This window comes from Aotus nancymaae, unplaced genomic scaffold (genome assembly GCF_030222135.1).
Source record: "Aotus nancymaae isolate 86718 unplaced genomic scaffold, 86718_ANA_hifiasm-v0.15.2.pri h1tg000036l, whole genome shotgun sequence".
Taxonomy (NCBI): domain Eukaryota; kingdom Metazoa; phylum Chordata; class Mammalia; order Primates; family Aotidae; genus Aotus; species Aotus nancymaae.
Genome location: NW_026988450.1, coordinates 17,169,234 through 17,457,591, shown reverse-complemented (window position 1 = coordinate 17,457,591; position 288,358 = coordinate 17,169,234). Strand labels below are relative to the sequence as shown.

The 288,358-nt window shown below is 39.7% G+C and overlaps 3 protein-coding genes, 1 long non-coding RNA gene and 1 other non-coding gene across 14 annotated transcripts; 3 read left to right on the top strand and 2 right to left on the bottom strand.

The window, feature by feature from the left end:
- The first annotated feature begins 638 nt into the window (after window positions 1-638).
- LOC105724846 (uncharacterized) lies at window positions 639-3,923 on the top strand. Of its 2 annotated transcripts, XR_001109126.3 has the most exons (4): window positions 639-747; window positions 3,139-3,250; window positions 3,465-3,533; window positions 3,747-3,923. It is a non-coding gene; the product is annotated as an uncharacterized LOC105724846 (long non-coding RNA). The 2 variants fall into 2 exon arrangements; XR_001109127.3 differs by lacking the exon at window positions 3,465-3,533.
- On the top strand, window positions 3,296-3,384 carry LOC135278168 (small nucleolar RNA SNORD87). The gene has a single exon (XR_010345721.1). It is a non-coding gene; the product is annotated as a small nucleolar RNA SNORD87 (small nucleolar RNA).
- Window positions 3,924-6,527: 2,604 nt separating the features above from the next.
- On the bottom strand, window positions 6,528-53,584 carry MCMDC2 (minichromosome maintenance domain containing 2). The gene is made up of 14 exons (XM_012463685.2): window positions 53,357-53,584; window positions 53,135-53,265; window positions 53,003-53,062; window positions 50,716-50,911; window positions 49,230-49,352; window positions 49,007-49,111; window positions 46,321-46,446; window positions 43,638-43,875; window positions 35,980-36,185; window positions 29,852-30,018; window positions 28,945-29,124; window positions 24,851-24,993; window positions 18,340-18,449; window positions 6,528-7,164 (listed from the first exon to the last, which is right to left on the bottom strand). Exons 1-14 carry the CDS (start codon window positions 53,448-53,450, stop codon window positions 6,998-7,000), a joined length of 2,046 nt encoding a protein of 681 aa, XP_012319108.2. The 5' UTR covers window positions 53,451-53,584; the 3' UTR covers window positions 6,528-6,997.
- A 9,739-nt stretch (window positions 53,585-63,323) lies between these two features.
- Window positions 63,324-250,716, bottom strand: SGK3 (serum/glucocorticoid regulated kinase family member 3). Of its 9 annotated transcripts, XM_021669576.2 has the most exons (20): window positions 250,443-250,583; window positions 237,217-237,521; window positions 145,634-145,723; window positions 142,991-143,090; window positions 129,846-130,062; window positions 124,783-124,866; window positions 118,639-118,711; window positions 109,329-109,404; window positions 101,715-101,802; window positions 95,183-95,232; window positions 92,605-92,662; window positions 88,764-88,847; window positions 88,535-88,666; window positions 83,027-83,139; window positions 82,895-82,931; window positions 81,985-82,071; window positions 79,315-79,410; window positions 75,326-75,481; window positions 71,770-71,859; window positions 63,324-65,485 (listed from the first exon to the last, which is right to left on the bottom strand). In XM_021669576.2, the coding sequence occupies exons 5-20, from the start codon at window positions 129,939-129,941 to the stop codon at window positions 65,315-65,317; spliced, it is 1,491 nt and encodes a 496-aa protein (XP_021525251.1). In that variant the 5' UTR covers window positions 129,942-130,062; window positions 142,991-143,090; window positions 145,634-145,723; window positions 237,217-237,521; window positions 250,443-250,583; the 3' UTR covers window positions 63,324-65,314. The 9 variants fall into 9 exon arrangements, with proteins under 9 accessions (XP_021525251.1, XP_021525348.1, XP_021525237.1 ...); XM_021669673.2 differs by lacking the exons at window positions 142,991-143,090; window positions 250,443-250,583 and adding an exon at window positions 250,594-250,716; XM_021669562.2 differs by lacking the exon at window positions 142,991-143,090.
- A 197-nt stretch (window positions 250,717-250,913) lies between these two features.
- VCPIP1 (valosin containing protein interacting protein 1) lies at window positions 250,914-284,597 on the top strand. Its single transcript, XM_012463686.2, has 3 exons — window positions 250,914-253,901; window positions 266,763-266,849; window positions 279,478-284,597. The coding sequence occupies exons 1-3, from the start codon at window positions 251,186-251,188 to the stop codon at window positions 280,338-280,340; spliced, it is 3,666 nt and encodes a 1,221-aa protein (XP_012319109.1). The 5' UTR covers window positions 250,914-251,185; the 3' UTR covers window positions 280,341-284,597.
- Window positions 284,598-288,358: the final 3,761 nt, after the last annotated feature.

Here is a 288,358-nt window from a genome sequence, read left to right as displayed (position 1 = left end):
AGGTAACTGATTTATGAATGCTGTATATATATGTGTGTGTGTTTGTTGTCGTTGTTCGTTTGTTTGAGACGAGTCTTGCCCGGGCTGGAGTGCGGTGGTGCGATCTCAGCTCACCGCAACCTCCGCTGCCTAGGTTCAAGCGATTTCTCCCGCCTCAGCCTCCCGAGTAGTTGGGACTACAGGCACGCGCCACCACAGCCAGCTAATTTTTTGGCATTTTTAGTAGAGACGGGGGTTTCACCATGTTGGCTAGGCTGGTCTCGAACTCCTGACCTCAGGTGAGTTGCCCGCCATGGCCTCCACAGTGCTGGGATTACAGGCGTGAGCCACCGCGCCCTGCCTTTTAGGGCATATTCTGCTCGTTTGTATTCACTGCAAACTGGTAGATTAATCACTGACTAACTCTAGCAGAGATACTCTTGAGCCTGAAAAGCCCCTGCGGAAGTCCCGAAGTCCCCAATATAAACTTGTGTGGCACAGGGCGGCGCTGTGGCTACCAAGGAAGAGAGCGAAAGTGCAGGTCTAACCGCCCCCGCAAGCCCCTGCACTCAGCCCCCCCTTCGCACCCGGGGAGGGGCGGGGCCGCGTACCGGAAAAGGCGGGGCCACCGGAGTGCCTAAGCGCTGCCCTCGGACGTCGCGCTTCCTTTCCCGCGCAGCCGGTGAGTGAGGAAGGAGTGCGAAGAGCTGTCGATCATGCTGATGTGGCGGCGGCGGAGCCTGAGGGCCAGTCTCTGGGCTCTGCGAGGTGAGAGTGATTGCAGTCTTAGTTCCCCCTCCCCTACGTGCGGGTTCCTCCGCCATGTGGGTGCCGAGCTCGGCCCCTGTGCCTTCCCCAGGCGCCCGCGGAGGCCAAAAGGCTACGCTCCTGGCGCCCCCAAGGTCCACGAGCTTATTTCCTGAGCCATCTGCGCCGTGGCGTTTTGAGAGTAACCACCCTGAGAGGCTTACCTGACCTTGTTCCGTCAACACCGCTTCACTGTCCTCTGCTCAGAAACTGGTCAAGGGCCTTCTGACTTAAGGAGGTGCCTGCAAGGGACCGCCGGGGGCTTTGTGCTCCACCCGGCCTTGGCCAGCTCTCTCTTATGTACTCAGCAAAGCTGTGCGTGCGGCCTTGGCGGTTTCAGGCTCTTAGTAGGCAGCTTATTTTCCTTAAAAGGGAGCATTTTATAAATGGGGAGGTGACTATCCCTTAGATGTCAGGATGACCTTTATTTAACCGTACTTTGTGAGTGGCTTTGAAATTTTAGTAAGCACAGTTTACAGAGTCAGTACTAGTCACGGCCCATTCATAGAGCTAGTCGGTATTTGTAATACGCTCTAAAGTCAAGGCGTGGAGGTTGGAGAACAACACGTGCAAGTATAGAAGGCCCTTAGGCTAAATGCCTGCTACACATAGAGATGTTTGCATTTACAGAGAGACGTGTATTTCTGGACATAATACAGAAGAAACCGGGTCAGCAGCTGGGGGGGCTGGAAAAACCTCCTAGCTATTCAGAAACTTTTTTTTTTTTTTTTTAAGACAAGAGTCTCATTCTGTCCCTTAGGCTGGAGTGCAGTGGTGCGATCTTGGCTCACTGAAATCCGCCTCCCGGGTTCAAGCAATTCTATGCTTAAGCCCCCCGAGTAGCCGGGATTACAGGCGCCCGCCACCACCCCCAGCAAATTTTTGTATTTCTAGTGGAGACGGGGTTTCACCATCTTGGCCAGGCTGATCTTGAACTGACCTCATGATCCACCTGCCTCTGCCTCTCAAAGTGCTGGAATTACAGGCATGAGTCACCGCGACCGGCCGCAGAAACAAATCTTAAAATTGCATAGCTCATCAGTGAGACTTGGTATAGTTGTTTTTATTTATTCCCTTCAAATTTGAAATGCATTGCTTCGTCTTGAAGTAATCGTTAACTGTCGAGAGGATGAATGTCATGGCTTTTACTTAAAATATTTTTGGTATTATTATTTTTGAGGCTTCAGTAGCTTGAATTCTGTTTTCACTGGTAAGTGCTAAAAATTTCCAAACTAAATATTTAATAAAATTTGTAGTACAGGAAAGTTCTGAAGCATAATAAACACAAGAATCCACCGATCCATTTGAGAACTGTAATATTACCAATACTAGGGTATCTTGTTTACGTTCCCCTGCCTCCTATTCAGAGGTACCCACCATCTGGAATTTTGTGCCAATCTTTTCGTTTCCGGGGGTGGGGGTGGGGATAGCAGTTTCATTATGTATATGCATCTCTATAAATATCTTTTAAGCGTTGTGGGTTGTTTTTTTGTTTTTTTTTTTTTTTGAGATGGAGTCTCGCTCCCATCGCCTAGGCTGTAGTGCAGTGGCGCAATCTCGGCTCACTGCGACTTCTACCTCCTGGGTTCAAGCGATTCTTCTGCCTCAGCCTCCTGAGTAGCTGGGATTACAGGCATGTGCCACCATGTCCGGCTAATTTTTTGTGTTTTTAGTAGAGACAGGGTTTTGCCATATTGGCCAGGCTGGTCTCGGAACTCCTGGCCTCAGGATCCACCCGCGTAATATTAAAAGGCGTGAGCCGCCGGGCCTCTCCCATTTTTTAAGCTTTGTAAAGATAGAATTATCCATGTCGTTGTCTAGTTCCAAGTCATTTCCTATTGCTGTCTGGCAATTATTTGTTCTCCTGGGGTGCTGTATGATTTTTTGCCCAGGCCTTGCCCTTTGCAGTTTTCGGTTAACTTGGGACTTAATTTTACAGGAATGTGTCCAATAAAAATGCGAACATAAGTATCTCTGCTCTAAAAACTGCTAGATTGCCATTATAATCTCTTTAGGTGAAAGTCTTCATGCTAGTTTTTATACATCTAACCTGGCTTATAGCTCATCCTGGTAAGCTGTGAGACAGAAAAGCAATGGCTGTGTACTCACTAGGACAATTGTGTCTGCCTCCCAGGTTCAAGCAATTCTTCCTCGGCCTCCCCAGGTGCTGGGATTATAGGTGTGAGCCACCATGCCCAGCCAATACTTTTTTTATTAAAAAATGGGTTTAGGAGTCTGAAAGGTAGGTTGCAAGTACCTAATGAGATTCTTTTCCTGGACCATTCGTACATATAAGATGCCAAACAAATGCAAATAAAAATGGGAATTCAAAATGTAATATTTAATTTCCAGGTGCAAGAAAGCCTTTGAGTTGAAGATATATGAAGGTCATCATGACAGATGTTTTCCAAAAACTTGTAGAAGTCTGTGAAATAACTACTAGGATCACACAGCATGTATTGAGGTACCTAAAATTAATGTTATGTATTCTTGACAGATAGGATTAATAGCTGGCACAATGATGACTTAAATTACTTTTTGCCGTTTACCCAGCTGAGGGTGTCTTTGAAGAAATAACTTTAAGACTGAGATGCCAGTAATCTACATTGATTAATTACTGACATGCATGTAAGGCAATATTTAATTAAAAAGGGTGAATGAATATTCTTTTTCCTTAGTGTATAGGTTGCTGTAGATGAATGTTCTTCACTGTCGTGTTTAAAAATACTTCTGCTTCGTTGCCTCAAGTAAGTGTGATTTGTCAAGCAACTGTATCTGCTGATAGTTCAGAAAGTATCTGATAAACTCCAAAGGGTGGGGGCCAATTCTTGTTGATATTGCCTTTGCATGTGTGTATTTTCAACTTTAATTTTTTGAGGGGCACTTGTTAATATTGAGGTTATATGAGAACTTTGAGTATGGAATGATTTTCACTGTTGGTTTCTGATTTTGTTTTGGAGGTGTGGCATGCAACATTTTGGAAAGAAAATTGAAGACTGTCAAGAAAACGAACAGTAGTAAATGATGAAATGAATATTTTATTTGATGTTGATAAACATCACAATAAATTATGGAGAAAATATGTGTTTGGCTAATTGTTTAAATTGCTGAACAATAAATTGTTTTCTTTTAAATCAGCTCTAAAGAGCTCCATTCTCATAGTCACTAGTCAGACCTGTTTTTAACATACTTGAAAGAACATAATCTTGTCAATAATTGGCTTATTTGTGGGTGGTGATTCTCATTGAGGTGAACAGGTGGGGAGACATTGCTTGTACCTCTAGGTTCCCTGTTTGGCCTCTCCTTCAGAGCCTGCTGTTGTGCCAGGTGGTTGGATTCTTAAAACTTCTTAATGCCAAATAGCAATAGTTTCACCTTTATTCAGTTTGCTTTTCATCTTTGTGAACAAAAAGTCATCCTAATACTAGTACACGTAATAACTAAACAATATGCTATGTTATGAGAAATAAGACTGAACGGGCCAGTCTGTCTAGGACTAAATTGGTAAGGATTCTAAAGCTGAATTTATATCTGGTGAATGAAGGCTTACAGCTAAATCTTCTGTTGAGTACTAGCTTATAAATTACTTTTACCAAGGTTATAATTTGCATGTGATAAATGATATAAAACCTATATAGCAACATCTTAGTCCGTTCCCTCAAGTATAGACTTGTAGGGTATAAGTACAGTTTGGTTGCATAGGTATATGAAGTAGTTTGGAGTCAGATTTTTGTGCAGCCATTACCTGAATGGTGTAGTTTGTACCCATTAAGTAATTTTTCACCCCACTCCCTTCTAATTATCCAATAACTTTTAAAACACCATTGACATAATATTTAATATTAATGTATTACCTCCCCTAATTGTTTATCTTTCTGAATGTACACTTATACTCTTTAGGTACTGAAAAGATTTAGTAAATGCAACCCCTGTAATGAGAAATGTAAACATTTAATTTTTTGTATGGAAGTAGCCCTCTTTGAGACTGAGGTTGGGAGGGTCCTTTGAGCTGGGGAGACTAAGGTGGCAGTGAGCTGTGATTGCATCAGTACACTCCAGCTTGGGTGACAGCTATATAAATATAGATAAGTAAAAGTCATTTTTGTGCCATGCATGGTGGATCACCCCTGTAATCCCAACACTTTGGGAAGCTGAGGTACTAAGATGGGAGGATAAGTTGAGACCAGCCTGGGAAACATGGCAAAACCCCATCTCTACAAAAAATGTAAAAATTAGCCCAGGGTGGTGGCATGTGCCTGTAGTCTGAACTACATGGAAGGCTAAGGTGGAAGAATTGCTTGAGACTGCAAGGTCGAGGCTGTAGGAAGCTGAGATGGTGCCACTGCACTCCAGACTGGGTGACAGCTGCGTCTCAAAAATGTTTTTAAACTTTCAAATTGTAAAAGGAGCCTAATTTTATAAAATAGGAATGTGTTTTAACTTCACCCCATGCAGAGCCAGAAATGTTTGAAATGTAGTATTTGAGACACAAAATAAAGGTCTTAACATTATAGAACTGTAATATGTAAATATTTTGTTGAAAAATACCTTTGTCGCTGAGTGTGTTGGCTCACACCTGTAATCCCAGCACTTGGGGAGGCTGAGGCAGGCAGATCATCTGAGGTCGGGAGTTTGAGACCAGCCTGGCCAACATGGGGAAAGCCCATCTCTACTAAAAATACAAAAATTAGCTGCTTGTGGTGGATTGCACTTGTAACCCAGCTACTTGGGAGACTGAGGCAGGAGAATTGCTTGAACCCGGGAGGTGGAGGTTGCAGTGAACCGAGATTGCCCTACTGTACTCCAGCCTGGGCGACAGTGAGACCCTATCAAAAACCAAAAACACTACCTTGGTCTTCTGAAAACTAATACTGTTTAGTCCCTGCTACTAGTTAGGTATTCAATAGTAGTGAACAACTTCCTCTGGAGAGTGGGAGAGGTCCAGCTGCATAGTTAAGCAGCCTTATGAAGGGACCAATTTTGAAAGAATTGATGCATGGTAGCATCTTGGTTAACAAAGTGGCAATTTGGTAATGACATTCTGCTTTTCTGTGAATAGAACTGATCTTTTATTAAAGTTATGAAAACTGAACTAAAAAGGATTTATAAATTTTACAAGATAGGTTTGTTTTTTCATGATGCCCCTATCTTTTTTTTTTTTTTTTTTTTTTTGAGTCAAAGTCTCCCTCTGTTGCCAGCCTGGAGTGCAGTGGCACAATCTCAGTTCACTGCAACCTCTGCCTCCTGTGTTCAAGCGATTCTCCTGCCTCAGCCTCCTGAGTAGCTGGGACTACAGGTGTGTGCCACCACGCCCAGCTAATTTTTGTATTTTTAGTAGAGACGGGGTTTCACCATGTTGGCCAGGATGGTCTCGATCTCAACCTCATGATCAGCCCACCTCGGCCTCCCAAGGTGTTGAGATTACAGGCGGGAGCTACCTTGCCTGGCCAATGCCCCTATCTTTTCAAAGCAGGTATCTTCTCTCCAAAAATGAGGACTAGAGTTACAAATCGGTTTATTTGCCTTTTGGAACCTTTCTTGTAACCAATTAGGATTAAAGAGCCAATTTATAAGTTATTGGCTCCTTGGTTCCCTGTATTTTTTTCATTTAACCTGGCATATACATAAGGAAAACTTCCAAGGCTTTTCCTGATTCCATATTTAGGGCTTCTAAAACAGTGGTATGTAATGGACATGTCAATAATAAAGTATGAAAAGGCCTTACATTTAAAGCTTCGCGTTTAAAGTATTTACTCATCAGTTTAGCAAGTTCACAAGTGGAAGAAAAACGTTTTAGAATAATTTGTAGGTAAAGAGTTATTGCCATCTTGTGACAATAGAGTGAACTAACATAAAGGTTGCCATTTTTCATATTGCTTAGATTGCAATATTCTTTACATTTTTATCTGTTCACCACTGGTATTCTGGGCTAACCACAAGGTTTTTCTTTATAGTATTCTTCTTGACAACTTTATCATTTCAAATGGCCCACATTGTTCTAAGTTTTAAAATTCTCTTGGTTTTAGAGGTTTGGATTAGTATTTATCCTGCTAGCAATTTTGAGGGGACTATATTTTGCATTTTTTAAAATAGTATTGTAATGTATTCCTGTACACAGTATTATGGAAGCATTTATTCAAAGTCACTCTCAAAATACTCACACTTTTTCTCCACTGCTTAGGTAGGAATGAACAAAAATTCCTCAAATTGCTTATTCATCACTAGAGAAAATAGTTGTCCCAGGTCCATATGTGGCAATAAACTGTTCCAGCTGTTGTTGGCACTGAGTCAGATAGAGATCCCTTTGCTCTAAGTATTCTTCATTATACAGTTCAAATGGAAATACTGCATTCGGAGCAACACAAAATACAGTGGCCCCTAAATGAAGAAGATAATAGGGTGTAAATGACAAATACTCCTTAAAATGACAAATACGAAATCACATTTTCAACCAAAATACTTTAATAGAATCTTAAAAATTAAGTCTGAGCCCATGTGATTCCGTGAAAAATAAAAGTTAAAAAATTAAGTTATGACCTGTTCACTAGAGTATTTCAATAATCATTATTGAAATCTGACCCTTGTTTTCTGAAACCCAGAAAGCAGGTTCAGTAAATGCACAAACATTGGTACCAGGGCCAATGGAAGAAGTATGTCAATGTTTATATTTTAAAGTTTGGAACTATAGAAATTTGTCTTCTACTGAAATAGTCATTATAGTTTTGAAGCCAAAGAGTGATGTGAGGAGGTGACAGGAATAGGGAGAAAAGGCACTGGAAGGTAGGGAAGCACTAATCTTTATTTGATAAAGCTTAAATGGATGATCAAAGATCAAAGACATTGTAGTACATTTCTCAGTTGTTAAGACCATTCACATAAAGGCAGACATTAGTCTATGGAAGGGTTTTAAGACCATTTTATGGGGAAAGGACAGACTCACTTTAGATTTGGCAATGATTTCATTGATGAAATCTATATTTGATGGAATGTGACATCAAAAGTACAGGCACCAAAAGAAAATACAAATAAATGGGACCACATCAGAATTTAAAACTGCATAAAACAATACAATCAACAGTGAAAAGGCAACCCATGGAATGGGATGAATACTTGCAAATCGTATCTCTGATAAAGGGGTCTGTAAATCCACAATAAGAAAACAATCATCAAAAAAATGAATAGAGGACTAAAGTAGACATTTCTCTAAAGTAAAACAAATGACCAATAAACGTATGTGAAAGATGCTCAACATCCCTAATCACTAGGAAAACACAAATCAAAACTATAATGAGAAATCACCTCACACCCAGAAGGATTTATTATAAAAATAAATAACAAGCTGGGCGTGGTGGCCCACGCCTGTAATCACAGCATTTTAGGAGGCCAAGGTCGGCGGATCACAAGGTCAAGAGTTCGAGACCAGCCTGACCAATATGATAAAACCCTGTCTCTACTAAAAAATACAAAAATTAGCCGGGGTGGTGACACGTGCCTGTAATCTCAGCTACTCAGGAGGCCGAGGCAGGAGAATCGCTTGAACCTGGAAAGCGGAGGTTGTGGTGAGCAGAGATGGCACCACTGCACTCCAGCCTGGGCGACAGAGTGAGACTCTATCTCAAAAAATAATAAAAATAAAAAGCAGACAAGTGTTGGAGAGGATGTGGAGAAATTGGAACCTTTGTGCACTGTTGGGAATAGGAAATGGTACACCCACTGTGGAAAACAGGATGGCAGTTCATCAAAAAGAGTAAACAATTACTGTATGATATAGCAATTTCACTTCTGGGTATATACCCAAAAGAATTGAAAGTAGGGTCTCAAAGAGAATATTAGCACACTCATGTTCATAGCAGTGTAATTCACAATAGTCAAAGATGGAAGCAACAGAAATATGCATTGACAGGTGAATGGATAAACAAAACACTGTATTTACATACAATAGGATATTATTCAGCCTTAAAAAGGAAGGAAATTCTAATACATGCATAATACGGATGAACCTTGAGAACATTATGGTAAGTCAAATAAGCCAGTAATGAAAGGACAAATGTATGATTCCACTTATATGAGGTACCTACAATAGTCAAATTCATAGAGGCAGTAGAGTTATGGTTGCCAGGGGGAGTAAAGGAGGAAATGAGGAGTTAATGTTTAATGGGTAAGCAGTTTCAATTTGGAAGATGAAAAAGTTCTGGAGATGAACAGTGGTGACAGTTGCACAACAGTGAATATGAATGTACTTAACACTACAGAACTGAACATTTTAAAATGGTTAAAATAAGTAGATTTTATGTATATTTTACTTCAATTTAAAAATTGACCATGAGGAGTTAAGCTCTTCTCTTTTATTCATTAATTCATTGAACAAATACTTAAATGTGACAGGCCAAGCATACAGTTGCTAGCCAAACAGTGACTACCGTCCTAGAGCCTTTTTTTTGTTATTTGTCTTTTTTGGAGACAGAGTTTCGCTCTTGTTACCCAGGGTGGAGTGCAATGGTGCGATCTCGGCTCACCGCAACCTCCGCCTCCTGGGTTCAGGCAATTATCCTGCCTCAGCCTCCTGAGTAGCTGGGATTACAGGCACGCGCCACCATGCCCAGCTAATTTTTTGTATTTTTAGTAGAGACGGGTTTCACCATGTTGACCAGGATGGTCTCGATCTCTTGACCTCGTGATCCACCCGCCTCGGCCTCCCAAAGTGCTAGGATTACAGGCGTGAGCCACCGTGCCCAGCCCCCTTCCTAGAGCCTCTTAAGAAGAGCTTCAGACTTCTGACTGCTCCCTTTCCTACCTAACCTTCTCTGAAAGCTTACTGTCCCTTAAGAACACTGCTTTCCTTGTGCCTCTCCAAAATGAAGCTATTTTTTCCCAAACATCCCTCATACATAGTGTCACAAGACACAGTCAGAGCCTAGCTTGTAGCCCCTCTGTTACTTGCAGACCATTCTTTCCCCTGCTTCTCTTTCGGTTAAAAATCCTTTCTCCTTTGATGCTTAGTGGCACCTGGTTTTACCATCCTTCTCCTATAGCCAACCAGCAGCTCTCAGCACTTGGCTCACAATCTTCCTTTCTTCCCTAATACCTGACATAAAGCGATTTTCATATGAATGACCCATTTAACTCCCTTGAGATGTCTCCCACCTTTCTCTTCCACCTCAGCCATACATCCCACAGTTATAGGAAACTAATATTACAAGAAACTTACTTCAAAACCTTGAGTTCCCACTCACTTCAAAACCACAACCCACTCCCCTACACTACCTCCTATGCTTCCAGCTCACTTGCTCAAATGTTGCAGGTCTACTTCAGAGACCTCCAATCTGCTTCCTCCAATTCACTTCCTTCCTTAACCAGCTTAAGAGTCCCTCCCTTGCCAGTCCCCCCACTCCTTTGCCCCTCAGCACCACTCTGCCACACTCACCTATCAAAACCTCAACTCTGCACGAACCCAACCATTCACCTTGTGCTGGCATGAAGGCTGCTAGGCAAAAAAATCACACAACTGGCATTTCTTTTCCCTTTAAGTGAATCACAGTACCTTTAAACAATCCCTGCCTGCCTGGCATTTGTTTCCCTCAGACACTTCTAGCCCCCACAATGACTATTATATTCCATTATTTTCTCCTCAAACCTTTCATTTTCAGCTGATGACATTGAGTAAAGTGTATGGCCAAACGTACAAACTTACCTGGTTCTGTATCCATTTTCTTCCCATCTGTAAAATGAAAAAGTGACTCATCTATCAGAGGCTAAACATACACCCTGGATCCTATCCCCTCTCACCTTTTTTGCACTTCACACATTGATCTTCCTCTCTTTCTATAGTATTATTAGTTTATTCTTTACTGCACATCATATGATGTAATACCTTCTATCTTAAAAAAAAAAAAAAGTTCCTTCCTGAACCACACATCCTCCTCCAGCTTTCTCTCTTTTTTTCTCATCTTCATAGTTTGTCTATGTGTGCTGTCTCCATAGCCTCATCTCCATTCCCATGCCACTGAAATAGCTCTGATGATGGCTACCTACAACCTTTAGGTTACCAAATTGAATCTCACTCAGACTCTCAGTAGCATGTGATTCAGTTGATCACTCTTCTCCTTTCTAGAAACATGCTCCTTTCTTAGAAAGAAAATCACACAACACTTGATTTTCTTTCTACACTCTAGCTGCTGCTTCTAAGCCTCCTTTGTTAGTTCCTCCTCCACAACCCGTTTATAAATATTGGAATCTTCAAGGGCAGTCCTGGAGTTCTCATTAGTCTCTATCTAGGTGATTTCATCCATTCCCTGGCTTTGAGTACCATCTCTATGCTGGTGATTCCTAAGTTACATTCCTAGGTTAAAACTTTTCTCTAAGCTCCAGATTATTTTATCTCTCTGTTGATATATCTGTAGGAATCTCCTTTTTTGTATAAAAAAGATATAGATATATCTTTTTTTTGTTGTTTTTTGAGACAGAGTCTCAAAAATCTCCAGTCACCCAGGCTGGAGTACGCGGTCTCGGCTCACTGCAACCCCACCTCCTGGGTTCAAGGATCAAGATATATATGTAATTTTTTTTAAAGGAGATATCCTACAGATATATATATTTGTTTTGTTTTGAGGCAATCTTATCACCTAGGCTGGAGTGCACGAACTTGGCTCACTGCAACCTCCACCTCCCAGGTTCAAGCAATTCTCCTGCCTCAGCCTCCCAAGTAGCTGGGATTACAGACACATGCCACAATGCCCAGCTAATTTTTGTATTTTTAGTAGAGACAGGGTTCGCCAAGTTGGCCAGGCTGGTCTTGAACTTCTGACCTCATGATCTGCCCACCTAAGTCTCCCAAAGTACTGGGATTACAGACGTGAGCCACCACGCCCAACCATTTTTGTTTTAAATTAAGACAGGGTCTTGCTGTGTTGCCCAGGCTTGTTTCAAACTCCTAGGCTCAAGCAATCCTTTCACTTTGGCCTCACAAAAGTGCTGGGATTACAGGTGTGAGCCACTGTGCTCAGCCTATAGGATATCTCAAAGTTATATCTATAATTTGACTTTTCTCTCAGCTCTTTTTCTTTCTTTCTCCTCAATCTTGGTAAATGGCATGATTATCCACCCAGTTGCTCAAGGCAAAAACATGGGAGTTTTCCTTAATTACTCCCTCTCCTTCCCCTACCCCCAACTCTTAAATCTAGTTCATGAGTACAACCTGTTGGTTTTTGCATCTAATGTGTATCTCTAATTCACTAATTTCTCTCCACTTCTACTGACTCTACCTAGTTGAGTCTCTCATTATCAACTACCTGAACTACAACAACTGGTTTCCCACTTTCTGCTGTTAACCCCTTCCAACCCATTCTCCATACCAACTCCAGATAAGGTATATAAAAAATATAATTGATCACATTAGTTCTCTGTTCCTCATTGCACTTGGATTACAATCCCAATTTTCTACCATGATCTGTCTGTTCTTACTTTCCTCTCTAAGTTCAACTACTCTGCTTACTCTGCTTACTATGTTTTAGCCACCCTGGCCCTCTTTCAGTATTTTGAAAACACCTGCATATGTGGTTTCCCTCTAACTTGACTTCTCATTCTTTAGCTATCTGCTTAAATAAATATCATTTCCTTAGAGAGGTCTCCCTAAAATCCAAAGTAAGTCCCTTCCATTGTTCTTTCTCATAACATCCTGTCGATTTTCTTCATAGCATCTATCTCAATTTGTATTATATATTAATTAGCATCTTTTTTTTTTTTTGAGAGAGGGTCTCACCCTGTTGCCCAGGCTAAAGTGCAGTGGCATGATCATAGCTCACTGCAGCCTTGACCTCCTGGGCTCAAGTCATCCTCCCACCTCAGCTTCCTGAGTAGCTGGGACTACAGGTATGCACCACCACACTCAGCTATTTAAAAAAAAATTTTTTTTTTATAGATCGGGGGTCTCACCATGTTGCCCAAGCTGATCTTGAACTCCTGGGCTCACCTGATCCTCCCACCTTGGCCTCCCAAAGTTCTGGGATTACAGGTATGATCCACAATGCCCGTCCATGTGTTTGCTTTTTTTTTTTCTTTTTGTTTTGAGACAGAGTCTTTCTCTTGTCACCCAGGCTGGAGTGCAGTGGCATGATCTCGGCTCACTGCAACCTCCACCTACCAGGTTCAAGCAATTCTCCTGCCTCAGCCTCCCGAGTAGTTGGGACTATAAGCACCCACCACCACACCTGGCTAATTTTTGTATTTTTAGTAGAGATGGGTTTCACCATTTAGTCAGGCTGGTCTTGACCTCCTGACCTCAAGTGATCTGCTGCCTTGGCCTCCCAAAGTTCTGGGATTACAGGTGTGAGCTACCATGCCCAGCCCATGTGTTCACTTTTTTTTTTTTTGGAGACGAAATTTCACTCTTGTTACCCAGGCTGGAGTGCAATGGCACGATCTCGGCTCACCACAACCTCCGCCTCCTGGGTTCAGGCAATTCTCCTGCCTCAGCCTCCTGAGTAGCTGGGATTACAGGCATGCGCCACCATGCCCAGCTAATTTTTTGTATTTTTAGTAGAGACGGGGTTTCACTATGTTGACCAGGATGGTCTCGATCTCTTGACCTCGTGATCCACACGCCTCGGCCTCCCAAAGTGCTAGGATTACAGGCATGAGCCACCGCGCCCGGCCAGTGTTCACTTTTTAATGTCTGTTCTCTCAGTAGGTAAGTTCTACCAAGGTAGAGTCTGTAACTGTTTTTTTCACTACTATGTAACTAATACCTAGCACCTAGCTATCATCCAATAAATATTTATTGACTCACAGATTGGAAAAAAGATCATGAATATTTAATTGAAATAGTGATAATTATGAGGCATACTATAAGAACATATAACAGTATAATTTTAATATATCAATTCTCAAATTATAATTAACTTCAAATTACCTTTACACTTTTACTTTAATATATATCTCAGAGATATTGCGGGTTCAATTCCAGATCACCACAAAAAAGTGAGTATCACAATAAAGCAAGTCACATTAATTGTTTCCCAATGTACATAAAAGTTATATTTATGGCCAGGTGTGGTGGCTCATGCCGGTAATCCTAGCATTTTGGAATGCCAAGGTGGGCAGGTCATGAAGTCAAGAGATCGATACCATCCTGCCCAACATATGGTGAAACCCTGTCTCTACTAAACATACAAAAATTAGCTGGGCATGGTGGCATGCACCTGTAGTCCCAGCTACTTAAGAGGCTGAGGCTTGAACCCAGAAGGTGGACTTTGCAGTGAACCAAGACTGTGCCACTGCATCTCCAGCCTGGGTGATGAAGGGAGACTGTCTCAAAAAAAAAAAAAAAAAAAAAAAAAATTCAGCCATATTCTATCATAGGAGTCCTTAATATAATCATACTATAATTCTTCAATTCAAAGACATACATTTTCACCTTATGACTGTACTCCAGTGGTATCTTAACAATTGATGGCATGGCATAGTAAAACTGGTAGAATTACATAAAATAATGTGTCTTATATTTAATGAAATGTAGTCTTTTTTTTTTTTTTTTTTTAAATAGAGACAGGGTTTCACCATGTTGGCCAGGATGGTCTCGAACTACTGACCTCAGGTGATCCACCCGCCTCAGCCTCCCAAAGTGCTGGGATTACAGGCATGAGCCACTGAGCCTGGCCCGAAATGTAGTCTTAAACACAGAATAGGAGAAGCATGTACAGATAGAGCAAATTGATCATCTTTGATAAACCTGACAAAAACAAGCAATGGAGGAAGGATTCCCTATTTAATAAATGGTGCTGGAAAAACTGGCTAGCCATATGCAGAAAACAGAAACTAGATCCCTTCCTTACATCTTATGCAAAAATTAACTCAAGATGGATTAAAGACTTAAATGGAAAACCTAAAACCATAAAATCTCAGAAGAACACCTAGGCAATACTATTCAGTATATAGGCACGGGCAAAGACATCATGACTAAAATACCAAAAGCAATTGCAGTGAAAGCCAAAATTGACAAACGGGATCTAATTAAATGAAAGAGCTTCTGTACAGCAAAGAAACTATTATCAGGTGAATAGGCAACCTACAGAATGGGAGAAAATTTTTGCAATCTATCTATCTGACAAAGGACTAATATCCAGAATCTATAAGGAACTTAAACAAATTTACAAGAACAAAAAATCCCATTAAAAAGTGAGCAAAGGATATGAACAGACACTTCTCAAAAGAAGACATTATGCAGCCAACTAACATATGAAAAAAAGTTCATCATCACTGGTCATTAGTGAAATGCAAATCAAAACCACGAAGAGATACCATCTCTCACCAGTTAGAATGGTGATCATTAAAAAGTCAAGAAACAACAGATGCTGGCAAGGCTATGGAGAAGTAGGAACACTTTTACACTGTTGGTGGGCATGTAAATTAGTTCAACCATTGTGGAAGACAGTGTGGCAATTCCTCAAGGATCTAGAAATAGAAACAACATTTGACCCAGCAATCCCATTACTGGGTAAATACCCAAAGGATTTTAAATCATTCTACTATAAAGACACATGCACACATATGTTTATTGCAGCCCTATTTACAATAGCAAAGACTTGGAACCAACTCAAATGCCCATCAATGATAGACTGGATAAAGAAAATGTAGCACATATACACCATTGAATACTATGCAGCCATGAAAAAGAATGAGTGTATGTCCTTTGTGGGGACATGGATGAAGCTGAAAACCATCATTCTCAGCCAACTAACACAGGAACATAAAACCAAACACCACATGTTTTCACTCATAAGTGGTAGCTGAACAATGAGAACATGGACACAGGGAGGCAAACATCACACTCCAGAGCCTGTCAGGGTGTGGGGGGCACAGGGAAAGAGGGCACTAAGACAAATACCATGAGGGGCTTAAAACCTAGATGACAGGTTGATGGGTGCAGCACACTGCCATGATACATGTATAACTATGTAACAAACCTGCACATTCTGCACATGTATCCCAAAACTTAAAATAAGATTAAAAAAAAAAAAAATAGGCCAGGTGCGGTGGCTCACACTGCAATCCCAGCACTTTGGGAGGCTGAGGCGGACAGATCACCTGAGATCGGGAGTTCGAGACCAGCCTGACCAACATGGAGAAACCCTGGCTGTACTAAAAATACAAAATTAGCCCAGCGTGGTGGTGCATGCCTGTGATCTCAGCTACCTGGGAGGCTGAGGCAGGAGAATCGCTTGAACCTGGGTGGTGGGGGTTTTGGTGAGCTGAGATAGCACCATTGCACTCCAGCCTGGAAAACTAGAGCAAAACTCTGTCTCAATAATAATAATAACAACATTTTAAAAAGAAATGCTAATTTTTAAAAAAGGCCAGGTGTGGTGGCTCATGCCTGTAATCCCAGCATTTTGGGAGGCCGAGGAGGGCGGATCACGAGGTCAGGAGTTACAGCCAGCCTGGGCAACATGGTGAAACCCCTTTTCTATAAAAAAAAAATACAAAAAATTAGCTGGGTGTGGTGGCAGATGCCTGTAATCCCAGCTATTCGGGAGGCTGAGGTGGGAGAATTGCTTGCACCCAGGAGGCAGGGGTTGCAGTGAGCTGAGATTGTGCCACTACACTCACGCCTGGGCGAGAGAGTGAGACTCTGTCTCAAAAAAAAAGAAAAGAAAAGAAATAATAAAACAAATTGAAATGGAAAACATGATCCTAGGAAAAAATGTATAAGGCATACATATATATACATTTGTATATAATTTAGGAATTTACAAGCCTCTATACCAAGCATCTATGGATCCTAGGTTAAGAATGCTTGACATTACAGAACAAAGACAATTACAGAAAAAATTATAGAACTTTAGACAATTATAGAACAAAGTTCTAATGTTCTAATGGATCTTTGCAAACAGGTATTACAATATAAATGTAATTTAAAGCAAATGTAATCACCAACACATACATATAGAAAAGCTAGTGTCGGCCGGGCGCGGTGGCTCACACCTGTAATCCCAGCACTTTGGGAGGCCGAGGTGGGTGGATCACGAGGTCAAGAGATCGAGACCATCCTGGTCAACATGGTGAAACCCCGTCTCTACTAAAAATACAAAAAATTAGCTGGGCACGGTGGCGCGTGCCTGTAATCCCAGCTACTCAGGAGGCTGAGGCAGGAGAATTGCCTGAACCCAGGAGGTGGAGGTTGCGGTGAGCCGAGATCGCGCCATTGCACTCCAGCCTGGGTAACAAGAGCGAAACTCCGTCTCAAAAAAAAAAAAAAAAAGAAAAAGAAAAAAAAGAAAAGCTAGTGTTAATACATTCTTTAAGTCCCAGGTTTGGAACCAAGGTTTGGTTTGAAGAATGGTATTGCTAATCAAAATTAATGTCTCAGCCGGGCGCGATGGCTAATACCTGTAATACCAGCACTTTGGGAGGCTGAGGCAGGGGGATCACAAGGTCAGGAGATCAAGACCAGCCTGGCCAACATGGTGAAACCCCGTCACTACTAAAAATACAAAAAAATTAGCTGGGCATGGTGGTGGGCACCTGTAGTCCCAGCTACTTAGGAGGCTGAGGCAGGAGAATTACTTGAACCCAGGAGGCAGAGATTGCAGTGAGCCGAGATCACACCACTGCACTACAGCCTGGGCGACAGTGTGAGATGCTGTCTCAAAAAAAAAAAAAAAAAAAAAAATTAATGTCTCATCTAATTCAACTAAGAAGTTTGGGAGAATAACTCTCCTTACCCTTACCTTTCATATGTTTATTAGCAAAAGCATAACAAGTGCCATTCATTTCAAAAAATCAAATGCTATAGACATAGTATTAAAACTAGCAATTCAGTGAAGGTGTTGATACAAGATGATCAGATTTCCTTCCTTCCTTCCTTCCTACCTTCCTTCCTTCCTTTTTTTTTTTTGACAGAGTCTCACTCTGTTGCCCAGGATGGAGTGCGGTGGTATGATCTCAGCTCACTGCAACCTCTGCCTCCCAGGTTCAAGCTATTCTCCTGCCTCAGCCTCATGAGTAGCTGGGACTACAGGCACAGGCCACCACACCCGGGTAATTTTTGTATTTTTAGTAGAGATGGGTTTTCACCATGTTGGCCAGATTGGTCTTGATCTCCTGACCTTGTGATCCGCCCATCTTGGCCTCCCAAAGTGCTGAGATTACAGGCATGAGGCACTGCGCCTGGCCAATGATCAGATTTTCTTTTGCTATCTTGCCTAACTCCACTGTGGGGGATTGTTTAATACCTAAATGTTGCATGTTATTTTAAAAGGAAAATAAATAAAAATCATTTTATGTGTTGTATTAAGTACTTTTTCCCCCAAAATTCTTTAAGCAATGCAAAAGGTCAAATATGGCAACAATCATGCATAACAAGGAATTTAATATCAGATGATGACACTATCCAGAAACAGTTAATAAATGTCCAAATTAAAACAGGCCTTACCTGGTAGAGATTTATTATTCTTTAAAATAATATTTTAAAAATATATGTAACATTTTAATTTAACTAAGAATATTTAAGTTTAAATAAAGTTATTTGTGGTGATCATTAATAATTTAATCCATTACCATATTTCAATGTGAGGGATGTTTCAAATAGTAAGGCTGCAATCAGCACATCTTCTTTACGCACTTCGTTCCTTAAGTTCAGTCGTGCATGGGCTTCAGATAGGGAAACGCTGAAAAAGAAAATAGTTGCCAATCAAAATATGTTGATATTATTAAAATAATGTATATTTTGGCAGGAACAAACCAAGACATATGTAAACCCTAGCCACACCTAAAGCATATTCTTACTTAAAAAAAAAAATTTTGTTCCTTTTCAAAGCACTTTTATTCTTACCAACTTAGACTGTTCCAGAACAAGCCAGTATCCTGACTTATTATCAAAGAGTTGGTTTCCCAACATCATCCTGATACCAAAACCCGGCAGAGACACAACTAAAAAAGAAACCTTCAGGCCAATATCCATGATGAACCTCGATGCAAAAATCTTCAATGAATTACTAGCAAACTGAATGCAACAGCACATCAAAAAGCTTATCCATCATGATCGAGTAGACTTCATCCTGGGGATGCAAGGCTGGTTCAACACATGCAAACCTATAAACGTAATCCATCACATAAACAGAACCAAAGACAAAAACCCCATGATTATCTCAATAAATGCAGAGAAGGCCTTCAACAAAATTCAAAAGCCCTTTGTGCTAAAAACTCTCAATAAACTAGGTATCTCAAAATAATAAAAGCAATTTATGACAAATCCACAGCAAATAGCATACTGAATGGGCAAAAACTAGAAGCATTCCCTTTGAAAATTGGCACTAGACAAGGGTGCCCTCTCTCACCCTTCCTATTCAACATAGTATTGGAAGTTCTAGCCAGAGAAATCAGGCAAGAAAACGAAATAAAGGATATTCAATTAGGAAAAGAGGAAGTCAAATTGTCTCTATTTACAGATGTCTCTATTTGCAGATGATTGTATATTTAGAAGACCCCATCATCTCAGCCCAAAATCTCCTTTAGATGATAAGCAACTTCAGCAAAGTCTCAGGATACAAAATCAATGTGCAAAAATCACAAGCATTCCTATGCACCAATAACAGACAAATGGAGAGCCAAATCATGAGTGAACTCCCATTCACGATTGCTACAAAGAGAATAAAATACCTAGGAATACAACTAACAAAGGATATAAAGGACCTCTTCAAAGAGAACTACAAACCACTACTCAAGGAAATAAGAGAGGACACAAACAGATGGAAAAGCATTCCATGCTCATGGTTAGGAAGAATCGATATCGTGAAAATGGCCATACTGCCCAAAGTAATTTATAGATTCAATGCTATCCCCATCAAGCTGCCATTGACCTTCTTCACAGAACTGGAAAAAAACACCTTAAACTTCATATGGAACCAAAAGAGAGACTGCACAGCCAACACAATCCTAAACAAAAAGAACAAAGTTGGAGGCATCATGCTACCTGACTTCAAACTATACTACAAGGCTACAGTAATCAAAACAGCATGGTACTGGTACCAAAACAGAGATACAGACCAATGGAACAGAACAGAGGCCTCGGAAGTAATGCCGCATATCTATAACCATCTGATCTTTGACAAACCTGACAAAAACAAGCAATGGGGAAAGGATTCCCTGTTTAATAAATGGTGTTGGGAAAACTGGCTAGCCACATGCAGAAAGCCAAAACTGGACCCCTTCCTTTCACCTTATACAAAAATTAACTCCAGATGGATTAAAGATTTAAACATAAGACCTAACACCATAAAAACCCTAGAAGAAAACCTAGGCAATACCATTCAGGTATATAGGCATAGGCAAGGACTTCATGACTAAAACACCAAAAGCAATGACAACAAAAGCCAAAATAGACAAATGGGATCTAGTTAAACTTAAGAGCTTCTGCACAGCAAAAGAAACAATCATTAGAGTGAACTGGCAACCAACAGAATGGGAAAAAATTTTTTGCAAGCTACCTGTCTGACAAAGGACTAATATCCAGAATCTACAAAGAACTAAAACAAATTTACAAGAAAAAACAAGCAACTCCATCAAAAAGTGGGCAAAGGATATGAACAGACACTTTTCAAAGGAAGGCATTTATGTAGGCCACAAATATATGAAAAAAACTCATCATCACTGGTCATTAGAGAAATGCAAATCAAAACCACATTGAGATATCATCTCACACCAGTTAGAATGGCGATCATTAAAAAATCTGGAGATAACAGATGCTGGAGAGGATGTGGAGAAATAGGAACATTTCTACACTGTTGGTGGGAGTGTAAATTAGTACAACCATTGTGGAAGACAGTGTGGCTATTCCTCAAGGATCTAGAAATAGAAATACCATTTGACCCAGCAATCCCATTACTGGGTAAATACCCAAAGGATTATAAATCATTCTATTATACAGACACATGCACACGTATGTTCACTGAGGCCCTGTTTACAATAGCAAAGACCTGGAACCAACCCAAATGCCCATCAGTGATAGACTGGATAAATAAAATATGGCGCATATGCACCATGGAATAATGTGCAGCCATAAAAAAGGATGAGTTCATGTCCTCTGCAGGGACATGAATAAATCTGGAAACCATCATTCTCAGCAAACTGACACAAGAACAGAAAACCAAACACCACATGTTCTCACTCATAAGATGGTGTTGAACAATGAGAACACATGGGTACAGGGAGGGGAACATCACACACTGGAGTCTGTTGGGGGTTGGGGAGCTAGGGGAGGGATAGTTGGGGGTGGGGAGGTTTGGGGAGGGATAACATTAGGAGAAATACCTAATGTAGGTGACAGGGGGATGGAGGCAGCAAACCACCATGGCATGTATATACCTATGTAACAATCCTGTAAGATCTGCATGTGTACCCCACAACTTAAAGTATAATATTAATAATAATAAAAGAGTTGGTTTTCATCCTGGCATTCATTTATCATTCCACACTCCCCTCCCCAAGTTTTGTTAAGATAAATACACAGTTGGGAAAATGAATCTAACTAAATATCTTTTACAGACAAATCCTTGACTTTTGCTTTTAGTCCCTCATTTATCTAAAATCTTCATACATTTGCAAGATTTTTGTTTGCAATTTCAGCATTGGAAGGGATCTTAGAATTCAAAGTTCAAACTTTCATCAGAAAACTAAATTTCCTCTACAATATCCTGGGCTATTCATTTTCCCATCTCTTTTGGACTTCTCCTAGCATTCATGGCTTCATGAGGCAATCCATTCCTTTATTTTTAAGTTTTCAACCAGCTTCCATTACCTGAAAGATCTCCTTTAAGCAAATGTGATGTACCTGAATGATTGCTGAACTTGAGAATCAGAAAACCTAGGCTGAGTCTCTGGAATTTACTAGCTGTATGACTTTGCATAAATCATTTAATGTATAAGATTTTTTGAAACTCAGCTATAAAAGGGAGATAAGTAAGGGCATTTGAAAGTTTTGCAACTAACTATAACTAACTATAACCAAGATTCTATCAATCTAAGCTGAAATTAGTTTCACTGCAATTTCTACCCACAGGTCTCTTGTTCTGTTTTCTGAGACCTCTTAATATGATGCTCTTCAGATATTCAAAGATAACTTTTCTATTGCCCCAGGTTTTCTTTCCTCCAAGGTAAATATTTCTAATTCCTTTCCTATGTTATGAGACATAATTTTCAGCTCCTCACCATGCTGGCTACTCTCCTCATGACCTCATGTCGTACAGTATGACAGGGGATTTGACTACCACAGTAGAGGTGAGACATAACTAGCATTTTGTTGCTCGTGATATATATTCTATTAATATGACCCCAACTCTCAGTATTTTTAATAGCCATATTACATTATTTACTCTTATTAAACATAAAAATAATGAAATACCAAATCCTTTTCATATCTTTTCATATTAAGCCACATTACCATTTTCTCATCAATTCACGCTGATACTAGGGAGTCTGGGCATCTAACAGAGAGCTTTACATTTATCCTGTTAACCTTCTTCTTGTTAGATTAAGATCACAATTCAAGCTTATGAAGTTCTTTTCAATATTGCTCATTTATAAATGTAATTATCATGTCTTTGCTATCCTCATCCAAGATCCTTCTAAAAATGTTAACCGGGACAGAATATGTATAGAGCCTTTCAGAGACAAAGAAGAAAGTATTGTTCAGCTCCACTTCTCTAGAAAAGCAAAGATGCTTGTGATTAGGTATCTGTCTGTAGAAATGGGAGAAAAATTCAAGGTTTATGACTCTTCTAGCTAGGGGTTCATTTACTCTGCTATTTCACAAACCATGTTTAGTATTTCTTCAATGTGAAAAAGTAGAGTTATCATATTAAAATTAACTATTTTTGAATCAATATACTCATATGTAAACTGAGTTACAAATATAAAACATATTTTTTACTACAGAGAAAATAATATTATGAGAAAATAGAACTTTTAAAGCAAATAGTGGCCAGGAGCGGTGGCACACACCTGTAATCTCAGCACTTTGGGAGGCTGAGGCAGATGGATCACCTGAGGTCAGGAGTTCGCAACTAGGTTAACTAACATGGTGAAACCCCATCTTTACTAAATACAAAAAAATGAGCCAAGCATGGTGGCACACGCCTGTAATCTGATCTACTTGGGAGGCTGAGACAGGAGAATCACTTGTACCTGGGAGGCAGAGGTTGCAGTGAGCCAACATTGCGCCATTGCACTCCAGCCTGGGCAACAAGAGTGAAACTCCATCTCATAATAACAATAACATAATAAATAAAGCAAACAGTTTAATTTGATCTGAGTATTTTAAATATTACTTCGGAAAACAGAAAGCAACATATAATTCTGTTTACCATTTTAAAACATTTATCAAAGAGTTGACTTCTACTTGGCTTATCTTTAGCATTTTTCAGCTCTGTGAAGATAAATATACAGTTGGGAAAATTAACTAGACATATCTAAATCTTACAGACTTAACTTGACATTTTCTGCCAGTTCTTCATCTGTCTTATTTTATATTGCAGTTTTAACAAAATATTTATTTATTTAATAAATTATTTTACTCCTGGTTCTACTTCATAATTATTTTGAGACTACACTTTAATACTATATCAAATAAAGTAATATTCTATCAATAGGGGACTGTTTAAATTATAATACAGCTACATCACAACACAGTGAAGCTGCGATGCAGCTACTTTTTTTTTAGACAGTCTTGCTCTGTCACCCAGGTTGGAGTGCAGTGGTGCAATCTTGGCTCACTACAACCTCTGCCTCCTGGGTTCAAGCAATTCTCCTGCCTCAGCCTCACAAGTAGCTGGGACTACAGGCATGTGCCATAACGCCAAGCTAATTTATTTTTTATTTTTTTAGTAGAGACGGGGTTTCACCATGTTGACCAGGCTGGGCTCAAACTTCTGACCTCAAGTGATCTCCCCGCCTTGGCCTCCCAAAGTGCTGGGATTACAGGCGTGAGCCACCGAGCCCGGGTTTTGTTTTTGTTTTTTTAATTGAGAGGGGGTCTCACTCTGTCGCCCAGGCCAGAGTAAAGTGGCATATCTGCAACTTCCACCTCATGGACTCAAGTGATCCTTCCACCTCAACTTCCTGAGTAGCTGGGACTACAGGCACCTGCCACCAAGACAGCTTATTTTTTGTATTTTGTGTAGAGATAGAGTTTCACCACGTTGCCCAGGCTGCCCTGTTTTGTTTTGTTTTGTTTTTGTTTTTTAATAGAGATGAGGTTTCACTATGTTGCCCTGGCTGGTCTTGAATTCTTGCACTCAAGTGATCTTCCCACCTCAGCCTCTCAAACTGCTAGGATTACAGGTGTGACCCACTGCACCCAGCCCTCAGGCTGGTCTTGAACTGAGCTCAAGCCACCCGCCTGCCTCAGCCTCCTAAAGTGCTGGGGTTACAGGCATGAGCCACTGTGCCTGGCCACACTTTTAGAAACAAGGATTTGTATTTGAAATCAGTGCATTTTTCTCACACACATCTCCTACGTGGCATCCAATAAAAATTAATTTAGTAAAAAAATCGTTAGAGATTAAAATGATGAAATGTGATATAACAAAAGAAATTGTGAAGCCTTTTTTTTTTTTTTTTTTTTTTTTTTTGAGACAAGAGTCTCACTCTGTCGCCAGGCTCCAGGCTGGAGTGCAGTGGCACAATCTCGGCTCACTGCAACCTCTGCCTCCCGGGTTCAAGCAATTCTCCTGCCTCAGCCTCCCGAGTAGCTGGGACTACAGGAGTGCGACCACCACGCCCAGCTAATTTTTATATTTTTAGTAGAGACGGGGTTTCACCATGTTGGCCAGGATGGTCTCGATCTCTTGACCTTGTGATCCACCAGCCTCTGCCTCCCAAAATGCTGGGATTACAGGCTTGAGCCACTGCGCCCGGCCAGTGAAGCCTTTAGTCCTTTTGGAACAAGGTCATTTATAAACCAACCAACTAGCAATCAAGCAGAGAAACAAGTGAAATAGATAAATTAGTAATTTAATTAAACATATCATTTGAAAGTCAATGCTGACTTTAAAATCTTGAATTAAATACCTACAGATATTTTAATGCAGATGCTGACAGTTTTGATCCACATATAGAGTCAGTTCTGATTCTGCGACTTGCTAGATAATAGCCATGAATCATTCTTTCTGCTTCCAAGCTGAATTCTACATTCAAATTCTTTGCAAAAGCCAGTAGCTAAAAAGAGTGAAAAATCCAAGATAATCAAACTTTATTATGGAATCCCTATAACAAAAATCAAAAGTATACTGCCACTTTATTTTTAAAAGTTTGCATATTTTATTACATAAAAAAGAGTAAATGTCTGGGGCCATCCTGAAGTCATCGAACACTTTAAACCACAATGTTTTACCTGTAAAGGATTTTAAAGTTTACCCAGAATAATTTCCTCCCTCTCAGTGCAGAAATGTTCTGTGTAATATGTTTGAATGACTTTACAAGGTCTTTGCTCCCAGTGAAAGGCTCACCTCCCTCAGAAGCTCATTTGCATTTGAATAGCTTTAATTCTCTGACAGTTTATTTCCTTAAAACTTTCTCTCATTTGCCTAGAGCTACTTCTCCTCCTTACTTCCCTTCCTTCCTTTTATAAAACACATAACACGTGGTATGAGGGAAAACATTGTGTCAACTTTGAAGGTGGGCTTTAGTGATTGAGTAAGATCTGGGTAGAGAATAATTCTACAACACAATGATTATCACTGGTTTTTCTAGTTTTGTGCTTTTTTTTTCTTTCAGAGTCAGTGATTCCTAGTTCCCAAAGTCCTTCTCTGTGACATAATTTCCAGATTTTTTACTATCCTAGTTATTTTCTACTTTTTCAGTTCAGACAACCACAGGAAAAATTAACTATAATAAGGTTGCTATGTTTTTTTCTGACACTATCTACCTGGAGAAAGGTTGCTATTAACTATAAAATTTATATTATTTATTTTTTTAATTTTTTTGAGATGGAATCTTGCTCTGTCGCCCAGGCTGGAGTGCAGTGGCACGATCTCAGCTCACTGCAACCTCCACCTCCTGGGTTCAAGCCATTTTCCTGCCTCAGCCTCCTGAGTATCTGGGACTACATGTGTGCGCCACCATGACCAGCTAATTTTTTTTCTTTTCTTTTTGTATTTTTATTAGAAACAGGGTTTCACCATGTTGGCCAGGCCGGTCTTGAACTCCTGACCTCAGGTTATCCACTCGCCTCAGCCTCCCAGAGTGCTGGGATTACAGGCATGAGCCACCATGCCTGGCCTAAAATTTGCATTTTAAATATAACTTTTAAAAAAGCATATAGACATTTCCTATATTGGACATGTCTTGGATTGGATATATCCTGGCTTCTTTATTTTCTTTATTCTCCACAACTCTCTCCAGGCTTTCAGAACTGGATAATAATAGTATCTGGCCAGGCATGGTGGCTCACGCCTGTAATCCCAGCACTTTGGGAGGCTGAGGCAGGCAGATCATGAGGTCAGGAGTTCGAGACCAGCCTGGCCAACATGATGAAACCCCGTCTCTACTAAAAATACAAAGAATTAGACAAGTGTGGTGGTATGTGCATATAATCCCAGCTACTCAGAAGGCTAAGGCAGGAGAATCACTTGAACCCAGGAGGCAGAGCCAAGATGGCGCCATTGCACTCCAGCCTGGGCAACAGAGCAAGACTCTGTCTTGAGAAAAAAAATACTGTTAATAGTATCAATAACCCTCTCTAAGTTCTCTCTAAGGTGGCATGATGATGAGCCACCAATATACTCCTTCAGGAAAGGACCTGTTTCCCAGCTACTGAGAGTGCTGTCAGCTCCTTTAGGGATTACCTCAGGACAGTCCACATCACATGAGTGATTGAGGCAGAAGTGGGGGAGGACATTATAAAGTCTGGAGGTATTAACAGAAAAGCTTTCCCCAATAAACACTGGCACACTAAACTCCATCTCAGTCTGTGTTCTGGAGAGCTCAGGCTGCTACAAATTCCATCCACTCTGATTTGTGTGACATTTATCTTCCAGAGAAACCATTTTTACTATTTCACTTTTTACTATTTTTACAGTTCACTCTACAACTGTGCTCTGTAGTCTGACAAACCAACTATAAAATCTTCTGCTGGTGCAAGACTTATTGTAAATATGTAAAAACAAAAACAAAAACAAAAACAAAAACAAGAAAACTTTGACTCCAAAATACAATTTCTGCTTTTTCCATGTATACTAATTTCTACTTTTATGTCTTTGCTCCTACTATTAATTCTACTTGGAACACCCATCCTTTGTGCATCTAAATTTTACCCTTTCTTACAGCCCAACTAATGTCCAGCCTCCTCCATGAAGTTTTCCCAGCTTCTGCATTCTACATTGATATCTTCCTTTCTGAATTCCTAAAATACCTTAGAGTCAGCACCACTTAGCTTAGCACTTAAATTTTTCCTTAATTATTTTATGTATCTTGTTTTTATCTCAATTAAATGATAAACTAAAGTGAAAGTTTATATTTCTGTGAGAATACAAAAGAATAGAAATAGGCTCATATATGTGAAGTATTCAGTTAATACCTGAATAATTAATAATTCTAGATTGTTTTGGCTTGTTTCTCAGGAAAATAAATGGGCAAAATTTCTCAGGGTTATTAGCTTGTCTATATTTAGTACCCTAATTCCTACAGACTACTTATTCCCATACAATAAAAACCAAAACCAAAACCTTATTATATTATAAATATTATTCTTTTTTCTATTCTATGTGAACAAACAATGCTCAGAATTCATTTTTTAAGTCAATGTCACTTTTCAACCTTTTACTCATGCAATATGCTTACAAGGAGGTAGATATTAAAAAAAAATTAATGACTCATAGACCTCCACTTTCTGATACCCCTGCCTTTTATCCATCATACCCAGACATGTGAACTCTACTGTGGACAGATTATTTTGAGTAGTCAAAAAGGTTTCGGTTGTAAATATGTGAGGAACTTTAATAGCTATGAGAATTATTACTAAATTTACATCACCTACTCTCAGGTTCTCTGAACATGTCATATATGTTTTGATGTCAGTGAATTATGCTACATATCCCCTAAAGTCAGGACTCAAAGGCATTCATCTAAGGAAAATCCCTTTGAATAGACAGTAAAATGTAAATAACTGTATATCTATATAGCCTATTATAATTATTCTCTTTTCTTCTTGATTTTTTTTTTTTTTTTGAGACAGAGTTTTCACTCTGTTGCCCAGGCTGGAGTGTGATGGTGCCATCTTGGCTCACTACAACCTCTGCCTCCCAGGTTCAAGCAATTCTCCTGCCTCAGCCTCCTGAGTATCTGGGATTACAGGAATGCGGCACCACGCCTGACTAATTTTGTATTTTTAGTAGAGGGGGGGTTTCACCATGTTGGCCAGGCTGGTCTGGAACTCCTGACCTCAGATGATCCACCTGCCTCAGCCCCCCAAAGTGCTGGGATTACAGGTGTGAGTTACCACGCCCAGCAGCCTATTATAATTTTCTATAGAAAAATTCTATTTTGATTTTCTTTCATTGAGATTCTTTCAGCTATGCTGATTTGGACAATGGTACAAAGAATAAACTCAAAATTTTAATATTCATTACCTAACATAGTTGTTTGTTTAATCATAGTCCAAAATAATTCTAAATTATTTCTTTCTTTCTTTCTTTTCTTTTTTTTTTTTTTTTTTGCGACAGGGTCTTACTTTATCACCCAGGCAGGAGTGCAGTGGTGCGATCTCGGCTCACTGCAACCTTCACCTCTTGGGTTCAAGCCATTCTCCTGCCTCAGCCTCCTGAGTGGCTGGGGTTACAGGCGCTCACCACCATGCACAGCTAATTTTTGTATTTTCTGGTAGAGACGAGGTTTCACTGTGTTGGCCAGGCTGGTCTCAAACTCCCGGCCTCAAGTGATCTGTCCACCTTGGCCTCTCAAGGTGCTGGGATTATAGGCGTGAGCCACCACATCAGCCTAACCCTAAATAACTTCTATACAATGTCTTTAAAATGTTTAAAAGCTGTAACCAAATTGGAATAAAAGAATTTTCTTTTCTTCAATAAAGAAAATCCAGCGTTGAAAAGGACTTCTATATAAACTGAGAAACATTAGCACAGGCTTCTGGGTAACTGTTTTATGTACCTTTACCTTTTCAAAATCTTCAGTTGTAAACTGTCTAGAAGCCACATAAAGCAGCCCTTCAGGATTAATGGCTTTCTTCAAAGTATGCTGCACAGTAGGAAGAAATGGGTGGCAGGGAGATGACTCATTGCAGTTAATCAATAAAGCAAATGCCTCCACAAGGTTAGCAGGAATCAAACTGCAATCCTACATCAAACCAAAAGGTAACAGGCAAACATTAAACTTTGTAATTTTCACAATTTTGAAATAATTACTTACAAAGTAACTATTATATGTTATTATTATTAAAGTTATTATTTATATTAATTATAATTTAAGGTATTTTTTGAATAATCTGGGAACTTTTTGGTGATTGATTTTTTAAAGCCTCTTTACTGAATATTTTCTTTTTTTTTTTTTTTCAGACAGAGTTGCCCAGGCTGAAGTGCAATGGCATGATCTCGGCTTACTGCAACCTCCACCTCCTGGGTTCAAACGATTCTCTTGCCTCAGCCTCCCGAGTAGCTGAGATTCCAGGTGCCTGCCACCATGACTAGCTAATTTTTGTATTTTTAGTAGAGATGGGGTTTTGCCATATTGGCCAGGCTGGTCTTGAACTTCAGACCTCGTGACCTGCCTGCCTCGACCTCCCAAAGTGCTGGGATTACAAGTGTCAGCCACCGTGCCTAGCCTACTGAGTATTTTCTTATACATTATTCATTAAGGACTTTCCAGCTACCTATTCAAATAGTAATTTCCAGTGAGTAGACATCTGATCTACATGGTTAAAAAAATTACAATTTTTAAACAAGTGGGTCATCATGTAGTTCTGATACCCAATAACATATTAATAACAAAAATATTAAGATGTATTAAAATTTGTGACTAAATTTATTGAACAACATTCTAACAATAAAATATACATATACCTTACCATCTGACCAATTAGAGTGTTGATTTTCTGTGCATTTCTCCTTGAAGATGAATCCATATCAACAAAAGACCAAAAACTGCACTGAACTGGAAAAGTCATCTGTTGATCAATATCCTCCCCAAACTTCTTTCCTGGGATGTACACTGTGATGCTTCTGCTCTCCAGAACTAAGTTAAAAGATATTATCTATTTGTTATTTAAGTTCATTTTGGTCTAAATGTCTACAAATTAATAACATATTCTTATATAGAATTATACTGTCTTGACTTTGAATAGTGAAAGAAAGTAAATTTGATTGTTTTCCAAGACAATGCTCTAAGTTAGAGCATCTGCCATAAAAAGAACAAGGCAAAAATATATATTTGAAGCCTTATATGTCCCATGACTTGATGAGAACCAGGAGTCCAAAGCATGTAGCTAGAATTGTGGCTGGGCACCTGAGTGGACTAGGCAGTGGACTAAGAGATTGGTCATATAATACAGACTTACATGAGAGGCTAAAATTAAATCATGTTCTTTTATGTGGGGAAAAATGATAGAAAGCAGGCCATCCATGTGGGAGTGAGAGAGGAAAAGACAGATAATATGAACTACAATGACTTGGGGAAATGTATCTCAAATTCAGCACATTCAAAAACAAATTAATTGTCCTCCCCTCTCCCACTTAAAACCCAAACAGGCCAGGCATGGTGGCTCATGCCTGTAATCCCAGCATTTTGGGAGGCTGAGGCGGGTGGATCACCTCAGGTCAGGAGATCGAGACCACCCTGGCCAACCTGGTGAAACACCGTCTCTATTAAAATACAAAAAATTAGCAGGTGTGGTGACGTGCACCTTTAGTCCCAGCTACTCAGGAGGCTGAGACAGGGGAATCACTTGAAACCGGGAGGCAGAGGTTGCAGTGAGCTGAGATCGCACCACTCCAGCCTGGTGACAGAGCAAGACTCCATCTCAAAAAAAAAGGAACACTTTGGGAGGCTTACACGGAGGATTGCTTGAGCCCTAGAGTTCTAGACCTGCCTGGGCAACTTGGCAAGACCCTGTTACTACAAAAAATTAGCCAAGCATTGTGGCATGTTACTGTGGTCCAGCTACTTGGGAGGCTGAGGTGAGAGACTTGCTTGAACCTAGGAGTTCAAAGGTGCAGTGAGGTATGATGACACTACTGCACTCCAGCCTGGGCAACAGAGTAAGACCTTGTCTCAAAAAGAAAAAAAAAAAAAAAGAAGAAGAAGAAGGAGAAGGAGAAGAAGGAGGAGGAGAGGGAGAAGGAGAAGATGGAGAAAGAGACCAGGGCAGTCACGAGGACCACATATGATTTGATTTCATTTATAGTCAGCCATCCATGTCTGAAGGGTCTGCATTCAACCAACCACTGATGAAAATATTCAACCAATCAATAAATAAAACAATAATAACAATAAAAAACAACACAGTATAACAATTTGCAAAGTATTTATATTGTATTGACTATTATAAGTAATCTACAGATGATTTAAAGTATATGGGAAGATGTGCATAGATTATATGCAAATACTATGCCATTTTATATGAGGGACTTGAGCATCTGTGGATTTTGGTTCCTGAGAGCCCCTGGGACCAATCCGTGGAGAATACTGAGGGAAGACTAAGTATGCAATGTTCAGAATAGGCAAATATATAGTAACAGATAGCAATTAGTGTTTGCCAGGGACTGTTTGGGAGTAGGTGACAGGAGGCAGGGACTGGGGGTTGACTGCTAATGGGTATGGAGCTTCCTTTTGGGGTGATGAAAATATTCTGAAGTTAGTGGTAATAGTAGCACAACTCTGAATTATTCTAAAAAGCACTTAACTATACACTTTCAGTGGTGAATTGTATGATGTGTGAATCTCAATAAAACTGTTACAAAAAATGTAATCGTAGTAATTGCCATTCTATTTTTTTAGAGACGGGGTCTCACTATGTTGCCCAGGCTGGAGTGCAGTGGCTATTCACAGGCACGATCCTACTATTGATCAGCACAGGAGTTTTGACCTGCTCCATTTCTGACCTGGGCTGGTTCACCCCTCCTTAGGCAACCGGGTGGTCCCCCACTCCCAGGAGGTCACCATATTGATGCCGAACTTAGTGCGGACACCCGATCAGCATAGCACACTACAGCCCAGAACTCCTGGGCTCAAGTGATCCTCCCACCTCAGCCTCCCGAGTAGCTGAGCCACTGCACCTGGTGCTTTTTATTTTTCTATTGTACAATACTCTTATCTTTCTATTGTACAATGCAAATATATGAGCATTTATCTCATTTGTGGACCCACTAGTATTTTGCACATTCATATGTATTTTGTTTTTACCAGAACAGTGGAAATGCTGCACAAAACAATTTTTATTTTACTTCTTGATATGCATACATTTTACTTCTTGATATGCATACATTTCACCAATGCTCTCTACCTTCAGCTTACTGATGAGTGAGGAAGGACTGGAAAGACAAGGAACTATGGATTTGCCCTTTCTTTTTTCTCCTGTCAGCATTTTCAGGGTGAGTGGTTGGCAAATACAGGGAAGCAACCAAGTAAGAAAGAGTATGATAGGACTACTTGGTCATTTGTGTTTCTTAAAAGGCCATTGCCTTCTTTCTGCATTAGAAGCATGTCTAGTTCAAATGAAAAGCATGACCACTTGGGGTTATTAGCACTCCCTCTTACTCAGTTGAAAATGTGTTGTTATGGAAATATAAGTGCACCCATGACACGTGGGAGTCCAGCAACAATCAAAGATAGTACAAATCAAATGTGTTATGAAAGCTTCATAGTGATCACAAATGCTGTATGAAATAGGGCAGGAAGGCACAGTTGAAACAGGCATGCATCTGTCTCCTCTATTCACACTCAAGTGCCAATGACTCACTGGACTTCCTTACAATACAAAGATAAAATTATTAAAACTTTGAAGATGATGACAGCAGAGTTTTAAACCAAATGCCAAGCTCTTGTGGGGAGACAACATACTAGCAGGGACAACTTTATGAGTGTGTAACAAGTGCAATTGTACTGAGGCCCTCCTCCATACTAGCCAGATGTTTGACCATCCTTTGTTGAAAAAAATCTCCTTTTACCACTAACTAGCTTTGGTGCTGTAGTCAAAAATCAATTGACTATAAAATGTGGGTCAATTTCTATACTCTCTGATATGGTTTGGCTGTGTCCCCACCCAAATCTCTTCTTGAATTCCCATGTGTTGTGGGATGGGCCTTGTGGGAGGTAATTGAATAATGGGGGGAAGGTTTTTCCCATGCTGTTCTCATGATAGCAAATAAGTCTTACTAGATCTAATCGTTTTAAAAGGGGGAGTTTCCCTGAACAAGCTTTCTTTTCTTGTCTGCCACCACACGAGACATGCCTTTCACCTTCTGCCATGATTGTGAGACCCCCTCAGCCATGTGGAACTGTGAGTTCAGTAAACCTCTTTCTTTTGTAAATAACCTAGTCTTGGGTATGTCTTTATTGGCAGCATAAAAACAGACTAATACACTCTCATTTTGTTTTTATTGCTTTTTTTGTAGAGATGGGGTCTCAGTGTGTTGCCCAGGATGGTCTGGAACTCCTGGTCTCAAGCAATCCTCTTGCCTCAGCCTCCTAAAGTGCTGGGATTACACATGTGAGCCACTGGGTGCAGCTAATTTCTGCATTCTCTTATAAAGTGAGACAATATGCTATGTGCTCTGAGCGTACTTGTACATTCATGCTGATACGCCAAGAAGGCAAGGCTCTGACTGCTCTTTGCCCAGTCCAAGGCTGTCCATATCCCTGCTAGTTATAAATCTTGCCCAACCAGCATTACTGTAATACAGAGCCAGACAATGACATTATAAGGAAAAAACCCTACAGTCCAATGTCTCTCATGAACATAGATTTTTCAAATCCTCAACAAAAATAATAGCACATCAAATCCAACAATGTAGAAAAAGAATTATACACCATGATCAAGTAAGCTTTATCCCAGGTACGCAAGGCTGGTTCAACGTTCAAAAATCAATTTATGTAATCCATCATATCAACAGGCTAAATAAGAAAAATCATATGATTGATAGTGGCAGAAGGCAGACAGGTTCCTGGACGGATAGGGGCAGGTCCTTGGTGGAACCTTCAGGAGGGAGACAGCCTGAAGCCTGAAAAACAGGCTGCCAGTTCTGAGTGGAGTTCACTACCTGGAGTGAGAACTTCCTTAATGCCTTTTAGCCAATCAGATGGTGCTTTTTCTGCACATGGACCAATCAGCACTTGACAAAACCCCACATCCATTTATGATTTTAAAAACTTCCTCCATTCTTAGCCCATAAAAACTCCAGTCTCCGGCTGGGTGTGGTGGCTCATGCCTGTAATCCCAGCACTTTGGGAGGTCGAGTTGGGCAGATCACAAGGTCAAGAGTTCAAGACCAGCCTCCTGACCAACATGGTGAAACTCCGTCTCTACTAAAAATACAAAAATTAGCTGGGCGTGGTGGTGGGCACCCGTAATCCCAGTTACTTGGGAGGCTGATGCAGAGAATTGCTTGAACCTGGGAAGCAAGGTTGCAGTGAGCTGAGATTGTGCCACTACACTCCAGCCTGGGGAACAGAGTAAGACACTGTCTCAAAAAAAAAAAAAAAAAAAAAAACGACTCAGACACAGGTTGTGACTACCTGCCTGTGGTTAGGAACTACCTACTTCGGGTCTCCTGTCTGCTGAAAGCTGTTCTACCATGCAATAAAACTCTTCTCCACCTTGCTCACACTTCAGTTGTCCACATAAGCTGATTCTTCCTGGACATGGGACAAGAACTTGGGACCTGCTGAACAGCAGGCACAGAAAGGGCTATGACACTTTCCTGTCAGGCTTGCTGAGCTGAGTGGGAGCAAAAAGGGCTGTAACACTTTCCTAGCCAGCTCGCCGAGCTGTGAGTGATGACACACTCTTGTTTGTTGGACTGTGGGAGTGAAGAGCAATGTCCCTTCTGGAGGCCCAGACCTCAGGATTTCCTGAGTCAGAGCTTTAACACTATAATTATTCTGCCCTCTGCCAGCTTTGGGTGGCTGCTCCACATGACAGAAAGTGGTGATGGGCTGGGCCAGCCCAGAAGCCATGGGCTGGAGTGAGGCAATGGACTAAAAGAGCTGTTAACACGTGCCCCCATTCACTGAGCTGTGGACAGCAGGAACGAGAGAGCTGTAGCATGCTTCCCCCAACCCCTTGGGGCTCCACAGTTGCTGGTGTCTCAGGTTTTCAGCTGCCACCACGTTCCCCTCATCCAGACACCAGGGCCCACAGTGGAGGCCACTTGCAGTATGCCTGTTCTGGCTACAGTCTCGCATGAAACCAGCACCTGCGCCAGCGCCTGGAGTTGCCTGCCCCGCCACAAGCAGCTGGTGTGCCTGGCTGTACGCAGTGGCCAGACCCTATGCTCGCTCATGCACACACCACTTGCTGCTCTGCGCCTGGCTTGCCCTCAGCAGGTGTGGGATCTGGACCATCTGGACCGGTAGTGTGAGCCAAGCACAGCCTGCTGGCCCGAGTGGGCAGAACAAGTCCAGCAGGCAAGAGTGAAACTCAAGCAGAGGTGCTGCCAGACACAGAGGTTTCTGGCTGGAGAAGCAACACCCGAAGGATCCTGTGACATGACCATATTAATAGATGTAGATAAAGCATTTGACAAAACCCCATATCCATTTATGATTTTTAAAACTCTCAGAAAATTAGGAATAGAGAAGAACTTCCACTGATAATGTCTACAAAAAATGTACAGCTAACATCATACTTAATGGTGAGAAACTTGAAGCTTTCCCACTCAGATCAGGAATAAGGTAAGGATGTCCCCTCTCCATCACTTTTCAACTTTATCCTAGAAGTCATAGCTAATGCAATAAGACAAGAAGAAGAAATAAATCTGGTCCATTACAAGCTCCTGTGTTAGCACACTGAAAGCAAAGGCTAAAACAGTGCATTTGCACATTAAATTTGTTTTTGCTTATAAAATGAGAAATGGCATCTAATATAATTTCTCAAACCCTCAAACACATGCAATACTATTCTAACTGTTAAGTATCTCAACATGGATGAGAATATAGGTTAAACAGATGAAAATTAATTTCAAAAATATTGTTGTTTACCTGATTGAAGCTGTTCAAGTTTATCTTTTTTGTGTGAAGCCAAGTCTCCTATAAAGCAGATACCACCTTTAGCTAGCAAAGCACTGCCAGCTTGAATGCTAACTGCTCCAGTTCCATACTTATTCCTGGATAAAGTGGGAAAAATTTCAGTAGAGACTGGATGATGTATACCACGAGGAACAAGGTTTATGCTAAAATTCAAAAGCCTAGGGAAAAAAATAAATTTTTCATTACTATTATATAGTTTTCAAAAGTCACAATGTTAATTACATTAAATTAAAATTAAATGTTAAATTAAACTTAATTTTATTCTGTGTTTACTGAGCAACTGTGATACACCAGCTATTGTGCTAGGGATAAAAATATATATGACCAACATGGTGAAATCCTGTCTGTACTAAAAATACAAAAATTAGCTAGGCATGCTGGGGCATGCCTGTAGTCCCAGTTACTTGGGAGGCTGAGACACAAGCATCATTTGAACCTGGAAGGCAGAGGTTGCAATGAGCCAAGATTGTGCACTCCAGCGTGGGTGACAGAGAAAGATTCTGTCTCAAAAACCAAAACAAGCCGGGTGCGGTGGCTCACGCCTGTAATCCCAGCACTTTGGGAGGCCGAGGCGGGTGGATCACGAGGTCAAGAGATAGAGACCATCCTGGTCAACATGGTGAAACCCCGTCTCTACTAAAAATACAAAAAATTAGCTGGGCATGGTGGCGCGTGCCTGTAATCCCAGCTACTCATGAGGCTGAGGCAGGAGAATTGCCTGAACCCAGGAGGCGGAGGTTGCGGTGAGCCGAGATCGCGCCATTGCACTCCAGCCTGGGTAACAAGAGTGAAACTCTGTCTCAAAACAAACAAACAAACAAAAAAAACAAAACAAAAAATATATGAGAACTGGACCTTAACTTGGAAAGCTCAGAGTCTAAGAAGACAGACATAAAAAACTAAAATATAATGTGATATGTACTAAAAAATGTCTTTAGAACATACATGGTGGCCGGGTGTGATGGCTTATGACTGTAATCCCAACACTTTGGGAGGCTGAGGTGGGTGGATCACTTGAGGTCGGGAGTTTGAGACCAGCCTGGCCAACACGACAAAATCCCATCTCTACTAAAAAACAAAAAAATTAGCTGGGCCTGTAATTACACGCCTGTAATCCCAACTACTGAGAGGCCGAGGCAGGAGACTTGCTTGAACCCAAGAAGTAGAGGTTGCAGTGAGCTGAAATTGCTTCACTGCACTCTGGCCTGGGTGATGGAGTGAGACTCTGCCTCAAAAAAAAAAAAAAAAAAAATCCATGGGAGTGGAAATATTATTTCTTCCTGGAATGGAGTCAGAGAAAGATGACATTTGAATTAGGCTCTCTTGTTTTTATGGATTGCTTTCTTTTGCTATTCAGAATTTTTGTATTAGGCTTGCTAGTGTCCCATCAAAACTATCACTCTGTTGCTTCTGTATCATGGCAATTGTGGGTTTTTTTGTTTGTTTTTGTTTTGTTTTGTTTTGAGTCTCAGGTGCTGAGGCTGGAGTGCAGTGGCGTGATCTTGGCTCGCTGCAACCTCCACATGTCGTCAGGCTGGAGTGCAATGGAGCAATCTCGGCTCACTCCAACCTCCACCTCCCAGGCTCAAACGATTCCCCTTCCTTAGCCTTCCAAGTAGCTGGGACCACAGGCACAAGCCACCATGCCTGGCTAAATTTTTTTTCTTTTTTTTTTTTTTCCGTAGAGACAGGGTTACACCATGTTGCCCAGGCTGATCTCAAACTCCTGAGCTCAAATGATCCCCCTGCCTCGGCTTCCCAAAAGCACCGGCATTATAGGCTTGAGCCATTGTGTCTAGCCAAATTTTTTTTCTTTTTTTAAGAGACAGAGTTTCATCCATCATCCTAGCTAGCATGTAATGATGCAGTCATAGCACACACAGCCTCAGACTTCTGGGCTTATGCAGTCCTCCCTATTCAGTCTCTCAAGTAGCTGGAACTATAGGCATTGGGCACCCGCCTGTCTCATGGCAATTCTTGATATGTCATTTTTGGCTTCTAATCTCTATGCTAATTGCCTCAGCTCTTCATATCCCAAATTTAAATTCTGAAAAAGGAATATGATTACCTTAGCTTAGCTTTCAAATCTTTGCCACAGAAATCATAGCTTGCTGGTACAATCAACTATGATGAGTAGACATGGACGTGATATAAAAGGGGATGATACAAAAGTAGGCATAGACATGCAGTGCAAAAAAGGGTAAGATATGAATAGGTAGATGGTATAAAATATGTCTAGTGCATGTACCATTCTAAGGAATTTGGATGTTAGTTTGAAGATATATAAAATGAGAGAGCAATATTTAGAAAGAAATCTTTGCAAGCCTATAAGGGGTGGTTCTCAACTACAGTCTGCACTAACCTTACCTGGGGGAGTTAACAAATTCCAATGCTAAGTGCCAACACAAACCACTTATATTAGAAACTCTGGGGGTGAGACACAGCCATAAATATTTTTTAAAAATTCTCCCAGGTGATTCTAACAGGCAGTTAGGCTGAGTGCTTAGTGATATGGGACAATGAGCTTTAAATTTGGCTACACATTGGAATTGGGTAAGGAACTTTTAAAACTACTGATACACAGAAGGTCACAGAATACAAAGTCAAAGTACAAAAATCAAATTGTATTTTTATATATTCATAACAAACAATTAAAAATGAAGTTAAGAAAACACTACCATTTTAGTAGCATCAAAAATATCAAATATTTTTGGAACCAATTTAACAAAATATTTGCATGACCTTTATAAAACTATCACTGAGAGAAATTAAAGAAGACCTAAATAAATGGAGAGATATGCCATATTCATGGATTGGAAGACTCAATATTATTAAGGTGTTAATTCTCCCCAAAATTGATTTACAAGTTAAATACAGTTTCAATAAAAATACTCAAAGGTTTATTTTTGGTTGGTATTAACATACTAATTTGGCTGGGCATAGTGACCCACATCTGCAATCCCAGCACTTTGGGATGCTGAGGTGGGAGGATCACTTGAGCCCAGGAGTGCAACAGCAGTCTGGGCAACATGGCAAGACCTCATCTCTACAAAAAACTAAAAAATTAGCCAGGTGTGGTGATGCATGCCACTGTTCCCAGCTACTTGGCAGGCTGAGGTGGGAGGATCATTTGAATCCAGGAGTGTGAGGCTGCAGTGAACCATGATTGTGTCACTGCACTCCAGTTTGGGCAACAGAGCATGATCCTGTCTCAAAAAATAAACTGATTCTAAGAATTATTTTAAAGTGCAAGGGATCAAGCTGGGTGCGGTGGCTCATGCCTATAATCCCAGCACTTTGGAGGCTTAGATGGGCAGATCACAAGGTCAGGAGTTTGAGACCAGCCTGACCAATATGGTGAAACCCTGTCTCTACTAAAAATACAAAAATTAGCCAGGTAGAGTGGCATGTGCCTGTAATCCCAGCTACTCAGGAGACTGAGGCAGGAGAATCACTTGAACCCAGGAGGCGGAGGTTGCAGTGAGCCGAGATGGCACCACTGCACTCCAGCCTGAGCAACAGAGCAACTCTCTCTCAAAAAAAAAAAAAATGTAAAGAATCTAAATTTTTTTTTAATCTTTGAAGTGAAGGATAAAGGTGCATTACTTGATTTCAAGACTGAACATAAAGTTACAATAATCAAAAGAGTATAGTATTGGTATAAGTATAGACAAATACTTTTCAAAGTATTAGAAAAGAGTTCAAATAGATTTACACCCAGTTCAATTTTATACCCAGATTTTACCCTGTTTGATTGATTTTGAACAGTAGTATCAAAACAATTTAATGGGGAAAGGAAAATCTTTCAACAATTAGTGTGGAAAAATTGGATAATGCATGTGAAAAATATTAACTTTAACTCATGCTTCCTACCAATCTCTGGGAGATTGAGGCAGGAGGATTGCTTGAGCCTGGAAGTTTGAGACAAGCCTAGCAAGACTTGATTCTACATGAATAAATAAATAGTAAACCAAAATTATAATGCTTCTGGAAGAAAACATTTAAAAACTCTTCATGACCTTGGGATAGACAAAGATTTCTTAAACAGAAGTCAGAAAACACCAAACATAAAATAAAATAATAAACTGAACTTCATCAAAACTAAAAAGTCTGCTCATCAAAAATACGTTTAGACAATTTTTAAAAAACCTTTATACCTGGAGAGAAATTTTATAATACATACATTTGGCAAAGGACATGCATCCAGAACAACTAAGCTAAAAAATGAACAAAGGACTTGAACAGACACTTCATTAAAAAAGTTATGTGAGTGGCCAATAAGCACATGAAAAATAACTCAAATCAATAGTCATCAGGAAAATGCAAATTAGAACAATGACTTATCCGGCTGGGCACGGTGGCTCACGCTTGTAATCCTAGCATTTTGGGAGGCCAAGGTGAGTGGATCATGAGATCAGGAGATCGAGATCATCCTGGCTAACATGGTGAAAAAACCCCGTCTCTACTAAAAATACAAAAAATTAGCTGGGTGTGGTGTCACGCACCTGTAATCCCAGCTACTCAGGAGGCTGAGGCAAGAGAATCACTTGAATCCGGGAGGTGGAGGTTGTAGTGAGCTGAGATCGCACCATTGCACTCCAGCCTTGGCAACAGAGCAAAACTCTATCTCAAAAAAAAAAAAAAAGCAATTACATATCATTTCATTCCCACTAGTATGGCTAAAATGAAAAGGGCTGACAACACCAAATGTTGACAAAGATGGAAACAAGAGGAACTCTTTATATTGTTAGTAGAAATGTAAAATGGTACAACCACTTTGGAAAACTAGCAGTTTCTTCCCTTTTTTTGAGACAGAGTCTCGCTCTGTTGCCCAGGCTGGAGTGCAGTGGCACTATCTTGGCTCACTGCAACCTCCACCTCCTGGGTTCAAGCAGTTCTCGTACCTCAGCTTCCCAAGTATAGCTGGATCTACAGGCACCTGCCACCATGCCTGGCTAATTTTTGTACTTTTAATAGAGATGGGGTTTCCCCACATTGGCTAGGCTGGTCTCAAATTCCTGACCTCAGATGATCTGCCCTCCTCAGCCTCCCAAAGTGTTGGGATTACAGGCATGAGTCACCATGCCCAGCCAACTGGCAGTTTCTCAAAAACTTATAAATCTACCTTATGATCCAGCAATTCCACTCCTAGGTATTTACCCAAGATAACAAAAATACATGTCCACAAAAAGACTTTTACAAGAATGTTTACAGCAGCTTTATTCATAATAGTCAAAACATGCAAAACCAAATGTCTTCCACTATGAGAATAGATAAGTGAATTTTGGTACATTTATATAATGAAATGCTACTCATCAACAGAAACAATGAACTTCTGATGTACACAATTGGTTCAATTCAAAAACATTTTGTTGAGTAAGAGAAAGTAGACCCAAAAGAGGATACAGTGTATGATTTCATTATCTGAAGTTCAAGAATAGGAAAATTAATCTATGGTGACAGAAATCACCAGTGGAGACAGGAACTGATTGGAAGAGGAAATGAGGGAAATTTCTGGGGTGATAGAAATGTTCTATATCTTATTGTGGTGGTGATTAAAGGAGTGTATGTATTTGTCAAAACTCGTTGATTTTTTTTTTAGTGATGATAATAAGATCTGATTATTTCACTGTACATAAATTATACCTAAAAAGAAAAAAACAAACCAATCTCTCACACAGCCCCAAATATCATTAAAAAAAAGTCAAAAGGTTAATGGCAAACAGAAAAAGAGAGAAAGGCCTCAATTTACAAGCAGCACAAATCACAAATAAACAACATAACAAAAAAAATGATCAAGAATGGGAGGTTCATAGAAAAATAATACATGTTTAATAAGTTTTATATGATGCCAAAAGTTATTTCCAATTAAATAAATGCAAATTAAAATAAAATACAATTTTCCACATATCAGATTGCAAAATTTTAAAGTTTGATAATGAAGTGAGAGGATCGCTTGAGGCCAGGAGTTCAGCCTTGGCAACATAAGGAGACTTTATTTCTATAAGAAATTTAAAAATTAGCCCAGTGTAGTGGTGTGTGCCTGTAGTCCCAGCTGCTCAGGAGGCTGAGTCTGGAGGATCACCTGAGCCCAGGAGATTGAGGCTGTAGTGGCCATGCTCATGCTACTGTATCCCAACCTGGTGACAGAGTGAGACCCTGTCTCAAACAAACAAAAAAATAACAAAAATAAAAGTTTGATAATACTAGAATTGGTGAGTCTGTGAGGAAACAAATACTCTATTTTTTTTTTTTTTTTTTTGAGATGGAGTCTTGCTTTGTCGCCCAGGCTGGAGTGCAGTGGTGCGATCTTGGCTCACTGCAACCTCCGTCTCCCGAGTTTAAGCAATTCTCCTGCCTCAGCCTCCCAAGTTGCTGGGACTACAGGTGTGTGCCACCATACCCAGCTAATTTTTTGTATTTTTAGTAAAGATGGGATTTCAGTGTTAGCCAGGATGGTCTTGATCTCCTGACCTCATGATCCACCCACCTTAGCCTCCCAAAGTGCAGGGATTACAGGCATAAGCCACCACTCCTGACCACAAATACTCTTCTGTTCTGTTAATAGAAGAATAAAGTGGTAAAATCCGGGCATTTGGTACCATATTTACATCACTAGTGGCAATTTAATTTTAGCAAAACATAATCTGTTCAATCAAATTACTGTTAATTTGAATTTCATATTTTTCTATTTTAAATTCATTTTGTAAATTTATTTTATGCCTTGGAATTGCATACAAGATACTAAATAAGGAGCTTATTCCTGGCTTTGTGAATATTTAAACAACTTTTTAAAGGAAAAGGTACTTGCCAGTAGGGAGCCACAAAATGCTGAGTAGAGGCTTACTCCAAAGTTAGGATGATGTTTCCCGCAAACAGTAATTACGGCACTTCTTTTTTTTTTTTTTTTTTTTTTTGAGACGGAGTTTCGCTCTTGTGGCCCATGCTGGAGTGCAATGGTGGGATCTTGGCTCATTGCAACTTCCGCCTCCCAGTTTCAAGTGATTCTCCTGCCTCAGTCTTCCAAGTAGCTGAGATTAGTTGCCTGCCACCATGCCCAGCTAATTTTTGTATTTTTAGGAGAGATGGGGTTTCACCATGTTGGCCAGGTTGGTTTTGAACTCCTGACCTCAGGTGATCCACCCACCTCGGCCTCCCAAAGTGCTAGGATTACAGGCACGAGCCACTGTGCCCAGCCTAATTACAGCACTTCTGACAGCCTTATTTGGATGCAGTGAGTCAATATTATTGATTGGAATATTGAAGAAAGATAGGAAAACGGTTTGTTTGTTCCTTAGGGGGAAGATTATTCAAAACGAAGTACAGAAAGAGAATACAGAGCTAGGGAATGGGGAGAAAGGAAGACTGGGAAGGAGGTCTTTACTTACAAAAGTCTTAGTGGGGAGATTGGTTGAAACTTGGAGTAATTCAATTTATCACTTATCAATTTATCTTTCAAAGGTTTTGAATTTTATTGATAAGGATTGATTTAAATACTTATACTGGCTCAGAAACATTCTAAATATTCTTCTTGCAATAATGTTCATGGAAAGGATGTATGCAAATCTGTGACCAATCAATATTTGTAAAAGTTCATGTCACATATTTACCTGTCTGCAAGTAGAGTATCACTCGTTATTATCAAAATATCCAGATAATCTTCCAGTTCCTTGTTATGGTCAGTTGTCTGTACCAGACTCATCAACAAACAGAGCTTGAGCAAATTGTAAGTCCCAGGAGGAGTAATTTGTGATGCAAAGATATTGGCAAGTATTGCTGTAAATTTCCAGCATGAGCTTGAAGTTAAGGAGAGAAGACGTCTCAAGTTGTCACTAATTCCTGAAGGAACTGAAAGTAAATATTAACATATATATTAGAAAGGGTTTTAAAACAAGAAAACATTATAGATATCTGATTTCCTTTATCTAAAATGTTATCAAAATATAGTTCTAATAATGTCTATTCTTTTTTTTTTTTTTTTTTTTTTTTAGAGAGATGAGATCTTGTTATGTTTCCCAGGCTGGTCTTTAACCCTTGGCCTCAATTGATTCTCCTGCGTTGGCCTCCCCAAAGTGCTATGATTAAAGGCCTGAGCCACCGTGCCTGGCCTTTAAATTCTTGGAAGGATATTAAATTATGATTTGAGGTCATGCTAGTTTATCATTTCTATCTCAGGGAATGTAATGCAAGGAAGAAGTCACCCTGTGTGTCCACGCAGATTGGCTGTGGGTTGCAGGCAAATCTCTCATTTCTCTCCTTTTAAGATCTATGCGAGCAAACCAGATCATGGAGCTCCTGAATTGCTGTGTTTGCTATTATATTTCTATGTATCACCTTCAAAGAAGAATAATAAGCAGAATGGGAAATATTTGAATGTCACTGTTAAATGGAAAGATTTATATTCCACTACTTTGAAAGCACTGCACTGTAGTATACTGTAAAATTCTAGATCTTCTCCATCCTATCACTATCTCCTGAAAGAAATGAGTGATTTATCCAATTGATAGTTTGGGTGGAACAGCTGTGCATGTAGAACCCAGTCCCATTCTCCTTTCTGGGCTGCCATCAGAGAGCAATGATTTCCTCTACTCATCCATGCCCATGGACTAAGAGAGGCCTACTTTAGTCCAGCTCTTGCCACATTTGGCTAGTTAAATATGTCTCATTCTGAAGTTCAGCATAAGAAAGTACACTCTCCATCTATAGAAAAGTCATGTTCTGCTACCAAATCAATAAATTTTTAAACACTTAGCAGAAAATATTTTAAAAAATCACTAAACCCTCTGTAGTTCATCAGTGCTTTCTTTCTTTAACATTTTTGTTCTTTTAAGAAGTTTTGTTTTTAAGTAAGTAGAAGTACTTAGAATCTACTTACATTTAAATTCAACTTGGGTCTCTATTACTACTGATGATTATCCACAGTATGGAGGCTAAAGAAACTTCATCTTGGGCTGGATGTGGTGGCTCATACCTGTAATCCTAGCACTTTGGGAGGCTGAGGAGGGTGGATCAACTGAAGTCAGGAGTCCGAGACCAGTCTGGCCAAAATGGTGAAACCCTGTCTCTACTAAAAATACAAAAATTAGCTGGGCATGGTGGCACATGCCTGTAATCTCAGCCACTTGGGAGGCTGAGGCATAATTGCTTGAACCCAGGAGGTGGAGGGTGCAGTGAGCCAAGATTGCACCATTGCACTCCAGCCTGGGTGACAGAGCAAGACTGTCTCAAAAAAAAGAAACTTCATCTTGGAAGCTAACCTGCCATTTGACTTCTGATTAACCCCAGATCTGCAAATGCACTGAGATTTCCAGTTGATCTATTGTTCCTCTTGCAAGAGCATATACTTACCATAAATCCTGCCCTTAGATCAATCAACCTTGATAAATTCATACTTACTGTAAATCTTGTCTTAGGTCAAATTCCTATCCAATCCCTCTGAAGCATATGTACTCCTTTCCTATATAATTCCTGGGTCTGTCTTGCAGCTGCCCAAGACAGTGCTTTTGTCCATAAGTTCCCCAATAAAACCACCCTATAATGACAAGCTGGACTTGTCTGCCTCCTTTTGTTTCTCAGGTCCTTCTGCATTTGGGGATCACTTTGAAAATATATAGCCCATTCAAGGAACATACGGATTATAAATAAAATCCAACTCTATTCAAGATTTAACCAGCCTTATCTATATTTATATATTTGTGAGCCAAGTTAAAAGAAGAGATCTGCTCTCCACTTTTGTTTACATAATGCTAAAGCATGTTGGAGTTGTTAAAGGAAATTATCAGTAATAAAGGTGATATTTTGGTCCTTACCTGCCTTTATCTTATTTCTTGATTTGATTCAGAATTCAGTTGAGGAAAAGGATGCTATTTTATTGAGCCCTTCTTCTCAGACCACAACAGTTAACCCAGAATTGCCTTGGCTAGTAAATAAAGGGTGGTATAGAAAAACCCTTCAACTAATCTCTAACCCTGAAACATTTTTCTCATTAATTATTTAAAAAATTAAAATAAGGCTTAGCCCAAAGCAAGGAGTTGTACATGCTAGCAAGTTTCCACATTTTCCTGTTTTATTTCCTTCCTGTACTTACTATCTGAAATTGTCTTTTGCTTACTTTACATGTTTATTGACTGTCTGCCATATGATTTAAGAGCAGAAACCTTGACTGTCCTGTTTACAGCTGTATCCTTAGTGCTTAGAAGAATGCCTAGCACACAGGCAAACAATACTTATCTGCTGAACAAATACATTTAAATGTAAATATTTGTTAATATATAATACTAACATTTTCCTTACCTTTTGAATTACAAACAGTTATGCTATTTGCTTCTATACAGACAGCAGTTTGTGAGGTTTTTATACAGGTTGGAATTCCAATAATTTTATATTCATTTCCCATATTCATTTTATTCACTAATTCATCTGAAGTTATTAAAGACAGAAGAAAATGCATATTCACTAAATGAACCTTGTACATGATCATGTGGTTCAAAGATCCAGAACTAATAACAATTCAGTAGTTGAGTTTGGAGTATTTACTTTTGTTTAGCATAATATCCATATAGAGTGATGCTGATAATGTAAACTGATGCAATTTTACTGCTGATAAATTTTGATTCTTATGTGCAATGATGAATTAACTTCAAGAAGCATATGATACAGCAACTAGACACTATTCTATAATAGGGTCAAAAGAAAATAATATTATTCTATATAAGATGAAACATCTTTGCATTCAATGAAAAGGAATGTTAATAAAAATGACCTTATAAGTGATCATTTTATTTGGGAGGAAAATAATTTTACTGTCTACAATACATGTAAGTAGTTGTAAAAACATTATTTAAGCTATAAAATATTCATGTTTTTGTTTGTTTTGAGACAAGGTCTTACTCTGTTGCCCAGGCTGTAGTGCAATGGCACAATCAGCTCACTGTAACCTCAAATTCTATGGTTCAAGCAATCCTCCTGCCTCAGCCTCCTAAAATGTTGGGATTACAGGTGTGAAACACCATGCCTGGCCTGTAAGATATTCTTATCTGTACTTTATATATGAGGAAACTAAGAGGTTACATAGCTTGCAGAAGGCTAAATAACTAGTAAGAAGCAGAACTGAAATTCACATTTAGGTTTGCCTTCCTACAAAGTCTACCCTCTTGCATTATGCTAGGTTCCTCTCTTGTACCTAGAGCCTGGGCAACACTTTGCATGAATTCAAAATTTATTTTTAAAAACACACTAAAAATTGTGATCCTCCATTCCACAATTAGAATTTGGTTGATTATAAAGCTATGAAATAAATGTTTACAGGAATGAGCAAGGGTTAACTTATCTCTGTGAAGATCAGAGTGGTATTTCTTTTTTTTTCTTTTCTCTCCAGCCCCAGAGAGCTAAACAATAACTCCAATATTTATGTAAGACACACAGAAAAATAGGAGATCATTGTCTTAAAATAATTGTAACCCTGGGACTTAGCTTAGTGCTTGGGACATAGTAGGTGCTAATATCATTTTAAGTGATATTAAAATGATAATTTTAATTGAATGAATAATTGATATATTAACTAAATATGACTTTTTAAAACACTCAAGAATTAGAAGACTTGTGATTCCTTTTTTTTTCCCCCAAGACGAAGTTTCACTCTTGCTGCCCAGACTTGAGTGCAGTGGTATGATCTCAGCTCACTGCAACGTCCACTTCCTAGGTTTAAGCAATTCTCCTCCCTCAGCCTTCCGTCTGCCACCATGCCTGGCAAATTTTTTCAATTTTCAGTAGAGATAGGGTTTCACTATGTTGGCCAGGTTGGTCTCAAACACCTGACCTCAAGTGATCTGCCCACCTCAGCCTCCCAAAGTGCTGGGATTACAGGTGTGAGCCACTGCATCTGGCCAAAGACTTGTAATTCACCATTTGTAATTTATAAGCATAAACAAGTCAATTGCTTTTTTTTTTGAGACGGAGTCTGTAGTCCCGCTCTGCTGCCAGGCTGGTGTGTAGTGTCGGATATTGGCTCACTGAAGCCTCTGCCTCCTAGGTTCAAGCAATTCTCCTGCCTCAGCCTCCCGAGTAGCTGGGATTACAGGCGTCTGCCACCATGCCTGGCTAATTTTTGTTTGTTTGCTTGTTTTTTGAGACGTAGTCTTGCTCTGTTGCCCAGGCTGGAGTACAGTGGTGCAATCTTGGCTCACTGCAACCTCCGCCTCCTGGATTCAAGCAATTCTCCAGCCTCAGCCTCCTGAGTAGCTGGGACTACAGGCGCGTGCCACCATGCCTGGATAATTTTGGGTTTTTTTTTGTTTTATTTTTATTTTTAGTATAGATGGGGTTTCACTGTGTTAGCCAGAATGGTCTTGATCTCCTGACCTTGTAATCCACCCACCTTGGCCTCCCAAAGTGCTGGGATTACAGGTGTGAACAACCACCCCTGGCTAATTTTTGTATTTTTAGTAGAGACAGGGGTTTCACTATGTTGGCCAGGCTGGTCTCAGACTCCTGACCTCAGGTGATCCACCCTCCTCAGCTTCCCAAAGTGCTAAGATTACAGGCATGAGCTGCCATGCCCAACCAGCTTTCTTTCTTTCTTTTTTTTTTTTTTAGAGACAGGGTCTGGAATTCAGCTGGTAGATAAGGAAAAGAAAAGAAAAGAAAGAGACAGGGTCTCTCTGTGTTTCCCAGACTGGAGTGCAGTGGCACCATCACAGCTCACTGCAGCCTCCAAATCTGGACTTAGGCGATCCTCCCATCTTAGCTTTCCAGGTAGCTAGGACTATAGACACATGCCATCACATCTGGCTAATTTTATATTTTTTAATTTGTGGAGATGAGGTCTCACTATATTGCTCGGGCTGGTCTCAAACTCCTGGTCTCAAGTGATCCTCCCACCTCAGCCTCCCAAAGTTTTGAGATTACAGGCATGAGCCAGCCACTGTGCCCAGCCAATTATATCTTTATAGCAATTTGAGTTCAAACAGAATTCACTTACCTCTTAGGAAAATTGTAAGAGATTGAAACCTAAATGGCTGGTTGTTAGAATATCCTTGAAAAGCATGAAGTGCCTTTGTGGTAATTATTTCAACTATTTGTTTATCTTAAAGCAAAGAGCAAAAAAGAATTAGATATTAGAATATATATTCAATTTAATTTCCACAATGAAATATCAGACACTATTTTAAAAATTGTGATTACAAACTGTATATGCACATTACCGCCAAGTACTCTAAATTTTCTGTCTTCTTGAAGTGAAGATGCACACAGATTACACAAAAAGTCATTTCTTATTGTTGCAGATTCTGTAGCACCAGGGACATGCACTCTTATGTACTGAAATCCTGAAAGAAAACAGTGGTAAGATACATTTGCTTTCAGATTTAGCTTTTTTTTTATTGTTACTGTTATTTTTTAATTTTTATATTTATTCTCTTTTTTATTACACACACTAACAGATTTTAGCTATTTCAGTCCTTTAAAATTAGTCTAATTCGCCGGGCGCGGTGGCTCACGCCTGTAATCCCAGCACTTTGGGAGGCCGAGGCGGGTGGATCATGAGGTCAAGAGATAGAGACCATCCTGGTCAACATGGTGAAAACCTGTCTCTACTAAAAATACAAAAAATTAGCTGGGCATGGTGGCGCGTGCCTGTAGTCCCAGCTACTCGGGAGGCTGAGGCAGGAGAATTGCCTGAACCCAGGAGGCGGAGGTTGCGGTGAGCCGAAGGTTGCGGTGAGCCGAGATTGCGCCATTGCACTCCAGCCTGGATAACAAGAGCAAAACTCCGTCTCAAAAAAAAAAAAAAAAAAAAAAAAAAAATTAGTCTAATTCAAAATGGAATTAATTCAATTTTGTACTTGGGTTCAGAGTAGTTCAATTAATAGTTATTGGATGGCTGTTTCTTGCCAGGCACTGTGCTAAGGCACTGGCAATATGGATGCTTAAGCACACAATTTCTATATGTGGCAGTAAGAAGCAGATGACAGATTTCCACCTGTGGTATTCATTTGCAGAGTGTTCAGAGAGAAGAGAGGAGGGTCAATCAACCCAATGAGAGATGGTGAGGATAAAGGTGAAGTCCTGGAGAAGGACTAAACTAATGTTAAGCCAAAGGGTTGAGAGGGGACATTAAATGTTTCATTCACAACGTCATGAAATAATGTGTGAAGAACAAGTACTTCAGCAATACGGGCGCACTTGTTAGGATGGGGGTGGGGGAGAAAAGGAGAAAAATGCATTTCAAGATTATGCAAAGTAAACATATAAACATTAGGAGATATAAAATTTTATTCAATTTTTTTTCTATTTTGTGAGTGTTTCATAACTAATTGTAAATATGATTTAGGATTAAACAATAAATTCTTAATTTTTTTTTTTTTTTTTGGAGACAGGGTCTTGCTTTGTCATCCAGGCTGGAGTACAGTGGCATGAACACGGCTCACTGTAGCCTCGACCTACCTGGCTCAAGCAATCCTCCCAACTCAGCCTCCCAAATAGCTGGGATTATAGGCATGTGTCACCATGCTGGGCTAATTTTTGTATTTTTTGTAGAGACTAGGTTTCTCCATGTTGCCCAGGCTGGTCTCAAACTTCTGAGCTCAGGTGATCCTCCCTCCTCGGCTTCCCAAAGTACAGGGATTACAGGCATGAGCCACCGTGCCTAGCCAATTGCTTAATGTTTTGATTTTACATTTTAATATTTACCTTTTGAAAGAGGGCATGCTTCATCTGAACAAAGGAATCTTGCACCTTGTGTATACTTGGTTACAGTTGTCATTGCAATCACAATTCCTTGCATCATATAAAATCTCTGAGATGTATAATCAAGTGGAAACTCACACAGATCAAGACCATAACTTGGCAGGGGAGGTAAATGTGATAATTTCAGCACTATATTAATCTAATAAGAACATAAAATGGTATTAATGAAAATTGCAAATCCAATTTGACATGTATTACAATATAGTAAGTATATTATAGAGTAAATCAAGTAATGATATATTAATATTCTTAGGAACCAAAATTTTAAGCATTAGAGAAATGACACTCAAATATATAATTAAAGAAGTAAAAATCTGATAATCTAAGATTTTAACTGAAAATGTCATTGTGAACTTATAATATTTCCTTAAATATACACAATTTCTGACCATATCCACTGAAAAGACTTAGAAAACAATGTCAACTGGGCAGCAAAGAAGCATGCTTAGTGTCCAGATTGTGATCTCTTATTAAGTATCATTTCTCACTAAAAGGAACAAGGATTCCTTGGGGAAAATGGCTGATTTCAGGTCTCGGATAGAAAATATAGCAGATGAACTTGGGGTATCTTCTCACAAATGGCCTGTGTCAAAAGGACATAGGAGCAAATTTGAAGGGACCCCCAATGACAAAAGATAGGATAATATGAGCATCAAAAGTAATGACAGAGATTCATTGAAATATATCATATATAAACGTTCATGAGTTCCTCATATTTAAAAAAGGAAAACCAAAAAATAAAAAAATTGGTCATTACTGGAGGCTGCTAGATTTAAGTCATTACTCTTTATAAAGGCAAAGAGTCAAACATTTACCCTGCCTTTTCTGTACAAATTATATTTCAGAGTAACCAAATAGCTGATAAGAGAAAATTACTTTTTTTTTTTTTGAGATGGAGTTTCACTCTTGTTGCCCAGGCTGGAGTGCAGTGGCACGATCTCAGCTCACTGCAACCTCTGCCTCCCGGGTTCAAGCGATTCTCCTGCCTCAGCCTCCTGAGTAGCTGGGATTACAAGCACCCGCCACCATGCCCGGCTAATTTTTTTTATTTTTAGAAGAGACAGGGTTTTGCCATGTTGGGCAGGCTGGTCTCAAACTCCTGATCTCAGGTGATCTGCCTGCCTTAGCCTCCCAAAGTGCTGGGATTACAGGTGTGAGCCACTGCACCTAGCCAGAGAAAATTACTCTTACAGAAGAATTTCAGCTAATTCAGAAAGAATGCTAAAATTAGAAAAATTGCAATTTTGCAACTCCTAATGAAGTAGCGGATTCTAGGCAATGAACATCAATGGCAGCTAAAACCATTAGGTGAAAGTTGATGGGAAACTGTATAATGGAAAGATCGGAATGACATGACAGGAACCCACTAAGCAATTGTGACACTGTTAAAAATGCAACAATAGATACTATATCCTCCTGATATAGCACAATATGTAATACATTACACCAACTACTATATATTCTTGTCAAATGATTTGAATCTAAATCTAAAAAGCCTTTACAGCCAACTTCTATTTTAGAAATATGAGGTTAGGGAAATAAGATAAATAGCACTACAAGTAGGAAGCAATTAGACAAATCAAGATTATGTAACATAGGACAATTAGTCAATGGTATAAAAAGGGAGGGAGAGGAAATGGCTCTAGATAGAAAGAGACTTAGTGAAATATAAGAACCACTTATGATGTGTGAACCTTGTTTTGGTCCTGATTTGGAACAAATCAGTTGTAAGATATTCTTGAAACAATTGGGCAAATTTAAATGTAAACTGGATATTAGATAATACCAAGGAATTATTGTTACTTTTGTAGAAGGCATTCTGGTTATATAAGAAAAATGTGCATAATTTTTAGAGGTTGATACCAAAGTATGTAGGGATAAAATAATAGAATGTCTGGGATTTGCTTTAAAATATTTCAGAAAAAAACATTGATGATGCAGGTATGGAAAAATATTGTAACATTGAACCCAAGTGATAGATATATGAAGGTGCTTTGTATTATTCCCTTTACTTTTGGGTATATTTGAAAGGGTTTATTATAACGTGTTTAATGTTACACGGGGTAATACGAGAAATAAAGATGCATATGTAAGATATTCTATTCAACTTTGAAAAAAATGTAGTATCCTTTTTAATAAAAAAAATATACGAATATAGAACTATTTTCTTTACAAGTCATCATGCAAATTTGTACCTGAGATTCCTTAGTTAAATTTAACTAAAACTTACTTGGGTTTCAGTCTGCAATTGTCCAATTAATGAGAGAGTCTTAACAGCAATAAAACAGACCTGTAATTTCAAACAAAAGAAAAGTTACCAAAAATTCTGTGTGGCATAAAATTATTTCTCTTTTTGACTTACTGATTGAAAAACTTCAGCAGCTTTTAAAGGTTGGTGTAAGATGTGATTTCCAAGCTCAGTATCTAACTCAGCAACATCAGATGGATTTATTAAAATTTTGAATCGATAGACAGCATAGCTTTGTTTTGAATCTGTGAAAATACACAAACGTAAAAGTCAGGATAGTTATGTGTAGGAGTTTATTTGAAACTTTAAAAAATAACCCACCTTTGCTGAACGTACCATTGTAGTACTTGCAATCATCTATAAACTTTTGGAGGCCTCCACTTCTGTCAAGATAGATGAGGGCCGCCTCTTTCATTTTTAGATTTGACATTTTCTCCTGGTTAATGACTCTTCTCTGTTTCTAACTGATTAAACTACAATTGTTGGTAAAAGCTACAGTGGCAAAACTCATATAAACGATGTGAAAATCTAGAAATAAAATTAATTTTATTTTTGAAAATCTCTAATAAGACTTTACAAATTATTAAAGTTGAGAGCAAACTAAAACTAAGTAAAATTTCCAAATTAAAAAAAATTCCTACCCAAAGGGAAGAAAAACTTTTGTTTTCTTTTGCCAAATAGCTTTTTTTTTTAAGACAGAGTCTTGCTCTGTTGCCCAGGCTGGAGTGCAGTGGCACTATCTCAGCTCACTGCAACTCTCACCTCCCGGGTTCAAACGATTCTCCTGCCTCAGCCTACTGAGTTCTGGGATAACAGGCACGTGTCACCCAGCATGGCTAATTTTTGTACTTTTAGTAGAGACAGGGTTTCACCATGTTGGCCAGTTTGGTCTTCAACTCCTGACCTCAATTGATCCACCTGCCTCAGCCTCCCAAAGTGCTGGGATTATAAGCGTGAGCCACCACACCTGGCCTCATTACCAAATATTTATTTGGTACCTACTATAGGTTGGATACTAGATTGTCCTAGGCACTAAAAACACAAAGATGAGTAAAACATGGTCTCGATTCTTCAGAAAGAGTGCAGTGAGAGAAGATATATATGTAAACAATTACATGGCAATTTAAGTGCTGTAATAGAAATATGAATATACTAGGTAGCACGAAAGGAACAACATATATGAAATATTTTACAAAATGTGGGATCATCCTTGTGTTTGGGTCATAATATTTTCTATTTTTTTAAGATATTTTGATTGAAGACAGTGGGGTCATAGACAAGAAGCTATGAGTTCTACTTTAAGATGATATTTGATAGATGACTATTTCACTAATTGGAGGAGAGGTGAAGAGAAGGAGAAAGTGTTCCAGAGATAGAGGTGGTCACTTCTCACCCCCATTATGAGTTTTACACTACTGGATCCACACATCCACTACGTGGAGTTCAGCCTACTTTCCAAAGAAAAATAATTGAGACTGTCCTTTTTGATACAAGATAGAAATGAAACTTTAGCGTTTATTTCTCTGTCGCCATAAACAATGATCTCGGTGTCATGTTCAGCACATCACATCTTTGCTTCACTAGAACATTAGGTTTCTGGGGTTGAATGAAGGGAGACTATTGATAATTAAATGGTTGGGTGAGGCCAGATTATGTATGCTTTTGAAGTATATGAAGATTATACAGGCAAAAGGAAACCATCTAAGTTTTTTAAAAGGGAGAATATTATAGTAATTTTATTTTTTGAGACAGGGTCTCACTATGCTGCCCAGGTTGGAGTGCAGTGGCATGATCTTGGCTTGCTGCAGGCTCTACCTCCCCAGCTCAAACGATTCTCCCTTCTCAGCCTGGGACTACAGGCAGGCGCCACCACACCCAGATAATTTTTAATTTTTTTATGGAGATAGGGTCTTACTATGTTGCCCAGACTGGTGGTCTTCAACTCTTGGGTAGCTGTCTCGTCCTCCCAAAGTGCTGGGATTACAGATATGAGCCACTGCACCTAGCCCTTAGTGAGATTTTTATTTTAGAAACCAGTGCCTGCTGCCAATGTGGAAAGCAGGCTGGAATAGTGGGAGAGTTGATCAGTTTCTACCTATTGCAATATTCTTACAAGGTGGATGGCCTGATCCAGGGCATGAGGAACGAAATGGAATGGAGGAGATCGATTCTAGAATTTTAAAGATTGCACACTGGACCTGGTGATCAGCCTACAATACGGAGAAGAGTAATCGAAAGCTAAGTGGGTTTTTAATATGGGTATGGGTGGATGCTGCTGCTCTAATGGAAATATGGAGCCCAAGGAGAAGCGTAAGGGAATGAATGATAAGGAAAAGTCCCCGTTAGATATCCTGACTTTGGGGGCTCTTGGGACTCCCTGATAGATATAAGCAGGAGGGGGCCATAAATCAGGGCCTGGAGTTCGGTGGTATCAAAAGAGCTAGAGCTAAGTCTAAGTGTCACTGCTTAAAGCGGAGGCCCTGGGGAGTGGACGCGTTTTCACGGAAGTAGATGAAGTCGGGAAAAGAAATAGAAGCCTGTGGAAAAGCGTTAGGTGAGAGAACAGCGATAAAATTCTAATTCCCTGTCTTCCCTTAGTCTAACGAACATCGAGTGTTGCTTCACGTGGAACAGGCGCAGATTCTGCCTTCTCTCCTTGCCCTGTCAGCACCAGAGATGAACTGGTGAGGGGAAGACGGCAGGAAAACACCTCACAACCAAAGCGGACGAAAGCGAGTCCAGACTCTGAGGACCCCTCCTACCGACAGCGGCGACCTCTCGTAGTGGGATCCCAGCGCTGACTTTGCACCCACCCTGACTCTCTACCGAGCGCGGCGGTTAATTGCCGCATGAAGCGTTGGCGGAGCGGAGCCCTAGCGCGCATGCGCGCACCTCCCGGCCGTTGGCCGCGTGCGCGGGGGTTGCCGGGACCGCCCGCACCCTCCTGTCAGCAGGGGAACTAGCCGGGCTTGTTCCCCACTGTTTAATTTCTTCACTCTTGCTCTATGCTAGCGAAACAAAGAAAAGATAGGGCTACGTTTGGTTTTTGTTGTTATCTCAAGCCAAAGGTGTTGATGTTTGTTTAAAAAATTCAAAACTCCACTTCAGGGAATGCAAAATGTCTAGTCACTTCGGAAAATATTCCAGTATTCCCTCAAAGGACTCAACATAAAGTTACCCTATGATCTAGCAATTCCACTCCTAGGTATTTATAAATACACCCAAGAGAATTGAAAATATGTTCACATAGAAACTTCTACATGAATGTTCATAGTATTATTCATAGTAGCCCCAAAGTGGAAACAACCTGAATGCCCATCGCCGATCAATGGATAACTGTGGTGTAGCCATACAATGGAATGGTTTTCGCCGTAAAACGGGATGAGGCACCAATACAGGCTACAACATGGATGAACCTTGCAAACACTATGCAAAGGGAAAGAAGTCAGACACAAACGACTACACATTGTGTGATTCCGTTTATATGAAATGTCCAAATAGGAGAATCTATAAAGAGAGAAAGCAGATTCGTGGTCGCCCAGAGGTTGGTTGAGAATGCAGAACGATTGCTAATGGATATGGGATTTCTTCTTCTTTTAAAATTGTGGTAAAATATACATAAAATGTACAATTTTCACCATCCTAAAGTATACAATTCAGTTATACTATCTACGTTCACACTGTGCACTCATCACCACAGTGGTTTGTAGAACTGTTTTCACTTTCCCAAACTGAAACTCCATACACATGAAACAATAACTCCCCATTCTTCTTTTCCTCATCCCCTGACAACCATCATTCTTTGCCTCCTTGAATTTGACTACTCATGTAAATAGAATCATATACTATTTGTCTATTTGTGATAGGCTTATTTCACTTCGACAAACATCTTCAAGTTTCATCCATGTTGTAGCATGTTAGAATTTACTTCCTTTTCAAGGCTGAATAATAATATTCCATTGTATGTGTACCATATTTTTTGTTGTTCATGAATTCACACGTTTTCTTTTAGAAGTGATGAAAATGATCTAAAATTAATTGTGGTGATAGTTGCACAACTCTGAATCTACTGAAAGCCAGTTAATTGTACATTTTAAATAGATGAATTGTACAGTACTTGAATTAAATCTTAATTTTAAAGCTGGCCAGGCACGGTGGCTGATGCCTCTAATCCCAGCACTTTGGGAGGCCAAGGCAGGTGGGTCACTTGAGGTCAGGAATTGGACACCAGCCTGGGCAACATGGTGAAACCCCATTTCTACTAAAAATACAAAAATTAGCCAGGTGTGGTGCATGCCTGTAATCCCAGCTACTTGGGATTAATAATATTTTGTTAATTAGCAGGCAGGAGAATCACTTGAACCCAGGAGGCAAAGGTTGCAGTGAGCAGATTGTGCCATTGCACTCTAGGCTGGGTGATAGAGGGACACCCTATCTCCAATAAATAAATAAATAAATAAACTGTTACCAAAAAACCCCAAACCCTTGAATTGTGCCTGCTTCTCCACCATTGGTATTCTTTTTTTTTTTTTTTTTTTTTTATTAAGACACCGTCTACCTCTGTCCCAGGACTGGAGTGCAGAGGCCCAATCAGGGCCCACTGCAGTCTCAATCTCCTGGGCTCAAGTGATCCTGTCACCTCAGACTCCCAAGTAGCTGAGACTACAACCGCGCCTGGCAAACTTAAAAATTTTTTTTGTAGAGACAGTGGTCTCATTTTGTTTCCCATGCTGGTCTCAAACCCCTGGGTTCAAGCAATTGTCCCACCTTGGGCTCCCAGACTGCTGGGATTACCAGCATGAGCCACCGTGTCGGTCCTCAACCTTTAGTGTTCTTGATGCAGTTAGCAACTCTGCTCCATTGCATTGGGTTCGATCATTTTCCATGAAAAATAATTGAAGTCATCCCTTTTCATATTTAATAGGGGTGGCAAAACACCTCAGAGTTTGTTTCTCTGGGAGAATATAATCTATTTTACTTGTGAGATTAAAGAAAATACTTTTTTGGGGTAGAAACCGATTTACAACAACAAGGAAGCTGTTCAAATTGTCTTGAACTACAATTCTGTGGTAATAACTACAATTTTAGACAGGAATAGGCTATGGTCTGGTGATGGCTGTTGTATTTTTAAGTAGCATAAATTTTTCTAGAAGGTGTCCATATATTTTAAAGTGGTTTTTTTTTTTTTTTTTTTTTTTTTTGAGACGGAGTTTCGCTCTTGTTATCCAGGCTGGAGTGCAATGGCGCGATCTTGGCTCACTGCAACCTCTGCCTCCTGGGTTCAAGCAACTCTCGTGCCTCAGCCTTCCAAGTAGCTGAGATTACAGGCACATGCCACCATGCCCAGCTAATTTTTGTATTTCTAATAGAGATGGGGTTTCACCATGTTGGCCAGGCTGGTCTCGAACACCTGACCTCAGGTTTACCGCATGCCTCGGCCTCCCAAAGTGCTGGGATTACAGGCATAAGCCACCGCACCCAGCTATTTTAGTTTTGATTAATCAGTTTATAGCATAACATTGTTCATTTCTGCACAAAAGTAATAGTTTTGTATCAACCAAGTCCAGCAAAATCTTCTAATAGATTTTTATGTATTTAATGCATCCTTTAAAATATCTGCATAGTCAGACTTGGTGGTATGCACCTGTAGTCTCAGCTACTAGGGAGGCTGAAGTGGGAGGTTGCAGTGAATTATGATTGCACCACTGCACTCTGGCCTAGGTAACAAAGTGAGACTCTTAGAAAAAAAATGTTAGATCTAAAATCGGAATTTAAAAACCTTAAGAATTCAGCATATTTTTACACATTGCAAACCCTCTGAAAATGATAGTGTTATCCAGAGTCAAAATGCCATTGCTACTTATTGCTGCATACTTTATTTTTACAAAATACTACTAAACAGCAGAAACAAGTTACATGTAATCTGGTAAGATGGCTCAAATATTTCTTTTAGGGTGGTAGAATTATGAATTATTTTTATTTTTGCCTTTCGTATAGCTTTTTGCTTTTTAATATTTTTCATTGAGGTATAATCCATATGCAGCAAAATACAGCTCTTATTGTCTTAAGAGTTTTTGAGTTTTGAGAAATACGAAGCTTTTATTTTTTATTTAAAAATTTTTTCAAAGCTTTAATTTTAATTTTTAAATTTTATTTTTGCCATGACATGTTTTCATCTGATCATTTAAAAAATTTGTTTTAGACACAGTCTCACTCTGTCACCCAGGCTGGAATGCAGTGGTACCATCTCAGCTCAATGCAACTTTCATCTCATAGGTTCAAGCAATCCTCCCGCTTCAGCCTCCACAATAGCTGGGACTACAAGCGCATGCCACCATGCCTGACTTAACAGGTATTTTAAAGGATGTATCAAATACATAAAAATCTATTAGAAGATCCTTCTGTCTCAGCCTCCCAAGTAGCTGGGACTACAAATGTGTACCATCATAGCTGGCTTTTTTGTATTTTTTGTAGATGGGGTCTCACTATGTTGCCCTGGCTGGTCTCAAACTCCTGGTCTCAAGTGACCTGGCTATCTCCGCTTCTCAAAGTACTAGGATTGCAGGTGTGAGCCATCATGCCCGGCCAGCCTTGTAATATATTTTAAAGTCAGGTAATGTGATGCCTCCATCTTTTTTCTTTTTTTCTTTTTTGAGATGGGGTCTTGCTCCATCACCCAAGCTGGAGTGCAGTGGAGTGATCACAGCTCACTGCAGCCTTGAACTCCCAGGCTCAAGCAATCCTCCCGCCTTAGCCTCCCAAGTAGATGGGACTACTGGCACATGCCACCATGCCTGGCTAATTTTTAAAAATTTTTTGTAGAAATGGGGTCTCTTTGTTGCCCTGGACTCAAGTCATCTTCCTGCCTTGGCCTCTCAAAGTGCTTGGGTTACAGGCGTGAGCCACCGTCCCCAGCCAACCTTTGATCTTTTTGCTCAGGGTTTCTTTGGCAATTCAGGCTCTTTTTTGGTTCCATATGAATTTTAGGATTGCTTTTCTAATTCTGATAAGAATTGCATTCAATCTATAGGTTGCTTTGGGCATCATGGTCATTTTAATGATATTAATTCTTCTGATCCATGATCCATGAGATGTTTTGCGATTTGTGTCACCTTCAATTTCTTTCATCAGTGTTTTGTAGTTTTCCTTGTAGAGATTTTCACCCCCTTATTTAAATTTATTCCTAGGTGTTTATTGGTTGTTGCTGCTGCTTTGTTGCTATTGTAAATGAAACTGCCTTCTTACTTAGCTAGATCATTATTAGCATGTAAAAATGCTACTGATTTTTGTATGTTGATTTTGTATCCTGCAATTTTACTGAATTTATTTATCAAATCTAAGAGTTTTGAGGTGGAGTCTCTTACTTTCTTTTTGTTTTTCCTTGAGACAGGGTCTCACTGTGCAGCCCAGGTTGGAGTGCATTGGTGGTGCAATCAGCACTCACTCCAGCCTCAGCCTTCTGGGCTCAAGCGATCCTCCCACCTCAGCTTCCCAAGTAGCTGGACTACAGATGTGTACCACCATGCCTGGCTAATTTGTGTGTGTATGTGTGTGGTTTTTTTTTTTTTTTTTTTGTAGAGACAGGGTTTCACCATGTTAGCCAGGCTGGTCTTGAACTTCTGGACTCAAGTGATCTGCCTGCCTTTGCCTCCCAAGGTGCTGGCATTACAGACATGGGCCACTGCATTTGGCCATGTTTTTCTAGATATAGGATGAGACCAGGCATGGTGGTTCATGCCTGTAATCCCGACACTTTGGGAAGCTGAGGAGGGAGGACTGATTGAGGTCAGGAGTTCGAGACCAGTCTGGGCAACATAGCAATACCTCATCTATACCAAAAATGAAAAATGTTAGCCAGGGATGGTGGTGTGTATCTGTAGTCCCAGCTACTTGAGAAGTTAAAGTGGGAGGTCACTTGAGCCTGGGAGATTGAGCTATGGCGAACCATGATCGCAGTACTGCACTCCAGCCTGGGCGTCAGGGCAAGATCATGTCTCAAAAGAAAAAAAAAATCATCAGTGATGAGGGTCAATTTAACTTTTTTTTTTTTTTTTTTTTTTGAGAAAGAGTCTCGCTATCACTCCGGCTGGAGTGTAATGGCACTATCTCAGCTCACTGCAACTTCTGCCTCCTTCCCAAATTCAAGCCATTCTCCTGCCTCAGCCTCCCTAGTAGCTGGGATTACAGGCACCTGCCACCTTGCCCAGCTAATTTTTGTATTTTAGTAGAGACGGAATTTCCCCACGTTGGCCAGGCTGGTCTCAAACTCCTGACTCCAAGCGATCCACCTGCCTCAGTCTCCCAAAGTGCTGGGATTACAGGTGTGAGCCACCACACCTGGCCTAATTTCCTCTTTCCAACCTGGATGCTTTTTCTTTCTTTCTCTTGCCTGATGGCTCTGGCTAGGACTTCCAGAATTATGTCAAATAGAAGTAGTGAAAATGGGCATCCTTGTATTGTTCCAGTTCTTAGAGGGAAGGTTTTCACTTTTTTCCATTCAGTATATTAGTTCTGGGTTTATCATATATAACTTTTATTATTTTTAGGTATATTCCTTCTATGCCTTGTTTGTTGAGGTTTTTATAATAAAGGGATGTCGAATTTTGTGAAATGATTTTCCTCCATCTATTGAGATGATCATGTGTTTTTTCCTTCATTCTGATGTTTATTGATTTGCATATGCTGAACTGTCCTTGCATCCCTTACATATACTTGACATAGGATCAAGTATAAGTCCCAGTTGATTGTGGTATATTATCATTTTGACTTGGCTGTGAATCCATTCAGTCCTGGGCTTTTGTTGGGAGACTTTTGTTAATGATTCAATCTTGTTACTCATTACTGGTCTGTCTGGGTATTCTATTTCTTCCTGATTCAATATTGGTAGGTTTTATGTTTCCAGGAATTTATCCACTTTTTAAGTATAGTTGTTCATAATAATCTGATAATCTCTTGTATTTCTGTGGTATCAGTTGTAATGTCTCCTTTTTCATTTCCAGTTGTTTATTTGGGTCTTCTCTTTATTTTCTTGGCTAGTCTAGCTAGCAGTTTATCAATTTTATCTTTTCCAAGAACCAACTTATTTCATTGGTCTGTTATATTGTTTAGTCTATTTCATTTAGTTCTGCCCTTGATCCTTCTGCTCATTTTGTTTGTTCTTGCTTTTTCTAGTTCCTTGAAGTACACTGTTAGATTAATTTGTAACCTTGCTACTTTTTGTTAGGCATTTATTACCATAAACTTCTCTTAGCACTTCTTTTGCTGCATCCCACAGGTTTTGGTATGTCATGTTTCCATTTTCATCTGTTTCAAAATTCTTTTTCCACTTACATAAAAATTTTTTTGTTCACCTAATGGTCAGTCATCCAGGAGCATGTTGTTTAATTTCCACATATTTACAGTCTCCAAAGTTACTCTTAGTATGGATTTCTGGTTTTATTCCATTGTGACCTGAGAAGATACTTGATACATTTTTAAAGATTTGTTGAGGCTTGTTTTGTAGCTTAACATATTATCTATTCTGGAGAATGTTCTATGTGCTGATAAAATGAATGTATATTCTAGGGTTAGAGGAAAGGCTTTCAACTTTTTTCCATTCAGTATATTAGCTCTGCGTTTATCATCTATAGCTTTTATTATTTTTAGGTATATTCCTTCTATGCCTTGTTTGTTGAGGGTTTTTATAATAAAGGGATGTTGAATTTAACAACATCCCTTTGAATAGAAAATACTTGGACATATACTATACTATATCTATACTATACAGATTTGAATATCTTGTGATCTGAGAAACATCAAAATTCTATTTTTAATTTGTTCTTAAAAATATACAATACTGCACTTTAATTTTTGGCAGCTTAACTGAGGAATGAATGACTACAAAAAAATCATACAAGAAACTACAATTTTTATTGAACAAAAAGTCTCCCAATAAAGAAAAGCCCAGAACTGAATGGATTCACAGCCAAATCAAAATAGTAATATACCACAATCAACTAGGATTTACACTTGATCCTGTATCAATTTTTTCTGTGCAAATATTTTCTGTTCAAATTTTTCTCCCTCACACATATAAATAATTCATTTTGTAATGACCATTGTAACATTACCAATTTCAATTTCAAATAATGACAGACATTAGGTGGTTTATCTTTTCATAGATTTTATTATACTATATAGATTTGTATAACTTGTGATCTGAGAAACATCAAAATTCTATTTTAAATTTGTTCTTAAAAATATACAATATTGCACTTTTATTTTTGGCAGCTTAACTGAGGAATGAATGAGTACAAAAAAATCATACAAGAAACTACAATTTTTATTTTGCTTTATAATAAGCAAAGAGCTTTGTGTAAAAGCAAAACTTACAGTAGTGCCAAATAAGTCAAATATTTACAGTGTAGATATTAAAGTCTTACCTCTGAAGGAAGATTCAGTGTATTGGATATAAATATTGTTAATGTAAGAAAAGCACACTGCCACCCCCCTGCCCAATTCTGAATATTTTTAAGCCAAAGAGTATTGGTGAGAAATGCTTTCATAATTTCTTTCTCAAGACAAACATGGAAGGGATGCTTGTTCTTGGAGCATCTGAAGTGGGTCATTAAACTTTTATAAGAATGTTTCCTACATAACTTAAAAATATCTCTACTCTAATCCAAGAATCGGAATTCCAAGGTAAGCTTATTTTAATTTTTAAAAGTTCTTCTGTAGTTAAGTCTCTCTTTTTTAAAAAAAAAAAATGAATAGAAATGAGGTGTCACCATATTGCCCAGGCTGGTCTTGAACTCCTGGGCTCAAGTGATTCTCCTGCCTCAGCCTCCCAAAGTGCTGGGATTTTATAGGCATGAGCCACCATGCCAGCCAGTTATTCTCCTTTACTTTTATAAGCCTATAAGTTAGTTGGTAGGTTACGATTTTAAGGTATGTTTCCTGTACTTTTTCTAAGATATATTGAATTGGATACTGAATACACATCTGTCTGATTTTTAACTTTTGTTACATTGTAATAAAACTATATACATTTATGTTGACTCACAATTTGTTTTTACTTTTTTTTTTTTAATAGGGTCGCGCTCTGGCACCCAGGCTGAAGTGCAGTGGCACGATTTCAGTTCACTGCAACCTCCCAAGCCATCCTCCCACTTCAGCCTCCAGAGTAGCTGGGACTAAAGGCACGTGCCACCATGTCTGGCTAATTTTTGTATCTTTTGTAGAGATAGGGTTTCACCATGTTTCCCAGACTGGTCTCAAACTCCTGAGCTCAAATAATCTGCCTGCCTCGGCCTCCTAGGGTGCTGGGATTATAGGCATGAGCGACCATGCCTGGCTTGTTATTTTACTTTTGAATTCCCAATTAGGCAAATACTCTAGAAAGCTCAATTTTTTATTTTACTTAACCCATTAGGAAAAGAGCTTTGAAATACCTATTTGCAAAAGCAAATACAAAGATTTAGAATGACTTAATAGCATACTAAACATTCAAAAGATGAATAGAACATAAATAGAATATATTTGTAATATGAATATATGACAGATACTCGTTTTTGGTACCACCTTAAAAAATCCAGCAGTACATTTTATTGCCCTTCAGATCTTTGGGAATACTTAAAATTCCTAACCATTAAACTTTTTCTTTTCCTTCCGAGGAAAAATAATCCACAAAGTTGAATTGGTATTTCAAAAACAAATAATTTCCTTTTGTTACTTCTTAAATGATCTGCAGAATAAAGTTACTCCAAGTGTTAACTAGCAGCCAATGCATTAATTATGCTTTTACATTTTAATCATACTATGAACCAAAGATTTCAAACAGTGATATATTATGGAAAAATACGATTTCTTCTTAAAGAACCATGTACCAATTGCATAGTTTTGATGTGATAACAAAAGTCATACTAGAGAGTTACAAAGGTATTAATAAATGTTAGCTGAACTGAAATTGACTGTTAAAAACAGTCTATCTTGGGTAGATGTTAGTGTAAACTTAGAGGGAAAAAACAGTCAATTGCAAAAAAGTTTTCTTTAAAAACAGGTTAATGCTAAGAATAATAGCTTTTAAATTTTGTTTAAAAATAAACTTACTAAACAATATAAATTTTAATCAAAACAGCTCTTTTAAAATGCCCTATTTTTCTTGCACGTAGCAGAAAATACATTTTTTTATAGTTTTCATCATTACATGTAAAAATGAGGCACTAGTTATACATATTTGAATATATTCACACAAATAGAAGCTTCAGTCCCATCTATAGACTTATTTTGCTCCATGGTTTCTGAATGGCAAACTGTTCACAAAAATAAGTCTTCTGAAGGAGGTGCATAAGAGAAACCAACAAATGCATCATCTGCCTCCAATACACTGGCATTCACTATAGAATAGTCAGAAGATACACACACAGAATATGGAACTGTTTCTTCTGTAAATGCTGTGTCAAAGTTTCTGATATCATCTGGTCCAGCCTAAAATATCAAAAGCACAGTATTATTCATCTTAGCTTTTCTTTCATGAATTTAGTCCTTTTTTTTTTTTGAGATGGAGTCTTGCACTGTCATCCAGGCTGGAGTGCCAGTGGGCTCACTGCAACCTCTGCCCCCCAGGTTCAAGCGATTCTCTTGCCTCAGCCTCCCAGAGTAGCTGGGATTACAGGCACCAGCCACCACACCCAGCTAACTTTTTGTGTTTTTAGTAGAAACGAGGTTTCACCATGTTGGCTAGGCTGGTCTCGAACTCCTCACCTTGGCCTTCCAAAGTGCTGGGATTACAGGTGTGAGCCACTGCACCTAGACCAATTTAGTCCTTTATTATAACTCCTTTATGAATTTCTGTGTTTATTCCTGGCAAGGTTAGATGTCTTCCTAATTCATTCCTTTGAAACACTTTTCTGCTTTTCCTTTCTTGACTTTTATTATTTAGGTGAAGTCATCCGTTCTTCTAAAACAGGGGTGACCAATCTTTTGGCTTCCCTGGGACACACTGGAAGAAGATTGTCTTCGGCCACATTCACTAACATGAACAATAGCTGATGAGCTAAAAAAACCAAACAAGGCTGGGCATGGTGGCTCACGCCTGTAATCCAAGCACTGTGGAGGCCAAGGCGGGTGGATCACCTGAGTTCGGGAGTTCAAGACCAGCCTGACCAACATGGTGAAACTCCATCTTTAAAAAACAAACAAACAAACAGACAAAACGCACACAAAAAAGTCTCATAATGTTTTAAAGAAAGTTTAAGAATTTGTGTTGGGCCACCACATTCAAAGCCATCCTGTGCTCCATGCGGCCCACAGACTGTGGTTTGAACAAGCTTGTTCTAACAGTTAAGGTTCTTTTTGAGTCAGGGGAGGAGAGGGAACAGTAAGGAAGGCTCACAAACAGAGATTCATTGCTCATTTAAATCTCAAGACTTTTCACTGATCCCCTTCCTCTCTACCCATCACTGCCTCATTACACCTAAGTTCAGAAAAAGGTCTCAGGTAGGTTTTCAGGATACCCTTCTGTATTTGAGTTTCCATAAAATGCCTGTCCATCTGGTCTCTCAATTCTGGGTGGGTCTGATGAAGAAATGAAGCAGTTATCAGTAAAATTATAATTTGTTTTGTTATCAGTTATTAGGTTCTTGGTTATAAGAAGGGCAGTGTTTCTTAACTTTCCTTTATAAATCTGATGCAAGCTAACAGACTCTACCTTTCCTATTCTCTCACTTTCACCCAGGCTGTAGCTCACTGCAACTTCGACCTCCTGGGCTCAAGGGATCATCCTACCTAAACCTTCCACAAGTAGCTGGGACCACAGGCCTGTGTCACTATACCTGGCTTTTTATTTTTAGTAGAGTCAAGTTCTCACCATGTTGTCCAGGCTGGTCTTGAACTCCTGAACTCGAGCAATCCTCCCATCTCAGCCTCCCAAAGTGTTGGGATTACATCCATGAGCTACCATGCCCAGACCCAATATATTTACAGATAAAAACAGATACAAATTCAGGTGATTTATTCTTAAAGTCCATTCCTGAATTTCTAGGTCATTTCTGCTCTACAGGGAAGGGAATCCTTAAAATCAAGTCTAACGGAGGGTGCACTGATAGAAATTCAGCGCAGATATTATAATCAAAGGATAATAGCCTGGTACATCCACAAACTGAGCAGAGACCACAAAAACCCAGAAAGCTAGATCCTCCCATATGAGAAAATCCTCCCCCGACCAGGGACAAAGAGTGCTAGAAACTTTATATGTATTATGTATATATGTATTTTTTTTCCTCATCAAATTCTTATACACAATTCTTGAAGCATGGGCTCTTGAACTCTGGCTACAAAACTTGCTAGCTGTAATTGTTATTATTTTTGAGACAGAGTCTTGCTCTGTTGCCCAGGATGGAGTGCAGTAGTGAGATCTGGGTTCACTCAAACCTCCACTTCTTGGATTCAAGCAATTCTCGTGCCTCAGACTTCTGAGTAGCTGGGACTACAGGTATGTGCCACCATGCCTGGCTAATTTTTCTATTTCTAGTAGAGACAGGGTTTCACCATGTTGGCTAGGCTAGCCTCGAACTCCTGACCTCAGTGATATGCTCACCTCAGCCTCCCAAAGTGCTGGGATTACAGGTGTGTAATTATTATATAAACTACTCTATCTCTATGAGCTTGTTTCTTCTTCCATAAAGTAAGAATACCACCTCCTCAGGTTGTTGCAAGGATCTGATGTGTTAATAAATAAAATTCCCAGAATCTAACATGTAGAAGGTACTCAATAAATGATGGCAATGTTCTCTGACTTGCCTTTGTAATCCCCTCATGGCTCATGGCTGGTACCAACAGGAATAATACAGGCTGAGCATCCCAAATCTGAAAACCCAAAATCAAAATGCTCCAAAATCCAAAAATTTTGAGCATCTACATGACACTTATTGGAGCATTTTGAATTTCAGATTTTCAGATTTGAGATGCTCAATCAGTAAGCAAATTCCAAAATCCAAAACACAATCCCAAATCCAAAACACTTCTGGTCCCAAACATTTCAGATAAAGGATACTCAACCTGTACTATGTGGTTTTTTAAGAGTGAGGGCTCTGCCTTCAGAGTATCTGAGTTCAAATTCTAGTTCTGCAATTTTAATTTTGAGAAAGGTTATTCAATTTTTTCTGTGCCTCAGTTAACTCATCCATATATATGGAAAATAACAGTACTATCTCATAGGATGTTGTCAGGATTTAGTAAAAGGATACATGTAAGGTATTGAGAACACTGTATGTGAAGACCTACTTCATCAAACCCTAGAATAGCTAACTTTTTGATCTTTGTTAATCTGTCCGGTGAAAAATAGCAATCTGTTATGGTTTAATATTGCACTTCCTCAACTGTCAGTGAGTATGAACTTCTCTTCATATAATTAAAAGCTAGTTGTATTTCTTTTTCTGTAACTGCTTGTTTTGTGTCTTTTGTCCACGTTTATATTGGTTATTGGTATGTCTTCCCACTAACTAGTAAGAACGCTTTAGGTGTTGAAAATTTCCCCAGTTTGTTATTTGCTTGTAGCATTTTTTATGCAGATACTTCTGAATTTTACGTAGTCAGTGCTCGCGTAAGCAGCACATATACTAAAATTATATGTAGTCAGATCTACCAACTTTTTTCTCTTATGGCTTCTGGGTTGTGGGTCATGCTTTAAAAAGCATTCTTCGCTTAAAGATTATACACAAAAATATTATCTTGGGTCTTGCAAGGGTTACTTTTAGGTGCATGGTGTAATGACTCCGGAGTCAGACATACCTAGATTTTTTTGTTTTGTTTTTGAGACAAGGTCTCACTCTGTCACCCAGGCTAGAGTGCAATGCCATGATCACGGTTCACTGCAGACAACCTCCCTGGGCTGAGTTGATCTTCCTGCCTCAACCCCCCAAATACTTGGGACTACAGGTGTGCACCACCATACCCAGCTAATTTTTGCACTTTTTTTTTTTTTGGTAGAGACAGGGTTTTGCCATGTTGCTCAGGTTGGTCTTGAACTCCTGTGCTCAAGCAATCCACCCACCCCAACCTCTCAAAGTACTGAAATTACAGGTGTGAGCCACTGTGTCCGGTCCATACCTAGGTTTTAACTCCTCAGAGGGTTTGGGAACCAAGGCAATGCATCAAGGACCTAACACAATGCTGAGTACATAGCAGGCAGTGCTCTAGAAGTTAATTCCTTTTCTCCCCACCTCTACTTGGAAATGTGTAGCATAAATACGTCCTGCTACTAATATGTACCTCACTGCAATCTGTCCTTTCCAGACCCCTGTATTTTCATAGTAATCCCTTTCTACCACACGCAATCCATTAACATTGAACTAATTTTAAAAACCATTAATAAGAGGGATTCATTGACCCAGAAATGAATATTTTCTTTCAACTTACAGAATTGTTAGAATGGTGCCAGCCTCTCTCCCGGTCCAAACCCACCTTTCAGATGTGGCTTCTGAATGACCCACTTGAAGCTTGGCCAAGCCACTCTTATCAGAGTTCAATATCACATCGACCTGCTTCAGGGCAGGGCTATGCTACACTTCACTGTTTTTTTTTTGAGACGGAGTCTTGCTCTGTTGCCCAGGCTGCTGTAGTGAAGTGGCACAATCTTGGCTCACGGCATCCTCTGCTGCCCGGGTTCAAGCGGTTCCCCCTGCCTCAGCCTCCTGAGTAGCTGGGACTACAGGCACACACCACTGCGTCTGGCTAATTTTTTTATATTTTTAGTAGAGATGGGGCTTCACCATGTTGGCCAGGATGGTCTCAATCTCCTGACCTCATGATCCCCCCGCCTCAGCCTCCCAAAGTGCTGGGATTACAGGCGTGAGCCACCATGCCCAGCCTCTATGCTACATTTTTACTTTAAGGATTATTTGGGGAAACCCTCTAATTTGAAATGTTGATGAGCCCTCTTCCACCAAGCAGTCAATTTTATTTTCATAGTTTTCCAAAATTTTATATGTAATAAACAGAAATTCCTCAAGTAGGGACCGAGGCTACAGAACTGTAAACTATTAGCTATGCAGAATAGTCAATATTTCAAAAAGGGAGTCAAAAACCTGAGGAAGGTATATTCCAAGAGCTGCCGAAATGAAAGCAGCAACAAAGTAAGTTTTTCTGAGGATTAAAGTGGAGGCAAGGATCAAAACTTGGATGTACCCAACATAGAATGAAATGTTAGGAGATGCTTCACAGTAACAGAGAATTTCAGATGGAGTGTCAAAGAAATCATATCTGCATATGGCTTATTTTAGAGGGACTTGTTTTGTATTCGTTGTTCTGAAATGGTATAATTAGAAACAAATCTTTCAAAGTATCAAAAACTACTTGCTGATAAATTTTATAGTAAAAAAAGCTTAAAATATACTAATATACCCATTCATATTAGCCCATTTTAGGTCACTGCTATTATCCTTTGTCTATCAGCTGCTGAGAGAATAAAATTAAGCAACCAATTCTTATTAGGATAAATTAAATATTTGGCAGTATAACCTCAATTTTGTGGGCTAAAAAAAAAAAAAAAAATTCCAGAATGCATTTTACCCATTGTAAACATGGAAAAAAAAACTGCTTTCAGTCTTTTTTTAATACAGATTAGTTAGGCACATATAATTGAAGTAATTATGCAACCTGTTAGATTTTAAAATAATTCCCACTAACTGCTAGAAACATTCAAAATAAAAATGTTGAAGCTTGGCATGGTCAACAACCCCACTTTTCCTTTTCCTAGTAACTAGCCTTATTAAAATATACAACACTAATCAGACTGAAAATCAACTATTTCATTTTATTCATGGAAAGAGTAAGCATCAAAGATAATTTCTGTCAAATGTTTATTCCCCCACAGATGTAATCATAAGTTATTATGAGCATGTTTTTTTTGCCTCATTTACACATTTATGAATTAATTACACATTACACATATATATGAGTTAATAGTATAAAGCTCATCTTTAATGTTGCTTTTTGCTTCAAACAAATTATCTTTAGGTGAAACATTTCCATCAATAGATGTAACAAGTCTAGCTAACATGAACATTTTATAATACTATCCTATTGTTTTCCCAAAAAAGTAACAATTTACATTAATATGTTTATATTAACAATGTTTGTTTTGTCTATACCTGCTTTTTTAAATATTTTATTTTGAGACAGAGTCTCGCTCTATCACCCAGGTTGGAGTGCAGTGGTGCAATTTCGGCTCACTGCAACCACCACCTCCCAGGTTCAAGTGATTCTCGTGCCTCAGCCTCCTTAGTAGCTTGAATTACAGGCATGCATCACCACACTCGGATAATGTTTTTTGTATTTTTAGTAGAGACAGGGTTCTCCCATGTTGGCCAGGCTGGTCTTGAACTCCTGGCCTCAAGTGATCCATCTGCCTCGGCCTCCCAAAGTGCTGGGAGTGGTCTGCCTGCCTCAGCCTCCCAAAGTGCTGGGATTATAGGCATGAGCCACCATGCCTGGCCGACGTATTGAGTTCATTCTTTCTTATACATGCTCCAAAGAAACACTTTACAATTACTGCGCTGGAAGATATTTTTATCAACCTAATCTAACTATAATCTTACTGGTCTCCCTGAAGTTATTAGTCATACTAGACAATCCTGAGTAACATATTTCACAAATATTTAGGTAATGACTCCATTTAATTCAGGTTATATTCTAAGATCTAGTTTCAAAATTATTATGAACTGCTATTCTGTTTCACTATTTTAGAAAGAAAGATTTGGATATATACTTACCACATTAGGATTAAATGGTGGTGGAATCTTCTTTTGTATAAGGTCAGCCCAGCTGAGTGATTCAAAAAAAGGATGATTCTGAATTTCAAGCTAGAATATCAAAAATATATATATTTTTACTAATGTTGAAGAATATATTAAGTACTAACTGCATAATTTTATGAAGCCAAACTATTACTATTTTGCTCCTCAATAATTCTTTTTAGGAACATGTTTATGTTATTCATGTAGCAAAATAGCAATAGAAAGACTATCAAAATAGACTAAAAGTTACTTAGAATGATCTACTTAAACTTAAGTTATATTCTTTTCAGAGTCAGTTTCCTCAGTGGTAAAATGGGGATAACATTTCTGCCCTAAATGCTTCAACAGAAGTATGTTCTAAGGATCAGTGTAAAGTATGGAAGTGCTATGAAAAGAACAAAGCACTACAGAGGTACAAAGAGTTAGTGTTATTACTGGAGTGGGAGGTAAAGAAATTGGGCAGAGATCTTTATACAGTGGAGAAGTAAAATCAGTTATGAGTTCTACTAATAAAAAAAAAATCCCACTTAGGGTTGGTATTACCAAACATTGGCACAGTACTGACTCTAGGTTTTTTTCCTGCAAGGTGCCATGGGAGTGTATAAAGAAGGATCCAACCTAAACTGTGGGTTAAAAAAGACTTCTTAGAGAAAGTGATATCTGACCAGAAGTCTGAAAGATGAGTAAGAATTAAGCTAGACAAAAGAATGGGGAAAGCATGTTCTGAAAAGGTTCTGAGGTACTAAAGAGGTTAGTATGGTCAAGAAAATGAGAGTTCAATATGGCTGCAGTGTAGGGAAGGATGGGACTGTCACACAAGGTGAAGCTGAAGAGCTAAACTGGCCATATCATATCAGGTCTACATTTAACATTTTGGATTTTGCTCTAGGGTCCTAAGAAGCCATCAGGGGGATTTAGTTATGAGAATGTCACAATTGTTTTGTTTTTTAAAGCATCAGGTTGGTGAGAAATGTTTTTTGTTTTTTTGACCACCACTCTGGGCAAGGCACAGTGGCTCACACCTATAATCCCAGCATTTTGGGAGGCCGCAGTGAGAGGATCGCTTGAACCCAGGAATTCAAACCCAACCTGGGTATTACAACGAGACTCTCATCTCTACAAAAATTAGCCTGGTGTGGTGGCACACACCTGTAATCCAGCTACTTGGGGACTGAGGTGGGAGGATCACCTGAACCTGTGAAGTTGAGGCTTCAGTGAGCCATGATCACACCACTGCACTCCAGCCCCAGCCTTGGTGACAGAGCAAAACCCTGTTTCAAAAAAAAAAAAAAAAGAAAAGAAAGAAAGAAATACCCCAAAACATGACCCTGGCTACAAGAAGAAATAGATTGGAGAGTCAAGGCCAGATAAAGGAAAAATAGCTACCACTGTAACCAGACTAAAAATAACTAATGGTAGGAAAAGAGTAGGAGCAGTGGGGCTAAAAAGAAATGTCTGGATATGGGAAAGATTTAGGCAGCAAACGAAACAGGACCTGGCTGTTTGTTGAATATGGAAGGAAGAGAGAAGAAACAAGAATGCCTCTCAGATTTCTGGACATGGACAGTCATGTCCTTTAATATGAAAGGGAGTACAGGGGGACAATAGCCACGCTCGAGGTACTCTCAAGAACTCCAAGTGTGGTGTTGAGCAGGCAGATACTGTGTAAGTCTAGAGTTTAGAAGAGAGGATTGAAGAGTACAAGATATAAATGTGTGAGATGAAAACCTATAGATAACCAAAGCCATGGGACCAATTGGGATTGCCCCAGAAGACAGCACAGAAGAAGAAAAGAAGGTTTAGGACAACGACAGGGCACTGCAACACTTGAAGGCTGAAAATGAGCATACACAAGAGATAATGGAGAATGGTCCAGAAATGCAGAAAGAAGAGCATGAGACGAGATGCATGTGTGCTCCTGCAGAAGCCTACGGAATAGAAGAGGGTTGCAAGTTTAAATGCTGCTGTGCGTGGCATAAGTCGAGGAAAGAAAGTATCCAGCAATTCTACTGGCTATTTTGTGGTAGAATGAGAAATGAAACAGCCTGGGAAAGGGAGACTGAACAAAGAAAACTTTCAACAGTTTGGCTACGAAGGGAAGAAGATAGAGTAGTACCTCGCAGGAGAGTAAGACCGAGGGTTTTTTTGGCTTAAGAAGAAACAGATTTGATAACGTTTAATTACAGACTGGAAGAAACCAGAAAAAAAGGGAGCAGTTATTTATGCAAAACAAACAAACATGGACAGGATTCCTTACAAATGGACAGGATCCAGTGCACAGATAGAAACAGACCTTTTCCACTACAAAAGAAAGAAGGACATGACAGGATCCTGCAGGGGTATATAGGTCTGTGGATTTGATAGCAGGAAACTGAGTTAGCTCCACCCTGATGGTTCTATTTTCCTTACAAAACAGAAGGCAAGATCATCTGTTAAAAGTGAAGAAGAAGAAAAGGAATCTGGGAAGTCTGGAGAGAAGGTGTGAAACAGTTAATACAGAGAAAGAGAATAAGCTACACAGAGAAAGAAGAAGTATTACCAGACAGTGGGGAAGCACTGACACGGTTCACAGTGCTTCCAATATGCCCAGTTTGTTACTTTCTTTAGCACTGTTCAGCAGCCCAGGAGATGATAGTTGGATTCATCTAGAGTTGCAATTTCTGTCAATGAATTCAATAAATGGACCAAGGGACAAGGAGGCGTGCAATATTAGCAAGACTGGCTGGAACAATAGAAAGGAAGCTGTTGGCAGAGCTACCAGCTGAACTGGAAGTGTGGGGAAATGGAAGAACAGTAGCAGCAAAGTCTTTTATTCACAGCTCAAGATTGATAAACAGCCTCCAAGAATATCCAAGAAAGCAATTTGAAAGTTCATATTCCTCAATATTTTGTGCATTTACTGACACAATAACATAATACTGGTAACAATACTACCAATTTAATTACCCTGAATTGAAACAAACATGCAGATTCTCTAATTATCTCAGGGAGGTCTCACCAAAATTCTAAAAAAAAAAAAGTGATTTGGTGTTCAAGGCAAAAGACATATTACATCATGCAGACAGGCGGCACTTAACAAAGTTCTGCTAAAGGAAATGATTTAGACCTTCAGGTAGTCCCAAACCCTCAATAAAAAGCTTACTAGTTGGTTAGTCTCTGTGTTATTATTTCATGAAAATGTTTGTGTTATTTAGCAATAAAAACAGCAAAAAAAAGTTTAGGTAGTAAAAATATGCCACACAACACTTTTTAAAAAGAAGCAGAGGGGAATTTGTAATAAATGCAAATCAAGTAATAATAAAATGTGAAAGTGTATGTGGTGGACAGGGCAAAAGTGTATGTAAGAGAAAGTGCTTTTTATACACTTTTATATAAACACAGGTGAAAACTGTGGAGACAAGTATGCTTTTTTTCCATGTTGCTATTTGCCATATGTTGTATTCATTCCATTAAATACCATATAAAATAAAGCTTTATTTCCAAATTTTCAATAAGCTTAAATAAAGCTGGAGCTTGGAAAGCTGTTACGTACAAAGTCTTCCTTGGCACCAAGTCGATTTTGCCTGTCTTTTTCTAGGAGTTCTTCCAGAATGGACCAGGCTGTAAGGCTTACTCCTGGTCTCAAACTTAGAGGTTTGTGAAGGATATTGTCATACATCTCAGCAACGTCTCGGCAATAAAAAGGAGGCTGGGGAAAAAAAAGCAAAATAAACGTAGTGGTAATCAAATATGCGAAAATGGGCTAAAATGGCTTTGATCTTGAGGGAGCAGTCAGTTAAGAAATGTATGGTCCTCTTGGTACGTGTAGCTATCTGCAGTGTGGTTTCCTGAAGCAAAGAGATTCTAAAACCCAGTACACAACACAGAGCTTACTTAATAAGCGTTAACCGAATAAATTAGGGCCAGTTTGTTCAATAGCACCTTGTAGACAGCTGTTAAATTATATACAACTTGTAATAGTATCTGTTTTACAGAAAACCATCAACCTTATCGTCGGCATGATGACAGAATAGTTGGAAATGGAAGTTTAAGACAGATCAAACATTAATTTGAGGCTTGGGAATAAACTCACTAAAACAAAGAGATTTCTAGTGGAGATGGAGGCCTGAAGATAATGCTCCTTAGGTACTTATGACGGAGATGATATTATGACTGTACTTTGCAGAATTAAAAATGCCACTGTGACAGCCAAAAGACTTGGGGTATAGCTACAACACAAGCATTAGTTAATCATCTAATTAAAAGGTTTAAAGTAAAAATAAAGGCCAGGCATGATGGCTGACACCTGTAATCCCAGCACTTTGGGGAACTGAGGTAGGCAGATCACTTGAGGCCAGGAATTCAAGACCAGCCTGGGCAATACGGTGAAACCCTGTCTCTACTAAAAATACAAAAAACTAGCCAGGCATAGTGGTGCACACCAGTAGTCCCATCTACTCAGGAGGCTGAGGCACAAGAATCAGTTGAACCTGGGAGGCCGAAGTTGCAGTCAGCTGAGATTGTGCCACTGCACTCCAGCCTGCATAACAGAGCAAGACTCCGTCTCAAATAAATAAATACATAAATGAACAACTTTTAAAAGATAAGCTGTACAGGTTTCTGTAGTCTAGGAATGAGAGGGAGGAAGATTATCATGCTACTTATATTCTATTTGCAAGGTTGTAATATGTAACCTTCAAAACTATTTCCTTTTAAATTAATGTATTCAGAGCACCAGAAACATTTTTCCAAAGAGAGAATTACTATATAAAATGTTACTTTTTTTTTTTTTTTTCCAAAAAACAAAAAACAATTTATTAACCAGAGGACTGGTCTCTAATATTTTACCCTTGTGGGTTTGTTTTTACCTTTTACATATTAGTTACTAGTATTTTAATAAAATAAAATGAATCTGACCTAAAACATTAATTTTTTCTTTTCACTCTCCTTTGGTAAAAATTAGAAAAGTAATATATGCTTATTGTAACAAATACAAACAATACAGAAGTTTATAAAATAAAAAGTGAGGCCAGGCACAGTCGATGACACCAGAAATCCCAGCACTTTGGAAGGCAGAGGCAGGTGGATCACTAGAACTCAGGAGCTCGAGACCAACCACGGCAACATGGAGGCACCCTGTCTCTACTAAAAATACAAACAAACAAACAAACAAATAAATAGATTAGCCAGGTGGGGTGGTACATGCCTGTAGTCCTAGCTACTCAGCAGGCTGAGCGGGAGGAGCATCAGAGCCTGGGAAATCAAGGCTGCAGTGAGCTGTGATCACTCCACCACAATCCAGCCTGAGCAACACGGTGAGACTGTCTCAAAAAAAAAAAGGTAAAAATAAAAACTCAAGTATACGTAATTTATCTTTTAAAATATAACTTTTTTTTTTGAAATGGAGTCTTACTCTGCTGCCCAGGCTGGAGTGCAATGTGGCATGATCTCCACTCACTAAAACCTCCGCCTCCTGGGTTCAAGTGATTCTCCTGTCTAAGCCTCCCAAGTATCTGGGATTACAGGCGCATGCCACTGTGCCTGGCTAATTTTTATATTTTTAGTAGAGAAGGGGTTTCACCATCTTGGCCAGGCTGGTCTTAAACTCCTGACCTAAGGTGATCTACCCACCTCGGCCTCCCAAAGTGCTAGGATTACAGCAGTGAGCCACTGCACCCAGCCAAAATATCTTCATTTTTAAACAGTCAATAAAAGTTTCATTAATAAAGTTATGTTTCAAATGTTTTCTTTTGAATCAACTGCATTTTTTATATGATGATATATTTTCAAAGTGCTCTAAATAAATTCAAAGGATTCTAAAATATCAAGATGGCACATAAACAGTGCTTAAAGGGAAATCAGGTATAAAGTGGTTTTCCAATGTTCTAAGTCATCAGCATAACCAGAAAACTAGATCTTTTAACATGCAGGTCACAGTCAAGGGCAAAGAAGAGACAGTGTTGGCTTTCACAGGAATCTATCATTCAAAACCAGCAAGGTGAAACAAACGCTCTGAAAGGTACTTTGTGTGCTGAATTTCACTAAAAGCTCCAGTTTTCAATAAAAAGCAAACAGACACTCAACTCAGGTCTTGGCTGACAGTGGCATTTATCATCAGTGGTAGTAGCATCCTCAGGCATTTGCACATGGTTCCCAACATGAGGCTGCTGGACACTTAGAGGACCACAAAGGGAGTCTAGAAACCACTCTAAACATGTCAAAAAGCCTACAGAAAAACCTCCATTTACTCTTATAAAGATATTTAAGCTAATTAAAATGCATACACTGTTTACTTTGGGTTGGAACAATATTAACTCAATGTAGTGCTAAAACTTTATTCTTGTTAATCAGAAGCTCTGAACAGCCTATGTGTGTCTTTAACCCTAGTAAGAACTGGGCAAACTGACTACATAAACATCATTTTTCTTTTTTTTTTTTTTGAGACAGAGTCTTGCTCTGTCGCCAGACTGGAATGCAGTGGTGCAATCTTGGCTCACTGCAACCTCTGCCTCCTGGCTTCAAGCGATTCTCCTGCCTCAGCCTCCTCAGTAGCTGGGACTACAGGCGCCCACCACCATGCCCAGCTAATTTTTGTATTTTTAGTAGAGACGAGGTTTCACCATGTTAGCCAGGATGGTCTCGATCTCTTGACAGTGTGATCCGCCCGCCTCGGCCTCCCAAAGTGCTGGGATTACAGGTGTGAACCACCATACCTGGCCAAATATCACTTTTTTTCAAGAAAATCTTTTAAGACATAGTGTTTTCAGGGAAGGGAACAGAGAGTGATCTCCAACGATGGGAAAAACTGAGCACCAATGTATTAATGAAATCCTATAAAAACAATAGGCAAAAACCAAATTTACTGATAAATGCAAAAATCTTTTTCTGTCCGTTTTCTTAAAATTAGAGTGATGTTTGGGTAAACTGAATGAAAGCAGATAATTTTAATATTACAATTAGATGTCTATTTCTAAAAATGCCGGTGGGGGGGGTGAGAATGCCTGAAGTGGTTATTAGTATGACAGAGAAATAATTATATTAATTAAAAAAAACTAGTAACAAAATGAAAAGCATTTCTTTTTGCCCTTATTCTTTTTTTTTTTTTTTTGAAACAGTTTCCCTGTTTTGCCCAGGTTGGAGTACAATGGTGCAATCTTCACTCACTGCAACCCCTGCCTCCTGGGTTCAAGCAATTCTTGGGCCTCTGCCTCCCAAGCAGCTGGGAATACAGGTATGCATCACCATACCTGGATAACTTTTTGTATTTTTAGTTGAGACGGGGTTTCACCGTGTTGCCCAGACTGGTCTCGAACTCCTGGCCTCAAGTGATCCGCCCGCCTTGGGCTCTCAAAATGTTGGGATTACAGGTGTGAGCCACGCCCAGTCTCTTTTTGTCCTTATTCCTAATGCAGTTTTGGGTTCATTTAACCAGGCTATTACTACTCTGCTAGTGTTATCTAAATGTCCATGAGATTCTTCGGGGAGAGAGAGAGAAAGAATCAAATCAAATACACGGGAATAATGAAGTATAGAAATACATACCAATCCATACAGCATTTCATACAGCACAGCACCAAGGCACCACCAATCCACAGTATTGTCATAGGGCTGTTTTCTAATTACTTCAGGTGCAAGGTACTGTAGAAAAGAATAAAATATTAGATCAACTTGGTAACAAAATTTATAAATAATTGAGAAATTTAACAAATTTGAGGTGTTGCTATTATACTAAAACCAAATTATCAAGATTTTCAATGGGCCGGGTATTCTCATGCTACACCAGTGGTTCTTAGGTAATGTCAACTAGGACACTTCAAAATACATATATTCTGCATTTCTCCTTGGAAACTGTGATGCAGTTAAAATAAAAGAGTATAGCAAAGGTAGACTCTATAATAGTAGGTAAAGTAGGTATTTGTGGAGAAAGTCTTTCAAATATTATTTTAGAAGTTCATTTGGTTATTATTCATATTTTCCTCTTGAATACATAATTTTTATTTTTGAGACAGGATCTTACTCTGTTGCCCAAGCTGAAATGCAGTGGCACAATCACAGCTCACTGAGGCCTTGACCTCCTGGGCTCTGGTGATACTCCCACCTGAGCCTCCCAAGATGCTGGGACTACAGGCATGTGCCACCACACCTGGCTAGTTTTTTGTATTTTTCATAGAGATGAGGGTGTAGTCATGTTGCCCAGGCTGGTCTGGAACTCCTGGGCTCAAGCAATCTGCCTACATTCTTAATGTAGCAACTATAATCTTTTTTTTTCAGTAAAAGGAAAAAGAATGAACTGCATTCTCATTTAAGAATTATAGTATCAATTCTCTAACATATTTGGAAAACTTGTGTAAGTTGCAGATGTCTATTTATATTTTAATTTGTAGGAAATTTAGACTCGTCACAACTTAACACAACTAAGACACGTCTTACATCTAAGACAGTAAACCTGAATTTTACATTCCAAAATATATTACCTCTTCACATAGGAAATACATGTAAGAAAATAATTTCCTCATAAGCCTTTTTTAAGTGACTTGAATAAATGGCAAATATATATATATATTTTTATATATTATATATTTATATATATATATTATATATATTTTATATAGTTATATATAGAATATATTATATATGTTTATATATATTCTATTTATATATAGAATATATTATATATGTTTATATATATTCTATTTATATATAGAATATATATATTTATATATATAGAATATTCTATATATATATATTTTGAGACAGAATTTCGCCTTGTTGCTCAGGCTGGAGTGGCAAAGGCGCGATCTTGGCTCACCACAACCTCTGCCTCCTGGGTTCAAGCAATTCTCCTGAATGGCATAATATTTTAACTATGAAATCAATAGACAATAACAAAAAATGTTTCTTCATACATAAACCAAAACAGAATGGTTACAAATATATACAAGAGCTAGGGTCAGACAGGAAAAAAGGAAAAGCACATTTCAAGGTAATTAGAGATACTTTTAGTTAAGTTTTTGAACTCAATTAGAAGCCATTTTCTCACATATTTTCAACGTTGTATTTTCAAGTACTCCATGATAAAGATAAAATATTACATGGTACCTGAAATCATTATAAATACCTTGGAATTAGAATAGTTTAAAATAAACTAAACTTGTTTATGTGTGTGAAGTAAGAATAATAAAGCTTTCACATGAATTATAAGGATTATTACTATTGTCACAAATACTTTTTTCTTTTTTTTTGCTAGCTAACATTATTAGAAAATGGGATGTGGGATGTTCCAGTTAAATTCTTATTTGTGATTTTTTTTCCCCACATCCATTGCTTTATTCTCTTCTGGTAAGTAAACAATTTTATTATAAAAGACTTCAAGCATATAAAAAAATTCAGAGAAACCAATAAACTGCAACTGAGATACAGTCAAGTGTTAATATTTTGCCATATTTGCTTTAGCTTTTTTTTTGGAGATGGGGTCTTGCTCTGTCGCCCAGGCTGGATTACAGTGGTGCGATCCCAGCTCACTGCAACCTCTGTCTCCCGGGTTCAAGCAATTCCCCTGCTTCAGCCTCCCAAGTACATGGGACTACAGGCACGCGCCACCACGCCTGGCTATTTTTTGTGTTTTTAGTAGAGACAGGGTTTCACCATGGTGGTCAGGATGGTCTCGATCTCCTAAACTTGTGATCCGCCTGTCTCGGCCTCCCGAAGTGCTGGGATTACCAGGCGTGAGCCACCATGCCCAGCCACTTTAGCTCATTTTTTAAAAGAAAAACAGCTTTGTTAAAATAATCACATATCACACAATTCACGCATTTAAAGTGTATGATTCAATGTTGTTAACATATTTACAGAAAGAACATTTTCATCACTAATTTATGATTTTTTAAAAGAATTAGAAATATAATTTTCTAAAAACAAAAACAAAAAAAATAATTAAATGTGTAAGAAAATCTAAAGTAAACTTTTAACATTAAAAACAAATAAATACAATTTATCTTTGTTGGATTATTCAAAAGGGTCTTGCAGTATCTAACAATCACAGTTAAAAATACCTAACTACCAAGGCATGATTATCAGATATTTCCAGCTGGCTGGGAGCTGAAATGAGTTTTTATTCTACTTTTCTTATTTTAAATTTATATATGCAATTTGTACTTCATATCTGCATTTTATACATGATTACATGAATGACAAATGAGATATATTTCTTACCTCTGGTGTCCCACAAAATGTGGTAGTGGTGTCAGAAATAGCAATTCCTTCTTTACAAAGCCCAAAATCTGTTAAGACAACATGTCCCTGACAAATACAGGGGCAGTAAGATAAAACAATGCATAAATATGAATTGACAATTTTTCAGTATTTCTTTTCTTTCTTTTTTTTTTTTTTGAAACAGAATCTCACTCTGTTACCCAGGCTGAAGTACAGGGGTGCGATCTTGGCTCACTGCAACCTCTGCCTCCTGGGTTAAAGCAATTCTCACGCCTCAGTCCCCTGAATAGCTGGGACCACAGGCGCGTGCCACCTGGCTAATTTTTGTATTTTTAGTAGAGACGGTGTTTTACCATGTTGCCCAGGCTGGTCTTGAACTCCTGACCTAAAGAGATCTGCCCGCCTTGGCCTCCCAAAGTGTTGGGATTATAGGTGTGAGCCACCACACTCGGGCTATAAATTGACAATTTTTAAAACCCTTTATTTGGACGTAATTATAGATCCACATGAAATTGCAAAATAGTATACAGAGGAAATTGTCACTGGTACAATACTATTAACCAGACTGTCAACCTTATTCAGTTTTCACTTTTTACATGCATGCTTTGTGTGTGTGTGTGTAGTTCTATGAAATACAGATGTGTAGATTCATGTAATGACCACCACAATCAAGACACAGAACTGTTCACCTGCAAAGGAACTCCTTTATGTGACTCCTTTATCTTGCACTCTATATCCCCTTGGACCCTGTCAACCACTAATCTGTTCTCCATCTCTACAGTTTTGTCATTTTGAGAATGTTATATGAATGAAATAACACAGTACAGAATCTCTGAGACTTTTTTCACACTAAGCATAAAAACAACAACAAAAATTGAGAAGTAGTAGATTTTTAAAAGGGAATACTTACCACTGAATCCAAAAGAATATTTTCTGGTTTCAAGTCTCTATCAAATTAAAAGGGAGGAAAAGCAAAACTGAACACAAACTGAAATAAAATATTCTTATATATAATTTTTACAAGTATATTTAAAAATTGTACCTGTACACTATTTTGATGGAGTGTAAATAACCCAATGCACTAGCAATTTCAGCAGTATAAAACCTAGCTCTGTGCTCAGGAAAGGACCGTTCTCTTTGCAAGTGGAAAAAAAGCTGTAAAATTGGTTGGGGGTGGGAGAGAGAGAATGTTAAGATCATTCATTCACACATAGCCTTAAACAAATACACTCTGTAAATACAAAGGTAGGAACTGTTTTTTGTTACTTTGAATGTGAGCTAAAAATGTAACAAGGCACATAACTGTAACTCCCCTTTACCCTTGTCCCCCATCTAACTATCATTCTCTCTCTTCAACCACGTGTCTTTGTTTACCCTTGCTAATGTCACTCATCTCCCATTTATTACTCAATGCAGTCATGTCCTCACCCTTCCAGGCAACTGCTCCGGAAAAGATTATCAATGAAGACCAATGATCTTGATATTGTCATGTAATTATCTTACAGGGCCTTTCTGGACTATGTTTTCCATTTGAAAAAAAAAAAACTATTCAGAGATTCAAAACTAGTGCCCAGCAGAACAAATATAACCCATAGGAAAAAAACATATATATATCCCATAGATACTAATTTGCTGAGTCAAAAACTGTTTTTCTTTTTTTTTTTTTAAATTTTAAAATTAGTTTTATTAAAATAATAACCCCACTACTTGTTAACATAAATAACTTTTTTAATAAAACATAACTGCATTTTCCAAGACAAAAAAAATTAGATGAAAAACATTGTTTTACACTTTGGTAAATCGCTTTAATATCTGGATTAACATAATGCAACTGGGCTAGGCGGGTGTCTCGTCCAGCGCTTTGGGAGGCCAAGGTGAGAGGACTTGAGGCTAGGAGCTCAAGATCAGCCTGGGCAACACAGTGATATCCCTATGTCTACAAAAAATTTATTTTTAATTAGCCAGGTATGGTGGCGTGCACCTGCAGTCCCAACTACTCAGGAGGCTGATGTGGGAGGATAGCTTGAGCCCAGGAGGTCAAGGCCGCAGCGAGCCATGTTCACACCACTGCCCTCCAGCCCAGGTGACAGAGTGAGGCCTTGTCTCAAAAAATGAAAAAAGATAACTGGATTCTCATATCTACTTCTGCATTTATACTGTTGTGATATGTGTTTTTATTTCAATATATGAAGAAAATCTGGCCCCATACAGATAATGTTAGAAAATGGTGGAGTGGCCCTTTTCACAAGATGTTGCTGAAGGTGAAAAAGGAAGCTCCTGCCCCTCCTAAAGCCAAAGCCAAAGCAAAGGTTTTGAAGGCCAAGATGGCAGTGCTGGGAGGTGTCCACAACCACAAAAAAGAAGATGTGCACATCACCCTCCTGCTGACAGCCCAAGTCACCGCAACTTCAGAGGCAGCCTGAATATCCTTGGCAGGGCACCCTCAGGAGAAACAAGCTTGACCACTCTGCCATCATCAAGCTCCCACTGACCACTGAGTCCGCCCTGAGGAAGCGAGAAGACAATAACACACTTGTGTTCATTGTGAAAGCCCACAAGCACCACCTCAAACAGGCTGTGAAGAAGCTCTATGACACTGAGGTGGCCAAAGTCAATACCCTGATCACGCCTGATGTCAGGAAGAAGGCATATATTCAGCTGGCTCCTGACTGCAGTGCAATCAGGAAAACTGCTTGAACCCAGGAGGTGGAGGGAGGTTGCAGTGAGCTGAGATCGCATCACTAGACTCCAGCCTGGGCAACAAGAGCAAAACTCAGTCTCAAAAAAAAAAGGAAGTCTACAAAACGCACCTCTGCTGCATACAGTCATGCAATAGTTGTCTCAAGGAAAAGCGCTTTTGCAATTGTTTGAGACACAAACTGAACTAGCTGCTGCTTTCATGAAATATTATTTTTATTTGGGAGAATGGCTGACAGAAAAACTGGCTGTTGAGACTTGAGTATTTGGCAGACACCATCTCAAAAGTACATGAAGTGAGCCTGTCACTTCAAGGAGAAAAACCTGAAATAATACGGTATTTATTGCCAATGTTAACATTTGAGTGAAAATTAGAATTTTGGAAAACTTGTACCCACCACTATGAGCTTGATAGTTTGTCAACACTTTTAACATTGTTGAGATCAGTGGTGATACTAGTGGATATAATTTTTGATATTATCTAATGAAGTATGTCAACATTTGGAAGATCTGTACAGCTCAGTGAACCAACATATTGAAGATGACTTTGTAAAGTCATGTTGTAAAACAATGCATGAGTAAAAGGTCCACTCAAAATGCAATGCAAGATAGACCAGTAGATCGCATTGTAACGGGGTTATAAAAGTTCAATGTATGGTTTCAGATTCCACATAATAACTAACCTTTAAGTAACTACCACTTTTTGAGTTTTAATTTGTCAAAGAAAAATTTCCACAATTATCCACCAAAAACTGTTTTTCAAAAAATCTGAATTAGTTGATAACATTAAAAACTGGGAATTTTGGGGTAAAAATTCAGTTTTACTTTTTTTTTTAAAAAAAGAGAAGCTCTGACCGATTAGGCCTACATTTCACAGTGGCACAAAGTGACTGCAGCTAAACAGCAGTTGGACTCTCTAGTTCATTTCTTATACTTCCTAATTTTTAATTTATTTCTTATAACTTGGCGTTTAACTAAGGTTACTGCCTGGGGGAAGTTTCCACTGGATCTCTTGGCTTCTAAGATAATCGTCTCTCCTTGAGTGTTGGAGAATTCCATCTCTGCTCCTTTCTGGCCTCAGAAAATGGAGGGATGACAGAGTTTCTGCCCTTGGTCCATTGTTATTCTTTCTCCAAATACCCTTCCCAGGTAACTTTATCCATGCTGATGATTTTAACCACCACCTCTATGTTGATGTCTCCTATGTAGACATTACCCAATGATTTTGACGCACAAAATCAATGAAGAAGCTGAGACTCAGAAAGGCTTGCTTATCTGCCAAGTGTCATGAAACTTATTTTATTCTACTTTGCTCTAAAACATATATGAAGTAGTATACTAAATTAAGTATTCAAATGTCAAGGTTAAAATATTCTAAGTATGAACACTGGGGGTAAATAAGAGTAATAATGTATGGAAACCACACTCCTGCCTCTTCTATCCTTTCTCCTCATCTTGAACCTTGTCTACCTATTGCCCCACTCAACTTCTTCCCCACGCACCCTGGCAATCTATTATATTTTATTCTCCTTTTTTCATTATCTTGCATCTTTCAGATGACAAGCCTACCTCTTTCAATCTTTGCCACTCAGTTTGTGAGCAGTCACTGTATAAAAAGGTCTCAGAAGCAAAGCCCTAAAAGAACACGAAGAAACCACACATAAAGCAGGAAACCCACAGTAGGAGCTCACCTGCACTTAGATGCCTCACATAAACATTTCAAAGACACAAGGTGACACTTAAGAATGGGCTTTGCAGTCAAGATATCTAGGTGAAATCCAGGGTCTTACACTTACTAGAACATTGGGTCATTGAGACAGTTATTTAACCTCTCTGAACCTCAATTTTCTAATTTATAAATAAGAAAATTTCATTAAATGGGCATAATAGTGTTTTCTGAAAGAGTTGTGATTTACTAATATAATAAATGTAAATTAACTGCAAAGTGCCAGGCCTCAATAAATTCTCTTTATCTGTCAGCACTCAGGCACACACAAAATCAGACGACAACCTTCACGGTGAAAACAATGGGGGGTCACCTGCAGCACTGAATCAGGGTGCCTGAAAAGATGCATAATCTTGCCTCTACACTGAAGAGTCTTAAGAGATTTTTCTTTTTTTTTGGACACAGGGTCTCACTTTGTCATCCAGGCTGGAGTGCAGTGGTGTGATCATGGCTCACTGCAGCCGTGACCTCCTGGGCTCAAATTATCCTCCCATCTCAGCCTCCTGAGTAGCTAGGACTATGGAGGCATGCCACCATGCCCAGCTAATTTTTGTTATTTTTTTGTAGAGATGGGGGTCTTGCCATGTTGCCAAGGCTGGCCTTGAACTCCTAGGCTCCAGCGATCCGCCCACCTTGGCCTCCCAAAATGCTGGGATTACAGGCATTGAGCCACCACACCTGGCCTTAGGGTGCTAAGGGACTTTTGTCACAGATGTAGAAAAGTGAATAATCATTCTTTTTACAGTCTTCCCCCAAAATGATCTAGGTGTGTCTGACCATCCTTTGGTTTTGCAGAATATTAACTAATTTTCCTTACAGTTCCTTTATTCTACAGTTAAATGCACTACGATAATGTTGAAATAGTCTTTTTCTGCTCTGAGATTGAAGATCCCTTTGTAAAGATATGATAAGACCTATTAGTTAAAATACTTTTTAGACATTTACAGGTCAAAGATCAAATAAATTAGGAAGGTGTGATGGTTGAGAAGTCAGCTGCCTAGATCCTGGAATCAGGCTGCCTGAGTTCAATCTCTCCCTCTAATACTAATCACATTACTTCTACAAACTACCTAGCGTCTCTGTGCCACAAGTTTGTCTTACATAATAAGACTGTTGTGAAGGCAAAATTATAAGTACACAGAGCCAGAGTGATGGACACTAATTAGTACTCAGTGGAAATTATTACTATAATTATTATCATAATAGTAGCATTTCCCAAAGTGTATTTCAATATCCATCTGAATCAGAGTTTTGTGTAATACTTAAGAGATTGGTTGAAACAAAAAAGGGGACTATATGGTTTTTAAAAATTCTCTTAAGATATCCTGGCTTTGAGGAGGTCGAGGCTGCACTGAGCTGTGATCACACCATGCACTCCAGCCTAGGTGACAGACTGAAACTCTGTCTCACCAATTAAAAAAAAAAAAAAAAAGATATCCAGACTCTAAGGCAGAATTTCTCAAAGTCTTTAACATGCTGAGGCATAGTGAGTATCACAAAGAAACAGATATAACATGAAACATTTCCAAACAGACTTTATCATAAAGTCTTTTTTTTTTTTTAAGAGATGGGGTCTCATTCTGTTACCCAGGCTTCAGTGCAATCATAGCTAACTGTAGCCTCAAACTCCTGGGCTCAAGTGATCCTCCTGCCTCAGTCTCCTGAGTAGCTAGGACTAAAGGTGCAAGCCACTGAGCCCAGCTACCACCACAGAACCCCTTATTAGAGGACTATCTCATCTGATTAATAATTTGCACATCTTGGAAAATGAGAAGCTGGAGTAATATTTGTATGCAACTGTTGAGACAATCACCTAAATTACACATGATGTTTTATTCTAATATTTCAACATGATATTCTTGCTATATAGTTTAGTGACAAATCTGTCCATGAAGCTAGTGGCTTCATACCAAGTTTCTTTTATGAACCTTCTCAACTATGTCATATGCTTAAAAGCTCTGTGTTACAATTCTCCACATCCTGCATTGTATTCAGCCAGTATCTTGAATATTATTGATAGAAAAAGCTACTGATTTTGTACTGTCCTTCTAAAACTTACAAGAAAAACTTGGACTTCATGTTATTTTTCTAAACTATTAATATTAGAAAACTCATTATAAAACTCACCTCCCCTCCATTAACAAAATCCAGAACAAAATAGAGCTTTTCAGCTGTTTGGAACGAATAATGCAACCCAACCAAAAATGGATGTTTCACATTTTTCAAGAGCACATTACGTTCAGCCATAATATGTTTTTGCTGGAAAAAAGGCAAAAGATCAATTGTATTATACACTAGAAAACAACTCTCTTAACAGAAAGTGGGCTTGGGAGAAACAACAGCTATTTTATTTTACCTCTTTTCTGTTGAGAACTATTTTCTTCTGTAACACTTTGACAGCATAAAATTTTCCATCCAGTTTCCGTTTTGCAAGAAGAACCTGTTACGGTTAAACATTATGTATACTATTAGAAATTTCAAATTTTGATAGAAATGATTCACTTGTCAATACATCAATACTTCTTAAATTTTGTAGAAAGAAATTCCACCATAAGGGACCTAGATTGTGTTTTTGTTTTAGAAATCAAGTAGTCAGGCACCATTTCTTTGTCACTTAATGTGTTGATATTTGAGATTTTTTTCTAAATTTAAGTGCCCAAAATCTATACTTTTTGAGAACTTTCTGTGTGTGTGCACGCATGTGCTCCAGCCCTGAATCCTGGAGACTGCCTGTTGAAAATATTGTTATAAACTTCATGGCTATATTAACAAGGATAAGGAAATGACTTTTAGGTAATAAAAATGTACTGTTTCATACTGAGATTCTTCTTAACAGGTTTTAAATTCAGAAGAGTTCAGAGGAAAAAGTTCCATGGATTTCTATAGTGATCTGGGTCACATGCAGATGCTTTCAAGAATCTGAAGAAATCTAGAGTATCTTGTAGTGGTGCAATTTTGACTCACTGCGGCCTCGACCTCTCCAAGGCTCAGGTAATCATCCTGTTTCAGCCTCCCAAATAGCTGGGACTACAGGTGTGTGCCACCATACCTGGTTAATTTTTGTATTTTTTGTAGAGATGGGGTTTTACCATGTTACCCAGGCTGGTCTCAAACTCCTGGCCTCAAGCGATCCACCCGCCTCAGCCTCACAAAGTGCTGGGATTACAGGCATGAGACACTGTACCTGGCCTGCTTTTCTTTGTTTTACTGTACTTTGTTGGCTTCTAATCATTTTGCAAGATTTTACTTTTGAAATTAAACATATCATACATATAGAAAAACTCATATTACACCTCAATAAATTTTTACAAAGTGAATACATCTATGTAACCAGTATGCAGTTCAAAAAATAAAACACTTCCAGTAGGCTGAAGCCTCTCTTTTGCTAAATCCTAATCATAACTCATCCTTCTCCTCCTCAAAGGCAACAACCACCATGTCAACTTGAAATAACAAACATAACTTTTGCCTTTTTGAATTTCATGTAATTAGAATCACATGGATAAAGCTGTCTGTCTCAATTCTTTCACTCTAAATTATATAAAATATTCATTCACATGTGGCACATAGCATAGTTCTCATATTTTCTTTGTTATGCAGAATATTCCATTATATGACACACTACAACGTATCTACTCTTTTGCTGATATATATTCAGATTATTTATGAATAGTGATGCTATAAACATTCCTGTATATACATTTTCTAGTGGATATTCATTTCTGTTGAATATGTAACTAGGGAGTAGAAACAATGTGTCATAGGTAATGCATATATTCAGCTTCAAGAATTAACACCAATTTTCAACAGCATAAAAAACAAAACACCTAGGAATAAATCTAATTGGAGATATGCAAAAATTCTAAACAGAATATCATAAAATGTTATTGGGAAAAATTAAAGATGAGCTACATCAGTAAAGCAATATACCACGGTCGTGGATTTGACAATACAATATTGTAAATATAATTCTTCTCAAATTGATCTACAAAGCCAATGCCATCCCAATCAAATTCAAATAAAATTTTTGCAGAAATTGACATGCTGATTCTGAAATTGATATTGATATGCAAAGGACTAAAAATAGTCTCTTGAAGAGCAAGAAGAAGGGAGAACTTAATTCTGTTGGATATCAAGCTACAGGTGACATGACAATGTTGTGCTAGTGCCAGGATAATCAGATAGGCCAATGAACAGAAATGCCATCTAGAAACAGAAATACATAACTTATAATCTAAAAAGAGGGTGGGCGTGGTAGCTCATGCTGGTAATTCTAGCACTTTGGGAGGCTGAGGAAGGCAGATCACTTGAGGTCAGGAGTTCAAGACCAGCCAGACCAATGTGGTAAAACCCCCATCTTCACTAAAAATTCAAAACTTAGCTGGGCATGGTGGTGCGTGCCTGTAATCCCAGCTATGTGGGAGGCTGAGGCAGGAGAATTGTTTGAAGCTAGGAGGCTGAGGCTGTAGTAGGCCAAGATGGCTCCATTGTACTCTGCACTCCAGCCTGGGTAACAGAGTAAAACATTATCTCAAAAAAAAAAAAAAATCTAAAAACAGATCTGTGAAGGTATAAATAGTGAATACATGAAAAAGGTGGCCCTGTGTATCAGGTGGCTCATCAGATGGGGAAAGAACAGTTTTCACAAACTGTATAGGATCAGCTGGTTATCTACATGGAAAAAGATGAACTGTGACGCTATGCCTCACATGATATGCAAGAACCAAATCCTGAAAGACTCTAGATCTAAACATGAAGTTTCCAAAAAGTAATCCCCTTTTTTTTTTTTTGAGATGGGGTCTTGCTATGTTTCCCAGCCTGGTCTTAGACTCCTGAACTCAAGTGATCTTCCTGCCTCAGGGTCCGGAGTAGCTGGGATTACAGGTATGTGCCACAATGCCTGGCTCAGATAATGCTTCTGTTTTTAATGACAACTATCTCTAGCATTCCAATAGAATTCTGGGCATTTTGAGAGCAGGATTCATTTCTAACTTTCTATTGCTTATACTAGCACAATACTCAGAATGTAGCAGATGGATAATATGTATTTGCTGAGTGAATAAACCACACATGGGTTTAATTGCATAGCCACAATTTCTAGTCTCAAACTCAGAAAACAAATTAGAGTTACCAAAAGCTACAAATATAGCAAAATATAATTAAACACATACATATTCATTTTTACTAAAGACTGAAGTGCAGTGCAAAAAAACACTTAAATATATTCAATGATTCTGGTAACTTCATCTATGATGCTTTCTTATTAACCTTGGCCTTAAGTGATTCTCCTTCCTTGGTATGGCTATACTGCCAAGGTTACATGATTCATCTGACACCATAAGAAAGTAAGCAGGGCCTTTACACATTCATTTCCTTCTCAAACTGTTATTTACACAGCTGCTCATTTTTGTCTTTCTAGCTTCAGCTTAAATAGCATGTCTTCTGAGAAGCTAAGTGGGAATCTTCCTTCAGCTACCTACTGTCCTTTGTCATTTTACCCTATTCTTCATTTCCTGCACAGCTATTATTATTTGTACTTATTTACTTGACTGAATATTTTTAATTGACTATTCCCCCTACCCTAGATTGTAACCACAAAGGTAGTAACCATGTCAATTTCCGTAATTTTCTAATCAAGGCCCAGTAGGGTACCTGGCACACAGTAGGTGCTCAACAAATACCTTCTGAAGTAAGTGAACTTTATTTCAGAATTTGAGTAGATGCCTTTTCTCCCTAATTATTGTTAGTATTTTGAGGGTAGAGAAAGTATGTTAATTCCATATCCTGCAACCAAAAAGTCCTGTGGCTCACACACATAAAGCATGCATTCCTTAAGTACTTACTTATTGAATGAGAAAATAAAAATACTTTAGGCTGTGTGTGGTGGCTCACATCTGTAATCCCAGCACTTTGGGAGGCGAAGGTGGGAGCATCACTTGAGGAAAGAAATTTGAGACCAGCCTGGGCAACAGAGCATGGCCCTGTCTATAAAACAATAAAAAAAATTAGCTGGGTGTGGTGGTGTGTGCCTGTGGTCCCAACCACTCAGAAGGCTGAGGTGGGAGGATGGCTTGAGCCCAGGAGTTCAAGTGTGTTATGATTGCACCACTACACTCCAGCCTGGACAACAGAGCGAGCCCCTGTCTCTAAAAAACCCAAAATCAAAACCAAACAAAAACCTCACAAAACACTCTTACCTTGCCAAAGCTGCCTTTTCCAATAACTTTTAAGAAATCAAAGTCAGTTGGTTTGGCACTGAAATAAATTAACAGTAAGAATTAGCCTCCTAGAAATTGGAAAGATTAACTTTTAAATATTTCTTAGCACTTCATTCTTTATAAATAAATGTTGGGCACAAAATACTTCAGCATATGAACTCCAGCTTTCCTGCTAGTATCTCATCTTTCATATACAATAGGCGGCATGAATAGTAACATCTACTTTCTGATTAGATAAAACATTTCCTAACTTTATTTAAGCCTCATTAAGTTCTGCTTAAGAGGAACTTCAATAATACTCTCTTTGGGAGAAAAGATATATGCATAGCCTACATGTAGAGTTTTGAACTCAAAATACCTTCTATTTAAACCAATTTTACATGGCCTGGTGTTGTTGAGGAAACTTAGTGATACATTCTAAGGACTATATATATCATATGAGGTAATTCTGAAAATGAAGTTGCTAGCTGGAATACCTAGCAAAGATGCTAAGAATAATTTATGATGAATAAAAAAGTCATTACAGTGTTTCACATATAAATCACTTATTGTACATTAAAGATAGAAGACTTCTCAGCTTATTCTCATGGATGGTAACATAGGAAAGCCAGGAACAGAAAAGCCAGAGGGAATACTAAGACTGCCCTTTTATTTCTGTTGGCCTATCAGGTAAAAATAGCATTGGCTGTTACATAGGCAAAAACACATGACAGCAGAAAGGGGAGCTTAAGCAGCCAGAAGAGCCATTTCCTCCAACATGGTCTGAATTCTTAAGTTGTATGGGAAGAAGGGAATAAATTCATTTAGATTTGAAATTTGCTTCATTATCAAAATAAAGTTAATTCAAACATGAGAGTAAAACCAGGACTAGGTTAAATAATGACAAGTAAAGATTAGTGAGATTAAACACTTAACTATATTTAGATGTTTTTCTTCTTCAAAAACTTGCTCTTTGGACTATTTTCTTCTTTAAAGATATGCAGAGGTACTGAATTAACTTTGTAAACAAATCTAACAGGGAAAAACATGCAGACCCCTCAAACATAGTAAAGTGGCGAACTGAGGCCATACTCCAAGCCCCATTGTTAACTGCTAGGGATGAACCTTAACTTGAAGCAAATTTCCATTTTTTGGCCAGGCATGGTGGCTCAGACCTGTAATCCCAGAACTTTGGGAAGCTGAGGCAGGCAGATCACCTGAGATCAGGAGTTCAAGACCAGCCTGCCCAACATGGTGAAACCCCGTCTCTACAAAAATATAAAAATTAGCTGGGCATGATGGCGGGTGCCTATAATCCCAGCAACTCAGGAGGCTGAGGTGGAAGAACTGCTTGAATCCAGGAGGCCGAGGCTGCAGTGAGCTGAGATCGCACCATTGCACTCTAGCCTGAGTGACAGAGCAAGACTCTGTCTCAAAAAAAAAAAAAAAAAATCCATTTTTTGTGCTGCCACTTTTGTTCATGATGCTATGAACAACAGAAAAGAATGCTCAAAACCAAACTTCCAGTTAGCATCCTATTTATTTGCTTTCCTTTGAAGCAAAAACTCTTCAAGTAAGTTTTATCAATTTGTTGTCTCTACCTGCTGTCCTCTCTTCTGGTTCTCTTGTGAACCCTTTCTGATCAGGGTCTTATACTAACAACCACATCATTGAAATTGCTCATTAAAAGTCACCAATGACTTATGAAATCCAGGGGTCAATTTTCAGTCTTCATCTTACTTGCCCTATCGGCAACATTAACAGAGACAACTCCCTCCTCTTTCAGACACTCTTTCCCTGACTTCAGGAAACCATATTCCTGGTTTTTCTCTCATCTTACTGACTGCTCTTTCTCAGTCTCTGTTAGTTCTTTCCTGACCTCATAATGTTGAAGTGTCCCAGGACGCAGTCCTTGGACCACTTCTCCCATCTGCCTACAGTCATTCTCCAAGTAGAGCAAAAGGGTAGAGAAAGCCTAGAATTAAAAAACCCTTCAGAATAAATGTAATATGCCTGTAAGGATAATTACAAGTTATGGCAGCAACACTACATTCCTTCTCCAAACCATGGCAGACATTACAAATCAATTAGTCTGGGAATATGGGGAAAAACTGGGTAAACAAAGTTTAATAGCCTTTAATATGCTAATGCCCATTATGACTCCTCTTGAACAAGTTGGCTAACAACTGGAGTACACCAACCACACCAAACACCAGCAGAATGTCAATTAGGCCTGCGAGAGTGCTTTTTTTTCAGAAGACCTCATAGGACTTATGGTCCCTTAGGAATACACACACACACACACACACACACACACACACAGAGAAAAGTGATAATGACAAAACAGCAGAACCCAATTAACAATTTGTGGATTAAAAACTCCTCAGGGTTCTCTTAAAACAATGAAAAGCTGGAGCAGTCAATTAGTCAAGCATATGACAGCACTGTATTCACTATAACTATGGTTATATTTCAAAGGCCTCCAGTTAAATTAATGTAATTATACATATCTGCATACTCTCAAAAAAGATATTCCTAAAATTCAGTTAAAGAATTGTTTGAAACAAATTAAACATACTGAGGATTTCCAGATGGTCCCAAGTTGATGTTCTGTGAGGTAGAGTGTAGCTGTTGAGATGGGGAAAAAAAACAACATTCTTATTGGAGCTTCAAAAATTGTTAATTAATGTTTTGAAAAATATTTATAACTGTACCACAAATATTTGGTTTGTTGCCATGTTAAAGAAACCCAAGATTCTGATTCTCAGTAAGGGTATAGACTTACTTGAAAATACACATAATTGGCAAAAACATAATCATTTTTATCATGGTAATTTTCAAGAACTGTTGTAAGAAAAAAGGTAAGCCAGAAATCAAGCTCTAAGTAGGTAAATAAATGAAATAAACTGAGGAAAGCTCCTTGGAAGAGGTAGGCATTGAAACTGCAATTTAAGAGGGATCACTTTTTAAAAAACTGGTTAAAAATGGCTTTTTATTTTTCAAGTTTTCAAATAGGTTATCAAAGACAGAAACGATAGGATGATGACAATGATATCGCAAATGCCGGATTTTCAGTTTTAATTTGATAGTAGGTAAATGCAATTGAAGCAAATACAGACAGCACTGCTTTTCTTTCTAATTCTAGCACTGTGGTAGCACCAAAATTTTATATAGGCTTTTCTCTTTTGCAACAGTTAACACAGTAAGCTTGAGCCTTGGTATTAATTTAGAAGTAAATCTTTATTTACCTAGTATGCTATAAAGAAATTTAAGTAATAAAATATTCTAGTTCATTAATAATTAGCTGAAATTTTAACTCAAAAATCCCAGAAGATTAATCCAGTGATCCTATCAGAGTGGGCATTTTATATAAAAGCCAAGTGTAAATAAATTACACTTCACATAAATGAACTTTAAACTCTTTATACATTCAGATAATTAAATCAGTTATAAATGTTTCAAATATGTATACTTTTACTAGTGTTCTGTATAAATTATACTTCATATAAGCTATACATGCAAAAAAGCTTTTAAAAACTTCTCTAATCAGAAGAAATAAATATTTCTTTTTGAGACGGAGTTTTACTCATTGCCCAGACTGGAGTGCAATGGCACGATCTCGGCTCACTGCAACTTCTACCTCCTGGATTCAAATGATTCTCCTGCCTCAGCCTCCAGAGTAGCTGAGATTACAGGCAGCTGCCACCATGCCCGGCTACTTTCTGTATTTTCAGTAGAGACAGGGTTTTGCTACGTTGACCAGGCTGGTCTCCAATGCCTGACCTCAGGTGATCAACCTGCCTTGGCCTCTTAAAGTGCTGGGATTACAGGCGTGAGCCACTCCACCCAGCCAAGAAAATTTTATCTCATCAAATTTCTTATGGTAGACATATGTAATATACATTTTTACTTAAATTCATTTCATATTTATAATCTCTAGAATATAAACTATTTTTTAAAATAAAGGGAAATAATCTCAGCCTTCAAAAGTTCTTAAAAAGTTTCTGGCTGGGAGTAGTGACTCATGCCTGTAATCCCAGCACTTTGGGAAGCCTAGGGGAGCAGATCACCTGAGATCAGGAGTTCGAGATCAGTCTGCCCAATATGGTGAAACCCCATCTCTACCAAAAATACAAAAATTAGCTGGGTGTGGTGGTGGGCACCTGTAATCCCAGCTACTCAGGAGGCTGGGGAAGGAGAATTGCATGAATCCGTGAGGTGGGGGTTGCAGTGAGCCAAGATAGCGCCACTACATTTCACCCTGGGTGACAGAGCAGGGCTCTGTCTTTTTTTTTTTTTCCTTTACACTTTAACTTCCCATTAATTCCAGTAGGGGCTGCGTCTCAAAAAAAAAAAAAAAAAAAAAAAGGAAAGAAAGAAAGAAAGAAAAAAAAGAAATTTCTTATGAAAAAACAACATTGGCACCTGCATTATAGTTACAATTCAAATTTATTTCCTATATCTATACATAAAAAATTCATTAAATGAGATTAGTCCTGTTGCGGCATAATTTTAACCTAAGAATAGCCTTTTATGTTTAAATATCACAGTGTCTTTTTTTTTTTTTTTGAGACAGAGTCTCATTCTGTCACCAGGCGTCAGGTTGGAGTGCAGTGGCGCGACCTCAGCTCACTGCAACCTCTTCCTCCTGGGTTCAAGCAATTCTCCTGCCTCAGCCTCCCGAGTAGCTGGGACTACAGGCGTGTGCCACCACGCCCAGCTAATTTTTTTGTATTTTTAGTAGAGACAGGGTTTCACCATGTTGGCCAGGATGGTCTCAATCACTTGACCTCATGATCCACCCGCCTCAGCCTCCCAAAGTGCTGGGATTACAGGCGTGAGCCACCGCGCCCAGCTACAGGTCCCTTTCTACTAAGAAACTGCTATAAAGGCCGGGCACGGTGGCTCACACCTGTAATCCCAGCACTTTGGGAAGCCAAGGCAGGCAGATCATGAGGTCAAAAGATCGAGACCATCCTGGCCAACATGGTGAAACCCTGTCTTTACTAAAAATACAAAACAGAGCTGGGCATGGTGGTGCGTGCCTGTAGTCCCAGTTACTAGGGAGGCTGAGGCAAGAGAATCACTTGAACCCAGGAGGCAGATGTTGCAGCGAGCCGAGATTGCACCACTGCACTATAGCCCGGAGACATAGCGAGACTCCATCTCAAAAAAAGAAAAGGAAAAAGGAAACTGCTGTAAAATAATTAAAACAAATAAATAATAAAAACAGAAGAAAAAAATAAATATTTCAGTGTTCCATAGACTCTTACAATGTAATTCAAACTGAGCTGTAATTTCAGTGCATTTATTCTTTTAATGAATGTGCAGATAACTGGTTTAATTTTCCATTCAATAAATTTTTTTTATAAAGATGAAGGAAGATAGCCAGGCACAGTGGCTCATGCCTGTAATTCCAGCACTTTGGGACGCTGAGGCGGTTGGATCACAAGGTCAGGAGTTCGAGAGCAGTCTGGCCAACATGGTGAAACCCTGTCTCTACTAAAAATACAAAAATTAGCTGGGCATGGTGGCGGGTGCCTTTAATCCCAGCTACTTGGGAGACTGAGGGAGAAGAATTGTTTGAACCCAGGAGGTGGAGGTTGCAGTGAGCTGAGGTCGTGCCATTGCACTCCAGCCTGGGCAACAGGGAGAGACTCCATCTCAAAAAGAAAAGAGATGAAGGAAGAGGATTAAATATAGTGCAGATTAAACAACATGAACAACTTGTCCCCTGAAGTATGTTAATATGTAATTAGATTTTATTATTTAGGCAAGGATTTACTAATGGAGAACATTTTTGAAATGATGAAAATTATTGGGACATATAATTAGACAATTTTTCACTCTATTTACTATTTTTGAAGACAATATCTAGTCACTAAATTGAAGGTGAGGTATAATTTATTAATAGAAAATTAACACTAGTTGAGATCATTTATGTTTCTTGACTTCCCTTGGCCTCTATTTTTCTCTTTATAAATAAGGGGGTAGGTCCAGATGCCCTTTAAAATATTCCAGCTAGGAATTCACTTAGTTATTTACTTCAAAGTTCTTAAGAAATAGTTACAATTACATGACAAAGTATGGCTTTTTCCTTTTTTTAAAGAGATTATTTTTATCAGTATTTTAAAATCTCAAGGGATTCTAGTTCAAGTTTCAGATTTAAAGCCAACAGTGGCAGAACCCAGAAATCTCTCAGCTTGGTTCTGTCTTCAAGGCCAGTTGTCTACCATTGCAAGGCAAGATATTCTTCAAATGACCTAAACCTACAAAGTCTCACATGAGTAGCAAGCAAAACATGGAAAATCATAGTTATATAGATTTTAATCTTTAAAATATTATTTGAATAGACTCATTTTTCAATTAGAAATATTATGAGTTGGAAAATGTCAAAAATACTAGGAATTTTTTTTTTTTGAGATGGAGTCTCACCCTGTTGCCCAGGCTAGAGTGCAATAGTGCGATCTCAGCTCACTGCAACCTCTGCCTCCCGGGTTCAAGCAATTCTCCTGCCTCAGCCTCCCAAGTAGCTGGGATTACAGGCATGGAAAAATGTTTTTTAAAGTACATAACCTTACCAATATATAATTTTGGAAATATTTACACTACTTTCATATAGATTTTGCATATTTTTAAAACTGATTGTAAATCATACTGTGTGAATATGTATGTAAGTTTTAAATACTGATTTCACTTAATAATATGTCAAAGCTTAACATCTGATCTTCAAAAATAATTTAAAATGTGTAATATATATGGACAAACACTAAATGGTGAATATTTAGGTTGAGTCTAATAGTGTTTTTAACAGATCATACTGAAATAAACATCTTTTGCTTTTTTCTGTGTGGATTATTTCATTTGCATCAATTCCTGATGTCAACATTTTTATATTTGATATGTATTGCTGAATTGCTTTCCAAAAGAGTTGCATAAAATTATGACACCAATGATGACCAAGGGTGCTTGTTTTACCTGACCTTACTGCTACCAGTTCTGCAGTATTTTATTTACTTTACATTTTTGTTAATTTGATAGAGCAATAAAAATCTAAGATGTTAATTTGCTGATAGAAACAAGGTTGAACATTTTTCTTTTATATTTTTTTACTGAGTATTCCTTCATGTCCCATTTCCTTTAACTATTATGGTATTAAGTATCATTCTTTTCAAAAACCCATTTGTATGAGCTTTTCGCACAGACGCTATTTCTTCTTATGCCTTATTAAAAATGTTTTCCCAGTTTGTTGTTTCTCTTTTGACCAGCTACACAGAGTTTTTTTTTTTTTTTTTAAAGCTTTTTACATTGTACTAGAGCAACCATGTCACAGGTGTAAAGATTACATTTATTCTCTTAACTGAGAATCCTCTGGGGGCATCAGAGAAGAAAAATTACTACTTTCCAGTAGTCACACACACACAAAAAATGTCTTTTTTCCAAATGAAGATTTTAGCCCTAGATAGTAATATTACAATGCACAATATTATCTTTTAAATAACGAAAACAGAACCATAACAAAATGAAAAAGCATTATAAAGAAAAACTGTGTTTCAACCCATCATCTCTGATTTTCATGTATATATTTAAAAATAGTTATTTAAAAGTTTGAATTATGTCCTGAAATACTACAGGGAAAATAAGAAAAAAAAAGTTTGAATTATGAAAATATATTTATAATATTTACAATTATAATTGCTGCATAATACTTTGAGTTAAATTATTGCAATTTAACTCTCCCACATAACTTTCTAAGGTAAATGCTGAAAACATCTTCATAATAAAGCACAAGCTTATTTTACTTATTGCTATCACAATCTAGTTTAAAAAACAAGATGGGCCAGGCACGGTGGCTCACGCCTGTAAAACCAGCACTTTGGAAGGCCAAGGCAGGTAGATCATGAGGTCCGGAGTTTGAGACCAGCCTGGCCAATATGGTAAAACCCCGTCTCTACTAAAAACATAAAAATTAGCTAGGCGTGGTGGTGCGTGCCTATATTTCCAGCTACTTGGGAGACTAAGGTAGGAGAATCACTTGAACCTGGGAGGCAGAGGTTGCAGTGGCTACTTGGGAGGCTGAGGCAGGAGAATCACTTGAACCTGGGAGGTGGAGGTTGCAGTGAGCTGAGACTGCGCCACTGATTCCAGCATGACAAAGCAAGACTCAGTCTCAAAAAAAACCCACAAGACTGCCCTGTTCTCTATTAGGAACACATACTGATTATGCACATATATCACAGAAATAAAAGTTAGTTGATTCAACTGGCGTATACTGACTGCCCTATATATAAAATCCTGACAATGCAGAGGAAGAGGGATGTAATGTGGTCAAGAAGGCCTTTTCTATTGGCCAAAATTCAAAACAGTTTCAAGTATGGCAATAATAACATGTAAAGTGAAGAAAACAGAATACAAAATTGTGTACACTGCATAATTAAAATTAGGTAATCAAAAAACCCTATATGTTAGAGAAGATTGGAAAGAAAATTCCCAGAATGTTAAAAATTTCCAGGTGCAGGTACAATAATATGGGATAATACTTTTCTTTTTACCTACTGTTTTCAAATTTGTCTGATTTAACTTGTATTACTTTTTAGTATAAAAAGTACTCATTCTATATATTTTATAACAATAGTGATCTGTGGGCTGGGCATGGTGGCTCATACCTGTAACCCCAGCATTCTGGGAGGCCAAGACAGTTGGATCATTTGAGGCCAGGAGTTTGAGACCAGCCTGACCAACGCAGTCAAACTCCATCTCTACTAAAAAATGCAAAAATTAGCCAGGCATGGTGGTGGGCACCTGTAATCTCAGCTACTAGGGAGGTTGAGGCAAGAGAATCACTTGAACCCAGGAGGTGGAGGTTGCAGTGAGCCAAGATTGTGTCACTGCACTCCAGCCTGGGTGACAGAGTGAGACTCCACCTCAAAAAAAAAAAAAAAGGAATAGTGATCTGTAAGAGGTATATACATTTGTTTTTATGTGTTCTACATAGCAGAAACTGTATTATGGATGAAATTACTTCATTTGAAGTAAGTGTCCTAAAGCCACTAATTTCATCTTTGGGGAATGGTATTTTTTCTATTAAGAAAGACAATTCCTCTTACTACCTTCTGAGAACTTCTTTCATCCTCATCTTCAGATGGATCCGACTGGTGTTTTGGACTATCCATTTGAAGGAATGCTCTGACATCTGGACTAAAAACAAAAACTAACTTTATTATAACTTCAACAGCATTTCTATAGCCTTTGTGCCTTTTAAAATGAAAATTGAAATAGAAATAACTATATTAGCATTTACAGTAAGAAAGTAAAACAGAATCCATTAATATTCATTATTATAAAAGTAATAAGCAAATTAGTTTTTTTTAAAAAGAGAAACCAACAGACAAATGGGCAAAGATTATCAACAGGCAGTTCATGGAAGAGAAAACCCAAATGGCAAGCAAATTTGTGAAGATGGCCATAACTTCACTAATAATCAGAGAAATACAAGTTAAAATGATAATGAGATATCATGTTATGTCCATTATCTGGCAAAAGTTAGAAAAACAGATAATATTAAAAGTTGGTAAGAAAATTGGGAAAGAGACATGCTCAAATATTGGTGACAATGCAGAATGAAGCAACTTTTCTGAAATGCAATCTGGTAATACTTGGTAAAACTGTGTATGCATTTTCCCTGGGCCCAGAAATTCCAATTTTAGGAGTAAACCATAGAAAAAATTATGTGCAGGTCCAGCAAAAGGCATGTAACTATGATGTTCATTGTAGCATTTTCTGTAACGGTGAATTAGAAGCAACATAGGCATCTACCACCGGGGAAATAAGTTAACTATGGTAACTGCCTACAGGGAATACCAGTCAGCAGCCAGAAGCAAGAAACTATAGCATAGCACCATTTATATATACATTAAATACTCAGAGACACGAAGCATCAGCCTGTTTACTAAAGATACACAGATATCTAAGGATATATATCAAACATATTAAAGTGGGTATCAAGAGGGGGGATGAAGAAATGGCTATGAAGATCAAGGATGAAGAGAAAAAAATGGACTAAAATTAGAGATGGGCCACACATGAACTCATGACCAGTATGGGAAATCATTAAATCTCCGTACCTGGCACCCTCTCCCCAGTTTGTTCTTAATTATTTAATCAAATAGTATGCATTCTTCATAGGAAACTCAAAAGATGAAAAATTATTTTTAAAAAGAGGAGGCCTTAGCCAGGAGTGATGGCTTATGCCTGTAATCCCAATACACTGTGAGGTTGAGGTGGGAGGATGACTTGAGGCCAGGAGTTAGATACCAGCCTGGGCAACACAGCAAGACTCTGTCTCCACAAAAAATAAAAATAAAAAAACTCAGGATTGATGGTGTGCACCTGTTATCCTAGCTACTCAGGAGGCTGAGGCAGGAGGATCACTTGAGCACAGGAGGCTGAGGCTGCAGTGAACCAAGACTGCACCACTGCATTCCAGCCTGGGTGACAAAGAAAGAACTTGTCTCTAAAAGCAAAAAAAAAAAAAAAAAAAAAGGAAAAAAATAAATATAAAAAGAGTTGGGCCAGTGTAAATGTAAAACAGTATAGTCACTGTGGAAAAGAGTTTGGCTGTTCCTTAAAAAATTAAATACAGAGTTACCTTATGACCCAGCAATTCCAAACCTAGGCAAAGACTCAAAAGAAATAAAAACATACATTCACATAAAAACTCACACATCATAGCAGCATTATTCATAATAGCCAAAAAGTGGAAATATCCCAAATGTCCACCAATAGATGAATGGATAAACAAAATGTGGTGTTATTCACACAATGGACTATTATTCAGCCATAACATGGAATGGAGAGCGCTAACACATGCTATAACATGAATGAACCTCAAAAACATTATGCTAAGTGAACAAAGGCAAAAAAATAAAGTCACCTGCTGTATAATTTCATTTTAATAGGCAAATCTGTACAGACAGAAAGTAGAACAGTGGTTGCCAAGGGTTGGGGGAAGAGAGAATTTAGAGGTACAGTTTTTTTTAGGGGGATGAACATGTCAGATTAGATTTGGGGTGACAGAATTAGTGATGATGGTTTTAAAGCATCGTGAATATGCTAAAAACTACTGGTCCAGACGTGGTAGCTCACGCCTGTAATCCCAGCACTTTGGGAGGCTGAGGTGGGCTGATAACAAGGTCAGGAGTTCAAGACCAGCCTAGCCAACATAGTGAAACCCTGTCTCTACCAAAAATACAAAAATTAGCTGGGTGTAGTGGCATGCACCAGTAGTCCCAGCTTCTCAGGAGGCTGAGGCAGGAGAATCTCTTGAACCCGGGAGGTGGAGATTGCAGTGAGCCATTGGACTCCAGCCTGGGTGACAGAACAAGATTCTGTCTCAAACAACAACAACAACAACAAACAAACAAACAAACAAACTACTGAATTGTACACTTTAGAATAGTTTAAATGGTGAATTTTTAACTTAATAAAGAAGGTTTATAAAACGTAGGGGTGGGGATTTTCAATCTTACCACATAGAAGCAACCACTAGTAATATTTTGGCATATTTTATTTCAGTCTTTTTCTCTGCACATTTAAGATTATGTTACATTGAAACTTCAATGTTTTTACTTTACAATTACATCATAAGCATTTGTAAACAATCACTTTTGATAGATGCATATAACATGAATGTACTAAAAATTAGTCAATGATTCTTCCACTTGAGGGTATGACTTCCAACTTTTCATTACCATAAATTATGCTGCAGTTGATAATCTTTGTGCATAGTATTAGAACTCTAAGACTTTGAGAACAGATTTTTAAAAATAAAATTACTCATCTGAATTATAAACCATTTTTATAGTATAAAACAAATACAGTTTGTAAAACTGATTTCCAGAGCAGCTGTACCAATTTATACTCTTCTAGCAGTACATGAACATCCTGAAGGCTCTCAGGCTTAGTTAGCATTAAATGTTACATTTTATATTAACATCTTTGACAATTTGATGTGAAAAAAACATATTTTAAAGAGAAAGTACTCAGTATCACTTTCAGTAATAATTGAAATGCAAAATTAAAGCAACAATAAGATACCTTTTATACCCACTCACCAGAATGGCTAAAATGGAAGACTAACAATAGTAAGTGTTAATGAGATAAGCATAAGAAATGTAATTTCATACACTGATGTAAAGTGTACAACTGGTAAATCACTTTGAAAAATTATTTTTCACCATCCACTAAAGTAAAACATATACATATCCTACAACTCACAAGTTCTACTCCACGATATATCAGAAATGTTGGCACATGTACACCAAAAGGTATACTAATGGAAACATTATTTATCATAGTCAGAAAATAGAAATATTAGTATCTCAAATGCCCATCAACAGTAGAATGAATCAACTGTGGTATACTCATACAATGGAACATTATATAGCAATGAAAATAAACAAACTATAGCTACATGTGACAACATGGATGACTCTCACATTGCTGGAAAATAAGCAAGACAGAGAACACAGACTTTATGACTCCATTTATATAAAGTTCAAAAACAGGGCACACTAATCTATTTTGTTAAAAGTCAGGCTGGTAGTTACCTTTGGGAAAGAAGGAAGAAATAGAGATTGAAAGAGGATGTGTAAGAGATCGCAGGGGTGTTTGTAATATTTTCTTTCTTGGCCTGGGGGGGATGATACAATTCAGTTATGTTTACTTCTCATAATTTATTGAGCTATACAGTCCTGATCTGGGCACTTTTCTCTATGTTATACTGCAATAAAATTAAAATAAGGTACTTTGGCTTCCATTTTATTTAAATACATAAGGATATGTTCAGTTTCTCTGATAACCCATTTCCATGTTGTTTTTTGTGAGCCATTCAATGTGCTTTGTCCTTCTTTTTTTTCATTTTTGGTGTCTTAAGCATTTGCATGGGCTCTTTCTATGTTAAATGTATTTATCTGTCATCCTTTATCATGGAAAGCTTTTTCTGTATTTTTGGTTTTCAACTTTACTTACTTATGATTTGGGGGTTTGAAAGTTTTGTTTTTGCTCTTTTAGCGATGGGTCTCACTCTGTGACCCAGGTTGGACTGTAGTGGGAAAATCATGGCTCACTGTAGCCTCGATTTCCTGGGTTCGGGTGATCCTCCTACCTCAGCCTCCTGAGCAGTTGGACTACCAGCACATGCCACCATGCCAGGCTGATTTTTTGCATTTTTTCTGGAGGAGGGGGTTTTGCCATGCTGCACAGGCTGGTCTTGAACTCCTGGGCTCAAGTGATCTGCCTGTCTTGGCCTCCCAAAGTGCTGGGATTATTAGGCATGAGCCACCATGCACAAAGTTTTTATTAGTCAAATTTTTCATTGTTGTATTTTGTGATAATGTCATCACTTCCAACATGCTCAGAAAACCCTTTTCCATCCAGAGATGAGAGAAATACTAACATTTTAGTCTAGCTTGAAAATAATTTTAATTTTTTTTTTTAATAAAGTCATTTAAAAATTAGGTTTTCTGGTCAGGTGCAGTGGCTCACACCTATAATCCCAGCACTTTGGGAGGCTGAGGTGGGCAGATAACTTGAGGTCAGGAGTTCGAGACCAGCCTGGCCAACATGGGGAAACCCCGTCTCTACTAAAAGTACAAAAATTAGCCAGGCGTGGTGGCACGGGCCTGTGGTCCCAGCTACTTGGGAGGCTGAAACAGAACTGCCTGAACCCGGGAGGCAGAGGCTGCAATAAGCTGAGATCACGCCAATTCACTCCAGTCTGGTAACAGAGTGAGACTCTGTCTCAAAAATAAAAATAAAACAAAGTAATAGCTTAGCTTGAAAAGTGCTGTAATCCCAGCATTTTGGGAGGCTGAGATGGGTGGATCATCTGAGGTCTGGAGTTCCAACACCAGCCTGGTGAACATGGTGAAATCCTGTCTGTACTAAAAACACAAAAATTAGCTGGGTGTGCTGGTGCACACTGCAATCTCAGCTACTCAGGAGGCTGAGGTGAGAGAATCACTTAAGCCTGGGGAGCAGAGGTTGCAGTGAGCTGAGATTGTGCCAATGGACTCTAGCCTGGGCAATAAAGCAAGACTCTCTCAAAAAAATAAAAAACAAAAATAAGGTACATTTCCTTAACAATAATAACAGGCACATAGGAGGTGCTCAAGATATACTTGCTGACTGGCTTCTCTTCTTGCTCTCTTAAATTTCTACTATTTTAAGAATAGCTTGATGTTCAAATGAAGAGCGTGAAAATTAAAATTCTGTTAACAACAGAAGAGATCTAGGAAATAAGAAATGTCATATTTTGCTAAAAGAAAATGTCAGTTAAAAAATTAAGTTTGGCCGGGCACGGTGGCTCACGCCTGTAATCCCAGCACTTTGGGAGGGCGAGGCAGGTGGAACACAATGTTAGAAGTTCAAGACCAGCCTGGCCAACATAGTGAAACCCCATCTCTACTAAAGATATAAAAAATTAGCCAGATGTGGTGGTGGGCACCTGTAATCCCAGCTACTCAGGAGATTGAGGCAGGAGAATTGCTTGAACCTGGGAGGAGGAAATGGCAGTCAGCCAAGATCACACCACTGCACTCCAGCCTGGGCAACATGATGAGACTCTGTCTCAAAAAAAAAAAAAAAAAAATTAAAAAATTAAGTTTAAATAACTCTTGGCATTTTTGAGGCGCTGGAAATATCTTCTATCATGAATGGAATGGTGATTGTTACAGAGTGTACATACATTGAAAAATCCATTGAATTGTACACTTAAGAACTGTGTATTTCACAATACAATATTTTGGAAACTGGCAATTTAAAATAATCCAGTTGTTTTTAGTTGAATTTTAATGCCAAATATAACATCTTTATAATACTGCACATCAAGATCCAGAATGAATATTTAGTATTTATTATATAGTGTTAGGAGTTCTGAGTAATTTAGAATGCTAGAAGTAATAACCAATACCATTTATTGCATACTTATTCCATGCCAGCTCCATTAAAAGAAGAGACAAATTCAAACTTTGAATGCATGAATTAGATTTCACACAAGCCAGTAATATGCCAATTCAAAGTAATCTCCAGTGTATATAGCAATAATCAGAGGTTAGAAGGGTGGGTCTAAGGTGAAGATAGCATAGCACATGTCCCCAGGAAAAGGCATAATGTTTTATAAAATAATTAGACAGACAAATAATAAAAGACTTTTTACTGAGGAACAGACTAGACGAGGGAACTATTTGAGTGCAAGGATCCTACCAAATTTCATGCCCTTCTGCCATCTGCAAGAAGTGGCAGAGGATACCTGTTCTTACTGCACTATCTAATCCTGGTGAGACCATGGCTGCATGACCTGCCTAACCTTTGCCCTACCTGGGAGCATCAGGGGAAATACTTATCTCTGACCAGAAGATCTTCAGAGGAGATCCAGTGTTAGGCATTTTAGTAATTTAGTAAGTTTAATTAGGTAAATTTAAAAAGGAGGCTGGAGGGCCTGTTTAGAATAGTAGAAGGCTTCTGTCAACTATCAACAACCATATAAATAGTAATAATCATTTTTAGAACAATTACTCAAAAATACAGTCCCTCAGTGTTGTGGTTCTGAAAAGACTGTTCAACTGTGTCACATTTACACCATTGCCCACAGGCAAACTTTATTTTACACAGATAGGTGAGCTGCAGAAAAGCTCTCCAAATATTTTATCCTCTTCATTTCCTCTTAGAATACTTTATACATACAAGTACTATAACATAAATTACCAACCACAATAAATGTAATAAATACTCGAAAACTAACCTCTGGACTCAAAAATGAAAATACAAACCAAACCAGAGATCTACCAATGTTTTTGTAGGTATTTCTGATATGACCCCCATTCTTCTTAGCTGGGAGCTACTGGCTACAGAAGGAAGTTTAAACCTGTCCACATGAGATACCCACAGGGCTGGGAAAGCGCCTTCATCTTAATGGCTGCCGGAATGCTGTGTTTGGAGGCCTCATGTGGGTCAACAGAACAATGCCCCAGGTGGAGCAGAAGTGGTGGCATGAGTGCCCAACACCTGCCAACTCCTTCACCTCATCTTCTTTCCAAAAATCTGCTCAGCTCCAGTCACCATGAAATGTTGTGTCCTGACGGTTCAGACTTTCTATATCCTGTTATGCCTGGAATGTGTTCTCTATCTCTTTTTCTTGAATGATTACACATCCTCTAAGTTCTGGAAAGCCTTCCTTGACCTCCTCAAGAAGAGATGGCTGCGCCTTTCTCTATTATCTTCTAGCACCTCTATCATAAAAATTATCCACCTTCAATTACTTATTTATTAGTATATGCCAGTCTCTCCCACTACACTGGGAGCCCGTGCCTCTGGAAGGTAGGGACAACACTTAACTTTATATTCCCAATGCAACTAGCAGGTACTTAAATGCTTTTTGAAAGTATAGATAAAATATAATATCAAATAATTAGCAAGATGTTTTAACTTATTATGCAAATTCACTTCAGGTTTAATCTATAAAACTAATGCAAATACAAAAGGAAAAAAGAAAATAAGATGAAGAGAAAAGCGGAGAAAAAGTATCAGGAAGAAAACGCTCAAGAAAGACTTTACAAACAAATATAGCACAGAAACATTTCATAGAACACAATTTATATAAGAATTATTCAGTATTCTTATATTTGGTTTCAGTGTCCCTTTAGAACACAACAAAAATTACTTACTGGTTATAAAGTTCTGGATGCCTAACTAGGTTCTGAATGAATTCATTTAGTCCTGCTCGTCTTTGTTTAATAAAATCTGGAAGAGAGATATAAACTATTAAAATTATTTATGTCAGACTATGCAATTATCAACAGTTATATAATAGATAAGCACAAGATAGTAAATTTTGATTAAGAGGCTATTTTTAAATTCATGCTACTTATCACACAAGAAATACACCTAGAAATTATATATGAGAACCACTGTATTTATAGAATATATGTTACATATTACATGTAATTATATTACATATGTTAATTATATATTAAAATTAAAAGAAGCAATTTATCTCCAAAAAGTAAGTTCTCAAAAACTGCCTATTGTGAACTCTAAACAGACTGACTACAAAACCTGGAGAAACATATTGCTTTGTCCAACTCCTCATGTACTACCAGACAATGAATAAAAATTAACACTATAACACTGATGACTGAAATCACACTAATTAAAAAAAATAAGGATTTCTGGAAATCCTTTGTAACTGGGAAATAATGATTAATTTATTAACTGAATATCACCAAAATTCTAACTTCCACTGTTTAAAAAAAAAAAAAAACTTAAAAAAATGCACAAGCACGCTTTCTTAAGTTATTGTCTAGTATTTTCTTTTTTTTTAATTTTTCTTTTTTTTTTTTTTGTTTGAGACAGGGTCTTGTTCTGTCGCTTAGGCTGGAGTGCAGTGGCGCGATCTAGGCTCACTGCAACCTCTGCTTCCTGGGGTCAAGCAACCCTCCTGCCTCAGTCTGCCAAGTAGTTGGGACCATAAGCACATCGTACTATCCTTGGCTAATTTTTGTATTTTTTGTAGAGACAAGGTCTCACTATGTTGCCCAGGCTGATCTTGAACTCCTGGGCTCAAGCAATTCACCCTCCTCAGCCTCCCAAAGTTCTGGGATTACAGGCATGAGCCATCATGCCCAGCCTGCCCAGTATTTTCAAAGTGTTTTGTTTGTCGATAATTGAAGCTCATGCAATAGCAGTTTAGAAATAAATATTAAGCACAAACCTTTCTTTTAAATATAAACTTTTCTTGGAATTAGAAACCTTTTTCAAATATCTTGTCTCTCCTACTTACTAATCTTGAACCTTTCCAAGACTTCTTTTCTTGTAAAAAAAAAAAAATATATATATATATATATATATACATATTTATACCTCATAATGCTGTTATAGGATTAAATGAGATAATGCATCTAAGTTTATAGTAGGATGTCTGGCAGATAGTAAGAACGTTATTTATAGCTAATAATCATTAGCTACTATTATTTTTGTTGTTATTATTATTAGTTGTTGGGAGTCTAAAAGCCATTATCCTAAACTCTTTTTTTTTAATTGAGATAAAGTTTTGCTCTGTCACCCAGGCTGGGGTGTAGAGGTGCAATGTGGCTCACTGCAACCTACACCTCCTGGGTTCAAGTGATTCTCCTGCCTCAGCCTCTCAAGTAGCTGGGATTACAGGAATGCGCCACCATGCCCGGCTAACTTTTGTATTTTTAGCAAAGACAGGGTTTCACCATGTTAGCCAGGCTGGTCTTAAACTCCTAACCTTGTGATCTGCCCACCGCGGTTTCCCAAAAACCTGGGATTACAGGTGTGAGCCACTGCACCCAGCCAACTCTTAAGAATATACTCTAAAAATTGAACACATGTGATTTGAGAAACTGTGTCTAATGGTGAATGTCTGGATAAAAACCCATAAAAATATTCTACTTAAGAATGAGTTTGGGCCGGGCGCGGTGGCTCAAGCCTGTAATCCCAGCACTTTGGGAGGCCGAGGCGGGTGGATCACGAGGTCAAGAGATCGAGACCATCCTGGTCAACATGGTGAAACCCCGTCTCTACTAATACAAAAAATTAGCTGGGCACGGTGGCGCGTGCCTGTAATCCCAGCTACTCAGGAGGCTGAGGCAGGAGAATTGCCTGAACCCAGGAGGCGGAGGTTGCGGTGAGCCGAGATCGCGCCATTGCACTCCAGCCTGGGTAACAAGAGCGAAACTCCGTCTCAAAAAAAAAAAAAAGAATGAGTTTGGTTTAGTAAACTGATTTCTACCAAATAAAGGTGTAATGTATAGTGTTGGTCATCAAAATGTTGGGTTATTTCCAGTCATGTAGGTTTATTTCCATTTCTTAAATGTAAGGTATGGCTGCATACAAATATAAACAAATATAAAATCAGGTCTGGTTTTTCGGAGCCAGATGCATATACTTGGTACTTTTTCTTGTTTGTCTATGAATTCCTTGAAGAATTTCAGGTAGATATCTTATTAAACTCTTCCAAGGACATTTATAATGTCACTAGGTAGGCAGAGCACATGTGAAGTTTACATTAAAAACTATAATTAAAAGACAGTTATTTCTCAAGAACTGAACTTAGTAGCATATTAAGAACTAAAATGAATGACCACATTTGGGATATTAAAAGAAAACCTAATAACCATATGGGAGCAGCTTTAAATTGTTCTGTGGATACTTACTGAAGATACATTTTACTTTTGAAGGCTAATATGAAGAATTTCCTTTCTTCAGTGAGCTATAGCCCATGCTGTTCTAAGTATTTCTAGACTTGCCATTTTATTACTGACTATAGTTTTAAAATCCCTATGTAAAGCCCTATATAAGAAGAGAAAGAAGTCAGAATTTAGGGGCAATTCCAAGCTTACTTTTTTAGATCAACATTGAGCTTGCAAATATCTGAAAAAATTCCAGGTAAGACTAAGATAAGTGCCAAGAATTTATATAAGGCCTATATATTAAGAATTACAGTTAGAAATATGTATTTAAAAAAATATCTTCGATGAGTAAGTTACATGAATGTATCTTTTGTAATTCAAAAGAAATGTGAATTAGAAATTTTAAAAAGTCTGGGTGCAGTGGCTCATGTTTGTAATCCTAGTTTTGGGAGGCCTAGGTGAGAGAATCACCTGAGGCCAGGCGTTCAAGACCAGCTGGGACAACATAGTGAGACCCTGTCTCCACAAAAAATTTAAAAATTAGCTAGCTGTAAGACATTTTGGGCTGGATGATAAAAAAAAAAAAAAATTAGCTAGTTGTGGTGATGTACACCTGTAGTCCTAGCTACTTGGCAGGCTGAGGAGGATTGCCTGAGCTCGGAGGCAGAGGTTGCAGTGAGCTGAGATTTCACCACTGCACTCCAGCAGGGACAACAGAGTGAGATGCTGACTCAAAAAACATATATATGTATATATATATTTAAAGTTAAAAGTATGGTTTCCTCCGGGTGCATCCTATTAAAAAGTCTTTAAATTCATAATAAAATGTTAACAAGAAGTACTGGCAGAGATCACTCTTCAAATCAGCCTTCAAGTATGTAAGATGTATCTCATAGAGGTGGGCAACCATTAGAATAAAGTTAAAAAAAAAAAAAAGACATAGGCTTAAGCTGCAGCATAAGAACTCAAAAAGATAAGCAAAAACCCCACACAATGGCTGCCAACCATGAGTTAAGTTAAAAAGGAAATTTCAGGATGCATTTCTTAGGTATTATTTTATTTTTTGTTGTTGTTGAGATGGAGTTTCACTCTTGTTGCCCAGGCTAGACTGCAGTGGCAAGATCTCAGCTCATCGCAACCTCCGCCTCCCGGGTTCAAGTGATTCTCCTGCCTCAGCCTCCCAAATAGCTGGGATTACAGGCATGCACCACCACGCCCGACTAATTTTTGTAATTTTAGTAGAGATGGGGTTTCACTATGTTGGCCAGGCTGGCCTAGAACTCCTGACCTCGGGAGATCCACCCACCTCAGCCACCCAAAGTGCTGGGATTACAGGCATGAGCCACCATGCCCGGCTGACTTTATTTTTAACTTTTTATTATGGAAAACTTCATAAGTACACAAAAGATGAGAACCTTATTATGCTACTTTGAAATTTATCAACATTCTGCTATTCCTGTTTTATCCGCATTCCTCGCCCTTTCCCCCCCGCCCCCCTCCCCCCGCCCCGGAGTATTTTAAAGCAATTCTCAGGCTTTTTTTTTTTTTTTTTTGGTGTGGGGAAATAAATCAGTGTGTATCTCTAAATGGTAATATCTTAAAAAATAGTAAAGCCATGAAATCACTATCTCATAATGTCTATAAATTCTTTTATTTCCCTCCAATCAACAGGTAGAACTTAATTCTACTCCTATGTTGAATGGAGGTTGGACTTAATGACTACCTTCTAATCAGCAGAATATGGTGGATGTGACGGCATGTGACTTCCAAGACTAAGTGGTAGAAGGCACCGAGGCTTCCTCCTTGCTAACTCTCTTGGATCACTTGTTCTGGAGAAGCCAGTTGCCATGTTGTAAGAACACTCAAGGTTCCTTAAGAAGAGGCCCACTCACAAGGAACTGAGGCTTTATACCAAAAACCACAAGAGTGAGCCATCTTAGAAGTGGATCCTTCTGCCCCAGTAAGGTCTTTCAAATCACTGATGGTCTTTGCCTATTCATCAGAAGTTGTACAAGGATTTTCCAGTTCTATTATTCTGGGATTCTTCTATTTATGAATTGTGATTCCTCTATGAAGTATTTTCCAACATTATCTCTTTGGTACAAAGAAATTACATTTCATATAACAAAGGCAAGATAAACCCTTGATTCTTTCATTTATTGACTTGGGGAATAAATTTACTCTAGTAACCTCTACAGCATTTCATGAGGTTCCCCCCAATACCAAAGAATCAAAGTAAATTGAAAAGTGTTTATAACTGATATGCTGTAACCTGCTGTTACTTTCTCCATGCTCTGTCTAATCTTTGCTCAATGAAAGCCCCAACAACTGGGCTTTCGTTGTGTTTTGTGTTCTTTTGGTAAAACTGCAGTCATCCTAAATAGTTTCCTCGCTTTCAGGCAAGCTGTCCTGAGATTATTTTGTAAATTTCCTGCGCCAGATCTGGGATCACCATTTCTCCATGGAACTCTGGTTCCTTTGAGAGAAAAATGATATTTAGAGATTGCAAACTAAACGTTAGGGGTGTTGGTTACTACTTGTTATTGCTTTTAGGTATTTCCAGAAGAGAGTGCTAGAAAATATTTTTACAAAGGTAAAAAAAAAATAATAGGCCAGGTGCCGTGGCTCACGCCTGTAATCCCAGCACTTTGGGAGGCCAAGGCAGGTGGATCACCTGAGGTCGGGAGTTCGAGACCGGCCTGGCAAACATGGTGAAATCCCGTCTCTACTAAAAATACAAAAATTAACCAGGTATGATGGTATGTGCCTGTAATTCCAGCTACTCAGGAGGCTGAGGGAGGAGAATCACTTGAACCCAGGAGGCAGAGGTTGCAGTGAGCCGGAATTGCGCCATTGCACTCTAGCCCAACAAAAGCAAAACTCCATCTCAAAAAAAAATAATAAATAAGTTATGATTTCATATTATATTTCCAAATTAAGTCAAAAATTAGAGTATTTTCACTTGAAATCTTTGATTTTATATGTATCACTTTCCTCTCCTGCTTAAAATCTTGGTTCCCATGATAGTAACATAATTATAGAATAACAACCCAATATAACTAACAATAACATTATGGAATGCAGTGCAAAATTTGTCTATGGGTTTTTGTTTTCATCCTTAGCAATATATCCCATGAAGAATATACAGTCAAATTCCCATGTTTTAAAGTTAAATTAAGTTAGGTTTTTTCCTTCGGTTTACTTTCAGTTGTTAGAGGCTGCTTTGTTATTGTATTTTTATTTTTGTTTTTAAAGTGTTTAAAATGTGTGCATGGTTCCAAAGTCAAAGATATAAACAAAATTTATTCAAGGTCATCTAACTTCCACCCCTTTTGTCTTTCCTGATCTCTCTCTCATTCTTAAAGTCACTAGTTTTATTAGTTTTTGATTTATTGTTCCATTATTTCCTTTTGAATCCCCATACCTTTTTCCACACAAAAATACACACCATACAAACTCATTTGCTATACCATGATTTTCTTCCCATTTAATGGCATATTCTGGAGATCACACCATAGCAAAATACATAAAGAGCTTTTTTGTTCCTTTTTACAGGTACATTATATCTAGCTCCATTGGAAAAATATTTCCATTGTTTCCAGATTTTCTATTAAAAATTTGTCACAATACACAGTATTGTGTGTAAATTATGTCACATGCAGTTTATTTTGGGGACAGATTCCTAGAAATGTGATTTCTTGGCCAAAGTGGAAAATGCATTCACAGTTTTCTGAAATATTACCAAATTCCCCTCAACGTGGATTGTACCACTTTTTATTCCATTAGAAAAATATGGGAATGCCTGTATCCCCAAAGTGTAACCAAATGAGCATCTTATCCATCTGTTTTTCTGAATTTGACTTAGATTTGATTTTCCCAATGCAGGACTTTCCAAGATCTCTGTTACATACCATCCTTTTCATTGTTGCCAAGTCATATATAATATACGCAGGACAGACAAACAGTTCTTCAAAAAAATCAGTTTTTAGTGTTAATTAATTCACCAAAACAAAGTACCAAAGAGCATTCAGCCTGGTATCTTGCCTTTAACAAAGCAGCAATGTTGCCAGTCTTACTTCTCTGCCTTCTTCCCTTGATGAAATGATTGTTTTAAGGATTCAATTAAGGGATCTACAGAACTTCAACCCAAGTTCAAGTCTCATATTATCTATCACTAGTAGTTTGATTCTTAATATTTTTCTGCCATTTCTAATTAGTTAATTCTCTCAGTCACCCAGGCGTGACCCTCCAATTATCTCTCATTCTCTTCTCTATATGTCCTGTTACCTAAGGAAACATCAAGATGTATTCCAGATTTTTCATTAAAGGAGTTCTTGTACGTTGCTCTTTTTTTTTTTTCCCAAGACAGAGTTTTGTTCCTGTTGCCCAGGCTGGAGTGCAATGGCGCAATCTCGGCTCACTGCAACCTCTGCCTCCCAGGTTCAAGCGATTCTCCTGCCTCAGCCTCCCGAGTAGCTGGGATTACAAGTATGCACCATCACACCCAGCTAATTTTGTATTTTTAGTAGAGACGGGGTTTCTCCATGTTGGTTAGGCTGGTCTGAAACTCCTGACCTCAGGTGATCCGCCCGCCTTGGCCTCCCAAAGTGCTGGGATTATAGATATGTGCCACCACGCCTCACTTTTTTTTTTTTTTCTGGTTTCCAGGCTGGAGCGCAGTAGTGCAATCTTGGCTTACTGCAACCTCCACCTCCTGGTTCAAGCAATTCTCCTGCCCCAGGTTCCCGAGTAGCTGGGACTACAGGTACACACCACCATGCCCAGCTAATTTTTCTATTTTTAGTAGAGATGAGGTTTCGCCATTTTGGCCAGGCTGGTCTCAAACTCCTGGCTTCAAGTGATCTGCCTACCTCGGCCTCCCAAAGTGATGGGATTACAGGCATACCCACCATACCTGGCCTTCATAAGATTTCAATCGGGAAAAAAGTGTTCTGCTGCTGAAAACAAAGCAAGAGTATAAAAACCACAGGTCTACAGAATATAATCTAGCTTTGTTGTGCCAACTCAGTTTTCTCTTGCTTCTCTTTAGTAATAGGTTCACATATTTAGTAATACTTTAAAACCTACTATTTGCCTAGTAGTTTTAAAGTATTACTTTAAAACCAGTATACTGCCACTATAAACCAATAAAAAAAGACATAAGTCTCCACCTTCAGAAAATCTACAGCCTACTATAAGACAGATTAGCAATTACAATGAAATGTGCTATATACTCCCAAGAGAAAAAAAATCTGTATATAACCAGGGAAATAAGAACATTCTTCAATCCTGAGGTTCATAAAGTGTAAAGAGTAGGCCGGGCGTGGTGTCTCACTCCTGTAATCCAAGCACATTGGAGGCCAAGGCGGGCACATCACCAGAGGTAGGGAGTTCAAGACCAGCCTGACCAACATGGTGAAACCCCGTCTTTATTGAAAAAAAAAAAAAAAAAAAAAAAAAAAAAAGTGTTAAGAATAATAAGCCTCCAGTTGAGAGGGCTATAGGCAAAGCAGCCTCTGGGGAAAAAATGTTTTAATTAAAGCAAGAATGTGGAAGAAATACGAAAAAGATGCAGGATAAAGAGCAGTCTGCTAATGGTGGGCAAGATTCCACAGGACACAGTAACATGGTCTGGGAGGGAAATGAACGGTATAAGGTTAGGATGCAGAGAGAAAGCACAGTCAAGATAAGGGACCTTAGAGCTTTCATTTTGAGTAGTGACCAAGAACACAGACATGTAAGGTATTATCAAGTTAACCAGTTACAAGGTTACAAGCAAATTAGTTGGGGAAGGAGGGTAATCCATTCGGGATTCATCTGTGGCAGATATAGGTGACTCTTCTGATAAAATTCCTGGTGGATAAGAAGACTTCTGTTTCCCTATAAGTAGCCATCTGTGACTTGGATTAATCTCTTGGGTTCTAGGGAAAAAACTCCATGCTTGCAGCTTCAGTCATAGGTGCTAGATGCTGGGACCCTATGTGTCAATAGGCTCCCAAAGGGTGAGCAATAGGATATCTTTTTGGTATCCCATTCAGAGTCCTGCAAGTTGCTATGTACACAGTATACATTTAATGTTTCTGAATATAAAAGTGAATATTCTTCATGACACTGATTTAAAGTCAGAGAAGTTTCCCAAATTAACCTGAAGGATCAATTTAAAAAAAATTTTAATAGCGTCTCACTCTGTCACCCAGCCTGGAGTGCAGTAGCATGATGACAACTCACTGCAACCTTGAACTACTGACCTCAAGCAATCTTTGTGCCTCAACCTCCTGAGTAGCTGGGACTATAGGTGCACACCACCATGTCCAGCTAATTTTTAATTTTTTTGTAGAGATGAGGTCTTGTTATGTTGCCCAGGCTGGTCTCAAAACTCCTGGCCTCAAGTGATCCTTCTGCCTCAGCCTCCAAAAGTGTTTCAATTATAGGTGAGAGCCACTGCGACCAGCTCACGACAACTAAATTTATCTGAAATCAGACTACTTGAATTTAACTTCTGAATCTGCCCTTTACTATCTGTATATGATCCTGGGCAAATTAATGAACCTAACTGTGCCTTAATTTCCTTATCTGTAAAATAGTGGTAACAATAATAATACCCGAGATCTCACAAAGTTGTGAGGATCGAACGAATTTAAACACATGAAGTACTCAAAACAATGCCTAGTAGATAGTAATCCCCTTCCTGAGGCATTATTTTCATAGAGCATGAGATCTTTTAAAGTCCTGCACTGCTATACAGTACAATGAATACATTAATTTACTTCTTCAAACTTCAATGATCACTTCATAGCTGGCCTATGAAGTTGTTGCTTACCTGGATCAAAATTATCACCAAATATTCTCTTGGCAGGAATCTTCAGGGCCATAGCAGGAAACTGTTTTTTTAACTAAAATTTTTAAAAATAACATTACATGAACTAATTTTATAAGTCTTCTAGTTATGCATGCATCAAAACCAAATACAATCTAATTTTAAAGAAAATCCATTATAAGACAAACTTGAATATATGATCATCCAAAGTACAATATAAATTATACCAATAAAATGCCACAAACTAATTATCTTTTTTTGTTCCAATAAAATACCTAGTATCTGTGTGACCCGACCTAGGATAAACTACTTAACATCTGTGTCTCATTTTCCTGCCTGTAAAATGAGGATAATTTTAACAATTACCTTACAGATTTGCTGTGAGGTTTTTTTTTTTTTTTTTGAGACAGAGTCTTACTCTGTAGCCCAGGCTGGAGTGCAGTGGTGTGATCTCAGCTCACTGCAACCTCTGCCTCCCAGGTCCTGGGTCCCGGTTCAAGCAATTCTCCTGCCTCAGCCTCTGGAGTAGTTGGGATTACAGACATGCGCCACCATGCCCAGCTAATTTTTGTATTTTTAGTAGAGACGGGGTTTCATCATGTTGGCCAGGCTGGTCTTGAACTCTTGACCTTGTGATCCACCCACCTCAACCTCCCAAAGTGCTCGGATTACAGGCATGAGCCACCGTGCCTGGCCTTGCAGTGAGTTTTAAAGGAGATCATGTATAGTAAGTCCTTAGGCTAGAACCTAGTGTTACAGTTCCGAATACATATTACCCATTTATTATCTTAGGAGAAGATATGTTCCTGGTGTTTTCTCTACATGAATAGCTTGACAATAGATTTCTAAGAAAGCAGATGAATTTTGCTTTCAATACCCTCTTTCTGCTCCAACCTTCCCCTTATTAATAGTCTAATAAGTGAGACCTCGTCTCTACAAAAATAAAATAAAATAAAATAAAAATAGCAAGGCATGGTGGCATAGACCTATTGTCCCAGCTACTCCTAAGGCTAAGATGGGAGGATTGCTTGAGCCTGGAAGGCTGAGGCTGCAGTGAGCCATGATTATGCCACTGAGCTCCAGCCTAGGCAACAGAGTGAGACCGTGTCTGAAAAAAAAAAAAAAGTATTCTAATACATTTGTTTATCAGATATGCTTGTCTTCAGAGAAGGAAAATGTGACCCTGAAGAAATTAAATTTGGGGCAGTCAAGTCATAAAAATGGGTTATATTTTAATTGTAAGTTTGATGTCAAACACACACACACGCACGCACACGTAACAACTGTATCTCAGCTGGGCATGGTGGCTCACTGAGGCCTGTAATCCCAGCGCTTTGGGAGGCTGAGGTGGGTGGACTGCTTGAGCTCAGGAGTTCCAGACCAACCTGGGCAACATAGCGAGAACCTGTCTCTACCAAAAAAAAAAATATATGTATATCAGCTGAGTGTAGTCCAGCTATACAATTTGCAGGAGGCTGAGGTGGGAGGATTGCTTGAGCCAGGGAGGTACAGTGCACCCTGATCATGCCACTGAAATCCAGCCTGGGTGACAGAGCAACAACCTGTCTGACCAAAAACAAACAAACACCCAAAAACTATACATCTAACTACCAACTGACAGGAAATACAAAGAACAGAGGAATGTACTAACCAGTTTACGGCATGGGGCATACTGTCAGTAAAATGGAGACTGAAAGATATGTAAACAAATGACCCTGTTTTTCACACACACACACAAATACGTAAAGGAAACAAGAGAGGCAGGCAAAGGGGCAACTTAGTGATTAAATGACACTTAACAGACTTATCAGCCAGTCACATAAACCCTAACTGGATATCTGATATTAAGGCATTATTCTTAATTTATTTTTAGATGTGGTAATGGTATGGTATATACGTTTTGTTTTTAAGAATCTTTATCTTTTAGAGATGCATACTAAAATATTTATAGATGAAAATATATGATGTCTGAAATTTGTGTCAAAATTATGGTGGGCTGGCTAGGGATAGAGATGAACCAGGAACAGCCACGTATCAGTAATTATTGAAGCTGGATGGTATCATAATATTACTTTCTGAATTGGTGCTAGTATGTCTACTTCTGTATGTGTTTGACTCCTTTTCCCTTTTCCTTTCCCCTTCCCCTTTCCTCCCCTCTTCCTTTCCTTCCCCGCTCTCTCTTTCTCCCTTTTCTTTTTCCCCTTAAGATAGTGTCTTGCTCTATCACCCAGGCTAGAATGAAGCACTGACCTCCTGAACTCAAGTGATCCTTCCCTCAGCTTAATGACTAGCTGGGACCACAGGCACATGCCACCACACCTAGCAAGTTGTTTTATTTTTTGTAGAGACAGTCTTGTTATGTTGCCCAGGCTGGTCCTGAACTCCTGAGCTCAAGCAATCCTCCTGCCTGAGCCTTGCAAAGTGCTGGGATTATAGGTGTGAGCCACTGCACCTCACCTGTGTTTGATAATTTCTATAATAAAAAGTTTAAAATATAAACTACAGTCACAAAGAACACACTGAAATTGAGAATTAAAATGTCTACAGTTTTCTTTTATTCTAAAAGGAGTACAGGAAAATAATGTATGTTTTTGAACTTAGGGAAATCCAGGCCAGGTTTATCCTGATTTCTGTAGTTTCAAAGAATTCAACGATAACTGTTTTCCTATTTTTTTCTTTGTCCCTCACCACAGGAGGCAGAATTAGAAGGAGTTATATAAAAAGAGAGAGACATAGAAAGTGATTAAATAAGAACAATGAAAAACAGGGGAAAAGAAATGAGGGAGATGAATGATAAAAACTGAACTACATGTTAAGGAAATTCTTCTGCAAAAAGTTGAAAGATGGGATGTTTCACGGAAGAGAGAATGCAGGTGATCATGGATGGAGGTACACCAAACAAGCTTTCCTATTTTATTTTTATGCTTACAGATACTCAAATATTAACACTCATTTTAATTAATCACCAGCTATTTAAATCATGAAAACATCATGAAGACAAACTATTGGTGTGGATCTCCACAATGCTGAGTTTTTCGGTGACATTTTCTACACCCCTTCCTCTTATGAAGAGTTTCACAAAAGACATCATGTTTAGAAGGTAAATCTAGCCTATGAAATATTTTAAGCAAAAGACAGAAAGAAGCCTCAAATGTGTGTATGTGTGTATGTGTATGTGAGACAGAGAGAGAGAGGGAGATAGGGAGAGAGAGAGAGAGAAAAAAAGAGAGACAGACACTACAGTCATGTTATTTTCACCCAAGCTTAACCCAAGCATCTCAATGGGTACAGTTATATTTACACACTCCTCAAAGATGTGCTGAACATGTAATAATGGGTATTCAAGAGTTTCAAAAAGAGTTAACACTTCAGTCCTCACTCAGCCTCCAATATAAGCCATTTTTTAAAAATCACTAAAAACTTACAGAAGATATTCCCATGTACTCTTATTGGCTATTGTTTCAAGAGTGTAACTTTAATTACAGAAAAAAAAAAACCTATCTCAATATCCTTTGATGAAGGAAATATCTAAAACTATACAGGTTGAGTATCACAAATCTGAAAATCTGAAATCTGAAATGCTCCAAAACCAGTAACTTTTTGAGTGCTCAAAGGAAATGCTCACTGGAGCATTTCAGATTTCAGATTTTCAGATTTGGGATGTTTAACTGATAAACATAACTCAAATATTCCAAAATTAAAAAAAAAATTAAATCCAAATCACTTCTGGTTCCAAGTATTTCAGATAAGGGATACTCAACCTGTATATAGTAAGTGCAGTTGTATATGCATTAAAGAAAAGCTAAACAACAGAAGAAAACAGAAAAATGTTAACAGTTATTTCTGAGTAGCAACGTTACAGATGTTTTGTTCTTGTTTTTGTTTTGAGATAGTGTCTCAAGAGTGCAGTGGCATGGTCATGGGACAATGCAGCCTCAACTGCCCAGGCTCAAGTGATCCTCCTACCACAGCCTCCAAAGTAGCCAGGACTATAGGCATGTGCCACTATACCCAGCTAATTTTTTATTGTTACTTTTTTGTAGAGATGGAGTCTCCCTATTAATTTTACATAGGAAAAAATATTTTTAAATTGCAATATTATCTTTAGAAGTTCAACTTCAAGTAGCAAGTGATTTGAATATTAGGAACAAATATATACATAGTGAAATGCTGAATAAAGATGAATCAGGAGTCTAATTTTCACAACTTAACAAAACACAGGAAGTTGTACAGCTAGACATTAATTAATTCTGACCCATTTAGGAAGTAATTTGTTTCTTAACTGATATATGTATAACTTTCCACATATTCAAAAAAATCTTACAAATGATAACCCATAAGCATATATATATTTACTCCTATGTTTAAAATCAAGAGACAGGGTTAAGAAATGAAAATAATTACTTTCAAATAATTACTTTCATAAATATATAAACAGAGTTTTCTCCAGAGGATGCCTAGTAATCTATCGTTCATTAAACAGTGACACTGAGTCAGGCATGGTGGCTCACACCTGTAATCCCAGCACTTTGGGAGGCTGAGGTGGGCTGATCACGAGCTCTGGAGTTCGAGACCAGCCTGGCCAATATGGTGAAACCCCATCTCTACTAAAGATATAAAAATTAGCTGGGCATGGTGGAGTACACCTGTAGTCCCAGCTACTTGGGAGATTGAGGCAAAAGAATCACTTGAACCCGGGAGATGGAGGTTGCAGTAAGCTGAGATTACACCACTGCATTCCAGCCTAGGCAACAGAGCGAGACTCGAACTCAAAAAAAAAAAAAAAAATGACACTGGGAGATTCCTATTTATTATTGCATGAGAGCAGAGGAATTTCATTTGAGATTTGAGGCCAAGGACAGTGGCTCATGCCTGTAATCTCAGCACATTAGGAGGCTGAGGTGGGCAGATCACATGAAGCCAGGAGTTTGAGACCAGCCTGGCCAATCTGGCGACACCCTGTCTCTACCAAAACTACAAAAATACTAGCCAGGCATTGGTGACTCATGCCTATAATCCCAGCTACCTGGGAGGCTGAGGCAGGAGAATTGCTTGAACCTAGGAGGCAAAAGTACAGTGAGCCGAGATCATGCCACTGCACTCCAACCTAGGTGACAGAGTGAGACCCTGTCTCAAAAAAAAAAAAAAAAAAAAAAAAAAAAATTGGGGATTTCAAGCACAACTGCTTTTGTTCCAAACTGAAGCAAAGCTTTAAATCCAGGACTGTCTTAATGACCTGTAGTTCCATAACAGCTATCTATAATTGAAGAAGCATGCTTTGGCTTCTATGTATGATCTTTAAGACAACACTATCCACAAACACTGCTACCTGTGGAAGATATGGACTAATGTACGACAGTGACTGTGGTGGTGGTCTTGCTGCCTACTTTTATCTTTTTAGATGGGGTCTTGCTGTGTTGTCCAGACTGCAGTACAGTGGTGCGATCATTGCTCACTGCACCCTCTGAACTTCTGGGCTCAAGTGTTCCTTCAGCCTCAGCCTCCCAAAGTGCTGGAATTACAGACGTGAACCATCGTGCCTGGCTTCTTGCTGCCTACTTAGAAAGTATGTACTGCAAAACTAGATTATGAATACTATTTAATATCTGAGTTATGAAAATATAAAAACAGGTTTTAGTAATCTAAATAGCTAATGGTCTGTTAGATCTCACCACCCAGGTAACTGTCAGAACTTCTGAAAGTCAACACTCATTCCAGTTGTGTTGGTTACTAAAAATCTGGAACCTAAGACTTATCTCTAAGAATGGAAACAAACTATGGAAGGGAGATAGGTTCATGATAGACTTATAAGTTAAATTAAACCAGAAATACCATGATGATTAACAATTATCAGAGAAGTAAGTAGAAAGATCTGACTTCTACTTTTCTATGACATTAAAAGGTATTTTATCTAGTTCTCATATTTTCAATGGTTTATTTGGAATTGTTCAGCAGTCCTCTCTCCACCCTTTCTTTGTAAGCATTCCAAAGTTCGGGCGTTTTTGAAGAATCTCTTACCCTCCTTGTCTGCTTCTCTGACATATTAATATATGAGTATCAATTTAATCATTCAAATATATTTCTTTTATTTTGGGATTTTCCTCAGGTGCTTTCTTTTAATTAGAAATCTTGTAGACTCTTACTTACAGTGTTGTAAAGTTTATCAAACTCTGCATATCTCCTGAAGACAAACCATTCACTCCTTCCCACTGAAACCAGAACTTTATAAACCTGTGGAAATAAAAATATAACATAATGTAACAAAATTTAATTGCAAAAAACCCATTAGCTACTTAAATACATGAAACCTGTTTTCATATTCTCTTTTTTTTTTAGACAGAGTCTGGCTCTTTTGCCAAGGCTGGTGTTTTCATATTCTGAAACTGATATTAACATTAACATTTTTATATGATTCTCCAAGATACATAAACATACCAATTAAAGTACGTACTGAATCTTGTCAAATGGTATTCTTGGCTGGGCTCAGTGGCTCATGCCTGTAATCCCAGCACTTTGTGAGGCTGAGGTGGGAGGATCACTTGAACATAGGAGTTCAAGACCAGCCTAGGCAACGTAAGGAGACCCCATCTCTACAAAAAAATTAAAAATTAGCTGGGCATTGTATACGTGCCTATAGTCCCAGCTACTCAGGAGGCTGAGGTGGGAGGATTGCTTGAGCCTGGGTAAGTTGAGGCTGTGGTGAGCTGAGATTGCACCACTGCATTCCAGCCTGAGTGTCAAAGCAAGATCATGTCTTGAAAAAAAAAAAAAGGTGGTGATGGGAAGAATATGAGGTCAGGGGAAAAAAACAGGTAATATTTTATTTTTCAAATGTTATGATATATTCTATAATTTTTAGAGAATAACATAGTTAACACCCGTGTGCTCATCATTTGGATCTACTGAATTCTAACATTTTGCCATTCTTGCTTCAGATATTTCTCTCCCAAGAATAAAATACTGTAGATTCAATTGTTGCCACTTCCCTCTCTCTTCTTTCCTAGCAGTAATTACTACCTTGAACTTACAAAGTATTTTCAAAAATGGTACTTGCTACATAAAAAACCTTCAATTATTAGTTCTCTTCCCTCTAGGTCATCTTTCACATAGTATTTTTAAAACTATTAATAAGAATTTATCCTCAGACTTTCTAATATTATCTTCCATACTCAATATTTTCAAATATACATAATCTCATATAATCATAATCAACAACCCTATGAAGTAAGCTGAAGAAATATTACAACCCCCCCACTATACATGAGACACCCTACATGAGCTGCAGGATGGTAATCTGGCCCTTTTGGTCTTAACTGAGAAGGAATCTAGTTGTCTTAGAGGAAGGTATTAAGTGTAAGATGTTAGAATTAATTTGATACCCCCAACATGGACAGCACACATAAGTTGAGGGCAAAAAAGCTAGCCAAGGTGCCAGCGACACTGAATAAGATTAGACAGGCCAGGCGCAGTGGCTCATGCCTATAATCCCAGCACTTTGGGAGGCCGAGCCGGGTGGATCACAAGGTCAGGAGATCATGACTATCCTGGCCAACATGGTGAAACCCCTGTCTCTACTAAAAATACAAAAATTAGCTGGGTGTGGTGGTGTGTGCCTGTAATCCCAGCTACTTGGGAGGCTGAGGCAGGAGAATTGCTTGAACCAGGGAGTGAGAGGTTGCAGTGAGCTGAGATCGTGTCACAGCTCTCCAGCCTGGCAACAAAGCAAGATTCCTGTCTCAAAAAAAAGACTAGACAAGAGATTTACCTCATATGGCACTCAGGATAAGACAGGCCTAGAAGCAGAACTGCTATAAGAGAATAAAACACTTAGATTTATATCACTGTGAGTTTCCTGAATTCTTTGTGCTGACTTGGTGAGAAGAGCAGACCCAAGAAAGGTCAGGTGGCCTCCTCTGACTACTCAAATACAGTCAAGACTAGAAGGAAGTCTAGGTTCCAAGCCGGAGCAGCTCTGCAGCAAATATATTTACAGAAGGTAAGATAAAGCCTTGTGAAATTATGAATTAACAGTATGATATATAAACAAGTGCTTATTAAAGAAGTACTAGTAAAACACCAGTAGACAAAAAGAAAAACCATTCAAATTCTTAAAAATATTTCCATTGGTAAAAAACAAAATGAAACAGGATTTCACAGGAAACAGTACAATACTTAATACAATATGAAATTATCTTATTTGCATATTTCCTTATTATCTGTCTTGCCCCAGTATAATGAAAGTTCCTTGAGAACTAGGACTAATGTCACTCTTCTTCCACTGTATTCCCAGTGCCTATAACATGACGAGAAACTCATTAATTTGTCAAGTGGATAAATGAAAATATAATTTAAACTTGGTTTAAGTCAAGACACCTAGAATGCAACATATTTCCCTGTTAGAAGTTTCATGGTCTAGAACTATATAAACTACATATGAAAACTAAAGTATAAAAATATTATTAAGGCAGGGCATAGTTGCTCATTCCTGTAATCCCAGCACTTTGGGAGGCTGAGGCAGGAGTATCACTTGAGTCCAGGAGACCAGTCTACACAACATAGCAAGAACTTGTCTCTATTAAATTTAAATTTAAAAATAGTATCGATAACATGGGTACCTAGGCTGAACAGAGCGTCTGTGCTGGTGGGATAAGGAAAGAGAGAACTGAGAGAACCAAGTTTCTTGCACTGAGAGAACCAAGTTTCTTGAGGATTGAGGATTGCTCTATAGTGACAAGCAAATAACAGATAACAATTCAATAAATACTTATTTGAATTCCTGCTATCTTTGTCCTAGGGTTCTGGTGAAACAATAGTGAAGGAAGTTCTTGCTTCAAAGGACCTTGCATTCTACTCAAAGAAGGCACATATAAACAAACACAAAATGTGGCAGAAGGGAAAGCAGGACAGAGAGTGAGATGGGTAGGGTGGGATGTGAAGGTGCTATTTTTTATAGGGTGGTCAGAAAATGCCTCTCTAATAAGGCAATTACTTGAGAATCTGAAGGAAGTAAATGAATAAGGTGATTTAGATAGGGCCTTTGAGAACTCAGTGCACAGTATAGGAACAGCTGGGTAACAGAAATGCTACAGGTCTCCTCGACCATCCCACAGAAGACATGGAAATACCTCCAGCCTGAAAAATCAAAGGACACATGAGATAATCTGCCACTGACATTTGCTGTGTGTGAACTTCCATCAAATTTGGTAGGAGGTATACCTCAAGGAAAGAATGGTCCAAAGACAAAAATAAAAAGAGGAAAGGGAGGAAGAAAAGCTGTCGCACACTCCACCATTTTATTCAAGATATATCAACCTTTGTTTACCTTCAATATGATTGCTAAAAATTTGCTTATGCAAATGTGCAACAAATGCCTACTGTTTAAGATAAACCTGCAATGTAGAGGCTGCAAAGGGGTAAATGGCCAGACACACAATGCAATTTCTCTGCTCTGGGATGTGGTACAGAGAAATTGGCAGGTGTGTCTGTTAAGGAAGAGAGGACAGAGGGACTGCTTTCCTGCTCCTTGTCTGGGACCTTGAGAGAAAACCATCATTTTCCTATACCCAGCCCCACCTGGTTAAGAAGGCAGAGATAAGTAGTCAAAGGATTTAGTTTAACTCCTCAGCTTTCCTCAACTGCCCTGTGACAGGGACTCTTGAGTTGAAAGTCACCTTTCATGAGACTCAACTGGCAGTGACCAGGTGACCCCCTTTTTAGAGGCTAGGGTGGACCACTGAGCCAGGAGCAGGTGAAGGACATGTCAGAGCCTTTGAGTCAGTGGTGAGTTGCCACAAGACCCTGGCCAAGCCAACAAAGAGATCACAAGTTAGTTCATCAACTGCAGGTGCCAGCAATGGATACCAGCTAAATGCCCAAGTTATCAAGTGAGTCATAGCTGGCTATTTGCCAGACCAGTCACTTTACGGCTCAAATGGCAAAGACCTAGAAGGATAGCAAGAACTCAAGAGCCTTCACCAGGCTACCATGAGGTCCTTTAGTAACTCAAAAATACTGTGGGCCCAGTGCAGTGGCTCACACCTGTAATCCCAGCACTCTGGGAGGCTGAGGCGGGTGGATCACGAGGTCAGAAGTTCGAGACCATCCTGGCCAACATGGTAAAACCCCACCTCTACTAAAAATACAAAAATTATCTGGGCATGGTGGTGTGTACCCTGTAGTCCCAGCTATTCGGGAGGCTGAGGCAGGAGAATCACTTGACCCCAGGAGGTGGAGGTTGCAGTGAGCCAAGATCGCACCACTGTACTCTAGCCTGGGTGACAAAGCAAGACCCCATCTCAAAAAAAAAAAAAAAATTACTGTGAAAGGGGACACCTCTCCTCCCATAAACGATGATGCCAATCTGAGGAGGATGTGTGTTCAAGTGAGAGAGAAATTAGAAGAGAGGCTAGGCATTTTATCCTGAGACCTGGTTAAATTATTAGATTAGACTAAGTATTAAACAGAATTGGGCTAAATGAATTTCTTCATAATATTCAGTAGGTGAGAAGCATAGGGAGTTACAAGGAAGAGCAGATCAGTAATACACATGATTAATGGCTTTTTTCAGGGGGAGGAAGCCAGGAGACCTCTGTATATACTAATAGGACTACTGGAACAAAATACGATACTGTATGTTTCATCACACTAATAAGAAGAGTGACTATTCTCCAATAATAGAAACTGATACACAGATTGAGCAAATATTCATTGTGCTTACTCTTTATAAAACCCTATAGTAGATACTACAGTGATAAAAGATAAAATTAGAAATGGTTTAGCCTTTAAGGTGAAAAAAAATAAAATACTGAATTAAATATTTTAAAACTGAGAGATGTATAAACATTTCAGGGCAGTAGTTCTTAATATGGAATTGATGACTTCACCAGTCCATTAATCCCTGACAGTGCATGCAAAATTATAAGTGCGTGCATAGATCCAGGTGTATGCACATGCACATTTTCTGTTAAGAAGATTATTTAGATAGTTTCATACAATTCTCCAAGAGGATAAGTAAAGGGACACTAAAAAAGGAAAATTTATTCCATTATGGTAGCCATGAAGACTTTGTGGAGAACAGATCATGTGAAATAAGTAAAATCTAGATATGTGGAGATGGGGAAGGAGGTGTTTTAGATCGAAGAAGAAAAGCAGAAATGGAAATATTCTCTATATTCAATTTTTTCCTCACATGCTTTATGTTACATACTTACAGTAAACCTCTTCTTTTTCTCTCTGTGTTCATCAGAGCTGGGAATGCTTACACTTGGGCAGCTTTCCTTGTAGTCCATGGTATGATCTCTTTGCATTTAATGCCTCAAAAGCACACCAAAAAATGTGTCCGAAGAAACAGTCAGCAGAGGACAACCCCAATTAGCTAATCCAAAATATAAAACCTCTTGAAGTAATGTTCAAATTCCATCATGCAACCTTAACCAACAGAAAAAAAAAAGTGATTAGCAAAACAATTTTAAAATACTATGTCATTTCTTAAGCATGGGACTAATTTTATGTTTATTCTGAAAGGAATTTACTTTTGCTCATCAGTCTCAGCCCAGATTAGAGATTTAGTTTGTTATGTTCCTATTACAAGCCACAAATATCTGCAGTCCATCTACCTTGCTTACTATTAGAAAATTCCGGGAACTTATACACCTCAGTTCATGTAGACTAAGGGTTAACTCTCACCTAGAAAAGATCCAGATGGAGGTAACCAAAGCGTGGTTTTCAGACCTCTTGCATTAGGATGAACCAGTCAAGTGTGCTGAACAATTCAGATTACAATCCTGTATAGTACATAACTGTTTACTCATTTTACAAATGAGGCAACTGAAACACAGAGAGGTGAAATAATTTGTACATCTAGGATTTGAACCCAGGCCATCTGACTCCAGAGTTCCAACTCTTAACCACTGTACTATGCTGCATTATAACTGTGGATGATTCTTTTGTACTGAACCTCTGGTCAAAGGCATTACAGTAGATCTTTATACAGAATAAATGCAGTATGTTAAAATCATCCCACCCATGAACAGAGGGCTAGAGATGTCACCTTTGCTACACAGAGCAGCCCATACTCTGACACCAAATAACACCTTTCTTTCAGAGACAGGGTGTTGCTATGTTGCCCAGGCTGGAGTGCAGTGGCTATTCACGGTGCAATCATGGTGCATTACAGCCTCAAACTCCTAAGCTTGAGTTATCTTCCTGCTTGACCTCCCAAGTAGCTGCGACTATAGGCACAGACCATCATGCCTGGCTCAAACAATACTTTTTTTTTTTTTAAGAGATGGAGTCTCACTGTTGCCCAGGCTGGTCTTGAACTCCTGGGCTCAAGCATTCCTTCCACCTTCATCTCCCAAAGTGCTAGGATTACAGACATTAGCCACCACGCTCAGACTAGATAATACTTTTTAAAGTGTCAGTTTGCTTGGATAATTTCCCTGGATGGTTAGTTTTAGGAAGTCACTGTAACAGATCTGAATACTATAAATAAATTATGTTCAGGTAATGATTTAAAATATGTATCAGCAAGTATTGAATATTCACGTATAATGAGTTTTAACTGATTATAAGAATGCTTCCTTTAAGCTTTAAGATGATTCAAAGCTTCCCTTGTTGGATTTGCTGCTGGAAATGCAGTCAGGAAAGATTTCTATGTAGCCGAATTAGTTGTTAGAATATACAGATATGTAACTGGTCCCTCCTCAACAAAGAGTACAGCATCTGTCTGTAAATTACAGCATTCTAAAGCCCCACAATAGCAGCTGTTTTGCCCCAGTAATACCGGGGCAGCACCTGACCAGAACTTGGCCCGCCTGTCAGAGTAATCTACTGCCTAAGCACGAGAGGAGGTAGAACCCATTGCACTTCTAAAGTGACTGACCCTGTCCTGCAACCTCAGAAGCCACATTACAACCTCAGAAGCCCATGCTTCTCCTCCTGCAGCAGAGACATTGAATGGGTGAAGGTTATGAGCTACACTTTTCATACATCTCCCTTGAGAATGTGGGGCTCAGGGTGGCAAGTCCTCCTGGCATTTATCTGTTTGTATCTTGCTGTGCTATAGCCCACAGAAGCAGAATTCCTCAGGTCCTCCTTTTGGAAGGGACAGTAAGATATCACATTAAGTGGCATCAGGAATAAAGGAGAAGGAAAAAGATGGTAGGCAGGACAACTTGTTTCCTATAAGGTACCCAGGGGACATCTAAGAGAACAGGTACAGCTGGTAGTTAAGCCACTCAAGAAGCACACTCAAACCTGAGCCAAAGGTTCTAGTTTGGCAATTGTACTAGACAGTCTCCATCTGCCCTTCCAGACCCAAATGCCATTCTTTCTCCACCCAGCCACAAGTCCAGAAGTTTGACCTGTATGGACTGCACGCTAAAGCAGCACACCTTGCCTTTGCCCTCTGGCTGGGTTCAGCCATGAGAGTCTCTAGCAAATCAGAGGGTAAGAGGAGCAAGACGCTAAGTTATTTGTTCCCCCGGTCCCTTTCTGACATCAGTGGTTTATCTACTTAAGCCCACAGTTCCTAGCAGGCAGCCCCTCTTCCACAGCTACAGTTGAAGGGCCTGGGAATAATTACAGCTTTCTGACTTTGCTAGTAAAGAGGTGCTTCACCATGCCTTGCTGGTTCCTGTAATCCTGCCCACATCTTAGTTAACAGTCCCTTTGTTAAACTCCCTTCAACTACTTTTGAGTGTGCCATGTGACTGATCCAATTAACCAGTACCAAGAACGAGCCCAGGAAACACAGCCTCAAAAATGGAATGTGTATTTGACAAGTGTCCTGACAACCTTTCTGTGGAGGGAGGGGATTGTACACAGTGACATCATGATCACTCAAACTACCACCTGTGCATGGTGTCACAGGATAGAGTGCAGGTGGAGAGTGCTCAAAGTCCAAGTGGCTGATGAAAACACTGACTTCAGAGACTGCAATGTGGGCAGGGGTTGCTTCTGGCTGTCCCTGAGAATGTGCATAAAGTAAATGACAAAGTAAAAGCTGTGAATTCCCAAAGAGATGAGTAGAAAATCCATGGCTATTTTATTCGAGTCCTTCATCTCTTACAGTTGCTGAGCTGAGAAGACTAAGGATTTGATGGCTAGGGTTTGATGGCTAGGGTTGCAGAGCCAATTCAATATATAACCCTGCAAAGTCTCATGTGTTAACATACGGCACTGGCTGGAAAGAAGAATGACTTGAATCATAGACACAGGGATTTGGGTAGGCATAGATGAGGCTAAGAATGCTGAACGCCAAATTCAGCTGAAGTTCCTTGCTGAAAACAGCTGCCTGTACCTCTCAGGGGAGACCCTGCATCCCAACACCTCCCCCTCAATAAAACTCTTTCAAGTTTTATTTGAAACCTGATGATGCTAATTGTCTTCCCTATCTACTCCCACCATCTTTCATTGTCTCATAACCCAAAAGAGCCCAGAAAGAAGTTCCAAGTCTACTCTGGGAGAAGACTGCCTTTATACCAAAATATTTTAGGATCTCAACAATTTACTTACCAGTGGGAGTGTAGAGAGCACATATAGGAATATATTCAAAGGATCTTAGATCAAGGGGGACTAAATATAAGATTATTGTGACCTCTTTTTTTTTTGAGATGAGGGTCTCACTCTGTCACCTAAGCTGGAGTGCAGGGGTGCAATCTTGGCTCACTGCAACCTCTACCTCCGGGGTTCAAGCAAAATCCTCTCACCTCAGCCTCCCAAATAGCTGGGACCACAGGCATGCGCCACCACACCTGGCTACTTTTTGTATTTTTGGCAGAGACAGGGTTTCTACCATGTTGGCCAGGGTGGTCTAGAACTCCTGAGCTCAAGCAAACTGTCCACCTCGACCTCCCAAAGTGCTGGGATTGTAGGCATAAGCCACTATGCCCAGTCTATTGTGACCCTTCAAACGGCCAAAGGCATATACTGTGGACCTTTCCCCAGGCCTTTCCTGAAAAGGGCCTGCAGCAATTCCCCAGGATGACTGTCCACTACAGGAAGGGGAACATATAATCTTCCCAAGGGTTACTGGATACTAGCTCTGAAATAACACTAATGTCTAGTACAATAAACATGGTCTACAAGTCAGAGTGGGACTTTCAGAGGTAAGGTAAAAGAATAAGTCTGAATCACAGTGGGTCCAATGGGACCATAGGCCAATCCTGTGCTTATTTCCCTAGTAATAATATCCCTAGTGCTTATATCCCTAGTGGCAGTAGATATACTTAGTAACTGGCCAAATTCCCATATTGGTTCCTTGTCCCATGTCGTTAAAGCTACAATGGGAGAAAAGGCCATGAGGAAGCCTCTGGAACTGACTCCCCTTTTCCTACAAAGAAAGTAACCAAAAGCTATACCACATCCATGGGAGAAGCTCAGAAATCAGTACCACTATCAAAAACTTAAAGGATGCAGGGGTGTTGAATCTTCTTCTATCCCCATTTAACTTGCCCATTTACCTAGGTCAAAGCTGGAAAGAACTTGGAATACGACAATAGATTACTATAAATTTAATCAGATGGTGATATCAATTACAAATGAGCTTGTAAATTTGGTATTATTTTGCTAAAGAAATTAGCATAACCCTGGATACCTGGTATGACTACTGACCTGGTAAATGCTTTCTTTTCTATCATCATCTGTAAGGACAATGAGATGCAAATTGCATGAAGTAGCAGAAAGACAGTATACCTTCACTGTCTCACCTGAGGGCTATGTCTGCATTGCCATAATATAGTCTGGAGAGTCCTTGATCACCCTGACAACCCACAGATCACCACATTGGTCCATCACATGGACAGCATTATCTTAACTGGACCTGGTGAGCCAGAACTAGCAAGCACCCTGGACACTTGTCTAAGACATGGACCCATGTCCCAAGCCAGAGAATGGGAGAAAAAACTCATTCAGGGATTCATCACACTGATGGCTTCTAGGATTCCCCTGGTCTGAGCCAGGATATCCTGTCTCAAGTGAGAGAAATTACTAAACCTTGCACCACTTCCACTGAGAAAGAGGTAAAACAAACGATGAGTTTCAAAACTTGGATATGCTGTTCTGACCCATTTACTGGGTAACCTATGAGGCTGCCAGTTTTTCCATTCCAAGAGAAGGTTCTAGAGCAATGAAAGCTGCCCTAACCTTTGAGCCTATGCCTCAGCCCACCCAGTAGTACTAGAAATCACATGGCAAACAGGAATGGGTTAAGGACCCTTTCTCTGATAAGCACCAAGAAAAGAGTAACAGTTTCAGACCCCTTAGGATTTGCCAGCAACCACTGTCTGTGGGTCCTGGCTTGTTACTAGGCCTAGGAAAAGATTAGATGCCCACCTATGGAAAACCAAGAGACAGTATAAAAAGAACAGCCCATCGTGAACAGAGTATTGTCTGGTTCACTGAATCATAAAATCAGACATGTACAGCAGTAATCCACTTGGTATAGTAAAAGCAAGACTGGGATTAAGCAGGTCTGGATAGCACAAGTAAACTGCAGGGATCAGCAGCCTGGACTCCCTTACTACCTGTTCCTCCTTCCTTGTAAGTTTTCCAGACCCACACTTAAGGCCTCATGGGGAGGATCCTAAGGCCAGTTAGCAGGACAGGAAAAAGGCATGCTTGTTTATGAATGGACATGCACAGAGTGCTGGCACAGGCCAGAAGTGAGAAAAGGTAGCTCCACTCAGGGATGGGCTGAAAGAGAGTGGTCAAGGGAAATCTTCCCAGTGGGCAGAACTCTGAGCAGTACATGTGGTGGTTTACCTGTAAGGAGTGCCAAAGGGACCTATCTATGATGACCCTTGGGCAATGGCTAATAGACGGCCTGCAGTCAGTGACATGGAAAGAACAAGATTGGAAAATTGTATTTTTTTAAAGGGAAGTGTGCAGAAGTATATATATGAACCTTTCACTACAGCACAGAATGTGAGCATGTTTGTGTCTCACATAAAGGCCCACTAGAGAGGCCGCGTGTAGTGGCTCTCGCCTGCAATCCCAGCACTTTGGGAGGCTGAGGCGGGTGGATTACCTGAGGTTGGGAGTTCAAGACCAGCCTGAAGAACATGGAGAAACCTCATCTCTACTAAAAATACAAAATTAGCTAGGTGTGGTGGTGCATGCCTGTAATCCCAGCTACTCAGGAGGCTGAGCCAGGAGAATCACTTGAACCCGGGAGGAAGAGGTTGCAGTGAGCTGAGATCACACCATTGCACTTCAGCCTGGGCAATGAGAATGAAACTCCATCTCAAAAAAAAAAAAAAAAAAAAAAAGAGCCCACCACAGACAGGCTCTTAATAATCATGTGGTCAAGATGACTTGTCTTATGAATGTCAGTCAGCCTCTTTCCCAAAAGTCCCATTGCTTGCTCAATGGACCCATGAAAAAGTGGCCAAAGCAGTAGGGATGGAGGCTGTATAAGGGCTCAACAATATGGCCTTCCCCTCACCATGACTGATTTAGCTACTGCCAGTGCTGACTGCCTGACCCCAACAGAAAAGACCAACAATAAGGTCCACTATGCCACCATCCCACAGGGGGATCAGACAGCCCCTTAGGGAAGGATCTGTCTTCACAGAAGCAAGACTGACTTCATATGGTTGCTTTAAGGATTTGAGATAGTATAAAAGACCTAGTACTGTAAAAGTAACCAATAAATCAGATCTAAAGTATTACAATTTATTTTGAATTCATGTTTATTCCTTCATTCAATGAATGAACACATATTGAGTGCTCATCATGCACTAGGCAATAAAAAGACAAAGAGAAAATCCTACTCTCACAGAACTTACCTAACAGGGAAGACTGACAAGCAACATAAAAATGTGTTAAATATGATGTTATGTGTATGCATGGTATACTGAGAGGGTATAGAGAAGGAACACAGCCACAGACTGTACTGTTATGTTGAGCTTAGCTAAAAATAAAGTCAGGCAGGTAGGGAAGCAGACATTTGAAAGAGATTCCACCCATTTGTCTCAATTGTATCTGGAAAGAGAAGCCAATATTATATGTTGGGAATAAAGATGTTGCTCTGAAAAAAAAAATAAAATAAAATAAAGAGGTTAAATCACTTGCCCAAGTTAACATGTAACTAACAGGCAACAGAGCTAGAATTCAAATCCAAATTTGTCCAGCTCCAAAATCTATATGTGCATGTTTGCTACACCACACTGGCTCTCCTTAAGTAAGATTTTCCTTTCCTTCAAGCTAAATTGAACTGGCAACCTAATAATACTTACTGCTTAGTGACTAAGCTTATCAGAAGCCAGACTGTGCTTTACATGTGTGAATCTGGTTGCTCCTCACAACAGCCCTACCTAGAAGAAACTGAGGAGAAACTGAAGCATGAAAGGATGAAGGACCCTGCCCCAGATGGCAGAGGCAAGATTTGAACCCAGATGTTCTGACTTCAGGACTCCTACCCATTATACCACCCTGCCTCCACAACAGGTACATACATGCTTTACAGAGTCCTCTGGGACCAATGATGAAAGTTCATAAACTTATTTTTAGTGGTTAAAAGTGAAATTATGAAAAAGCAACCCTGCTATTACTATAAATGTAGTGCATATTTATTCTATAAAACTGAAACAGTTAAAATTCTGCAAAATCATCCTCTGGCCAGGCAGCTAAATAAAACAGAGTAAGAAGGGGATTGACATAAAAACCCACAACTAAAAATAGAACAAAAAGCTGCATCATTCATGTGGGATTAAAACTGGGACTTTTTAGGAGATTCATATACATGTACGGCTTTTCAAAAGAGGAACTGGAAAAGGATCTGCCTTCACTCTGCTGGAGAGTTAGAAGATAATTTTGTAGTCTGGTGCTCAGGGGCAGCTGGCTAGCCAGGGGTAGGTAAAAGTTCTTCCAAAGAAGCTTAAGTTCGTTAGAATGGAAGAACTAAACTTACTGTTCAACTCATGAATCAACTCAGACAAGTCCAATAAGACAGAAAGAAATGGGTCAGATGACAGCAAACTTTCTGAGGCTAGCCATATCTTAGGAGGGATGATGAATCTGCAAGGGTAATATAATAGCTAGTAAACATTATACAACAGTTCTTATCTGGGGCCAATTTTGCCAGAGGATATTTGGCAATGTCCGGAGACATTTTTGGTTGTCATAACTTGAGTGGCGGGGCCAGTGAGTGGTTGTCAGGGATGATGTTAAGCAGCTACAATGCACAGGACTGCCCTACAACAAAAAATGATTTGACCCAAAACATCAATAGGACTGAAGGTTGAGAAATAAGTATTTACTGAGCACTAATACCAGGGCTGTTTTAAGCGCTCATATCTAACACATCGGTGAGTCCTCATAGTATCCTCTGAGGTAAATGTCATTAGCCTTATTTTATAGATGAAGAAGAAACCTAGGCTACAAAGAGTACTTCCACTTGGTCACACGGCTGTGGGTGAAAGCACTCTCACGTGAGCCCAGCTCATACCCTAGCCCTCAACTTCTTATGCTGTTACACGCATCCTTTTCTAAATCGTCTTTGGAGATGCAGAGTTGAAGAGAAGAGAGCACCAGGAATTCACCAGGCAACTGTGTTACAGAAAGAAAGGCATGCACAGGAAAAGCAGATTTCAGATTCTGCCACCAGGAGGGGTCAAAGTCTGGACAGCACTTTTGTCAGGAGCCTGGCTTCCCTTTCTTGAAACATCACATGTAAACGGGTACAGGGCAGGCTCTGAGTGTTGGCCCCATCACAAGGACAACCAAGGGCTAATTATGAAATAAGGACACAAGAAAAGATGCTATCGAGGATACAGTTTTTTTTAAAGGAGAGTGAGGTTCATCTTTTGAAAAAAGGCATCCATAGACTTAAAATTTTTTTGTTTGGGGTCTGTAAAAAATAGTAATATGGATGAAATTCTATGATTAAAAGAAACTACCCAAATTCTTATGTTAAAATGTTACTGATCCAAATATTGCTTAAAATAGATGAACATTAAAGTTTTTCTTAAAAAGGATTTTTTTCCTTCATCATTGTATCCATCTTTTTGTCTTTTATATGCTAATATTGTCCCTGGATCTTGTCCATCTTTATTTCAGGGCAGCCAAAAAATAATTTTTTTTATTAAAAAAAAAAATCAAAACATTCTTCTGGTTTTTATCTCTAAAAAATAAACAGAGTTTCTGAACCCTATTTCCTTAACTCATCATAAAGACTAATAGGGGACCCTACTCAGATTAGACGATAGATACACTCGTATCACTTCTCATTCTTACCCAGTACAGCAGGGAGGGTGAGTCAGTGATTCACACTAAGGCATAAAGGGAAATAAGAACAAACCTGTCCCAAATGGAAGGAATCGGGCCAGTGAAGAGCTAGAAGTTTTCCTCAGCAGGGGAACAGGGTACTGGGTGTTTAGAAACAATGGCACCTAGGCTGGGTGTGGTGGCTCACGCCTGTAATCCCAGCCTTTTGGGAGGTCAAAGTGGGTGGATCACCTGAGGTCAGGAGCTCGAGACCAACCTGGCCAACATAGTGAAACCTCGTCTCTACTAAAAATATAAAAAGCTGGGTGTGGTGGAGGGTACCTATAATCCCAGATACCTGGGAGACTGAGGCAGGAGAATCGCCTGAACCTGGTAGGTGGAGGTTGCAGTGAGCCGAGATCATGCCACTGCACTCCAGGCTGGGTAATAGGGTGAAACTCCATCTCAAAAAAAAAAAAAAAGAAAGAAAGAAAGAAAGAAAGAAAACAATGGCACCTTAAGGAGGGCACTGACAGGGCTAGTCAAGGAAGATACAAAAGAAAATCCATGCACATAAATTACAAAAGTAGGCCATCCAATGGCTAACACCTGTAATCCCAGCACTTTGGGAGGCTAAGGCAGGAGGATCCCTTGAGCCCAGGAGTTTGATACCAGCCTGGGAAATACAGTGAGATTCAGTATCAACAAAAAAATTAAAAAATTAGCCGGGCATGGTGGCACATACCTGTGGTCCTAGTTACTTGAGAGGCTGAGGCCAGAGGATCACTTGAGCCCAGGAGGCAAAGGTGAAGATTGCAGTTAGCCTTAAGATTGCACCACTGCATTCCAGCCTGGGCAACCATGTCTCAAAAAAAAAAAAAAAAAAAAGCAAAACTATAAAATTCCTAGAATATAATGTACTAGAAAACTAAGAAAATGGCCTGGCATGATGGTTCAGTCTTTAATCTCATCACTTGGGGTGGCTGAGGTGGGAGGACTGCTTGAGTCCAAAAGTTCAAGACCAGCCTGGGCAATATAAGGAGACCTCATCTCCACCAAAAACAAAAACAACAACAAAAAACAATTAGCCAAGCATGATGGCATATACATGTAATCCCAGCTACTCAGGAGGCTAAGTTGGGAGACTCACTTGAGCCCAGGAAGGCTGCAGTGAGCCAAGATCCATCACTGCACTCCAGGCTGGGTGCCAGAGCAAGACCCTGTCTCAAAAAACAAAAATAAAAATAAGAATAAACCACAAGCACACAAAACTAGATGACCACTGGTATGGTGATGATTTTGCAAATGCTACACCAAAGGCACAATTCAAGATATGAAGAAAATGAGAAGACAAACCATAGACTGGAAAAAAAATTTGCAAAAGATACAACCAATAAAGGACTGGTATCCAAAATATACAAAGAACTCATACCATTACATACCTTTTAGAATGATCAGAATCCAGAACACTGACAACACCAAATGCTGGTGAGGATAGGGAATAGTAGGAACTCTCATTCACCGTTGGTGGGAATGCAAAATGGTACAGCCACCCTGGCAGTTTGGCAGTTTCTTACAAAACTAAACATATTCTTACTATACAATCCAGCAGTTGCACTCCTTGGTATTTACCTAAAGGAGTTAAAAACTACATGCATACAAAAACCTGTAAATTGATATGTACAGCAATTTTATTCATAATTGCCAAAACTTGGAAGCAACCAAGATGCCCTACTATAGGTGAATAATACACTGTAGTATATCCAGACAATGAAATATTTTCCAGTGCTAAAAAGAAATAAGCTATCAAGCCATAAAAAGACATGAAGAAACCTTAAATGCATATCACTATGTGAAAGAAGCCAATCTGAAAAGGCTATATACTGCATGATTCCAATTATATGACATTCTAGAAAAGGCAAAACTACGAAAACAGTAAAAAGATCAGCAGTTGCCAGGGGTTGGGGCACAAGGTGAAACAATGAATAGGCAGAGAAATTTTTTTTTTTTTTGAGAAGGAGTTTCACTCTTGTTGCCCAGGCCAGAGTGCAATGGTGCGATCTCGGCTTGCTGCAACCTCCACCTTCCAGGTTCAAGCAATTTTCCTGTCTTAGCCTCCCGAGTAGCTGGGATTACAGGCACGTACCACCACACTAGACTAATTTTGTATTTTTAGTAGAGACAGGGTTTTATCATGTTGGTCAGGCTGGTCTCAAACTCCTAATGTCAGGTGATCCACCTGCCTCTGCCTCCCAAAGTGCTGGTATTACAGGCGTGAGCCACCATGCCCGGCCAGAGGATTTTTAAAGTCAGTGAAAATACTCTGTGACATCATAATGATAGACACATGTCATTATACATTTGTCCAAACCCACAGAATGTACACCACCAAGAGTGAACCCTAATGAAATCTATGGACTTTGGGTTATTATGATGTGTTAATATAGGTTCACCAATTGTAACACATGTACCACTCTGGTGGGGGATATTGACAATGGGGGGTGCTGTACATGTGTGGCAGCAAGGATACATAGGAACTCTGTACTTTCCTAATTTGACTATGAAAAAAAAAAGTCTAAAAAAAAAAAAAAGCCATAAACATACCCTGGGTGTGGCAAGGGGAACTGACCCAGTAAGTAAGAAAAGGAATTGGGGATAGCGATTATTTCTGAGAAGGGAACAGACCCTAAGAATAGTTTCATGTTAAATTACATTAAAAGTATCTTCCCAGCAAATTTTAACCCCAAACTAACTGATTACTTTAATGAAAATCTACTGTAAGAGTATATATAATCTGTATCTGTTTACTTCTGCCTCTCAGGATACCAGCTCCAAACACATCCCAAATGTTTCAACAGAAACAAAGGACATCTTTGTCACATCTGTAAATTAAATTCACTGCAGAATAGATTTAAAAATCAACAGGCTCTGCCAATGAAACATACATAGTAACTTTCTCCCCTCCCCTCACCCATCACATGATGAATCAGTTACAACTTTTCCTGTTTTCCTTCCTGATATATCCTTCCTCTAATTCCTACTCCACCCCCATCTTTGATTTTTCCATCATTCTATAATCACAAAGCAGTCCCAGTTTTTCCACGTTTATTACATCTCTATTTTTTTTATTTTATTTTATTGCATTTTAGGTTTTTGGGGTACATGTGAAGAACATGCAAGATTGTTGCAAAGGTACATACGTGGCAGTGTGGTTTGCTGCCTTCCTCCCCATCACCTATATCTGGCATTTCTCCCCGTGTTATCCCTCCCCAACTCCCCACTCCCCGTTGTCCCTCCCCTAGTTCCCCCCGGCAGACCCCAGTGTGTGATGCTCCCCTCCCTGTGTCCATGTGTTCTCATTGTTCAACACCCGCCTATGAGTGAGAACATGCAGTGTTTGATTTTCTGTTCTTGTGTCAGTTTGCTGAGAATGATGGTATCCAGGTTCATCCATGTCCCTACAAAGGGACTACATCTCTATTTAAGCACCTTTTATTTATCCAATTCTTGATAAAAGTGATATATGAATTAAAAATAAAGCACATGCAAAATAGCCAGTGTTGACATTAAAACAATATTGAAGAAGAGTGTTGTGCACCAACAACTTGAGAGGATTGTCCAAGAACCTCAACTAAAGTCATATGAGCTTGCCGATTAGTTGAAACCAGCTCCATTTTATTACAGACATTTAGAGAAGGGCCCGGGTGAGGAAGTGGAAGTAATCACTGATAGTCCTTTGTTTTCTCCATACTAGAATAAAACTGCTAAAATCAACCAGGCATGGCGCTCATGCCTGTAATCCTAACTACTCGGAAGGCTGAGGCCAGAAGATAGCTTGAATCCAGGAGTTTGAGGCTGTAGTGAGCTATGATTGCACCAATGTACTCCCAGCCTGAGTGACAGAGCTAGATCCTGACTTTTTAAAAAACAAAAAACAAAATACTGCTAGGATAAGGAGGAAGGCCCTAAATTTACTCCAACCATGCAATATCCCTCCACTTGGTCCAGAACCAACAGATAGAGATGGTAGCAGTGGCAGCAAGGCTGTCCTATCCTTCTCAGCCTCCCAAGGTTCCCAACCACCAGAATGCCTGCTCTATTCCAAAACTCCCAAGCTTTTCAATTTGTAGGTGTACTCCAAGCATACCTTACGAGCAGATGTGAACATACAACACTCCCAAGGCCAATTCCTAGAGGACTGTGGTGACTGGCAGAGTGACGGGGCCTGGGGTCAAGCTGGTTCTGAACTGAAGAGGTGGGCAGAATTCAGATTGCGAAGGCACAAAAAAACAAAACCCACAAAGACAAAAATCACCATCAAGTCTCAAAGAGTCTCTTGGGAGAACCTCTAATCTGCTCTCTGCTTCCATTCTAAACCCCCTCTAATCCATTTTTTCCCCAGTAGCCAGACCAATTTATTTTTATCACTGTAAATCTGGTAATCTCATTCCTTGCTTACCCCCTTTTCATGGCTTCTTACTACCCTTAAAATAAAATCCAAACTGCGTTTTATTGCTGACAGTCTATAATCCTCCACAGGGCTTAATGTTACTCTGCATAACTCTTCAGCTGCGCCCACCAGGGCCTCTCAGCTCTTTGGTCACTAGAACCTCCTTCCTATTTCACACACATTCCAAGCCTTCTCCCATCTCTTCTCTTATACCAGTGGCTCCTCTAGCTAGGACACTCCATCAGCTATTCACATCAAGGTCTTGTTCAAAAGTCACTTCTTCCAACAAACTTCATAACCACCTTAATGTGCTCCCTTCCCAAGTCAATCTTCCCTCATCATGCTGTTTAATTCCATTTCAGCATTTATGGATTGCAACTAGGATTGCATTTGCTTGCTTATTGAAAGCCCCTGACCAGGATGTAGAAACTGTGAATTATTGACTGCCATACACTTAGAAGGCCCTAATAAAACCTTTCATTGATTTATTCAACAGGTGGAGAGAGACATTTAGAAATTCCAATTTGCCAAAGTGTGCTAGTGAGAGCTTCAGTGACCAGTGCCTCATTATTCCTTCATCAGTCTCCTGAATCATCAATTTCTGCCTCTTCACTGGATCACTGCCAGTACTATAGATACTAACATGCTACGATATCCTAATAAAATCCTCCCTAAAAATATCAACTTATTTAATGATACGTAGTGTTTACCATGTGCTGGGAGTATATCAGCAATCTATACCCTCATCTTTTATTATTTTTATGAATGATTCTATCTGATAACCCACTTAACTAAGGCTTTATAAAATCAAGAACGCAGGGTAAACACAGATGCTTATGCAGTGTGATAGAGGAAACTTTACTCTAAAGTAAATATTTGCTTCCAAAATTCTTCCAACACTAAAACTATTAATTAGCACATTAGTAAAAATTACCCAAAGCACAAAAATTACAATTACATATTTAAATTGTAATACTTACTTAAGTAATCCTACTTAATTCCAAATCCTGACCTTACATTGGTTATGTCATTAGTAAAGACAACATGCAGAATTTTATCTTAAAATTTAACATTTCAAAAATTAGGGCACATATATATGCATATCTGTATGTATATATATGTTTCCCCTATGCCCACATATATATGAAACTACATATTTATTTTATTTATTATATATATTTTCCCCCTACCTAACAATAGAAACTGCTGCTTCATCCCAGGAATGGTCAAATAAATTTAGACCTATAAGACCCGAAATAAAAAACAATGAAAATAAGTTCATGTATGCCCTAGAATGGAAAAACTTCAGTTGTGGTTTGGAAGGCCACAGGAAAAAAGATAAAATTAAATGACAGAAACATTTACACAAGTTCTTGAGTCAAGTTTTAATCTAGAAGAGTCACAAGTAAAATAAAATCATTGACTCAACTGGAATATGTGTAAGGATATGCTTGTAATATAAAATTCAGCAAAATGCGTTAAATCAAATGCTGGTATCAAACTTAGTAAAACTGTAAACTTCAACAATAGTGAAACTCAAGTATCTCATATCCACCACCTTTTTCTGAAGGACTAAAAACTTCTGGCATATATACCTTTCTCCATATATCCAGGACAATCAATTAGAAAAAAAGGTATAAACTTTTTTTTATATTAAACAATGAAAGAAAGTAAATTACTTTCTGCAGACCAGACAGAAATAGAATCTTCAGTCCTATCCAGTATAGAAACAAAGCAAAGAAACAGGATTACATGTGCCTAGAGATACAAAAACAAAATATAGCTTAGGAATAATACTCCACCAAAATCCAAAGCTGCAGACATTGTTCCATAAAGTTGTCCTCTCCTGATGGTTTCCTGATTTTACTGTGTACTTTTAAAAACATCTGCCCGTCCATCCACATTAGTATTGGATATGCTGCTCTCCCTACACCCACTCCCCTCTATAAATCCAGACCTCAGTGTCTTCATTTGCATCTTTTTACTTAGTACTGACTTTCTCCTTGTCATCTTCATTTGTCTACACTGTAGAAATAGTTGTTGAAGCTCAATATTTAACAATTTTTAAATTTCTTTTCAAGATGCTTTGCAAATATTTAACAATTTAAAGGTCTGTCTGGTAGAATTTTAAGTTCATGTTTATTTAAAAAGCAGATAAGCAGGTGTAGGTTTTATTTTTCCTCTAAAATAAATTGAAATGTGTATATGCATGTTTCTTGTCCATGAAGCAATAAAGAAAAGACAAAATGCCCAAAGAATTAGAATTCAAAGTAGACTGTGCTAAATTCTCTACATCACCAGCATTCAGAGGAAAGAAAAACCACTTTTAACTGAACTTACCTAGATATTTGGCAGGGAGTGGCAGAAGCCACATGTGAGGAAGGTTTGAAGAATGAGAACTCAAAACAGAAAGGGCAGCAGAAGTCCTCCCTACAAACAAGGAACAGCCATTGGTCCAGTATGCCTAAATCCCTGCCCACATCAGAGAAAAAGATCAACCCATCAATAAAAACAGAAAGAGAAACTGTCATGAAGCAACACTCATCTTGGGATTTTATAGGGAATCATCATTAAAGCTTTATTCTACGGTCACATTTACAAACCTAAACTGGAACTCACTCCGTTCATCTATAGGAGATACAGGCTGTAAAAGTGGGTTTGAAATCATGTTGTAGAGAATTCTGAATGTCAGGCTTTTCACTCTGGATTTCATTCTGCAGGCAAGGATGTGAAGGCATTTGAAAAGGGAACTGCAGGGCTGTAGGTGTCGAATTAAATGGAAGGGAATGAAGAAATGGGCTTGGCAACAACAGGAGAGGCAGGTTTGTAATAAAAAAAATGAGATGAATGCGTTGGAACCAAATTATTTTCTGTGTGCAAAAAAAAAAAAAAAGGAAGAAAGAAAGAAAAAATGAGATGAAATAAGTTGGTAGCTATTTGCATGTGGGGTACAAAGGCAGAAGAAAGAATTCACATTGCCTCATTTTTATTCCTGGGTAACCAAGAATAAATAAAACGGAGGGAGGGGAAAATAGGGCAAAATGACAGTGAATTGGCTTAAGTAACTACTAGTCTTGTTGGAAATGTCTGCATCAGATTCATGAATTCGGTACCTTCTGTGTGCCTGGCACTATTTCCAAGCACTTAGGATACAACAGTGAACACAACTGGCAAACACCTTTATCCATATGGAACTTACCAGACAACAGATAACGAATAAATAAATAAACAGGTAAATATATAATTGTGGTATTGTATGCAATTTTAAGGAAGATAACATCTAAACAAATACCCAGAGGTGAGAGAGTGAGCTATACAAAAAGCTGAAGAAGAGTCAGCAACTAAAAAAACAACATCTCAAAATAATTTCACTCCACAATGCTTTTGAAGTTAGCAGCTACATTGCAACATATCTCTTTGGGACCCAATCCTGTTTCCTTGGGTAAGCATTCAGGGTTCCACTTCCTGATTCTATCCTACCCAATCAAGAAAACTTCACCAATAAAACAGCTATAACAAACTGCCTAGTGGGTCAATTTGTTTATACTGGCTGTTTACATTCCCTACATAGAAGAAAAGGGCTGCATTTCAAAGCGACAAAACCAAAGCACATTAGAACATGTTTGTACAAAGCTTAAGAAGACAATCATCTTGTTCTCAAAGCAATAATTGATGTAGCAACTTTGAGACTTGTGATTTAAATCAAAGGTACTGAAGAATGATTATGAATCATGCAATTAAGCTACCAAGCAGGATACTGCTGGAGAGGAAAGCCATTCACAGCACCATAAAACTGTCAAAAATAAAGATAGTAACTATCATCAAAACTAGAAATAATATCATCCTTTGATTTTATACTTTGTTGATCAGCAAAGCTGAATTCTAGCCTAAGCTCTGCCATTTATTGGTTCTGAGTCTTTGGCCTCATCCTTATCTGTAAAGACCAGCTGGTCTGATTTTTCAGATTCCTTTCCATTCTGAGATTCTCTGCAGCAAGCTATGGTTCCTATGATGTTTATTTATGTATCGAGGATGCTATGGTTTACTTAGTTTTGCAATAATAGTATAAAGTAGCATCCACCCAAAATAGCACAACTTAAAAGTTCTGTATAAAGCGATATGAACTGCTTTTAAACAAACCCACCTTAACTTGGTGCTTAAAATGAGGCTACATTCACCTTAAAGGCGCTGCCTCTTTTTTCATCCCTGTTTTAGAACAGCCTTCAAGACTGAGGTTTCTGTGGATGTGATTTGGAACAAGGCGGATGATCACATCAGATAACACCCCTAGTGAAAGAAAAGTAGAAACTCCTTCTTGTGGGACTCAGTCTAAGAGAACTGTTCCAAAGGAATCCCCAAGCATTTCTAGCAACAGCTGTAAGGAAAGAAAACACGTAGGTTTTCTGTTGATGACAATTCTGGAGATTAATGCCCATCTGAATGCATGATAAAGAGAACAGCCAACGTTTATTGTGGACTATGAGCCAGGTATTAACTCATTTAATCTTCAAAAACTGCTGTAAGGTTAGAACTATCATTATCACCATTTTACATACGCTAAAACTAAGGCATAGAAAAGTTAAGCAAATTGCCCAAGTTTTCGCAGTTAATAAGTAGATTCAAAACCATGATTCTAGCTCCAAAGCCTGCGTGCTTCATCTCCAAGATACACTCCCTACGTAACCCTTGCTGTCCATGTTTAAATAACAGTCCCGTTTCTACTACACTTTCCTTACAAACTAAGTAACACAAAGTCAAAGTAAAGCCCCACCGCAAGCTCACTATCGGGCGTCTCCTCCAGTCCTGAACCACAAACTAGAAATAGATTTTAAGGATATACAAACTTGACAGTACCTAGGGCTTCCTGAGATAAGGGGTGTGTGTGGAACAACTCAAACGTTTTCTGTCTCGCAGCTAGTGCAGTGAATGAGTGCCGCGAAGTTGCAGCACGCCCAGGTGCGGACCCGGCGTCTCCTCTCAGGGGTTCACAGGAGGGACCGCCAGCGCCCCGCCCCGCCCCGCGCTCCTGCTGGGCGCGGAAATGGCACCGGGGCCCGTCAGACCACGCCACACCTGCCTCCCGCGCCCGCGGGGTCCCCCCACCTGGCCCGCGCAGCGCCGAGGGTGCTCTCCGCCAGGCTTCCTCACGCAAGCTCGATGAGCCACACGCTTACCTTAAGGGACCCACCCCTGGCGCGTGGCGAACGGGAAGCGCGGCCACTGCTGCGCCACACTCGGCCAGGACCGGCGCTGCTACACCCACTCCCAGCAGCGCTAGCCGCGCTCCCGCGGGGGCCAAACCTGTAAGCCCCGCCCCGCGGCAGGCCCCGCCCTCACCAATCACCATCTGCCACGCACGAACATGGGGCGGGGCCTCGGCTCGATCAGCCCCGCCCCCGAAGGAGCCGCGGGCGGGGTGCAGCCTTGGGGCCCTAAGTAAATAAGCGGGGGAGGGCCTGGAGGTGAGCGACCCCGAGGAGGAAGGGCGGGAAGCCGGCAGACGGGCGACAGAGAAACGAGAGGACTCCCCCTCCACCCTGGGGGAAGGTGAAGAGAGGTTTGGGCGGGGGCGGGGAATGAGAAGGCCCTCTCCCCGGGTTCCCGCTGAAGTGTAAATCTCAAAACAACTGCGCTCATTCAAGACATTGGCATAATCTCATTTTCTTCGGGCGGGGTAGGAGTCACACACGAATTCAGGGCTCTAGGCGTCAATGTTTTCGGGAATGGGATTCAGAGGAGCAAAGAAAGGAAACAATTCATTTACTAGTCTCCACCACACATCCTTTAATTTGAAAATTGTGGACTCGGCTCCAAGTAAGAATCCTCACCCCAGGCTTAAATCGTTAATCAATCCCGTTCCCTTCAAACAGCTCAGGCGCATCACGAGAGAGACGAGGCGGTCGGGTTTGGCATGAATGTCCATAGTGTGCTACTCTAATGTTTGCATCTGCATGTACAGATAAAGGAAAACCAGAATCCTAGAAACGACTTGCTTTAACTATTAATGCAGCTGAGTCTGGACGGTGAAAAACGGCTACGGCTTCATCAAGCCAATAACCGAGTCGGGCACAGTTACTACAGTCCCAGCTACTCCGGAGGCTGAGGCATGATCACTTGAGCCCAGGAGTTCTAGCCCAGCCTGGACAACATAGTAAGACCCTATTTCTAAAATAAATAATATAACTAATGAATATGGCAGGGAAACACAGGGCTCACTTCGCCAGCAAGCAGGATTGACATACAGTAACCAATAGAATTTCGGGGCCGGGCGTGGCGGCTCACGCTTGTAATCTCAGCACTTTGGGAGGCTGAGGAGGGCGGACTGCCTGAGCTCAGGAGTTCATGACCAGTCTGGCAACACGTGAAACCCCGTCTCTACCGAAAAATACAAAAAATTAGCCACGCGTAGCAGCGTGTGCCTGTAGTCCCAGCTACTCGGGAGGTGGACACAGGAGAATAGCCTGAACCCGGGAGGCGGAGGTTGCAATGAGCGGAGATCGCAACACTGCACTCCAGCCTGGGCGACAAAGTGAGACTCAGTCTCAAAAAAAAAAAAAAAAAAAAAATCGGAAAATAATGCCAAGAGGCCAGCCTAGCTCTGTAGCCTTAAGGGAAGTCACAATATCTGAAGTCCTCAATTTGCTTATCAGTAAAATGAAGGGATTTAGCCTGGTGACCTAATGGGCTCTAAATGCCCTTATACTCTAGAGTGTGTCCTGCCAGGCTCAACTCATAGGAGAGGAGAAAGAATGCAGGGAAGTATTGTCTAGTCAGGAGCCACACAGAAAAATTGAGAATTTTTAGAAAAAGCGTTAGGGATCTCTGGTATCACTTCATTCAACCTCTCCCTTCCGACTTTCCTGTTTGTAATAATAATAATACACTAGTCCCCCACACATGCCCTTATCAGCAGTTTCCCTTTTCTTTTTTTGACCTACAATCTGAAAAAAGTAAATGGAAAATTCTAGAAATAAACAATTCATAAGTTTTAAATAGTGTGTAGTGTGATAAAATGTCACACTATCCCCTCCATCTACCCTCAATGTGAAGCCTCCCTCTGTCTAGCTTGTCCACGCTGCAGATGCTACCCACCCGCTAGTCACTTAGTAGGCATCTCCAACATCAGGTCAGTTGTAGAGGTGTCACAGTGCTTGTGTTCAAGGAACCCTTATTTTACTTCATGATGGCCCCAAAGTGCAAGAGTCATGATGCTGGCATATTGTTACAATTGTTGTATTTTATTATTAGTTATAGTAGGTAATCGCTTACTATGCCTAATTTAGAGAGTAAATGTTATTGTAGGCACGTATATATAGGAAAAAACATAGTTTAGATGGCTTTCAGTACTATCTGCAATTTCACAGAACCACTGGGGGTTTTAGAAGGTATCCCCTTAGATAAGGAGGGAATAATGTATAATTCTGCCCCTAACTCAAAACCTTTGACTCTTCCCTCTCAGTCCTCACATCTGGCTTTCTCCTTTACAGAGTCTCTTCAATGACTCTTCCATTTTCACTGCCATCTCTGTATAAGGAACAAATTCAAAGAATTCAAGGTATTTGATCTGATCCTAACCTACACTTCCCACCTAATCTCCAATTTACTCTCTTGTGTACACATCTGTTTGACAGACTGTCTCCTCAATGTACAGAAACCACGTCTTACAGCTAACATCCCTGCCACTGTACATGCAAACCCACTGCCTCCTAGCTGGAATACCCTCTTCTCAGTCCTAGCTACCTGTTCTGACTACAATAGCCCAGCTCAGGGACATCTCTATGATATAAAATGCTGTCATACTTAGGATCTGAACCACTCATGTTAGCATGTAGCAGGGCTACTTTGTTTTTTTTTTCCTATCTAGAATATTTATCTCAGGCCAATTACGGTGGTTCACCTGTAATCCCACTGTAATCCCAGCACTCTGGGAAGCTGAGGCAGGCAGATCACTGAGTTCAGGAGTGGAGTTTGAGACTAGCCTGGGCAATATGGCAAAACTCCATCTCTACAAAAAAAAAAAAGAAATTAAATTAGCCAGGTGTAGTGGTGTGTTCCTCTAGTCCCAGCTACTTGGGAGGCTGAAGAGGGAGGATCGCTTGAGTCTGGAAAGTACAGGCTGCAGTAAGCCAAGATCATGCCACTGCACTCCAGCCTGGGTGACAGAGCGAGACCCTGTCTCAAAAAAAAAAAAGAATATTTATCTTGCTGGGCATAGTGGCTCATGCCTGTAATACCAGCACTTTGGAAGGCCAAGGCGGGAAGATTTCTTGAGCCCTGGTGTTCAAGAGCAGCCTCAGCAATACAGAGAGACCTTGTCTCTATAAAAAATTAGCCAGGCATCAGACCCAGCTACTGAGGAGGCTTAAGTGAGAGGATCATTTGAACCCGGGGTCAAGGCTACAGAGAGCCATGATTGCACCACTGCACTTCAGCCTGAGTGACGGAGAGCCTATCTCAAAACAAACAAATAAACAAAAAATAATATTTATTTCTGAAATTAAACTTTACACTTTTTTTTTTTTTGAGACAAAGTCTCACTCTGTCACTCAGGCTGGAATGCAGTGGTGCAATCTCAACTCACTGCAACCTCCACCACCCAGGCTCAAGCGATTCTCCTGCTTCAACTTCCCGAGTAGCTGGGATTACAGAAGTACACCACCACCACCCAGGCTCAAGCGATTCTCCTGCTTCAACCTCCCGAGTAGCTGGGATTACAGAAGTACACCACCACATCCGGCTAATTTTTGCATTTTTAGTAGAGGTGGGATTTCACCATGTTGGCCAGGCTGGTCTCAAACTCCTGACCTCAAGTGATTTGCCCACCTCAGCCTCCCAAAGTGTTGGGATTACAGGCATGAGCCACCACACCCAGCCAACTTAAAACTATTTACTAGATGTCCCCAGGCCCAGCCAATCTAGGAATAAAAATTTTCAATATCTTAAGAAGGCTAAAAGAAATTATACATTCATCCATAATTAGGCTGTTCAGGTTACCTATAACAACAAGATTCTGTTTTTGTCTGAAATATTATGATACTGAAGTAACACCAGTTACTTAATGCTAACCAAATGCTTTGATTGGCAGTTACATGTGACTGGTTCATAAAAATGGAGAAATCAATTATTATTAAGTAAGACTTTTTTAGAAGACTAAATCTTTGAGATTCATGGAGGTAAATAAAAAGTAACCTACCCACTCTTCTTCACCTCATTGCCTAAACAAGTGGGTATACCCATAGTAAATGTTTAAAAATATATTAATCAGTCCATGATTATTTTGCCCTCTCTCTCTTTTACTGTAACTAAAATACTGGTCTTTTCTTTTTCATGCAAATAAGACAGTGAGAGCTTCCTCTTTTAATTTCAAAGAAATTCTCAAGAATAAGTGAAAAAGAATCACACAACATTTCTTGGAGTTGGACTAGAAAGGTTTTCAGTGTTCTAGAAATAAACCCTTAAATCACAGTAAATTCCCTATGTTAGGGAGCTCGAAGTACTATCAAGGTCTTTAGAGAGTAAATTTTTCTTAACTGCAACCTTACCCAGATGGCATAACAGAAACAGAAACAAGTTTGTAGAATGACTACCAAGTAAGAGTGAAAACTGATTTGCAATCTATCAATGGCCCCTTGTGTTTTGAAAATGTCAATGGCACATTTCAGGGAGGCCCCAGAGCTCTCAAGTCTGTCCCAAACAATCTATAAATCACTAGTCACGGCAAACCTTTACAATGTTCTAGAGATTTAAGAAGTATTAAATAGACAGACTAAGTAACAATCACACTTCATTTATAGAGTGGGTTGTACCAGAGGCTATTGGTAATAGACTCTTGGAACTTTTCTCTACCTCTCCTCAAAATGTGAAGTGAGTATTAAGAGTAGAGCCTTAGTGGACTTCTGAATCCAGCCAACAAGGAGTAACAAGGACCAAATTGACCCTCCCACCTGAACCAACCAAAAGAAAAAAGGAAAAAGAGCCAGACAAAATATATAAAACATCTGTTTTCAAGATACTGGATATTAGGCAGTAAAAAAAAAATTATTCCTAAGCAAACAAAGTTTATCCCCAGCTTACTACTTTCAGATACCTTAACACACTATGACACAGGGAGTGGAATGAAGGAAAGCCCAGCAGACTCCCTGAGTTGAGAGGACGGAGCTATGGATCCGGGGAGAATAAGATAGTTAGAGTTCGCAAGACAGTGTACAAGAGAAAGTTAACTGCACAGAGAACCCTAGAGACCTGCAGAAGGTTCTCCTGGAGAACTTGACAATGCAAATCAGTGCATGCATGTGAAGAAACTACAAGAAGTACAGCAAAGAAAAAAACATATGAAAGCATTAGACAGAATAGCACTGGGAACTCACAGAGGGCCAGGAATAATGGCTGTTCCCATCAGATACACTAGCAAACCTCCCAATTCAATGGAGGTAGGATACTAAGAGGGTTCCTACCTTACTTAAACTAGGGAGGCATTAGCCCTAGAATCAATACTGCTTGGGTCCTGCCAAAAAAAACATGGAAGTAAAATCTGAAAGGACTGACCTATTTCCAAGTAATTTAACTCCATCTCAAATACAAATCCAAGCATATTTATACAAATACAAAAATATCCAGCATCTGCTGGGTGCGGCTCACGCCTGTAATCCTAGCACTTGGGAGGCTGAAGCGGTAGATCACCTGAGGTTGGGAATTTGAGACTACCCTGACCAACGTGGAGAAACCCTGTCTCTACTAAAAATACAAAATTAGCTGGGTGTGGTGGCTTATGCCTGTAATCCCAGCTACTAAGGAGGCTGAGGCAGGAGAATCACTTGAACCTGGGAGGTGGAGGTTGCGGTGAGCCGAGATCATGCCATTGTACTCCAGCCTGGGCAACAAGAGTGAAACTCCATCTCAAAAATAAAAAAAAAAAAATCCAGCATCCAGCAAGAAAAAAAATCACAATGTCTGACATTCAATATTGAATATGTGGCATTCAGTATTATAAGGCATGCAAAGAAACACAAAAATATGACCAATAATGAGATTAAAAAGTAATCACTGAGCCAGGCACAGTGGCTTACATCTGTAATCCTAGCACTTTGGGAGGCTGAGGAAGGTGGAGTGCCTGAGTTCAGGAGTTTGAGACCAGCCTGCAGAATACAGTGAAACCCCATCTCTACTAAAAATACAAAAAATTAGCCGGGTGTGGTGGCGGGTGCCTATAATCCCAACTACTTGGAAAGCTGAAACAGGAGAATAGCTTGAACTTGAGAGGCGGAGGTTGCAGTGAGCCGAGATCATGCCATTGCACTCCAGTCTAGGCAACAGAGTCAGACTGTCTCAAAAAAAAAAAAAAAAAAAAAAAAAGGTAATCACTGAAACTGACCTGCAACTGACACTGATGTTAGAATTAGCTGACTAGGACATTAAAACAGTTATTATGTGCCTAGGCCAGTCTCAGTGGCTTACACCTGTAATCCCAACACTTTGAGAGGCTAAAATAGGAGGATCCCTTCATTTCAGGAGTTCGAGACCAGCTTGGGCAACAAAGGGAGACCCCATCTCTACACAATAATAATAGTAATATACTTAAAAAGTTAAGTAGAGACAAAGAAAGCATAAAATTTCTAAATCCAACTTTTAGAGACAAAAACACTAATCTCTAAGGTGAAAAATATACTGGATAGGATTAACAAAAGATTAGACATTACAGAAGAAAAGATTGGTAAACTTGAAGACAGCAATAGAAACTTTTTTTGTGTGGAGACAGAGTCTCACTCTGTCACCCAGGCTGGAGAGTCTCACTCTGTCACCCAGGCTGGAGAGCAGTGCCGTGATCTCAGCTCACTGCAACCTCCACTTCCCAAGTTCAAGAAATTCTCCTACCTCAGTCTCCTGAGTAGCTGGGACTACAGGCGCAGGCCACCACGCCCAGCTAAGTTTTTGTATTTTAGTAGAGACAGGGTTTCACCATGTTGCCCAGGGTGGTCCAAACTCCTGAGTTCAGGCTGTCCACCCACCTCAGCCTTCCCAAAGTGCTAGGATTGTAGGCATGAGCCACTGTGCCCTGCCAGCAATAGAAACTTTCAAAATGTAGAGAGGAAAAAGAACTAAGGCTGGTGAGGTGGCCCACACCTGTAATCCCAGCATTTTGAGAGGCTGAAGCAGATGGATCACTGAGGCCTGGAGTTCAAGACCAGCCTGGACAACATGACAAAATCCCATCTCTACTAAAAATACAAAAATTAGCAGGACGTGGTGGCACACTCCTGTAGTCTCAGCTACTTGGGAGTCTGACACACAAGAATCCCTTGAACTTGGAGGCAGAGGTTTCAGTGAGCTGAGATTGTGTCACTGTACTGGACAAGACTCTGTTTCAAAAAAAAAAAAAAAAAAAGAGAGAGAGATAAAGGTAAAGAGAATCAATGAGCTGTGGATAACTTTAAACAGTCTAATATACTTGCAATTGGATTCCCTGAAGGAGAAGATAAAGATGGTGCTGGAGAATGGGATCAGAAAACACATTTGTAGAAATCATGGCTGACATAGTCCCAAATTAGACGAAAACTATAAATCACAGATCTGACAAGTGCAATGAATTCAAACACTAGAAACATGAAGAAAACTGAACCATGGCACATCATGATAAAAGTACTAAAAACCAGTGATAAAGTCTTAATAGCAGCCAGAAGAAAAGACAGGTATGGAGGAACAAAGGTAAAAATGCCAGCATAGATCTCATCAGAAATAGCACAAGTGGCCAGGTACAGTGGCTCACGCCTGTAATCCCAACACTTTGGGAGGCTGAGGCAGGCAGATTACTTGAGGTCAGGAGTTCAAGACCAGCCTGGCCAATAAGGTGAAAACCCCTCTGTACTAAAAATACAAAAATTAGCTGGGCACGGTGGTGCACACCTGTAATCCCAGCTACTCGGGAGGCTGAGGCAGAGGTTGCAGTGAGCCCAGATTGAGGCACTGCACTCCAGCCTGGGTGACACAGCAAGACTCCATCTCAGAAAAAGAAAAGAAATAGTACAAGCAAGAAGTGGAGCAACATTTATCAAGTAATGAATTAAAAAGAAAACCTGTCAACCTAAAACTCTATACTTAGCAAAAATATCTAAGCAAGAAGTGGAGCAACATCTATAAAGTAATGAATTTTTTAAAAAAAACTGTCAACCTAAAATTCTACACTTAGCAAAAATATCTTTCAAAATCAAAGGCTACATAAAAGTTTCTTCAGACTGACAAAAATGCTGAAAGAATTCATAACCAGTAAACTCACACCACAAGAAACATTCAAGGAAGCCCTTTAAACATTGAAAAGTTATCCCAGATTTCTGGAAATAAAGATCTACTAAGAAATGAAGAGCACCTGAAATAGTAACAACAGAAGTAAACATATTTTGATTTTTTAATTTAAATCTCTAAAAGTTAGTAACTTTAAACAAAAATAGTAATAACTTAATGTGGGTTTATATCTAATGTATAAGTAAAATATATGACAACAGTATTATAAAAGCTAGCATTAGAGATACGGAAGTATACTATTGTAAGATATATCCTATAAGTCTAAGTATCCTGTAAGTGATGTGGTATAATTGAAATGAAGATAGACTATAATAAATTAAAGATACATACTTAAATCCTAAAATAAAATAACCATTAAAAGGAAAAACAGGAGTTATAAGGGAACAAAGGGCATAAAATGGGATGATAATGCTCAATCCAAAATAAGGCAGAAAATGAAGAAAAAGGAAACAAAGAATAGACAAATAGAAAACAAATAGCAATAAGAAAGACAAACTTGGCTGGGCCCAGTGGCTCACGCCTGTAATCCCAGCACTTTGGGACACCTAGGCAGGTGGATAACCTGAGGTTAGGAGTTCGAGACCAGCCTGACCAACATGATGAAACCCCATCTCTACTAAAAATACAAAAATTAGCTGAGCATGGTCACATGCACTTGTAATCCCAACTACTTGGGAGGCTGAGGCAGGAGAATCACTTAAACCTGGGAGGTAGAAGTTCCAGTGAACCGAGATCACACCATTGTACTCCAGCCTGGGCAACAAGAGTGAAACTCTGTCTCAAAAATAAAAATTAAAAAAAAAGAAAGAAAGAAAGATAAACTTAACTCATATCAATAATGACTTTAAATGTAATTGTCAAAACACCCAAATTAAATAATTTGTCACATTGGATTAAAAGAAACAAGACCCAACTACATACTGCCTACAAAAAACCCTGCACTTCAAATATGAAGGCACAATAGATTAAAAGTAAAAGGACGGGGAAGATATATCATGCTAATGCTAGTCAAAAGAAAGCTGAAGCAGCTACATGAATATATCAAGAATATTTCAAAGCAAATAATATTATCATAGAGAAGGTCATTTCATGATAAAGGGGCCAATTTATCAAGAGGACGTAACAATTCTAAATGTTTTGCACCTAATAACAGAGCTTCAAAATACATGAACAAAACTGAAAATACTTCAAGAAGAAATAGACACATCCACAATTATAGTTAGAAGTTTCAAAACCCTTTTCATAATAACACAAGTAGAGAGAAAATCAGCAAGGATATAGAAAACTCAAACACCACTATTAACCATCTTTTTTTTTTTTTTGAGACGGAGTTTTGTTCTTGTTACAGGCTGGAGTGCAATGGCGCGATCTCGGCTCACCACAACCTCCGCCTCCCGGGTTCAGGCAATTCTCCTGCCTCAGCCTCCTGAGTAGCTGGGATTACAGGCACGCACCACCATGCCCAGCTAATTTTTTGTATTTTTAGTAGAGACGGGGTTTCACCATGTTGACCAGGATGGTCTCGATCTCTTGACCTCGTGATCCACCTGCCTCGGCCTCCCAAAGTGCTGGGATTACAGGCGTGAGCCACCGTAACCATCGTAATTGATATTTTCTTTATTTCTTCATTTATTTATATTTTGAGATAGAGTATCACTTGAACCTAGGAGGTGGAGGTTGCAGAGAGCCAAGATTGCACCACTACACTCCAGCCTGAGTGACAGAGTGAGACTCCTTCTCAAAAAAACAAAAACAACAACAACAAAAAAACAAAACAGAAAACAAACCTTATGGGTTACCTTTGGATAACCATAAGGAACTAACTCATTATTTTGAAAACTAGTAAATAAAAGACAAGAATCAAGCCTGTATCCTGTCTTCCAATATAAATTGCACTCCAGGTAACCAAATAGTCAATGAGGAGAAGTTTCTTGTTACAGAAGAATTCCAGATAATGAATAAAGACAGAATACTACCATTGTGCAATGAATTAATTTATGATTTAATGCATGTAGGCAATGACGATCAATGACTGCTTATCTCATAAAAAGAGCACTGACCAAACATTTTATGCCTCCTGATAGAAAAACACATTACTATGTAGTATTCTTGCCAAAATATTTTGAACCTAAATCTCATTAAGTCTCTAGCTCTAACTTCCAATTTATAGGGACTGCAGGGGTCAGAAGTACATGTCAAATGACATCATAGGAAAGCAATCAGTAAAGTTTAGTGGCAGATCTACAGGCCAAATGACCTGGTTTCTTTATTACATAAGTTATAAGGGAAAAAGAAAGACAGCAGAAACACAGAATAAAAGACTTAAAAAGAGATATTAATTACCAATTGTATGGATCTTATTTAGATCTTGATTGGACTAAACAGCTAAAAAAATTATGATCTAGGCGAGGTAGCTCACGCCTGTAAGCCCAGCACTTTGGGAGGCCAAGGTGGGTGAATCACAAGGTCAGGAGTTCGAGACCAGCCTGGCCAACATGGTGAAACTGAAAATACAAAAAATTAGCTGGGTGTGGTGGTGGATGCCTGTAATCCCAGCTACTCGGGAGGCTGAAGTAGGAAAATTGCTTGAACCCAGGAGTGGAGGTTGCAGTGAGCCGAGATCCCGCCACTGTAATCCAGCTCAGGTGACAGTGCAAGGCTCTGTCTCAAAAAAAAGAAAGATTGTGAGGCAATTTGAGAATTGGAACATGACTAGCTATCCAGTAATAAGAAATTACAAAAAATTTTTAAAATCTATTTCTTTTAAGTGTGATGATGTTGTTTTTTAAAAGTCTATGTTATAGAGCTTATACTTAAATATTTACAGATGAACTGATCCAATGTCTGGAATTTGATTCAAAATTATGTGTGTATAGCAGCAGGGGAGTGCAATAAGATTTAGCCATAATTAGCTAATTGTTGAAATGGAGCAGTAGGCTTATAAAGGCTGATTATACTATTCAGATTACTTTTTTTACATTTGAAATTTTACATAATAAAAGGTGGGGCTTTTTCTTTTTAAAAATTTATTATTTATTTATTTTTAGACAGTCTTGCTCTGTTGCCCAGGCTGAAGTGCAGTGCTGCAATCTCGGGTCATTGTTATCTCCACCACTCAGGTTCAAGTGATTCTCCTGCTTCAGGCTTCCAAGTAGCTGGGATTACAGGTGTGCACCACTACACTCAGCTAATTTTTGTATTTTTGTAGAGACAGGGTTTCGCCATGTTGGCCAGGCTGGTCTGGAACACACGGCCTCGTGTGATCTGCCTGCCTTAGCCTCTCAAAGTACTGGGATTACAGGCATGAGCCACCATGCCTAGGCCAAATTATTTTTATAGTAACACAAAGATGTTATTTGCCTTTTTCTCTGTGTTGACATTTGCACTGATGGTGTAAAAACAATAGTGGCTAGAACTGCTGGTGACCTGGCAGAATCCAAGCAGTGAAACCACAGTTTTCGTAGTCATTGTATTTCTCACTAATAACTTGTAGTTAAAAAACAAAAATCAGGTTTGATTAAGAATGTCTAGCTGGGCATGGTGGCACGCACCTGTAGTCCCAGCTATTCAGGAGGCTGAAACCTAAAGGAGGAGGATTGCTTGAGCCCAGGAGTTTGAAGTTATAGTGAGCTATGATGGTGCTACTGTACTCCAGCCTGGGCAACAGAGTAAAACCCTGTCTCTAAAAATTAAATAAAATTTTAATATGAATGTCCTTGATAAAGCAGTAAATATTATTAATTTTATTCTTGACTTTTGAGTACTTTTTAATGTTGTATGTGACAAAATAGAAAGTATACATAAAGCACTTCTGCTGTACACCAAAATCCTATGATTAGAGGAAAAGCCCTTGTGTGATTGTTTGAGATGCAGTCTAAACTAACTGCTTTTTCATAGAATCTCATTTCTACTGAAAATGATGACTGACAAATGATGGTATTTGCCAAACTTAAGTATTTGGCAGACATTTTCTTGAAAATGAACAAAGTAAGCCTGTCACATCAAAGAAAACAACTCAATGTATTTGTTGGCAATGATAAAATTCAAGCTTTTAAGCCAAATATAGAGCTTTGGAATATTAGTTTCTGCCACCATGACCTTGTCTGCTCCCCTCCACTGAGAGATTTTTCTGATGTACTCACTTAGTGATATTAACAAATGTGATTTTTAAAATATTATTACCTGAAATGTGTCAATATTTGAAAGGTCTGCATAAATCACTAAACCAGTATTTTCCAAATGACTACTGAAAGAAATTATAAAACCATGCATGCATCAAAATCCACTCAAAATGTAAGTGACTATAGTAGATTGAATGGTGGCCACCCAAAAGGATCTCGAGATGAGATCATCCCAGATTATCCAGGTAAACCCTAAACCCAAGGCAAGGGTCCTTATAAGAGACAGAAGAGGAGAAGACACAGAAATACGTGGAAGAGAAGGCCTTTTTGGCCCGGCATGGTGGCTCACACCTGAAATCCCAGAACTTTGGGAGGCCGAGGCAGGCAGATCACCTGAGGTCAGGAGTTCGAGACCAACCTGGCCAACACAGTGAAACCCCATGTCTACTAAAAATTTAAAAATTAGCTGGGCATGCTGGCATGTGCCTGTAGTCCCAACTACTTGGGAGGCTGAGGCAGAAGAAACACTTGAACCCAGGAGGCGGAAGTTGCAGTGAGCTGAGATCGCGCCATTGCACTCCAGCCTGGGAGACAGAGCAAGACTCTGTCTCCAAAAAAAAAAAAGGCCTTTATTAAGACAGAAGCAGATGGCCATTTGATGTCAGGAAAAGGTAAGGAATCCATTGTCTCCTAGAGTCTTTGGAGGGAGTGCAGCCTTTGATATCCAGACTCCGGAACTGTGAGAGAATAAATTTTTGTTGTTTTGAACTGGTGTATCTGTTACATCTGTTACAGCAGTCCTAGGAAACTAATACAATGACAAATACATTTTAATGTAATTGAGCACAAAAATGTATTGATATGGAGCCCTGAGTGGTGGTGCATGCTTGCAGTTCCAGCTACTTTGGAGACTAAGGCCAGGAGTTTGAGACCAGCCTGGGCAATATAGCAAGACTTTATCTCAAAAAAAAGTGCATTAATATGGATTCAGGATCCACATTGTATCTAATCTTTAAGAAACTTAGCCACAATTTTTGAAAAGGCTTTAAAAATACCCCTGCTTTTTCCAACTACATACCTCTGAAAGATCTGATTTATATATCTATATATAGATATAAAGAGATATTTCACTCAAAACAACATGTTGTAACAGTTTGAATGCATAAACAAGTTTAAAGATTCAGTTGTCACCTACTAAGCCAGATATTAAAGAGATTTGCAAACAAATAATATAATGCTAATCACTAATTTTTCCAGCTTTGGAAAAGGTTATTTTTTATAAAACTGTGTTTTTAATGTTAACATGTAAGTGTGTGTGTGTGTGTGTGTGTGTGTGTGTGTTTTAGATAGAGTCTTGCTCTGTTGACCAGGCTGGAGTGCAGTGGCATGAACTCAGCTCACTGCAACCTCCACCTTCTGGGCTCAAGAGATTCTCCTGCCTCAACCTTCCAAGTAGCTGGGATTACAGGTGCCCACCACCATGCCCAGCTAATTTTTGTATTTTTAGTAGAGACAAGGTTTCACCATGTTAGCCAGGCTGGTCTTGAACTCCTGGCCTCAAGTGATCTGTCCACTTCAGCTCCCCCAAAGTGCTGGGATTACAGGTGTGACCCACCGCACCTGACCATATTTTTTAACTTAAAAATTTTTTTTTTAATTTCTCAGTTTTAACCTTTTTTTTTTTTTTTGTAAAGACAGAGTCTCACCCTTTCACCCAGGCTGGAGTGCAGTAGCGTGATCTTGGCTTACTGCAACCTCCCTCTCCTGGGTTCAAGCAATTCTGCCTCAGCCTCCCCAGTAGCTGTGATTACAGGCGCCTACCACCACGCCCAGCTAATTTTTGTATTTTTAGAAGACAGGGTTTCACCATGTTGGTCAGGCTGGTTTTAAACTCCTGACCTTGTGATCCACCCACCTCAACCTCCCAAAGTGCTGGGATTACAGGTGTGAGCCACCTGGCCCTGCCTCAGTCTTAACTTCTAATATAAATAGAATAGCCCAAATAAATACAAACTCCTTGGGGTCCTCAATAATTTTTAAGAGTGTAAGGAGCTCTGTGAGACCAAAATGTTTGAGAAACACTGGTATATACAACCAGTGAAAGAGGAAAGACAAGTAAGGCCTGAGGGCATGGTGGCTCACGCTTGTAATACAGCACTTCTGGAAGCCTAGGTAGGAGGATCACTTGAGTCCAGGATTTCAAGACAAGTCTGGGTAACACTATGAGACCTTGTCTCTACAAAAAAATACAAAAATTAGCTGGGCATGGTGGTGCATGCCCATAGTCCCAGCTACTCAGGAGGCTAAGGAAGGAGGATCACTTGAGCCAGGGAGGTTTAAGCTGCAGTAAGCCATGATCATGCCACTGCATTCCAGCCTGGGATTCAAAGCAAGACACTGTCTCAAAAAAAAAAAAAAAAAAAATAGGGCCTGAGTAGTTAGGAAAGGGATCACGTAGGTAGGATTCCTGCCCTTTTGCACTATGCATTGGATCTTCAGGGACAAAAAGATAGAAAAATGTCCTTCCAGGCAAAGAACCTCACAAGTATATAATAAACTTAGAAGCAGATCTATACATGATAAGGTTAAGAGAGACTACATCATCAATAAATATGTAAATATATAATCTGACATATCCAGATTATTATCTTTTTTAAAATAGTTGATGTTGGCCAGGCACAATGGCTCACACCCGTAATCCCAGCACTTTGGAAGGCCAAGGCAGGCAAATTGTTTGAGCTTAGGAGTTCAAGATCAGCCTGGGTAACAGGGAGACCCTGCCAAACCCTGTCTCTACTAAAACATACAAAAATTAGCTGGGAGTGGTGGCATGTATCTGTAGTCCCAGCTACTTGGGGGGCTGAGGCAGGATAATCACTTGAGCCCAGGAGGTTGAGGCTGCAGTGAGCTGTGTTCATACCACTGTACTCCTGCATGGGTGACAATGTGAAACCCTGTCTCAAAAAAAAAAGTAGATGCCTGCCTCAATTTCAAGATTTTTGGTTTGTCTTTTGTAAGCCCATAACTTAAAAGGATTTGGAGTTTTGAAATGTGTATACCATACTTTTCCTCTCCTTATTCCTGTGCTTCACATAGATGGAGTGAGTCCTTATAAGTACTAAACCAGTGCACCATAACCCTCCTCTGCATCTTCATATATTTTTTTCACTCCATCTGGAATACACATATCTCTATTTTTTGTTTGGTATATAGTTTGCTTGGACTGTCATTAAAAAAGTACCTCAAACTAGGTGGCTTAAACAACAGAAATTTATTGTCTCACAATTCTAGAGGCACAAATCTGAGACTGTGCCACCAACCAGAGCTGGTCTCTCCTGAGGCCCCTCTCCTTGGCTTGTAGATGGCTGCCTTCTCCCTGTGTCTTCACATCTTCCTTGTGTACGTGTCTGAGTCCAGATTTCCTCTTCTTATAAGGACGATGGTCATACTGCATTAGGGCATACCCATATGACCTCACGTGAACTTAATTACCTCTTTAAAGACCCTGTCTCAAAATACAGTCACAGTCTGAGATACTGGGGGTTAGAACTTCAACATGTGAATTTGAAGGGACACAATTCAGGCTATAACACTTTGGCTAACTCCTTCTCGCTCTCTGGGAATCAGCCTAAATTGGACTTTCTCAGGAAAGCTTTCCTTCACCCCTGACTTAGGTGAAGATCCCTGTTATACTCACATAGGAGCCTACACTTGTCCTGTTAATACATATTGTTTAGCACACAAATGAAATTAAATAGTCATTTAACTATTTTATGACTGTTTCATCTACCAAACCCTAAGAGCCAGGAGGTTAGGGACTGTGTCTGTCACGTTCACCACAGGGCCCACAGCATTTAGAATAGAGCCTGACATACTGGGGTCACTCAATGAGTATAGGAGTGCTGTATGGCGTCACAAAATGGGGGAGTTTCAGAGATGAAAACAAAATCTGCAAGCCGACCAGGAAGGATTCTGAGACCAGCAGCAACCATCTGCAAGAGGTATACAGGCTGAGCATCTCTAACTTGAAAATCTAAAATGCTTCAAAATCCAAAACTTTCTGAGTGTCTACATGAGGCCATAAGTGGAATATTCCACACCTGACCTCATGTGACAGGTTGCAGTTAAAATGCAGGTGCACAACAGTTTTATCGCTGTATTTAACATACCCAAGGGGATTATTGTACAACAATCTTTTAATCAAAACACAGCATCATAGGCAGAGACTGAGAGCCTGCTGTTATTTGTTGTTGCTGTTTTGTTTTTTTGTTTGTTTTTTTTGAGATGTGGTCTTACTCTGTTGCCCAGGCTGGAGTGCAGTGGTACGACATCACTGCAACCCCACCTCCTGGGTTCAAGTGATTCTCCTGCCTCAGCCTCCTGAGCCACTGGGATGTGCTCCACCATGCCCAGCTAATTTTCATATTTTTAGTAGAGACCAGGTTTCACCATGTTGGCCAGGCTGGTCTTGAACTCCTGACCTCAGGTGATCCACCCATCTTGGCCTCCCAAAGTGCTAAGATTACAAGTGTGAGCCACCGCGCCCGACTGTGTTGCTGTTGTTGAACAGCTGATGCAGGTATTCTGGGGATGCCACTGTGCTGTCTAGTTACCCTAAACACATTATTTTCTCACTGCATTAATGGTGTGTCATGTTGGTTACTGTTAAGTGCTTATGTGTGAATAAGTGTGAGAAAATGATTGCTTCTCACTAGCATATAAATTCAGAGTCAGAAATGATGGTGGTACCAAATAAGTACGGATCAACCACATGGATGATGAGATAGTGACACCTTTGCTTTCTGATGGTTCAATGTACACAAATTTTTTCCATGTACAGAATTACTTAAAATATTGTATAAAATGACCTTCAGAGTGTGTGCATAAGGTGTATATGCACTTCTCCTTCTTTCTGGAAAAAATTCGCATTTCTCTAAAAACCACATGTAGCACACTTTTATGCCTAAAATGCTCTATCCCCATACCCCAAAGTTTTAACTCCTATTCCTTTTTCTGGATTCATTTCAACTATGTCACCTTCTATCTGAAGCCTTCTCTGACCATATTCTGTGACATGGGGGGTATTCCTATGGCCCCCTAAATTTAATGCTATCTTATATTATCATCCTACATAATTCTCCCTTTGCATATTTATTTCCTTTACATCCTTAGAGCCTAGTACAATATCTGCCCCATAGGTGACTAACTGCCCCAGATTGCCCCAGACTTCTGGTTTTAACATTGCAAGTCCTGCATTCCAGGAAACTCCTGCAGTCTGGGGTGGTTGGTCACCATACTACACATGCGGTAAGTTTTTGGTTCCACCCCACCCCGCCCCAAAACGGAGTTTCACTCTTGTTGCCCAGGCTGGAGTACAATGGCATGATCTCGGTTCACTACAACCTCCATCTCCCAGGTTGAGGCGATTCTCCTGCCTCAGCCTCCCAAGTAGCTGGGATTACAGGCATGGGCCACCATGTCCAGCTAATTTTTGCATTTTTAGTAGAAACGGGGTTTCACCATGTTGATCAGGCTGGTCTCGAACTCCTGACCTCAGGTGATCCACCTGCCCTGGCCTCCCAAAATCCTGGTGGATTACAGGCACAAGCCACCACACCCAGTCACATGCAGTAAGTTTTATTGAATGAACAGAGTCCACACCTGCTGTCTTGTCTTCCCCCTCTACTATTCACTCTCCAACCCAATGTCATCAGCTTCCACCTTGATACCTCATTTTGTTGGCACATGGCACAATCCTCTCCTCATAGCCAAAATCTATTGGATACCTTTTAGTCCTTCAAAGATTAACCTCTCAGTAAATAATTTTTAATAATCAGAGATTATTCCTATTGTGCACCTATTCTTTCTTATAGTGAAGCAAGACAGTATTAAAATATCCATATTTATTAAGTGTAGATAGATTAGAGGAACCCATTTATTGTTTTAAGTAATTCAAAATGTTGTACCATATTTATGATTCATTAAAATAATTATAAGATGTGATCAATGACAAGTGTTTTCTGAATAACAACTTTCCAGAAGTGATGACTCGTGACATTTAAAAAGTACTTAAGGCAATGAGAAAAGCAGTTCTCCTTTTTCGTGAAATCCAAATAAGAAAATAGAATGGTATTTTAGGAAGCTCATAACAAATGATTTTTCCTTTTCATTTAAGCTCTGAAAATATATGTACAGAAACAACCTATCAATATGTAAACCACTTAAGTTTAATGAGTATTTTTAAGTCAAAGAACAGATTTTCTTAATATCCTAAAAGCAGAGGCTTTCCCTCAACCCCTCTCTCTCTTTTTTTTTTTTTTTTTTTAGACAGGATCTCACTCTATCACTCAGGCTAGAGTGCAGTAGTGCAATCTTGGTTCACTAAAACCTGTTTCCTGTGCTCAAGCAATCCTCCCACCTCAGCCTCCCAAGTAGTTGAGACTACAGGTGTACCACCACCATGCCCATCTAATTTTTGTATTTTTTGGTAGAGATGGGGTTTCACCATGTTGTCCAGGCTGGTCTCAAACTCCCAAGCTCAAGAAATCCACTTGCCTTGGCCTCCCAAAGTGCCAGGATTACAGGTGTGAACCACCACACCCAGCCTCTCACATTTCTTTCCTTTTCTTTTTTTTTTGAGATGGAGTCTCACTGTGTTGCCCAGGCTGGAGTACAGAGGTGTGATCTCGGCTCACTGTAACCTCCACCTCCCAGATTCAAGTGATTCTCCTGCCTTAGCCTCCAGAGTAGTTGGGACTACAGATGTGCACCACCATGCCTGGCTATCATATTTCTTAAGACTAAATATGAACCAATCCTCATCAAAGAATAATGACTAGCAATTGCCTGTTCACATATTCCTCTATGCCACTGAACTCTACATCCTTTGAGGGCAGGACTGGATAGCATCTCTAGCACCTAGATAAATAGGCGTCTGGCTCAGGCTGGGACAAAATAAATGTCTTAAGCAGGGCACTAGGAAGGAAGGGAGGACATTTTTAAAGTGAGCAATGTTAGATTTTTGTAAAACAAGAATTTTCCAGAAAGGAAGGCATTATATCAGAAATGTACATACATTTTATTTGTAAAACATATCCAGATATGTACAAAGCACATCAGTGGCAATAAATACTAATTGCAAAGTTGACTCTTATGATAGCCATTATTGACTCATCTCTTCTTGAATCTGCAGAATTTCAAATGTTCCAGTAAAAATTAATTCAGTGCTCCCTCTTCCCACCCTGCACACCCCAACTCCAGTCCAAAAAAACCAAAAAATTAATTCATCATGTTACTTCCATACAGTAGAAGATGCAGTGGGAATCAAGGTAGGTTGAATGTATAGAAAATAATTCCTTTTTCATCCAAAACCCAAGAAATCTGAAGTCAATTTCTTCACCTTCCATATTTAGAGATTTACACACACACACACACACACACACACACACAGCCCAAAAACTATTTGCAGGCAGGGGCTGATATTCAGTTGTCATGTACTAAGACTGTAATTCTATTTTGTACATACTATATTAAGTATATTAAGTAAACTATATTAAATTTAGCCATTATTATTAATATCATATTCCAACTCTTGAAACTGTCTCATATATTTATATTTCTACATCTATATCTAAATTATCTCAAATTCCTCACTTGCTGACCTTTCTGAATAAATCAATCATCTGATTTCAAAAGCAAACTATTTTTCCTAGAAAAATTGCTAAAATTGATACAGCATTATCAAACCACTAATCTGAACCAAATTATCTCAATCTCAAATCCTCCTTAAATTCAAAGAAAAGCAAATCACATTTCATATAAAATTCAGAAATTAAGCAACTGGCCTAGCAATTCCATTCTTGCTCACATTCACCAACAGATGTGTGCCAGAAGTCAAGTTTCTACTAGCCAAAAACTAGCAACAACCCAAGTGTCCATCAAGAGAATAGGAAACTGTTATTCTTTTTTTTTGTTTGTTTTTGTTTTTTTGAGACAGGATCTCATTCTGTCACTCAGACTGGAGTGTAGTGGCCCAATCATGGCTCACTGCAACCCCCACCTCTCGGGCTCAAGTGATCTTCCCACCTCAGCCTCCTGAGTGGCTGGGACGACAGGCGCATGTCACCATGCACAGCTAATATTCTGTATTTTTTTTTTTTTGTAGAGATGAGGTTTCACCATGTTACCCAGGCTGGTCGTGAGCTCCTGGACTCAAACAATCTGGCCTCCTCAATCTCTCAAAGTGCCGGGATTACAGGCATGAGCCACTGTGCCTGGCTAATTGTTATTCTTTGTATTATGCACATATGCTATGAATATTTGCTACATGTATTTGTTTAATAATGTGTTTAAAAAGAGTAATTTTCAAAAAATATTTTAAACAATTCAAATCTAGACCACTTTATGCCTAGAATATTAAACCTTGTTTCTTTTTTTTGAGACGGAGTCTCACTCTGTCGCCCAAGCTGGAGTGCAATGGCCCAATCTTGGCTGACGGCAACCTCCACTTCTCGGATTTAAGCAATTCTCTGCCTCAGCCTCCAGAGTAGCTGAGATTACAAGCATGTACCACCACACCAGGCTAATTTTTGTATTTTTAGTAGTGACGCCGTTTCACCATCTTGGCCAGGCTGGTCTTGAACTTTCCTGACCTTGTGATCCACCCACCTCGGCCTCCCAAAGTGCTGGGATTACAGGCATGAAAAACCTTTTATTTTTTAAATCAAAAAGTGTAAATGGGGGGGTTTTGGTTGAATAAAAAAGTAACAGAGCTACATGTCTGGGCAGCACAGGGCGACTCTGCCTCTCCTCAAAAAAAAAAAAATTTTAGCTGGGCATGGTGGCATGCACCTGTGGTCCCAGCTACTCAGGAGGCTGAGGCAGGAGGATAGCTTGAGCCCAGGAGTTCAAGGCTGCAGTGAATGGTGATTGCACCACTGCACTTCAGCCTGGGCAACAGAGAGCAACCTTGTCTCAAAAAGAATAAAATATGATAAAATAATAAAAATAGAGCTACATAATATTTACCTTTTTTTTTTTTGAGACAGGGTCTCCCTATATTGTCTAGGCTGGAGGGAAATGGTGCGATCTCGCTCACTGCAAACTCCTCCTCCCAGGTTGAAGTGATTTTCCTGCCTCAGCCTCCTGAGTAGCTGGGATTACAGAGGTACACCAATATACCTGGCTAATTTTGGTATTTGTAGTAGAGACAGCATTTCACCAGGATGGTCTCAAACTCCATAATATTTACCATTAAAATTTAGAACAGTCTTCTAAATGCAAGATATGCAGCTTAGTAATAAAATAACTTTTCTATCAGATGAAAACAAGTCCAATTTTGCCCATTTTGACTGAATAATTTTTTGAATAACACAATATGGATCCATCCCTTCCACATATTTTCTTTACCATTCTCTCATAAGACAATATGGATCCATCCCTTCCTCATATTTCCTTCATCATTCTCTCATAAGCATTCATTCATTTAAAATATCTAGCAGTTTAGCCGGGCATGGTGATACGCACCTGTAGTCCCAGAGCTACTCAGGGCACTGAGGACTACCTCTACCTCTACCTCTGGGAGGTAGAGGTTACAGTGAGCCAAGATAGTGCTACTACACTCCAGCCTAGGCGACAGAGAGAAACTCTGCCTAAAAAAAAAATCCAGTGACAATTTCACAGGAAATAATTTAATATCAAAGTCAGAAGTCCCTAATGGCCAACTCTGACATGACAGGTTTCAAATTGATGAGTCCACCATCTTTGTAAAAGTAACTCAAAGTGATGACAACAGTATGTAGGCAATTTTCAAAATTAAAATTGATGAGGCTACTCCTTCTACTTGTCAGGGTAGAGAGTTTATTGATCTCTAAATCAGTGGTGTTAGAGGGAAATGCGAATCCGGGGCACTGCTGGCCTGGTCCTGTGGGTCCCTCACCAGCGAATGAGCACTAAGTCAGGTCCAGGAGTATCGAGATGCTGGTGAGGTTGGTAACAGCAGGGATGACACACGGCCCACAGGCAGGATGAGCCCAGCATATTAATAGTGCATTAACATAAGAAGGAAAAATCTATCAAGACTTGACATATTTATAAATTCCCCTAGGTAATACCCAAACCTCGAGTGGCTAAGCAAACAAATTATTTCAAAACTTGGAGTTCCCTCCAGCAACTCACTGTTGTTTTTATAGGCTACCAGTTCAGCACAGTTGGGGATCAATTCTTAAGTAATAAAATTATCAAATCTTTGAGCATAAATAAATACTACTTTAGTGGCAGTATTTTTTAAATCTGCCAAAACGATCTCCAAATTAAATATAAGAATGATAATAAAGGGTTTACATTATATAACTTTCTACTGCTAGCTTTGACTCAGCAGAACATCCTGAGTAAGTAGGAGGCAAAGTAGGAGGAAAAGGCAGTGTGTTAGATTGCTTCACATACCTCAATAATGAGAGCTGAGCCTGGTGCTGAGGACTTTACAGGCATTACCTCATGTAATCCCAATAAGGAAAACCTTATGAACTCTCCATTGGACAGATGTGGAAAGTGAAACATTAAGTAACTGGTTGAGATTCACAGTCAGTGATCCATAGTATGAGAATCCAAGCCCAGGCCTGTCCAACACTAAAGCTTGTGTTCTGTCTGCTGTGCTACATAGCAAAGCATATTGTATCATTTTTAATAGAGACTTAACAAATTAGATACATTTTTAAAAAATGAAATTACTAAGTGGCTAAAAGTTTAAAAAAAATAAGAGGATTTTTAGCTTTACATTAAAGTGGTACAAAACGGCAGCATAATGGGACCTTGTCTCTACCAAAAAAAAAAAAAAAAAAAATTAAAAATTAGCCAGGTGTAGTGGCACACACTTGTAGTCTCAGCTACTCAGGAGACTGGAATGGGAGGATCACTTGAACCCAGGAGGTCGAGGCTGCAGTGAGCTGAGTTCACACGACTGCACTCTGGCCTGAGTGACAAAGTGAGAACTTGTCTCCAAAAAAATGGCGAAAAAAAAAAAGTCAAAGAATTCTAAATGATCACACATAGAACCATTCTTTTTTTTTTTTTTTTGAGACAGAGTCTGGCTCTGTCACCAGGCTGGAGTGCAGTGGCATCACTCGGCTCACGGCAACCTCCACCTGCCTCAGCCTCCTGAGCAGCTGGGACTACAGGAGCACGTCACCACGCCCACCTAATTTTTGTATTTTTAGTAGAGACGAGGTTTCACCATGTTGGCCAGGATGATCTTGATCTCTTGACCTCATGATCTGCCCACCTCGGCCTCCCAAAGTGCTGGGATTACAGGTGTGAGCCACCGTGCCCGGCTGAACCATTCTTTCATAATATGGCACCATACCAGATCTTGATCTCCTTCAGTTCTGCAAGTCTAGCCCTAGACTTTCTAAACCAGGCATTCTGTACTATATACTCAGAAAACTGTGTGGCTGTTTAAACTACCTGAAGATAGTCTTTTATTCTAAGTAATTACTTGGTAAGAAATTTGACAGAAGTTACTGAGATGGAAAACCCATGGTTCTATGCTAAAAAAAAAAAAACAACATTAAAATGAGGTCAGGGAATAAAAGTCTATTTAAAAAATAAACCTCACACCTTAATACCATGAGAACAACTTTCAGAAAGCTACATTCAGCATGCTTTGAATCATGAATAGTCTCCTGATGTCATCATACCCTGGATATTTGAATTGACCATGAAAGACCAATAAACACTAGCCTGTCAAAATCTAAAATCACCACGGAAAAAAAAAACTTTTATTTTTTTGAAATGAGAAATTCTAAAAGGCAATCTAAAATCTATACAATACTCTTTCTATGCCCTCTGGAAAACAACATGCCAATGAATACTTCTAGAAGGATTTTATCTTTGTAAACATTAACATTGACTAATTAGGTGACAACAGCCATGAGTAGAAGAAACATTAGCATAGTCTCTCCATTAAAAAAAAAAAATTTTTTTTTTGAGATGGAGTTTCATTCTTGTTGGCCAGGCTGGAGTGCAATGGAACAATCTCAGCTCACCGCAACCTCCACCTCTTCAAGCAATTCTCCGGCCTCAGCCTCCCAAATAGCTGAGATTACAGGCATGCACCACCACACCTGGCTAATTTTTTGTATTTTTAGTAGAGATGGCGTTTCTCCATGTTGGGCGTTTCTCTCTCAGGCTGGTCTTGAACTCCCGACCTCAGGTGATCCGCCTGTCTTGGCCTCCCAAAGTAAAGGCTGGGATTACAGGTGTGAGCCACCATGTGGGCCTAAAAATGATTTTTTTTTAACAGCCGGGCACAGCAGCTCATGCCTGTAATCCCAGCACTTTTCAAGACAAAGTTGGTAGGATCACTTGAGGCCAGGAGTTCAAAACCAGCCTGGGCAACATAGCGAGATCTGGTCTCTACAAAAAAAAAATTAAGAAAAATTAGCCAGGTGTAGTATGGTGCATGCCTGTAGTCCCAAATACTCAGGAGGGTGAGGCAGGAGGATCCCTTGAGCCCGAGTTCAGAGCTGCAGTGAGCTATGATTGTGCCACTGCACTCCCGTCTGGGTGACAGAATGAGATTTTGCCTGTAAAATATATATATATATATATACACACACACAGACAGGATCTTGCTCTGTTGCAGGCTGTTCTCAAACTCTTGGCCTCAAGCAGTCCTCCCACTTCCCCTCCCAGAGTAACTGGGACTATGGGTGTAAGCCACCATGCCCAACTCTTTCCATTTTAAATGATGTAGACAGAGAAACTGGTCAGTTGAAAAGTTCAGGAAATGACTTATTTTAAAATGTTAGCAAATATATGTTTCATCTTTTCTCTCAGAATTCCCCTCAAAACAAGAGGGAAAATACAAAAGAAAAGAGAAAGCCCATACTATCTAAAGACAGAAAGCCGATGGTGGAGTGGGGAACAGGTAGAGGGTAGAAGGCAAAACCTAAGAGCCTTCAGAGAACAGCAGACAGGAATGAGCTGACCTAATCTAGAGAATCGAAGAAAAGGCCCAGAATTTGATTCAATAGGCAAGAGGTAAGAGGCTACTTTTCTAGAAAATCTGAATGGTCCTGGAGAAAATAGCTACTGCTGCTACAATCAAAAAAGCTGGCTCAGCTTTAGTAAGTCTGCTATGGCTTGAACGTTTTGTCCCCTCCAAACTTAAGTTGAAACTTAATCCCCAAAGCAAAGGTTTTGGGAGGTGGGGCCTTCGGCAAGGTGTTTAGGATTAATGCCACTATAAAAAGGGCTTGCAGGAGTGGGTTTACTGTCTTCCAATCACTCTTTTGCCATATGAGGACGCAGTATTCCTCCCTTCTGGAGAATGCAGCATTTAGAGCACCATCTTGGAAGCAGAGATCAGACGCCAAACCTGCTGGCACGTTGTTCTTGGACTTCCTAGCCTCTAGGGCTGTGAGAAATAAATTTCTGTTCCTTATACATTACCCAGTCTCAGGTATTCTGTTACGGCAGCACAAATGGACTAAGGCAAAGTCTCACTCAGATACACAAAACTTTTACTCAGTTTTTAACATATTCTTTTAGTGTCTCACTACTAAATAATCATGGGATGCTTGAGGAAAACCTCTAACATAAAGGACCAAAGTGAAAACAAACAAAAAAATGAAACTAAAAAACTAGAATAAATAAAATCAGGAAACAGATGTGAGGAATAGACAAATGGGTTTTTTCTATTAAAAGAAAAACAAATCTTCAAAGAGATATAAGGTGTATGTATGAAACACAAACAAGAAACTTAAACAAAAAAGACTAAAAAGCACAATCAGGGAACAAGAAAGATCTCTTAGAAACTAAAAATTACAGTTAGAACAAAAATTTCAATAGTAATGTTGGCAAGTAAAGTTGACAAAGTCTTACAGAAAACAGACCAAAAATACCAAGGTGGGCAAGAGGAAAAAAAACTAAGAAAATTAAAGGACCAGTCCAAAAGGTGCCACACACAACTAATCAAAGATCTAGAAAGAAAAAAGGCCAGCGTGGTGGCAAATGCCTGTAATCCCAGCACTTTGCGAGGCCAAGGCAGGTGGATCATTTAAGGTCAGGAGTACGAGACCAGCCTGGCTAGCATGGTGAAACCCCATCTCCACTAAAAATACAAAAATTAGCCAGATGCAGTGATGTGCCTATAATCCTAGCTGCTTGGGAGGCTGAGGCAGGAGAATCACTTGAACCCAGGAGGCAGAGGCTGCCGTGAACTCCAGCCTGTGTGACAGAGTGAGACTCCACCTAAAAATATATATATATATATGTGTGTGTATATATAGATATATATACAAATTTCTTTGATAATTTCACCAAATAGAAATAAGAAATTTCCCAAGAAATTCCAGATTTAAAAGGTCCATTGAGTACACAGCATAGTAGCAAAATAAAATGTATAAAAAAGATCTTAAAAGCTTCCAGAGAGGCAGCAACAGGTCACATACAAAAATTCAGGAATAAGAATGGCATGGCCCTTTAATAGCAACAGTGGAAACTAGAAGACAAGGGAGCAATGCTTCCAAAAGTCAGAAGGAAAACAATTTTCAGCCAGAGTTCTATAACCAGCCAAACTATCACTCAATTGTGAAGGGAGACTACAGGTATTTTAAAATAGCATAAGGTTAAAAAAATTACCTCCCATGCACGCTGTCTCAAGAAGCTATTAGACTATGCGATCTACCAAAATTACAAAATAAGCCAAAAACAGCAGCAGCAAAGGATCCAGTCCAGGTAAGAGACAAAGAACATTTCAAGGATGACAACTGTGCAGCAGCATCCCAGATGGACAGAGGACTCCTGGAAGAAGGTTCTAGCAGGGAAAGGGAGCTGAAAGATTCCAGTCTGCTAGATTTGACTGAAAAATTTTATGGCAAGGCTACTACAGGGTTAAGAAGAATTAGAGACAAATTCAAAAAACATTAGTGCCAGGTATGGTGGCTCACACCTGTAATCTCAACACTTTGGGAGGCCAAGATGGGTGGATCACCTGAGGTCAGGAGTTCAAAACCAATCAGGCCAACATGGTGAAACTCTTGTCTCTACTAAAAACATAAAAATTAGCCGGGCATGGTGGCATATGCCTGTAATCTCAGCTACTTCAGAGGCTGAGGCAGGAGAATCACTTGAACCTGGGAGGCAGAGGTTGCAGTGAGCTGAGATCATGCCATTGCACTCTAACCTGGTCAAAAAGAGTGAAACTCTGTCTCAAAAAAACAAAAAACAAAAATAACATTTGCACTTAATAATGAATATAGTGGATAAAGGACCATCCTAGTTACTACATGAAGTGGAGAGGGTGGAATATTTACAGCCTGAGAGAGAAGTCCCTGTCCTTAAGCAATATATAACACAATTGTAGAGCTAATCCATAGATAGGATATGGACTGGTATTTTTCAAATTATTTGACCAAGACCCACAGTAAGAAATACATTTTACATTATAAACCTGAACCATTTTACATGGTGAGCCAGAAGTATAAAAAAGTGCCATGAAACAATATTATCTCTTTTTTGTATACAATACATTTTGATATTTTCAAGTTTATTTTATTCCAAGCTTTTAAATGCTGCTAACAACCCACTAAATTGACTTCATGAATCACTAATGGGTTACAAGCCACAGTTTTAAAAACACTAACAAAAACTATGGTCTCTTTTATTAAAAAGAAAAAATAAAACACTTCTGGAGTAGAGAATTGGAGAAGGCAGGGAGGATGGCAAGAAAATTACAGACTGATAGACAGTGAATGGGAAGAAAGCTGTTACAGGTGAAGGGAAGGTAAGTAAAGGCTCAAAAGCAGGAAGACAAAGTGTAGAAGGAGAGGAGAGGAAAATGGAGACAGAAAGACAGGTTGGAGACTAACCATGAAAGGTCATAGACTTGATCATTACTATGCTGAGTCTGATGTTACTCCAACAGCAATGGAGATAAAAAAAAATGTGGGGCAGTGGTATCCCAGCAAACTGCAGTGCTATCCATATCATCTCATAAAGACTGACTTGTTAATTTTATATGCATAAAAATTACATAAATTAAAAATATAAAGCCAGGCATGCTGGCTCATGCCCATAATTCGAGTGCTTTGGGAGGCTGAGGTGGGAGGATCACTTGGAGCCAAGAATTCAAGATCGGCCTGGGCAACATAGTGACACCTCATTTTTATAAAAAATATCAAAATCAGCCAGACACGTTGGCATACATCTGTAATCCCAGCTATTCGGGAGGCTGAGGTGAGAGGATTGCTTGGGGCCAGGAGTTTGAGGCACAGGGAGCCATGATCATGCCACTGCACTCCAGTCTGGGCAACAGAGTGAGACCCTGTCTCTAAAAAACAAACAAACAAACACAAATTAATGAAGAAATATGTAACATGTGACTAGAAATGAAGATAAGTGTTCAGTGAGCCAACTGAAGATAATTTTATTTATATTTTCTCCTAAACCTTCCATAAAAAAATAATAAATTGAACAGTTTAGGCCTTGAGGAAAAAGAGCAAGCAAGTCTCTGATAAGACAAAGAGATATCCTTTCTTTTTTTTTTTTTTTTGTGGAGAATGAGGTCTCGCTATATTGCCCAGGCAGGTCTTGAACTCCTGGGCTCAAGCTATCCTCCACCTTTGCCTCCCTAAGAGCTGGGATTACAGGCATGACCCACAGCGCCCAGCCCTTTCTTTCACTTCGTGATCTACTACAGTAATACAGATAACTCTTTATATCTAAGATTCAGCCTTAAGAAACTTTTCCTACTTTTTTAAGCATCTGGGGCTCTCTTCCCACTAGGCTTTTGTACTCGATGTTCCTTTGACCTGCAATGTACTTCCCAAGGACTGACATCACACTAGTTCTTACTGAGCTTGAGAAGCCTGAACCCAAAGCTAGATCAGGTGCCCCTCCTATGGGGCTCTGGGGCGCTGCCCCCATCCTAGCACCTTTTACCTTAGATTTTAATTGTTTATTTATCTTTACAATTAGACCATAACTTCCTTGAGGGCAGAAGCTACGTGGATCTTGATTATTACCAAAACCCTGTCTACTGGTACTGTGCCTAACCCATGGGGACACTCAATAAATAAATAAATAAATATACTCAAAAAAGCTTTTGCTTAGTGCACCAACGTATAATTTTATTTTTTTCTTATTTTTTTGAATTTTTAATAGAGACAGGGTCTCACTATGTTGCTCAGGCTGGTCTCAAATTCCTAGGCTCAGGCAATACTCCTGCTTTTTTTTTTTTTTGAGATGCAGTGGTGAGATCTCAGCTCACTGCAACCTCTGCCTTCCAAGTTCAAGTGATTCTTGTACCTCAGCCTCCTGAGTAGCTGGGATTACAGGTGCCCACCACCACACGTGGCTTTTTGTACTTTTGGTAGAGATAGGGTTTCACCATGTTGGTCAGACTTGTCTCGAACTCCTGACCTCAAGTGATCTGCCCACCTTGGCCTCCTAAAGTGTTGTGATTACAGGCATGAGCCACTGTGTCTGGCCTCAACATATAATTTTACTCTGATACTAAAGCTTAGATCTGAAAAGTCAAAATCTGCTCCAAGCAAGAGCAATCAATTTGTACTCCCTGCCTATTCTATTCAGTAAATTGATCAAAATGTCCAGACCGATTCTGTAGAAAGGTTGCCCAAAATTAAGTTAAATAAGTAAGGCAAGGTGAGGAGTTTGGACTTGAACTAATAAAGAGCTATTGTGGGTTAAGAAAGTTAGGCACGCAATTAAAATAGGACTTTAAGAAGATTAGTCTCTTCTGCTATGCAGGGTAGAATGGGGGAAATTTTTTCCTCCATTTTTCTTTAGCCTACTTTTTTTTTTTGAGATGGAGTCTCACTCTGTCAGCCAGGCTGGAGTTCAGTGGTGCTACCTCAGCTTACCACAACCTCCACCTCCCGGGTTCAAGTGATTCTTCCGCCTCAGCTTCCCGAGTAGCTGGGACTACAGGCATGTGCCACCATGCCTGGCTAATTTTCGTATTTTTAGTAGAGATAGGGTTTCGCCACGTTGGCCAGACTGGTCTTGAACTCCTGATCTCAAGTGATCCAACCGCCTTGACCTCCCAAAATGCTAAGATTACAGGCATGAGCCACCATGCCCGGCCTCAGCCTACTTTTTAAGGTGTGAGTAGATGACCATAGTAACATGAGCAATGAAGCACAAAGGCTGAGTTTGCATGGACAAAGCTTAGTATTCATTAAATTAACAAATATTTTTGAGGTGCTACTATGTTCTACGAACTGTGCTATATTATAATCCAAACAAACTTTATAAACTATAAGCTGACATATAATGAAATGAATAAAAATTGCTAAGAGCCAAGCTACATTAATGTGTCTGGTATAGTAAGGGGAGTCAATGATGCTTAAGTACAAATGAGAAAGAAACTACATAACATGACTGAACTTAACATTATTTTCATAGAACTAAATCACATTTTTCTTATTCTGTTCTTACTTTGTTAATGTTTCTGTATCAGTAAGTAATTTTAATGACAACTACGATTCTCGCCTCTGTAAATGAGCTGAAGCCTGTTGAACGTGTCTTAGGGAGTTGCAGACTTCCTTATGGACTAGAGGAGTACAGAGAATGACATCTGAAAGAGATAATTCTGGTATAAAAATGTGTGCTATTGTTTCAAAGTGGTTTGTTCCCACCAAAATTTATGTGGAAATTTAACTGTCAGTGTAACTGATATGGGTTGGCCGTGTCCCCATCCAAATCTCATCTTGAATTGTAGTTCCCATAATCTCCACACATGGTGGGAGGGACCCAGTTGTAGGTAATTGAATTATGGCAGCAGTTTCCCCCATACTATTCTCATGATAGTAAGTCAGTAAGTTCTCACAAGATCTGATGGTTTTATAAGGGGCTTCCCCCTTTGCTCAGTTCTCATTCTTCTCTTCCTGATAGCATGTGAAGGAGGACATGTTTGCTTTCCCTTCCACCATGATTATAAGGTTCTTGAGGCCTCCCAGCCATGCTGAACTGTAAGTCAATTAAACTCTTTCCTTTATAAATTATCCAGTGTTGAATATGTCTTTATTAGCAGCGTGAGAATGGATTAATACAGTAACAATGTTGGGAAATAGAACCTTTAAGAGGTGGAGCTTAATGAGAGGCATTTGGGTCAAGGGAGCTCTGACTTTGTGGGTGGTTTGGTACCATTCATGTAGTATTAAGTGGGTTTTTACTCTCATGAGATGGGATTAGTCCTCTCAGGAATGGATTACTTTCCACAAGAGCAAGCAACTTGTTATAAAGTAAGGACATCCTTCATATTTGGCCACTTTTCATGTGTCTGCTTCCCTTTTGAACTTCCACCATGTTATAATGCAGCAAGACAACGCTTGTCAGAATCCAGTGCCATGTCCTTGAACTTCCCAGCCTTCAGAACAATGAGCCAAATCAAATAAAGAGGTTTCTCTTTTCTTTATAAATTACACAGCCTTGTGGATCATGAGGTCAGGAGTTCAAGACCAACCTGGACAACATGGTGAAACCCCATCTCTACTAAAAATACAAAAAATTAGGCAGGTATGGTGGCACGTGCCTATAATCCCAGCTACTCTAGAGGCTGAGACAGGAGAATCGCTTGAACACAGGAGGTGGAGGTTGTGGTGAGTAGAAATCATGTGATTTGTACTACAGCCTGGGTGACAGAGCAAGACTCTGTCTCAGAAAAAAAAAAAAAAAAAAGAATAAATTACCCAGCATCAAGGATTCTGTTACAGCAACACAAAATGAACTACAGCAATGTGTTAGGATAGAAGTATCCAGAGGTGACGATGGGAAGCACAGGGGAAAGGCAAGTATTTCAGTTTTGGGAGGCAGTGTAGGAAGGGTAAAATGATTACAGGAAAGATGTCCTAAAGAAAGTGGACAACAGAAGTTGTTCTGCCTAGTGAACAACAGAAGGACAGTATCCCAAGCACAAGCCGGGTTCATTAGCATAGTCTGTGAGGAAGTAACTACCATTGTTGGAGCTGAGAGCATAAGCCTGGGAATGCCAGTAGATAAGCAGAGGTCAGAGGATCACAATGAACCTAACAAGCCATGCTAAAGACCTTGGACTTGATCTTGAAGGAAATGAAGACGGTATTTATGCATAGGAATGACAACAGTCACATCTGCACTTTAGAGCACTTTGAAAGCAATATGGACAATGGGGGGTATCAAGATTAAGTAAAGAGGTATCATTTAAGAGGGAGCCACTGAAAAAGGCAGAAAATGATAAGGGTTTCAAGACAGTATGATAGAATTGGTACAGATTGGATAGACGAGAAATATTTACAAAGTAAAATCAGGAGAGCTTTGTAAATGATAAAATACACGCAGTATTTTACATACATACAGCATACATACAGAAACATACATACAGCATGATACCAATTTAAAGCCTAAGAATATGACAGACTATAATAAATTGTTTGCGCATGTGCACTTACATGCTAACAGTGTAAATACATGGATTGGAACGATGATCAACAAATTCAAAAAAATAAATAAATAGATAAAACAGCAAATAAATTCACTCTTGTTTTCTTTTGAAAAAAAGAAAAGTTATTAGAAGGCCTTAGATGATTAAAAAAAAAAAATACACGCAGTAAAAGAGACCAAGAAGTCTAGAATGCCTCTCAGGTTTCTGGGTGGATGATGAGACCATAAATTGAATAGGGACAATAAAAGGAAAATGAAATTGGTGAAAATGTCGGGGAGAGGCATCAGGAACACACTATCTTTTGTTTTATAAATGTTGAATCTGAACTACCTGTGGGGTAGCACTATATTAAGCTAGCTATCTAGTATTAGGCAATTAGACATACCACTCTGAAGGATAAAAGATACAGGTTGAGCATGGTGGCTCATGCCTATAATCCTAGCACTTTGGGAGGCTAGGCGGGTGGATTGCCTGAGTTCAGGAGTTCGAGACCAGCCTGGGCAACACGGTGAAACCTTGTCTCTATTAAAATACAAAAAATTAGTCAGGCATGGCAGTGTGTGCCTGTAGTCCCAGCTACTTGGGAGGCCGAGGCAATGAACCCGGGAGGCGGAGGTTGCAGTGAGCTGAGATGGCACCTCTGCATTCTAACCTGGGTGACGAAAAAACAAAAAGACAAAGGTCCAGGTAGGAGCCATGCATCTGCTAATCCACTCAAGACGCATATAATACAGCCTGAAGAGTAGCTTTAATCGCCCATACATCACTAGTGTAGCACAAAGAAAGGGCAATGAGCTGAAGTCGGATACCTCAGGTTCAATGTTAGGGGGTATGGGCTTATCATCTAATATCAGGAGTCATCGTTAAAGAATTTTCTGGCTGGGCATGGTGGCTCACACCTGTAATCCTGGCACTTTGGGAGGCCGAGGAGGGAGAATCACGAGGTCAGGAGTTCAAGACCAGCCTGAGCAACATGGTGAAACCCCGTCTCTACTAAAAATACAAAAGTTAGCCAGGTGTGGCAGCATGTGCTTGTAATTCCAGCTACTCAGGAGGTTGAGGGCAGAAGAATTGCTTGAACCCGGGAGGTGGAGGTTGCAGTGAGCCAAGATCACACCACTGCACTCCAGCCTGGGCAACAGAGGGAGACTCCATCTCAAAAAAAATTTTTTTCCTTTGCTATTATCCAGAACTGTTCCTTACCGCTTCTTAGAATTCTTTTGTTTAAGAGACTTGGTCTCACCCTGTTGCCCCAAGCTGGTCTTGAACTCCTGAGCTCAAGCGATCCTCCTGCCTCAGCTTTCCAAAGTGCTGGGATTATAGGCGTAAGCCACCACACCTGGCCAGCTTCTTAGGATTTAATAAAGAAAAAGTTGTGTTATATATCTTCCTTTGAAATAAATTGTAACAGAGAAACAAAGTCAAGAGAATAAAATTTTATCTATTAAGACTATTGGGCAGGGCACAGTGGCTCACGCCTGTAATCCCAGCACTTTGAGAGGCCAGGAAGGGGGATCACTTGAGGTAAGGAATTCAAGACCAGCCTGGTCAACATGGTGAAACCGTGTCTCTACAAAAAAATATAAAAATCAGCCGGGTGTGGTGGCACACGCCTATAATCCCAGCTACTCGGGGGGCCGAGGCAGAAGAATCGCTTGAACCCAGGGGTGGAGTTTGCAGTGAACCGAGATCACGCCACTTGAGTGACAGAGCAAGACTCCATCTCAAAAAAAAAAAAAAAAAAAAAAAAAAGGCCGGGTGCTGTGGATCACACCTGTGATCTCAGCACTTTGGGAGTCCAAGGCAGGTGGATCACCTGAGATCGGGAGTTCAAGAGGTTGCAGCAAGCTGAGATTGCACCATTGCACTCCAGCCTGGGCAACAAGAGCAAAATTTGATCTCAAAAGGAAAAAAAACCAGAATATTATTGGTTGGGCACAGTGGCTGTTGCCTATAATCCCAATACTTTGGGAGGCCACAACAAGAGAAGCCCTTGAACCCAGGTATTCAAGACCAGCCTGGGCAACATAGCAAGACCTCGCTCTACTAAAAAAAAAAAATTTTTAATTTTTAAAAAAGTAGCTGGACATGGTGGCAAGTGCCTGTAGTTCCAGGAGGATTGTTTGAGCCTAGGAGTTCAAGGCTGCAGTGAACTATGATGGCACCACTGTATCCAGCCTGGGCAACAGAGCAAGACCCTGTCTCAAAAAAATATACATATATATAATAAATATTATAATATATATTATATATATAATAAATATTATAATATATTATATATAATTATATAAATATATAATATAAATATTTATATAATGTATGTTTATAATATATATTATGATATATATTATATAAATATCATATATAATATATGTGTTATATATATATAATATAATGTATATAATACATACAGGCTCACGCCTGTAATCCCAGCACTTTGGGAGGCCAAAGCAGGTGGATCATGAGGCTAAGAGATCAAGACCATCCTGGCCAACATGGTGAAACCCCATCTCTACTAAAAATACAAAACTTAGCTGGGCATGGTGGTGCACATCTGTGATTCCATCTACTCAGGAGGCTGAGGCAGGAGGATCACTTGAACCCAGGATGCAGCGGTTGCAGAGCTGAGATACCACCACTGCACTCCAGCGTAGCAACAGAGCAAGACTCCATCTCAAAAAAAAAAAAAATATATATATATATACACACACACACACACACACACATACACACACACATATATATGCACACATATATACACATATACATATATACACATATATACACACACATATATATATAGACATATATATTAATTACTGACATTTATTGAGCACCTACTTTGTTACAAAAATAAAACAGTATTTGTATATAATCTATATATATGCTCCTGTATAATTTAAGTCATATCTAGATTACTTAAAATACCTAATACAATGTAAATGTTATGTAAGTCATTGCTGTACTTGTATTTGTTATTTGTATTATTTTTATTGTTACATTGTTAATTTTTTTAACATTTTTAATCTGCATATGCAGAATCCTCAGATATGGAGGGCTGACTGTATTCTAAGCTTAATAACATGCCTGTGAGGTATGTCACATTTCTATATCTATTCTATAGGTGAAGAGACTCATTTATAAATAAATTAGATGAACCACCATTTGAAGTATAATTTGGTTAAGTCCACAGCTCCCATTCTTAACTACTGTTAAACATAATCCCCCACAGCAGCTAAAAATAGATAATGAGTCACTGAAGCCAACTTGCTACTTCTACACATAACAATGCCTGCATCAATGACATTCATTCCATTTGTGACCGACTTATAACATGTAAATTTTAAAGACAATATTCTGTTTTTACATATTATTACACCAACATATGGATATATGTATTGAGTGCCACTGTCCAAAAATTCAATTCTTCTTTAATCATAGAAACATCTAAATTGAAACCTGATAAGTAAAATTTAATGATATTTTGAATGTAATTCTGAAGGGTTAAGAAAAAACAAGCAAGAAAAATATAATTTGCTGACATGAAAAAAAATGGCTTTTTAATGTCAAAATGTCAAGTCTGTAGCTAACTACCTTAGATGAAATGGGAAAGTGCTTCTTGCTTTTTCTTTTTCTTTTCTTTTCTTTTTTTTTGAGATGGAGTTTCACTCTGTTGCCCAGGCTGTAATGCAATGGCGCAATCTTGGCTCACTGCAATCTCCACCTCCCGGGTTCAAGCAATTCTCCTGCCACAGCCTCCCCAGTAGCTGGGATTACAGGCATGCGCCACCATTCCTGGCTAATTTTGTATTTTTAATAGAGATGGGTTTCTCCAGGTTGGTCAGGCTGGTCTGGAACTCCCAACCTCAAATGACCCGCCTGCCTTGGCCTCCCAAAGTGTTGGGATTACAGGTGTGAGCCATCACGCCCGGCCTGGTTTTTCATCTATAAAAATAAGTCTGAAAGTCTATTTAATACTGTCTATTTAAAAAGGGCTAGATCTGGTAGGTCCTACAGGGGCAGCCAGGCATGGTGGCTCAACCTGTAATCCCAGCACTTTGGGAGGCCCAGATGGGCAGATCACCTGAGGTCAGGAGTTTGAGATGAGCCTGGCCAACATGGTGAAGCCCCGTCTCTAATAAAAATACAAAAATTAGCTGGGTGTGGTGGGCCACGCCTATAATCTCAGCTACATGGGAGGCTGAGGCAGGAGAATCGCTTGAACTCGGAAGGCAGAGATTGCAGTAAGCCAAGATCGAGCCGCTGCACTCCAGTCTGGATGATAGAGTGAGACTCCATAGCAAAAAATAGAAAGTTAAAAAAAAAAAAAAAAGAAAGGCTTAGGGGCAAATGCTAACTAGGGTAGTACAGAATTGCCCAACAGATACATACACTTGGCACAATCACTTACCCAAAAACCTTCTCCAAAGGACCCAAGCTTTATAATTTAACCATTAAAAGCACATGAGAAGAGACCTCTGCTAAACAAATATAACATCCTTTTCATTAAGGATTTGGGAAATCTGTCATTTTAAGAGAGCTATATGCCTGATAGATTCTTCTACTTCTGTACAAACTTACACAATCAACTATAATGATTCATAACCACGATTCACTACCTAATTTTGTGTTTTGCAACTTGTTTTCCACTTTTCCCTCCTTTTAAAATTGAACTATATATATATGAACAGTCTACACTATTGGCCCCTTAACCTCGGGATACATTCCAAGATTCCCAATGGATACCTGAAACCACACATAGTACTGAACCCTACATAGACTATGGTTTTTTCACATAGATATATATACACCTATGATAAAGTTTAATTTATAAATTTGGCACAGTAAAAGGTTAACAATAATAACTGATAATAAAAGAACAATTATAGTATCATACAGTAATAAAAGTTATGTGAATGTGGTCTCCCTCAAAATATCTTATTGTGCTGTATGCACCTATTTTCAACAACAGTTGACCACCAGTAACTGAAATGCAGAAAGCAAAATTATGGATAAAGGGGAGTACTGTAGGTAGAATTATGATAAATGAACTTTAATAGCAAGAGTTTAAATTTTTTTAGAAAACCCACAGTACCTTTGGATGGTTTGCCTCCTACCTTTCCCAGGAAACCTCAAATGAATGTGTAAAGAGGTAGAAAAACAATTTTAATAGAAGTGGAAAGAAAATTTATTTTAGTCTTTACAATTTTAACAATTTTTGAACAAGGTATACCACATAAATAAAATTTCACATAGCATTATTTGAAGCCAAGCACCGGCTTCCTTTAAAAACAAAGCTGACCAGCTGGGCACAGTGGCTCAAGCTTGTAATCCCAGCACTTTAAGGATGCTGAGGCGGGCAGATCACGAGGTCAAGAGATCAAGACCATCCTGGCCAACGTGGTGAAACACGATATCTACTAAAACTACAAAAATTATCTGGGCTTGGTGGTGTGCACCTGTAGTCTCAGCTACTCTGGAGGCTGACGCAGGAGAATCACTTGAACCTAGAAGGCGGAGATTGCAGCGAACCGACATTGCGTCACTGCACTCCAGCCTGGTGACAGAGCAAGACTCCATCTCAAAAAAAAAAAAAAAAAGATGAGCAACCATGCTGATCCACATCTAACAATCACACCACACATCATTTCAAAGTGGTAAAAAAGAAACACACACACACACACACATTTTTAAAAAATTTATGTTACTATTAATTTTTACTAGAACTCACACGGATCCAGAAAAAAATGCAACAAAAAGCAGTGATAGTTTATCCAACAGCTTTGCATGATCTGAACCACATTTCCAAACTGCTTTTCACTGTGATTCCTGCAACAAATTCCACCAGTACATTTTAGAACTTTTGCAAATTAAATTAGATGTAGTTATTCACCTCAATTCATCCCTGGTGAATGGCTGTGTGGAACTCTAAATGTAAGTACAACTGCATTACTGTTCTCTGGTTCATGTAGAATAATTCTTGGATTCATGGCAATGCCAAGCTAAATGACACTGCAAAGAAACCCTTTGTTTTCACATAAATCAGTGCTTGGATTTAGATAATGCTATAAAGAATCTTATTCATGCAGTGTACCCTCGTTAAAATTGAAAAAGTTGGGAACAACAAAAACTTCCACCTCTATTAAAATAATAATCTTTAAAGTTTGTTTTTTCTACATAAGTTTAATAGAACCATTGAATTTTAGAGGTAGAAGGAACTTTGGTAATTTACAAAGAAAATAAAATCACTTACTGAGAGTTACTGAAATTAGTGAAGCTAATGGTAGAACCCAAGCCTTCTAGATTCCGTAGCTAAGGCTATTAAATATTACAGAACATAATGAACAGATTAATATCAGCCAACATTCAATTATCAAATGGCTACTTTGTGTCCTTCACTATGCCAAGCATTTTTACATCCATCATTTCTTTCCTAAATCATTTCATAGGATTAGAAAAGACTTACTAAAACAATCACATTCACTCCTTTGGACGTTCAGTGTTGCTAACAGGGGTAACTGCCACATGATCAAAATGGAAAGAGATAATTTGATTACTATAATAACTATATAGTAACTATACTACTGAAGAAGATGTGTTTCAACAACACTTCACTCTCAGAAATTTCTGTCCCAGAGGTAGAAGTAGATTTAGAAGGCCGAGGTATACATTTCCGGGCACCAGCCTCTTGGCCAAGACCTGCAAAGACTACTGCAGCTTCTTCCTCCTTCTATATCTAGATAAGTAGAAAGTATCTACTTCTATACTTTCCCCACTATCACATTCTTGCTCCATTCTGTAACTTTTCCCCACTATCACATTCTTGCTCCATTCTTCTGTTTGTAATCCAATCTACACTTTCTCCTGAATTGCTATCCCCTCCAATAATGTAGAAATGATGCAACTTTTCTGGCTATATGTAACATGCACACTTTGTAGAGTTTTTCCTCTGCATTCCCATCGATATCCTCTATCAGCCCAGGCTGAATGGCCTTCCAACATGGCCATTATTATAAAATAGGATTAATTAAGAGATCACTCTAACTACAAGAGGATTTTGAAAAATAACTGAAATGTGCATATTTGCTTTTTATTTTTAAATTATTTTTAATTTTTTGAGACAGACTGTCACTCTGTTGCCCAGGCTGGAGTGCAGTGGCACAATCTTGGCTCACTGCAACCTCTGCCTCCCAGGTTCAAGCAATTCTCCTGCTTCAGCCTCCCAAGTAGTTGAGACTACAGGCATGCACCACCACGCCCAGCTAAGCAAAGCTGAATTTTACTGTTTTCACAAGTTCATGGTCAGTGGCACTAAAATGTTCAAATATTTTAAGTTGAGGAAAAGAATTTACTGGCATTTATATGTTAAAACATTTTTAATTGCCTCCACCAACTAGATCTCACATGGTCTTTCTACTACTGCAAATTTTGACAAGTCTATTTCAAATAATTCTTGTAGGTGCAAATCAAATAATGTTCCAATGAAAAACAAGTAAGAAAATTTAACTGCTTACCATTTTTAATTGTCATGAAGATTCAGTGTGTTCTGTCACATTTTTTTGGAGCTGTCATCTCAACCATGTTAGCAAGGAAAGTTCTAATTCCTAACAAGGTTCTCAAAATATGAATGCTAGTTTATTTGAAATGGGTGGCAATACTGTTTAAAAGCATATTCTAGTAGTAAATCCTAATACACAGACACAAAAGAATTACAGACTTAAGAAAACACCACTAAACATAAGCTACATTTAAATATTAATATCCAAAGGTTCTTTACCTTTCTTTAAGTAAATAATTTTCAAATTTAATTTGGTTTGAACAGCCCATTAAGACAACATAGGTTTCCATTTGAGTCTTTTATCTAGATAATAAATTTTCATATTTATTCTAATATGAAACACTAAAATAGTGCTTTAAAAATTATTTAGGGTAATAACTAGACAGAAGATCAACTAGGAAAAAGATATGAACAACACTATAAACGAATTAAACCTAATAGACATCTATAGAACATTCCACCTAACAGCAGCAGAATACATTTTCTTCTCACGTACACATGGAATATTCTTCAAGATAGTCCATATATTATCCCATAAGAAGTTCTCATTAAATTAAAAAGTACAAAAATCATACAAAGTGAGTTTTCTGACAACAATGCAATTAAATTAGAAAGCAGGTAACAAAGGAAATCTGGTAAATTCACAAATATGTGGAAATGAAATAATATACTTTTAAGTAATCAATGGGTTAATGAGGAAATCAGAAGGAAAATTAAAAAAATACTTTGGCCAGGTGCAGTGGCTCACACTTGCAATCCAGCACTTTAGGGGGCTGAGGTGGGTGGATCACCTGAGGTCAGGAGTTCGAGACCAGTTTGGCCAACATGGCAAAACCCCATCTCTACTAAAAATACAAAAAAAAAAATTAGCTGAGTGTGGTGGTAGACACCTGTAATCCCAGCTACTCGGGAGGCTGAAGCAGAAGAATCGCTTGAACCCAGAAGGGGGAGGTTACAGTGAGCTGAGATTGCACCACTGCACTCCAGAGTGAGACTGTCTCAAAACAAAACAAAACAAAACAAAACAAACAAACAAACAAAAAACAGTGCTGAGACAAATGGATATACATATGCAAAAGAATGAAGTTGGACCCGTACCTCACACCATAAACAAAATTAACTCAAAACAAATCACAGATCCAAAAGTAAGACCTAGAACTATGAAGCTCTTAGAAGAAAACATAGGAGTTAATCTCTTTGACCTTGAGTTAAGTAATTATTTCTTAGATGATGTGACACCAAAAGCACAAGCAACAAAGAAAAAAAATGGGTAAATGGTTTTCATTAAAAATTAACACTTTTGTGCTCCAAGGAGATCATTAAGAAAGTGAAAAGAAAACCCATAGAAGAAAATATTTGTAAATCATATGTCTCATAAGAGACATATATTCAGAATATACAAAGAATTCTTATAATTCAACAATAAAATTTCCAAAATAATTTTTTTTAATAAGGAAAGAATCTAAATAGACATTTCCATAAAGAAGATATACATCTGACCAATAAGTACCTGAAAAAATCCTCAACATCAATAGACTTTTGGAAAATGAAAATCAAGACCATGATGAGCTATCACTTCACATCCATTTACATGGCTAAAATACACAGAAAAGTGTTGGTGAGGATTTAGAGAAATTTGAAACCCCATACATTACTGGTGAGATTGTAAAATAAGGTAGGGCTGGGTGCGGCAGCTCAAAAAAGTGCTGGGTGGCTGGTGTAATCCCAGCACTTTGAGAGGCTGAGGCAGGTGGATCACCTGATGCCAGGAGTTTAAAGCCTAGCCAACATGGTGAAACCTCATCTCTACTAAAAATATAAAAAATAAACTGAGCATGGTGGCACATGCCTGTAATCCCAGCTACTCAGAAGGCTGAGGCAGGAGAATCACTTGAACCTAAGAGGTGGAGGTTGCAGTGAGCTGAGATTGCACCACTGTACTCCAGCAAGGGTGACAGGAGTGAAACTCCAGCTCAAAAAATAAATAAATAGGCCAGGCAAAGTGGCTCACACCTGTAATTCCAGTACTTTGGGAGGCTGAGGTGGGCAGATCATGAAGTCAAGAGTTCAAGACCAGCCTGACCAACACAGTGAAACCTCATCTCTAATAAAAATACAAAAATTAGCCACCTGTAATCCCAGCTACTCAGGAGGCTGAGGCAGGAGAATTGCTCGAACCTGGAAGGCAGAGGTTGCAGTGAGCTGAGATTGCGCCACTGCACTCCAATCTGGGTGAAAGAGTGAGACTCCGTCTCAAAAACAAAACAAAACAAAACAAAAACGAATTAATGTAGGCATTCTAGAAAACAGTCTGGCAACTCCTCAAAAAGTTAAACAAGAGTTACCATATGACCCAGCACTTCTGCTCCTAGGTATACATCTAAGGGAAATTAAAACATATATGTTCATACAAAAACTTACTCAAAAATATTCACAGGAGTATTATATGTAATAGCCAAAAGGTGAAAACAACCCAAACATTAATCAATAGATGAATTAATAAGCAAAATATGGTATATTCATATAACTTTTTTTTTTTTTTGAGACAGAGTCTCACTCTATTGCCAGGCTAGAGTGCACTGGCACGATGTTGGCTCACTGCAACCTCCACCTCCCGGGTTCAAGGGATTCTCCTGCCTCATTCTCCCAAGTAGCTGGGACTACAAATGCATATCACCACACCCAGCTAATTTTTGTATTTTTAGTAGGGATGGGGTTTCACCATGTTGGCCAGGATGGTCTCAATCTCTTGACCTTGTGATCCGCCCACCTCAGCCTTCCAAAGTGCTGGGATTACAGATGCGTGCCACTTTGCCCAGCCCAGAAATTGTTTTAAAGACACAGGGTCTCAATCTGTTGCCTAGGCTGGAGTGCAATGCTGTGACCAGAGTTCACTGGGTGAACTCCTGGGCTCAAGCAATCCTCCCACCTCAGCCTCCTGAGTAGCTAGGACTGCAGGTACACACTACCACATTTGGCTATTTATTTATTGTTGTTGTTGTTTTGTTGTTGGGGTGGGGTCTCACTCTATTGCCCAGGCTGGTCTTGAAACCCTGGCCTCAAGCGATCCTCCCGCCTTAGCATACCAACAGCAGGATATTTTCACCAATAAAAAGAAATGGGCCAAGGTGGGTGGATCACGAGGTCAGGAGATCGAGACCATCCTGGCCAACATGGTGAAACCCCGTCTCTACTAAAAATACAAAAGTTAGCCAGGCGTGGTGGTGCATGCCTGTAGTCCCAGATACTTGAGAGGCTGAGGCAGGAGAATCGCTTGAACCCAGGAGGTAAAGGTTGTAGTGAGCTGAGATGGCACCACTGCACTCCAGCCTGGTGACAAAGTGAGAATCCATCTCAAAAAAAAAAAAAAAGTAAAGAAATGGCTGGGCGCGGTGGCTCACGCCTGTAATCCCAGCACTTTGGGAGGCCAAGGCGGGTGGATCACGAGGTCAAGAGATCAAGACCATCCCGGTCAACATGGTGAAACCCCGTTTCTACTAAAAATACAAAAAATTAGCTGGGCATGGTGGCACGTGCCTGTAATCCCAGCTACTCGGGAGGCTGAGGCAGGAGAATTGCCTGAACCCAGGAGGCGGAGGTTGCGGTGAGCCGAGATTGCGCCATTGCACTCCAGCCTGGATAACAACAGCGAAACTCCGTCTCAAAAAAAAAAAAAAAGAAAGAAAAGAAAAGAAATAAAGTACCACATGCTACAACATGGATGAGCCTTGAAAACATTATACTAAGTGGAAGAAGCCACTCACAAAAGATCATATATTGTATGATTACATTTTTTAAATAAAATATCCAGAACAGGCAAATCTGCAGAGAAAGAAAGTAATTTGTCATTGCTAGGGGCTGGTTGGAAGGAGAGATGGGAATGACTGACAATGGGTCCAGGGTTTCTTTTGGGGATGATGAAAGTTCTGGAGTTAGATAGTGGTGATGGCTCCATAGCTCTGTGAATAAACCACTGAATTGTGGTTTAAAAAGCAACTTTAATGGAATGTGAATTATATCTCAATAAAGCTGTTATTTTAAGTGTTAAGTGTAAATTACTCTAGTGTATGCTGTGGGTTTATTCTGTCTTCTCCATTTACTATTTGTGACTTTTTACTTCTTTTTAAACTTTCCCAATCATTTTAATTTTCTCAGCGTCTTTCTCACCATCTGTCTTAGTCCATTTGTGCTGCTATAACAGAATACCTGACACTGGGTAATTTATAAAGAATAGAAATTTGTGTCTCGCAGTTCTGGAGGTTGGGAAGTCCAAGATCAAAGTGTCAGTACCTGTTCAGGGCCTCCTGCTGTGTCCTTGCATGGAGGAAGGTAGAAAGGGCAAAAAGGACAAACTCTGTGTCCTCACATGGCAGAAAGCAAGAAATCTGCTCCCAAAAGCCATTTTCACGACAGCATTCATCCATTCATGAGGGCAGAGCCCTTGTGACCTAAACACCTCCCAAAAGGCCCTACCTCCCAATGCCATTGCATTGGGGATTAAGTTTCCAACATATACATTTTGGGAGACACATCCAGACCATACCACCATCTTTGCCCAGGACCATAATACATTTTATTAGATAAGAGAATCATAGGATATTGAAGTATATAAGAATTCAGACCTGGTGCATGGTGGTTCATGCCTATAATCCCAGCACTTTGAGAGGCCAAGGTGGGCAGATCACTTGGGCCCAGGAATTTAAGACCAGCCGGGACAACACAGCAAAACCCTGTGTCTACAAAAAATACAAAAATTAGCCAGGTGGCATGCACCTGTAGTCCCAGCTATTCAGGAGGCTTAGGTGGGAGGGTCACTTGAGCCTAGGAGATCGAGGTTGCAGTAAGCCAAGACTGTACCACTGCACTCCAGCCTGGTCAATAGAGCAATATCCTGTCTCAAAACAAAAAAAAAAGAAATTCAGATCTAACATGTTCTATCATACTTGGTTAATAGGAACTTACTCCATTATCTACAAAAACCCACGATACACCTGCATTAGCTAACATGCAACAGAATTCAACAAAGTTATTGCTCTGTTTCCACGGATTAATATAAGTGGTACTGGTTATCATTGTTAGGTTTTAGAATATGACAACAGTACTTGTTATCACTGGTAAAGTTCACTGGATATTGGTTACTAATAGCAGGAGTTTGACGGTTCTGCAGATAACAGCATAAGATATTCAAATTCTATAGGTTCAGGATTTAACAGAATCAGCTTCTAAATCTTTTTTTTTTTTTTTTTTTTTTTTTACAGACAGGGTCTTGCTCTGTCATTCAGGCTGGAGTGCAGTGGAGCAATCACAGCTCACTGTAACCTCAAACTCCTGAGCTCAAGCGATCCTCCTACTTCAGCTTTCCAAATTGCTGGGGCTACAGGTACATGTCATGACACCCAGCTAAATGTAGAATCTTTAGTCTTTTTCTGTTAGATACAAAATACATATTTAAAACATTTTAGTCAGCTTTCTTCTTGAAATCTGGCACAAGTTTCTAGATTAAAACACTAATATGATTTCACAACGATAAAGTAAAAATGAAAACCGATTTTCGAACTCATGTAACCACTGCCTCATCAGCAGATGGTACTCTGGGTTATTTGTTCATCAGTTCTGCCTGTTCTTTCTGATGAGGGGCTTTGAGAGGAGTCAGCTCTTACCCCCTTATCACTAATACAGGGGAACCTCGTGGTAAAGTCCCAGAGACCTGTTCAGATCAGCTCTGATCCGTGTTGGCCACACACAGTAACCTTGGAAACCTCACTATGCCCAAGTTGCTCATCTGCAAAATAAAACGACCTACCTATCCCATAGCATTATTATGAGTATTTAATAAAATAATGTCTCTAAAGCACCCAGCATATGGTAGGAACTCAATAAATATTAGTGCCTTTTTCTTTGTTCTCTGAGAGATAAAATATAGGTCATACATGATAAAAACTACAAAAATCCTGATGAAAGAAAACATTTGGCTTAACATGTACAACTTGAAAGGGGCATAATTATCTAAATACTAAAAGTAAACCAACCTTTATTTTCTAAAGGCACCAGACTCATATAATCTTAAGTAGGTAAATTATAACCATGATGATAGGATACAAGATATCATGGGGGGAAAGATAAACTGACGTTGCAGTAATTGCATTGGTATTATCTAAGAGTTTTTAATCAGGAAACAATTAAGTATCCAGTTGGCAAAATACTGCAGATAATTTCAATTAAATGGTTCTTCCAATAAGCCAGCAATAATTTAAGGTTTGGCTGTATTTGCAGTATGAGAATTTCCTAATGAAAGCCTTGGTACTGAATCTTAGTCACAGCATTCGAGAGGGCTGAAGGAGAACAAAGCCATGGCATGGCGCCTGCAAATTACTACTGGTCCTTTGGGACTAGACTACACATGCATTCTTAAAAAAAAATTTAAAACAACAACTTTACTAATGGCTATATATGGAAAAAGAACACTAGATATATATAGATCTATTTTGTAAAAGTCAGGAAACTCTGGGGCATGATTTTAAACATTATTTTAACAATGGGTTACATATTTACAAGGTTCAAAAAAAAAAAAAACCATAGTGAGAAGTTGGCTTCCCACCCATCCTTAGCCACCCGTTCTCATCCCCCACCCCAAACAGAGAAACACTGCCAATTTTTCTTTCTTTCTTTTCTTTTATTTTTTGAGACAGAGTCTCACTCTGTCAGCCAGGCTGGAGTACAGTGGCGCGATTTCCGCACACTGCAACCTCCGCCCCCTGGAATCAAGCAATTCTCCCTGCCTCAGCCTCCTGAGTAGCTGAGATTACAGGTGAACACCACCGTGCCAAGTTAATTTTTATATTTTTAGTAGAGACGGGTTTTGTCATATTGGCCAGGCTGGTCTCGAACTTCTGACTTGAGGTGATCCACTTGCCTTGGCCTCCCAAAGTGCTGGAATTATAGGCGTGAGCCACCATGCCCAGCCAACACTGTCAATTTCTTATGTGTCTTTCCAGGGTCTCTTTAAATATAGTCAAGCAAAACATAATATATTCTTTTTTCCTGGTCTTTCCACACAAAAGGTAGCATTTTATACACAATGTTCTGCATCTCACAGGCAAATGTTTAATCCTAACATGTCCAGTGAAAGCAATAAATAATTTCAATGGGACAGAGACTTTAGTTCACACTTATTTATTTTATTTAATTTTTTCTTTTTTTACTCATAAGTGCAAGTTGAATATTTATTTTACTTTTTATTTATTTTCTTGAGACAGAGTCTTGCTTTGTCACCCAGGCTGGAGTGCAGTGGTATGGTCTTGGCTCACTGCAATCTCCACCTCCCTGGTTCAAGCGATTCTACTGCTTCAGGCTCCCGAGTAGCTAGGACTACAGGCGTCTGCCACCATGCCCTGCTAATTTTTGTATTTTTAGTAGAGACGAGGTTTCACCATGTTGGCCAGGCTGGTCTCAAACTCCTGACCTTGTGATCCACCCTCCTCAGCTTCCCAAAGTGCTGGGATTACAGGCGTGAGCCACCATGCCCAGCCTTAGTGGATTTTAAAAGGAGAAAGAGGCCAGGTATGGTGGCTCACGCCTGTAATCCCAGTGTTTTGGGAAGCTGAGGCAGGAGGATGGCTTGAGGCCAGGAGTTTCAGACCAGCCTGGGCAACAGGACCCTCACTAGATCCTGTCTCTAAAAAAAAAAAAATTTTAAATAGCTGGGCATAGTGTCATGAGCTGTAGTCCTAATAAAAAAATTAAAATTAAAGGAAGACTAGAAATAAATGATGTTAATATCAGTGTCAGAAATAATAGAAATCTAAAGGGGAGACAAAGTTTAAAGGGAAAAGGGGCTGCAGTCTAATAAATCTTAAAAACTTTTCTCTGTTAAAACATTGGAATACCTTGTGTTTCATCAGTTAAAAAAAAATTTCCTTACAAACACACACAAAAATACACCAAATATTGGTGGGAAGAGAGAATAGGATAAAAAGAGATCAATTAGAAATGAGAGAAAGGTACTTGCGAATGGACTAAATTATCAACTGTGTACAGCTACATACATGTAGAATTACAAAATATAAGAGCTATATGCTTTTTTTGAGATGAAGTCTCACTCTGTCCCCAAGCTAGAGTGCAATGGCTCGATCTTGGCTCACTGCAACCTCTGCCTCCTGGGTTCAAGCAATTCTCCTGCCTCAGCCTCCCGAGCAGCTGAGACTATAGGCACACACCACCATGCCCAGCTAATTATTGTATTTTTAGTAGAGAGGGGGTTTCACCATGTTGGCCAGGATGGTCTTGATCTCTTGACCTCATGATCCACCCACCTCAGCCTCCTAAAGTGCTGGGATTACAGGCATGAGCCACCACACCCGGCCTAAAAGCTATTTTTAACAAATTATAACAGCTGGGCAAGTGGTTCACATCTATAATCTCAGCACTTTGGATGGCTAAGGATGTAGGATCGCTTGAGCCCAGGAGTTTAAGATTAGCCTGAGCGACATGGTAAGACCCCCATCTCTACAAAAAATTAACAAAAGTAGCCAGGTGCAGTGTATGTACCTGTATTCCCAGCACTTGGGAGGCTCGGGTGGGTGGATTGCTTGAGCCTGGCAAGTTGAGGCTATAGTGTGTTAAGATTGCACCACTGCACTCCAACTAACGTGATAGAGGAAGACCCTTTTTAAAAAATATAATAATAACAAAATCTTACTTCTGAATGTTTATTAACAATGGCACTTGATATAGTTTAGGTATTTGTTTCTGCCCAAATCTCACGTTGAACTGAAATCCCCAATGCTGGAGATGGAGTCTGGTGCAACGTGTTCAGATCATGGGGAGGATCCCTCATGGCTTGGTGCCATCTTTACCATAATGAGTCATTTAAAAGTGTGTGGCACCTCCACCTCCCAACTCTTGCTCTTGCTCCTGTTCTTGCCATGTGATGTCCCTATTCTCCCTTTGTGTTCTGCCATGATTGTAAGCTTCCTGAGGCTTCCCCAGAAGCAGATGCTTCATGTACAGCCTGTAGAACAATGGGTCAATCAAACCTCTTTTCTTATAAATTACTCAGTCTCAGGTACTTTTTTATAGCAATGCAAGAACAACCTAATATAGTACCAGTTCCAATAAGCAAATCATATAGTACTTCCATGTTGAAGCCATCATCAATTTTAGCAGCATGTTGTTGGGAGGCTGAATAAAAACATCTTTTCAAAAACTTTTCCACTGATGTTTATGAGAAAATAGGCCTTTACTCCCAGTGCAGCTTAAGTAGCCAGTGTCTTGGTGTGGAGCTTCCTATACCATCTGGCCCACGCACCTTTACAGGTGAGCTGAAGTTCGTATGCAGTCAGCTTTCTGGGCCTGATCCTCTACCCCCACCTCTTGTAAGAGTGTCCAGCAGGGAACCTAGCATTCCTGAACCAGTACTGTTTCCTCTGTAAGTCCCAAGGATCTGATCCAAGGTCTCACCAGTGCATATCTCTACCAATAAAAATCTGGAAGGAAGTGGTTGGGAATCCTGACATACCACTTCTCAAAGACTGCTAACCTTTGATCCAAGATATCCTTCTTAGTCTTTAACTTACTTGAAAACAAAAAGGTTATTTTAAAGTCTGATAGAACTTTGGATGTATTTTCTAAAGGGAACAGTGGTCATATCTGGGAGCTGGCTTTCAAGACCAAAATGCTCTATTCAACCCATAACATGACTGACATCTTTAACTGGGAAAAAAAAAAATAGCACAAAACAATGCTTTTGCAATGACACAAGCTATACTATACAATTTAAAGCTATATGTATAAATATACTTTAAATTTTATAGTTCATGCCAGCGCTTAAGAAAAAAGAGCTTATTTAGAGGAGGTGGGTGTGGACTTCTGTGGATATTTTGAAAGGAATTACTAGGTATTCTCAAGGGCTTTGAAGGTTGAAACCACTAGTTCTTTATAATGTCTACGTTTCTTCCCAAACTAAAAGTTTTCCTTTCCCTTATTAAAGGCCTGCTTTTAAATGTATCACCATGATTAGTATCCATTTTGCTTAAAACCAAAATGAAGAGAATGAGATAGAGAAAAGACAGAAATTTTCCTGATGCAAGAGGTGGAAGAAGAGGGAAAAAGAACAAGGTTTAAAAAGGAGACCAAACTCTCAGAAAGCATGGGAGGCCACAAAGGGTGCAGACGTCCACACCTGCTATAGATTGTAGGCTGTAGATTGTGTACTCACACCTTAGGGGAAGAAAAGGGAATGAAGAGATGTCAGCACAGATCCCCACTGTCTGAAAAGAGTGTGGCTTTAGTATGTGAAGGAGGAGCCGTGTGCATGAAATTATACTAAGCCAAGTGTTACTGACTCAGAGACAGCCTATAATATAATGGGATCACAAGAAACCAAGGTCACCTATTCCCACCATTGGTGGCAGTGCTGTTTAAACTAATTATACTATAAACAATGTACTCATTATTAGACGAGTAATTCAAAACATCTCAAGTTCAGCTGTTCTAATTTCTTGTTTTGTTTGTTTTGTTTGTGAGACAGGGTCTCATTCTGTCACCCAGGCTGGAGCGCAGTGGCACGATCAAGGCTCACTGAACCCCCCCCCCCCCTCCAGCTAAAGCAATCCTCCCACCTCAGCCTTCCTAGTAGCTGGGCCACAGCTGTGTGCCACCACACCTGGTTAATTTTGTGGGTATATATATACATATATACATATATACGTATATATATATATATTTTTTTTTTTATTTTTTATTTTTGAGACAGAGTTTTCCTCTTGTCACCCAGGCTGGAGTGCAGTGGTGCGATCTTGGCTCACTGCAACCTCTGCCTCCCGAGTCAAAGCAATTCTCCTGCCTCAGCCTCCCAAGTAGCTGGGATTATAGGCCCAGCTAATTTTTGTATTTTTAGTAGAGACAGAGTTTCACCATGTTGGCCAGGCTGGTCTCAAACTCCTAACCTCAGGCGATCTGCCCGCCTTGGTCTCCAAAAGTGCTGGGATTACAGGCATGAGCCACCATGTCTGGCTCAATTTTTTATATTTTTTGTAGAGACTACGTTTTACCATGTTGCCCAGGCCAGTCTCGAACTCCTGAGCTCAAGCAATCTGTCCACCTCAGCCTCTAAAAGTGCTAGGATTACAGGCATGAGTCATCATGCCAGCCGTTCTAATTCCTAACTGAAATTTAGAACAGCCACTTTTCCCTTGGTTCAAGTCAATTATTTCTGCTTCTCCTTTAGTGATTACAATCAATTACATGTGAACATCTTATCATTTCTCTTCTTAAATATATTGTATTTTAGATGAACTTATAATGTAAATATTGACTGATTCTCATTAGAAGAACATGTGCTTTATGTTAATTTGGATGGATTTGTCAGTCTATCCACACACCCTCATTCCCTTTATGAGCAGTAGTATAAATTTCCAAGAGTATTAGCCAGGGCTGGGGCATGGCAGGTGACCAGGAAACAGTAAAATAACCAGTTCAAAGGTGCTTGGAATCTGTGACGTTGGCTGGCTACATAAGCGTGATTCTTTAACCAACAAAGCAAGCCTGTATAAAAGAAACTTTCAAAAATGTCATTGAAGATATGTACATGCACACACAAATAAAAGTCTAGAAAGATACACTCTAAAATGCTAATAGCAGTTATCAATGAGTGACAAATTTACTGGAAATTCTTATTTTCTCTATTTCTTCTTTTATTTGTCCAAAAAAGTATAGCTTTGGTGATTTAAATATATTTTAAAGGACTCAAAATGGTAAACATGTAATAGTAGAAATAACAGAAAATGAACAATCAACTATAAAGTAGACTACTATGCAGCAATCAAAACTAATGATATGGATCTATAGATGTCTATATATAGTGTTAAATAAGAAACAGGATGTCACAGCACAGTGGCTCACACCTGCAATTCCAGCACTTTGGGAGGCAGAGACAGGAGGATTACTTGAGTCCATGAGTTCAAGACCAGCCTGGGCAACATAGTAAGACCCTGTCTCTACTAAAAATTAAAAAGAATTAGCTGGGTATGGTGGCATGCACCAGCTACTCAGGAGGCCAAGGCAGGAGGATTGCTTGAGCCCTAAAGGTTGAAACTGCAATGAATCACAATTGTGCCTCTGCATTCCAGCCTGGGAGACAGAGTAAAACCCTGTTACGAAAAAAAAAAAAAAAAGAAAGAAAGAAAGAAAAGAAAAGGAAAAAGAAACAAAAGAATAAATTGTGTAAAACAATCCCCATTTTTCATGCTTACACAGATTTGTCTATCTCCACACATATAGACAAATTTACGTAAGCATGAAAAACATCTAGAAGGATATAAAACAGCAGTGGTTATCTTTCTGGGTAAAATTAGAGTGGAGAGGGATTTTTTTTATTACATATGCTTCTCAATTGCTTGAATTTAAGGGCATATCTTTTTATTGGGGGGAAATAGGGTCTCAATCTGTCACCTAGGTTGGAGTGCAGCAGCACAATCGTAGCTCACTGTAACCCTGAACTCCTGTGCTCAAGTAATCCTCCCACCTCAGCCTTGCATACCTTTTTAAAGATTAAAAAATAAAATACACAACTAAAATTAAAATGGGGGGGGGAAGATGCATGTGTTTTCTTGGGAAACTAAGAATATGATTCCAAAATTCCCTTTGAGCTGGTCAAATGTAAAACATACATGTGCATTAGATTATATAGCCTATATACTCTTCGTACATATATATGTTTATCTGCATGTATGGATGCTGAGTTGGAAATTGGATCATTTTAAGTTAACCTTTCTCTATTTTTGGTTAGAAAATAGGGAGGCAGGCTGGGAGCAGTGGCTCAGGCCTATAATTCCAGCACTTTGGGAGGCCGAGGTGGGCAGATCACTTGAGGTCAAGAATTCGAGAGCAGCCTGGCCAACAAGGTGAAACCCCATCTCTACTAAAAATGAAAAAAATTAGCCAGGTGTGGTGGTGGCACCTGTAGTCCCAGCTACTCAGGAGGCTGAGGCAGGAGAATCACTTGAACCCCAGAGGTGGAGGTTGTAAGGAGCTGATATTGTGCCATTGCACTCCAGCCTGAGGGACAGAGTGAGACTCTGTCTCAAAAAAAAAAAAAAAAAAAAAAGGTAGCTCACGTCTGTAATCCCAACACTTTGGGAGGTCAAGATAGGTGGATCACTGAAGCCAGGAGTTTGAGACCAGGCTGGCCAACACAGTGAAACTAAAAATACAAAAACAATTAGTTGGGTGTGGTGGCACACAACTGCAGACCCAGCTACTCAGAAGGCTGAGGCAGGAGAATCACTTGAACTTGGGAGGTAGAGATTGCAGTGAGCTGAGATCACGCCACTGCACTCCAGCCTGGGCAACAGAGCAAGATTTTGTCTCAATAATAATAATAATTAAATAATTAATTAATTAACTAAAAACATAATGAGTATTAAAGTTCCTTCTCATTTTCAAACTTATGAAGCACCACTGTACTTGAATATGTTTCATTCAGCAGTCTGTGGACTGGCTAATCCATCAATGAGTCCCACTTTTGTATATGAATATATTACATATGAAATCCATTCTACCTACAGAAGAAAAATGTTTGTTATTGACTGGCTTAGCAAATACATCAGGAACTTGAATAGAAATCATTAGCCAGAATCAGGTTTATTGCTGTATGCTATGTAAAAACAGTGTTATTTCTTCAAAATCACAGAACAGTGAGAAGAATGACATTATTATATCAACAGTATAGGCATTCTCGAAAAAGAATAAGGATTTTAAAAGATACAAAATCCAGGCTCTTTCTCAACCACCCTTACTCTCAAGTTAAAATCCACTAAACCAGCCCTCTATCTTTTTTTTCTTTTTGTTTTTGTTTTTTTTGAGAGAGTTTCACTCCTGTCACCCAGGTTAGAGTGCAATGGTGTAATCTCGGCTCACTGCAACCTCTGCCTTCCGAGTTCAAGAGATTCTCCTGCCTCAGCCTCCCAAGTAGCTGGTATTACAGAAATGCGCCACCATGCCAGGCTAATTTTTGTATTTCTTTTTTAGTAGAGATGGGGTTTTGCCATGTTGGCCAGGCTGGTCTCAAACTCCTAACCTCAGGTGATCCCCCTACCTCGGCCTTCCAAAGTGCTGGAATTACTGGTGTGAGCCACTGCGCCTGGCCTCTACATTTGAATTATCTGACAGCAAACTCACTTAGTAGCTTGAAGAAAGAGCTACCTACAAGAATACTTCTACACTTGTTGATACAAGGTAACTCTGCCCACCAATATCATGCCAAGAGATGTTTCTAGTTCTTCTCAAACTTTGATTCCATATAGGCCTTTCCTATATGTATGGCCCTGTCAGGGGAAGCAGAGCTGCACTGCGCAGGAATCCTCCCCCCACCGCAAGACCTCAATAACATCACTTATTTCACACACATCTCCATTTTCCATCTTACACATTATTAGTCCCTCACCCTCTAACAATTCCCCTTATATCTTTACCTTTCTTTCAGTCACCCCAACTGCACCCAAGGAAAGCAGATTTTCGTTTAGAGTAATAGGAAAACAGTGGCTACAAGACGGTGAACTTAGGCAGGTTTTCAGAACTTTGGGGAAATAGGAAAGGACCTGAGAAATTGGACTACTGCAGGATACTGCACACTGCCCTAATTCCCCTTGAAAACCCTCTGGTTCAGCTTCAGACAGCCAATACAATTTTACTGGGTGATGCTTTGAATTGGCCTTCAATATCTGATTTCCACATTGTCTTCCTCGGCAATGACAACTGAAAGCTAGCATTGAGTTTAAACTACTTTGACATGAACTACAAGATGTGGAAGTGTCACCTCTTAAATATACCACTTTTCTCCATGATATTGGGCAGGGGAGAGTGAAATGAGAGCAAAATCTCCACCATGAGAAATGGAAAAGGTAAAGGAAAACAGAGACACTGAGTCGCTTAAAATAATGTGGGAGCTGTTACAACTGTCAGGAATAACATGTTACATAATTCGAGTTTCATGAATCAGCAGTTTAGTCAGTAATTTACATTAATTTTTTTAAAAAGAGTGAGAAAATATGAAGATTGGAAAAGGTAAAGTGGTTTCTGAAACAAGGCAGGTTTCAAAGGTATTTTATTCCACTCCTACGCAGAAGAACGTTGACAGGCAGATGACTCAGTCTGGCTTCATTAAGGGTTTTGTACCGCCTAATATACCTTATGGGAAAGGCCGTCCCATTTCTCATCTCTCCCTGATAACTCTTCTCAATTCCTCCCGCCAGGTAATGGCCATATTATCCTCTCTAATTGAAGGTTATTCACCTGGAAATCACATACTTTAGGTGCAGAGGGCTATGCTTAAAGAATATAAATAGTTGAGGAATTTTGTGTGTTTTTTAAAGACCCTTTATGCAAAAGTAATTGCAACATTTCAGTAAAATACATAGTAATGTCAGACATTTCAAAAATATTTACAATACCTATGATCATTGAGTTTGAACTTGATCATAAATCTAAGTAGTTTGGAGAACTAAGAAAGCTATGGCTGGGTGCAGTCCCAGCACTTTGGGAGGCCAAGGCGGGCAGATCATGAGGTCAGGGGTTTGAGACCAGCCTGGCCAATATGGTGAAACCCTGTTTCTACCAAAAATACAAAATAAGCCAGGTGTGGTGGCACACACCTGTAGTCCCAGCTACTTAGGAGGCTGAGGCAGGAAAATTGCTTGAACCTGGGAGGCAGAAGTTGCAGGGAGCCTAGACTGCGCCATTGCACTCAGGCCTGGGCAACAAGCAAGACTTCATCTCAAAAAAAAAAAAAAAAGGAATAAAAGAAAGCTGTCAACACAAACATAAATATCATATGTCCATTCTAAACTCTCAAAATCAGAGAAAAAAAGTAGAATGAAAAAAAAATTTTTTTTTTCTCCAAAAACCAGAGGTGGCAAATCCTAAGAAAATGAGTCCAAAGGGCATTCCATCCCTTCTGTAGAAAATGTGCTGTATCAGATACTATTTGAAATAAGACAGGCAATGGATTAGGCCTGGAAATCTATCAGGCATAAATCAATTACTATGGTATTTTGAGAGACATGTTTTGAAAGAGCAAGATATCTGAAGCTATTTGGAGTCATTCATTCCACAGATGTTTATTACAGGCCTGCACGTGCCAGGCACTGTCCACACACCTCCCTCTATTCATTCGCTGCCTCTCACCTGCTGTGCAATCTGGGCTAAAACACTTTAACATTTCTATGCCTCAGTTTCTTCATCTGTAAAAATAGGTAATAAAAAGTAGTTAAGAGACCAACTGCACAGATCTCTCTAAAGGTAAACGAGTATGTCTGGAAGTACTTTGTAAACCATGAAAGTGCTAGGGGTCATTTGGCTAAACTGAATTCACGAATGACACTAATGCCTGTTGTGCCATAAATTATTAATATATCAGAGGAACATGAGCCTTCTTGCTTCAAGAGGCACTTCATAATTCTATTAAATAAGGCTTATCAGCTCACTTAATCATCTCCCTGAAAAGTTAGATATATGAAAGAGAGAGAAGGTGGGAGGCACAGAAAAAGAAAGCGGGAACCACAAAGCTAGTCTGATGTATAGATTTTGACATTACATTCATAATCACCATAATGACAAGGATCATGTCTATCTTAGTCACCCTGTTGGGTCTCTAATGGTGTACATTTGAAGAGGGCATGTTATTCTGAAAGAATATTCTCTCTGCAAATCACAAAATGGACACCTGTGAGGCTGACCTACCAATTCAATGTTTCCAACAGCAAATAGCAGTAAAATTACAAAACGTTATTTGTTATGTTGATGTGTACACACAAAAATGTTCCATTTTATAGTACATTTCAAGTTCAATCTGACCCTCAAATCTAAACTACGTCATATGAATAATGTCGAACAGATTAGGAACAAAGCTCTTTTCAAAAAGAAAAGTAGGCTCCATGCTGTGGCAGTTAAAGAAGGGGAAGTTCTGGTGTCTCCAGAGTGAGCTGATGGACACGGCAGTTGAGAGGGACCATGTTACACAAGTCATTCAGGTTCTGACCAACACCTGCTTTGAACAGCTCGCATTCCCAGGAGCTCCAGGCTCCCTTACCCCAGGGAAATGCAGGGGTGGTAGCTGTCTTACAGAAGTGGTAGCCAAGGGGACCAGAAGGCACACCCATTGCTAAAACACGCCTGAAACTTCCTCTAATGTTTCTAGCTCTTGCAATGACATTTGGGGAACTAAAGCATGGATAGCCTCTTCATTGCTAGAACCGCTATAATATGTTGAGTTAAGAATTCAATTTAATATTTATAAAGCACTTAGAAAGAGCCAAGCACACAGTGAGAGCTATATAAGTGTTTGGTAAATAAAGAAGGCACTTCCCAAATTGGTTGGGTGAAGTCTCAATCTAGTGAGAAGGGAGTGAATCAAAATACACAACAGTCTATTTTTCACTTTGACAAAGATTTAGAAATGACAGTGCTCCGTGTTTATTTTGCATCTCAAGTGCACCCCAAGTACTCTCTGGTGCAGGACTCAAATTCTACTCATGGTTCAGAAGTCACTGTGCACAACTCAATGAAAGCGTTTGTTTCAAGAGATGATTCCTTTCTCTTTCCAAGTAACGATGACTAAAAATGACAGAATCTAAAAATCTCAAAGCACTTCTAGTGGGTACATTCCAATGCTAAAACTGTGAGAATTAACAGGGCCAGACTCTCTTGGAGAGACGTAAGGGTTCAAATCACAGAGAACTTAAAAGACACAACGTATTAAGGTCTTTTAACTACAGATCCGCTGACAATAGGTTAATGATTCCATCCAGCCCACTCTGGAGGCTGCCCCCTCCCCGACCCTCGCAAGTGACCTGCACCCACTTTCGACCTCAGATGGGGTCTCCCCGCTCGGCGTTCCCCGCTCCTCCAGGCTCGGGGGCTGCGCGCGGGTTAACAAGGTCCAGCCACCGACAGCCCTTGGGCGTTCAGGAATCTCGAGGCAGAATCTGAATTCATCTCGTGGAAACAAAGACCACAAACTCTCCAGGAGCCGGGGGCTGGGCGGGGGTACCGCTTTTTCCGAGGACAGGCAGCGGCCAAGGCCCGCGCAGCCCTCGCCCCGCCCCGTCTCCTCCCGCCCCGGGCTGCCGTCGGAGCCCCGGGTGCGCCGACCCTCCCGCCGGACCCGCACCTACCCGGCCCCGCGGTGCTGCTCCCGTCGCGGCGGGCGCGGAGACGAACGCTCTGCGCTTCCTCCTTCCCGGCAGAGCCGCCGGGCGCCAGCGTTTCCTCCCTGACGCGTCACGGCCGCCGGCGGCTCCTCCCGCGGAGCGCGCGGGAGGCCGAGGACAGCCGGGGAAGGCGCCGGATCCCAACCGAGCGGTGCGAGCGGCGCGAGCGGCGGGTCGGGGGCAGCCCGTGCGGGAAGAGGCTGCAGGCTGCGCCCCGCTCAGGCCTCCGAAGAATCCCCTGCTCCTCTCTCTTCCCCAAGGACCCTCGCGCTAGGCCGGGCCGCGGTGCGCCGTCTGCCCCTGTCACGCGCTGTGCAAAGTTCAAGAGGACACGGTGGGTCCTGTCTGGAGGCGCAGACTCCGGTGTTTCCCGATGCTCCGCCCGCAGTGGCCGCTACCGCGGAGCCCAAGACCCGCGCGGGCCAAAGCGCCGGGGCCCAGCGGAGATGACCTGGGGATAAACGCTCCCCGACGCGGTCGGCGCGGGGCGCTGGGCGCAGGGCGGGGGGATTGGCTTGGTGTAAACTGGAAACTCAGAGGAGTGAATTAAGTATCCAAATAATTGAAAACTGTGATTCATTTAGCATTATTTGGACTGTTTTCGTTAGCAGAGTTATGGCCCTTGTGTTTATAAACAGTCGAGAACTTTCACAAATTGGCAGTTCCTGTGTGCAGAGAAATTTCCTTTCCACATATCTTTTTAGATATACTTTTTTTTTATTTCCCTTAATCTCCAAGTCAGCTGAGTACACACTTTACAGCTCCTTCTTACCCATTCTTGAACTACGGAAGCTGCATTTTAGATCTGTTTATCTCTTTTTTTCCATTCAACAGAGAAGCTGAATGGAGAACTAAGAATTATATGGTTCAATGGATGTGGTCAAGTGGTTAAGATTTGAAGTAGAGTGGGTTGTTTTCTTTTTTTCTTTGTTTTTTTTTTTTTGAGACGGAGTCTTGCTCTGTCACCCAGGCTGTAGTGCAGTGGCGCGATCTCGGCTCACGGCATCCTCCGCCGCCCGAGTTCAGGCGATTCTCCTGCCTCAGCCTCCTGAGTAGCTGGGACTACAGGTGCGCACCACCGCACCGGCTAATTGTTTTGTATTTTTAGTAGAGACGGGGTTTCACCATGTTGGACAGTATGGTCTCGATCTCCTCACCTCGTGATCTGCCCGCCTCGGCCTCCCAAAGTGCTGGGATTACAGGCATGAGCCACTGTGCCCGGCCAAGTGGGTTGTTTTCTTTCCCATAACACTACTGCAATTTAGGTTTTATCAGATATCACTTGAAGATAGACTCAAACAACTACTAAAATATTCCCATGTGTATATCATGCTTTAGATTTTGAGGCAACGATTTATGATTTCAGAGAATTTGCCACAAATCTATGAATAAATAAACTGCCAAAGGTTATTAGAGGAACTGGGATCTATGTGTTACTTCCCTAAATTCAGAAGACATTTCCTCATGTCTTCTAAATTTAAAGATTCTGAAAATCTTTAAAATGATATTCAAAGATTTAGCCCCACAAGTATGGGTAAGAACATTCATTTTTAATGTCAATAACCACAATATGGCCACTCTTTCTTTAAAAAATGGATTGCGAATCCAAATACTTTTTACACTTCAGTAATCCTACAGACTTTCTAAACATTAGTCTTCAGTGGTATTCAGAAATGAATATAAGAATACAGGAGATACAAATCAACACATTGCTGGTGATCCTTTATATGTTTTACTGTGGTCCACAGAGCAATCCACACAAATTAGAGAAGTTCCTCCCTTGTAACAAAATCAACAAGTGATCAGTGTATCCCTTAATTAAAGCCATATTCACAGTGCTGAAGATTTCTCACAAAAGGAAGTTCTGTGTCAATAAACTCCAAGTGGAATGACATCATTCTCACTTCAGAGACAAAAATACCTGGCTATCACCACATTTTGACTTTAAAAAAAAAAAAACATCTGGGAACCATTACATTTCTAGATAAATTTGTCCTATTGTGAAGGATACATACACACACACACACACACACACACACACACACGGAGATCACCTCCCACAAACATTTTATGTATTTTCTTTTTCTTTCTTTTTTAAGAGACAGGGGTCTCACTGTGTTGCCCAGGCTGGGCTCAATCAATCAACTGTCAAGAGGTTAGGCATTTTGCCTTTATACTCTGAGAGCTACAATTTAATAGCTAGATTTCTCAAAAAGCCGAGGAGGTAAATATATTCACAAACTACTAAGAATTTTTCCACTCTAATTAAAATTAGTTTTGTTTTTGTTTTTGTTTTTGAGACAGAGTCTTGTTCTTGTTACCCAGGCTGGAGTGCAATGGCACCATCTCAGCTCACTGCAACCTCCTCCCCCTGCAGGGTTCAAGCAATTCTCCTGCCTCAGCCTCCCTAGTATTTGTGATCACAGGCAACTGCCACCACATCTGGCTAATGTTTTGTATCTTTAGTAGAGACCGATTTTTGCCATGTTGGCCAGGCTGGTCTTGAACACCTGACCTCAGATGATCCACCCACCTCAGCCTCCCAAAGTGCTAGGATTGCAGGTGTGAGACACCATGCCCAGTCTAAAATTGGTTTTAAGGGCAAATTTTAAGGCTGATCACTTTTTGTTTTTGTTGTTGTTGTTTGGTTGTTTTTGAGACAGGATCTCTGTTACCCAGACTGGTGTGCACTGGTGTGATCTCAGCTCATGTAACCTCTGCCTCCCAGGCTCAAGAGATGCTCTTGCTTTAGCCTCCCAAGTAGCTGGGATTACAGGCATGTGCCACCACACCCAGCTAATTTTTGTATTTTTAGTAGAGACAGGGTTTCACCATGTTGGCCAGGCTGGTCTCAAACTCCTGACCTCAAATGAGCCACCTGCCTTGGCCTCCCAAATTGCTGGGATTACAGGCTTGAGCCACTATGCCCAGCCAAGGCTGATCACTTTGATTAATTGTATTCACCTATAGCTAGAGATATAGGTTATAACCCCATTTTCCATTATGTTTCCAATTGCTTTTAAATTTAGACTGTAAAAAAAAGTTGTTGAATGTTCAGCTAAATGTCTAGCTGATATTTATACATGTATGAAATGTTCCATGTAAATAAATTTTTAAAATAGAGCTTTTTGTCAGACTCTGGGTCCCAAAACGTTCTTTGAAAATGTGATTCTGCTCATTTAGATAGGGCAAATATTTTGTTCATCTGTTTTATCTATAGTGTAGAGATTTTGAACACAAGTTTCGGAATTGGACAGACCCAGGTTTAACTCCTGGTTTTGCCACTTTCTACTTTGGGCAAATTGTTTCACTTCTCTGAGCAATGGTTTTATCAGTAAACCGGGGGTAATAGTGATTTTTCCTCCTCAGTAAAACAGAGATAATAATAGTGCTAATATCATGAAATTGCTATGGAAGATCAAATGAATTTAGTAGAATGCCTGGAACATAAATATCAAGTGACTGCTATCATCATTAGCTCTAAAACACATTAAAATGCCAATATTATATATATTTCATTTGTAATAGTATTAAAATGGCCAAATTTTAGAAGTTTTTGTGGTGGCTCATGCTTGTAATCCCAGCACTTTGGGAGGCCAAGGTGGGTGGATCACAAGAGGTCAGGAGATTGAGAACATCCTGGCCAACATGGTGAAACACTGTCTCTACTAAAAATATGAAAATTAGCTGGGCATAATGGCGCATGCCTGTAATCCCAGCTACTTGGTAGGCTGAGACAGGAGAATTGCTTGAACCCAGGAGGTGAAGTTTGCGGTGAGCCAAGATTGTGCCATTGCACTCCAGCCTGGGCACTACAGTGAGACTCAGTCTCAAAAAAAAAAAAAAAAGTCCTGGGTCAGGTGTGATGGCTCATGCTAGTAATCCCAGCACCTTGGGAGACAGAGGCAGGCAGATCACTTGAGCCCAGGAGCTCGAGACCAATCTAGGCAACATAGTAAAACCCTGTTTCTATAAAGAAAATACCAAAAATTAGCTAGGGGCAGTGGCGCATGACTGTCGTCTCAGCTACTCAGGCAGCTGAGATGGGAGGATCACCTGAGCCTGGGAAATCAAGGCTGCAGTGAGCCATGATTGCACCACTGCACTGTAGCCTGGGCTGACAGAGTGAGACCCTGTGTCATAAATAAATAAATATTCTGAAAGAAACAGGAAAAAAATCATAAAGGAAATACTAAAGTGTACTTATGTTCAGAATTTTGGAAAATTAGACTGATGACTGATAGAAATATAAACTGTTGACCCAAATTTTAAAGAAACCCCACTAACCAATCAAATAATATGATTATTTTAGATCATATATTCCAAGGAAATGAATGCTTGGTTTTCATCCTCCACTATTCAAAATGGGAAACCTTTTCTCTAAAATGGTGCCTTATGTGGAAGCATTATTACTTTTTTATATCATAATAAAGCCTTCTACTATTTTTAGTTCTTTTATCAGAACCTTGGAAGAAGTGAGGGGCATAAAAATACGCCTGTAATCCAAGCACTTTGGAGGCCAAGGCGGGCGGATCACCTGAGGTCGGGAGTTCAAGACCAGCCTGACCAACATGGTGAAACCCTGTCTTTAAAAAAAAAAAAAAAGAAAAGAAAAGAAATATCACTTCCATTAGGGAGAAAAGTTAATAAAGGCAGTCACAGGACCTGAACACCTTCTACTTATAAGTCAGCTGGTTAAGGAAGTGAGGGCTGGTATTCATTAGAATACTCGTTTTTTTTTTTTTTTGCCAGGCATTGTGGCTCACAACTGTAATCCCAGCACTTTGGGAGGACCGAGGTGGGCGGACCACCTGAGGTCAGGAATTCAAGTCCAGCCTAGCCAACATGATGAAACCCCGTTTCTACTAAAAACACAAAAATTAGCTGGCACCTATAATCCCAGCTACTTGGGAGGCTGAGACAGGAGAATCACTTGAACCCAGGAGGCAGAGGTTGCACTGAGCTGAGACGGCACCACTGCACTCCAGCCTGGGCAACAGACCGAAACTCCATCTCAAAAATAAAAAAAGGAATACTTGTTTTATAGCAGATAAAATGTTAAATCTAAGAGAGGTAAGAATAATTCTACCAACTATATGGTTACGAAAGCAAAATATTTTGTTTTTTTTTTGAGACAGGATTTCATTCTGTCCCACTCAGACTGGAGTGCAGTGGTGTGATCGCTGGCTCACTGCAGCCCCGACTCCCCAGGCTCCAGTCATCCTCCCACCTCCTGAGTTATTGGAACTACAGGCTCATTCCACCATTTCAACTAATTTTTTAATTTTTTTTTGTAGAGGCAGGGTTCTACTATGTTGCCCAGGCTGGTCTTGAACTCCTGGCATCAAGCGATCCTCCTACCTCAGCCTCACAAAATGCTAGGATTACAGGTGTAGTCACCTTGCCCAGCCTCGCAATGGCTTTGATTCATATTATTTGCATTGCTTTTGGAGTACCTTTTCTCTCATTCTGCTACAGACTCACATACTTAAGGGGGTCAGACACAATAAGTTATTGCACAGTTTCTAGCTGTTTATCAGCTGACATTCCAATCGCAACATCCCACAGTATCAAATAAAACCATTTTTGTGGAGAAGATAGTTAAAAACATAATCCTTGGCCAGCCGTGGTGGCTCACGCCTGTACTCCCAGCATGTTGGAAGGCCGAGGTGGGTGGATCACGAGGTCAGGAGTTAAAGACCAGCTTGGCCAGGATGGTAAAACCCTATCTCTACTAAAAATACAAAATTTAGCTAGCTGCGGTGGCGGGCACCTGTAATCCCAGCTACTTGGGAGGCTGAGGCAGGAGAATCACTTGAATCCGGGAAGTGGAGGTTGCAGTGAGCTGAGATCATGCCACTGCACTTTAGCCTGGGCAACAGAGCAAGACTCCGTCTCAAAAAAATAAAAAATAAATAAAAATAAAAACATAATCCTAACCATTAGTTGGCTCAGATTGTTGTTAAAAGGAAAAGCCTGCTGTAAAAATGGGTAAGAATATGGGAAAACAAAAGTGATGAATTAATTAAATTTCCTTTTTTTTGAGATGGAATCTTGCTGTGTCACCCAGGCTGGAGTGCAGTGGCACAATCTCAGCTCACTGCAGCCTCCACCTCCTGGATTCAAGCGATTCTCCTGCCTCAGCCTCCCAAGTAGCTAGGACTACAAGCACATGCCGCTGCCCCTGGCTAGTTTTTGTATTTTTAGTGGAGACATGATTTCACCATGTTGGCCAGGCTGGTCTCAAACCCCTGACCTCAACTTATCCGCCCACCTCAGCTTCCTGAAGTGTTGAGATTACAGGTGTGAGCCATCAAACCTGGCCTAAATTTTTTTTTTCTCTCTCTCTTTTTTAGAGACAGGCTCTCACTCTGTTGTCCAGGTTGGAGTGCAGTGACACAACCATGGCACATTGCAGCCTTGACCTCCAGGGCTCAAGCTATCCTCCCACCTCAGCCTCCCAAGTAACACCACCACCACCATGCCGGGCTAATTTTTTATTTTTGTAGAGACGGGGTCACCCTATGTTGCCCAGTCTAGTCTCAAACCCCAGGCTCAAGCCATCCTCCCACCTTGGCCTCCCGAAGTGCTGGGATTACAGGTGTGAGCCACCATGCATAGCTGACTATTAAATTTTCTGAGCAAAACAATTTAATAAAACACAAAACAACCCAAGATACAGTTAGAAAAACTCAGGCCAGTTGTGGAGGCTCACGCCTGTAATCCCAGCAGTTTGGGAGGCTGACATGGGAGGATCCCTTAAGCCCAGGAGTTTGAGACCAGCCTGGGTAAAGAAGTGAGACCCCTCCCCCTGTCTCTATAAAAAAAAAAAAAATCAGCTGAGCATGGTGGTGCACACCTGTAGTCCCAGCCACTTAGGAAGCTGAGGTGGGAGGATCACTTGAGCTCAGGTCAAGGCTGCAGCAAGCTATGATTGCTCTACTGAAGTTCAGCATGGGCAACAGAGGGAGACCCTGTCTCTAAAAACAACAGCCTAATCCCAGCACTTTGGGAGGCCAAGGTGGGCAGATCACAAGGTCAGGAATTGGAGACCAGCCTGGCCAACATAGTGAAACCCTGTCTCTAATAAATACAAAAAAAATTAGCAGGGCGTGGTAGTGGCTGAGGCAGGAGAATCGCTTGAACCCAAAGTCCAGCCCAGGCGACAGTGTGAAACTCTGTCTTAAACAAAACAAAAGAAAACAAAACAAAAACAACCACCAAAAAGTGGCTTGATGCAGTGACTCATGCCTGTAATCCCAGCACCTTGGGAGGCCGAGGTGGATGGATCACCTGAGGTCAGGAGTTCAAGACTAGCCTGACCAATATGATGAAACACTGTCTCTACTGAAAATACAAAAATTAGCTGGGCATGGTGGCATGCGCTTGTAATCCCAGATACATGGGAGGCTAAGACAGGAGAATCTTGAACCTAGGAGGCGGAGGTTGCAGTGAGCCAAGATCACACCATTGCACGCCATCCTGGGCAACAAGAGCAAAACTCTGTCTCAAAACAAAACAAATAAAACCCTCAGTTGGCCAGGCACAGTGGCCCGCGCCTGTAATCCCAGCCCTCTGGGAGGCCAAGGTGAGCAGATCACGTGAGGTCAGGAGTTCAAGATCAACCTGGCCAACATGGTGAAAACCATAAAGTACAAAATTTAGCTGGGCATGATGGCAAGCATCTATAATCCCAGCTACACAGGAGGTTGAGGCAAGAAAATCACTGGAACCCAGGAGGGGGCAGTTGCAGTGAATCAAGATCGCACTACAGCACTCTAGCGTGGGTGACAGAGCAAGACTCAGTCTCAAAACAAAAACAAAAACAAAAAAACCTCAGATACTCATGGGAACTGAAATTGAGAGCAGTTAATGACTCTTTAGCACAGAGCAAGATTAACTTGTTTCTTTGATTCAGAAAAGGTTCAACATGTGCTTATTTTGTGGGGTGGGGTACAGGTGAAAGGCCCAATGCTGAACCTCATTTCTTGGGCCAAATTAGCCAAGTTCAAACTCAAAACTGAAATGCCTGAAGTTCACGTGTGTTTCATAATAAAGAGGAAGCTATTTTAAAACAAGACTACATTAGGATCAAATATAAGGCTTTTCAGATCACAGGACTTTCTCACTTTCTATATTAGACTCATGAGAGAAATCAAGGGGAAGTGTTAGGAGATCAGAACTCTTAAACTGCTAGCATCAGCTTTTTGATAAAAAGTAGCTAGAAATTATTTTAAATTTCCCTAAGACCATTAATTATCTAAAATAATATTATTATACTTCCCTATTAGGGAAATCTCATTGTCTTCCAATCTGGTATTTATGAGTATCAAGAATAAAATATAAATCATTCCTTTTTCTTTTTTTCCTGTATCTCATTTAGATAGTCTATTATGTACATAAACTAAGTCTGTTAATAGCTGACAATAACTTATTTACATAAGTCGTGTCAGCAGTTTCTATGTTCAGAGAATCATATTAGGGTAAGTGGACTAAACCTACTAGGTGGACTTTGAAGATAACTATTATTTTAGTTGCTTATCAGTGGAGAATAATAGCTTGTCTTAAACACTATTCATTTGGTGACTCAGTTATTTACTTCTATTATGTGCAATTAATGATTGAACCTATTTCAAATGCAAGGGCTTAATAGCCTCTGGCTTAAAGAGGTGTGTTGCTGTTATTTCCTTAACAAATTCTCTAAGGAATCTGTGTCTGGCCCAACCAGATGTGTCAAAGACTTAAGTAGACCTTAAGGAATTGTAACTTCATACACAAGAAAACTCTTTAAATTCCCCCTAAGTTTTCTAGGATAAACAAATCCCAGTTCTTTTAACTTATTCTCTCATTTTTTAAATGTTTTATGACTCTCGTAGTTTTCCCCTCAATTATCCACGTTCCTCTTTAGATTTTAGAGGAGATGCCCAGTATGAGACATGGAACTCTATAAAGGGTCAAGTAAGTCCTTAGTATCGTGAGAGCATTCTCTCACAGTTCTTCAGTACACACTTTTTTTTGAGATGGAGTCTCACTTTGTTGCTCAGGCTGGAGTGCAGTGGCATGATCTCGGCTTACTTCAACCTCCACCTCCCGGGTTCAAGCAATTCTCCTGCCTCAGCCTCCCAAGTAGTTGGGATTACAGGCATCTGCCACCATATCCGGCTAGTTTTTCTATTTTTAGTAAAGACAGGTTTCACCATGTTGGCCAGGCTGGTCTTGAACTCCTGACCTCAGGTCGGTCTCCCAAAGTGCTGGGATTACAGGCGTGAGCCACCACACCTGGCCAGTTCACACTCTTATAATGCAACCTTGTATTAATCTTATACTTAGAATTACATTTCAAAAAAAATTACATTTCATCATAAGATTTTAAAATCTAAACTCAGCCTCCTTTTATTTCTCAAATTATATTTAAGGAATTGTTTTGATTATCCTATTTAATTCCTTTGCATGTATTTTACTGAAACTGTATCTCTCCTGGATAATTTTTAATTTCTTCATATTTATTAAGGCAAATGGCATTGAAAGTAGAGAGTAAACATCCAAAGGGTGCTCAAGGCAATCTACTATAAATTCAGAAAGAAAATATTGCATCATTCATTTGTTTTCTCTAAAAAGTAAGAAAGAGACCAGGCGTAGTGGATCATGCCTTTAATCCCAGCACTTTGGGAGACCAAGGCGGGTGGATCACTTGAGCTCAGGAGTTCATGCCAACCTGGGTAACATGGTGATACCCCATCTCTACAAAAATATAAAACTTAGCCAGGCATGGTGGTGTGCACCTGTATCCCAGCTTCTTGGAATGCTGAGGTGGGAGGATGGCTTGAGCCTGGGAAATGGAGATTGCAGTGAGCCAAGATCACACCACTGCACTTCACCCTGGGTGACAGAGTGAAACCCTGTCTAAAAAAAAAAAAAAATTAAGCTTTATTATCTAATGTAAATGTGACACTGGCATGCTCATACAGTCCTTTGTCCGTCATGTCAGAGGTGTGGTGTACGAGGGGAACTGAGAAGGACAGGCTTTCCACAATTGAAAGGGTTGACTGGGTGCCCTAATTCATCCACAATCAGTCTATTGCAGTTTTGTGTAGTACAAGATGTCATTGATGTGGTCAATTTTGTAAAACTAAATCCTTTCAATAGAATCTACATAATACCTCATACTGAGATGGGGAGTGATTGTGAAAACTCTTTTATTTTCTAGCAAAGTATTCAAGATACTTGAGGTCAAAAGCACAGATCCTGGACACATCCTGCCTAGGTTCTGACCACAGTACTGCCATCACCAGCCATGTAATTCTAGGAAAATCATTTAACTCTCTGAGGTTCAGTTTCTTCATCTGTAAAATGGAGATAATAGTATCTACTGCATTGAGTCATTCTGGGGATGAAGTGAGTTGATACATATGTATATAAAAATCTCTTAGTATAATATCTACTACCAAAATAAGTATTACACAAGCTCTGGTTGCTATTACTTAAAACAGTATTTGACTATTGGGCCAGGCACGGTGGCTCACCCCTGTAATCCCAGCACTTTAGGAGGCCGAGGCAGGCAGATCACGAGGTCAGGAAACCAGCCTGACCAACATTTTTGTACTAAAAATACAAAACTTAGCCGGGCATGGTGGTGTGCGCCTGTAATCCCAGCTACTCAGGAGGCTGAGGCAGGAGAATTGCTTGAACCTGGGAGGCGGAGGTTGCAGTGAGCCGAGATCGCGCCACTGCACTCCAGCCTGGGTAACAGAGCCAGACTCTGTTTCAACAACAACAACAAAAAAGAATATTTGACTATCAAGAAGAATTATGCATTTTCGCTGACAAAAATTACAAGCAATTCAGATTTCCTTGCCTTTTCTGTGATAATCCCTGTGGGTTGTATTCTATGTAGTGTATATTAAACACATATACTTTCTCTCTCTCTCCCTCTCTCTCTCTTTCTTTGTTTTTTGATGGAGTTTCACTCCTGTTGCCCAGGCTGGAGTGCAATGGCACAATCTTGGCTTACTGAAACCTCTGCCTCCCGGGTTCGAATGATTCTCCTTCTCAGCCTCCCAAGTAGCTGGGATTACAGACATGCACCACGCTGCCAGGGCTAATTTTGTGTTTTTAGTAGAGAAGAGGTTTCCCCATGTTGCTCAGGCTGGTCTTGAACTCCTGACCTCAGGTAATCCACCCACCTGAGCCTCCCAAAGTGCTGGGATTACAGACATCAGCCACTGCGCCTGGCTGTACATTTTCTTTTAAAGTAAAGTTTTAGCAATGAGTGAGAGAGTAACTTCCTTCCTTCTCATTCCCTTTAATGTAGATGGGTTTTGAAATAAACACTTTAGAGAGAGTATCTTGGAAATACTTACCTCAGTATGTGATTTAGTTGCATGAGAAACAAATGTGTATATGTGTGTGTGTGTCTGTGTTATATTAAAACTCTAATACATACATTGCACTGGAATTTTTGAAACACAATTTTCTACTTGTTTAAATATTTTCCAATTAATGAATTTCAGTGGGTCTTAAAACTTATTTGTTGAAAAAGTAAAAGGCAGTGTCTTTAAATTTGTTTACAGGAATTACTGACTGAGGCTGGGCACAGTGGTTCACACCTATAATCCCACCACTTTGGGAGACTGAGTAGGGTGGATCACTTGAGCCCAGGAGTTTCAGATCAGCTTGGCAACAGAGAGAGACTCTGTCTCTACTAAAGCTAAAAAAAAAAAAAAAGAGAGAGAGAGAAGAAGAAAGAAAGAAAAAAGAATTACTGACTGATAGCAGAGAGAATGGAAATTTACTAGTCAAATGTCTTTTCAAATATCTTTTCAGCTATGACAGCCATTAAAGTGAAATATTAGAATAATTAAATACAAAATTAGACTTTCTAATGACTGTATCACAAAGGGTTAAATCAAGATTTTAAAAAAGTAATAAAGTAAATCCAAGTGAAACCAAAGGCTTTTTTTTTTTCTTTCTTTCTTTCTTTTTTTTTTTTTTGAGATGGAGTCTCACTCTGTCACCCAGGCTGGAGTGCAGTGGTGCGATCTTGGCTCACTGCAACCTCTGCCTCCTGGGTTCAAGTGGTTCTCCTGCCTCAGCCTCCCAAGTAGCTGGGATTACAGGTGCGAACCACCACACCTGGCTAATTTTTTGTATTTTTAGTAGAGGCAGGGTGTCACCACGTTGGCCAGCCTGGTCTCAAACTCCTGACCTCACGTGATCCACTTGCCTCAGCCTCCCAAAGTGCTGGGATTACCGCATGAGCGCACCTGGCCTCCATGGTTGTTGTGAAAAGGAATTAACTTTTTTTTTTTTGAGGTAGAGTCTTGCTTTGCTCTGTCACCCAGGCTGTAGTGCAATGGCATGATCTTGGCTCACTGCAACCTCCACTGCCTGGGTTCTAGCAATTCTTCTGCCTCAGCCTCCTGAGTAGCTGGGACTACAGGTACATGCCGCCACGCCCAGCTAATCTTTGTATTTTTAGTAGAGACGGTGTTTCACCATATTGGCCAAACTGGTCTCGACATCCTGACCACCCACCTTGGCCTCCCAAAGTGCTGGGATTACAGGTGTGAGCCACCATGCCCAGCCCAGAGTTAACTTTTTATTTTATATTATTTAAAAAATAATTTCAACTTTTATTTTAGATCAGCCTGATCTAAACCCCTGTGAAACCAAATACATAGTTTATATGTGAGTGTACATGTGTCAACTTTTATTTATATAAATAGAATGCATAGAAAAGCATAATGTGATTATATGGCTGGGCAAGGTGGCTCATGCCTGTAATCCCAGCACTTTGGGAGGCTGAGGTGGGAAGACTGTTTGACCCCTGGAGTTTGCGACCAGCCTGGGCAACATGGCAAGACATCATCTCTATTAAAAAAAAATAGTAATATTAGCTAGGAGTGGTGGTGCTCACCTGTGGTTACAGCTACTCAGGAGGCTGAGGTGGGAGGATCACCTGATTAATTGGTTAGGTCAAGGCTGCAATGAGCCGTGATTGCACCACTGCACTCCAGCCTAAGCCAAAAGTGAGACCTTGTCTCAAAACAAACAAAAAATACATAATGTTAGTTACCTTCCACATCCCTATTCCTTCATTTGGTATCATCTAAGAATGTAATGTCTAGGCCATGCATAGTGGCTCATGCCTGTAATCCCAACACTTTGGGAGGCTGAGGTGGGTGGATCACCTGAGGTCAGGAGTTTGAGACCAGGCTGGCCGACATGGTGAAACCCCATCTCTACTAAAAATACAAAAAATTAGCCAGGTATGCTGGCAAGCATCTGTAATCCCAGTTACTCAGAAGGCTGAGACGGGAGAATCACTAGAGCCCCAGAGGTGGAGGTTGCAGTGAGCCAAGACTGCACCACTGCACTCCAGCCTGAGTGACAGAGCAAGACTCCATCTCAAAAAATAATAATACAATGTCTTTTGTTCTATTCCTTCATCCAATAATTATTTGTTCAGTATCTAGTTTGTGGTGGGTACTGTGCTAGGCTCAGAGAGAAAAAATTTTAAAATATCATCACCATGATCAAATTGCACTTTAAAACATTGTTGGGTACTGGGGTTAAATACCTGGGTCATGAAATAATCTACGTAGTAAACCCCTATGACATGACTACCTATGTAACAAACCTTTACATGTACCTCCTTCCCCTGACTCTATTCCCAGGCTTTTTTTTTTTTTTTTTTTTTGATACAGAGTCTCCCTGTCTCCCAGGCTGGAGTGCAGTGGCATGATCTTGGCTCACTGCAGCCTCAACTTCCCAGGCTCAAATAATCTGTCCACCTCAGTCTCCCAAGTAGCTGGGACTACAGGTGTACACCACAACACCCAGCTAATTCAGACCCTTAAATAGCTAATAATCTGCTAGGGATTGAAATTTGAATCTGAATCTGGCCATCTGAACAGTCACTTAGTTTTTATATAGTTTAAGTGGCCCATTTATAATGTCTCTTCTAGATATCTGCAAGGCGCTTTTGTGACAGTCACATGCATATAAATGTTACTGATTGAACAAACATTCCTCTGCAAAGCACTGTGTTAAGACAGAAGGTACAAGGCATAAAGAAGCACTGTGTTTGCAGGGGATTTTAAATCCTTGATATAACACAATGAAAGGTGAGAAAAGCACCTTAATTTTTTCCTTGTACTATGTGGATTGCTTCCACTATTGAATGTATTCCTCAGTACATTACATTTCTATTGCACCATTTCTGCTTTGTACTGTTTCTTTATGCCTGGTACCACATTGTTTGAAAGTTTTACAGGCATTTTATTTGGCTGCAACCATCTCTTTCAGATTTCATCTCATTACTTGCTATTTCAACACCTCACTGGGATAGATTGCTACTATCTATCTGCTGAGATAAATCATTTCCTTACTACTTATTTGCACTGAAAAACAATCATCTGAAAAACAGATAGAGGAAAATACTGCAGAAAACAAAGATCAGGGAAATGAAAATTCTCTGTGCCTAAAATGGAATCCTCTACTTCTTCCTAAATAGCAATGAAAAAGTGGTGATTTGAGGTATTCAAGGCGAGACCAGACTGCATGATTTCCTGGGATCATGTTTACTTTTAAACTCTGCAAATAAGCAAACCAAAACTCACAGTCCTAGGAAGAACTTATACCCATTTGGTTTTTTTTTTAATCTTTTTTTTTTGAGATGGAATTTTGCTCTTGTTGCCCAGGCTGGAGTGCAATGGCGCAATCTCAGCTCACTGCAACCTCCACCTCCTGGGTTCAAGTGATTCTCCTGCCTCAGCCTCCCGAGTAGCTGGGATTACAGGTATGCACCACCATACCCAGCCAATTTGGTTTCTCCATGTTGGTCAGGCTGATCTCGAACTCCCGATCTCAGGTGACCCGCCTGCCTCAGCCTCCCAAAGTACTGGCATTACAGGCGTGAGCCACCACACCCGGCTGGTGTTCAGTTTCTTAAAAGCAAGCAGTACTAACAGTTCAGAAATGTAGGGCAAGGGGGCTAGGCATGGTGGCTCACGCAGTCAGGAGATCGAGACCATCCTGGCTAAGATGGTGAAATCTCATCTCTACTAAAAATACAAAAAATTAGCTGGGCATGGTGGTGCGCGCCTGTAGTTCCAGCTTCTCAAGAGGCTGAGGCAGGAGAATTGCTTGAACCAAGGAGGCAGAGGTTGCAGTGAGCCGAGATTGTGCCACTGCACTCCAGCCTGAGTGACAGAGCGAGACTCCATCTCAAAAAAAGAAAAGAAAAGAAATGTAGGGTATGGGATAAAAAGTAAAAAATAGTTACCAAAATTCTATGATCATATAAAATTCAATTCAAAAAAATATAAGCTGCACATTAAGGCAATTTTGTTATTCAGAGAGACAATATGTTTATTTGAATTTTAACTGATTCATAGTCCTTGAACTATTCTTCCCACAAAAACAAAGAATCTAATTTTCATTATAATAATCTTTTTTCCTGGAAAACAGAAAAATACAATTTGAACCAATTTGAGCATAGCACAGTGATGAAGAACATGGCTTTAAACAGCCCTGGGTTCAAATCTCACTCTGCTGCTTACCAGCCCTTTTTTTTTTTTTTTTTTGAGATGGAGTCTCACTCTGTTGCCCAGACTGGAGTTCAGTGATGCAATCTGCACTCACTGCAACCTCCGCCTCCCAGGTTCAAGAGATTCTTTGTGCCTCCCCCTCCCAAGTACCCTGGATTACAGGCACGTGCCACCAGGCCCAGTTAATTTTTGTATTTTATTTATTTATTTATTTATTTATTTATTTATTATTATTATTTTTTTAATTGCATTTTAGGTTTTGGGGTACATGTGAAAAACATGCAAAATTGTTGCATAGGTGCATTCATGGCAGTGTGATTTGCTGCCTCCCTCCCCCTCACCCATATCTGGCATTTCTCCCCATGCTATCCCTCCCCAACTCCCCCCCACACTGTCCCCACCACTCCCTCACAACAGACCCCCGTGTATAGTGCTCCCCTCCCTGTGTCCATGTGTTCTCCTTGTTCAACACCCTCCTATGAGTGAGAACATGTGGTGTTTGGTTTTGTGTTCTTGTGTCAGTTTGCTGAGAATGATGGTTTCCAGGTTCATCCATGTCCCTACAAAGGACGCGAACTCCTCATTTTTAATGGCTGCATAATATTCCATGGTGTATATGTGCCACATTTTTCCTGTCCAGTCTATCATCGATGGGCATTTGGGTTGGTTCCAGGTCTTTGCTATTGTAAACTGTGCTGCAATGAACATTCGTGTGCATGTGTCCTTATAGTAGAACGATTTATAATCCTTTGGATATATGCCCAGTAATGGGATTGCTGGGTCAAATGGAATTTCTATTTCTAGGTCCTTGAGGAATCGCCACACTGTTTTCCACAGTGGTTGAACTAATTTACACTCCCACCAACAGTGTAAAAGTGTTCCTATTTCTCCACATCCTCTCCAGCATCTATTTTCTCCAGATTTTTTAATGATCGCCATTCTGACTGGCGTGAGATGGTATCTCAATGTAGTTTTGATTTGCATTTCTCTAATGACCAGTGATGATGAGCATTTTTTCATATGTTTGTTGGCCTCTTGTATGTCTTCTTTTGTAAAGTATCTGTTCATATCCTTCGCCCATTTTTGAATGGGCTTGTTTGTTTTTTTCTTGTAAATCTTTTTTAGCTCGTTGTAAATTCTGGATATCAGCCCTTTGTCAGATGGGTAGGCTGCAAAAATTTTTTCCCATTCTGTTGGTTGCCGATTCACTCTATTGACTGTTTCTTTTGCCGTGCAGAAGCTGTGGAGTTTGATTAGGTCCCATTTGTCTATTTTGGCTTTTGTTGCCAATGCTTTTGGTGTTTTGGTCATAAAGTCCTTGCCTACGCCTATGTCCTGAATGGTTTTGCCTAGGTTTCCTTCTAGTGTTTTTATGGTGTTAGGCCTTATGTTTAAGTCTTTAATCCATCTGGAGTCAATTTTAGTGTAAGGTGTCAGGAAGGGGTTGAGTTTCTGCTTTCTGCATATGGTTAGCCAGTTTTCCCAACACCACTTATTGAACAGGGAATCCTTTCCCCATTGCTTGTTTTTATCAGGTTTGTCAAAGATCGGGTGGTTGTAGATATGTTGTGTCGCCTCTGACGCCTCTGTTCTGTTCCATTGGTCTATATCTCTGTTTTGGTACCAGTACCATGCTGTTTTGATTACCGTAGCCTTGTAGTAGAGTTTGAAGTCCGGTAGTGTAATTTTTGTATTTTTTTTTGGAGACAGAGTCTTGCTCTGTCGCCAGTCGCCAGTCGCCAAGCTGGAGTGCAGTGGCGCAATCTCGGCTCACTGCAACCTCCACCTCCTGGGTTCAAGCAACTCTCCTGCCTCAGCCTCCCGAGTAGCTGGGATTATAGGCGCATGCCACCACGCCCAGCTAATTTTTGTATTTTAGTAGAGACTGGGTTACACTATGTTGGCCAGGATGGTCTCGATCTCTTGACCACATGATCTACCTGCCTCGGTCTCCCAAAGTGCTGGGAATTTTTTTATTTTTAATAGAGACAGAGTTTTGCCATGTTAGCCAGGCTGGTCTTGAACTCCTGAGGTGGCCTCCCAAAGTGTTGCGATTATAGGCATGAACCACCATGCCTGGCCCCATTTCCTAACTTTGTTAGCCTCAGTTTTCTCATCTGTAAAAGTAGCTCTTACTTTATAGGGTTGTTGTGAGGATTAAGTGAGATAAACACATAGTAAGGACATAATTCATGGTAAAATTTAAAATTTTATTACAACTACTGTATAAAATGTATTATTCAGTAGTTCCCCTTCTCTGTGATTTCACTTACCATGGCTTCAGCTACCCATCGTCATCTGTGGTCCAAAAATATTAAATGGAAAATTTCAGAAATAAGGCCTTCATAAGTTTTAAATTGCATGCCATTCTGAGTAGTGTGATGAAATCTTGTGCCATCCCACTCTGTCCTGTCCTGAATGTGAATCATTCCTTTGTCCAGTGTATTCATGCTATATACACTGCCTGGCTATACAATGTGATTGTATGGGAGAATACATAGTATATGTAGGGTTTGGTACTATCTGCAGCTTCAGGCATCCACTGGGGGTCTTGGAATGTATCCCCTGTGGATAAGGGGAACTATTATGTAAATGACATATATAAAATATATACCCATTATTATAGGCAGATCAATGGCTTCCCAAAGATGTCCATGTTTTCATTCCAAAAACTTGTGAATGTGTTACATTACATAGCAAAGAATTAAGGTTGCAAATAGAATTGAGTTTTCTTATCAGCTGACCCTAAGATAGAATATCCTTGTGGGTTGAATGTAATCACAAGCGTCCTTAAAAGTGGAAGAGAGGTTTGTGCCTGTAGTCCCAGCTGTGTGGGAAGATCACCTGAGCTCAGGAGTTTGAAGCTGCAATGAGCTATGATTATGATACTGCACACCAGCCTGGCAACACACAGAAAGATCCCTTTTTTTTTTTTTTTTTTTTTTTTGAGACGGAGTCTTGCTCTGTCACTAGGCTGGAGTGCAGTGGTGTAATCTCAGCTCACTGCAACCTCTGCCTCCCAGGTTCAAGCAATTCTCCTGCCTCATCTCCCCCTGCCACCCCAAGTAGCTGGGATTACAGGCATATGCCACCATGCCCAGCTAATTTTTGAATTTTTAGTAGAGGACAGGAGTTATCAAAGGCGATAGGCCACCAAGTGCTTCCTGCTGCTTTTTGACTCTATCCAAGACACATTATGTATGTTATTGTCTTTGATCCTCATAACTACTCCATCATTATTCCCATTTTACAGATAAAGAAACAAGTTTGAAGATGTGAAATAACCTTACCCAAGTCACACAGAAGGAAAGTGGTAGAAAGCTGAGTCCATTTGATTTGAAGCCTATGATCTTTCCAGTGTACCCCAGAACCTCTGATATCAGTGAGTGGTGCTGGGTGAAAGGCCTTGGAACTAGATGTAGAAGTTACAAACTCAAATGCCTACAGTGCCTGGGAGGCACTGCAGATGCTAGTGTCAGACGAGGGGAAAGTGAGATGATAAATGGCAACTGACGATGAGTCTCAGTGAGTGACAATAGGGTGTGGTGAGGACTATGGAAAAACACAAAGTTCACATCCTCTCTGAAGGAAAGAGCTAGGCCAGGAGCGGTGGCTCATGCCTATATGTAAGCACTTTGGGAGGCTGAGGCGGGCAGATCACTTGAGGCCAGGAAATCGAGACCAGCCTGGCCAACATAGTTAAAACCCCATCACTACTAAAAATACAAAAATTAGCCAGGCATGGTGGCACATGCCTGTAGTCCCAGCTACTCAGAAGGCTGAGGCAGAATTGCCTGAACCCCTGGTAGGCAGCAGAGGTTGCAGTGAGCCAAGATCACGCCACTGCACTCCAGGCTGAGTGACAGAGCAAGACTCCGTCTCAAAACAAACAAAAAACTTAGAGTGTTACCAGCTGATTGCTGCTATGTGGATGCATAGGTCCATTGTTGCCAGATCTATTACTTTTTCAATAAAAGCTAGCAATGCCCATTTTCTTTTTATGTGGAGTTTCACTCTTGTTACCCAGGCTGGAGTGCAATGGCGCGATCTCGGCTCACCGCAACCTCCGCCTCCTGGGTTCAGGCAATTCTCCTGCCTCAGCCTCCTGAGTAGCTAGGATTACAGGCACACACCACCATGCCCAACTAATTTTTTGTATCTTTAGTAGAGATGGGGTTTCACGATGTTGACAAGGATGGTCTCGATCTCTTGACCTCGTGATCCACCCGCCTCGGCCTCCCAAAGTGCTGGGATTACAGGCTTGAGCCACCGCGCCCGGCCCAGCAATGCCCATTTTCATGTGAAACAGCATAATTTCAAAATGCTAGGAACTAATTCAGACACTCCTAGAACACTGTGCAGGGCAAATAAACCACATCTATTATGCAAATTTGCCCCACTGGCTGCCAATTTGAGACTACTAGTAGAAACCACAGGAATCCACACTGACCCAGGGAATGGTCTGAAGTCATGCTAGAGAGAAGATGTAGAAAGATTGGACTAGATTTTCATTGTGCTCTTTGAGTAGAGAAGGTGCCCTACTCCAAGGACACGGGAGGCTTCTTCCAGGGCATTGAGGCACCTCAGAGAAGGGATATGACTCAACTTTTCCACAGAATCTTTTCAAAGAGACCTATCTAGCCAATAATTAAAGCAACTCTAAACATATTAAGCCACATAGCCAGGTGCAGTGTAATGCCAGTGCTTTGGGAGGCTGAGGCGGGCAGATCACCTGAGGTCAGGAGTTCGAGACTAGCCTGGCCAACATGGCAAAACCCGTCTCTACTAAAAATACAAAAATTAGCCAGGTGTGTTGGTATGGGCCTATAATCCCAGCTACTCGGGAGGCTGAGCCAGGAGAATTGCTTGAACCCAGGAGGCAGAGGTTGCAGTGAGCTAAGATCACACCACTGCACTCCAGCCCAGGTGACAGAATGAGACAACATTTCAAAGAAAAACAACATATTAAGCCGCTTGTTATTTTTCCCTTTTCTCTTTGTTAATGCATAAGTACTTTTGAGCAAATCTTCATTGATAGATATATCTGCTATCTTTCTATATGTAATAATTAGTAATCAGATTATATTATTTTAAGAGAAAACAACATGAATCCAATTTTATGTATATGCAAAAAAGTTAACATATCACACATCTGTAGAGTAGGAAGAAATAGCATACTTTGAAAATATCCAGTAATTGAAAATGGTACAATGACAAAAAAAGAACAGTAAAGTTAAAACTTTTGGCTGGGCACAGCGGCCCATGCCTGTAATCCCAGCACTTTGGGAGGCCAAGCTGGGTGGATTACCTGAGGTCAGAAGTTCAAGACCAGCCTGACCAACATGGTGAAACCTCGTCTTGACTAAATAAAACAAAATTAGCTGGGTGTGGTTATGCATGCCTGTAATCCCAGCTACTTGGGAGGCTAAGGCAGGACAATCACTTGAACCAAGGAGGCAGAGGTTGCAGTGAGCCGAGATTGTGCTATTGCACTCCAGCCTGGGCAACAAAAGCAAAACTCTGTCTCAAAAAAAAAAAGGAAGGAAGGAAAGAAGGAAGGAAGGAGAGAGACAGAGAGAGAAAGGGAGAAAAAAAACATACAGAGAGAGAGAGAAAGAACAAACGAACCAGAAACTTATACCCATTTGAAGTAGAAAGCTCTGATTTGAGAAACAGAAATGAGTGGAGAAAGAAACTCTTCAGGATGAGTCCAGGTAGGAGACTGGGAGTTCTAGACAGAGCATCATCCTCACCATCGTGATTTTTCTCCAGCAAAGCTCTGCAGCCCTGATATAGCCATGGAAGAGGCAGACAGCTGGATTGAACCTGACTTGGGAAGGTTTAAGAAAAGGAAGAGGTGACAGACAGAAAGGCAAGGGCATGGGGGACTTGACAGGTAGAGAGTGAAGTTAACAAAAACATTATACACAATTGCACCATTACTAATATTTTATATTTTAAAGTACACTGCAAGTTTCAAATATAGACTATTTTAAAAAATAGACTTTTTAAAAGCAGTTTTAGTTTCACAGTAAAACTGAGAAAGTACAGAGATTCCCCACTTACTCCTTGCCCCCACACATGCACAGCCTCCCTATTTATCGACATCAGCACCCAAGTGGTACATTTGTTGCAACTGATGAACCTACATTGAAACATCTTTATCACCCAAAGTCCATAGTTTACAGTATGGTTCTCTGTTAGTGTTGTACATTCTATGGGTTTTGACAAATGTATAATGATGTATCTGTTATTATAGTAACATACAGAACAACTTCACTGTGTGTGTGTGTGTGTGTGTGTGTCTGAGAGAGAGAGAGAGAGAGAAAGAGAGAGAGAGAGAAAGAGAGAGACAGGCAGGCAGGGTCTCAAGTGCAGTGGCTCAATCATAGCTCACTGCAGCCTCTACTTCCTGGGCTCAAGCAATCCTCCCACCTTAGCCTCCCAAGTAGCTGGGACTACAGGTGCATGCTGCCATGCCCAGCTAATTTTTGTATTTTTTGTAAAGAGGAGGTTTTGCCATGTTGCCCTGGGCTGGTCTCCAACTCCTGAGTTCAAACAATCCACCTGCCTCAGCCTACCAAAGTACTGGGATTACAGATGTGAGCCACATGTCTGGCTTAGTCTTGCTATCTTAAAAATCCTGTATGTGCCGGGCGCGGTGGCTCAAGCCTGTAATCCCAGCACTTTGGGAGGCCGAGGCAGGTGGATCACGAGGTCAAGAGATCAAGACCATCCTGGTCAACATGGTGAAACCCCGTCTCTACTAATACAAAAAATTAGCTGGGCATGGTGGCGCGTGCCTGTAATCCCAGCTACTCAGGAGGCTGAGGCAGGAGAATTGCCTGAACCCAGGAGGCGGAGCTTGCGGTGAGCCGAGATCGCGCCATTGCACTCCAGCCTGGGTAACAAGAGCGAAACTCCGTCTCAAAAAAAAAAAAAAAAAAAAAAAAAATCCTGTATGTTTCACCTTTTTCAGAATGTCATGTAGTTAGAATCATACAGTATGTAGCCTTTTCAGATTGGTCTCTTTCACTTAGCAACATGCAGTTAAGTTGTCCCCTATGTCTTCTCATGGCTTGCTAGTTCATTTCTTTTTAGCGCCAAAAATATTTCATTGTATGGATGTACCATAGTTTATTTATCCATTCACTTATGTCCTACCAGGACATCTTGGTTGCTGCCAAATTTTGGCTACTATAAATAAAGAAACTGCTATAAGCATTCATGGGTAGGTTTTTTGCAGACAAATCATTTTTGCATATACAGTCTGAATACAGATGCAAATTTTCTCAATCAAATCCTAAAAAGCCAAGTACAGCACACTGAATCAAAGTGTATATCAATATGACCAGAAGAGTTTATCCTTCAAACACATAACAAAGCAATAAAAACTCTAATATGATGTTAGGAATAAAAAACTCTTTAAATTGATGATCTCAACAAATGTTTTGAGGAATTAAACTGTTTCATCATTTTCCTTATCTTCTCTTTGGCCCATCCATCCCTCACCCTTAACACGGTCAGCATGATATAGTGGGTCAATAGACTCTGTAGCGAGGTTGTTTGTGTTTGTTTCTTTTTTTTCCTTTTTTGTTGTTGAGACAGAGTCTCACTCTGTTGCCCAGGCTGGAGTGCAGTGGCATGATCTTGGCTCACTGCAACCTCTGCCTCCCAGGTTCAAGTGATTCTCGTGCCTCAGCCCTCCGCCTCCTGAGTAGCTGGGATTACAGAAGCATGCCACCATGCCTGACTATTGTTTTTTTTTTTTTTTTAGATGGAATCTTGCTCTGTCGCCCAGGCTGGAGTGCAGTGAGTGGTATGATCTCGGCTCACTGCAACTTCCACCTCTCAGGTTCAAGCAAGTCTCCTGTCTCTGCCTCCTGGGTAGCTGGGAATACAGGTGCACACCACCATTCCTGGCTAATTTTTTGTATTTTAGTAGAGATGGAGTTTCACCACATTGCCCAGGCTGGTCTCGAACTCCTGAGCTCAGGCAATCCACCTGCCTCGGCCTCCCAAAGTGCTAGGATTACAAGTGTGAGCCACCATGGCCAGACAATTTTTATATTTTTAATAGAGATGGGATTTCACCATGTTGGCCAGGCTGGTCTCCAACTACTGACCTCAAGTGATCTGCCCACCTCGGCCTCCCAAAATGCTGGGATTACAGGCATGAGCCACCATGCCCTGCCACATGTATTTGTTTCTGTTTGTATTTGTTTGTTTGGGGCTCTGGCACTTAAGAACTGCCTGATTTGGGCAAGTTACTTAACATCTTTGTGCATCTCCTTCCCATCTATAAAACAGGGACTTTTAATAGTACCTACTTCATGGATTAAATGAGTTTATATCTATAAACTCTTAGCATAATACCTGGAACATACATGTTTGTTAAATGAAATGAATATGTATGTGGATCTCATGTGTGAATGCTGGTCTTGCAGGGCTGTACACAATTCTGATAAAGTTGCCTTGTTGAGTCAAACTGTCAGGTCTGTGATTTGATTTTGTCCTACTTACGTGTCAAACAGCTAGCCTGGGCTGGGCTTGGTGGCTCGTGCCTGTAATCCCAGCATTTTGGGAGGCAGGAAGATCACGAGGTCAGAAGATTGAGACCATCCTGGCCAACGTGGTGAAACCCTGTCTGTCTCTACTAAAAATACAAAAATTAGCTGGGCGTGGTGGCATGCACCTGTCATTCCAGCTACTCAGGAGGCTGAGGCAGAAGAATCACTTGATCCTGGGAGGCAGAGGTTGCAGTGAGCCAAGTTCACACTATGCACTCCAGCCGGGCAACAGAGTGAGACTCCATCTCAAAAAAACAAAAAACAAAATAAAACAGCTAGCCTCTTCCTGGTTTGTGAATGCTGGAGGAAGACAGGAGATATCTATGCCAGAGAAAAAGAACTTTATTATTCGCAGTGCAGAAAAAAAAAAGAGGCATGCCCATCAGAATGTTTGTATCAGTTCCTCTTGCCCCCAAGTCCCAAGTTCCACAGGAGTGACATGCAGGAGCCCAGACAGTGGGTTTGCATTGCAGCTGATGAATAACAATCTTGGGGAACCCACTGCTGTTATAACAAGCAGTGAGATTAGCCTGCTGTTTGTCCCAGAGGGAGATGTTACCTCATTCCTCAAAATTGCTCATTACAAACACAACCATAAGAAATGGCTTGGATCAAGGATAATGTGGCTGAAAGCCTGTAAGGTGGCCCTTAATGGTTCTTGCCTCCTGTAATTCCTCCAGTTGATTGTGGGCTAAATTTATTGACTCGCTTCTAACTGAATATGACACAATTGATGAGAGGTTGTTTTAGAGATGAAGTTATAAAGACTGTGGCTTCTGTGCTGGGCATCCTCTCATCAGCTGCCATTTTGTAAGCTGCCTTATGGATGGACCTGCATGTCTAGCCAATAGTCAGTGAGGACCTGTGGCCCACCAACAGCCACATGAGTGATCATCTCAAGCCTCGAGGTGACAGCAGCTCCAGCCCACACCCTGACTGTACCTTGTGAGAGACCCTGAGCAGAGGTACCCAGCTAAACTACATCCAGATCCCTGACCCACAGAAACTGTCAGAAAATAAATGTTTGTTGTTTTAAGCCCCTATGTTTTAGGGTAATTTGTTATGCAATAATAGGTAAGAAATAAAAAGAGTCAGGGCTGACATTCTTGACATTGTGAGGCAAGACACAGAGACCCACAGATAACCATCTCCCAACAACAGGGTAAAGCTAGAACCTTAAAGGTCAGCAATGCTGTCTTCCCAGAAGAGGCCTGAAAAGCTTAGGGCCCATCATCTAGGGAGGAGGCAGATACTGAGCTGGAAACTAGAATTTAGAAGAAAGCTGGAACTGGTCTTACCAATCCTGGAGCTCGTTTTTGAAGAATTTAGCTTGCTTGGGGATATAATGCAGGTTAGGAAAAGGTGGCTTCTGCTTTGTTCATGTAGTGGGAAGCAAGGTAGAAAAGAATCCTTTTACAGTGTCAAATGCAAATGTCTACACTGCATTCAGTGAACCAAATTATCTAGTTGTCTATTACTTCCTGCACTCTTTGCATTCTATTTGCCTGGAGCCCTTTGTAGTTTTTATTTTTTATTTTGAGACAGAGTCTTTCTCTGTCGCCCAGGCTGGAGTGCAGTGGTGCGATCTCAACTCACTGCAACCTCTGTCCCCTGGGTTCAAGTGATCCAAGTAGCTGGATTACAGGTGTGTGCTGCCATGCCCAACTAATTTTTGTATTTTTAGCAGAGACGGGGTTTTGCCAGGTTGGCCAGGCTGATCTCGAACTTCTGACTTCAAGTGATCTGCTCACCTCAGCCTCACAAAGTGCTGGGATTACAGGCACAAGCCACCCAGCCCCACCTGTAAAGTTTTTTTAAAAAAGTTTCCCTTGTCTCATCTGTACTTCAGGGAATGAGTCAAATGCTTGAGCCTCAATAATAAAGGGGAAACAGTGCCCTCTGGAGGCCATAGTGGCAATGCCCAGAGACCAAGAGACAGGAAGCCTGGCAGACAGCAGAGTTCTTTATAAATGCTGAGAAAATATGTCATAAAACTGAAAATCTTTTTTATTTAAAGCCTTTAAGAAATTGGTGTAGATATTTTAATAAATTGGTGTGGAAGTTTTCTTTTTCTCTTCTCTCCTTCCTTGCTTCTTTCCTTCCCTCTCTCCCTCCCTCTCTCCTTCCCTCCTTCCTTCCTTCCTGTCTCGTCCAGTCATCAAGCTGGAGTGCAGTGGCACGATCTCGGCTCACTGCAACCTCCGCCTCCCGGGTTCAAGTGATCCTCCTGCCTCGGCCTTCCAACTAGCTGGGAATACAGGGGCGCACCACCTGCCCAGCTAATTTTTTGTATTTTTAGTAGAGATAGGTTTCACCATGTTGGCCAGGATGGTCTCAATTTCCTGACCTCGTGACCCGCCCGCCTCAGCCTCCCAAAGTGCTGGGATTGCAGGCATGAACCACCGTGCCTGGCTGAAAGTTTTCTTTCTTAACACAATAAAGAACTTTTTGTTTTCCACACGGAGAGTTCACTTTATGCTTAAAGGAGGGCCAGACAGTCTAATAATGAAGAACATGGGCTTCAGAATTTGACAGGTCTTCCTTTTGTTAATAGTGTGTCTTTGGGCAAGTTGATAAATTTGTCTGAGACTATTTCTTTATCTGTAAAATGAGGTCATCTTATTGGGCCACAGTGAGGATGAAATAAGATTTAGCACCTGGAAGCACTCAGTATGTGAAAGCTGCTATTATTATTTACTATTACTACTACTATAATATTAACAAGATAAGGGTGTTCTATATAACCACAAATATTTATACTATAATATGTGCTGGCAGTAGAATTTTCAGATAAGAAGTTGTTACAGAAGATGTAAGTTAGAAAATTAGAGGAAAGGAGGAATTAGTGAGGAAGAAGACCCAAGGCTATTTAAGAAGGTATGAGGAAAAACAGACACCTTAAAAATTTTCTATCCAATATGTAAACTGTATTCTTACAAATACATAATTAACATCATTAGTCTATTGGATAACTGGTCAAAGGAGATGAAAAATCAGTTTAAAACATATGTTATCAAGCAGCCTACTTATTAGTTAAGAAATCCGGGCTGGGTGCGGTGGCTCATGCCCGTAATCCCAGCACTGTGGGAGGCTGAGGCAGAGGATCACCTGAGGTCAGGAGTTCGAGACCAGCATGACCTACATGGTGAAAACCCATCTCTACTAAAAATACAAAAATTAGCTGGGCATGGTGGCGGGCGCCTGTAGCCCCAGCTACTCAGGAGGCTGAGGCAGGAGAACTGCCTCAGGAGGCAGAGGTTACAGTGAGCTGAGATTGCAACATGCCACTCCAGCTGCAAGAGCCAGTGTAAGTTATCTCCCCTCTCTGTGCCTCAGTTTCCTTATCTGTACATGTAAGTTCAGAAATATGTTAAAAATCCCATTTATTATAATCACAACTATAAATATTCCTAAAACAAAATTAATAAGAAATATCAAAACCCATTTAAAAAGGGAAGTATCTTCATATTAACCTACAAATTATATGCAATTTTTATTAATATCCAAATGGCAATTTTTAAAAGTTGATTCTCTAGTTTATTTGGAAAACAAACATTTCAAAACAGCCAAGAGAGCTCTGAAAAACAACTATGACCAAATAAGACTTGGCCTATGAGATATTAAAAAGAACTATGAAACTAGGTTGTAAGAGGGCAGAATGGTACTGACCAGGAAAAGCCAAGTGGAGCAGTGAGGTGGAACAGAAACCACAAAATAACTCAAGTTCATACATTTAAGATTTTATACACGCTCAAAGTAGCACTTCAGATCAGTGGGGACTGACTCACTTATTCAATAAACAGCACAAGGATAACTGGCTATGATGTTTTCTGGCGATTTGAGTGCCTATTCAGTTAAATGAAACACTTATCTAGTTCTTACTACATTAAAAGCTCTATGCTAAGCACAGGAAGTTAGAAAGATAAATAATGTGATCCCTACTCAGGATACTTATATTTGGCCAGGTGACGTGGCTCACACCTGTAATCACAGCACTTTGGGAGGCTAAGGTGGGTGGATCACCTGAGGTCAGGAGTTTGAGACCAGCCTGACCAACATGGTAAAACCCTATCTCTAATAAACAACAACAACAAAAGATACTTACAGTGGAAGGTACATATTTGTATACAAGCAAATATAATATAATACAAGGCAGGATATGATGAATCCAAAGAAATACAGGAACACTAATAATGGGAGTGACAAATTATCAGTGAAGATGGTGGGGAGGTCACCCACTGACTACCCAATTCATCCCAGACACTACGTCAAGGTTCTGGCCGTATTAACAGCCAGGGTCTGTCCAGTCCGGTCCTTTAAACACTTGTCTGTTATAGGGATCAAGGAGGAGTGTCTGAAGCCATAGTAACTGGCTGCTTGACAATTCAAGGATCCTGGCTCCTAACCCTCTTTCATCTCAAAGTAACTAATGTGTCTCCGTAAAATGCTTCCTAGTTTAAGGCCTGATCCAATAAACACACCCAGAATTACCCAAACTTTTAATTCACTGTCTTAAATACAAAGAAATGATAAATGCTTCAGGTGAGATAGATACGCCATTTACCTTGATGTGATTATTATACATTGGATATTATGGCTCAGAAAAGTTAAATGATTTCTGTAGTGGCATACAGCTGGCAAGTGGTAGAATCAGGATTAAGCCCAGAATGTATGAGCACAAATTCAATGGATGGCCAGGCATGGTGGCTCATGCCTGTAATCCTAGCACTCTGGGAGGCTGAGGTAGGCGGGTCACCTGAGGTTGGGAGTTTGAGACCAACCTGACCAACATGGGGAAACCCCATCGCTACTAAAAATACAAAAATTGGCTGGGCATGGTGGTGCATGCCTGTAATCCCAGCTACTCAGGAGGCTGGGGCAGGAGAATCACTTGAACCTAGGAGGCAGAGGTTTTGGTGAGCCAAGACTGCACCATTGCACTCGAGCCTGGGCAACAACAGTGAGACTTCGTCTCAAAAAAAAAAAAAAAAAAATCAATAGAAGACAAAAACCCCATTTTCTGTAAATATACACTGGCTTTGAATAATCAATTCAGTAAATAGTTTAAAATAATTAACATTAGATGGATATTTTAAAATCATTTTATTTTGTAATAATAGTCACACACTACAACCTGTTGAAGCAACAAAGCCAAAAAACCCAGTGATCTACTTCTAGTTCCCACAGGTAACAAGAGTCTCTACTCCATTGGCAACAGTGAGGTCTTGCTACGTTGCCCAGGCAAGTCTAGAACTCCTGGGTTCAAGTAATATACTCACTTCAGTCTCCCAAAGTGCTGGGATTATAGGCATGAGCCATTACAACTGGCCAATTTTTTGAAAAGTCTGAAATTAAGTCAAAATTTCAAAAAAGTTACAGCAATTATGGCAATCTCAATTATAGATAAATGGGTATCACATTAACTCCTTTACATTTTAAGTATTTCATTATTTCAAAATAAAAAATATCAAGCAGAGCAAATTGTTCATGAGAGGAAACCTCAGAAGAGATGAGACAGTCAGACGGTAGAAGACTTTCTTTCAGGAAACTGAAACCAGGTGCCCTTAGGTGGCTGCAGAGGGAGTGAGAGCTTAGCACCCCCTCTCCCCCTGGAGCCTAGTGGCCACATGCAGATAACCAGCTGCCCAACTCTTCAGCTCTGACCTGGCATTGTATTTATCTATAACTGGAAGTTCTTCTCTGACAGGGTAGATTAATAAACATTAAAACACACCTAAAATTTATTTGCCTATTGTTCGTGCAGGTAGTTCATTCAGCATTTGCAACACATTCATTGTAAACAAAGCATTGAATTAGACAGAGAAGATGAACAGAAAGATAAACAAGACCTGGCCAAAGGTTGCCCAAAATCCATACATGATGGAGACAGGAAGGGCCCTGAGTGCCTGTGTGTCAGTGGTGATACTATCCACTTTCATTTTTTTTCTGCCGCATTTCATTTTCATACCAATTCTGGTTAGTGGGTTTCATTTATACTCATTTTACAGATGAGGAAGCCTAGAGATGTTAACTTGCCCAGAATTACTCAACTACTAAATGACAAAGCCAAGAGTATCATGTCTGAGGTATCAGGTCTGTCTGACTTGAGTTCGTGTTCTCTCCATATCATCATATTTTATAAATCACAAAAACATGAATACAGCAAAATTTCACTTACTCAACACTCCTGGGGATGAGTTATGCTGGACAGATGAGTAAGTGAAAGGCCATTCTCCAAGAAACATTGTTCAAAACCTTCCAAGGTTAGAGCAGAGAAGACTCCAGAAGCCTCTGCACAGTCTTTTCCTCCCTGCGGTTCTTTTTCCCCTTGGGCTTCTGGGACTTGAAACCCAGCACATTTGGTCTCTTGCAGACACATCCTCCCTGAAAGCTCCAGCAGAAGATGGCCAAAGACCCCTCTTGCTTTTTCTGCTTTCCCAAAGCACAAATGAGAGACTGATAATTCAGAAATTATTTTAATACCTACAAAATGAGAACAAAATAGAAAATACTTAAAAGCAGTCAGGTTTTCAAAGCACAGCTTTCTGATACCAGATTGGGCACCCACCCAGTCCAGTATCTTAAAACGCTACCCCTTGGTTCTAGAGGGTGTGAGGGCTATGCAGGTCTGTTTCTCATTTGTCAGCATTTTGGTATCTCCTGGCCAAGCAGCTTTCAGTATTTATCTTGTCTGTAGTTCTAGAAATGGGTCTAAAGATTCATTCTACTGCTATATGTAACCTCCCTGAATTTTAATTTTGTCATTTGCATAAAAAGGGAATAAAAATATCTAACTTATTAAGACCAAATGGGGAAACCATGTACATATATCACACACAGTAAGCACTCCTGTTAGTTGCCCAAGTTCAAACAGCTGGTAAGAAAGAGCTGGGACTCCATCTAGCCGGATTGGCTCCAGAATCAGTTTTTCTAATCACCTCTGTGGTGAAAGTCAACCACCCACACCTGCACTCCACTCAGTTTGCCTTTCTAGTTCATCTCTATCCCAAACCAGGGCCCACAAGCTAATACCAGAGCCAGGACATACAGAATTGAGGGAACAAAAAAGAGCCTACAAATGTATCCTTTCATATACAGAGGGTGTTGTTTATGACTAAAGATGCAGCTACTTTATAATCTTCTGTGAAGTTTGAATTCTTAGAGTAGGCATATAATACTTCCATAAGCATTAAAAAATATATAAATACATTTTAGGATAAAAAATTACCAAGCATAGGAACTTTGGAAAGGAAGAAGGGATTGCATATAGGAGTTTTCATTTGATGTTTAATGTCAGTTAAACTGCATTAAAACAACTTACAGTAAATAGTATTTTCCTGTATCATTATGACAGTGGCTATGAATAAGGGTTAAGAGTAGACATGGGTTGAATTCCAGCAACACTACCTTAATAGCTGTTTTAACTTTACCTAACTTCTCTGTGTTCTCACCTATAAATGGGAATAATAATACCTACCATATAGGGATACTGTTAGGCTTAAGGCAGTATAATTAAGGTGCTTGGTATGGTGCCAGATTCATCACAAACACTCAATATTTTTCTTTCCACAACATCACATCTATGGCTGAAGAATATCCCATCTCATGGGGATGTGCCATGATTCATTTACCCAGTCCGACACTGTTATTGATCATCTTCAATTTTATCAATTAACATAGACAATAGCAATTTTTTTCATACATTTCTCTTTATTTCTTTAGGGTGAAACTCTGTGAGACACTAGATCATAGGATATGAGCATTGTAAACTTTTGACACACATTATCTACCAAACATAGTTTTACTAAGTTAAAACTTCTCTATATTAAAGGTATTTATTCAGCTCTTATCAATGCTGCACATTATTTTAAAGATCTATGCTAATTTTAAAGGCCAAAAAAAACCCCAAACAACTCATATTGTTATGCACACATTTATTAAATATCTCAGTTTCTTCTTACGTTATAAAGCTCTGGGGCTCCTTAAAGTATAATTTGGTATAAAAATAGAAAAACAATTGGAGTATGTAAAATTTTTACTGTAGTATATTACAGAGGTGGCATTTCAATTCATTTATGAAAGGATGAATTTTTCCAATGGTTTTCTTTTTTTTTGAGATGGAGTCTCACTCTGTTGCCCAGGTTGGAGTACAATGGCACGATCTTGGCTCACTGCAACCTCCTCCTCCTGGGCTCAAGCTATTCTGCTGCCTCAGCTCACAAGTAGCTGGGATTACAGGCACCCACCACCATGCCCAGCTAATTTTTGTATTTTTAGTAGAGACAGGGTTAAGCCAGGTTGGTTAAGCTGGTTTCGAACTCCTCACCTCAGGTGATCCGCCCACCTCAGCCTCCCAAAGAGCTAGGATTAAAGGTGTGAGCCACCGTGCCACCCTTTCCAATGGTTTTCAAAGAGCTCCCTGCAGCCTCCCATGAGGGGAAGTATGGGAATGGGGGTAGGGAGTACTGGCTGGTTGGGATAACTCTCATTCTTCCCCATTTCAACTATATTAGTCTGTTTTACATACTAAATTTACTGGTAAGCTTTGATCTGAAGGGTTCCATACCTGAAAACAAAAACAAAAACACATTTAATGCAAGGTTTGGGAATAATTGGCATTTTTCAGTCAACAGAACACAAAATGAGCTGAATCTCTTTTACATCATATGCAAAAATACATTTCGACTGGCTTAAAACATTAAATGGAAAAAAAGCCTACATAAATGACAACATAAGGAAGCATTAACTGATCTTGAGGATAAAGAGGACCTTTTCCAACACACTGATAAAAGCAAAATCCATAACAAGAGGCACTATTGTCTGTATTGATTTTTCCTAAAGTGTGTACCTCTGATACAGGTTCAAAATGGTTTCATAGCCATAGAAGTGTGGAAATGCTACATTTCAATAATAGTGCAGAGAGGGCTGGGAGCGGTGGCTCATGCCTGTAATCCTAGCACTTAGGGAGGCTGAGGCAGGCAGATCACTTGACATCAAGTGCGTTCGAGACCAGCCTGGGGAACGTGGCAAAACTCCTCTCTACAGCTTGGTGTGGTAGCAGGTGCCTGTAATTCCAGCTACTTGGGAGGCTGAGGTAGGAGAATTGCTTGAACCTGGGAGGCGGAGGTTGCAGTGAGCCAAGATCGCACTGCTGCGCTCCAGCATGGGTGACAAGAGCAAGACTCCATCTCAAAATAAATAAATGAATAAATAAAAATAATAACAGTGCAGAGAGGGGGCTTACGACATTAACATCCAACTATTTCTTTCTTTTTTTTTTTTTTTGAAACAGTTTTGCTCTTGTTGCCCAGTCTGGAGTGCAATGGTGCAATCTCGGCTCACTTCAACCTCTGCCTCCCAGGTTCAAGCCATTCTCCTACCTCAGCCTCTTCAGTAGCTCGGATTACAGGTATATGCCACCATGCCCGGCTAATTTTTTTGTATGTTTAGTAGAGACAGAGTTTCGCCATGTTAGTCAGGCTGGTCTCAAACTCCTGACCTCAGGTGATCCACCCACCTCAGCCTCCCAAAGTGTTGGGATTACAGGCATGAGCCACCACGACTGGCCAACATCCAATTATTTCTATCAGCATTCCCAGATCACCACAAAATACACACTCGATATCAAACAACGTGTAGGAGGACATTTTCTAGTGTTGTGTGCCCCAAACAGACTCCTGACATTAAACCCTTCTTTTCCCTAGACATTCTAGAGCCATCACTGTTGGTCTCTGGAGAGTCACAATGTCCTTAGCATAAAAAGGCTCTGAGAAGACCTACAATGGAAAAAGAATAAAACTAATTTAGTCTGCATTTGACTACAGAACCCTTCCCTCGACATGATGCCTATTAATATCCATAGAATTCATGGTGCATAACCTACCAAATGCCAGGCCATGCGGAAATTAACGTTTAAACAGAACAATGCTGTACCAGAGGTGTCCTTGTAAAGGATGTAGTCCATTTCTGGTGATTTTACTGATACTCAATTTGAGGCCCACTTTGATGTAATCTGCTGGCACCTAGTGCTGATGCTTTAATTTAGTATATATACATATTTTCCTACAGTAAACTGCTGCCCACCTACATAAAAATCCTTAGACTTAAATTCTTTTACATCACCACAAAGCACTTATATCTTAAAATAATATAAAAGGATTTATTTAAATGATCTGAAGGGTTTAAAAAGTATGCAGCCAGGAGCAGTGACTCATGATTGCAATCCTAGCACTTTTGGAGGCTGAGGCAGATGGATCACCTGAGATCGGGAGTTTGAGACCAGTCTGACCAACATGGAGAAACTCTGTCTCTACTAAAAATACAAAATTAGAGGGGCGTGGTGGTGCATGCCTGCAATCCCAGCTACTCGGGAGGCTGGGAGAATCACTCAAACCCAGGAGGCAGAGGTTGCAGTAAGCTGAGATCTCACCATTGCACTCCAGCCTGGACAACAAGAGCGAAAGTCTGTCTCAAAAAACAAAAAAAAGAAGTATGCAGGCTTGTGCTTTTGCTCTTACCTATTAAAATATCTTCTGCAACTACAGATGTAGAAAGTATGTCATGCACTTCTTATTCTGATTTTTATGTCATACAAAAGTAACTGAATTAGACTGTTTAGGAGACAGAGTTAAATGGATCAGAGAGGGATCAGGCACTCCTACAAAAACTCAAGATTGTTACTAGAATGAAGATATAACAAGTATTTCACTTAAGGAAATTCTTAAACTTTATATTCTTCCACCCTAAAAGCATCCTTCAGGTTCTAAATAAAGGGAAAATAAAGAGGGGTAAGAGGCAAAGGTAATACAACTGCAGTGATAAGCATTCTCCTGCTTGAAGAATATTGGTTGTTTGGCTTTGCCATTTAAAATTAATAGTAACTTGGCCAGGCATGTTGGCTCATACCTGTAATCCTGGCACTTTGGGAGGCTGAGGCGGATGGATCACCTGAGGTCAGGAGTTCAAGACCAGCCTGGCTGATGTAGGGAAACCCCGTTACCAAAAAAAAAAAAAAAAAAAAAAAAGATAGCCTGGTGTGGTGGCACGTGCCTGTAAGGCCAGGTGGCACTGGTGGCTCACGCCTATAATCCCAACACTTTGGAAGGCCAATGGGGATGGATCACAAGATCAGGAGTTTGAGACCAGCCTTGCTAAGATGGTGAAACCCTGTCTCTACTAAAAATACAAAATTTAGCCAGACGCGGTGGCGGGCGCCTGTAATCCCAGTGACTCAGGAGGCTAAGGCAGGAGAATTGCTTGAACCCAGGAGGCGGAGGTTGCAGCAAGCCAAGATTGCATCACTGCACTCTAGCCTGGGCAACAGAGCAAGATGCTATCTCAGAATAAATAAAATAAAATAAATAGTAACTTGAATTGTAAAGTGTTAGCTTTATGAGCATTAAGATTCAACTTCTAATCTATTTCTATCTTAAATGTGTCTCTGTATGTTTATTTTTATTTTAGAGACAGCATCTCTCCCTGTCACCCAGGTTGGAGCACAGTGGTACTATCATAGCTCACTGCAAGCCTCAAACTCCTAGGTTTAATCAGTCCTCCTGTCTCAACGTCCCGAGTAGCTAGTATTACAAGCACACGCCAGTACAGCTGGCTAATTAAAAAAAATTTTTAAATTTATTACTTGTAGAGATGGGGTTGACCAAGCTGGTCTTGAACTCCTGGCCTCAAGCAATTCTCCTAAGTGTCCCAAAGTGCTGGGATTAGAGGCATGAGTCACTGGTCCCAGACCCTCTCTATGTTTAATAATGTCAATGCAAAAACATTTGTTTGTGCAAATACATTTCATTATTAACTTCCTGGTCTTCTGTTGCTAGTTTAAAATAATCAGATCTCAAATTTTAATAAAAATTCTGGTACTACAAAACCTTGGAAAGCCAGTTTTATTTGAATATCACTCAATAAATCTTTAGCAGAGTCTTATTCACTTTAGGATAAGGTTAGCATTTGTTGAATATTTCAAATTTGAATTATATAGTATCTAATTTAATTATTGCTGGGAAACAAACAAAAAAAAATTCTCATTATTTACTACTTTGTTTCCAGTGACTAAGTTGTTGCAAATATATGTATGTACGTGTGTGTTATGTGCAATTTCTATTTTTATAGGAACGTGGCACTGACAGTTACAACACTGAGTTTGCCATGGGCCACTGTGTGATATGTGATGACTCAACTCTCCCACCTCTTTCCTCAAAATGATTGTGAAACCTTACACGTTTTGTCACAATGTTCTTTGGCTTTCAGCTGATAAAAACAAAATCCTAAATTTAGTGTGCAAAATCCTAGACACAGTGTGAATTCAGGTACTCAAAACTTCATGTTTTAAGTTGATGTGAAAAATCACAAATAATATAACTTTGCTTTAGCATCAAAATGACAACACAAAATTTTTTAAACTGTAAAGAATTGGTGGATTCTCCAGGAACTTATGCTTGAATATCAGGCTGAAACACACTGCCATAGATGATAGCCATTAATTCATTCAACAATATTTATTGAGGCTATATATGCCTGGCACAGGGAATCAAACAATCAACAAACTGCGTGCCCTTATGAAAAGCCTTACTTAAGAATCTAGTGGGGAAGGAGAAAAACAGACAAGTAATTATGTAATTCCTGATGACTAGAGGTATAAAGAAAATGAGTGACAGCCGGGGCCAGGCGCGGTGGCTCACACCTGTAATGCCAGCACTTTGGAAGGTTGGATCACCTGAGGTCAGGAATTTGAGACCAGCCTGACCAATATAGTGAAACCTGTCTCTATGAAAAATACAAAAATTATTGTTTCCTATGATCCATGTTAGAGGGGAAAAAAAAAAAGAAAAATACAAAAATTAGCTGGGCGTGGTGGTGGGCTCCTGTAATCCTAGCTACTCAGGAGGTTGAGACAGAAGAATTGCTTGAACCTAGCAGAAGGAGGTTGAAGTGAGCCGAAATCGCGCCACTGCACTCCATCCTGGGTGACAGAGTGAGACTCTGTCTCAAAAAATAAAATAAAATAAATAAAATAAAATAAAATAAATAAAATAAAATAAAATGAGTGGGATAGGGGAAGAGAGAAAAAGGATGGAGGTGTTGTTTTAGAGAGGTCGTTTAGGAAAAGCATCTCATTGGAACTGAGATTTGAGTTGACAACTACATAAATTCTACCTGGGAGGAATTTTCCAGGCAGAAGAGCAAGTGCCAAGGTCCTGAGACAGGAATGTACTTGGAATGTTTGAGGACTGAGAAGGAGGCCAGTGTGGCTGGGCACACAAGCCATGCAAAAAACGTCAGAGAAGCCAGGGGCCAGATTACACGGGGTACTACATGTTGTAGTGATGACTTTGTTGGTCCTTAGAAAAGAAAAAGGATTGCAGGAGGCATGCTTCAGACAGACTGAGGGTGGAACTTCTAGCTCTGGAACTCAATTTTTTTTTTTTACTTTTAAAAATCAACTTTACTGGGCCAGGCGGGGTGGCTCACACCTGTAATCCTAGCACTTTGGGAGGCCAAGGAGAGCAGATCACCTGAGGTCAGGAGTTCAAGACTGGTATGGCCAACATGGTGAAACCCCATCTCTACTAAAAATACAAAAATTAGCTGGGCGTAGTGGTGTGCACCTGTAATCCCAGCTACTAGGGAGGCTGAGGCAGAATTGCTTGAACCCGGAAGGCAGAGATTGCAGTGAGCTGAGATCATACCACTGCACTCCAGCCTGGGCAACAGAGTGAGACGCCATCTCAAAAAACAAAACAAAACAAAAACAAACAACAACAAAATCAACTTCCCTGAAGTATAATTTACACATAATAAAATGCATCCCTTTTAAGAGTATAGTCTGATGAGCTTTGACAAATGTATAAATCCATTATCACCACCACCATAATAGAGATAAAGAGTATTTCCATCATCCCAAAAAGTTTCCTTGTTCCCCTTTGCAGTCAGTCCCCATCCTCTGACCCATACCAGAGCAAGGGACTCAACTAGGGTTTGGGGACTAATCCTCAATTACACTAGCCACATTTTAAGAGCCTAACAACCACATGTGGCTAGTGGCTGTCATACTGAACAGCACAGGCATAGAACACTTCCACTACTGTAGAGGGTTCTATTCCATAGTTCCAAGATGGAAAAATTTGACCTTTATCACATGGAGTAGGCCCAGCAATCTGAAAGCTGAGTAAGCCATACAAGTGACATTACCTAGCTTTATGTTATTGCTTGTGTTTATTACCTTGAACATCAAGTAATTCATAAAGTCCTGTGAGGGAACAGTTTTGTTCCATGCCTGGATCAAGGTGCTAAAGAGGGAGGAGCTTCCAGTGGGACAGCATAATGACAGCAATGATCATTTTCGAGATGTTCACTACAAGGAAATTCTTCCTCCATTACTAAGTTCAATGGATCTCCTAATTTATTCAGGGAAATAGTGATTTCCATTAAAACTCACAAGGCACAGTTTTGTTATATACATCTTTAAGCCTTAAAATCTGAGTCTCGTCATATGTATAATGTGTTTTTTTTTTTTGAGATGCAGTCTCAGTCATCCAGGCTTGAGTAAAGTGGTGTGATCTCAGCTCACTGCAACCTCCACCTCTTGGGTTCAAGCGATTCTCCTGCCTCAGCCTCCTGAGTAGCTGAGATTACAGGTGTGCACCACCACACCTGGCTAATTTTTGTATTTTTAGTAGAGATGGGTTTCACCATGTTGGTCAGGCTGTTCTCAAACTCTTGACCTGGTGATCCACCTGCCTCAGCCTCCCAAATGCTGGGATTACAGGCGTGAGCTGCCACACCCAGCCTATAATGTGTTTTTCTAAGAGGGGGGATTATGAAGCAAATATGTTGAAAAATTAACATTTGCTAAATCTAGTAGTGAGTGCATGAGTGTTTTTTTATATTATTTTTATGTATACCTTTGAATGTTTCAGATATTTTAAGAGAAAAAAGGTAGGCTTTCACTTAAAATGTTAAACAAGAGGCCGGTGTGGTGGTACATGCTGGAAGTCTAGCTACTCAGGAGGCTGAGGTAGGTGGATGGCTTGAGCCCAGGAGTTCAAGTCCAGCCTAGGCAACATAAGAAGATCTTGTCTCTTAAAAAAAAATGAAACATAAAATTGAAAAAATTAAATGTTAAGAGATGTTTAATATCAAGATGGGATTACACAATACAGGTGAAAAACAATAAGCACAGAAGAGTCAGTAAAGCAGAGTGGTTCTGGCACCAGATTGCTTTGGTTTTATTTTACTTTTTTTCTTTTTGTTATTTGTTTTGAGGCAGAGTCTCACTCTGTCGCCCAGACTGGAGGGCGGTGGCGTGATCTTGGCTCATTGCAACCTCCATCTACCACATTCAAGCAATTCTCCTGCCTCAGCCTCTCAAGTAGCTGGGACTACAGGTACATACCACACCCAGCTGAGTTTTGTACTTTTAGTAGAGACAGGGTTTCACCATGTTGGCCAGGCTGGTATCAAACTCCTGGCCTTAAGTGATCAACCTGTCTTGGCCTCCCAAAGTGCTGAGATTACAGGCATGAGCCCGGCCCTGCTTTGGTTTTAATCCTAATTATGCCACTCACTAGCAATGAGACACTGAACAAGTTACTTATCTTTCTGTGCCTCAAGTTCTTCATCTGAAAAATAAGAATGCTAATAACAGTATCTGCTTCATAAGGATATTATAAGGATTAAATAAATATTACATGTAAAGACCCTGGTGCACAATAGATGCTAAAAAGGTTTTAACAGCTATTTTTGGATAATTTTGGTTTCTTAGTGCCCTACAAGTTTGGTAAGCAGTGATTCTCAAAGTGTGATCCTTGCAAGGACTGGCAGTATCTGCAACCAGAGAACTTGCTAGAAATGAAATTCTCAGGCTCCACCTCAGACACACTCAATCTAGGATGGAGCCGAGCAATCTGTGTTTCAGCAAGCCGTCCGTTTAACTGTGATGTACATTAAAGCTTGAGGACTACTGTGTGAAGGAACAACTTGTAGCTCTGTACTTGTTAACTTGTCTCAAGGGGTCCTGGTGTAAGATCTTAAAGAGTGAAGTACTAGCCACTGCTTAAATACGTTCACATTAAAAAATAGAAGTTAAACTGCTGTTGACCCAACAAAACTACATCAAGCCAAGTTTGGCCACCAGCCACCAGTTTGCACTCATTTCTTGGCTAATTCTCTCTCTCAAATCAGTAAGCAGCTGTGATGTAGTGGAAAGAGTGAGTGCTGAACAAGGAAAACCTTGATTTGAAGCCCGGCTCTATTTCCTAGCTGGTGGTAATAAAAACGATGTTAATCTTTTAGAGGTAAATCTTATCCATATGATAAGGACAATAGTATCTCACAGGAGTGTTTTTTTTTCCTTTTTTGAGACAGAGTCTCACTCTGTGGCCCAGGCTGGAGTGCAATGGCGCGATCTTGGCTCACTGCAACCTCCACCTCCTGGGTTCAAGCAATTCTCCTGCCTTGGCCTCCTGAGTAGGTACATGCCACCACGCCCAGCTAATTTTTTGTATTTTTAGTAGAGACGGGGTTTCACCGTGTTAGCCCAGGATGGTGTTGATCTCCTGACCTCGTGATCCGTCCGCCTCAGCCTCCAAAAGTGCTGGGATTAAATTTTCATAGCATTTGTGATATTTGTTTCCTGTATTATTTTGAATAATTACATGCTTTATTCAACTTATATTTATGAACAGTTTAGTTTAGCCTCTCTCTTCTATTAAACTCTAAGCTCCTCTGAGACAGAGATAAAATTTTACATCCCTTTAAGTTCTTATAATACCTACTTCAATAATTAGTCCCTCCCAAATCTACCTGGAGCTTCAATCGAAGCTTGTGATTGGAAGTCTGACTGTATGTGGTATGGGTCTGGAAGAACATAGTCAATTCTTAAGAAAGATGTATAGTTTATATAAGCAGCTATATGGCCGACTTATAAGAATCCCCAAAGTTATGATTCCCTTCCTTAATATATATGTAAAATATAAAAGATCAAGAACAATGATGGTTGTTCTGTTAGTAAAGGTGGATGACTTCTGCATTTACATTTACCACATTCATTAAAAGCAATACAGGGAATTTACAAGTGCCATACTAGAAACTATGAAAAAGATGAATTTCAATTTTAACTGAATGTTGGCAATTTAGATACTAGTGACGCTGGTGTGATGGTGGTAGAAGAGATGTGTATCAGCACAGCTAATGTCAGGGGCCCAGCTTATTCTTTTCATCTGGAATACTAAAAACAAGAACTATTATCTACCCCACAAAAATCCTGTGAAAGTTAATTAGGCAGTTAAGTTAATCTTCATTAGGCAAGATCATGGAATTTGGGGGGAGAAGAGGAAGGAAGCCTGTGGATCTTAAATAAGCAGGGGAGAGGGTTTCTACACTCCTATGGTCCCATAAGAAACAGTATGTCGTATTTTTGACCTAACAATTTTTTTTCTTTGTAGGTACTCAGCCATCTAAGTTCTAGTAATAAAGAATTAATTCACATATTAAACTTGGCATGATTAATTTCATTGCCCCTTTATGTTAGCTTTCTTACTTTCTGAACTTCAAGTGCATCTACAAACTTACTAAATAACTGACTTTCAGATTAAATGACCTAGACAAGCCAGAAAAAGGCTTCTCGTTTATTCAGTGAGGTGGGAAGTGATTATTTTGTCAAGGTACGATTCAGAATGGCATATTCAAATACAATTTTAAACATCTACTTCACTATTTACATGTATCATCAATAAGAAAAATTTGGCTTGGTAATATTAAGATATAAAAGTACATGACAATGTTAGAATTGCAGACTGTTGTCATTTCATGTGCTACAGAGCTTTAATAATTCAATTCTTTGGATTCTGTATGAGAAAAAGTTTCACTGCAGGTGTAACCTTTTAGTCACAGCATAAAATAATCTCCACTTAAGATATCCAATTTTTCTACTTATAAGCATTCAATTAATAAAAAAATCAGTGGCAAAACCAGTCTGTGTAGTTACCAACAAACTTGTCAGAATAAACTTTTCCTGCATGAATTCTTTGAGAAAAACTACTGAAAAATATCTCCTCCAAGATAGGAAAAATCACCTCTCTTATAATTACAGTCCATTATGGAGGTAAAATTGACAAGAAAATGACATTTGAAGGATTTCTCTTTCAATCACTTACTTTCTTTTCAAAAAAAATTGTAAACAATTATTAGGTGCAAATCAAAGCTAATACCCTTTATTAGCCTCTACTTTTTAAAATGCATTTCAAAGCATCAAATTCTACATAAACACACACATACACAAAACCTAATCAGAAGGTTTCCTGGGCAGCTACAGAAGACTCAAAAATGATCTCATGGACTTCACTAATGTTTCTACTTTGTGCCAAATGTTTCAGAAATTTTGAGGTAGTCCACTTACCTAAGGTGATACTAAGCTTCTAGAAAGCAAGAATTTCGGGAATAAGTGAAAGGGGATGAAGGTACAAAAACAGTATCAACTTTCAATTAACATACGAATATTGTTCTGTATGAAGAGGCAGTTTCCTACACAAGTGACAAAAGAATAAAGCTGTTGCCTCTTTAACAGTAAACATCCCTGCATTCCTAAGACTCTAAGGCCTAGCAAAAGATCTGAGCCTAACATTTTGGGGTTTTTTGGTAGGAAGCAGGGTAAAAATCACTCTCTAGGTTTGAGATTGGGATCCAGCATACACTGGTGACTTGACCTTGGGCAAATCACTTAATTTCTTTTAGTCTCAGTTTCCTATATGTAAATGAAGTCAACACCGCCTGGTAAAGGTATTATAGGACTGATGTGAAGATGAAATGACATTTGTGAACATATTATTAAATATGTAAACTATAAAGCAATAGTAAGCAAATGCTAGTTACTATTCTACGTAATACGGGCCTAAGCTTTCTTGCCTACGTTCTTATCTGTAAAGAGAGGACAGATTGAGGTCTGAATGCCTATCCAGTCCCTTATCAGCTGCGTGAACTTGGGCAAGTCATTTCCTTTCCGGGCCTGTTTCCTAAGGTTATTTTGAAGATCAAATATATCATCTTACATAAATACTGTCCAGACTCATATTAAGAATTTAACAAATGATAGCTCTTATTACTCTCTGGGGGGGATAGGACAGTAAAGAGCAAATGAAATTAAATCTCGTTAAGAGGCTTTGTATATCCACATAAAACTCTACAGACATCCAAGGTACCGTTATTTGTACTGTAAACTGCCAAGGCATGCAGGAAACGAAAAATCAAATGGCGCCTCAGCGACTCGCACTAAAGAGGGAGAGAAGGCAGAACTTCCGAGAATCAACTATTTTCCCCCTTATGGCCTCCAGCCTAGATTAGACCACTTATTCAACTTCCCAGCCCACAGTATCACTGGATATTTATTTACTGTACCTTTTTCACTGAGAGCCTTTCCACTCCCCTCCCCTTCTATAGTCGTGAACTTCAGACCCTCTGCTTCGACTCCCACTGCCTTTAACTCTGTTTTTACCAAGCTTTCCTGAAGCCTCCCCGCCGCCTAAGGAGAAAGTGCAGCAGGACGCACCGCAGGGCATCCTAGGAAATGTGGTCTCTCAGACTCTCTGGCTTGGGCTGCAGAGTAGGGAAGACGAAGAAGGAGATCCAGGTAAAACTACAACTACCGGCAGGCAACGCGAAGCACCATCTTTCTTTCGCCCCTTTTCCTGTTGCCGTCCTCTTCCTCCTCCTCTCTAGCGCTGAACCACTTGGCCTCATGGTACTTGTAGTTCTATCTGAACTCAAGAGCCTAGGGCTCGATGGCCAGCACAGAGGTTAGAGGACTCTAATTCCCAGAGGGCAGAGCGGAAGCTGCGCCTGCGCACACTCAATGAGGGCGTGTATGTCTGTGTGTCTGGGAGAGCGAGCGAGAGTGAGTGAGTGTGAGTGCGGGGTTGGGTGGTGGCCGTTACGTTCGGGGCAACGGCTACGGCAGTGGAGAAGTAAGAAGAGAAACAACGTCCGGCGCTTCCGCCTTCGCTTAGGAGGAGGAGGAGCTGGTAGGGAAAGGAAAGTGATTCGCCCTGGGCCTGGACAAGACCGAGTCGTGTCGGTGGGGGTGGACTATGAGCTTTTGAGGGTCGCTTGGGACGCGGAGCGAGACACGAGAGCCGGTAGCTATGTCTCAGCCGCCGCCGCCGCCGCCTCCGCTGCCGCCGCCACCTCCTCCCCCTGAGGCTCCGCAGACTCCGTCGTCCCTGGTGTCGGCGTCGGCGGCTGCTTCGGGGGGGCTCTTGAAGCGGAGAGACCGGAGAATCCTTTCCGGGAGCTGCCCGGATCCGAAGTGCCAGGCGCGTCTGTTCTTCCCGGCCTCCGGTTCTGTCAGCATCGAGTGTACCGAGTGCGGCCAGCGGCACGAGCAGCAACAGCTGCTGGGGGTTGAGGAGGTTACCGACCCGGACGTAGTGCTACACAACCTGCTGCGGAACGCGCTGCTCGGGGTGACGGGGGCACCCAAGAAGAACACGGAACTGGTTAAGGTGATGGGCCTTTCCAACTATCACTGCAAATTGTTGTCGCCCATATTAGCTCGCTATGGAATGGACAAACAGACAGGCCGGGCCAAGCTTCTCCGGGACATGAACCAGGGCGAACTGTTCGATTGCGCTTTACTGGGTGACCGCGCCTTCCTCATAGAACCAGAACATGTTAACACTGTGGGCTACGGGAAGGACCGTTCCGGAAGCCTCCTGTATCTGCATGACACTCTGGAAGACATTAAGCGGGCCAATAAAAGTCAGGAATGTCTCATTCCAGTGCATGTGGACGGGGATGGACACTGCCTGGTGCATGCTGTGTCTCGGGCTCTAGTAGGCCGAGAGCTCTTCTGGCATGCCTTGAGAGAGAATCTTAAACAGCACTTTCAGCAGCACCTGGCCCGATATCAAGCTCTGTTTCATGACTTCATTGATGCTGCTGAGTGGGAGGACATTATCAATGAGTGTGACCCTCTGTTTGTACCACCTGAGGGTGTTCCCTTGGGCCTGAGGAATATCCACATATTTGGTCTTGCCAATGTGCTGCATCGTCCTATTATTCTGTTAGATTCCCTCAGTGGCATGAGAAGCTCTGGTGATTATTCAGCCACCTTTCTACCTGGGCTCATCCCTGCAGAGAAGTGCACTGGTAAAGATGGTCATTTGAACAAACCAATCTGTATTGCATGGAGCAGCTCCGGTAGAAACCATTATATCCCTTTGGTAGGCATAAAAGGGGCTGCTTTGCCCAAACTGCCTATGAATTTGCTTCCTAAAGCATGGGGTGTACCTCAGGACCTTATTAAAAAGTACATCAAACTTGAAGAGGATGGTGGTTGTGTTATTGGAGGTGACAGAAGTTTGCAAGATAAATACTTACTTAGGCTTGTTGCTGCTATGGAAGAAGTCTTTATGGACAAACACGGTATCCATCCTAGTTTGGTTGCTGATGTCCATCAGTATTTCTACAGAAGGACTGGAGTGATAGGAGTTCAGCCTGAAGAAGTCACAGCAGCTGCTAAAAAAGCAGTAATGGATAATCGCCTTCACAAATGTTTGCTCTGTGGTGCCCTTTCTGAACTTCATGTTCCTCCAGAGTGGTTGGCTCCTGGAGGGAAATTGTATAACCTGGCAAAAAGTACTCATGGACAGCTGAGGACTGATAAAAATTACAGCTTTCCCTTGAACAATTTGGTCTGCTCATATGATTCAGTGAAAGATGTTCTGGTACCAGACTATGGATTGAGTAACCTAACAGCTTGTAATTGGTGCCATGGCACATCTGTGCGAAGGGTCAGAGGAGATGGGTCTATTGTGTATTTGGATGGAGACAGAACTAATTCTAGGTCCACTGGTGGCAAATGTGGTTGTGGATTCAAACACTTTTGGGATGGTAAGGAGTATGACAATCTACCAGAAGCTTTCCCTATTACTTTAGAATGGGGTGGAAGAGTGGTCAGAGAAACAGTGTATTGGTTCCAGTATGAAAGTGATTCATCTTTGAATAGTAATGTTTACGATGTTGCAATGAAACTTGTTACCAAGCACTTTCCAGGTGAATTTGGGAGTGAAATCTTAGTTCAGAAAGTTGTCCACACTATATTGCATCAAACTGCCAAAAAGAATCCTGATGATTATACTCCTGTAAATATAGATGGTGCTCATGCCCAAAGAGTTGGCGATGTACAAGGACAAGAATCAGAGTCTCAGCTCCCAACTAAAATTATTCTTACTGGACAGAAAACAAAAACTTTGCACAAGGAGGAGTTAAACATGAGTAAAACTGAAAGAACTATTCAACAGAATATTACGGAACAGGCTTCTGTAATGCAGAAACGGAAAACAGAGAAGTTAAAACAAGAACAAAAAGGGCAATCCAGGACTGTTTCTCCCAGTACCATTCGTGATGGCCCATCCTCTGCACCTGCTACACCTACCAAGGCTCCCTATTCACCCACAACTTCTAAGGAGAAGAAGATCCGAATCACAACTAATGATGGACGGCAGTCCATGGTTACCCTTAAGTCTTCAACAACCTTTTTTGAACTTCAGGAAAGTATAGCCAGAGAATTCAACATTCCTCCATATTTACAGTGTATTCGATATGGCTTTCCTCCTAAAGAGTTAATGCCACCACAGGCAGGAATGGAAAAGGAACCAGTTCCTTTACAGCATGGCGACAGAATTACAATAGAAATTCTAAAGAGTAAAGCTGAAGGTGGTCAGTCTGCTGTAGCACACTCAGCCCACACTGTGAAACAAGAAGATAGTGCTGTTACTGGTAAACTGTCATCTAAGGAACTTCAGGAGCAAGCTGACAAAGAAATGTACTCCTTGTGTCTTTTAGCAACATTAATGGGTAAGATCAATTTAATTCTGATGGTATATCTTAATTGTAAATATAATACACTGAGTTTTCCTGTTGTCTTTGGGGGAAAAAGAAATCTGTAGCCATTTTAAGTTTTTGATTATATGTTTTAGGATTAGGAAAATTATTTTTACTATTTTGACAGTTAATGGATAGATGTTAATATGATTATTAACTATTAGGAAAATAACTAGAAAGTTAAAGTAGTCCCTCAATAATGGTCAATAGATTATTTAAGTATATCTTATTCTTGCAATTGCTTTTTTAAAAACAGATCTGTGTTTATTTAAAGCATTTTAAATTTTTTGGTAGGCTCTGTTGAGCCTGTGTACCTTACACCTTTTTCATTTATTTCTAATTTTTATTTTCCTGTATGTCATGTGATTTCAGACTTCCTGTATGATGAATTGCAGTTTCTGGTGTTTATATTCTCACTGCACTCCCACCTAGTAGTTTCTTACATTTCATTTTCTTCCTTCCCAGTTCATCACATTTTTCTTATTCATACACTAGGATTTGTATTTAAGTTCACTAAAGTTTGTATTTAAGTAATTTCACTACTCAACAAATCTTTGCCATCATTTTGTAATGAACTATTATATGTTATAAATCATCAGAAACATAAGAAACAGATAGAGGGTAATGGTGTAGAGAAGTATTTCTTTCTAATAATTCAGCATAAATTAAAGAAAAATATATTATCAACCAAATGTGTAATTTAAAGCTTTAGATTATTTAGGATACTGTCCAATGGTGTACTTTTTACAGTATCTATATTTGCTTAGTCTTAGTTTTGAAATAACTGTTAATATGCTTGACTAAGTCTTAAAGCATGAAGTAAAATTTAAATGTGTTAGTTACTGGAAGGTAACTAACACATTGCCTAGATTAGATATTTCGAATAGAAAAGTGATCTGGGTTTTGATTCTGTTTTCTGATAGTACTATATGGCAGTGAATTGGGCCTTGACCTACCGAAATGAATACTACTACTGGCTTATTTGGGGAAGTAGTAAATAGGAGATCGAAAATCCTTGAACATATTTAAAACTTGGAATTGTTGATTTTAGTTTGGCAGACATAGTAATTGAATTAGGTGGTATGTTAGGAACTGTTCTACGCACTTTATATGTTTCTTTTTTTTCTTTTTTTTTGAGACGGACTCTTGCTGTGTCACCAGGTTGGAGTGCAGTGGTGCAATCTCGGCTAACTGCAACCTCCGCCTCCTGGGTTCAAGCGATTCTCCTGCCTCAGCCTCCTGAGTCGCTGGGACTACAGATGCCCATGCCCAGCTAATTTTTGTATTTTTAGTAGAAACAGGGTTTCACCATGTTGGCCAGGATGGTCTCAATCTCTTGACTTTGTGATCTGCCCACCTCTGCCTCCCAAAGTGCTGGGATTACAGGTGTGAGCCACCGTGCCTGGCCTTTTTTAAAAATTATTTTATTTTAATTAATTTATTTTTTGAGACAGTCTCATTCTGTCACCCAGGCTGGAGTGCAGTGGTGTGATCTGGGCTCACTGCAGTCCCTGCCTCGTGGATTTAAGCAATTCTTTTGCCACAGCCTCACAAGTAGATGGGACTACAAGCTCGTACCACCACATCCGGCTAATTTTTGTATTTGTAATAGAGACAAAATAGGGTTTTACCATGTTGGCCAGGATGGTTTTGATCTCCTGACCTCGTGATCCGCCTGCCTCTGTTTCCCAAAGTGCTGGCATGAGCCACCATGCCCGACCCACTTTATGTATTTCTATCTCTCAAGAGTATTTGTTTTTTAGCAACTGCATGGAATAGAGAAAAGATTATGTGATCTTCAGAGTCAGAAAGATCTAGAATTTGAATCTTGGCTCTATTACTTATTAGTGATTTCAGGCAACTACTTAACTCCCCAGTAGTTCAATTGCCTCCTCTACAACTCCTCTTGTAGTTATTATATATAAGAGGCCAACAGTAAAGTGTTTGTAGAACTCTGAAAATTAAATGACATTCTCACAGAATGGATAAAATTGGATACATGCAGAGGGCACTTTAAAAGACCTGCAATCTCCCAGGTCAAAAACAGGAAAGAGAAGGTCTTCCTCAATACAAGATGAACTCTTGAGAATGTGGCTCTTACCTGTATCCTTATATGCCCAGAACCTGATATAGTGCTCAGCAGGTAGTATGTACTCTCAAATGTTTTTTAATTGAATTAAATAGATGACATTAACACAGCTAAAGAAAGGCTGTATTTGCAGAAATTGAATGGATGGTCAGTCAGCACTGAACATTGAAAAAAAGTCTAAAAAGCAGAATTCAGCAATGTTTATATACTGCTGTACAAAGGAAAAAGATACATCATCTGGGGTTCATGAAAATTCTGGTAACTAGAAAGGTAATCTCTGTTGAGGGGCAAGAATATTTGATCAATCCTGACTATGGCCTGACTGAAACACCTATATCCCTTTGCCTGATTCCCATGTTCATCAAGCGTCTATTCTTAACACTTATTTAGCTTGCTGATAAGTTTTGATGTACAGATGACAGTGCAAGTAAGAAAAGCTGTGTTCTCCATTATAGGCTAATAAATTGGCATGGGCAGGATTATGATCAGTAGTCTTAAAAATCCAATCAGTATATTTAATAGTGAAAATTAATAAAATATAATTCTGGCGTATAAGTAGTTATGTTTTGAATTTGGATGGAGGTTCTTGGACCTATCTGAGAGAACTTGAGTATAGACTGTGATGAGTTTACCAACATAATGTCTTTCTCTTCTGATCCTTTCCCTCTTCACATCCAACATTTATGATCCTCTAAACCCACACATTTCTTTAAAACTGCCTCCACTACCAACACAAAATTTGAGTATAAAAGAGAACTTTTTGTTAATTTTGTAATAATATCACTTGAGATACTTTCTGCTTTAAATTTAAGTATTAAGTGCGTAGTCTGTATTAGATTAGTCCCTTACAAATATTAGTTTTCTTCCTCTAGTTCTCTTATAACTGTATATGAATTATGTAGAAGTTTTTTTTTTTTTTTTTTTTGAGATGGAGTTTCGCTCTTGTTACCCAGGCTGGAGTGCAATGGCGCGATCTCGGCTCACTGCAACCTCCGCTTCCTGGGTTCAGGCAATTCTCCTGCCTTAGCCTTCTGAGTAGCTGGGATTACAGGCACACGTCACTATGCCCAGATAATTTTTTGTATTTTCAGTAGAGACGGGGTTTCACCATGTTGACCAGGATGGTCTCGATCTCTTGACCTCGTGATCCACCCGCCTTGGCCTCCCAAAGTGCTGGGATTACAGGCGTGAGCCACTGCGCCTGGCCAAAGATATTCTTTAAAAACAAAAAAAGGTGCTTCTGAAAAGTCAATTTGGGGATAAATACTAACCATATGTAAAGAGTGCTGGGGAACTGTTGATGTTCAGATTGGAGAGGGCTAGAAAATAACAGAGCTTGTTTAGAAGATAGCAGATTTCAAAGTGCAGAAATTACTTTGAATTACCAAATGTGAGCTAAGCTGTGCTATGTTAGTTTAGAATATAGCTCATCAGGCTTTATACTGTTTAAATAGCTGGCTCTTTCTCATTTAAGTTTAGGCTTAAATACCACCAAACAGAGTTTGAGAAACCTTTGCTGACCATTCTAAATAAGTTCTCTTTATCAGTATACCCTGTTGATGTCCCTCACAGCATCTATCACAATTTTTAATAATCTTATTTGTTGGTTTAATTATTTGTTTGCCTCCCCCACTATATTGTAAAGTCCACCAAAACAGAGACTGTAGTGAATACCTTATTACCTAGTTCAGGGTCTGGCACATAGTAGGTACCAAGTAAATGCTTGATGAATTAATGAATGCAAGTATTTCAGCAAAATCAATGTATGCTGTGAACTTGTGTGTATGCTGAGTGTACGAAGATAAATGGGAGTCAGTCCTTGCCCCATTAACTTACCTGGAGGCTTTCAGCTGAGGGAGTTGCATACTTTTGCTTTCATCAGCAGATCTCCAGCTTTCTTTTCTAAATACATAAAAAGTATAAAACCCCCAAATAAGACCAACATAGCATTTTAGAACTTTTCATTTGATTAAGAATCAAATATATACATGGGGATTATATATTTTCTTTCTTTCTTTCTTTTTCTTTTTCTTTCTTTTTTTGACAGTCTTGCTTTGTCGCCCAACCTGGGGTGCAGTGGTGTGATCCCAGCTCACTGCAACCTCCACCTCCCCAGTCCAAGTGATTCTCAGCCTCTCAAGTAACTGGGACTACAGGTGCATACCACCACACCCAGCTAATTTTTTGTATTTTTAGTAAAGATGAGGTTTCGCCATGTTGCCCAGGCTGGTTTATAACTCCTGAACTCAGGCAATCAACCCATCTCAGCTTCCCAAAGTGCTAGGATTACAGGTGTTAGCCACTGTGCCCAGCCTGTAAATTTTCACTAAATAGGATGACTGCATGATAGCCAGGGGCATGAGATTTTTCTTTCATTTTTAAGTAGAATATTCATTGAATAGATTGTCTATTACTTATATTAATAAAACAATAAATAGGTGTATTAGTCTTTGGCTTAGTACAAATCATTCATGGAACCTAGTAACTTTGAATCTTAGGAAATATAAAATGGAATAACAGTGTTCTACCGATAGTATTTCACACTTTAATCTCTTTTATCCAGGCCACTGGAGGTAGTTGAACTTAATATTTTGCAGACAGTCATCTTGATTATTTATATAATACTTAAAAGACTAACTCTGGTTTTGCAAAGTATGTTGTTCGAATTTCTTGTAGGCCTGGTGCGGTCGCAGTGAGCTGAGATTGTGTCACTGCACTCCAGTCTGAGCAACAGAGCAACACTCTCTTCAGAAAAAAAAAAAAGAAAAAAAGTTGATCAGTTATTTGTGGGTTTTCCTTCATGGTAGATAGGATAGGTGGAATATTATCCACCATAAATACTAGGCTAATTTAATTTTTATTAGTGTTATATTTCATTAAGTTTCTAGTTTTGTTTGTTTTCCTAGAGGTAAGGACAGATTTAGGTGAAGAACAGAATTTGTCAGTTTGGAGTTACTCAAATGAAATTAGGCTACTTGACACTTCTTTGCCTTACTACAAAGTGTACCAACCTTTCAGGAGTTGAGAAGCTTGTTTCATTTGATATGCTTTCTCTCTTCCTGAAAAAAACTATATGACTGTTTAATATATACTTAAAATATACAGTATTTTGTAATTTCATAATACCTCTTATATTATGAATGCCTTAGGATTTTCTAGAATTACTCTTGGGACTGAGACACTTATTTTTTAGGTGGCATTGGATCTGAATGCTATTATTGCATCTTGATTTTTCTTTTCAAATATTGGGTAAAGGGCAGTTTCAAATCTAGATAGTACTCATGCATATTATTATTATTATTTTTTGATATGAAGTCTTACTCTTTTGCTCAGGGTGGAGTGCAGTGGTGCAGTCTCGGCTCACTGCAACCTCTGCCTCCTGGGTTCAAGCAATTCTCCTGCCTCAGTCTCCCGAGTAGCTGGAATTACAGGTACATGCCACCATGCCTGGCTTATTTTTGTATTTTTAGTAGAGATGGGGTTTCACGGTGTTGGCCAGGCTGGTCTTAAACTCCTGATCTTATGATCCGCCCATCTCGGTCTCCCAAAGTGCTGGGATTACAGGCATGAGCCACCACTCCCAGCCACATATTATTATTCTTTATATGCTTTCTGATAGCCCTTCTGTTGATTTATGTGTAGCATATTTGTCATAGGAAAGCAGATATAAAGTTGAATTAAAAAATGTATAGATGTGTCTTAAGGTAAATGTATATATTGTAAATGGTGATTTTTATATAATTTTACCTTGAAGATTAAGTTAAATATTTTTTCTTTTTTTTTTTTTTTTTTTGAGACGGAGTTTCGCTCTTGATACCCAGGCTGGAGTGCAATGGCGCGATCTCGGCTCACCGCAACCTCCGCCTCCTGGGTTCAGGCAATTCTCCTGCCTCAGCCTCCTGAGTAGCTGGGATTACAGGCACGCGCCACTGTGCCCAGCTAATTTTTTGTATTAGTAGAGACGGGGTTTCACCATGTTGACCAGGATGGTCTCGATCTCTTGACCTCGTGATTCACCCGCCTCGGCCTCCCAAAGATATTTTTTCTTTTTTTAATTTTGTGCTTTTTCCTTTTTGTTCTTTTCTGCTCAGTATCAGAATAAATTAAATATTGTTCTTTTCTTTTCTAAATAGAAAAGGAAATCTAGATAATAATAGATTGAGTCTATTCTAACTACTTTGATCACTTATTTTTAATATTTTTTCAATTATAATTTAAAAAATTCAAAGAATTCAAGTCCATGTAAAATAAAATATGGTAGTTCTTAACATTTGTACTCCCCAGAGAAAATCATTATTAGTAAATTGGAATGTGTCCTTTCAGATTCTGTATGTACACATTTAAACACTATTGAGTTTATATGCATGTCTGTGTATGATAAAAATACACATTAATACTGCTGGTGACACTAAAGTTGTGTGGCTGTATACCCTTAAGGGGACTGAATTTCAGGCAAGAAACAGGTATGCCTTTTTTATAAGTCATTTTGAGTATCAGCAGGGCAGATAAACTTTCAAATGTGAGGATCTACAGGAAGAATAGAGAGATGCCAACAATTCTTTCATCAAATGAATACCTTTGGAATTCGCTGTAGTTAAAACAGTTCTGTGTTCCTACTTTATATTTGGAACCATTTTTTCAAATTATTTAAAAATTTTGAATTGTTTCTTTAAATTTCAAATTTAAATAAACTTAAGTACTTTATTTTGTCGTCATAAATACTTGAGTTCAGAGTTTGTTTTGGGTATTTCTTTTGGAGCTTTAAAAATACATTTTGGCAGGGTTCAGTGGCTCACGCATGTAATCCCAGCACTTTGGGAGGCCGAGGTAGACAGATTGCCTGATGTTAGGAGTTTGAGACCAGCCTAGCCAACATGGTAAAACCCCGTCTCTACTAAAAATAAAAAATTAGCCAGGAGTGGTGGTGCACGTCAGTAATCCTAGCTACTCAGGAGGCTGAGGCACGAGAATCGCTTGAACCCAGGAGATGGAGATTGCAGTGAGCAGAGAACGCACCACTGCACTCCAGCCTGCATGACAGAGCAAGATTCTGACTCAAAAAATAAATAAAAATATATTTCATATATATGTTAGATTTTTTAATTTACCGCTTTGCCTCATAAATTGTAAAGTAGATTCAAATTGCATTCTTAAATGTTTAAAGTCAGAAGGCTAGGCACAGTAGCTCACGCCTGTAATCCCAACACTTTGGTAGGCCAGGGCAGGAGGATGGCCTAAGACCAGGCATTCAAATTAGCCTGGGCAACACAGGGAGACCCTATCTCTATGAAAAATAAATAAACTTAGCAGGTGTGGTGGTGCATACCTGTAGTTCTAGCTACTCAGGAAGCAGAGGTGGGAGGGTTGCTTGAGCTCAGGAGATCAAGTCTGCAGTGAACCGTGATTGAGCTACTACATTCCAGCCTGGGTTACAGAGTGAGACCCTATCTCAAAAAATAAATATATAAAATTTAAAAATTAGAATGGTGACTTCTTAACATTTTTTTGATGACAACTTTAAACTTTTAACTCCATAATTTTATTATTAGAAAAAAGTTAGAAAAATATATTTTAAAAAATGTATTTTAGGGGCCGGGTGTGGTAGCTCATGCCTATAATCCCAGCACTTTGGGAGGCTGAGGTGGGCGGAACACTTGAGGTCAGGAGTTGGAGACCAGCCTGGCTAACATTATGAAACCCCTTCTCTACTAAAAATACAAAAAATTAGTCGGGCGTGATGGCAGGCACCTGCAGTCTCAGCTACTTGGGAGACTGAGGCAGGAGGATCGCTTGAACCTGGGAAGCAGAGGTTGTGGTGAGCCGAGATCGTGCCATGGCACTCCAGCTTGGGCAACAAGAGCAAAACTCCATCTAAAAAAAAATGTGTTTTAACATATTTTTAAGCAATTAGAAGTTACTTCACATCAGATAGGAAAAAAATTGGATAAACCAAAAGAAAAAACGTCCATATATATAGCTACTATTTCAGGTGGAAGATTGAAGTTTATGAGAAGGAAGGATTTGTGGAAGTAAGGTAATTAACAGAGGTTATCTATGGCTGTAGTATAGATTTTTTTTCTACATTCATAGACACACAGTACATTGGATAGAAGTATTTTACTTTTGTAGTATGAAGAATCAGTTGGATTATAAAGTAAAAATAATTGGAGACTAACAAAAATGTAAATTAACATATTTGTAGAGGCTTTTCCAAACTCTTCTTATTCTCTAAAAGTTTACTTTTGAATAAAATGGTAGAAAACTATTCTGTTTTTGCTATTATTTTGTTTTATTGGATTCTAGAAGAGAAAACAGATGCAGAGAAAGGTCAGTGACATATAATCATTAGTTGTATTTTATATATGTAACATTGAAGAATGGTTATCATCTGGATTGCTTTCAGGCACTGTTTGAAAAGAAAGACCTCATTTGTAATATTCACTCTGCCAAGGGTGTCCAAGGGAGAGAAAACAGTTACCGGTTCTTAGCTTTTGTTTCTGGTTGGGCCAGTAAAGCCCCTTCCTCATCACTCTTTTCTGCTTATCACTAGAGACAGAAACTAAAAACCATAGCTTCAGGCTGCTAAAAGCCTGAAACCGAACAAAACAGAACAACAACAAAATAAGGGTGGTTGGACAAGCTTGCATCAATACATTCATGCAACCAATACTAAGAGTGCTACCATCTGTTCAGCACTGGTGCCAGGCCCTGGAGATAAAAAGTCATACAGGCTACCAACCTTTTCTCGAATCTGAAAGTATAGAAAGGAAATCTAGTCTGGAAAACAAAACAGAAAAGTTAACCTTAAGTGTGATAAGGGTTATGGTATTCATATACATAGGAGTATCAAATGAAGGTACCTACCTAACCAACACTCCAAAGAATCCTAAAGGAAGTGATACCTAGATTGAGTTTTAAAGAATATGTAACAATTATTGGCCTTTAGGAAACAGGAGCAGTTGTTTGGTGGTTTTACATTGTAAAAATAAAGGTAAGGTATGATGTCAGATGGGAAAGGCAAGGACCAACCTTTGAGTGCCTTGTATGCCATGGAAAAGGAACTTGAACTTTACCATATGGTTTTGGGAAACCATTATAGGTTTAAGTCTGAAGATCGTATAGAGGAGGGATTTAGTGGGGGATAAAACTCAAGGGAAACCAGCTGTGAGGAAGTGGCAGTAATCCAGGCATTGAACCTGGGTGTTAGGAGGGATGGAGAAGAGTACAGTGGAGAGCTGTATGAGACTGGTGCAGGACTTGTGCAAATTGTCAAAACCCCTGCTTCCTGATGTCTAATCCTTTTCCTCATTTTTGTTAGCAACAAACATGACCTTCAGTGGAGATATTTGTATACCAAAAGAAATTACCTATTTTTTTCTCCAACCGGTTGTTGATGCCATGAATTACTATAAGAAAAGACTGGATAGGTCTTTCAAATTTGTTGTAACACAATTTGACCTTTTTTTTTTTTTTTTTTTGAGGCAGAGTCTCCCTCTGTCAGCCAGGCCGGAGGTGGCATGACCTCTGCTCACTGCAACCTCTGTCTCCCCCGGGCTTAAGCAATTCTGCCTAAGCCTCCTGAGTAGCTGGGATTACAGGCGTGAACCACCACGCCCGGCTAATTTTTTAATATTTTGTAAAGACGGGGTTTCACCGTGTTTGCCAGGCTGGTCTCGAACTCCTGACCTCAGGTAATCTGCCCACCTTGACCTCCCAAAGTGCTGGGATTACAGGCGTGAGCCACTGCGCCCATCCAATTTGACCTTTAGTAGAGGATGTCAATGGAAAGGAGGGGAATAAGCTTTGGACTGATATACAAGATTCAAATCCTGGCTTTATCACTTACTAACTGTGTGATCTTGGATGAGTTATTTAAGCTCTCTGAGCTTGTTTTCTTGTCTGTAGGGCTTAGTGGTGATGAGTTAATGAAACTATGTGAAGAGCCTGCTCAGAGCTTCGTAGATAATAGGGACGTACATGGTCTTTCCCTTAAAGCAATAGAACATTGGAGCCATGTTGCTTTGAAGGGGGTGAAAATTTGTTCTTGGGGGAGGAAGGGTGAAAAAAATCTTGCTCATTAATATATAACACTAAGATGTATATGCAGTACATAAACAGATATAAAGTTTATCTGTGTAATTCAAATATCTTGAGGGCATGGAAAGGACTAGGAAAATAATGTTTATAAAGGCTCCTTTTGGGGAGATAATGAAAATAAAGTTGAGAAACACGGCAGTAGAGTAAGTGATTTATCTGCTTAAATTAGGAATAACTAGGTATGTAAAGTACTAAGAGATGTGATTTTTCTTATTAATCAGTTGGTCAGTTCTAAGGAGTTCACCATTTTGGCACCAATTCAGAATCTTGTGGTTTTTGTTTGTTTGGACTAGTCAAGTGCAGGTAGTGAGAAGGGGGGAAATGGTAGAACAAGGAGTTCAACTGTAACTGAACAGTCAGTTGAGATAACTCACTACCTTCAGACCAGCCCTGTTTAGATTCTTACCAAAAAAATTAAATGCTGCCATATCTTTTTTTGATATATCTTCCAAATAAATGCTATCCTAGAATATTTTAGAAAATATTAAGTATGTTTAGGACAACACTGACAATAACTAAATGAAAGGCTGTCATCATAGAAATAATTTATCCAAGTGAGGTTTAATAATAAGTTCAGCAATTACTAGGAGTTATTAATATATTTCTTTATTTGTGAACTCATTAATATTCAGAATTTTAAATGTCTGTGTGTCCACCCTTAAATATAGCTGTTCTAGTAGTACTGCATCATTAGTAGTGTTTAAAGTAAACGTTTTGGTTAACTGATACTTTAAATACCAACTCTTCTAAAACTTACCTACTTTAAGCTGGTATACTGAAGGTAAGTTTAGCCACTGCCACACAAAGTCATATTCTATTTATGAATGTGGGGCAGGATTAGAACTCAGATATGTTGTAAATACATAGTGATTAATTAGCACTGTCACAACTTTTCAGAGCTCAGGTCCAACAATATAATCTTCAAGTAGAGAATTCAAAAGTTAACATTTTTTTTGTTAAAATTAAAAACTTCCTGATCATAAAAGTCATACATATACATTAGCAGATTAGAGCATAAACTTGAAAGAAGCAAATAAAAACAACCATAATAACTGTTATGTTCCTGCCATTCTTTTCTTTTCTTTTTTTTTTTTTTTGAGACGGGGTTTCACTCTTGTTGCCCAGGCTGGAGTGCAATGGTGCAATCTCAGCTCACTGCAACCTCCACTTCCCAGGTTCAAGCGATTCTCTTGTCTCAGCCTCCCAAGTAGCTGAGATTACAGGCATGTACCACCACACCCGGCTAATTTTTTGTATTTTTAATAGAGACAGGGTTTCTCCATGTTGGTCAGACTGGTCTTGAACTCCTAACCTCAGGTGATCCACCCACCTTGGCCTCCCAAAGTGCTGGAATTACAGGCCTGAACCACCATGCCCGGCCATGTTCCTGCCATTCTTTATTGACTTCTTCAAAAGTGATGATCGTTCTTTACTTTTTATTTGAAACTTTTTAATGAAATAAATACTGAAATAGCCCCTTCTGTTTATTTCTTGGTTTTAACATAAATATAAAATTTATATGTACAATTTTATATTTTACTTTCAAAAATATCTCTTTTTTTTGAGATGGAGTTTTGCTCTTGTAGCCCAGGCTAGAGAGCAATGACATGATCTCTGTTCACTGCAACCTCTGCCTCCTGGGTTCAAGCAACTCTCCTGCCTCAGCCTCCCAGGTAGCTATAAGTATAGTCATGTGCCACCACATTCAGCTAATTTTTGTATTTTTACTAGAGACAGGGTTTCACCATGTTGGCCAGGCTGGTCTCAAACTCCTGACCTCAGGTGATTCGCCTGCCTTAGCCTCCCAAAGTGCTGGGATTACAGGCGTGAGCCACCGTGCCTGGCCCAAAAATATCTTTCAACAGTCTTACCTGTTCTAGTACAGAGTTTACAGACTAGTTTCCTTTGAGCTGGATTGAGTCTTCAGATATATTTTGTTCATCATGCCTAATATTAACTGTACTGGCTCGAGGTTTTGTTTTGTTTTTTTCTGTTTTTGAAACAGGGTCTCACTTTGTCACTCAGGCTAGAGTGCAGTGATGCAAACACCACTCCCTGCAGCCTCAACCTTCCGTGCACAAGGGGTCCCCCCTGCCCCTCCACTGCCTCAGCTCCCTTAGTAGCTGGGATGACAGACACATGCCACCATCTCTGGCTAATTTTTTTTTTTTTTTGTAGAGATGGAGTTTCACCATGTTGCTCAAGCTGGTATCAGAACTCCTGAGCTCAAGCTGTCCACCTGCCTCAGCCTCCCAAAGTACTGGGATTACAGGCATGAGCCACCGTGTTTGTTGACTCATGCAGTTTTAAAGATGCTTTTTAATTAGTTCCTACATTTTGAAATTGGGAGAATTCATATTAAAAACTTGAATTTCTGGCTTCTCTTGAAAAGCCACATGGTCTCAAAACACTAGGTGTGTACTCTTCCATGACAATACTTGGCAGTGCCTGGCACATTTAGATAGGCCATGTGTTTTCTAGTATGCCACAATTCTGTCACTCAGTATCATCTCTGTATGGCATATCAGGCTGTTTCAATCATTTAAGAGTTCTGCCTTGATGTTTATTCTAAGCTAATCCTTACTAAAGCAACCCTAGATGTAACTCTTTTGTTTGTTGCTAATACTATGTCTGTTTTTGTCTTACAGGAGAAGATGTATGGTCTTATGCAAAGGGACTTCCTCACATGTTTCAGCAGGGTGGTGTATTCTACAGTATTATGAAGAAAACCATGGGTATAATTTGATTTTATTCTTTAATAATAGCTCTACTCAAGCTATTTTAAGAGTAAGGAAGTTCATATAGTCTTGTGCTAAAATATTTTCAAAGTTAATTTTAGGTTTATATTCTTTAGTAGTTTTCCTAGTTAAAATAGATTATTACCCTGACATGGTCAGCTATGTTTTCTGCTAGTATTACTAAAAATCTATTACTTTGTCGCTAGTCTTTTCTCACTTAAATTGTGTGTATGATTCTTTTTTTTTTTTTTTTTTTTTTTGAGACCGAGTTTCACTCTTGTTGCCCAGGGTGGAGTACAACGGCATGATCTTGACTCACTGCAACCTCCACCTCCTGGGTTCAAGTGATTCTCCTGCCTCAGCTTCCTAAGTAGCTGGGATTACAGGCATGTGCCACCACGCCCAGCTAATTTTGTATTTTTAGTAGAGACAGGATTTCTCCATGTTGGTCAGGCTGGTCTCAAACTCCCAACCTCAAGTGATCCACCGCCCTCGGCCTCCCAAAGGGCTGGGACTGTAGTTGGACATAGTAGCCCATGCCTGTAGTCCCAGCTACTCAGATAGTGAGGGAGGAGGATCACTTGAGCCCAGAGGGTTGAGGCTGCAGCAAATTACAATCACACCACTGCACTCCAGCCTGGGTGACAGAGCAAGACCCTGTCTGATAAAAATAAAAAATAATAATAATGAATTATATAAATAGGTAGCAGGCCAGGTGCAGTGGCTCATGCTTGTAATCCCAGATGCTTATAATCCTAGCACTTTGGGAGGCCAAGGCAGGAGAATTGCTTGAGCTCAGGAGTTCAAGACCAACCTGGGCAACATGGCGAAACCCCATCTCAACTCAAAATACAAAAAATTAGACAGGCAGCATGGTGGTACATGCCACCTATAATCCCAGCACTTTGGGAGGCCGAGGCAAGCCACCCCCAAAGGCAAAATGGTGAAACTCCATCTCTACTAAAAATTTAAAAATTAGCCAGACACAGTGGTGCATGCCTGTAATCCCAGCTATTTGGGAGGCTGAGGCAGGAGACTCACTTGAACCTAGGAGGCAGAGGTTGCAGTGAGTCAAAATCACACCACTGGCACTCCAGCCTGGGTGACAGAGCAAGACTCCATCTCAAAAAAAAAAAAATGCATTTTGACTTACGAGTTTATCTGACTGTAACCCATTGTAAGTTGAGGAGCATCTGTGTAGATCAAATTAGGGACAGTTGATATCTTGACAACATTGAGTCTTTAGATTCATGAAGATGTTATATTTCTTGTTTTTGGTTTTTTGAGATAGGGTCTCACTTTGTTACCCAGGTTGGAGTGCAGTGACACAATCACAGCTGACTGCATCGTTAACCTCCCTGGCTCAGTTGATCCTTCAACCTTGGCCTCCTGAGTAGCAGGGACTACAGGTGCGCACCACCATGCCCTGCTAATTTTTGTAATTTTTTGTAGAGATTGGGTTTTGCCATGTTGCCCAGGCTAGTCTTGAACTCCTGGGCTCAAGTCATCTCCCTGCCTCAGCCTCCCAGAGTTCCGGGATTACAGGCATGAGCCACTGTGTCTGGCCAAAAATGTTATATTTCTTCATTGATTTAAATCCTTCATATCTCTCATCAAAATTTTGTAATTTACAGCATATAGGTCTGGCACATAGTTTGTTAGATTTAGACCATGAAATACTTGTTTTTTGGATGATATGGTAGAAGGTGCTTCTAAAAATTTTAAATTTTCTATTATTCATTTCTAGTGTATAGAAATAAAATTGGCTTTCTTCTTCTTTTTTTTTTTTTTTGATGCAGGGTCTGTTTCTGTCCCCCAGGCTGGAGTGCAGTGGCGCAATCTTGGCTCACTGCAGCCTCCGCCACCCACCCCCAACCGCCAACCAGGCTCAAGTAATTCTCCAGCCCCAGTCTCCAGCCCCAGCTTCCCTAGTAGCTGGGACCACAGGCCTGAGCCACCACACCCAGCTAATTTTTGTATTTTTTGTAGAGACAGGGTTTCACCATATTGCCCAGGCTGGTCTCAGACTCCTGAGCTCAAAGTAATCCCCCTGCCTTGGCCTCCCAAGGTGCCAGGATTACAGGTGTGACCTACTGCACCCAGCCAATAAAAAAAATTTTTTTTTAACATTGCCCTTGTACCCTGTGTATGACCTTGCCAAACTCACATATTTAAGCAATTTTTTTTAGCAGATTCTTGTCTATATAGGTCATCATGTGTTTGGAAATAAAAGACAATTTTATTAGCAATGGCTAGGGTCTTTAGTTCAGTGTTGAGTAGGAAAGGTGAGAGTAGACATTATTTTCTTTTTCCATGTCTTGGAAGTATTCAGTTTGCAGGTGAGCAAGCAGAATATACAGGGAGTGCCTGATTAAGGATTTTACAATCTTAAGATTGTAAGATTGAGGACATTCCTTTCTATTCCTGGATTTGCTGAGAGTTTATGTTGTGAGTGGATGTTGAATTTTGTCAGGTGCTCTTTTCCTACATGTATCCAGATGATCATATGGTTTTTCTCTTTTGGTTTGTTGATAGGGTGAATTACATTGATTTTTTTGAATATTGAACCAACTTTACCTGGTGGATTTAATTTGCTAATATTTTGTTGAGTGTTGTGATTGTGTTCATGAAGGATAATTATCTGTATAGTTTTCTTGTAAGACTGTTTAATTAGGGTGGCTTCATAAGATAGCATTGAGAAGCATTGCTTCCTCTTTTCTTCTCTTTTCTGGTAGATTTTTAATAGTTTTATTTTAGTTGGTAGAATTCACCAGTGAAGTCATTTTTGCTTGGAGTTTTCTTTGTTAGGCAATTTTTTAACTACAAATTTAGTTTATTTAATAGAATACTCTTAAAGTTATCTATTTCTTCTTGAGTAAGCTTTGTTAGTTTTATCTTTCAAGAAATCTGTCCATTTCATCCAAGTTATCAAATGTATTGACATAAAGTTGTTTCTGATATTCCCCTATTGTTGTCTTTTTAATGTCTGTAGAATCTGTAGTTCTTTCATTTCTGATCTTGGCAACTTGTGCCTCCTTTTTCTTTTCTTTTTCTTTTTTTTTCTTTTTGGGAGTGACCAGTTTGGTTGTTGATCTTTTCAAAGAAACAGCATTTGAATTCATAGGGTTTTTTTGGTCGAATGTTATTTTTCTGATTTCAGTTTCATTGATTTCTGCTTTTATGTTTATTTTTCCTTCCTTCTGCTTTCTTTAGGTTTAATTTGCTCTTTTCTTTCTAATTTCTTTATTTTATTTTTTGAGACAGAGTCTCGTTCTGTCGCCCAGTCTGGAGTGCAGTGGTGCAATCTCAGCTTACTGCAGCCTCCTCCTCCTGGGTTCAAGGAATTCTCATGCCTCAGCCTACCGAGTAGCTGGGATTACAGGTATGCACCACTATACCCAGCTAATTTTTGTATTTTTAGTAAAGATGTGGTTTTGCCCTGTTAGCCAGGCTGGTCTCTAACTCCTGGCCTCAAAAGATCCACACACCTTGGCCTCCCAAAGTGCTGAGATTACAGGCATGAGCCACTGCGCCCAGCCTATAAATTGTATTTTAATATAGGCATTTAAAGCTATAAAATTCTCTCTAAGCATTCCTTCCCTTTTTTTTTTTTACATCTCCCCCCTTCCCCCCGCCTTTTTTTTTTTTTCTGAGACGAAGTCTTACTCTGTTGCTCAGGCTGTAATGTAGTGGTGCGATCTCGGCTCACTGCGCCCTCCACCTCCAGAGTTCAAGTGATTCTCCTGCTTCAGCCTCCCAAGTAGCTGGGATTACAGGCATGTACCACCATGCCCAGCTAAATTTTATATTTTTAGTAGAGCTGGGATTTTGTCATGTTGGCCAGGCTGGTCTCAAACTCCTGACCTCAGGTAATCTGCCCACCTCAGCTTCCCATAATGCTGAGATTACAGGTGTGAGCCACTGTACCCAGCCTTTTTACATCCCTTTTAAACTTTTTATCTTTCATTTCAGTCTACTTTGTTTTCTTTTCTTTTTTTATTCTACTTTCTGAAATATAGATACTAATTAGTGGTTTTTAGAAGTTAGTATTTAATTAGGATTGATTATGGGGATTCCAGTAATCTGGATCTATATGCACTGTATGCCATGCAACTGCAAATAACTTCCTTCGTTGTGTTTTGTGTGTGGGAGGGGGTTGGTGGATAAGGGGATGGTATGGGGATGGCTGTCTTTACTATTTTCAAAATAGTTTTGTTTTAGTTTGACATTATTTTTTAAATGTTAACTGTATTGCTGAGACAGTTCAGTGGGGAAAGAATAGTCTTTTCAACAAGTGGTGCTCAGACAATTAGATCTATCAACATGAAAAATATTGAAGTTTGATTCTACCTCATACCATATACAAAATTAATTCAAAATGGATCAAAGACATAAGTTTAATTGCTAAAACTAGAAAACTCTTAGAAGAAAACATAGGCATAAAATGTATTGACTTTGAATTAGGTATAATCTTAGATATGAAAATGAACACACAATAAGAGAAAAAAGTAGATAAAAAGTAAACTTCTGTGCTACCAATGATACCATTGGGGAAGTAAATACACAACCCACAGAATGGGAGAAAATTTTTGCAAACCATGTATCTGAGAATGGATTTGTATCTAGAATATGAAGAACTCTTACAACTAAACAAAAATGACAAATAACAGTTAAAAATGGGCAAAGGATATGAATAGATTTCTCTCCAGAGGAAATATATAAATGGCCAATCATATGTGAAAAGATGCTCAACATCATTAGTCATCGGGGGAATGCAAATCAAAACAAAAATGGGATGATATAATACTTCATACTCACTAGCCTGGCTGTGGTCCAAACGTTGCATAGGAAGAATTGTAGGCGAGAATGTAGAGAAATTGGAACCCTCATACGCTGCTTGTAGAAATGTAAAAATGGTGCAGCCACTTGGGAATTTTGGCATTTCCACAAAAGATTAAATGTAGAGGTACTGTATGATTGAGCAATTCCACTCTTAGGTGTATGCCCAAGAGAAATGGAAACATATGTCCACACAAAATCTGTACACAAGTGTTCATAGGCAAGTTATTCATCATAGCCTAAAATGGAAGTTACCCAAATGTCCATCTACTGATGATTGGATAAATAAAATGTGGTATAACCATACAATAGAATATTATTTGGCAATAAAAAGTAGTAAAGTATTCGTACTCATTACATCACGGATGAACCTTGAAAACACTATGTCATATGACAGAAGCCAGTCACAAAAGAGCATATAGTGAAATATCCAGAATGGGAACACTTAGAGAGACAGAGTAAATCAGTGGTTTCCCTAGGGCTGGGAATGAGGTAGAGGGAATTACTGCTAAGGATCAGGGTTTCTTTTTGGGGTGATGAAACTGTTCTAAAAGTTGCACAACTGTGTGAATATGCTAAAAACTGGATGTGCACAGTAGCTCTACCTGTAATCCCAGCACTTTGGGAGCCCGCCATGGAAGGATCACTTGAGCCCAGGAGTTTGAGACTGCAGTGAGCTATGATTGCACTACTGCACTGCAGTCTGGGTGATAGAGGGAGACTCTGTCTCTTAAAAAAACTATATATATATAAACTATATATATATATATACCAAACCATTCAGTTATATACTTAAAAAGGGTGAATTGTATGTAAACTGTATTTCAATAGAGTTGTCTTCTTTCTTTCTTTCTTTTTTTTTTATTAATTTTTGAGACAAGTCTTGCTGTATCACCAGGCTGGAGTGCAGTGGCATGATCTCAGCTCACTGCAACCTCCGCCTCCCGGCTTCAAGCAATTCTCCTGCCTCAGCCTCCCGAGTAGCTGGGACTACAGGCATGCGCCACCACACCCAGCTAATTTCTGTATTTTTAGTAGAGACAGGGTTTCGCCATGTTAGCCAGGATGGTCTCAATCTCTTGACCTTATGATCCACCTGCCTTGGCCTCCCAAAGTGCTGGTATTACAGGCGTGTGCTACTGCACCCGGCCGAGTTGTTATATTTCTTAGAATGTTACATGTGGTATTTATCATTAAGAGGTAATTTCTCTGAAGGGGTTGGCTTACTTACTCAGCCCACAGCTCTCAACCCCTCATGGGACGGGCAGCACCCAGGTCAGCAGATACATGGGCCAGGACAAGTGGTTCTGGACACCAACAGGAGTAGGACTCTGTGGGGCCAACTCTGTGCAGCCCTGCAGCAGTGTCTTGGGAGGTACCTGTGACCCCCAGAGGGCACGTGTGCTCTTTTAGCTTTCCCATCCACAGATAGCTTAAGTGTTCAACAGCTCAGTGGAGGGTCAGGGTGACAGCCTTTTGCACCCGCCCTCTTGGTACCCAAGTTCTCGTCTGGCATCCAGGAAGAATTAGGTTGCACGAAAGAATTGAAGGGTGGTGAATGTGGAGGATTTTACTAAGTGGTGGAAGTGGCTCTCAGTGGGATGGGGAGCTGGAAATCAGATGGAGTAGGAAGGTGGTCTTCCCCTGGAGTTCAGCTGTCCCCGGCCAAACTCTTCTCTGAAGTACCCCTGTCAAGCCATCCCTCTGAAGTCAAGCTGCTTCTCTCTGACATCCAGTTGTTTCTTCTCTTCTGTCCTTCTCTGCCACTCTGCTGGTCTGCTGGTCTGCCTGGGGTTTTTATGGGTACAGGATGGGGGACAGGACAGGCAAAAAAAGCAACATTTGAGCAAGAAAACACGAATACATGTTCTCACTTTGGGCCATAGGTCCAGGCTTGATGGTGAGCCTCCACCAGGGACCCTGCCCTTTTCTGCCTAGTATTTCCCTGCCTCCTTTCTGTGTCAGAATCAGAACATCTGAGATCAAATTCTGGATTTTTTACACTCTTACTTCTAAGTGTCAGTTTATTTGTAAAGTGGGTATGATAATGTCAGGGTGATGGTGAGGATCAAAGGAAATAGTGGATGTACAGCAGTTAGCAAATGGTCTGATACCTAATAAATACTTAGAAAATGTTTGTTGTTACAAGAATTCCAGCTGTTATTTACAGAACTGAAATTCTGACTATAACACAGCCAATTGAAATGGATCATCCTCAGAAAAGTAATTTACCTTCCAAAATAGAATTTTTTCTGACATTTGTGGTAAATTTCTTTTTTTTTTTTGAGATGGAATCTTACTCTGTTACCCAGGCTGGAGTGTAGTGACACAATCTCCATTCACCACAACCTCCGCCTCCCAAATTCAAGCAGTTCTCCTGCCTCAGCCTCCCGAGTAGCTGGTATTACAGGCACCTGCCACCATGCCTGGCTAATTTTTGTATTTTTAGTAGAGACAGGATTTTGCTATGTTGGCCAGGCTGGTCTCGAACTCCTGACCTGAGGTGATCCACCCTCCTCAGCCTCCCAAAGTACTGGGATTACAGGCGTGAGCCACTGTGCCCAGCCAGTAAATTTTTCTCTATATTTTGTAACAGATTCATGTGGCAAATTATTATTATTAAGCTCAGGGATACAAGTGTGCGTTTGTTACATAGGTAAACCTGTGTCATGGGGGTTTGTTATACAGATTATTTCATCACCCAGATATTATGTCTAGCACCCATTGGTTATTTTTCCTGATCCTCTCCCACCTCCCACTTACTACCCTCCAAAAGGCCCCCATGTGGTGGTGGTTCCTATTTATGTGTCCATGTGTTCTCATCATTTAGCTCACATTTTTATTATCATTATCATCATCATCATCATCATCATCCTGTAGTCAAAGAATCAAAACATGTCAACCACTCTCAATCCCAGGCATTTACCTCCATCTTCCAAAAACAGGAAAGGAGCATACATACCTCTCTTATTGTATTCAAATCCACCTTAACATATAGATGGTTACATCTACATTTGAATAACAGTATTCCCCATTATAACTAAAGTATACTATTACTATTTCTGTTCTTCATATTTGGAAAGGTATTCGAAAATTCACTGGCTTAGGCTGGGTACGGTGGCTCATGCCTATAACCCCAGCACTTTGGGAGGGCCTAGGTGAGCGAATCACTTGAAGTCAGGAGTTTGAGAGCAACCTGGTCAACATTGTGAAATCCCATCTCTACAAAAAATACAAAAATTAGTTGTGTATGGTGGCGGGCACCTGGAATCCTGGCTACCTGGGAGGGTGAGGCATGAGAATCGCCTGAACCAGGAGGCGGAGGCAGCGGTGAGCCGAGATCGCGCCACTGCACTCCAACCTGGGCAACAGAGCTGAGAGCAGATCCCATTCCCCCCAACACCCCAACAAAAAAATAAAATAGAGTAAAATTAATTGGCTTAAAATACAGTAAGTTTTCTGCCAGGTGTGATGTTTTATGCCTGTAATCCCAGCATTTTGGAAGGCCAAGGTGGACAGATCGCTTGAGCCCAGGGGTTCAAGACCAGTCTTGGCAACATGATGAAACCCCGTCTCTACTAAAAATACAAAAATTGGCTGGGTGTGATGGCATGCGCCTATAGTCTTAGCTACTGGTGAGGCTGAGATGGGAGGATTGCTTGAGCCCAAGAGGTCAAGGCTGCAGTGAGCCATGATTATGCCACTGATCATGATCACATACTCTAGCCTTGTTGACAGAGTGAAACCCTGTCCCCCACAAAAAATATATATAGTAAGTTTTCTTGCAGATTTTTGTACAGAGAAATGAAGAAATAAATGGCAAATTTATTTTTAAGTTTATAATACTCAGTTTTGCCTATGTTTGAACTTTATAAAAATGGAATTATGTTGTATACATTCTTTTATTATTTCTTTTTCTTTTGTTTTTTTTTTTTTTTTTAGACAGAGTCTCACTCTGTTGCCCAGGCTGGAGCGCTCTGGTGCCATCTTGGCTCACTGCAACCTCTGCCTCCTGTGTTCAAGTGATTCTCCTGCCTCAGCCTCCCGAGTAGCTGTGTTTATAGGCGCCTGCCACCACACCTGGCTAATGTTTTTGTGTTTTTAGTAGAGATGGGGTTTCACCATGTTGGCCAGGCTGATCTTGAACTCCTGACCTCATGATCCGCCCGCCTTGGCCTCCCAAAGCACTGGGATTACAGGCGTGAGCCACCTCGCCCAGCAAATACTTTCTGTTTGTTTGTTTGTTTGTTTTTGTCTTTTTTGAAATGGGGTTTTACTCTCAGGCTGGAGCACAGTGGTATGATCATATCTCACTGCAGCCTCCACCTTCCAGGTTCAAGTGATCCTCCTGCCTTGACCTTCCAAGTTGCTGGGACTACAGGCATGTGTCATCACACCCAGCTAATTTTTTAAATTTTTTGTAGAGGCAAGGTCTCCTTATGTTGCCCAGGCTGAAATTCTTAGGCTCAAGTATGTCAACTTGCCTCAGCCTCCCCATGTGCTAGGATTACAGGCATTAGCCCCACACCTGGCTGACTTGTTTAGTTTAGCAACACTTTTTCAGATATATCCATGTTATTGAGTTCATCTATATTCATTTTCACTGCTGCATAGTATTCTGTTGTTTGTTTTGACACTATTCATTGTTCTGCTGATGAGCATTTGGGTAGTTTCCAGTTTTTTAGTGTAAAGAATAATATAAGTACTAGTATACATGTCATTAGCATATATGAGTAATTAAATTGATATGTGAGAGAAATTTTAATGTGCCTTGCTTCTTAAAATTCAAAGGAATATATAAAACCTAAACAATCTCTCTATACCTGCCAAAAATTCTAAACAATACTTAAAAGTATCACAACAGTATTTGTATTGTATTTAAACTATATCCATTGATTTTTTTTTTTTTTTTTTTTTGAGACAGAATGTTGCTTTGTTGCCTAGGCTGGAGTGCAGTGCTGCAATCTCAGCTCACTGCAACCTCCGCCTCCCGGTTCAAATGAGTCTCCTGCCTCAGCCTCCTGAATAGCTGGGACTACAGGCGTGTGCCACAATGCCTGGCTAATTCTTGTATTTTTAGTAGAGATTGGGTTTCACTATGTTGGCCAGGCTGGTCTTGAACTCCTGGCCTCTTGATCCACTTGCCTTGGCCTCCCAAAGTACTGGTATTACAGGTGTGAGCCACTGCTCACTCCTCCCAGCCTATTTATCTAAATTTTAATAGCTGCATATATTTCCATCAAGTAGCTAGGAAATAATTTACTTAATCATTTCTTTTTGAAAATTTAGATTTTTTTCCATTGTTTCATTGTAAGTAATACTGCGATGAACATGTGTGGAACTATGACTCTTTCTAGGGATAGCCAAGAGAAAGAACCACAGTAGCAACCTGGAAACAAATGCAACACCTTTTTTTCTTTTTTTCTTTTGAGATGGAGTCTTGCTCTGTTGCCCAGGTTGGAGTACAGTGGTGCCATCTTGGCTCACTGCAACATCTGCTTCCTGGGTTCAAGCAATTTTCCTGCCTCAGCCTTCCCAGTAGCTGGGATTACAGGCATGCATGCCACCCAACTCGGCTAATTTTTGTATTTTTAGTAGACCTCAAGTGATCTGCCTGTCTCCACCGCCCAGAGTGCTGGGATTACAGTTGTGAGCCACCATACCTGGCCACAAAACCTTTTTGCTCTAATAGAAGAATTAAAACGTATTCACTACCTGATTGATATTAGGCACTGTGGTATGTGCTTAGATGTTTTAATGTTTTTAATGTGCTTAAATGTTTTCTCATTTAATTCTTAAATAATTGAGTGAAATGAGTAATATGCCCATCATTATACCTACCCAATTGTATTATAATAATCTGTTTGTATCTGTCTTCTAAGAATTATGGTGTTTTATTTTTAAATCATCAGAGTCTATTTTAGTTCCTGGCACATAGTGAGGCTCTGTAGATGTTATCTACTCAGAGGGATGTTAAAAGCTTTGCCTTGAGGCAGTTTTGGCCTTATAAAATTCTCTTCTTTGCTACCTTTGTTTCCTGAGCTATAGTGTATAGATCTCTGAGAACAGGGATTGGTAGCCAATAAACTGATTCCAGATGTACCCAGAAAAGTAGTATTTAGACCTCATCTCAAGACTTCAACTTTTGCAGGTCTCTTTTTGTCAGTTATCTCTGCTGAAAATGTGTCAAGAGGAAATTCTACTTGGACTTTTATTAATTGATACTTTACCTACCATTGAAATTAATGTTTATTTGAAATTAACATATGTGATTTATTCACTTGCAGTTGAGTTATTTTCTCTGGTTATTTGGAATATTCTCAGAGAGATAAATTAGAACCATTGAAGCACTTTTCAAGGAAGAAGGAACTATTCTTAATATCCTGTAAAACTGGAGAATGCCTAAATGCCCACAAAACATTTCTGATTTATTCATTATCCCTCCTTTTTGAATTTCTGTAGCAAAATTAGTTTGCTTTTTGCCTTTATATTTTGCCGTAAACATATTACTATGTACCATATATTATAAAAAGTTCTTTATCTTATTTTTTCAAAATAGAAAGTATATAATTTTGTAAATTGGAAAACCCTTACTGTCACGTATGTGGGGTATACTTAGAGTGACACATTTAAAGTGTAAAGGAATGGATTTTTAAAAACACATGATTTTTTAAAAATATGGAGGCTGAAACAAGTATAAAATTTTTAAATACCCTGTAGTGAGACCAACTCCTTGACTAGAAAATAAAAGAAGTTTTAAGTTTTTATCTGCTGCTACTGCATTAGTGGACCAGGAGAAATAAATAGCAGTGAGCCTGGTGAGAAGCATCCATAACCCAGGCTTACTTGGGTGGTTCTGGCCTACCAGAAATGAATAAGAATTATTTCAAAGAAATTTAATTGAATAGGTATTTAACTATGGGATATCTTATTTTAAAAAAATATATATATATATATTTTTTTTGAGACAGAGTATTGCTCTGTCACCCAGACTGGAGTGCAGTGGTGCAATCTCAGGTCACTGCAGCCTCCACCTCCCGGGTTCAAGCGATTCTCCTGCCTTGCCCTCCCAAATAACTGGGACTACAGGCGTGTGCCACCACACCTGGCTAATTTTTCGTATATTTAGTAGAGACAGGGTTTCGCCGTGTTAGCCAGGATGGTCTCAATTTCTTGACCCCATGATCTGTCCACCTTGGCCTCCAAAGTGCTGGGATTACAGGTGTGAGCCACTGCACCATTCTTTTTGTTTGTTTGTTTGTTTTTGAGATGGAGTTTCGCTCTTGTTGCCCAGGCTGGAGTGCAATGGCGCAGTCATGGCTCACTACAACCTCACCCTCCCGGGTTCAAGTGATTCTCCTGCCTCAGCCTCCCAAGTAGCTGGGATTACAGGCGCCCACCACCACGCCTGGGTAATGTTTTGTATTTTCAGTTGAGATGGTGATTAACCATGTTAGTCAGTCTAGCTCCTGACACCACAGGCCTCTGCCTCCCAAAATGCTGGGATTACAGGCATGAGCCATTGCCCTGCCTGAAGCCCCATTCTTAACTTTGCTAATAGGATGATTTTTTTTTTTAAAAGATCTCTGGGGAGAACTACTTTAGGGTCTATGGTAATGGTTCTTTTTTGTAATGCAGTAAATTCTTTTCTAATGAATTTTGTTTTGACAGCTGTTATCTGTAAATTGTTATTTAAAATTCACTATTTTAACTATAATTGTCTTTACTACACTTTTGCTAATACCTTAAGATTTTAATATGTTAAATATCTTTTCCCCCTTTTTAGGTATGGCTGATGGCAAGCATTGTACTTTTCCACATCTGCCTGGCAAAACCTTTGTCTATAATGCTTCTGAAGATAGACTGGAATTGTGTGTGGATGCTGCAGGACATTTCCCCATTGGTCCTGATGTTGAAGATTTAGTTAAAGAGGCTGTAAGTCAGGTTCGAGCAGAGGCTACTACAAGAAGTAGGGAATCAAGTCCTTCACATGGGGTATTAAAACTAGGTAGTGGTGGAGTAGTAAAAAAGAAATCTGAGCAACTTCATAATGTAACTGCCTTTCAGGGAAAAGGGCATTCTTTAGGAACTGCATCTGGTAATCCACACCTTGATCCGAGAGCTAGGGAAACTTCAGTTGTAAGAAAGCATAATATAGGGACAGACTTTAGCAGTAGTTCCTCTAAAACAGAGCCTTCTGTATTCTCAGCTTCTTCTAGTAATAGTGAGCTTATTCGAATAGCTCCTGGAGTAGTAACAATGAGAGACGGCAGGCAGCTTGATCCTGATTTGGTTGAGGCCCAGCGAAAAAAATTGCAGGAAATGGTTTCTTCTATTCAGGCTTCAATGGACAAGCACTTGCGGGATCAAAGTACAGAGCAGTCACCATCTGATGTTCCTCAAAGAAAAGTAGAAGTTGTGAGTTCTTCTGCAAAGTCTGGGACTGGCTTGCCTGAGTCTTTTCCTTTAACCGGTGGTACTGAAAATTTGAATATAGAAACAACTGATGGCTGTGTAGCAGATGCACTGGGAGCAGCATTTGCCACAAGGTCAAAAGCACAAAAGGGAAATTCCATGGAGGAGCTTGAAGAGATGGATAGTCAAGATGCTGAGATGACTAACACAACTGAGCCAATGGATCACTCTTGATTTAATTAGAGGCTAATAAAGGCAGATGTTTATTGTGAATATGTACTATTTGTTGGCTGGGCCACATAACTTGATTAGTCATTAAAAATCTTGTACGTATATAATTCAAAAATTATATCTTGTTATTCAGTGCATGATAGCCAGTGTGTGATTGGCAATAGCTTTTAATATACTGCTGCCCAGGCTGGCTCTGAATTTCTATAAATTAGCTATTAGATCTGCTGAGATGACTTTCTTCCATATATGTGGTTCATTGGCAGTTCTTTGTAATTTTAGTTCCATGAAAGTCTTAATATTTCCAACATGAAAATTCTCTTACTAAATATGTTTGATTTCTGAAAAGGCTAGAAATGGAGGGGAAATGAAACTTTGCTAACGTTGATGTCATCAAGCTAACCATCTCACATATTAGTATCAAAAGGTTTATGTAAACTTGAAGTTTATCTGAACTAAATTGTGTCTTAAAATTCATAAAATTATTTGACAGTGGGATGCAGATGTTTCCATGAACGTAAACACATTCATAGAGATATGTATTCTTGGCAAAAATATCTTGAAAATAGAATGTAATGGTTAACATTTTGCTGATTTGTGCAAGGTTGGGGAAGACTCTCTTCTAGATTGATAAGGTCAATGTGATTCAGTTGTGTTGCTGTCTGAGTCAACACAGCCAATTGTGTGCACTCTGTTATTAATATGTTACCATTATTTTTGATTCCTGGCTTGGTCAAGAACCATCTGATTTTTTTTTTTTTTAATCTTGCAGAAACGTTGATTGCAAAGTGCGGTAGAAAAAGAAATAATGGTAGCAGTAGCTAATCTCTAATTTTCAGCATTTGTCAGATTCACAGAGAATTACAAATAAGAGTTTATCTTTATGAATGAGTTAATTGTTCTACAATTTTTATCAGTGGTATTTAAGCCTGTATATGCTAAGTATATTTGTGCCCCTTGGAGCCAAAAATATTTTCTTTTTTTTTCCTTAGAGTCCGTAAGAGTTGGCCGAGCGTGGTGGCTCACGCCTGTAATCCAAGTACTTTGGAGGCCAAGGCGGGCGGATCACCTGAGGTCGGGAGTTCAAGACCAGCCTGACCAACATCGTGAAACCCCGTCTTTATAAATAATAATAATAATAATAATAATAATCCGTAAGTGTTTATTTGTTGGCTTCACTTGGGTTTAGATGCAAATTTTACTGCATCATACCCTGATCAGCTGGGCATTTGCTTAGTGTATTCATGAAATCTTTAGTGCCAGTTTCCTTGAGAAGCAGCTTTCATGCTTATTTCTTAAAGACATCAAAAGAGTGTTTATCCTGAGATTGGTATTGCACTATTTTATTTTATTCTGCAAATCTGTATTCTGAAATGTACATTTCAACCCCTATTCTTCCTCTGTTCGCTGTAATTAAGTTGAATTTGAATGGCTGAAAGACAAAATGTATGTTAATACAGTCTCTTACCTAGAGCATTCAAAGCCTGGCTGTCTCTGTTTGCACAGGTAGCAGATGCAGAACTGTGTGTGTAATTCTAAAAACATGTACGTCAGAAAGTATTTTATCAGATGTTTAAAAATCTCTGCCTGTTAATTCATAAGGGATATAGATAGTACTTTAATTTGTGTTTCCAGATAAGGCAGATTTTGGTCATCTTTCTGTGAAAGTATCTCTAACTGAATCTACTTGTTAAACGAACTACTCTATTTAAGGAAAGAATGGAGAATCTAGACATTTTACAGGTGTATCTGAGCAAAATATATATTTGGGTTAGTTTTATCACATTATCACATTTGTCTTTATATTTTATCTTCATCCTAAATTTACTTTCAAGCATTTTCTCCCTTTCAAAACAGCAGGAAATTTTTAAACTTTTATGTTGTGCACTAGTTTTGCATAAAGTAAGAGCTGTAGCTACCAAATACTGTTTACTGCTTAGTAAAAGTGGCTTCTGTGTATTAAACTACAAATTACAAAAATCACTTCACTAACCACTATAATTATTTTTGGCTTTTTCAGCCACTGGAACTTTTTTGCGGGTGATTTAAATACAGGAAAACTGTTTAATCAAAAAATGCACTACTTTCATGTAAAATGATATAATCATCTTTTCTTTAACAAATATTTTCTTCATTGATAACTGACAAGTATCTCATAGCATTAACATAAAATATCAAAACTTTATCTCCCTATTCTTACATTTAGTGTAAATTAGAATGCATATGTGAATATTAGAAGATGGGCTTAATCTCTGACAACTTTGTTAATTTCTCTAGCTACAGCAATGTATTTAAAAGCCAGTTAGGTATGAATAGTACAATAACAGTTTGGGTTCTCCCTTGATAAAAGAATAAAAGGCTCAGTTCTGATAAGTGATTAAATTTCTTGAAATTATTTCAAATCAGCTGAAAATTTGGTTGGGGCGATTGATGGTTTTTGAGAAGTAGACCAGGTATCCTCACAAAGAAATTTTAGAATAGGGTTTCTTTTAAGTTTTTAAATATCATCCTTTGTCCTTCCATATGGTTTTCATAACCAAATATATAACTATACAATGATTTTTTTTCTAGTACTATAATTTGTGATATAGCCACATCTTGGAGTGCAAGCTAGACATCTTAAGTAAAATATTTTTTTTAGCCCTGGATGTAACATTATAACTAAAATGCAGTCCTACAATTCTGTTTGCAGTTCTTCACTAAACATTTAAATAAAGTTGTATATTTTTTCTTCAATAATCCGTTATATAGGTAATCATACCAAATTTGAGTTGATGGCCCAAAGTCCAAATAGTGTTGAAGATAGTATATATCTAGAATACCAGTAATGATAAATTGGTGTAAATTGAACAAAATAAGACGCTGCCATATATTAAGATAGAATTATAATTAACTCCATGAAAATGGTTACTCAGGAACTAGTTAAAGAGCAAGCCCATTTCTCCCCCTTCACTCTGTTTCAGATATTTTATTGGAAAATGTTAGGGTAGAGTCCTGACAAAGTTAGCAAATGCTATTGACTGATACTGACTCTGTGTCTTCCAGTGATTTTTAGTTTGGTTTTTTAGTCGAGCCTACTGCTTGCAATTAAGATATCAATCTGAAATGCATCCATAATTCCTGGCCACAGGTCCTTATTGCCATTATTTTTAAGTGTCTTAACTTCATTGGAGATGAACACTGACTTTTGCATATGGTCTCTTACCTCAGGGAAGATCACTTGCTAGCAACTCATACTACTCATTGACAGGTTTTTCAGAATTATACTGACATCACATGTTAGCTACTAAATGCAAAATTTACAAAAGTATTGTTTTATGTAGTTACCTACCAATACTATCTGCTACTGAATAACTCTAAATATGTAGACCTCACTAATAACTAACTTTTAGGTATAAAATTTACTTCTGTCATTAATTACACTTCAACTGGTCAATATAGTGACAACATCATAAAGTGTTTATTTCAGAATATCAATACAGTTTTGTTTTCATTTTTCAACAGTAATTTCAATTGGCCCACACTTAAAATACTGCAGCACAGATTTTGAGTTTTATGGTTCTCAAAGAAAGGTTTCCCTCTTAAGACTTTTCTAAAACAAAGCCTTTGCAAAATTGGATTAAATTCCACTTACCTTAATGTGAATTAAAAATGACCATTTATAATAATAGCTTCCTATTCTAAGTTGAGTAAATGTATCCTACCATTCAAGGTTATCATATAACAAAGTTGTACAACCTTAAGGCTCTTCACAATATAAGAAATTAATTTTTCAAACCAGAGCTATTCACATGAAAATATTCCTCAGTAGAATGTATATTTAATAAATAAGGGGGAACTATATCACCAATGTAAGTTATAGAGTTAATTGCAAGTTCTACCATTCTTGATAATTCTTTGAGATGCTAAGTGTTTCAGTTCATATTTAATGATACTTAAATCGTGGAATTTTAATGTTTGTTCCAAAATAGCAGAAATTGTAAAAATTGTGAATTATTGGAGAAAATGCCATTACTTGTATATCTGACATTTAAATTTTTTAATTATGGAGACTACATGCTTTTGTAGTATATTAATGATTATTTTCTTGTAAAAGAAAAGGAAAATTAGTAAAGAAAAAAGTTTAGTTGATGTTACCTGCTTGTGAGTATCAATTACTTAGTTTTTAAAATTTTAAGCTATTGCATACTTTTCTTTAGGATGCAGAAATCTCATCCTGAGCCCTTATGCCTGTGGTAGAGCAATAAAAGACTGAAAAGGTTATCAGTATTTTCAGGCTTATTTGACTAAGAATTAGTGCCAAGAACTGGAAAGTCTACTTTTTGGAGGGAAATGATATTTAGAATTTGTAAAAATAAGCAGTAATAGTGTAAATATTTAGAAAAGTAGCAAGTGCTTTAATTGTTCAATAAAATAGTATAGATGTTATGTCACCCTTAAGGCACTGGCTGTTGCCCATTAATTTCTGATTTCGTGATTGCTGTATATATTACATTTGAGTAATGAATAATGAGTAATGGTGTATTATAGTGTTCTACAGCACACCTTACTGTATAGTATTTGAAGTTTTATATCAATAATAAAACTGTAAGTTAATACGATTTTTCCCTGAAATGCTTCACATTAGCTTTTCAGGGTAATTTTATATTCTTTAGTTTCCTGGAATTACAATGCATGAACATATAGTTCAGTTTATAAAGGAATTCTTAATAAAGTTGTCTTTTTGAACTTAAGTGGGTTATCATACAGGAACAGTAATTTCTCCCCTTAATGTTGATTTCATTGCTAGATGAAATGGACCCAGTGAAAAAAGAATGAACAATTTTTGTTTTTTCAAACAGGGTCTCACTCTGCTGCCTGGGCTGGATTGCCTTGGCTTGATCAAGGCTCACTGCAGCCTCAACCTCCTGGGCTCAAGAGATCCTCCCACCTCAGCCTCCTGAGTAGCCGGGACTACAGGCATGTGCCACCACACCTGGCTAATTTTTGTATATTTTGTAGAGACAGGATTTTGCCATGTTGCCCAGGCTGGTTTTGAACTCCTGAGCTCAAGTGATCTGCCCTCTTCTGCTTCTCAAAGTGCTAGGATTATAGGCATGAGCCACTACTCCCAGCCACCAAAATTTCCTTAGACATATTACATAATTGGGCCACAATGCTTACTGAATATTTAAAAGCAAAACAAAGGCAAATTCTAATAAAGAGAGAACTTGATTTTGTGGTGATTTAAAAAAATAACTGGTGATGAGGAAATGAAAGGAAATACAGATAATTGTACTAACTTAACATTTGTGTAGCTTAGCAGTGAACACATATTTACTTTTAAGCTTTACTGTATATGCTTAATATACATTTTATTAGAGTAGATCATTTAACTCAATAATTTGGAGTATAGCCTCAGATACCAGACTTCCTAGGTCTGCGTCCTGGTATGCTGCTTTCTGTGACCTCTCTGTGCTTCATTTTCTTCTCTGAGAGGATGATGATCACATCTACTCCTAGGGTGATTGTATCAAATGAGTTAACACCTATCTGATGATGAGGAGAGTGCCTGACACATAGTAAACACTCAAATATTTGCTATTATTATTGTTACATGTTAATGTAATGTGGTAGAGTTCAGTTGCCATTAAGTGGGATAAATCCTCACAGGGCACACATCATTTAAATAATTTGTTACATTAAAACTTATTTTACTTGTACATAATTGACTAAAAAGTGGATGGTTGTACATTCAAATTACTTATGCAAGTATGACCATGTGCAGCACTGAGATCTCATGAACCGGCAGTGTGCTTTGTGACCCAAGGCAAGTCTTGGAGCATTTCGAGGCCTCCATTTCTTCTGTAACCTTGTGGTTTCACAGTTGTTGCCCTTTTGTTCTGCTGACCATTGTCATAGTCTCACTTGCAGAAGGCACAGTGCTGATGGGATAAGTGACATGGGTATGAGCCCCATGTAAACTAAACATAATTACCTTTGCTTTAGGCTTTGGCTACAGTTATCCCAAACTTGGACTTGAGGTCCTGTATATGCATGCCATTAGTCACATACCATCAGAATAGAATTCTCAAACTCTTTAGTAAATAAGATAAACATCCTACTTATAACAGCTCATTATGGATTTTATTTTTATTGTCTGGCTCTTTCAGACCCCAGTAACTGCAATTCTGACTTAATAATTGATTGTTCCTAATCATTAAAAATGTATATAGAAAAACAGAAGTAAGTCTTTAATTGATTTTCTGAACTGCATCTGACACACTGAGGTGAAAAACATACGGGCTTTTCAAATTTGCACACTCATCCTTAGAAGTAAACCTGTCTTTGGCCTATTTGTCATGCCACATAAATTATCTAAAAAACAGATAAATTGTATAGGAATTGGGGGGATTATTCCTGTTTGTTCTATTTATAGAAACATATATGAAGTCTACCTATAAAATGATGACTTATTTTTATATTTGACTTATGAAATCAGTATTTTTTATTTTTTTTTATTTTTTTGAGACCGAGTCTGGCTTTATTGCCTAGGCTGGAGTGCAGTGGCACCATCTTGGCTCACCACAACCTCCGCCTCCCTGGTTCAAGCAATTCTCCTGCCTCAGCCTCCTAAATAGCTGGGATTACAGGTGCCTACCACCATACCTGACTAATTTTTGTATTTTTAGTAGAGACGGGATTTTGCCACATTGACCAGGCTGGTCTCAAACACCTGACCTCAGGTGATCTGCCTGCCTCAGCCTCCCAAAGTGTTGGGATTACAGGCATGAGCCACCGTGCCCAGCCTTATTTTATTTTGGAATCAACATATTATCTAGTCATACTTGAGTCACTCATTTGTTTTAAACAAGTACTGATCAAATGCCTCTGTTTTAAAAACCTGAGAAACAGTTCCAAATGAGACAAAATTCCAGGTGCCCTTAAAGCTTATATCCCAATGATGGAGACAAGCACAAAACACAGTAATAGCTATCATTTAGTGACTCCTTTCCTTACATCTGGGCAATAGGCTAAACACTACATGCAATAATTAACCATCAAAATAACGCTTTGTGGTTTGGTACTATCATTATCATCTTTTAGGAAACAAGCTGATCTAGATTAGTTGGCTTACCCAAAGTCCTGGAGTTAGGTGGCAGAGCTGAGATTTAAATCCAGATGTTTAAGACTCCATAAGAGACAGGGTCTCCCTATGTTGCTCAGGCTAGTCTCAACTCCCAGAAGTGCTGAGATTACAGTCATGAGCAACAGCTTTAATTTCACTTCCTACTAGTTCCCTTCCTGAACCCTAGTCCTCTACTCCAAGTTCTTCCTCCTTTGGATTTGTTTTCTTGCCTCCTCTAAATTTGGAGGTTCTTTAAGGAAGAGTTTCAGAACTTCTTAGATGACTTAACCTGGGTACATTTGAGAATCACTGGTTAAAGTCCAGTTTTTCAAGGACCTCAAATAATTCTTGTTTACTAAGTGGGTCTGCTGCTTTGGAGGGGGAGTTTTCCCAAAGGTGATGTTTCTCAAAGAATAGTTCATGGGCTACATGCATCTCACCTAGAAAATTTATTTTTATGGAATCTATCATGTGCCAGGTACTTTGCTAAACGTAAAGAATAATAAACTGTGAGAAAGACACTTCCTGCCGTCATTACACTTACATATTTAGTGAGAGAGAAATACATTTAAGCAAGTAACTGTACATATTGGGGAAGCACTGGTTGGTGTGGGATTATGCTGCAAGAGGAACTAACCTGACCTCCTAAATGGTAACGGAATGCTTCCTGAGAGGTGATGAACCATCTGAGATCTAAAGAATTAATAGGCTACTTAAAAATCAATTGGGCGGCTGGGTGTGGTGGCTCATGTCTGTAATCCCAGCACTTTGGGAGGCCGAGGTGGGCGGATCACAAGGTCAGGAGACCAGCCTGGCCAACATAGTGAAACCTGTCTCTACTGAAAATACGAAAATTAGCAGGGCATGGTGGCATGCACCTGTAGTCCCAGCTACTTGGGAGGCTGAGACAGTAGAA

Excerpts from the sequence above, each read along its gene's own strand:
- MCMDC2 (XM_012463685.2), bottom strand. The coding sequence starts at position 53,450 with ATGTCAAATCTAAAAATGAAAGAGGCGGCCCTCATCTATCTTGACAGA. Across the intron at positions 29,125-29,851 it reads ACACTCTAATTGGTCAGATG|GATTGCAGTTTGATTCCTGC; the intron begins GTAAGGTATATG and ends GGTTTGATGTAG. Across the intron at positions 7,165-18,339 it reads ATCCCTCACATTGAAATATG|GGGCCACTGTATTTTGTGTT; the intron begins GTAATGGATTAA and ends TTCTTCATTTAG.
- SGK3 (XM_021669673.2), bottom strand. The coding sequence starts at position 129,941 with ATGCAAAGAGATCATACCATGGACTACAAGGAAAGCTGCCCAAGTGTA. Across the intron at positions 118,712-124,782 it reads TTGATAAACTTTACAACACT|TTAAAAAAACAGTTTCCTGC; the intron begins GTAAGTAAGAGT and ends TAAAAATTTTAG. Across the intron at positions 109,405-118,638 it reads TGGTGATAATTTTGATCCAG|ATTTTATTAAACAAAGACGA; the intron begins GTAAGCAACAAC and ends TCTCTCTTCCAG.
- VCPIP1 (XM_012463686.2), top strand. The coding sequence starts at position 251,186 with ATGTCTCAGCCGCCGCCGCCGCCGCCTCCGCTGCCGCCGCCACCTCCT. Across the intron at positions 253,902-266,762 it reads TCTTTTAGCAACATTAATGG|GAGAAGATGTATGGTCTTAT; the intron begins GTAAGATCAATT and ends TTTGTCTTACAG. Across the intron at positions 266,850-279,477 it reads TATTATGAAGAAAACCATGG|GTATGGCTGATGGCAAGCAT; the intron begins GTATAATTTGAT and ends CCCCCTTTTTAG.